The sequence below is a fragment of the Ranitomeya variabilis genome, chromosome 5, assembly GCF_051348905.1.
Source record: "Ranitomeya variabilis isolate aRanVar5 chromosome 5, aRanVar5.hap1, whole genome shotgun sequence".
In the NCBI taxonomy this organism is placed as follows: Eukaryota; Metazoa; Chordata; class Amphibia; order Anura; family Dendrobatidae; genus Ranitomeya; species Ranitomeya variabilis.
Window position 1 is genome coordinate 178,852,330 of NC_135236.1, and position 260,576 is coordinate 179,112,905.

A 260,576-nucleotide genomic window follows, 5' to 3' on the forward strand; every position below is an offset into this window, starting at 1 on the left:
GAGGTCTCAGAGCAAAAAACAGTTTACAGTTGTTTTTAAAACTCAAAAATTTGAACCTGTCCCAAAAAAAACAAATCAGGAGTAGGAATCTTAGGCTCTAAAACTGGAGTCTGAACAATATAATCAGAAATACCCTGTACCCTAGCAGCAAGCTGGTCTACACGAGAAGCTAATCCCTGAACATCCATGCTAGCACAAGACTCCTCAGACAACCAGAGAAAAAGAGGGAAGAAAAGACAAAGCAGGCTACAGAAAAAAAAATGGCTCTTTCTTCCCTTCTTCTGAGATGCATTTAACTCATTGTGGGCCAGTTGTACTGTTATGATCCGGTGACCTTGGAGCCGCATGAGACTTTCTCAGGAGTAGGTGGAACCTGTACTGACCGCAAACCCTAAACTGTCACCGCAACTAGAAGTAGCCGTGGGGTGTACCTAACACATCCTAGACACCTCAACACAGCCGGAGGACTAAATACCCCTATAGATGGAAATGGGAATTCTATCTTGCCTCAGAGCAGAACCCCAAAGGATAGGCAGCCCCCCACAAATATTGACTGTGAGTATTAGAGGAAAGACACACGCAGGCAGAAATCAGGATTTAGCAAAAGAGGCCACACTAGCTAAATAGGAAAGGATAGGACTGAATACTAAGCAGTCAGTATAAAACCCTAAAAATATCCACAGCAGATAATACAAAAATTCCACCATCTAACTAAAGACTGGAATGTATATCTGCATCTCCTGAGAATCCAACTTGACTGAAATATCCAAACACCGTCTAAGCTGGACAAGAAAAAACATTGAATAGTACTGAATTGTAAAGCACACAGCATGTGTGCTGTAGAAACAAAACCAGACATGTCATGATTCCCCAATGGCATGGGAACATCAGAAACACAAAATAACAGACTAGCCCTCGGGTGATGGAAACTCAAGCTGACCGTGACCTAAATCTACCACACAACTAACAGTAGCCAGGAAGCATTCCTACGGCTGCCTAGATGCCATGCGCCAGCCGGAGAACTAACTACGCCTGGAAGAGGAAGGAACAGACCTGGCTTACCTCTAGTGAAATTCCCCAAAGATGATAGTAGCCCCCACATATATTAACAGTGAGTTCAGAGGAAAAGACATACACAGTATGAAGGTAGATTTAGCAAAGCGAGGTCCACTTACTAGATAGAGGAAGGATACAAAAGAGGACTTCACGGTCAGCTGAAAAACCCTTTCAAAAACCCATCCTGAAATTACTTTAAGACTCCTGTGTCAACTCATGACACAGGAGTGGCAATTTCAGTCCACAAGAGCTTCCAGTAACAGGAAATGACAAACTGTAAACTGGACAAAAAATACAAAACAAAAAGGACAAGAGTCCACTTAGCTGATCAGCAGACTGGTAGCAGGAACATGCAACTGAAAGACTCAGGTTACAATGATGACCGGCAAGGAAGTGACTGGAGAGCAAGGCTAAATAGGGAGCTCCCAAAACTGATGGAAGCAGGTGAGCTGAGGCAGAAAAGAACACACAAGTCTCCAGTACCACCAGCCACCACCAGGGGAGCCCAAAAAGCGGATCACAACAGTACCCCCCCTTAAGGAGGGGGCACCGAACCCTCACAAGAACCGCCAGGGCGACCTGGATGAGCCCTATGAAAGGCACGAACCAAATCCGAGGCATGAACATCAGAGGCAGTTACCCAAGAATTATCTTCCTGACCATAGCCCTTCCATTTAACCAGATACTGGAGTCTCCGCCTGGAAATACGGGAGTCCAAGATCTTCTCTATAACGTACTCCAATTCACCCTCAACCAGCACAGGAGCAGGAGGCTCAGCAGAAGGAACCACCGGCACCTCGTATCTCCGCAACAACGACCGATGGAACACATTATGGATAGCGAAAGATGCCGGGAGGTCCAAATGAAAGGAAACAGGGTTAATAATCTCCAAAATCCTATAGGGACCGATGAACCGAGGCTTAAATTTAGGAGAAGAAACCCTCATTGGGACAAAACGGGAAGACAAACACCAAGTCCCCAACACGAAGGCGAGGACCAACCCGACGCTGGTGATTAGCAAACCGCTGAGTCCTCTCCTGGGACAAATTCAAATTGTCCACCACTTGTTCCCAAATCCGATACAACCGATCCACCACAGCATCTACTCCAGGACAATCCGAAGACTCCGCCTGACCAGAAGAAAAACGGGGATGAAACCCCGAATTGCAAAAGAAAGGGGAAACCAAAGTGGCCGAACTAGCCCGATTATTAAGAGCAAACTCCGCCAACGGCAAAAAGGCAACCCAATCATCCTGATCCGCAGACACAAAACACCTCAAATACGTCTCCAAAGTCTGATTAGTTCGCTCCGTCTGGCCATTAGTCTGAGGATGGAAGGCAGACGAAAAAGACAAATCAATGCCCAACCTGGCACAGAATGCCCGCCAAAATCTAGAAACGAACTGGGTACCCCTATCAGAAACGATATTTTCAGGAATACCATGCAAGCGAACCACATTTTGAAAAAACAAAGGAACCAACTCAGACGAGGAAGGCAACTTCGGCAATGGCACCAAATGAACCATCTTAGAAAAACGGTCACACACCACCCAGATAACAGACATCCTCTGAGAGACAGGAAGATCAGAAATAAAGTCCATCGAGATGTGCGTCCAAGGCCTCTTCGGAATAGGCAAGGGCAACAACAACCCGCTAGCCCTAGAACAACAAGGCTTGGCCCGAGCACACACATCACAAGACTGCACAAAAACACGCACATCTCGAGACAGAGATGGCCACCAGAAGGATCTAGCCACCAAATCCCTGGTACCAAAAATTCCAGGATGACCCGCCAGCGTAGAAGAATGAACCTCCGAGATGACTCTACTGGTCCAATCATCAGGAACAAACAGTCTAGCAGGTGGACAGCGATCAGGTCTATCCGCCTGAAACTCTTGCAAAGCACGTCGCAGATCTGGGGAAATAGCGGATAATATCACCCCATCCTTAAGGATACCTGTAGGTTCCGAATCACCAGGGGAATCAGGCTCAAAACTCCTAGAAAGGGCATCTGCCTTCACATTCTTAGAACCTGGTAGATATGAGACCACAAAATTAAACCGAGAGAAAAACAACGACCAGCGCGCCTGTCTAGGATTCAGGCGCCTGGCAGACTCAAGATAAATCAGATTCTTGTGATCAGTCAAAACCACCACCTGATGTCTAGCACCCTCAAGCCAATGACGCCACTCCTCAAATGCCCACTTCATGGCCAAAAGCTCCCGATTACCGACATCATAATTTCTTTCGGCGGCAGAAAATTTTCGAGAAAAGAACGCACAAGGTCTCATCACTGAGCAATCGGAACTTTTCTGCGACAAAACCGACCCCCGCTCCGATCTCGGAAGCATCGACCTCAACCTGAAAGGGGAGAGAGACATCAGGCTGGCGCAACACAGGGGCAGACGAAAAGCGGCGCTTAAGTTCCCGAAAGGCCTCCACAGCGGCAGAGGACCAATTGGCAACATCAGCACCCTTCTTAGTCAAATCCGTAAGAGGCTTAGCAACACCAGAAAAACCAGTTATAAATCGACGATAAAAATTAGCAAAGCCCAAAAACTTCTGAAGACCCTTTAGAGAAGTAGGCTGCGTCCAGTCACAAATAGCCCGAACCTTGACAGGGTCCATCTCAACAGAAGAAGGGGAAAAAATGTACCCCAAAAAGGAAATCTTTTGAACCCCAAAAACACACTTAGAACCCTTTACACACAGAGAATTCTCCCGCAAGACCTGAAAAACCCTCCTGACCTGCTGAACATGAGACTCCCAGTCCTCAGAAAAAATCAAAATATCGTCCAAATACACAATCATAAATTTATCCAGATATTCACGGAAAATATCATGCATAAAGGACTGAAAAACTGAAGGTGCATTAGAAAGGCCGAAAGGCATTACTAAATACTCAAAGTGGCCCTCAGGCGTATTAAATGCGGTTTTCCACTCATCCCCTTGCTTAATTCGCACCAAATTATACGCCCCACGGAGATCAATCTTGGAGAACCACTTAGCCCCCCTTATGCGAGCAAACAAATCAGTAAGCAGCGGCAACGGATACTGATATTTGACAGTAATTTTATTCAGGAGTCGATAATCAATACAAGGCCTCAGCGAGCCATCCTTTTTAGAGACAAAGAAAAACCCAGCTCCTAAAGGTGATGAAGAAGGACGAATATGTCCCTTTTCCAGGGACTCCTTAACATACTCTCGCATGGCAGCATGCTGAGGTACAGATAGGTTAAACAAACGACCCTTTGGAAATTTACTGCCTGGAATCAGATCTATGGCGCAATCACACTCTCTGTGGGGAGGGAGAGAACCAATTTTAGGCTCTTCAAAAATATCCCCAAAATCCGACAAAAATGCCGGAACCTCAGAGGGAATAGATGACGAGATAGAAACCAAAGGTATGTCCCCATGAGCCCCCCGACATCCCCAGCTTAACACAGACATAGTTTTCCAGTCCAGTACTGGGTTATGAGATTGCAACCATGGTAATCCAAGCACTAACACATCATGTAAATTATGCAACACGAGGAAGCGAATCATCTCCTGATGGTCTGGAGTCATACGCATAGTCACTTGCATCCAGAACTGTGGTCTATTACAAGCCAGAGGTGTAGAATCAATACCCTTCAGAGGTATAGGAACTTCCAGAGGCTCCAAATCAAACCCACAGCGCCTGGCGAAGGACCAATCCATGAGACTCAGAGCGGCGCCAGAGTCCACATAGGCATCCACGGTAATAACTGATAATGAACAAATCAGAGTTACAGACAGAAGAAATTTAGACTGTAAAGTGCCAATAGAAACAGACTTGTCAACCTTCCTAGTACGTTTAGAGCATGCTGATATAACATGCGCGGAATCACCACAGTAGAAGCACAAGCCATTTTTGCGCCTATAATTCTGCCGCTCGCTTCTTGACAGAATTCTGTCACATTGCATTTTCTCTGGCGTCCCTTCAGAAGATACCGCCAAATGGTGCACGGGTTTGCGCTCCCGCAAACGCCGATCAATCTGAATCGCCATTGTGATGGACTCATTCAGACCTGTGGGCGTAGGAAACCCCACCATGACATCCTTAACGGCATCAGAAAGGCCTTCTCTGAAAATTGCCGCTAGGGCACACTCATTCCACTGAGTAAGCACAGACCATTTACGAAATTTTTGGCAGTATATCTCAGCTTCATCTTGCCCTTGAGACAGGGCTATTAAAGCTTTTTCAGCTTGAATCTCCAAATTAGGTTCCTCATACAGCAACCCTAAAGCCAGAAAAAACGCATCCACATTGAGCAACGCAGGATCCCCTGGTGTCAATGAAAATGCCCAATTTTGAGGGTCACCTCGCAGCAAAGAAATCACAATCTTAACCTGCTGAACAGGATCTCCAGAGGAGTGAGGTTTGAGAGAAAGGAATAATTTACAATTACATTTGAAATTCAGAAACCGAGATCTATCTCCGGAAAATACCTCTGGTGTAGGAATCTTAGGTTCAAAAATAGGAGTACGTATAACATAATCTTGTAAATTCTGAACCTTCGTAGCAAGATTATTTAAACCTGCAGCCAAACTCTGAGAGTCCATCCTTAAACCGGAGAGATCAGAGCCATTCAAGGATTAGAAGGAGAGAAAGGCAAGGCTGTAAATAGAGCAGAAATACAACTGAGCCAACTAAGTAGCAAACATGTGAGGAAAAAAAAAAAAAAGAAATCTACAGACTTCTTTTACTCTCCTTTCTTCTGCCAATTACTTTAACAGTGGCCGGTCATACTGTCATGATTCCCCAATGGCATGGGAACATCAGAAACACAAAATAACAGACTAGCCCTCGGGTGATGGAAACTCAAGCTGACCGTGACCTAAATCTACCACACAACTAACAGTAGCCAGGAAGCATTCCTACGGCTGCCTAGATGCCATGCGCCAGCCGGAGAACTAACTACGCCTGGAAGAGGAAGGAACAGACCTGGCTTACCTCTAGTGAAATTCCCCAAAGATGATAGTAGCCCCCACATATATTAACGGTGAGTTCAGAGGAAAAGACATACACAGTATGAAGGTAGATTTAGCAAAGCGAGGTCCACTTACTAGATAGAGGAAGGATACAAAAGAGGACTTCACGGTCAGCTGAAAAACCCTTTCAAAAACCCATCCTGAAATTACTTTAAGACTCCTGTGTCAACTCATGACACAGGAGTGGCAATTTCAGTCCACAAGAGCTTCCAGTAACAGGAAATGACAAACTGTAAACTGGACAAAAAATACAAAACAAAAAGGACAAGAGTCCACTTAGCTGATCAGCAGACTGGTAGCAGGAACATGCAACTGAAAGACTCAGGTTACAATGATGACCGGCAAGGAAGTGACTGGAGAGCAAGGCTAAATAGGGAGCTCCCAAAACTGATGGAAGCAGGTGAGCTGAGGCAGAAAAGAACACACAAGTCTCCAGTACCACCAGCCACCACCAGGGGAGCCCAAAAAGCGGATCACAACACAGACACTTATCTTTGCTGAATTGACAGCAGGGCAGGAGGAACCAGACAGAGATGCAAAACCTCCAAGAACAATGGACAACTGGCAAGGGCTAATGAATCCTGCACACCTAAATATCCCAGTCAGAGCTGCAATCAGCAGGGACACCTGCCCAGGATTGCAACCCAGGGACAACTGCATTACTACCAACAACCACCAGAGGGAACCCAAGAGCAGAATTCACAACAGACATGCATGTAGCGACTTTTGTGAGATGAGTTTTGTGTGGCGACATGTGTGTAGCAACTTTTTGTGTGTCGAGTTGCATGTGACAGGTTAGTGTAGCAAGTTGTGTACATTAAGTTTTGCGCATGGCGAGTTTTGTGCGTGGCGAGTTTTATGTGTGGTGCGTTTTGAGTATGTGCAAGTTTTGTGTGAGGCAACTTTTGCATATGTTGCAACTTTTGTGCATGTGGCAATTTTTCCGCTTGTGCAAGTTTTGCGTGTGGCGAGTTTTCCATGAGGTGAGTTTTGCACGTGTGGCGAGTTTTGCGTGAGCCTAGTTTTGCATGTGGCGAGTTTTGCGCGTGGTGAGTTTTCAGCGGCGAGTTTTGTGTTTCGACTTTTATGTGGCGAGGTTGGTGTATGTGTGGTGAAATGTGTGCTGAGGGTGATATATGTGTTCAAGCACGTGGTAGTGTGTGGCGCATTTTGTGTGTGTGTTCATATCCCCGTGTGTGGTGAGTATCCCATGTCGGGGCCCCACCTTAGCAACTGTACGGTATATACTCTTTGGTGCCATCGCTCTCACTCTTTAAGTCCCCCTTGTTCACATCTGGCAGCTGTCAATTTGCCTCCAACACTTTTCCTTTCACTTTTTCCCCATTATGTAGATAGGGGCAAAATAGTTTGGTGAATTGGAACGCGCGGGGTTAAAATTTCGCCTCACAACCTAGCCTATGACGCTCTCAGGGTCCAGACGTGTGACTGTGCAAAATTTTGTGGCTGTAGCTGCGACGGTGCAGATGCCAATCCCGGACATACCCACATACACACATACACACACACATTCAGCTTTATATATTAGATAATGGTTTATCTATTACATTACTTAGTTCTCTTAGTAGTCATGGGTGTATGCCATCCAGACCCAGAGATTTATCTATTTTAATACAGACGTGGACAAAATTGTTGGCACTCTTTTGTCAAATTGAGAAAAACCCACAATGGTCACTGAAATAACTCGAACCTGACAAAAGTAATTGTAAATTCAAATTTACTGAATATCAACTAATGAAAATAGGATAATGCTTTTGAATTGTTGTTCAGCATAAAACTGACAAAATTGATGGTACCCCTAGAAAAGATTTAAAATAATTTTACTATAAGGACATGTTAAACTAAGGTGTGTTCTGTAATTAGCATCACATGTGTCTACAAACTTGTAATCAGTCAGTCTGCAAATTTAAAGGGTGAAAAGTAGTCACAAAAAAGATTAAAGGGAACCTGTCAGCAGGATTGTGCACATTAACCTACAGACACTGTCAGGTCGGTGCCATTAAACTGATTAAAATGATACCTTGTTTGATGAAATCAGTCTTGTGGTTGTTGTTTACAGAGGCGTACCTAGGGCGTGCAGCCGGGGCATGTGTCTGGAGCGCAGCCGGCAGGTGGGCGCAGTCGGGCCACCTAATGTGGCGGTCCGCAGTGTCTCCCCCGGCAGCTGCATTCTGCCACCCCCCCCAGACTGAGAGTCAGCTGTTCTCTGTGCTGACTGTCAAGCTGACAGCTGGCACAGAGAAGCTGCAGTGCGCTGGCTCCCAGGGACATGGGTGGACATTCCGCATGTGCAGCGATCTGTCCTGCTTCCTGCCCACGCTTCGTCTCACGCAGACAGCAGCGCCGCTGGATGACGTCATCATTCAGTGACCGGCTGTGTCAGAGAGAGGAAGCTGCTGGTGGTGATGCTTCAGCTGTGGGAAAGCATGCGGACAGGTGAGAGGTGCTGTGTGTGTCTGTGTGTGTACTCGTGTTGTGTGTGTGCGTGCATGCGTAGCACTGCGGGGGAATGTGCAGAGAGGTAAATGGTGTGTTTGTAGGAGGAGGAGAGGGCATTGATGGGGAGGAGGAAATGATGGAAGTGGTGGAATGGGCAAGGATGGGGATGTGGGGGAGGAGGAAATGGTGGATGTGGTGAAAAAAGCAATGATGGGGTGGTGGAAAGGGCAATGATGTGTTGGTGGGGAAAAAGCAACGATGGAGGTGGTGGAAAGAACAATGATGGTGGTGGGGGAAAGAACAATGATGAGGTGGTGGGGAAAAATGCAATGATGGTGGTGGTGGGAAAGACCGTGATGGTGGTGGTGGAAAGGGCAATAATGGGAGTGGTGGATGAGGAAATGGTGGAGGTGGTGGAATGGGCAATGATGGGAGTGGTGGGGAGAAAGCAATGATAGTGGTGGTGGAGAAGGCAATGATGGAGGTGGTGAAGAGGGCAATGATGGGGCTCAGCCAATCCTTTTGGGCTAGTAGCATTGTCTGATAGTCATCTGAGTAGCCCGCCTGTGAAGCTAGCCACACCGCCTGTGTATCTCAATTTTTACTGCATCTAACCCAGTAAATCGTTTTGGGGTTTTGGGCTTAGTAGCAGTGTCTGCACGTCAGCAAAGTAGCCCGCCTGTGAAGCTAGCTACACCGCCTGTGTATCTCAATTTTTACTGCATCTAACCCAGTAAATCGTTTTGGGGTTTTGGGCTTAGTAGCAGTGTCTGCACGTCAGCAGAGTAGCCCGCCTGTGAAACAAACTATACCGCCTGTGTATCTCTATTTTCACTGCATCTAATCCAGTTGATAGTTTTGGGCCTAGTAGCATTGTCTGCACGTCAGCAGAGTAGCCCACCTGTGAAACAAACTATACCGCCTGTGTATCTCTATTTTCACTGCATCTAATCCAGTTGATAGTTTTGGGCCTAGTAGCATTGTCTGCACGTCAGCAGAGTAGCCCGCCTGTGAAACAAACTATACCGCCTGTGTATCTCTATTTTCACTGCATCTAATCCAGTTGATAGTTTTGGGCCTAGTAGCATTGTCTGCATGTCAGCAGAGTAGCCCGCCTGTGAAACAAACTATACCGCCTGTGTATCTCTATTTTCACTGCATCTAATCCAGTTGATAGTTTTGGACCTAGTAGCATTGTCTGCACGTCAGCAGAGTAGCCTGCCTGTGAAGCTAGCTACACCGCCTGTGTATCTCTATTTTCACTGCATCTAATCCAGTTGATAGTTTTGGGCCTAGTACCACAGTTTGGCCACTCAGTTCTGCTCGGTTTTCATCCATTGGTTGTTGTGCCAACAACTTCAGATACAGAGTTGTCAATTAAGCACTAAAATGAGTGGCAAAAGGCCTGCTGCTGGTGGAAAGGGGAATAGGCGTGTTGGAAAGGGAAAAAAAGGTTGTGTCCATGGGGTAGGTGGTAAAGCAACAGTAATATCTGCAGAAGAAAGACCATCTTCCAGCCAAAGTAAGATGTCTACTTCTTTTCGCGGACAATCTGATATGATCCCTTTCTTACGACCATCGCTACAAGCATCGCCAAAAATACCAGATGAGGCACAAAAACAGCAGGTGCTTGAACGGATATCAAGTGCTCGTTCAAGTGGGCTCTCCTCCATGTCAACTTCAACATCACAACTACTCCAGTCCTCAGAGTTGTCACCCCAATCGCACTTGCTTCCTCACAGCTCCCAAGTCTCCAGCTGCCCGTCTGTTATGATCCTTAGTGGTTGAGGATCACAAATTACTCCAGCTAAGTAACATACATAGGACAAGCTCTAGGGAGGTGGCAAACTGGACTGACCACAAATCTGAACCAATCCAAACACACTAGAAGTAGCCGGTGAACGTGCCTAAAAATCCTAGTCGTCTCGAGCCAGCCTGAGGAACTAACTACCCCTAGAGAGAAAGAAAGACCTCTCTTGCCTCCAGAGAAATAATCCCCAAAGATATAGAAGCCCCCAACATATAATAACGGTGAGGTAAGAGGAAGGCACATACACAGGGGTGAAAACAGATTTAGCAAATGAGGCCCACTAATACTAGATAGCAGAAAATAGTAAAGGGGTCTGTGCGGTCAGTAAAAAACCCTTACAAAATATCCACACTGAGATTTCAAGAACCCCCGCACCAACTAACGGTGTGGGGGGAGAAACTCAGTCCCCTAGAGCAACCAGCAAGCGAGGAAATCACATTTTAGCGAGCTGGACTAAAAACATAATAAATGCTGATAATCAAAAAATGATCAAACAAAAACTTAGCTTGTCTTGGAGAGACTGGGAGCAAGGTAGTCACAAGGAATCTGAAGAGCACTGAATACATTGAGAGCAGGCAAGGAACTGAGTATCCAGGTGAGCTAAATAGGAAACCAACCAAGGATAACGAACCAGCTGATGCTGCCAACCTGCAGAAAGACAACACTACACAGTACCGCTTGTGACCACTAGAGGGAGCCCAAAAACAGAGTTCACAACAGTACCCCCCCTTGAGGAGGGGTCACCGAACCCTCATCAAGACCCCCAGGGTGATCAGGACGAGCTGCGTGGAAGGCACGAACCAAATCGGCCGCATGAACATCAGAGGCGACAACCCAGGAATTATCCTCCTGACCATAGCCCTTCACTTCACCAAATACTGAAGCCTCCGTCTAGAGATACGAGAATCCAAAATCTTCTCCACCACGTACTCCAATTCGCCCTCGACCAGCACCGGAGCAGGAGGCTCAACAGAAGGAACCACAGGTACCACATACCTCCGCAACAAAGACCTATGGAACACATTATGAATGGCAAACGATGCTGGGAGATCCAAACGAAAAGACACCGGGTTAAGGATCTCCAAGATCTTATAAGGACCGATGAAGCGAGGCTTGAATTTAGGAGAGGAGACCTTCATAGGAACATACCGAGAAGACAGCCACACCAAATCCCCAACACGAAGTCGGGGACCCACACCGCGGCGGCGGTTGGCAAAGCGCTGAGCCTTCTCTTGTGACAACCTCAAATTGTCCACCACATGGTTCCAAATCTGCTGCAACCTATCCACCACAGAATCCACCCCAGGACAGTCAGAAGGCTCAACCTGACCCAAGGAAAAACGAGGATGGAAACCAGAATTGCAGAAAAAAGGCGAAACCAAAGTAGCAGAACTAGCCCGATTATTAAGGGCAAACTCGGCCAACGGCAAAAAAGTCACCCAATCATCCTGATCAGCAGAAACAAAACATCTCAAATAAGTTTCCAACGTCTGATTAGTTCGCTCGGTTTGGCCATTAGTCTGAGGATGGAAGGCCGATGAAAAAAGACAAATCAATGCCCATCTTAGCACAAAAAGTCCGCCAAAACCTGGACACAAACTGGGATCCTCTATCAAACACAATATTTTCAGGAATGCCGTGCAAGCGAACCACATTCTGAAAAAATAGAGGAACCAAATCGGAGGAAGAAGGCAACTTAGGCAAGGGCACCAAATGGACCATCTTGGAAAAACAATCACACACCACCCAGATGACAGACATTTTCTGAGATACCGGAAGATCCGAAATAAAATCCATGGAAATGTGCGTCCAAGGCCTTTTCGGAATAGGCAAAGGCAAAAGCAAGCCGCTGGCACGAGAACAGCAAGGCTTAGCCCGAGCACAAATCCCACAAGACTGCACAAAGGAACGCACATCCCGCGACAAGGAAGGCCACCAGAAGGACCTAGCCACCAAATCTCTGGTACCGAAAATCCCAGGATGACCCGCCAACACCGAAGAATGAACCTCGGAAATAACTCTGCTGGTCCATCTATCCGGGACAAACAGTCTCTCTGGTGGACAACGGTCAGGTCTATCCGCCTGAAATTTCTGCAGCACTCGTCGCAAATCTGGGGAAATGGCAGACAAAATCACTCCCTCTCTGAGAATACCAGCCGGCTCAGAAACTCCCGGAGAGTCAGGCACAAAACTCCTAGAAAGTGCATCAGCTTTCACGTTCTTCGAACCAGGCAGATATGAGACCACGAAGTTGAAACGGGAGAAAAACAACGACCAACGAGCCTGTCTAGGATTCAGGCGCTTGGCAGATTCAAGGTAAATCAGATTTTTGTGATCAGTCAAGACCACCACACGATGTTTAGCTCCTTCGAGCCAATGTCGCCACTCCTCAAATGCCCACTTCATAGCCAACAACTCCCGATTACCAACATCATAATTCTGCTCGGCAGGCGAAAACTTTCTTGAAAAGAAAGCACATGGTTTCATCACAGAGCCATCAGAGCTTCTCTGCGACAAAACAGCCCCTGCTCCAATCTCAGAAGCATCAACCTCGACCTGGAAGGGGAGAGAGACATCTGGCTGACATAAGACTGGAGCTGAAGAAAACCGGTGCTTCAGCTCCCGAAAGGCCTCCACGGCCGCAGGAGACCAATTAGTCACATCAGAACCCTTCTTGGTCAAATCCGTCAAAGGTTTAACCACGCTAGAAAAATTAGCGATGAAACGACGGTAAAAATTAGCAAAACCCAAGAACTTCTGAAGACTCTTAACAGACGTGGGCTGAGTCCAGTCATGAATAGCCTGGACCTTGACTGGGTCCATCTCCACAGTAGAAGGAGAAAAAATAAAACCCAAAAAGGAGACCTTCTGTACTCCGAAGAGGCATTTTGAGCACTTCACAAATAAAGCATTAGCACGCAGGACCTGAAACACCATCCTGACCTGCTTCACATGGGACTCCCAATCATCAGAAAAGACCAAAATGTCATCCAGATAAACAATCATAAATTTATCCAGATATTCTCGGAAGATGTCATGCATGAAAGACTGAAACACAGAAGGAGCATTAGAGAGTCCAAAAGGCATCACCAAGTACTCAAAATGGCCTTCAGGCGTATTAAATGCTGTTTTCCATTCATCTCCCTGCTTAATGCGCACAAGGTTATACGCACCACGGAGATCTATCTTGGTGAACCAACTGGCACCCTTAATCCGAGCAAACAAATCAGACAATAGTGGTAAAGGATACTGAAATTTGACTGTGATCTTATTCAGAAGACGATAATCTATACAAGGTCTCAAAGAACCGTCCTTCTTGGCCACAAAAAAAAATCCTGCACCAAGAGGGGAAGAGGATGGGCGAATATGTCCCTTCTCCAAAGACTCCTTTATATAACTCCGCATCGCGGCATGCTCTGGTATAGACAGATTAAAAAGTCGTCCCTTAGGGAATTTACTACCAGGAATTAAATTTATAGCACAGTCACAATCCCTATGAGGGGGCAGGGCACTGGACCTGGGTTCATCAAATACATCCTGGTAGTCAGACAAAAACTCAGGGACCTCAGAAGGAGTGGAAGAAGCAATAGACACCAACGGAGCATCGCCATGAATTCCCTGACAACCCCAACTTGACACAGACATAGCTTTCCAATCTAAAACTGGATTATGAGCCTGCAGCCATGGCAGACCCAAAACGACAACATCATGCAAATTATGCAGAACAAGAAAGCGAATCACCTCCTGATGTACGGGAGTCATGCACATGGTCATTTGCGTCCAATACTGAGGCTTATTCTCAGCCAATGGCGTAGCATCAATTCCCCTCAGAGGAATAGGAAATTCCAAAGGCTCCAGGACAAAACCACAGCGCCTGGCAAACGACAAATCCATCAGATTCAGGGCAGCACCCAGCCATAAAAGCCATAACCGGGTAGGATGACAAAGAAAAAATCAAAGTAACAGACAAAATAAATTTAGGCTGCATAGTACCAATGGTGACAGGTTTAGCAATTTTTTTTAAGCGTTTAGAGCATGCTGAGATAACATTAGTAGAATCACCACAGTAAAAGCACAACCCATTTTGACGTCTATGACTTTGTCGCTCAATTCTGGTCAGAGTTCGGTCACATTGCATAGACTCAGGTCTCTGTTCAGAAAATACCGCCAAAGGATGAGCAGATTTGCGCTCCCGCAAACGCCGATCAACCTGAATGGCTAAAGCCATAGAATCACTCAGACTTGTAGGGGTGGGAAACCCCACCATAACATTCTTAACGGCCTCAGAAAGACCTTCTCTGAAATTTGCAGCCAGGGCACACTCATTCCATTGAGTAAGCACCGACCATTTCCGAAATTTTTGACAATACACCTCTGCTTCATCCTGACCTTGAGAGATAGCCAGCAACGCTTTTTCTGCCTGATTCTCAAGATTAGGCTCTTCATAAAGCAGTCCAAGAGCCAGAAAAAATGCATCTACATTAAGCAATGCAGGATCTCCTGGCGCCAGAGAGAAAGCCCAATCTTGAGGGTCGCCACGCAACAAGGAGATAACAATTTTAACTTGCTGAGCGGAATCACTAGAGGAACGAGGTCTCAGAGATAGAAATAACTTACAATTATTCTTAAAGTTTAGAAACCTAGATCTATCACCAGAAAACAACTCAGGGATGGGTATCTTTGGTTCTGACATAGGGCTATGAATAACAAAATCCTGAATACTTTGCACCCGTGCAGTCAGATGATCCACACTAGAAGTCAGAGTCTGAACATTCATGTCTGCAGCTGAGCTCAAAACCACCCAGAGTTCAAGGGGATGAAAGAAGCTAAACAGACTGCAGCAAAGGAAAAGCGGGAGGAGAAAAAAAAAATGTACTCAGGTCTTCTTTTTATCCCACTTCTGCGAAGCATTAAACACTTTTATGGCCTGCTCTACTGTTATGATCCTTAGTGGTTGAGGATCACAAATTACTCCAGCTAAGTAACATACATAGGACAAGCTCTAGGGAGGTGGCAAACTGGACTGACCGCAAATATGAACCAATCCAAACACACTAGAAGTAGCCGGTGAACGTGCCTAAAAATCCTAGACGTCTCGAGCCAGCCTGAGGAACTAACTACCCCTAGAGAGAAAGAAAGACCTCTCTTGCCTCCAGAGAAATAATCCCCAAAGATATAGAAGCCCCCAACATATAATAACGGTGAGGTAAGAGGAAGGCACATACACAGGGGTGAAAACAGATTTAGCAAATGAGGCCCACTAATACTAGATAGCAGAAAATAGTAAAGGGGTCTGTGCGGTCAGTAAAAAACCCTTACAAAATATCCACACTGAGATTTCAAGAACCCCCGCACCAACTAACGGTGTGGGGGGAGAAACTCAGTCCCCTAGAGCAACCAGCAAGCGAGGAAATCACATTTTAGCGAGCTGGACTAAAAACATAATAAATGCTGATAATCAAAAAATGATCAAACAAAAACTTAGCTTGTCTTGGAGAGACTGGGAGCAAGGTAGTCACAAGGAATCTGAAGAGCACTGAATACATTGAGAGCAGGCAAGGAACTGAGTATCCAGGTGAGCTAAATAGGAAACCAACCAAGGATAACGAACCAGCTGATGCTGCCAACCTGCAGAAAGACAACACTACACAGTACCGCTTGTGACCACTAGAGGGAGCCCAAAAACAGAGTTCACAACACCCGTCTGAGCATGGGGTAGCACACATGGTTGAGTCTGTAGAGCTGTTTACGCATACTATAGCCTAGGAATCAGAGGTCTGCTCCAGAGCTTCTGTGAATCCAGACGAGGAAATGATCTGCACTGATGCCCAGAATCTTTGTGAGTCAGATCCAGGCCCAGATGAAGAAGGTTCTGAGCATAATGTAGACCCTCATTAACGAACTGTAACTCCTGTTGGTGGAGACAATGAGGAAGATGATGATGAGACTGAGATACTTGATTGGAACGAAAACTTGACTTTTCGGTCGGGGCAGGAAGAGGTTGGCTCTGAGGACGACGGGTGTGAGAACACACAGGATGATGATGACGAGGTTGTAGACCCCACTTACTGTCAACCCTTAGTCCGCCAGTCCATGCGGTCAGCAGAGGAGGTGGAGGAGGATGCTAGTGACAAGTCTGACGACGAGGTAACGGTGCGCCTTCCTGGACAGAGACGGAGTACTGGAAGCATGTCAACAACTGCATCCTCAACCCCAATTGTGCCTTAGACCAGAAGTCGTGGTGGCTCTTTAGGTCGCACGGGCTCTAAGCCTTGCATAGCTTGGGCATTTTTTTACATCGCAAAGGATGACCCAACTCATGTTGTCTGTAAGATTTGTCAACAAAATCTCAATAGAGGCCAAAAAATCACTAGCTTGAGTACTTCATGCATGAACCGTCACATGGATATGAGGCATAAGTTGCAGTGGGAAGCTCACTGTGCTACAATGCGGCCTAGTGGGCCTGGTCAACCACCGTCTGCCCCATCAAGTGCATCCGCATCCTCTTCATCCTCTGTGACTGTGGGGACAGCAGTCGCACATGGTTTTGGAAGCAGACCTTCCACCTCTTTACCCGCAACAGCCAGTGTGATTGGCAGGTTGTCAGGACATTTGCAAGTGGAAACACCTGCTGGTGTTGAGTGCTCTCCGACATCGACACCACATATTGATCAAGGCAACATAACATCTCCGCCTGCACCTTCCTCACAGACCAGCAGTTTGCCGGAGACACCCTACTCAACTCCGTCTAAGCACAGCAGCCAGCCCTCAGTCCCTCAGATGTGGACAAGTAAAAGACCATTTCCTCCTAGCCATGACAAAGCTAAGAGGTTGAATTTCTCCATCTGCAAGCTGTTGGCTACAGAAATGCTGCCTTTCCGCCTGGTGGACACAGAGGATTTTCGAGCCCTTATGTCCGTCGCAGTGCTCCAGTACCAGATGCCCAGGCGCCACTACTTCTCAAAGAAAGCTGTGCCTGCGCTACACCAGCATGTCGCACACAACATCACCGCTTCCTTGAGAAACTCTGTGTGTGACAGGGTGCATTTCACCACAGACACTTGGATGAGTAGACATGGACAGGGGCATTACATGTTGGTGACTGGGCACTGGGTAACTACGGCGACATCAGGAGAAGGGGCTGCTTTCCAAGTCTTGCCATCCCCACGAGTTGCTCGTCGATCCTCTGTATCTAGAAGTTCCTTCACTGCTTCTGCCTCCTCAACCTCTCGGTCCTCCACCTGCACCCAAAGCCTGTCTGGTAATGCCACCCGCGTTATAACTGCACAGAAGGAATCCTGCACACCTCCTCACTATGCTGTCACCAGGGCTCAACGGCATCAGGCAGTGTTTACATTGAAATGTCTGGGAAATGTGAGTCACACAGCTGAGGAGTTGTGGTCAGCTCTGGAGACCGAGTTCCATCAATGGTTGTCTCCACTCAACCTGCAGCCGGGGAAGGCCATGTGCGACAATGCTGCAAACCTGGGTGCGGCCCTTCACCGGGGCAATGTCACACACGTGCCTTGTATGGCTCACGTTTTGAACCTGGTGGTCCAGCAATTTTTATCCCACTATCCCGGACTAGATGGGCTTCTGCAGAGGGCACGGTCGCTGTGTGCTCACTTCCGCCATTCGCATCCCGCAGCTCGACGACTTGCATCTCTACAGAAGTTGTTGGGCCTGCCAGTTCACCGGCTGAAATGCGATGTGCCCACATGGTGGAATTCAACTCTGCTCATGTTGCAGCGACTGTGGCAGCACCGACGAGCCCTGGTGCACTACGTTATGACGTATAGCCTGGGCCAACGAGATCAAGAGGTGGGGCAAATCACGCTGCAGGAGTGGTCTCAGATCAGGGACCTATGCACCCTTCTGCACAGTTTTGAAATAGCAACGAAGATGTTTAGTGCTGACGATGCCATTATCAGCATGACCATTCCGGTGATTTACATGCTGGAGCACACCTTACAGAGTGTTCGGAGTCAGGTGGTGGAACAAGAGGAGGAGGAGGAGCAACAGGAGGAGTCGTATGCGGAAGGGATCATATCTCCAAGGTCAAGAAGGTTGGCAGCACCAAGGCAGCTGGCATTGGAAGCTGGGGGAGAGGGATTACCGAGGGTGCATGGTAGCAGCCAAACTGTTGAGGAAGGTGCAGGAGGCGAGGAAGAAGTGGAGTACGAACTGGCGCTGGGCATGGAAGACTCATCAGATGAGGGAGACCTTGATCAAATTTCTGTTGTGCGAGGTTGGGGGGAGAGGGCAGACGATGGAAGCATGATTCTCACCTCGCCACCACCAAGACAACAAGGACTTGGTCCTCCTGGATGCGCAAGACACATGAGTGCCTTCTTGCTGCACTACCTGCAACATGACCCTCGGATTGTCAGAATCCGAAGTAATGCCGACTACTGGGTTGCCACACTCTTAGATCTCCAGTACAAAAGCAAATTTGGCGAAATAATTCCTGCCATAGAAAGGGATTCACGCATGCAGGAGTATCAGCAGAGACTGTTACAGAATCTAACATCTGCTTTTCCACAAAACACCAGTGGTGCACGTAGTGAATCTCTGAGTTCTAACTTGCCAACCATGGGACTATCGAGTCATCACTGAAACCGTAACAGTAACATCGTATCTGGTGGTAACAGCAATTTTTTCCAATCGTTTCAAGATTTTTTTAGACCATCCTTTGCAAGGCCACAGGAGACAAGAAGTCTGACGCACAGACAACGCCTAGAGAGGATGGTACAAGAGTATCTCCAATTTAACATCGATGCCATGACTGTGGAACTGGACCCTTGCTCATTTTGGGCTTCCAATCTTGAAAAATGGCCTAAGCTCGCCACTCACGCCTTGGAGATCTTGTTGTGCCCCGCAGCCAGCTTTCTCTCTGAACCTTTGTTCAGCGCTGCTGGTGGTGTGCTGACAGATAAGCGCACACGGCTCTCCAGTGACAATGTAGACAGACTAACGTTCATCAAGATGAACAAATCCTGGATCCACAAGGACTTTTCTACCCCTGAGTCATCTTGGGGAGACTAAAAGCTTGATGATTTTTGAAAATCACCTCACCAACCGTTTTAAAAAACTCTGGCGAAATTGATGCCACTTAAGTGGTGTCTGTGGCCGAATTTTTGGAAAAAATGGAGACTCTTTGATTTAGTCTCCTTGCTGAGTTTTACATGACGTTGCCATCGTCAATTCCAGGTGGGTGGGGTCATCTGCAGAGTTGTTTACTCATATTATGGCCTGGGATTCAGAGGTCTGCTCCAAAGCTTCAGTGTCTGCTAGTCAGCAGAGTAGCCCAGCCACGCACCGCCTGTTTACCTAAGTACTATTTTTAACAGCATCTGGCCCAGGAAATCCTTTGGGGCCTAGTAGAATTTGGTGCAACTCAGCAGTGTACCCCACCCATGAAGCAAGCTACACCGCCTGTTTACCTAACTACTATTTTGTAACGGCATCTAGCCCAGGTAATCCTTTTGGGCCTAGTAGAATTTAGTGCTACTCAGCAGCGTACCCCACCCATGAAGCAAGCTACACCGCTTGTTTACCTAACTACTATTTTGTAACGGCATCTAGCCCAGGAAATCCTTTTGGGCCTAGTAGAATTTAGTGCTACTCAGCAGCGTACCCCACCAATGAAGCAAGCTACATCGCCTGTTGATCTAATTACTAATTTTTAACTGATCTAGCCCAGGAAATCGTTTTGTACCTAATAGCATTTTGTGCTACTCAGCAGAGTACCCCACCTATGAAGCAAGCTACACCGCCTGTTTACCTAACTACTATTTTTTAATGGCATTTGGCCAAGGAAATCCTTTTGGGCCTAGTAGCAATTTCTGCTACTCAGCAGAGAACCCCACCCATGAAGCAAGCTACACTGCCTGCTTTCTTTCTCAATCTAACCCCTCGGCTCTGGGGTGTCCACTCTCCCTCCAGCTTTCTCCTTCTCACAGGTGGACTACCGTGTGTTTCACACTGTGGCGAATCTTTTGGGCCCAGGTGTGAAGGAAGCCCCTGTTCCTTCCACGTCACCAATCCGTGACGTCACTACACAGGCACAGCTCTCCGGCGCCCCCTTTGTCTCTCAGGTCAGTAAGGGAACTGCACCTAGAGCAAATGGCCGCCGGAATGACTGCCCTGTTACCCACACTGGGTATTCTAAGATTCGCAATCAGAGTAAAAGGATCAGCCCAAAATTAATTTATGATTTAATTGCCTTAAGGGCGCACTAGGTAATTACAAGAAATGTACAATCACAATATATCAAGAGTTACAGTCAGAGTACAATATAACAACAATGATACAAGGCTTAAGGTATAAAGCTGGAGGTCACTTTACCAGGTTAGAGGTCGCTTGTGGAAGCTGGGGGGCGCAGCGTTCCGCAGGTCCAAAACTTTAGTTGCCGGGCAGCCCCCAGAAAGCGTGTGCTTGCCCCCCTCTGGCTGGCATATGCCCTGTTTCTTAGCTGGTCATCTTCTGTGTGTGTCACTCTCCACATGTTCCAGCTCTTAACCCTGCCGTGTCCCTCCCCCTGTAGCTGGGTGGGCTTAGCAATCTCCACCCCTCTGCCTCCCTGCGATATTTGTTCCAATATCTAATAAATGGGATAACTGCTCTCAGGATGATCGGATCAGCACACGGGCAGTACCAGCGCCTGTGGTTTGTTCTGCCGGTCGTACTGGGATCAAACCTGGACCCATTCGGTCCCTGTGGGAGGCTGATCTCTATATCTCGGGTTTCAGACCTCCCACGGATACAGGAGTCGCACCATTAGATGCACCATTTCTTTAGGACGAGGGGAATATTTTTTATGAGCCGCTACCTCAGACGATGCGTCCATAATTCACGATTCCATGTCAGAGACGGTTCGGCTGGACGACCATACTAGATGTGTATCCAGTGGCCCCTTGACATGCGTGCTTTAATTAAGCCCTTGAGCATTTCCAAGCCCCCTGCTGGTGTGGCTTCCTAACTGAGCTTTGAAGTACCTTCTGCAATCTCCTCTGAGCTCAGCCGATTACCATACTAATAGGCACTATGTTCATTAGAAAAGGTGGGGGCCAGGAGCACTCCTCTCTGCAGACCTGTGACCAGGAGGCAAAATGGAGTCACGCCAATCTCTGTTAGTATGCCCGTCCAAGATGGCGGCTGTTCCCTCATCACACCTCCCTGCTTTAGAGGGCGCTAGGGGGTATCACATTCCTGTGTTCCCCCATGCGCCCTTCCGCACCTTCTCCTTGCCGGGACAACCCATCAGCGTTACCATGGTCTCTGCCCCCTCCTCTGCCTCTCCCCGAGGCTGTCTCTGCCTCCTCTGTCTCTCTTTGAGGCTGTCTCTGCCCCTCCTCTCTCTGTCTGAGGCTGTCTCTGCCCCCTCCTCCTCCTTTCTCTGAGGCTGCCTCTGTCTCCTCCTCCCTCTGTCTGAGGCTGTCTCTGCCTCCTCCTCTGTCTCTGAAGCTGTCCCTGCCTCCTCCTCTGTCCCTCTCTGAGGCCGTCTCTGCCTCTCCCTCTCTCTTTCTGAGGCTGTCCCTGCCTCCTCCTCTGTCTCTCTCTGAGGCTGTCTCTGCCTCCTTCTCTCTTTCCCTGAGGCTGTCCCTGCCTCCTCCTCTGTCCCTCTCTGAGGCTGTCTCTGCCTCTCCCTCTCTCTTTCTGAGGCTGTCCCTGCCTCCTCCTCTGTCTCTCTCTGAGGCTGTCTCTGCCTCCTCTCTTTCCCTGAGGCTGTCCCTGCCTCCTCCTCTGTCCCTCTCTGAGGCTGTCTCTGCCTCTCCCTCTCTCTTTCTGAGGCTGTCCCTGCCTCCTCCTCTGTCTCTCTCTGAGGCTGTCTCTGCCTCCTCCTCTCTGTCTCTGAGGCTGTCCCTGCCTCCTCCTCTGTCCCTCTCTGAGGCTGTCTCTGCCTCTCCCTCTCTCTCTGAGGCTGTCTCTGCCTCTCCCTCTCTCTTTCTGAGGCTGTCCCTGCCCCCTCCTCTCTCTCTCTCTGAGGCTGTCTCTGCCTCTCCCTCTCTCTTTCTGAGGCTGTCTCTGCCCCCTCCTCTGCCTCTCCCCGAGGCTGTCTCTGCCTCCTCTGTCTCTCTTTGAGGCTGTCTCTGCCCCTCCTCTCTCTGTCTGAGGCTGTCTCTGCCCCCTCCTCCTCCTTTCTCTGAGGCTGCCTCTGTCTCCTCCTCCCTCTGTCTGAGGCTGTCTCTGCCTCCTCCTCTGTCTCTGAAGCTGTCCCTGCCTCCTCCTCTGTCCCTCTCTGAGGCCGTCTCTGCCTCTCCCTCTCTCTTTCTGAGGCTGTCCCTGCCTCCTCCTCTGTCTCTCTCTGAGGCTGTCTCTGCCTCCTTCTCTCTTTCCCTGAGGCTGTCCCTGCCTCCTCCTCTGTCCCTCTCTGAGGCTGTCTCTGCCTCTCCCTCTCTCTTTCTGAGGCTGTCCCTGCCCCCTCCTCTCTCTCTCTCTGAGGCTGTCTCTGCCTCTCCCTCTCTCTTTCTGAGGCTGTCCCTGCCTCCTCCTCTGTCCCTCTCTGAGGCTGTCTCTGCCTCTCCCTCTCTCTTTCTGAGGCTGTCCCTGCCTCCTCCTCTGTCTCTCTCTGAGGCTGTCTCTGCCTCCTCCTCTCTGTCTCTGAGGCTGTCCCTGCCTCCTCCTCTGTCCCTCTCTGAGGCTGTCTCTGCCTCTCCCTCTCTCTCTGAGGCTGTCTCTGCCTCTCCCTCTCTCTTTCTGAGCGGATAGGGCACCCCTAACTGTCGGTCCCTGGGCCACGCCTCCGGTGAACCCTGCTGGACCGTTACCTGGAACAGCCATCCCTGGTCACAGACCACCCGCTCGCGGTCTGACTCCCCAGGAGGCTGTGCCGCCTGCTCCTTGAGAGCTTTCAGGCTAGCATCAGCTTCCAACGCTGCCTGAAATCCATGACTCGATGTGGCGAGAATGGACGACACTGCCACATCCGCTGTCAGCTCCCCGGGATCTGTCTCCTGGCCGCTGTCTGACTCGGCAGCCACTTGGTCAGAGAGGGGGAAGCCGTCGGACCTCTGCAAGGCTCCTTGGGCTCCGGCGCTCCCACTCCTGGTGACAGCGGCCACGACCGCTGTGCCCATGGGTAGCGCCTGCTTCCCTCCGGCTCCTGACCAAGCCGCCGGGTCAGGCAGACTTCCCTGCCATCCTGACATCCCGGGTGTGGGGAACGCCTGCCCTGGGGTCTTACCTGGTGGCTCCTCTCCCGGGACGCCTCCTCCCCCCATGGCCTGTTCCTCTTCCTGCAGGGGCCCTAGACTCAGCAGGCTGGATTCACTTAGGGGCCCTACACTGCCCATAGCAGCCCCTCCCTCCACCTCTGAGCTCTCCCCTACAGTCTCCTCACCTGTCCTCCCTGTGAGCCCTGTGTGTGTGGTGTCCGTGCATGGATTACCCTCAGGTTTCAATCCCCCCTCCACTGTTGGAGGCACATTCAACACATCAACATCCACAGTAGAGTCATGACATTCTTGGGGAGCCGAACTTGGGGGTTCAGTGGCCACATACCGAGACACTATCCGCCCCAAATCGGTCCCAAGTAATACATTGGCAGGAATATTTGACGTTACTCCCACCTCCCGCACTCCCCTCCCGGCGCCCCAGTCCAAAAACACCTTTGCGACAGGCAGCGCCGGTTCCACGCCTCCAATTCCGGAGACGGAAAGGGTTCTCCCCGGCACCAAGTCTTGAGGGGACACCACCTCAGGACGTACCAGGGTTCGTTCAGCGCCTGTGTCCCGCAGTCCCATGACCGCTGAGCGGCCGATAGTGACGGGTTGGTAATTGTCCAGGGACCTCCCACCACCCCCTCCCACACATAAAACAGTGGACGGTTCCAGGGACAGGGATGGGGCCTTAAGACGCTGGGGACATGCAGACTTGAAGTGTCCCAGCTGGTTGCAGTGATGACAACGTCTGGGTTCTGCGCCTGGCCTGGAGAGGGCAGCAGGGGGGTACACCCCTTGCACGCTGGGGGCTGGGGAAACAGGGGCAGGATTGGGCTTACCCCCTCTCCAGGTGCTGCTGGCAGGCTTCTTCGGCTCAGGCACCCTGTTATTGGCATATTCATCTGCCAGGGCGGCTGTAGCAGACGCCCCCTTTGGTTTCCGGTCACGGAGGAACTGCTGGAGGTCCTCTGGGCAGTTCCACAAGAACTGCTCCGTGACGAACAGTTCCTGGACCTCCTGACGGGTGGTGAGCGCTAGACCCGAGGTCCAGTGCTCTGCAGCTCTCAGCAACGCCCGCATGTGGTCGGTCCAGGTGTCCTTTGGGCCCCGCTGCAGGCTCCGGAACTTCTTGCGGTAGGACTCCGGGGTGAGGTTGTAGTGCTGGATCAGGGCCCGCTTGATGCTGCTGTAGTCCTGCTCCGCCCCGGCAGGTAAGTCCCCCAAAACTTCCAGGGACTTACCCCTCAAACGGGGGGTCAGGTATCTTGCCCACTGATCCGGGGCCAGATGGTGTTGAAGGCAGGTCCTTTCAAAGGCCAGCAAGAAGGAATCCAGGTCTCCATCCTTCTCAAGCAGAGGGAAGTCCTCGGCCCGGACTTTGGAAACCCTGGACTCTGGTGGTGCTGGGGCGTCCAGCGGGAGCCCGTGTTGAGCCATCTCCAGTCGGTGCTGGCGCTCCGCTGCTCTCTCTGCCGCCGCTTGCTCCGCTGCCCGCTCTGCCGCTTTCTCTGCCCGCTCCGCTGCCTGCTCTGCAGCTTTCTCTGCCCGCTCCGCTGCCTCACGGCGTTCTGCACGCTCGGCCTCCGCTGCTTTCTCTGCAGCTGCCATGAGTCTCATATAGGCGTCTTCATTACCCGCCTCGAGACGTGCCACTGCCGCTGCAACAAGGGTCGCTGATGTGGACAGGCTGGGGCGGGTAGGTGGTGGGTAGTCCCTTGCCGGACTAAGCACAGGTGGCTGGCTCCTTGGGGAGTCTGGGCTGAGCTCCCCCTCGCCTTGAACAGTACCATCCACCACCACCTCCTCGACCATAGCACTGGCCTGCGCCCTCACTGCACTCCTGGTGCCCTCTGCCATCTTTGGAACCTCTGGTTACTGACACAGCTGTACCCCTGGCCTTGCACACAACTTATTATATTTACACTCTGACCGTCTAGTGCTGGGCTGACCTTAAGACCCCAGCAGCGAAAGTTACCACTGGTAGTCTTTAGTGTCTGGGAGTAGGGGTCCCACGCACACTATTACTCTGATCCCACGTACGCTGCCACCACTGTGAAGGAAGCCCCTGTTCCTTCCACGTCACCAATCCGTGACGTCACTACACAGGCACAGCTCTCCGGCGCCCCCTTTGTCTCTCAGGTCAGTAAGGGAACTGCACCTAGAGCAAATGGCCGCCGGAATGACTGCCCTGTTACCCACACTGGGTATTCTAAGATTCGCAATCAGAGTAAAAGGATCAGCCCAAAATTAATTTATGATTTAATTGCCTTAAGGGCGCACTAGGTAATTACAAGAAATGTACAATCACAATATATCAAGAGTTACAGTCAGAGTACAATATAACAACAATGATACAAGGCTTAAGGTATAAAGCTGGAGGTCACTTTACCAGGTTAGAGGTCGCTTGTGGAAGCTGGGGGGCGCAGCGTTCCGCAGGTCCAAAACTTTAGTTGCCGGGCAGCCCCCAGAAAGCGTGTGCTTGCCCCCCTCTGGCTGGCATATGCCCTGTTTCTTAGCTGGTCATCTTCTGTGTGTGTCACTCTCCACATGTTCCAGCTCTTAACCCTGCCGTGTCCCTCCCCCTGTAGCTGGGTGGGCTTAGCAATCTCCACCCCTCTGCCTCCCTGCGATATTTGTTCCAATATCTAATAAATGGGATAACTGCTCTCAGGATGATCGGATCAGCACACGGGCAGTACCAGCGCCTGTGGTTTGTTCTGCCGGTCGTACTGGGATCAAACCTGGACCCATTCGGTCCCTGTGGGAGGCTGATCTCTATATCTCGGGTTTCAGACCTCCCACGGATACAGGAGTCGCACCATTAGATGCACCATTTCTTTAGGACGAGGGGAATATTTTTTATGAGCCGCTACCTCAGACGATGCGTCCATAATTCACGATTCCATGTCAGAGACGGTTCGGCTGGACGACCATACTAGATGTGTATCCAGTGGCCCCTTGACATGCATGCTTTAATTAAGCCCTTGAGCATTTCCAAGCCCCCTGCTGGTGTGGCTTCCTAACTGAGCTTTGAAGTACCTTCTGCAATCTCCTCTGAGCTCAGCCGATTACCATACTAATAGGCACTATGTTCATTAGAAAAGGTGGGGGCCAGGAGTACTCCTCTCTGCAGACCTGTGACCAGGAGGCAAAATGGAGTCACGCCAATCTCTGTTAGTATGCCCGTCCAAGATGGCGGCTGTTCCCTCATCACACCAGGCATAAGAAGTCGTCGAGGTAATGGATAATATGTGCCGCCTTACAAACGTCCATGACGACACATTCGAGGAAGCAACTAAACGTCTCAAATAGTGAGCAGGATATGGAGCACCCCATGGGCAATCAGCGATCTATGTAGTATGCTCCTTCTCAGAAGCAGCCCAATGGGAGGACACTATTCGGAGGCACAGGTAGTAATCAGAACGCCCCCTCAATGTCTGTTTTGGCCATTAGGGTGCCCCTTCCCAACTTCTTGACCCACCTGATTGCCTCATCAAAGGAGGTACAGTACATAGTACTGCACTTGGTTCCCGCGTCGATGTTGTCGTTTACTGATTTGCCCCTTGGATATGACAAATGGTGGATTAGTCTGAATGTATTGGGTTCATTTTTTGGCACAACTCCCAACGGGGTACCACTACGTCTTGTAAGGAAAGTGTTCTGAATGGACCCGCCGCCATTCTACCTAAAGATATTTCTTTTTTTTTTTTTTTTGTCAAGACGTCTGGGTATTGGTAGAGTGAGTTTAGATTTTTACTCCGGCCTTTCTTAACTTTAGAAGGGCATGACATGCCTATATCTGTGTCTCCTCCTCCTTTTACTCCTCCACCTCTTTTCTTTTCGCATGACTATGTGTTGTTGTGACTTTTCCATGTGTTTGTTGTGTCTTCTGAGCAGTTTGACAGCTTTTGGACACCTTTTAAGGTGTTTTCTATGTGTTTTCAATGTGTTTGTATGTGTTTGTGTTTGCCTGCCATTGGTTTCAATGGGGTTCGACGGTGTTCGGCGAACATCTCCCTGTTCGACGAACCGAACCGAACCCGAACACTAGGGAGGTGGCTCATCTCTAGTCAGCAGTTCCTGCAAGATGAAGGCATTGAAGCTATGGACTGGCCCGCCCATTCCCCAGACCTGAATCCGATTGAACACATCTGGGACATCATGTCTCACACCATCCACCAACGTCACGTTGCACCACAGACTTCCAGGAGTTGGCGGATGCTTTAGTCCAGGTCTGGGAGGAGATCCCTCAGGAGACCATCCATCGCCTCATCAGGAGCATGCCCAGGCGTTGTAGGTAGATCATACAGGCACGTGGAGGCCACACACACTGCTGAGCATCATTTCCTTGTCTTGAGGCATTTCCACTGAGGCCACATGCATGTGTGTGTGGGGCTATATATATATATATATATATATATATATGTACTGTATATACACATATACACTTATCAAAAAAATAAAGGGAACACTAAAATCCTAGATATCACTGAATGAAATATTCCAGTTGTAAATCTTTATTCATTACATAGTGAAATGTGTTGAGAACAATAAAATATAAAAATGATCAACGTAAATCACAACTAATATCCCATGGAGGTCTGGAGTTGGAATGATGCTCAAAATCAAAGTGGAAAATAAAGATACAGGCTGATCCAACTTCAGTGGAAATGCCTCACCCAAACCGAGATCATGAAAAGTGGAGATACTACTGGCATCGGAAAATGGCACAATTTTTTGTAATCTTTTTTAACAAATTTTGGAATTTTTTTCACCACTTAGAGAAAAAAAGAACCTATATATTTGGTGTCTATGAACTCTTAATTACCTGGAGACTCATAATGGCAGGTCAGTTTTAGCATTTAGTGAACATAGTAAAAAAGCAAAACAAAAAATTGTGGAATTGCACTTTTTTTGCAATTTCGCCGCACTTGGAATTTTTTCCCATTTTTCAGTACAAGATATGTTAAAACCAATAGTGTCGTTAAAACTTACAACTTGTCCCACACAAAAAAAAGCCCTCATGTGGCAAATTTGACCTAAAAATAAAAAAGTTATGGCTTTTGGAAGAAGGGGAGCAAAAAACGAAAACGCAAAAATGAAAATACCTCCGGTCATGAAGGGGTTAATCATGTGATGTCATAGATGTAATGAAAAAGGGAAGAATTGGCTGGGTAGAAAGGCAAAATAATCAATTGAAATTTTAAGTGCTATATAATATGATGACTGCAATATATTGAGAGAGTAAAATTTTTGATGGGAGGAGTGCTTCTGTAAAAGCAATCCTACGTATCCGTATCCCTTTATCTATAATGGGGTCTGTTTAATTACCATTAGGGCATCTGCCAAATGATGGACACTTTAATTGAAACCAAACGGCCCCCATTATAGTTGAGTTATATTAGTTTCTCTGACCATCCTTGGGTCTGACATATAAAATATAGGAAGTCAGAGATGAATATCGCTATTTATCCCTTGTATTGTGTAAATGGTGCATAAACAATGAATTATTCTACATATTACTTTAAAAACAAACGCCCTATTGAGCCTCACCCCTAAAGTACATCACTTTTTTTACTTTTTCTGGTATTTGTTGGTGAAAAAGGGGAATACTTTAGGGGTCCTTTTACCTTAGTCTCTGACCTATTTCTTTACTTGGGTGCAGAGGGGTCTTTGGGGTGTGGGTTGAGGCGCAGTCAGCTTCATCTGCCTAGGGCAGCAAATTACCTTGTCTCGGCCCTGCCTGTAATGATAATGGGATATGTGAAAACTTCTCTTTACAGAACAGAAATGTGTCTACTGCAAGATTTCTGATTTTCTTTTAATATAATGGATCAAAAGTATTGGGGCACACGTCTTAATAATTGAATTTAGGTTTTTCCATCCAGTCTCATTGTCACTGGTGTATAAAATCCATCTCTTAGCCATGCAGTCTACCTTTACAAGCATTTCCAAAGCTTGGAGCATCATGGCAGAGGTTTCTATGGCTCTGCAGCTACATGCATTCCTTTCACCACCAAACACAAATGCCGCATGTCAGATGGAGTGGTGTAAAGCATGCTGAATTTTTACTCTAGAGCAGTGGAAATGTGCGTTGTGAATAGACGAACTGTACTTCCCTATCTGGCAACCGGATGGACAAGTTTGGGTATTGTGAATGCCAGGAGAACATTACCTGCCTGACTGCATTGCGCCAACTGTAAAGTTGAATGGAGGTGGGATAATGATATGGTGTTGGTTTTCAGGAGTTGGCGTAAGAACCTTATTCCAGTAAAGAAAAATTTTAAACGTGTTGTCCCATGAACAAAGTTCCTTTTAATCAATAGATGTTGGAATAATAATTTCCAGAATTGGATGTGTTAAAAAAAATTATCCTGTGTTGAGATAACTTTATAAATATGGCCCTGCTGTGTACTGTGTAATGGCTGCGTCTGACCATGCAGAGCTGCTCCAGTTCATGGTCTGAACATACCTCATCTCCAGGACAGAGGAGAAAGCAAAAGAGTATACAGACATTCCATTATAGGATCACAGCTGATTCTTTCTTACGGGTAAAATTTTTTTAAAACAGACAGTGAAATGTTTTACCTCACAGAGAGCATCAGCTGTGATCCCGTGCTGTAATGTCTGTATAGTCTTTTCCTTCCTCCCCGGGCCATGTTCCAACACAGTAAGGCCTCTTTCACTTTAGCGTCGTGCACTGCACGTCGCTATGCGTCGTTCTGTAGAAAAAATGCATCCTCCAAAAGTGCTTGCAGGATGCGTTTTTTCTCCATAGTAGTGAATTAGCGACGCAGTGCGAAGCATTGCCACACGTCGCAACCGTTGTGCGACGGTTGCGTCGTGTTGCGTCGGACCGTCGGCACAAAAAAACGTTACATGTAACTTTTTTTGTGCGTTGTGTGCAGCAATTCCGACCACGCATGCACGGCCAGAACTCCGCCCCCTCCTCCCCGGAGCTCAGAATGGGGCAGCGGATGCGTGGAAAAACAGCATCCGCTGCCCCCGTTGTGCGGCTCTTCCACACTATGCATCAGTGCGCTGCAACGTCGCATAGCGACGTGCAGTGCACGACGCTAGTGTGAAAGTAGCCTAAGACACAGCCATTACACAGTACACAGCAGGGACACATTTATAAGATTATCTCAGCACAGGAACATTTTTTAACACATCCAATTGTGGAAGTTAATTTTATTCCAAGATCTATTGATTAAAATACACTTTGTGGGGAAAACCATATAAAAAATGCTTCAGCACACCAATACATTTTTGGACTATTGTATGCTTCCAACGTCGTGGGAACAGTTTGGGGAAGACTCTTTTCTGTTCTAGCTTGACTGTGCACCAGTTCACAAAGCAATTTCCATCAAGGCACATTCAATACTATTTACATGTCCCACCATATAGTACTAGGCCCCGAGACTGTGAGCACCGACACCGCTGAAACGTAGCCGGCATGGCAGGTGAGTATAGGCTTTATTAATTTATCGGGCCGAACATTTAGTTTAAGAAGGGGTTGTCCTAGTAGTGGACAAGCAATTTAAAGTGCCTATCACCAGCAGAATTGCTGATCCTAATAGTTTACATGTGGTTATTTTAAGCAGCTGAATTTCCTCTAGGCATTTGGGGTGAACAGTTGTGCTTGGAATGACTTATTCTTGTATAAATAATGCAGTAAAGTCACCGTGAGGGGAAAAAAGAAGATATGTGACTCTCAGGACAGGCAAGTGCATGACTGACAAGGTCTAGAGCCTGCCCCTCCCTGTCCTGACATATTCCTGGACTGCTCCTCTTTCTATAACATGGTCAGTTTTGGCAGGAGCTTATGCCATCAAGTGGTACTGAACATAGGTAACCTGATCAGAAGGAACCAAGTGCGTGATGGAGAGAGAAGTCTGACATTGAGCTTCTACTATAAGAAAATGTTGAGAATTCATTTTTATTACTAGAAATAAGGGCACAGCTGGGTTCATTTATGAACAAGTCTATAGAAGGTGAGTTACTAAAGAAATGACTAGATCATATTTCCATGCAAAATAAAATGTTACTTTCATTAATTTTTTTTTAATTTTTCAAATTTTCAACAAATGATTGTAAATATTTATTGTAAAAATCTGTCTTAAAAAACAGTGTAAAATATTTGAGTTGTTATCCTGTGCAATTGTTGGGCCAGGTACAGTAACTAACCGTAAATTATGATTAGATTATGAAGGATAACAGAATTTATCTGATGTGTTTGTGTACTTGTCTATTCTATATCTTTCCATCTCTCTCATAAATAATATACTTGACGTTTCTGTAGGATTATTATTGAAATGTGAGACTCTAATATGTTCTATTAGATCTTTTGCAACAGGAAAAATAAAGCAATATACAAATAGTTACAAAATGTAATTGTAAAATTGGCAGACCTTGTACTTTGTAGGGAAATTGCCTGCTTTGTGAATACAGTTTTTGATAATTTGAGTAGAATTGTAAATAAGATATTTTTGTTTTTACGTTCACTAATCTTTATCTACAAAGGAGTCCTCTAGAACAACAAAAATGGAGCACATTTTGTAATATACTGTTTGTCACCTGACATTTAAAAAAAAAATGGTTTTTTTTATCCAGAAATAGTGCCACTCTTATCCATTTGCCATATCTGGTATTGCAACTCAAATGGCTGGTAGTATTTTAAAATAATAGAGCACCCCTAGCTTCATGTACCCTGTCTATGAATGATACAAACAGACAACCACAGCTCATAGTATCTGCGCCCTGGGTCCAAGCTCAAACCAATGGTACCGTGGAGGTTAGCGTTCCTCCAATGCTTGGTGAGTTTAGCTTTGTATGGGATCTTTGTGAACTCATTTTGTCACTTGATACTAATGTAAATTTGTAATATGTACAGGTTTTTCTTTACTATATATATTGGGGAAGAGCACACTTTCCATCTTCTGTTTCACATGCCTTGTTAGTGGAAAGTGTAACCGGAGGACTGAGTGTAAATAATGGTTGTAACTCCAGAAACTGCATAGGTTAGGAAAGAGACTTGTCTTTGATGCTCAGGTGACAGATCTTTCATGTCATGTTACAGATCCTATTTCCAAATGTGCATATTACACTGAGGATGTCCCCTGGTTTATTATAAGCGAAAGTTCAGCGATATGAAATTCTACGTTCCATAAGGAAGCCTTTTCTTTCCACCTTTGTTGGATATGGCTAAACAACTACTCTTCCTGTGGATTGTCATAATGATGTTGCCACTTAGAAGTCACGGTAAAAATAAAAATAATTCTCTGACAAACTCTATATATATGTTCTTTTATCTGGTTATTGATTTTATCTTGTGAGATCACAAAATTCCACAATTTAAATATTAAGTTTTATTTTATTTGAATCAATTAAAAAATATAAGCATACATTTGCATCCAAAATCAAAAATGTATTAACTAAAACATCAAAATTAGGAGATATTATACAACTCCATTCACCTGATCTTCAGCTTTCATGGAACTTGAGAACAAAGCAAGATAAAAAAAACACTTAACGATTACCCTTCAATATATCTTTATACATATAGTAGATGGTGGCCCGATTCTAACGCATCGGGTATTCTAGAATATGTATGACAGAACTTGTTCACTAAACGTAAATGTAGCATATAACAGCCCACGTAGCATATATAGCACAGCCCATGTAGCATATAGCACAGCCACGTAGCATATAACACAGCCCACGTAGCATATAGCACAGCCACGTAGCATATAACACAGCCACATAGCATATAGCACAGCCACGTAGCATATGACAGCCCACGTAGTATATAGCACAGCCACGTAGTAAATAACACAGCCACATAGTATATAGCACAGCCACTTAGCATATAACACAGCCCACATAGCATATAGCACAGCCAAGTAGTATATAACACAGCCACGCAGTATATAGCACAGGCACAGCCCACATAGTGTATAGCACAGCCCACGTAGTATATAGCAGCCACGTAGTGTATAGCACAGCTATGTAGTATATAGCACAGGCACAGCCCACGTAGTGAATAGCACAGCCACGTACTATATAGCAGCCACGTAGTATATAACACAGCCCACGTAGTATATAACACAGCCAGTGTATATCACAGCCATGTAGTATATAGCAGCCACGTAGTATATAGCACAGCCACGGAGTATATAACACAGCCCACGTAGTATATAGCACAGCCCACGTAGTATATAGCAGTGTGGGCACCATATCCCTGTTAAAAAAATAATTAAAATAAAAATAGTTATATACTCACCTTCCGGCGGCCCCCAGATCCAGCCCAGGAGTTAGCGATGCTCTCGCCAGGTCCGTTCCCAGTGATGCTTTGCGGCAATAACCCATGATGATGTAGTGGTCTTGCGTGATCCTACGTCATCTGGGGTCATTTCGCAAAGCATTACTGGGAACGGAGCTGCCGAGAGCATCGCGAGGATGGGGAAGGCTTCGGGGGCCGCCAGAAGGTGAAAATAGCACGATTTTTAATTTTTTTAATTGTTTTTAACATTATATCTTTTTACTATTGATGCTGTATAGGCGGGATTTAAACACCGCTTCGCTGATTGGTCGCGCCCGGCAAACAGACGGAAATGGAGCTTGGTAAATTTGAAAAGAGAGGATAAATCCAAATAACGATAACAGGAAGCGCAGAGCTCTTAGATCTTTTAATAATTGGCTCCAGGCCTTTTCCATTTACTCTTATGTTCGCTGTGAAAAGTTACATAACTTATTGTTGGGGTTCGTGGATCACACTAACTATAAATTATGATAAAGAGTGATCACAACCCATGGTCCACCGTGCAGTGATGGAAAACCGCAGCTAGTGAACAATGGCGGAGCGAAGCTGCAAACTAGCACTATAAACACACCAAGTTAAAGGTGTGTTTACAAAGATGTCATTAGCAAAGTTTTGGAAGACGGCAGGAGCATTACAGAGACCGAACGGCATTACCAGATACTCATAATGACCATCCCGGGTGTTAAACGCGGTCTTCCATTCATCCCCTTCTTGAATACGTATTAAGTTGTACGCACCATGTAGCTCTAACTTAGAAAATACCCTAGCACGAGGTAACACGAGGTCCTAAGAGGACCTGTTTCAGAGTGCTCAGAAAGTGAGAGATGCTCTGCACCACATGGTCATTGCCCACAGTCTGTTAATAAAGAGACCATAAACCCCACCTTAGCCCGCTCTGAAGGGAAATGTGATGCCAGTAGCTCCAAATGAATAGCGCACTGGTTTGCGAATCCCCGACAGACTTTGCTGTCCCCCGAGAACTTATCGGGCAAGGGAAGTGCATGAGAGACGAAACAGGTGGCAGTGGAAACAGCTTCACTGCCTGCATGAGCCGCTACTGCGGTAGCATCCACTGCTGTAGTCATGTGCTCTAGAGTGGACAACCTGCCCTCCAGCTGCTGGATGTATCACTGTAAATGCTGATCATCCGCCACTGCTAACCAGACCCTGGTGCTAAGATACAGTTAGGGTTCGCGGATCGCACTAAATATAAATTATGATAAAGTGCGATTGCATCCCAGGGTCCACTGCACAGTGATGGAAAACTGCAGCTAGTGAACAATGGCGGAGTGAAGCTACGAGCTAGCACTATGAACACACCGAGTTAAAGGTCACTCAGTGTGAACAGAGCACTAAGTACCTAGCTCTGTTGCACCACAGAGCGGTACAAAGAAGAAAGCACTCAGAGCTTTACCCTGTTAGACGTCACAGGAGTAAAGCAGTAATGACGCTAGTTGGGGTCCCAATAGCTACATCCCAGGGAAGTCTAAGTTGGTGGTTGTGCTCGCTCAGACACTCGGCTGTGCTAACCGCATACACGACTTGAGCTGCCCGGAGTCAGGTGCTAAGCCAAGCGGGAGTTCCCACCCTACACTGGCTGCCTAGACACACAATCACCATGCTAGAAGTGGCACACGTGCACACACAGAGTGGTAACGTATCCACCAACATACAAGGCATAAATGATCTTAGCGTGCCAACGCGTGCTCCAGGAAACCTTTACACGTTCCTGTTCAAGTCCAGTCAGACACAACCTTGCTCATGGACCAATCTGGAACTGCCACATCACCCGAGCAGCTGACTACCAACCACCAATGAGAGGTCGCCACTTCACGAGCATGCTTAGTAGAGTGATTTCTGGACTTAGACTCTGGAACGCCTGCTCGCCACTGCCTATTGCTAGTTACTATAGCTTTGGCTGGAGAGCCCACAGTAATCAAACGAACTGCATGAGTCTGGGCAAGACGCTGAGACTGATGTCTTTGCTGAGCAGCTCCCACTGCAGCCGAAGCAGAATGAAAGACCACAGAGGCAGATAAGGCTTGGGATCTACCCTATGCAGTGGGAGAATCCCAGCACCTAACATTTATGTAGTGGGCTTTTACAACATGTCGACATAATTTTGGAAGCCTATCGTAACTTTGGAGGCATGTCCTGGCTTAGTTATGACGAGGCTTTCAGACAAAAACTGTCTGTCCATCCAAACATTACCTGGGGTGTAAAAGACATTGGCCCTTTTTTCAATTTAATGCTCCCGCAGTGACACTCTTTGGTAAAGCAACATGCTAACAATTTTAGTAGGAAGGGCGTTTGCGTTGCGTTTAATGAAACGTCTTGCAAATGGCTCAATAATTGCAGGTTTCGCCAAGAATGTTCATTCTGCGGGGGTTTGCACCCCATGGCTAAATGCTTTAGAAAACAGAACACACAACAGTCTTCAATTAGAGAATTTAATTTCAAAAGCTCTGACACCAGTGAAATTGGAAAAAAGTAGCATGACTAGACAGGTATCCAGATCAGGAGAGTAGGGATTTGCTATATTAGGGTTTTTCTCAAGGTTTTTATATCCCCCCTTAGAGGGATGGGTTTCAAATTGGTTAATAATTTACTCTCCCTGTTGAGATACCCTGATATAGCAAGGGAAAAAAATTTACAAAGAGTTGGAACTAGGTCCCTTTCATTCTCCAACCTTTCCGGATTTTTGTATCTCCCCTCTGGGTATTGTCCCTAAAAAGGATCCAGGCTCTTACCGCTTAATGCATCATTTATCTTACACCCATGGTCTTTCTCTAAACGAGGAAGTAGATAAATCTTTGTGTTCAGTTAGCTACTCCTTCTTTTGATTCGGCAGTCGATTTACTTAGACAATTCGGTCAAAATGCATTACTGTCCAAGACGGATATTAAATCTGTATTTAGACTCCTCCCGGTACATCAAGATGGCTTTAATTCCTTAGGGTTCTGTTTTGATAATAGTTTTTTCTTTGATAGATGCATGCCCCCAAGGGTTATTCCCTCTTTTGTTTTTATTTTTAAACTTTTTCTTCCTTTTTGCATTGGGTCATAGAATCGGATTCCCATTATTCAGGCATTCTACATTACCTCGACGATTTTCTTTTTATCGGCCCCCCAGGTCACAGAACTGCATGCACTTATTGAATAAATTCATGTCAATGTGTCAGTATTTTTGGCATTCCAATTGCCCTGGAGAAAATGATTTTACCAACTCATTCTTTAGACTTTCTGGGCATAACCCTAGATTCATCTAAAATGGAATGCAGACTTCCGGAAAAAAAGATTCTTAAATTAAGAAATGCGTTATCGGGATTTTTATTCAAGAAAAAGATTACTCTTAAGGAACTTCAATCGCTACTAGGCTTATTAAATTTTGCTTTACTAATTATTCCTATATGCCGTGCCTTTTGTAGGCGCCTTTATGACGCCACAAAAGGTCTTTCGTCTCCTGGTTCTCATATCAGAGTCTGCTTAGATTTAAAAGAGGATATTAAAATCTGGCTAGATTTCCTTTCCACTTTCAACAGTAGATCTTGCTGGCAGAGCCTATTTATTTTGGCAGACTTTTTACCTTTTATTTTATAGACTCATGCGTCCATAGGTTACGGAATCTTATTCTCCTCCCATTGGTCCATTCATAATTGGCCAGAAAATTGGGTAGCCGATCACGTAACTAAAAATCCCGTCGTACTAGAACTTTTTTCAATTTTTGCAGGCATTCACTTATGGGGCTCTCTTATGCGCGATTCTAGAATCCTAATCTTTTCAGCCTCATTTTTTCTATTAATACCCTCTCCTCAAAACATATGGGCGTCTAGGATTGTCAGACAGCTAGTTTTGTACTGTTTGAAATTTAATATCTGGCTTAAGGCTAGATTGGGCACGAGCAAAAAAATGTTAATTTTCTTTGTCACCGCCAGTGGTTGGTATTTCACCAGCAGGCACCAGACGCTGATGAAGAAGCAACACCCTGCCCCCCGCTTGTTTGGGACATGATTTTGAGTTGATTCCTCATTTCATGTAACATTCTCTAGCCGTTAGATCATGGGCCGATTATTCTGCCGCATGGCAACAGTGGGTTAATTTCTGCCTATTGAACAATTTTAACTGTGCAGTATCTTCTCCTATTTCAGGGCTGAAGTTTGCTGAGTTTTTGATCAATAAAGCTAATCAGTAAACCCCCTCTAACCGGCTTATTCCCAATAAAGCAGTTCTTAAAGGGTTTTAAGAGAGGCAACAACAAGGCGGATGCTAGACGCCCTATATCTTTTGCTTTATTGAAGGATCTCTGTTAATCATTAAATACGGTGTGCAATAATTTAGACAAAATGTGTTTATTTAGTTCAGCTTTTTGCTTAGCTTTTTTGTAGCCCTTATAGTAGGTGAATTAGTTTCAGCAAAAACAATCCGAACCCTCCAGGTTATTGTTTTCGGATGTTTCACTTAAAGATTTTTATTTAACATTATTCATAAGGAAGTCAAAAACTGATCAATTGGGTAGGGGCTCGAGTGTAAGACTCAATTCTATTCCTGACTCAGTAATTTGTCCAGATGCCAATACAAAGAGATGATTGGAGAGGAGGCCTAACGTGATAGGCCTTTTATTTATTTACATGGATATTGAACCGGCTACCATTTACCAATTCAATGCCGTTCTTAAAAAATGTTTATGTATCCTTGGAAAAGAAGGCCTTAAAATTACATCCCATTCTTTTCAAATCGGTGCAGCTACGGAAGCTTCTAGGTTGGGTCTGTGCGATGGCAAAATTATGACGGTAGGCAGATGGGAGTCTCGTAGGTTTATGTTCGTCATGATCTCTATGATTATTAATTTTCACATTCACTTTCAGGTCCCCTGGTAGTTTGGATTGTTGGACATTCTTTTATATTCTTGGCACAGAAGAGAGCTAGCCAGAGGTCCTATACCGAGAACTTGTCCTTTAATTCCTCTTCAGTTCAGATTTTTTGACGCAGTGTAAGGGGAATGAAGTGGATAAATTTAGTCACGGAACTCAAGAATTTAGCTATTTGCTTTCCTTATCCCGATCTTATTATTTTTCACCTGGGTGGGAAGGACCTCGGTAAAATCAAAACTCTTGATTTATTAGCTATAATGAGGAAGGATTTTTCTAGTTTTAAGTTTGAGTTCCCTCATTCTGGTTTTGTTTTTTTCTGAGATCGTTCCTAGATTACTATGGTCTAGGAGTAAATTATCGTTCTTAGAGAAAATTCAGAGAAGGGTTAATAAGGAAATGGAGAGCTTCATGCCTTTGGTTAACGGTTTTTCTTTTAGACACGTGGATCTAGAAGGCTTTATCCTGGGAATTTATAGGTGTGACATGGTTCACCTTTCAGATATTGGATTGGACATCATTTTTTATTTGGATTTCCAATCAATGGTTGAAAACTTGCTGCCGTGTTTTAGGGGGCCATGTCTCTTTCAGTCATGGCATTTTGGAAAATCGCCCAGCTCTCTGGGTGGATTGGTTGATTGGAGGTTTTATTTATGGTTATTCTGTCTATTAATTAATTTATTTATTAGAAAGTTAATTTGGTTACCCTGAATAAACATCAAGGCCATTTTCTTCCATCTATTGTGTTTGTGTTTTTATTGAGTATGTATGGGTTTTGTGCTACCTCCCCTGAAAAAAATTAAAATAATAAAGGGGTGAGATCTCATGGTAACACAGACCCGGAATTAATCAACTTTGTTCATCGTGTCTTTAATAGCTTTTTATTAGTAATGGCTATCATGCCAGGGTGAAAGGTCAACCCAGTAAGCTGAGGAGATCCACTAGCAGGTTGTTTCCAGCTATGACCTCATCTGTTGGTGAATTTTTCCTGTAATCTCATTAGTGGATTTGAAAAAAACGGGAGAATTTGTTCTATATAAGGCCCACTTCTGGGCTATTTCTCTCATTCATCATTTTGAAGAAGAGAAGATCCAACCCTCCCTCCCCCAAGAATATAATTTTATTGTTTTTCCTCGTCGTGATGTTTTATTTGAGGGAAAATTGTACTCAAAAACACAATATATCCAGGAATCAAATTCAAATGTGCGTACATATAATCCCTTAAAACAAAATTTTTATTAGCAATAAATTTAAAACCCTGACCCATAAAAAACTAATTTAGATATAACAGGGATGGACAATAGGTCACAAACATATGTACCTATTCTGGTCCTAGATACACCTACTGCTCACGCCTGCCTTGCTGTGGGGGTTGGCACCCTAAGAATCGATTTTTTGGTGCCCCCACTACACGTCGGCTAGCCCTCTCTCCCCTGTAGTATCCCTCACACTACAGGTGGGAAAACAATATAGTAAAGAGCAGTGGTGAAGAAAACAGTAAATGACCAGATATATAATAAATTGGACCTATATAGGTACCTCTACATAATGTAATAACGTACCCAAACACACCGCACTAGATGCACTATAGTCCCCTATATTAAATCAACACAGTCTGAGATGATGGCCGTAATAGTCCAAAAATCAATTAGCAATATATTGGATAAGTAGCCAGACTGCCAAATACATGTCAGACAAAAATTCTCTGAACAGATAATTAGGGTCACTTAGCGTGTGTCGGTATCTCCCCGACGCGTTTCCCCGTTTTCACGGTTCATCAGGAGGAAAATTATGCCGGATGCTCCATAGATGTAGGGCATTCCATTTGAGGGAAAATTGCCCAGCTCTCTGAATGGATTGGTTGATTGGATGTTTTATTTATGGTTATTCTGTCTATTAATTTATTTATTTGTTAGAAAGCTCACTTGGTTACTCTGAATAAACATTACAGCCATTTTCTTCCATCTATTGTGTTTGTGTTTTATTGAGTATGTATGGGTTTTGTTTTACCATGAATACACAGCATAGCTGGTCAGATATGTCTCAAATATATAGGTATACTATTGCAAGTGGAATGTGTGCACGTATTACTGATATATATTGGTATATGTATACGATGTATATAAAGCAGATAACAGTAAGTATGTTTGTCTTCTTGACTAATACAGAGAGCCAAGTATTAGAACGAAGCAATTTTGAAAAGATCCTTTCTATCTGGAAATTGAAATTGAGGCATCCTCCTTCCATTGTGTCTAATTTGAAGACAAAACTAAATGCTGTGGATATACAAGCTTTACTGGATAAAATGGCTCTTAAGTTTGAATCCTTGTGGACTACACAAGACCAATCTCCATCATTCTTCATTTCTCCAAAACACAAAGCAAAACAAAACCGTCTGTCTGAATTCTTACACAATATTTCAACATATTTGCAAAATCAGGAACCTCATGAGCAAGAGGCTGAAAGATGGGGTAACTTAGTTAATCAGTTTCTCCAGGGTCCAGCAGAGAGGTCTTCAGCGCTGCCACTTATAAAGCTTCAGGATTTTCTTGTTTCTCTGAGAGGAAGTCAAAACTGGAGCGTTCTGCTAAGCTTCATACAGAACATGTTTAGATCGATTAGCAGCAGCCAGAATGCTGTTCAGCTTTTAGGTCAGAATTGGGAAATACTCAGCGGGCTGCTGGACACACTATTTCAAGCTTTCCTAGGAGGTACCCTTAGTCAGACTAGTACAACAATTCAAGGAGTTTTATGTTCCCTTGTGGGTCACCGTAACTGTGGTTTCCTTCCTGATCAGGTTGCAAGGCTCCTGCTTCCATTTGAGGCCAATAACTGGAGACCAGTAGTGAATGTACAGTCTGGGACTTCTGTTGCATCACATGGGAATTTTAGGCCCTTTAGCATGCTTGTCGAATCCTTAAAAGAAAAAAATTCCAACTACAGTATACCGAGTCCTGGGTCAGCGCAAGAGGAAGTACAAAATGTCTTAGAAATATTATATCGTTCCAGGGAAAAGGAAAAAGGAACCAAAGTTTCTGACTCAGATATGGCTCCAGAGGATGTTGTTTGGGAAGTATTAGAAGACCTGCGGTACAGTCTCATGAAAAAAATGGAAAAGTCTGTATATGACAACTTGAATCGGAAAGTTTCCCGCATGGCAGGAACATTAATGCACAGGGTGTCTTCAGTAATTGGAATACCTCACGCTGATCAGAATGGAAGATGCTCAGTAGGTGAGTCATTTATAGAAGAATGTAAATTAGAGCTGAATAATTCCCAGTTCTGCTGTTTGTCAAAATCAGAAGCTTAAAGACAACATTTTCTTAATTTCACAGGTAATCTGCAACAGTTACTATTGTGGTAAGTTGAAAAGAGAACACTTCCGAAATATAAAAGAGATTTTATGCAATGTTCCTCAGGATGTTCTTCAAGGTCTACATGGCTGATTATAAATTTACAATATTTTGTTGCTATTAGCTAACCTCCCTCTCTGGATCTGTTAAGGAACACGGTACTATCGTACCCCCCAATAAAAAGTTTAATTTAGCACAAGTAAATATCCCAAGATTTCACCTAGACACATGTGGCTTTGTTTTTTAAATCTATGGCTTTCTTAACACGAGTATTTTTAGTGCATTTAAAAAACCACAACAAAAACAACTTCCAAAAAACTGCTCATTAAGGGTTTTCCCATCTCTAAGATCCTATCTCAATATGTAGTAGTTGTAATATTAATATTAGCAAATACCTCCAATTAGAAATGTAATATAGTTTTTCTGATTCGTTATGTCTTTCCTCATGTGCAGTCATTGGAGGACCTTGCATATCCATGGTTACGACCACTGATATGGTCACAGTTAGCCAATTGCTAGTGGTCCTAACCATGGATACCTAAGGTCCTGCAATGCCCTGCACATAATGACAGAGACATAAAGAAACTATACTACATTTCTAATTAGTGGTAGTTGCTAATATTATTATTACACCTACTAAATATTTTGATAGGATCTTGGAACTAGGAATACCCCTTTAAATTGTATTACAGGTCATGGAGGCAGTTGTAGTTTTTGGTACAGCTTCTGTAAGAATTATGGTCTAAGGGTTTAAACACTTTTAGCATGATAATCTGATCTCAACAATTTATGAGAAGCAAGCATTGATAGGATTTTCCAGCTCCACTGACGTTGCTGGTGACGTTTCATCAAGATGTGCATGACAGAACTCATGCACAGAAAAATATCAGCAGGTATTGGGCATGCGCCTTAGTGGCCTATTCAAATGAATAGGGTGCCTGTCTAATGAAGGACAAATGTTGCAGAGTAAGAGATGGTGTTTGTTACCCCTCTACATACCATCAAGAACTTAGAATTCCCTAAAGCTATTTGATTATATGGGTTGCCTAAACTGGACAACCTCTTAAGGAACAGATCCATAAAAAATGATCAAAAGATTTGCTGGACCTTGGTCCAGCAGCCATGTCGGTATTAGAGGGCCTCTGAACCAGTGTCTTGAAAACCTCCTCCTACCTGCTGGCATCCTCTGTGCTTTCTTCAATTAGTCGACCAGACTTGACACCATTGATTAGTCACATAGCAGTGATGGCATTGCACCAGACCTACTAATCAGTGGAGACACAGGGAATGCGGGTATGTAGGGGGATGTTCTCAGGGCTCCAATCCTGCATCCACAGACAACCGATGTGGCTAATGGACCCGTGTGCTGAAAATCTTTTCACTCAACTCTACCTATTTTGCCTTTTTTTACACAGGGGCATAAAACACAATATTACTTGGAACACCCAGTCTCTTGGTTTTACATCAACAAGTTTCCCATCAAGTCCTCCAATCCTGACATGCAGTAAGCCTGCCGAAAAAAATCTAGATTCAGCACATAATATTACCAAGAGGTCACAGACTGATTTTTCGGAAGAAACGCCGTCTTATACTGAAGTATTAGAGGCTGTATGCAATGACACAATCCCAGGACTGCCAGGTGTCTCCAACTTCACAGTGTTTCTGTATTGTAATGTGTATAATGCCACAGGATACTCTGTAGACACCTTATATGATCTACAGGTTGCCTGCTCCGATGCAGCTTGGTACCTGACATCTATGGAAGAAGATTCTTTTTGGGTATGGGTGTGCAGGGAATATTTCCCAATTGAATTTAATATCACTGTTTGCAAAAACACCTCTTTTCCAATACACAACCAAGAATCACCACTAATGGTTGACCTATGTACTAATGTGTACAATAGCTCTGAGGTGACGAGGTTAAAGAGGAAAAACATCCGGTGTTCAGATGTGTGGCAGGGAATATCCATGAACCCCAAGTCTTTGAAAACATGTCTATTTGAAAATAAAACAATCATGATGGAGAAACTGTGCAGCAATGACTCACTGTCTGGCATGTCGGAAGACAGTAAAGCATGGGTGTCCGGACTTTGTAACAGACACATGATAAAATCAAATATGATAAATATAACTACTTGCAATTACAAAGCATGGGACAGCAACAATTTCAGCAATGTTACTTTGGTCGAAGAATGTAAAGGGATAAATATCCAAGATTTTATGGATCTTGTGTGCCGAAATGCCACTCTGTATTTTGCCCTTAAACCATTTCATCCCTGGATTGTGGATCAGTGTTGGAAAAACATTTCATTTGATGGCAAATGTTTCCTTCAGAGACTTGCAGATGTTCTCCCAGTGTCCTCAAGCTTTGATTCCTCACAACTGTGCAAAAATCCCATTTCCTACATCTTAGGTCTGGTTTCTCAGCTTTCCCAGTGTGACAGTGAATCCCATGGCTGGGCTTCAAATGTACAGTATCTCCTTAAGATGCTGGATTTTCTCTTCTCTCTCTCAGACTCGGATCAGATAGGTAAGGAAGCGAGGGATAGACTTGGAGAGGCCATTCTCCTCTCTAGCCTGCTGGATAATAGCTCTTTCTGGACTTCTTTCAAGATGAACTCCTCAATGAGCATCCTGCAGACTGTCGAATTGTATCTAGAAAATGAGAACAGTGTATCTGACAAAGAAGATCTCCTGAGCTGCTTTAGCGTAAGTTATCTTTTCAGTTTAATAACTATGTCCAAACATTACTTTTATGAATTACAATGCCTTACTTGTTTTCTCACACAGAGATTAATTACATAATCGCTTATCTATAAAAAATATATATTTTTTTATTATTATCATTATGATAGTTCAAGTTACTTGGAGGAACAGATGTATAAAGGTGGTAAAACATTAGAGATGTTGACTATTAGTTTTTGACTTGCAGAATGTGAATTGTTGGTAACATCTCTATTTCTTGTCCATATGCTTAGTCAAAAATCCCTAGTGTACGTACTTTTTCTGTCTAACAGATTTGTTTTATTAAAAGGACTATTTATAAGAATCATGTCTTTAGACATAAACATTTTTTTAGTTTTTAATTTTATACAATGATTATTAGGTTTTTACTTAAAGAGAACCTGTCGGCAGGATTGAGTCCTATAAACTAATGGCATGGCCATAATAACACTGTGATGCTGATTAATATGATACCTGAAGTGAAGGGATCCGCTCAGTGGTTGTTTAATACTCACCCTATAAAGTTTTCATAAAATGACGTCTTGTGTGCTTCAGAGTAGAGATGGGGGAACCCGAACAGTAAAGTTGAGTGTCCATTCTGAACAACTACTGTTCAGGCACAGACACCGAACACGGACTTGACCAGGAAGTTTGTGTTACTGTTCGAGTTCGGCTGCCCGAACACTGGGTGTTTGTCATCCTGTTATATGCATGACAGCGCGGCAAACACTGCTTCTCATCGATGGTCAAATCATCCCCACCGGTCAGAGAACTGTGGTTCTCACGCTGTCAAAAGACAGCCTGAGAGCTCAGCTGTAATTGGAGGTATAAAGTTCACCTCCGGTCCCTGGTGTCAGCTGATGGGACAATTGCTCCCAACATCCGACACCTGCTGCCACTAATAACGGCGAGAGCAGGAGCAGCTGATGAGAGTATTCATTATCCGGCTCCTGCTCTGTAAATAAATAATTTAAAAAAAAAGGAGTGGGTTCCCCTGTATTTTTGTTAACCAGCCAGGCAAAACTCACAGCTGGGGGTTGCAACCCTCAGCTGTCAGCTTCAGCAAGGCTACTTACCAAGAATAGAGGGGTTGCCACACCATATTTTTTAAGTATTTAAATAAATAATTTTAAAAACTGGCTTGGGGTCCCCCCCATTTTTGACAGCCAGCCTTGCTAAAGCAGACAGCAGGGGGCTCGGTATTCTCATGCTGGTAAGGGGCCATGGATATTGCCCCCCCAGCCTAAAAATAGCAGCCCGCAGCTACCCAGAAAAGGCACATCTATTAGATGCACTAATACTGGTGCTTTACCTGGCTCTTCCCACTTGCCCTGTAGCGGTGGCAAGTGGGGTCAATGTTTGTGGGGTTGATGTCACCTTTGTATTGTCAGGTGACATCAAGCCCATGGCTTAGTAATGGAGAGACATCTAATAGACACCTATGCATTACCAATCCTTTACTTACATGGTAAATAAAGACACAGCCAGAATAAAGTCCTTTATTAGAAATAAAACAAAACACAGTTTTCCTTTTTTATTTAAAAATAACAAACACAGTTATACTCAAATAACACCTATTCCACAGAAGCCCTCATTCTCCTGTAATAAAACTTAAAAAAAAATTAACACTATCCCTCACCTGTCGGTCTTTCTGTTCCACTCCATTATCCATTTCTGGGGGAGAAATAGTTTTCAGCCTGGACGGTTCCAAAATGTGACTGTCCAGACTGAGAACTACTGGTCACTGATCTGCTGCGAGCTCAGCCTCAGTGACGTCATCGAGGTTACCTTCGGTCACTGAGGCTGTGTTCCCAGCCGTGCTGAACTATAGCTAGCAGCACAGTTTTGGTTGAGGGATAGTTTTTGTAAGTGATGGATGTATGGTGACATGCTTAAATGAGGAGGGAAAGATACCGGAAGAAAGGGAGAGGTTGAATACTTTTGTTAGGTGAGTGGTGACAGCTGGGGAAATGGACTGGAGAAGATGTGATGGAATAGGGTCACTGGTGCAAGTAGTAGGGTGAGAAGATGCAAGGAGCCTGATTACGTCTTCTTCTGTGACAAGTTCCAAGTCAGATAGTGAGCTAGATGCAGTGGGGGAGGGAGGGCAGTGCATGGTATGAGGGGATTGGGAGAAAATTTCCTGTCAGATATGGTCCATTTTTTCTTTGAAATAGTTGGCCAGATCATTATCTGTTGTGAATTTGCTTTTTGCTCCCTCTAGTGGTTACTAGTTTTTTGACTCTGGTTTTTCTGTCATTCCTTTTATCCGCACCTGGGTCGTTAGTTAGGGGTGTTGCTATATAAGCTCCCTGGACCTTCAGTTCTATGCCTGGCAACGTAGTTATCAGAGCTAGTCTTCTGTGCTCTTGTCTACTGATCCTGGTTCCAGTTATATCAGCTAAGTCTGCCTTTGGCTTTTTGCTATTTGTTTTGGTTTTGTATTTTTGTCCAGCTTGTTCCAAATCTATATCCTGACCTTTGCTGGAAGCTCTAGGGGGGCTGGTGTTCTCCCCCCGGACCGTTAGACGGTTCGGGGGTTCTTGAATTTCCAGTGTGGATTTTGATAGGGTTTTTGTTGACCATATAAGTTACCTTTCTTTATTCTGCTATCAGTAAGCGGGCCTCTCTGTGCTAAACCTGATTCATTTCTGTGTTTGTCATTTCCTCTTACCTCACCGTCATTATTTGTGGGGGGCTTCTATCCAGCTTTGGGGTCCCCTTCTCTGGAGGCAAGAAAGGTCTTTGTTTTCCTCTACTAGGGGTAGCTAGATTCTCCGGCTGGCGCGTGTCATCTAGAATCAACGTAGGAATGATCCCCGGCTACTTCTAGTGTTGGCGTTAGGAGTAGATATATGGTCAACCCAGTTACCACTGCCCTATGAGCTGGATTTTTGTATTCTGCAGACTTCCACGTTCCTCTGAGACCCTCGCCATTGGGGTCATAACAGTTTGCCAGGCCAGTATTAAATGTTTAATGCATTGCAGAAGAGGGATTATAAGAAAGAAGATTCTGAGTTTTTTTTTTCTCCTTCCCCTTTACCTCAGAGTGGCTATGCTTGCTGCAGACATGAATGTCCAGACCTTGATTACAAGTGTGGACCAGCTGGCTACTCGTGTGCAGGGCATACAAGACTATGTTATCAGAAATCCTAGGTCAGAACCTAAAATACCGATTCCTGAACTGTTTTCCGGAGACAGGTTTAAGTTTAGGAATTTCGTGAATAATTGTAAATTGTTTTTGTCCCTGAGACCCTGTTCATCTGGAGATTCTGCTCAGCAAGTAAAAATTGTTATTTCGTTCTTACGAGGCGACCCTCAGGATTGGGCTTTTTCGCTGGCGCCAGGAGATCCGGCATTGGCTGATCTTGATGCGTTTTTTCTGGCGCTCGGTTTACTTTATGAGGAACCCAATCTTGAGATTCAGGCAGAAAAGGCCTTGCTGGCTATGTCTCAGGGGCAGGACGAGGCTGAAGTGTATTGCCAAAAATTTCGGAAATGGTCCGTGCTGACACATTGGAACGAGTGTGCACTGGCCGCTAATTTTAGAAATGGCCTTTCTGAAGCCATTAAGAATGTTATGGTGGGTTTTCCCATTCCCACAGGTCTGAATGATACTATGGCACTGGCTATTCAAATTGACCGGCGGTTGCGGGAGCGCAAAACCGCAAATTCCCTCATGGTGTTGTCTGAACAGACACCTAATTCGGTGCAATGTGATAGAAAAACCGCAAATTCCCTCATGGTGTTGTCTGAACAGACACCTGATTTAATGCAATGTGATAGAATCCTGACTAGAAATGAGCGGAAAATTCATAGACGCCGGAATGGCTTGTGCTACTACTGTGGTGATTCTACACATGTTATCTCAGCATGCTCTAAACGTATAGCTAAGGTTGTTAGTCCTGTCACCGTTGGTAATTTGCAACCTAAATTTATTCTGTCTGTAACTTTGATTTGCTCACTGTCATCTTATCCTGTCATGGCGTTTGTAGATTCAGGTGCTGCCCTGAGTCTCATGGATCTCTCATTTGCTAAGCGCTGTGGTTTTACTCTTGAACCATTAGAAAATCCTATTCCTCTTAGGGGTATTGATGCTACACCATTGGCAGCAAATAAACCGCAGTATTGGACACAGGTTACCATGTGCATGACTCCTGAACACCGCGAGGTGATACGTTTCCTGGTTTTACATAAAATGCATGATTTGGTTGTTTTAGGGCTGCCATGGTTACAGACCCATAATCCAGTCCTGGACTGGAAGGCTATGTCAGTCTCAAGTTGGGGCTGTCGTGGTATTCATGGGGATTCCCTGCCTGTGTCTATTGCTTCTTCTACGCCTTCGGAAGTTCCGGAGTATTTGTCTGATTATCAGGATGTCTTCAGTGAGTCTGAGTCCAGTGCACTGCCTCCTCATAGGGACTGTGACTGTGCTATAGATTTGATCCCAGGCAGTAAGTTTCCTAAGGGAAGACTGTTTAATCTGTCGGTACCTGAACATACCGCTATGCGTTCATATATCAAGGAGTCTCTGGAGAAAGGACATATTCGTCCGTCTTCTTCCCCTCTTGGTGCGGGATTCTTTTTTGTGGCAAAAAAGGACGGATCTTTGAGACCTTGTATTGATTATCGGCTTTGAAATAAGATCACTGTCAAATTTCAGTATCCTTTACCGCTGTTGTCTGACTTGTTTGCCCGGATTAAGGGTGCCAAGTGGTTCACCAAGATAGACCTTCGTGGTGCGTACAACCTTGTGCGCATTAAGCAAGGTGATGAATGGAAAACCGCATTCAATACGCCCGAAGGTCATTTTGAGTACTTGGTGATGCCTTTTGGGCTCTCCAATGCGCCTTCAGTTTTTCAGTCCTTTATGCATGACATTTTCCGGAAGTATCTGGATAAATTTTTGATTGTTTATCTGGATGATATTTTGGTTTTTTCTGATAATTGGGATTCGCATGTGGAGCAGGTCAGGTTGGTCTTTAAAATTTTGCGTGAAAATTCTTTGTTTGTCAAGGGCTCAAAGTGTCTCTTTGGTGTACAGAAGGTTCCCTTTTTGGGGTTCATTTTTTCCCCTTCTGCTGTGGAGATGGACCCAGTCAAGGTCCGAGCTATTCTTGATTGGACTCAGCCCTCGTCAGTTAAGAGTCTTCAGAAGTTCTTGGGCTTCGCTAACTTCTACCGTCGTTTTATTGCTAATTTTTCTAGCATTGTGAAACCTTTGACGGATATGACCAAGAAGGGCTCCGATGTAGCTAACTGGGCTCCTGCTGCCGTGGAGGCTTTCCAGGAGTTGAAACGCCGGTTTACTTCGGCGCCTGTTTTGTGCCAGCCTGACGTCTCACTTCCCTTTCAGGTTGAGGTGGATGCTTCGGAGATTGGGGCAGGGGCCGTTTTGTCGCAGAGAGGCCCTGGTTGCTCTGTTATGAAACCTTGTGCCTTTTTCTCTAGGAAGTTTTCGCCTGCCGAGCGAAATTATGATGTGGGCAATCGGGAGTTGTTGGCCATGAAATGGGCATTTGAGGAGTGGCGTCATTGGCTCGAGGGTGCTAAGCATCGTGTGGTGGTCTTGACTGATCACAAAAATCTGATGTATCTCGAGTCTGCTAAACGCCTTAATCCGAGACAGGCCCGCTGGTCATTGTTTTTCTCCCGCTTTGATTTTGTTGTCTCGTATTTACCAGGTTCAAAGAATGTGAAGGCCGATGCTCTTTCTAGGAGCTTTGTGCCTGATGCTCCTGGAGTCGCTGATCCTGTTGGTATTCTTAAAGATGGAGTTATCTTGTCAGCTATTTCTCCGGATCTGCGACGTGTGTTGCAGAGATTTCAGGCTGATAGGCCTGAGTCTTGTCCACCTGACAGACTGTTTGTCCCGGATAAGTGGACCAGCAGAGTCATTTCCGAGGTTCATTCCTCGGTGTTGGCAGGTCACCCGGGAATTTTTGGCACCAGAGATCTGGTGGCCAGGTCCTTTTGGTGGCCTTCCTTGTCAAGGGATGTGCGGTCATTTGTGCAGTCCTGTGGGACTTGTGCTCGAGCTAAGCCTTGCTGTTCTCGTGCCAGCGGTTTGCTCTTGCCCTTGCCTGTCCCGAAGAGACCTTGGACACATATCTCCATGGATTTCATTTCTGATCTTCCGCTATCTCAGGGCATGTCCGTTATCTGGGTGATATGTGATCGCTTCTCCAAGATGGTCCATTTGGTTCCTTTGCCTAAGCTGCCTTCCTCTTCCGATCTGGTTCCTGTGTTTTTCCAGAACGTGGTTCGTTTGCACGGCATCCCTGAGAATATTGTGTCAGACAGAGGATCTCAGTTCGTTTCCAGGTTCTGGCGATCCTTTTGTAGTAGGATGGGCATTGATTTGTCGTTTTCGTCTGCTTTCCATCCTCAGACTAATGGACAGACGGAGCGAACCAATCAGACTTTGGAGGCTTATTTGAGGTGTTTTGTCTCTGCTGATCAGGACGATTGGGTGACATTCTTGCCGTTGGCTGAGTTTGCCCTTAATAATCGGGCTAGTTCCGCCACCTTGGTTTCGCCTTTTTTCTGCAACTCTGGTTTCCATCCTCGCTTTTCTTCGGGTCATGTGGAGCCTTCTGACTGTCCTGGGGTGGATTCTGTGGTGGATAGGTTACAGCAGATCTGGAATCATGTGGTGGACAACTTGAAGTTGTCACAGGAGAAGGCTCAGCGCTTTGCCAACCGCCGCCGCGGTGTGGGTCCCCGACTACGCGTTGGGGATTTGGTATGGCTTTCTTCCCGCTTTGTTCCTATGAAGGTCTCCTCTCCCAAATTTAAACCTCGTTTTATTGGGCCTTACAAGATATTGGAAATCCTTAATCCTGTATCTTTTCGTCTGGATCTTCCTGTGTCGTTTGCTATTCACAATGTATTTCATAGGTCCTTGTTGCGGCGGTACATTGTGCCTGTAGTTCCTTCTGCTGAGCCTCCTGCTCCGGTGTTGGTTGAGGGCGAGTTGGAGTACGTGGTGGAGAAGATCTTGGATTCTCGCCTCTCCAGGCGGAGGCTTCAGTACCTGGTCAAGTGGAAGGGCTATGGTCAGGAGGATAATTCCTGGGTGGTCGCCTCTGATGTTCATGCGGCCGATTTAGTCCGTGCCTTTCATGCCGCTCATCCTGATCGCCCTGGTGGTCGTGGTGAGGGTTCGGTGACCCCTCACTAAGGGGGGGGTACTGTTGTGAATTTGCTTTTTGCTCCCTCTAGTGGTTACTATTTTTTTGACTCTGGTTTTTCTGTCATTCCTTTTATCCGCACCTGGGTCGTTAGTTAGGGGTGTTGCTATATAAGCTCCCTGGACCTTCAGTTCTATGCCTGGCAACGTAGTTATCAGAGCTAGTCTTCTGTGCTCTTGTCTACTGATCCTGGTTCCAGTTATATCAGCTAAGTCTGCCTTTGGCTTTTTGCTATTTGTTTTGGTTTTGTATTTTTGTCCAGCTTGTTCCAAATCTATATCCTGACCTTTGCTGGAAGCTCTAGGGGGGCTGGTGTTCTCCCCCCGGACCGTTAGACGGTTCGGGGGTTCTTGAATTTCCAGTGTGGATTTTGATAGGGTTTTTGTTGACCATATAAGTTACCTTTCTTTATTCTGCTATCAGTAAGCGGGCCTCTCTGTGCTAAACCTGATTCATTTCTGTGTTTGTCATTTCCTCTTACCTCACCGTCATTATTTGTGGGGGGCTTCTATCCAGCTTTGGGGTCCCCTTCTCTGGAGGCAAGAAAGGTCTTTGTTTTCCTCTACTAGGGGTAGCTAGATTCTCCGGCTGGCGCGTGTCATCTAGAATCAACGTAGGAATGATCCCCGGCTACTTCTAGTGTTGGCGTTAGGAGTAGATATATGGTCAACCCAGTTACCACTGCCCTATGAGCTGGATTTTTGTATTCTGCAGACTTCCACGTTCCTCTGAGACCCTCGCCATTGGGGTCATAACAATTATCACAGAGAACCGTGGTTGGGGCCTGCACTCTTGGGTTGAGTAGGGAGTGAAAAGTGTCAAAGAGACGTTTAGAGTTATTGGATAGTGAGGATGAGGATGTTGAAATAGGTTTGTTTGGAGAGGTGAAGGGCAGAGTTGTATGTTTTAAGCATAAACTTATAATTAGTGTTGAGCGATACCTTCCGATACTCAAAGGTATCAGTATCGGAGGGTATCGGCCGATATCCGAAAAATATCGGATATCGCTGATACCGATACCCGATACCAATGCAAGTCAATGGGACACAAGTATCGGAAGCTATCCTGGATAGTTCCCAGGGTCTGAAGGAGAGGAAACTCTCCTTCAGGCCCTGGGATCCATATTCATGTAAAAAATAAAGAATTAAAATAAAAAATATGGATATACTCACCCCTCCGGCGGCCCCTGGACCTTACCGAATGTAACCGGCAGCCTCCGTTCCTAAGGGTGAGGAGTTTAGGACCTTCGATGATGTCGCGGCTTGTGATTGGTCACGTGACCACTCATGTGACCGCTCACGCGACCAATCACAAGCCGCGACGTCATCGCAGGTCCTAAACTCCTCATTCTTAGGAACGGAGGCTGCCGGTTACATTCGGTAAGGTCCAGGGGCCGCCGGAGGGGTGAGTATATCCATATTTTTTATTTTAATTCTTTATTTTTTACATGAATATGGATCCCAGGGCCTGAAGGAGAGTCTCCTCTCCTCCAGACCCTGGGAACCATACACTGGGAACTTCCGATTCCGATTTCCGATATCACAAAAATATCGGAACTCGGTATCGGAATTCCGATACCGCAAGTATCGGCCGATACCCGATACTTGCGGTATCGGAATGCTCAACACTACTTATAATGGATGAAATCTTCGGAAAGATTGGATTTTCTACATAGACATTTGGCACACCTGGAGCACCGCTGTAGGAAATGTGTTTGCAGCGTATGCCAGGTTTGTTGCCGTCTGTGCTGAGTTGTTCTATGTATAGGTGTTGCAGTTTCATCCAGGGCATTTTGCAGTGTTTCATAATAATGTTTGAGTGCAGAGTCAGGACATAAGAGGGAGCAGATTGGGGCCAATGATGACTGCAAACTATTCACAAGTTTTTGGGTGTTAATGGCCTGTATATTTCTAAAAGTGTGGAAAGTGGGGGTGACCTGAGCGGGATGGCAGTTCTTGACAGAGAACAAAAGAAGGTTGTGGTCAGAGAGCGGGAAAGGGGAGTTGGTAAAATCATACACTGAGCAAAGCCGGGAGAAGACCAAGTCGAGGAATTTTCCGTATTCATGCATAGGAGAGTTAGTAAGCTGTGAAAGGCCGAAGGAAGAGGTTAGAGATAAAAGGTGAGTAGCAGATGGGGAGAGGGGAAAAGCAGTGATGATAAAGTCTCCCATGAGACTTTAACATCCTCAGACATGAGGGTGGGGATGTCACAGGAGAGAAAATGTGGAAGCCAGGTGGCAAAATAATCCAGGACCTGATGGGAGGGGCTCAGAGGACGATAAACAATTGCCACTCGTATGGATAAAAGGATGTAGAGTCTGACAGCATGGACCTCAAAAGAAGGGAAGATATGTCAGGGTACTTGAGGGATAACCTGAAAGGTACATTTGGGTGATAGGCGCAGACCAACACCTTCACCTGCTCTGTTGTCCGATCTTGGGGTATGAGAAATGTGTAGTCCACCATATGAAAGAGCAGGAGCGATGGTGTCTGACTGCTGGATCCAGGTTTCAGTAAGAGCCAGAAGGTTAAGAGAATCAGAAAGGAAGAAGTCATGGATGAAGGAGAGTTTAATAAACACTGAGCAAGAATTCCAAAGGGCACAATTAAAAGAGACAGAAGGCATGCAGGGCATATTAATGAGATTTGAGAGGTTTCTGAGTGCAGCAGTTGAGGGGTTTGACTTACTATAACATGAGGGGCCAGGGTTGGGAGAGATATCTCCTGCGACTAGGAGAAGGAGGATAGAAAGAGTGAGTAGATGGTTAAGTGATTTGTGAGAGCATCTCTTGTGTTGGATGGTGGGACAGAATGGATCTGTGCAATTTAACAATGTGAAAAGAGAGGGAGTGCTGTACATAGGAGAGGAAAGGACACAGGCTGATAAAGATGGAGTGTAAAGAGTTAGTGCAAAGACGGTTTATATGAGTGAATGCAACAGCCAGGATCTATAATATAACGCTGGGAGCGTCACTCTGTCCGAAGCCTTTATAGACTGCGCAAGCGCAAGCGCCGGCGCAGTCTGGACCCCACAGAGCGACGCTCCCAGGAGATCGCGGTATGCGTAAGCGCTGAACGCACACCGCGATCTCCAACAGAGAAACAGGGACGAGCCAGGAGGCGGAGGGTGAGTATACTTACCTGTCCCGTTCCACCGACGCCATTCCGGGCCATGAATAATATCCCCCTGCTCCCGGAATCGGCGACTGCGCAGTCCACGCTTTCCGGCGCCATTTTCTTGAAGACACATTGCAGTGTGTCTTCAAGAAAATGGCGCCGGAAAGCGCGGACTGCGCAGGCGCCTTTTCCGGCACCAGGAGGACACAGAAAATCTGTCCTCCTGGTGCCGGAAAAGGCGCCTGCACAGTCCGCGCTTTCCGGCGCCATTTTCTTGAAGACACACTGCAATGTGTCTTCAAGAAAATGGCGCCGGAAAGCGCGGACTGCGCAGGCGCCGATTCCGGGAGCAGGGGGATATTCATGGCCCGGAATGGCGTCGGTGGAACGGGACAGGTAAGTATACTCACCCTCCGCAAGTAACAAACTGCTGTGCCATGAGGCTGTGGCACTTCATGCCACAGCTATTTGTTACTTATGCCACTTACGTCCACAGCCACCGCACCCACCACAGCCACGCACAGCCGCCGCACCCAGCACAGCCGCCGCACCCAGCACAGCCACGCTGTCATGTTCCCAATGGCAGGGAATTAAACACATAACACGGGCAAAAACAGGACGAGCTCTAGGGTGATGGAACCTGAGCTGACCGCGATCCTGAACCTCAACACTCAACTAACAGCAGCCGGGGAACGTTCCTGGGGGGACTCTAGACGTCTCGCGCCAGCCGGAGATCCAGCCACCCCTATCAGAAGAATCACAGACCCATCTTGCCTCCAGAGAAATATTCCCACAGAAACAGCAGCCCCCCACATATAATGACGGTGAAATGAGAGGAAGGCACAAACGTAGTTATGAAAACAGATTCAGCAAAATGAGGCCCGCTTAAGCTAGATAGCAGAGGATACAAAAGGTGAACTGCGCGGTCAGCTTAAAACCCTTCAAAATACCATCCTGAAATTACTTGAACTCATGTGCCAACTCATGGTACATGAGTGGTAATTTCAGCCCACTAGAGCAACCAGCAGCAGAGAATTACATATCTGCAAGCTGGACTAAAAACATGAAAGCAAACATGAAACAGGGAAATCCAGACTTAGCTTGTCTTGAAGGCCTAGGAGCAGGTAGCAAAAGTAACAGAGACACACTGATACATTGATAGCCGGCAAGGGAATGACAGGAAAGCCAGGTTAAATAGGAAACACCCAGCCTCTGATGGACAGGTGGAAACCAGAGACAGCAATCCACCAAAGTCACCCAGTACCAGCTGTAACCACCAGAGGGAGCCCAAAAACAGAATCCACAACACCACGCACAGCCGCCCACAGCCACGCACAGCCGCCCACAGCCACACACAGCCGCCGCACCCAGTACAGCCGCCGCACCCAGCACAGCCACGCACAGCCACCCACAGCCGCCGCACCCACCACAGCCACCGCACCCAGCACAGCCACGCACAGCCGCCGCACCCAGCACAGCCGCCTACAGCCACGAACAGCCGCTGCACCCAGCACAGCCACACACAGCCGCCCACAGCCACTCACAGGCGCCTACAGCCACGCACAGCCACCGCACCCAGCACAGCCGCCGCACCCAGCACAGCCACACACAGCCGCCGCACCCAGCACAGCCGCCGCACCCAGCACAGCCGCCCACAGCCACGCACAGCCGCCGCACCCAGCACAGCCGCCGCACCCAGCACAGCCGCCGCACCCAGCACAGCCACGCACAGCCGCCCACAGCCGCCGCACCCAGCACAGCCGCCGCACTCAGCACAGCCATCCACAGCCGCCGCACCCAGCACAGCCACGCACAGCCGCCCACAGCCACGCACAGCCGCCCACAGCCACACACAGCCGCCCACAGCCGCCGCACCCAGTACAGCCGCCGCACCCAGCACAGCCACCCACAGCCGCCGCACCCACCACAGCCACCGCACCCAGCACAGCCACGCACAGCCGCCGCACCCAGCACAGCCGCCGCACCGAGCACAGCCGCCGCACCCAGCACAGCCACGCACAGCCACACACAGCCGCCCACAGCCACACACAGCCGCCGCACCCAGCACAGCCACCGCACCCAGCACAGCCGTCCACAGCCGCCGCACCCAGCACAGCCACGCACAGCCGCCTACAGCCACACACAGCCGCCTACAGCCACGCACAGCCGCCACACCCAGCACAGCCGCCGCACCCAGCACAGCCGTCCACAGCCGCCGCACCCAGCACAGCCACCCACAGCCGCCCGCACCCAGCACAGCCATGCACAGCCGCGCCACATACAGCCGCCCGCACTCAGCACAGCCACCGCACCCAGCACAGCCGCCCACAGCCACACACAGCCGCCTACAGCCACGCACAGCCGCCTACAGCCACGCACAGCCGCAGCACCCAGCACAGCCGCCGCACCCAGCACAGCCGCTGCACCCAGCACAGCCACGCACAGCCGCCGCACCCAGCACAGCCACCGCACCCAGCACAGCCGTCCACAGCCGCCGCACCCAGCACAGCCACGCACAGCCGCCCACAGCCACGCACAGCCGCCTAGAGCCACGCACAGCCGCTGCACCCAGCACAGCCACGCACAGCCACCCACAGCCGCCGCACCCAGCACAGCCGCCGCACCCAGCACAGCCACGCACAGCCGCCACACCCAGCACAGCCGCTGCACCCAGCACAGCCGCCCACAGCCGCCCAGCACAGCCACCGCACCCAGCACAGCCACCCACAGCCGCCCGCACTCAGCACAGCCGCCCGCACTCAGCACAGCCGCCCGCACTCAGCACAGCCGCCCGCACTCAGCACAGCCGCCCGCACTCCGCACAGCCGCCCGCAATGATGGGGGCGCAGGATGGAGCAGCACGTGATAGGATGGGGGCGCAGGATGGGAGCACATGACAGGATGGGGATGCAGGATGGAGCAGCACATGACACGGTGGAGCAGCACATGACAGGATGGGGCGCAGGATGGAGCAGCACATGACACGGTGGAGCAGCACATGACAGGATGGGGATGCAGGATGGAGCAGCACATGACACGGTGGAGCAGCACATGACAGGATGGGGGTGCAGGATGGAGCAGCACATGACAGGATGGGAGAGCAAGATGGGAGCAGCACATACCAGGATGGAGACCATATACCAATATAAATGCTCGCCACCCGGGCGTAAAACGGGTTCAATAGCTAGTATAATATATTATACAAATGCATATGGTGAATATTTGATGCCATCCAAATGTACTGGGAATAGGATTCTATAAATGTCTCACCTGTCTCATGCCCTGTCTAACTGCAATGTTTAACTGCAAGGCACTTTGAAATAATGTACTTAGAATAAAATGTACATAAATGCCCTCCCCCCTACATAATTGCATCCCCAAAGCTATGTCTGAATATCTAGGAGGTTTGCTCTTAAATCTAATTCACATCAAGAAATTATTAATCAAGTGGCATTTTGGAGACATTTTAAAAGAAAATAGGTGAACGTAGAATATGTTAATGTTTTTATTTTGTCTGACAGCCTGTGCTATGGGACCTCATCCAAAAGGAGGAAAATGCTACTGCACTTGAAATACTCCTCCAGGTATTGTACCTAGATACTTCTGCTCATTTAAGGAACCATTGTAGTTAAGGACCTGTCACTTGCTCAAAAAAATTAAGCTCAAGTACAATTGTAGAATTCCTTGATATCACCTGATTTTGCCGCTCTTTACCTTTTTTTTGTTGTGTTGACTGCGTTGTTCCAATGCGTAGGTACTCCCTAATGTAGGGTTTATGGTGACACATTTCGTCCTGTAGAGCCATGCAGTGCTCCAGCACAGAACTGTGCTCCACTCCACTGTGTATTACAGCATCCAGTATATCATGCCATGATTAGATGTACACTTGACTTGGCATACAGAGGTACAAGAAAGGTCTATCAGTGCCCTATTCTTCAGAATGGCTAGATGTTGATAATCTACTAAATACTGAACATTGGTGATGGATTTGCTAGCAAGCCATTGGAGAAGCTCTTTGTAAGTTTCTCTTGCTTGGACCCTTATGCTGTAAATACTATGCAGTTTAGAGAATAGACATGAAGGCATATGGCTAAACGTTCCCAAATATTGGTAAAAAGAAACAATATACTGTTCCAATTGTTTTTCTGGCATATTTCTTTTGATTTTTCCTCTTGGTTATTATTGGCATGGCACATCCTCATGGCAGGAATATCTGCAAATGCCTAGAGGTTTCCAGAATGTCCTGTTATCAGCAGAGAATGATGCAGTAGAACGTTTCATCTCATTGATGCATCGATCTTGGCCAAGAATTCAGGTGAGAACACATCATTAATATATTTTTATAAATCGTTCATTGTAGCTAGAAGGGTAAGGAGTTTTGGAAAGAAATTTTGACAGATATGATAAACTGTGACTTTAATTTTCTCCAACAATTGTGTTAACATTTTAGCAAAGACTCCATCACTTTCTGATTACATTTTCCCCTCTCTCTAGATGACCCGTCCCGATGAAAGGGATTTAGAGACCTTAACTTCAATGGTGATTCAGAAGTTTACATTATTGACACCTCAGATATTTGTGGACCTTTCCCAGTTCATACCTTTCATGTCCATATCTGACATTGTGAACTTCCCAATAACTCTTTTGGTCAACCAGAGTGTGTAAGTAAGATTATTTATTTTGTATTACCATATAGTGTTTTTTGTGTTTATATTTAAATGGTCTTTATAATATTGTTCCATATCGTACTGTGTATTAATAGAGTGATTAACAGAGTTTGCCTACAAGCTTGCTTGAATACACCTTTATATTCTCAGTGAAGAAAGGACAGTAAGCGATGGTCACACATTAGAGATGAGCAGATCAATCCACGTATGATCGAGTTTGAGTCAAATTTTCTGAATTTCGCAGTTTCACATAAATTTTAACACTCTGAAATCCAGTTCACGATTTGCTTATAAAACTTACCTGCGGCCATTTCCCACACTGCTGAAGCATCAAAGAACATCCTAATGTTATTTTGTGCTGCCACGCGGGCCTCCCTATAATGCTCTGCAGCTATGACATCTACAGTTTATCACACCTTGTATGTACAGTGGTGGTCCCTACCTTGGTAATCAAAAATAAAAATCAGCGGTTCCCAGCGGAACACAGATTGTACAAAAGAGTCATTTTCTCCTGATTAAGTCTATTATGTAGAATTCACAGAAGAGGACATCTTGTGGCGTTGGAGCCAGGGCAAGGAGAGTAGAATCGTTAATTTTTCTTATGCATTAAACAATAGTGGAAGAGCAGTTGACATATATAGGATGGGGAACATATAAACCAAAATGGGGGGCATATATACCAGGATGGGGCCAAACTGAGGGACATATATACCAGGATGGGGACATTACTACGTAATGGAGGAAGGGGGAATCATGTATGTCCTTGTAAGATTTAGAACACGACAAGGAGAGACGTCCAAATTCTGCACCTATTGGACTCTAATTACATTGTTGGATCCGTTCAACTCTATTCCAAACTTCTTTTTGCTATAGATTATTTTGAATCTATGTTGAAATCCATCTTTTGGTTCACTACCTAATGAAGCTGGGATATTGACAAATATACAATGTGCATGGGCAAAACAATTGACACAACTCTTTTTGTGAATGGTACATTTTAGTAAAGGACTATTCACACTGGCCAATTGTCATTATGTCTTGCCCATTGATGTTTATCCGTCATGCAATTGATAAATAAAAATTTAGCTCTTTGAAACATTTTTTCATGAAGGCATTGTTCCATTGGACCAAGAGTCTAACAAAGACAAACCACCAGCAACATTATCTCTGGTTTGAAAAGTGTTTCTTGTGTAAAGGGGCCTATATTGAACAGATCTTTCAGTCAGTGTAGTGCAGCTCAACGTTCCTCAGTAAATTATCACCTATGTAGATTTATACTGTATTGAAAAGTGATCATTTTTTCTAGATTAGATGCAATAAAAATCCACAGTCAAGTAATGAAGATCACTCAGAAGCGTGCTTTTGCTAAGCATTTTCTGCAAGCTGACATGTTTGGTGATGTCCCATCATGGCCACCACACTTTCTGAGGTCTATACAACCACTTCTCCCCTACCTGCCCTTTTGCCATTTTGTACAACTCAGCGCTGACCAGGTTTGTACTTCTTTTTCATAATATAGGCATGCAAATGTTACAGGTTTTACCCTATACTATAGGGAATTATAGAATAAGTTCACAAATTATGAGGGGTTGAAAATGATTGAAAAGGATGGGAAGATCACATGCAATTATTTTAGTAATTTACTTATAAGTCAGTGATTTACTGCTTGTTGTAAAAGACTCGGGAGGGATCATTGTATAAACAAACACGTGGCTATACAATAGTTATAGGGATGGGCAACTGTTGTGGATTCTGTTTTTGGGCTCCCTCTGGTGGTTACAGCTGGTACTGGGTGACTTTGGTGGGTTGCGGTCTCTGGTTTCCACCTGTCCATCAGAGGCTGGGTGTTTCCTATTTAACCTGGCTTTCCTGTCATTCCCTTGCCGGCTATCAATGTATCAGTGTGTCTCTGTTACCTTTGCTACCTGCTCCTAGGCCTTCAAGACAAGCTAAGTCTGGATTTCCCTGTTTCATGTTTGCTTTCATGTTTTTAGTCCAGCTTGCAGATATGTAATTCTCTGCTGCTGGTTGCTCTAGTGGGCTGAAATTACCACTCATGTACCATGAGTTGGCACATGAGTTCAAGTAATTTCAGGATGGTATTTTGAAGGGTTTTAAGCTGACCGTGCAGTTCACCTTTTGTATCCTCTGCTATCTAGCTTAAGCGGGCCTCATTTTGCTGAATCTGTTTTCATAACTACGTTTGTGCCTTCCTCTCATTTCACCATCATTATATGTGGGGGGCTGCTATTTCTGTGGGAATATTTCTCTGGAGGCAAGATAGGTCTGTGATTCTTCTGATAGGGGTAGCTAGATCTCCGGCTGGCGCGAGACGTCTAGAGTCCCCCCAGGAACGTTCCCTGGCTGCTGTTAGTTGAGTGTTGAGGTTCAGGATCGCGGTCAGCTCAGGTTCCATCACCCTAGAGCTCGTCCTGTTTTTGCCCGTGTTATGTGTTTAATTCCCTGCCATTGGGAACATGACAGTATAGCCGGCCCACAAAGTGTTAATTGTTTGGGCTGAAGCAGGAGAAAAAGAAGTGTTGAAGGGAAATTTTATTTTTTTTTCCCTCAGAGTTTTGCTGCCTAGCCCTTAATGGCTGTCTAGCTGCTTCTTACCTCCTCTTAACCCTTGAATGGCTCTGACCTTAGCTGTTTAACATGGATGTCCAGAGTTTGGCTTCCAGCCTGAATAATCTTGCTGCAAAAGTTCAAAACATACAGGATTTTGTTGTTCACACTCCTATGTCTGAACCTAGAATTCCTATTCCAGAGTTTTTTTCTGGAGATAGATCTACCTTCCTGAATTTCAGGAACAATTGCAAATTGTTTCTTTCTTTGAAATCTCGCTCCTCTGGAGACCCTGCTCAGCAGGTCAAGATTGTAATATCTTTCCTGCGGGGCGACCCTCAGAATTGGGCATTTGCATTGGCACCAGGGGATCCTGCATTGCTCAGTGTGGATGCGTTTTTTCTGGCACTGGGATTGCTCTATGAGGAACCTAACCTGGAGATTCAGGCTGAAAAGGCTTTATTAGCCCTCTCTCAGGGGCATGATGAAGCGGAAGTATATTGTCAAAAATTTCAGAAATGGTCGGTGCTTACTCAGTGGAATGAGTGCGCCCTGGCTGCAAACTTCAGAGATGGTCTTTCTGAGGCCATTAAGGATATTATGGTGGGGTTCCCTGCGCCTACAGGTCTGAATGAGTCTATGGCTATGGCCATTCAGATTGATCGGCGTTTACGGGAGCGCAAACCTGTGCACCAGTTGGCGTTGTCTTCTGAACAGGCACCTGAGACTATGCAATGTGATAGAATTCAGTCCAGAAGTGAACGGCAAAATTATAGGCGGAAAAATGGATTGTGTTTTTATTGTGGTGATTCAGCTCATGTTATATCAGCATGCTCTAAACGCACAAAAAAGGTTGATAAATCTTTTGCCATTAGTACTCTGCAGTCTAAGTTCATTTTGTCTGTAACTCTGATTTGTTCACTGTCATCCATTTCCGTCGATGCCTATGTGGATTCGGGCGCTGCCCTGAGTCTTATGGATTGGTCATTTGCCAAACGCTGCGGTTTTAGTCTGGAGCCTCTGGAAGTTCCTATTCCTTTGAAGGGAATTGACTCTACACCATTGGCTATGAATAAACCGCAGTACTGGACACAAGTGACCATGCGCATGACTCCCGTTCATCAGGAGGTGATTCGCTTCCTTGTACTGTATAATTTACATGATGTACTAGTGCTTGGTCTGCCATGGTTACAAACTCATAATCCAGTCCTGGATTGGAAAACAATGTCTGTGTTAAGCTGGGGATGTCAGGGGGTTCATGATGATGCACCTCTGATTTCAATCGCTTCATCTACTCCTTCTGAGGTCCCTGCGTTTTTGTCTGACTATCGGGATGTTTTTGAGGAGCCTAAGCTCAATTCGCTCCCTCCTCATAGGGATTGTGACTGTGCTATAGAATTAATTCCTGGCAGTAAGTTCCCTAAGGGTCGTTTATTTAATCTGTCAGTGCCAGAGCATACTGCTATGCGGAATTATATTAAGGAGTCCTTGGAAAAGGGACATATTCGTCCATCTTCGTCCCCTCTGGGAGCAGGTTTTTTTTTCGTGGCAAAAAAAGATGGTTCCCTGAGGCCTTGTATAGATTATCGCCTTCTGAATAAGATTACAGTCAAATATCAGTATCCATTGCCATTATTGACTGATTTGTTTGCTCGCATTAAGGGGGCTAGGTGGTTCACTAAGATAGATCTTCGCGGTGCGTATAATCTTGTGCGGATAAAGCAGGGTGATGAGTGGAAAACCGCATTTAATACGCCTGAGGGCCATTTTGAGTATTTGGTAATGCCTTTTGGACTTTCTAATGCTCCTTCAGTCTTTCAGTCCTTTATGCACAATATTTTCCGTGAATATCTGGATAAGTTTATGATTGTGTATTTGGATGATATTTTGGTGTTTTCTGATGACTGGGAGTCTCATGTTCTACAGGTCAGGAAGGTGTTTCAAGTCCTGCGGGCCAATTCTCTCTTTGTGAAGGGCTCAAAATGTCTCTTCGGAGTCCAGAAGATTTCTTTTTTGGGGTACATTTTTTCTCCTTCTACTATTGAGATGGATCCCGTCAAGGTTCAGGCGATTTGTGACTGGACACAACCTACATCTGTTAAGAGTCTTCAGAAGTTCTTGGGTTTTGCTAATTTTTATCGTCGGTTCATTACTAATTTTTCCAGTGTTGTTAAACCTTTGACTGATTTGACTAAAAAGGGTGCTGATGTTGCTAATTGGTCTCCTACGGCTGTGGAGGCCTTTCAGGAACTTAAGCGCCGGTTTTCTTCTGCTCCTGTGTTATGTCAACCAGATGTTTCACTTCCTTTTCAGGTTGAGGTTGATGCTTCCGAGATTGGAGCGGGGGCGGTTTTGTCACAGAGAAGTTCCGATGGCTCGGTGATGAAGCCATGTGCGTTCTTTTCTAGAAAATTCTCGCCCGCCGAGCGCAATTATGATGTGGGTAATCGGGAGCTTTTGGCCATGAAGTGGGCATTTGAGGAGTGGCGTCATTGGCTTGAGGGTGCTAGACATCGTGTGGTGGTCTTGACTGATCACAAAAATCTGATTTACCTTGAGTCTGCCAGGCGTCTGAATCCTAGACAGGCTCGTTGGTCGTTGTTTTTTTCTCGTTTCAATTTTGTGGTTTCATACCTGCCAGGTTCAAAGAATGTGAAGGCAGATGCTCTTTCCAGGAGTTTTGTGCCTGACTCTCCTGGAGACTCTGGGCCTACTGGTATCCTTAGGGATGGGGTAATATTGTCCGCCGTCTCCCCAGACTTGCGACGTGCATTGCAGGAGTTTCAGGCGGATAAACCTGATCGTTGTCCACCAGAAAGACTGTTTGTTCCGGATGATTGGACCAGTAGAGTCATCTCCGAGGTCCATTCTTCTGTGTTGGCTGGTCATCCTGGAATATTTGGTACTAGAGACTTGGTGGCCAGGTCTTTTTGGTGGCCTTCCTTGTCAAGGGATGTGCGCACCTTTGTGCAGTCTTGTGAAGTGTGTGCTCGGGCTAAGCCTTGCTGTTCTCGGGCCAGTGGGTTGTTGTTATCCTTGCCTATCCCGAAGAGGCCTTGGATGCACATTTCCATGGATTTTATTTCAGATCTCCCTGTCTCACAGAAAATGTCCGTTATCTGGGTTGTGTGTGACCGCTTTTCTAAGATGGTTCATTTGGTACCCTTGCCTAAGTTGCCTTCCTCCTCTGAGTTGGTCCCTTTATTTTTTCAGAACGTGGTTCGTTTGCATGGGATTCCGGAGAATATCGTTTCTGACAGGGGATCCCAGTTTGTGTCTAGATTTTGGCGGACGTTTTGTGCTAAGATGGGCATTGATTTGTCTTTCTCGTCTGCATTCCATCCTCAGACGAATGGCCAGATGGAGCGAACTAATCAGACCTTGGAAACTTATTTAAGGTGTTTTGTTTCTGCTGATCAAGATGACTGGGTTGCCTTTTTGCCACTGGCCGAATTTGCCCTTAATAATCGGGCTAGTTCTGCTACTTTGGTTTCTCCTTTCTTTTGTAATTCGGGGTTTCATCCTCGTTTTTCCTCTGGTCAGGTGGAGCCTTCGGATTGTCCTGGAGTGGACGTGGTGGTGGACAGGCTACATCAGATTTGGAATCAGGTGGTGGACAATTTGAAGTTGTCTCAGGAGAAGACTCAGCAGTTTGCTAATCGCCGTCGCCGCGTGGGTCCCCGACTTCTTGTTGGGGACTTGGTGTGGTTGTCTTCTCGTTTTGTCCCTATGAAGGTCTCTTCTCCTAAGTTCAAGCCTCGGTTCATCGGTCCTTATAAGATCTTGGAGATTCTTAACCCTGTATCTTTTCGTTTGGATCTCCCTGCATCGTTTGCTATTCATAATGTGTTCCATCGGTCGTTATTGCGGAGGTATGAGGTGCCCGTTGTTCCTTCGGTTGAGCCTCCTGCTCCGGTGCTGGTGGAGGGAGAATTGGAGTATGTTGTTGAGAAGATCTTGGATTCTCGTGTTTCCAGACGTAAACTCCAGTATTTGGTTAAGTGGAAGGGTTAGGGTCAGGAGGATAATTCCTGGGTGGTCGCCTCTGATGTTCATGCGACTGATTTGGTCCGCGCCTTCCATAGAGCTCATCCTGATCGCCCTGGGGGTTCTCGTGAGGGTTCGGTGACCCCTCCTCAAGGGGGGGGTACTGTTGTGGATTCTGTTTTTGGGCTCCCTCTGGTGGTTACAGCTGGTACTGGGTGACTTTGGTGGGTTGCGGTCTCTGGTTTCCACCTGTCCATCAGAGGCTGGGTGTTTCCTATTTAGCCTGGCTTTCCTGTCATTCCCTTGCCGGCTATCAATGTATCAGTGTGTCTCTGTTACCTTTGCTACCTGCTCCTAGGCCTTCAAGACAAGCTAAGTCTGGATTTCCCTGTTTCATGTTTGCTTTCATGTTTTTAGTCCAGCTTGCAGATATGTAATTCTCTGCTGCTGGTTGCTCTAGTGGGCTGAAATTACCACTCATGTACCATGAGTTGGCACATGAGTTCAAGTAATTTCAGGATGGTATTTTGAAGGGTTTTAAGCTGACCGCGCAGTTCACCTTTTGTATCCTCTGCTATCTAGCTTAAGCGGGCCTCATTTTGCTGAATCTGTTTTCATAACTACGTTTGTGCCTTCCTCTCATTTCACCGTCATTATATGTGGGGGGCTGCTATTTCTGTGGGAATATTTCTCTGGAGGCAAGATAGGTCTGTGATTCTTCTGATAGGGGTAGCTAGATCTCCGGCTGGCGCGAGACGTCTAGAGTCCCCCCAGGAACATTCCCCGGCTGCTGTTAGTTGAGTGTTGAGGTTCAGGATTGCGGTCAGCTCAGGTTCCATCACCCTAGAGCTCGTCCTGTTTTTGCCCGTGTTATGTGTTTAATTCCCTGCCATTGGGAACATGACAGGCAACGTGCCCTATTAATTGTCATCTGACTGTGATTATAATGTGATAAAAGTCATGATAGCACATCGACTAATGCATTATACATAGGATTATTGTGTTGGGGAAGTGTACAAATGACGACTTAGAGACTCTATCTAGGTACTGACAGTTGTACTAATCATTTCTTTTGTGCACTCAGATTAAATTGCTGGCAGATGGCTGGAAAGATGTGAACCTGGGGATGATACAGGGCCGTTACGTGGCACAAAGCCTCATGAACACAAGCCAAGATGTAGACAAAGTAGAGAGGTATGATGTCAGTATCTATATACTCCATATCTGGGGACATCTTTGTTTTCTCACGTGTTGGAACCACACAAAGTTCCTATATAAAAGATTAATTATTGGCAGGTGTAGGTGGAGTGCCCGCCAGGGCCGTGGGGATACTCGGTATCGGGCCGGTCCTCAAAGGGATATGGACAGAGCAGCAGTGACCCGGTCTGTGGCCCTGGGCGTCCAATAAAAGAGTCAATGAAATAAATGGAGAATAAAGTTTATGGGGAGATTGTTCGTGATGCCACCCGTGGTATTCGGTAATGATGTGGTGGCCGATGCTGCAGTTCAGGTGCTCTGGGGCAGATGGTGATGCAGCAGAGTTGGTACAGCTCTTCATGGGTAGAGCTAGGCCCCAGGGCAGTTATAGGGTAATGTCAATGGTGGATGTTGTAGTGCAGGGCAGGTGACGCAGAAATAATTCAGAGGACACAGCGGGATGCAGTTTTCACAGATTTACTCACAGTTCTTTATGCAGTCCCCAGCCGGGGTGCTGTGTCCTCCGGGTCTGTGATTCAGCCAGCTCCCAGGTAATTTGGGTGCCCTTTTCCAGGACCCCTTTCTTATGTTCCTTTCCTGGCCATCTCGCTGCGCTGGCTCCCACCTCTCCTGCCCTGCACCTTCACACACGGTGTCCCAAGCCAGGAGCCTCGGATCTTGTCGGGCGATGACTTTCTGGTCCCCGTGGTCCTATGTGGCTGCCTTTTCAGTGAATATGTGTGGATGTGGCTGTGGCACATACAGATACCACAGCCTCCGGCTTGCTAGCTGAGCCTTGTAGTTCTCGACTAGTCTTGGGGGGCCGGTTCCCCATTGCGACCTGGTCCCTCCACCTGGCGATGGTCAGCGTGTATACGGGCTACACGGGTTGATTCCTCACGGCCCATGCCCCTAGGACCCCTTCTTTCTCTTCTTTCTGTAGCTTCACCTTTCTCTAGCTCCCTCTCTCTGGGAGCTCCTTTCCTCATGTCTGTTCTGCTCTCCTCCCTCCCACAGACTACAGACTGACTACACACTCCCCTCCAACTGTCACCACCCTTCTTGCCTGAGTGAGATCCCGCCCCTTTTTCTGGGGTCTGCCCAACTTGCCAGGTTGAGGTGATGTGATGTTGGATGCAAGTGTGTGAGCACTGGGTAGTGCCTCCTCCTTACCCGAGAGTGGAGTACCACACCTCTGGATGAGGTGCAGTACCTCTGTGGCGACCGAACCTCAGGAGCGCCACATAGGCTAAACTCAGCAAACAAAATAGGACTTAGTCTACACTTACCAACCCCTGAAGTTAATAGCATAATCATGAGCGGGGTCCATCAGGACTATGAAAGAAGTCTTAAAGTGAACCTGTCACCAGGTTTACCCCATATGAGATACAGCCACCACCTTTCAGTCCTGTATACAGCATACTACTATGCAGTGTATATGCCCCCAAACAGGCCAGCATCAAACTAAAAATACCTTTTATTATACTCACATGGGGCACAGTCGGGTTTGAGGAGTGTCGCTGGTCCTAGTCTGGCGCCTCACTTCTTCTTTCGATGCCGTCCTCCTTCTGTGCTTCATGTCTATGAGGAGTGCTACATCACCCACATAGTGTTCCCCGGCATCACGCTCCTGCACATGCGTACCTCTCTGCCCTCACCAGGGCAGAGTAAAATGGTGCAGAGCGCATGGTAAGGGCAGAAAAGAATGCCTACGCAGGACCACGAAGCTGGGGAACACCATGTTGATGACATAGCACTCGTCATCCACACAATGCACAGAAGGAGGACAGCATCGAAAGAAGAAGGGAGGCACTGGACCAGGACCAGCGACACCCCTCGGAACCGACCATTCCCTAGGTTATTATAATAAAAGGTGGTTTTCCTTTGTTGCAGGCCAGATCGGGGGCATATACAGAGCATATTAGTACGCTGTGCATGAGCACTGAAAGCTGGTGGCCATATCTCATATGGGGTAAACCTGGGGACAGGCTCCCTTTAATAGAAATGGATCCGTATCACTTTTGAAAAAGTGATACTAAAGGGTATGCAATGGAATTCCCCAAATGTCTGATCAAAAATGCAGTATTAATACATGGTTTATAAGGTTTTGCCTCTTTGAGGGGCTTTTGGTACGATTTTTGTTTGGTTTGATTCATAAAGGGAATCTGTCAGCAGGTTTTTGCTAAGTAATCTGGGGGAAGTTTAAGGTAGGCATGATTTAGGGATGTAACACTTATTAGGCTGTGTGCATTTGTTCAATACAATAAATGTTTCATCAGCTGGAGATTATCACTGCTAGACTAGCTCCTATGTGCATCCTGGTCCAACCATGCCACCAGCACTGATTAGAAACTTTCTGTTAATATACAATGTACACCAGTGGTGGACACTGACAGCTTTGGGCCCCTGTGCAAGAAATGTGTCTGGGCCCCCCTTCCTGCCCAGCATCATACCTCCCAACTTTTGAAGATGGGAAAGGGGGAAAAAGTTTGCGTCGCGCAACGCGCGCCGTGGAAAATTTTGGGCCACGCCTCTGGCCACACCCATTTATAACTAGTCACACCCATATCCACGTCCCAACCACACCCATTTAGCACTGCTGATCACACTGTTTCATAAAGAATAATTATAAAAAATATGGCCACACAGTGCTCCATACTGTATAATGGCCGCACATGATGCTCCATACTGTATAATGACCGCACATGATGCTCCATACTGTATAATGGCCGCACATGATGCTCCATACTGTATATTGACCGCACATGATGCTCCATACTGTATAATGACTGCACATGATGCTCCATACTGTATAATGACCGCACATGATGCTCCATACTGTATATTGGCCGCACATGATGCTCCATACTGTATAATGACCGCACATGATGCTCCATACTGTATATTGACTGCACATGATGCGCCATACTGTATAATGGCCGCACATGATGCTCCATACTGTATAATGACCGCACATGATGCTCCATACTGTATAATGGCCGCACATGATGCTCCATACTGTATATTGACCGCACATGATGCTCCATACTGTATAATGACTGCACATGATGCTCCATACTGTATAATGACCGCACATGATGCTCCATACTGTATATTGGCTGCACATGATGCTCCATACTGTATAATGACCGCACATGATGCTCCATAATGTATATTGGCTGCACATGATGCTCCATACTGTATATTGGCTGCACATGATGCTCCATACTGTATAATGACCGCACATGATGCTCCATAATGTATATTGGCTGCACATGATGCTCCATACTGTATAATGACCGCACATCATGCTCCATACTGTATATTGACCGCACATGATGCTCCATACTGTATAATGACTGCACATGATGCTCCATACTGTATAATGACCGCACATGATGCTCCATACTGTATAATGACCGCACATGATGCTCCATACTGTATAATGACTGCACATCATGCTCCATACTGTATAATGACCGCACATGATGCTCCATACTGTATATTGGCTGCACATGATGCTCCATACTGTATAATGACCACACATCATGCTCCATACTGTATAATGACTGCACATCATGCTCCATACTGTATAATGACCGCACATGATGCTCCATACTGTATATTGGCTGCACATGATGCTCCATACTGTATAATGACCGCACATGATGCTCTATACTGTATAATGACCGCACATGATGCTCTATACTGTATAATGACTGCACATGATGCTCTATACTGTATAATGACCGCACATGATGCTCTATACTGTATAATGACTGCACATGATGCTCCATACTGTATAATGGCCGCACATGATGCTCCATACTGTATAATGACCCCACATGATGCTCCATACTGTATATTGACCGCACATGATGCTCTATACTGTATAATGACCGCACATGATGCTCCATACTGTATAATGACCCAACATGATGCTCCATTCTGTATAATGGCCACACATGATGCTCTATACTGTATAATGACCGCACATGATGCTCTATACTGTATAATGACCGCACATGATGCTCCATACTGTATAATAGCCGCACATGATGCTCCATACTGTATAATGACTGCACATGATGCTCCATACTGTATAATGACCGCACATGATGCTCCATACTGTATAATGACTGCACATGATGCTCCATACTGTATATTGGCACCACTGTACTGTACTTTGTGCACATATATAGTGTTACATGCACTGAGCACTGACCAAGCTGCAGGACCTCACATTATAACATATATCTGATATATAATGTGGGATGTCCTGGGTGGCTGGGCTCAGGGTCACACAGTGCAGGGTGAGGATAACTGTGATTTATTGCTGCAGCTTCAGCTTACATGCAGATCGGGTGACGCTGGAGCCGGGACCTTATCTGTCTGTAAGTTTAAGATGGTGCAATAAATCTCACAGTACAGATAGATCTACAGAAAGCAGATAAGAAAGCAGGAATGAGATGAAGCCCGTCACATACCTCCTGCCTGGGACCCCATGGCTTTCTACTAACTTCATCTCTCCTCTCCAGGCCTCCGGCAGAGTGAAACAGGCGCGCAGGTGACGTCAGATCAGCAGACACACAGCCTGCTGTCTGCAATAGGGGGATGCCGGCCGGCACTTGTAAACTGCTAATACAGTGCGGGGCCTGCACCGATCTACAGCAGCAGCAGAAAGCCGGGCCCTGTATGCCCCTGCCTGCAAGGGCCCCCCTCCACCTCCGGGCCCCGGTGCGGCTGCACCGGTTGAACCGGCGGTAGGTCCGCCCCTGATGTACACAGAAAGATGTGGTATGAACAGGTTTAGCTTTCTGAGGTCTGCTACATGTTACACCTAAAAACTCTATTTGTATCACAACTGCTGCACCCAGTAAACTAAGTGACACATCACTGGAATTAGGGTCTCTTTTCCTACATCATGCTGCTGTCAGATGAAGTAGCAAAAACCTAGTGACAGATTCCATGTAAGATAATGCCAAAATGCTTAAAGAGGTTGTCTGGGACTTACAGAGAATGTGTCATCAGAAAATTAACTATCGTTTAAATAAAGTTTTCATAGAATCATAGAATGTTACAGTTGGAAGGGACCTCCAGGGTCTAACTCCCTGCTCAATGCAGGATTCACTAAACCATATCAGACAGATTTCTGTCCAGCCTCTGTTTGAAGACTTACATAATAGGAGAACTCACTACTTCTCGTGGCAGCCTGTTCCACTCATTGATCGCCCTCACTGTCAAAAAGTTTTTTCTAATATCTAATCTGTATCTTCTCCCATTCTGATTAATTCCATTGCTTCTCATGTTTCCATGTGCAAATGGGAATAACGATGATCCCTCTACACTGTGACCTCCCTTCAGATATTTGTAGATAGCTATTAAGTCTCCTCTTAACCTTCTTTTTTGCAAGCTGAACACTCCTAGATTCTTTAACTATTCCTCGTAGGACATACTTTGCTCCAGCTTTTCGATGTCTTCTTTAAAGTGCAGTGCCCGGATCTGGACACAGTTGTGGCACCCCAGGAGTCCGGTTGCCACAATGGCATTGCCTTCCTCCCCTTGGCAGGTAACGCAAACATACAGCACCTTCCTAACTCCAGACAAGAAGGGGGAGCTCTAAACCCGGTTTTCAGGGGAACATCCCTATAAGTTCTGGTCTGGAGGCAGAGTTAGTGGGTTTACTGTGAGACACTGAAGGGAAAGGAAGTGTGTGAGGAGAGAGACTGGGAAAGGAGCTATAACTGAGCTCTTCCCAGGATTAAGCGCACAAGAAACCGGGCACCGGAGTCCGTGGTTGCTCGGGTAATAAAGGCCCAGCAACTAGAACCGGAGGGCAGGAGATTGCAGGTCTCTTGTCCCATCTAACACCTGGAGGCACCACAGCAATCAGGAGTCTGGGGCTGCCAGTGAGAAGACAGTGCCCATGAAAGGCTCATGCTATCAACCATACGGGTTAGGAGAAACAGACACTAAGAGGAACTTGTGTAAAGCTTCAGGCAGCAATGGACAGAGAGCACAGCGCAAAAGGAAGGCTTCCGAACCCATCTGGCTAGGTGGATCCCAAGATACTCCCAGGCGGTGTGGACCCCGTCAACATCTGCAACTTGTGCCCTGGACTGCACCTGCAATTTTACCAGTAAAAGGTAAAGGAAACTGCAATACCTCTGTCCTCCAATTATTTCCTGCACCCTCAGTCCTTCACCTCACCATCTATTATCCCTTACTAACTGCATCGGTAGCCCTGGGAACTAAGCTCTACCTGTGGGGAGCAATACCAACTCTGCTGCAACACCATCAGCCCCAGTGGTCCCCTTTAAGCAGTGTGGGCAATCCCTAGCCGAGTACCACAGGTGGGGTCACGAACATTTCTCCATAGACTTTATTTGCCACTACATTCATCCCCTTTAATTGTACGCCCAGGGCCACGGACCGGGTCACTGTTGCCGTGACCTTCCCCTTTAAGTACCGCCGGACCCGGCCTGAGTACCCCACAATCCTAGCAGGCGTTCCACAGTACCCAAGTCTTTTTCACACGTGTTGTTGCTTAGTTCTATTCCTCCCATTCTATAGATGTAATTTTAGTTTTTCTTGCCCAGATAAATATCATTCTATTAGCTGCTGCCCATTGTTCAAGCTTATCTAGATCCTTCTGAATCCTTTTTCTGTCTTCTCTAGTATTAGCTATCTCTCCTAGCTTTGCATAGTCTGCAAATCTTGCACCAGGGTCAAATCCCATCCTGATTATATACATGTCCTCTATCCTGGTATATATGTCCCTTAACCTGGTATATATATGCCCTCCATCCTGGTATTTATATCCCTCCTCCTGGCCCTATCCTGGCATATATACTCCATCCTGTATATGTTCCTTATTCTGGGCCCCATTCTGATATATATATCCCCCATTCTGGTATATGACCCCCGATCTGCCATTGTTCTTTAATGTATACAAAAAAACCCCATTATACTCACCAGGGATGAACATTGAAGTCATGGGGCTCCATAGCAGAAGTATAAGGCTCTCCCCATAGTTCTCCATATAGTATATTGCACAGCACATAGTCCTCCATATAGTATAATGCGCCCTCCTTAATCTCCATATAGTATAATGCACTCCCCATAGTCATACATGTAGTATACTACACAGCCAATAGTCATCCATGTAGTAGAATCGCCATGGGCACCTTGTATTCACTGATTTAAAAAATCTAAATGATTATACTTACCTTCCCGATGGGTCTGTGTGCTGCAATACACTTTAGCAGAATGTGCGTCCAAGGACACACATCCAGCTGAAGTATTTGCTGGTGAGGTCATTATTTCCCTGGATGTATGCTCATCCAGCCAATGTCTGTTCCTCTGAATTCTCTCATACAAATCTCACATTTGCTTTTTTCACTTGATAAAGACACCAACATGGCATTAAAATGCGTTAAGAATAAAAACCCTTTATGATCATCTTTGTTGACTAATCGATTTACTCCAGCAGCGCAGCCCACCTTATGTTTTTCATCCAACTGAATGCTCATACAAATCCAAGCACGTGTTTTTTTATGGACAGAGAGAAAAAGGCCTATGCCAGACTCCTTTGGCAGCTGCTTATCTTACATTTGAACAAAGGATTGAGCATGTTGGAATCCAATATGCCTCATACTCCTTTCTCTTGACATCTGCAAATGGGATAGGGTGAAATCAATGCCATACGCCTAATGCAAACAGTTACCATACATTCTATATCAGCTGTGGATCCAAAAGAGAGTTAGTGGACGGTGGCAGTGAGTTGTATTTGTATTTTGAATGTTAAACACCTCCTGAGCTTGCATTTGGTTACTGTTGATACAGAATAATAAAAAAATGTATAGAACTACCATTTTAGACATAAGTAACCTAACCTCCCATTTGCCCTGTAATTACTCAAGATCAGAGGTTATAGACGCTCTCATAATTGTTCTGCTTGCATCAATGTGTTAGTAGCAAAGTCTGATCATTTCCATATGCCATGTACATTTATGAGCTGGTTTTAGATAGTTTCAATTAAATGTTTCAGGCTTGGTCATCTCATTTGTTACTTGACATACGAGGACCTGCAAAGGTTTCAGCCCTTTCACTACCCACTAGGAACAGTGGAGAAGAAACTGCTTGAATGTGTTTCACAGAGGACACTATCCCATCGTGGACGAGTAAGTTGTCATTGTATGACAAGAAACCTGAATTGCTGCATTTTAGTCCTATGTACACTAGTTTGCGAAAGTATTCACCCCCTTGGCTTTTTACCTATTTTCTTACATTACAACCTGTGTGTAAAGATTTTTGTAATCCAATTTGTGTGTGATGCATCAGCACTAAAAAGTCTAAGTTGGTGAAGTGAAGTGAGAAAAATATACGCATAAATTAAATTTATGGGATCAAATAACTCTAAATTGGTATGTGCATATGTATTCAACCCTTTTGCGACTAAACCCCTAAAAATTTCTGTTATAACCAATTACCTTCATAAGTCACATGCTTAGTGAAAGGAAGTCCCCCTGTGTGCAATCTAAGTGTCACATGTCAGTGAGTATATACACACATTTTCTGAAAGGCCACAGAGGCTGCTACACCATTAACCTATATACGACCAATGATGGACATAGCACGTCATGAGTGGGTGTCAGTTCCTGTGTCATGACGTACTATGTCCGCTACGGGCTGAAACTGTCACTGGGTGTAAACACTGACAGCTGAGCGACACCCACCAGATCACTGCAGGAGATCGACACTGCTAATGGCCGAGCTCCTGCGGTGACAGCACCATCCCTGGCTGTTTAAAGGTACCTTCACACGAAACGACATCGCTAGCGATCCGTGACGTTGCAGCGTCCTCGCTAGCGATATCGTTTAGTTTGACACGCAGCAGCGATCAGGATCCTGCTGTGATGTCGCTGGTCGCTGAATAAAGTCCAGAACTTTATTTGGTCGTCCGATCGCTGTGTATCGTTGTGTTTGAAAGCAAAAGCAACGATACCAGCGATGTTTTACACTGGTAACCAGGGTAAACATCGGGTTACCAAGCGCAGGGCCGCGTTTAGTAACCCGATGTTTACCCTGGTTACCAGCATAAAAGTAAAAAAAACAAACAGTACATACTCACCTGCGCGTCCCCCAGCGTCTGCTTCCTGACCCTTACTGAGCGCCGGCCCTAAAGTGAAAGTGAAAGCACAGCGGTGACGTCACCGCTGTGCTGTTAGGGCCAGAGCTCAGTCAGTGTCAGGAAGCAGACGCTGGGGGACGCGCAGGTGAGCATGTACTGTTTGTTTTTTTTACTTTTACGCTGGTAACCAGGGTAAACATCGGGTTACTAAGCGCGGCCCTGCGCTTAGCAACCCGATGTTTACCCTGGTTACCCGGGGACCTCGGCATCGTTGGTCGCTGGAGAGCGGTCTGTGTGACAGCTCTCCAGCGATCAAACAGCGACGCTGCAGCGATCGGCATCGTTGTCGCTATCGCTGCAGCGTCGCTTCGTGTGAAGGTACCTTAACTCCCTATATACTGGAATCGATAGCCATCGCAGCATTTAGAAGGCAGGGAGAGGAAGCCCAATCATTGCTATGGTGACCCTACGACCCCCCAGATCAACAAGCTGTGGAAAGCATCTTAGACCATGCTCAGAGCATGGTCTAAGAAGCTTGTGTCAGTGCGGCAATGACAAATATGAAGCATTGCAATACTTTATACCAGCGATCAAAGTGATCAAAGTGAAAAAAGTGCATGTCACATAGAGGGACTAAGTAAAAAAAAATCTACAGACATAAAAAAAAAAATCACAAAATAATAATAATAATAATAATAATAATAATGATAAAAAATACATATAAATAAGTATTTTAAAAATAAACAAAAAAGGACACATAGTTGGTATCGCCACATCCAGAGCGACCCGAAAACTGTAACACTAGTTAACCCTTAGAGGGAATGCCTTAAAAAAAATGTGGCAAAGTATGGTTTTTCATCATACTCCTGGAGAAAAAGTCAAATAAAATGCGATCAAAAAGACAAATGTAAATAAAAATGGTATCTCTGAAAACGTCATCTTGTCCCTCAAAATACAAGCCACTATACAACTTCGTCATTGGAGAAATAAAAAAGTTGCAGCTCTCAAAATAAAGTGATGCATCAACATTTTTTCAATAAAATAGTTTTTATTGTGTAAAAGCAGCAAAACATTAAAAAAAATAAATGTGGTATAACTGTAATCATACTGACCCAAAAAATAAAGTTGTCTTATCACTTTTCCCACATGATGAATGGCATGAAAAAAGTAAACTCTGAGTTGCTGGTTTTTGTTACTTCTGCCTCCCCCAAAAATTCAGAATAGAATACGATCAAAAAATGTTATGTGCCCGAAAATAGTACCAATAAAAATGTCGACTCGTTCCGCAAAAAAAAAAGACCTCAAATGACTCAGAAATTATTAATAGAAATATTGCCTTGCGCTGGCGTGTACTCCGGAGGACAGAGAATGAACTTCAATCCAATATTGCGGCCAGCATGCAGCCAGCGGGTAAGGAAAGGGTGAATCAAACACCCGAAAACCCCGCCCATAGGACCCAAAACTGGTCCCGCCAAATTCAGGTGACAGGTTCCCTTTAATAGCGGCGGGTGAATCGCGATTCCTCCCGTCACTATTGCGGGCACATGTCAGCTGTTCAACACAGCTGACATGTCCCGGCTTTGATGCGAGCTCACGGCCAGACCCCGCATCAAAGCGGGGGTTCTGACCTCGGATGTACTATCCCATCCGAGGTCAGAAAGGGGTTAAATATTGGTGTTTTTTTTATGTGTAAGTAATGCTAATAAAGATTTAACTTTTTTGAGCATGGTAGTATTTCTATTGGCAATATGATTCCTACTAACTTCCATATATTTATAGGACCTTTTTAGACTTTTTGGCCCCAGATAGAATAATGGAACCCTTTGGGTATGCTTAGATCATTTACAATTGGTGGAGAATGCGGACAACGGGCGGACGTTCTGGCACCATATTTAATAGGTGAACCGCAGAAGGCATATTATGGCTTAGTGTTGCAGGACGCAAAAGAGTATGCCAAGTTAAAGGCGGAGATCTTGGCACGCTTAGGAGTGACTCTGACTGTCAGGGCGCAATGGGTGCACCAGTGGGCTTATCGCAGTGACAAACCTCCCCAATCCCAAATGTTTAACCCTAGTGAGGGCCACAATTCCCCACCGACTCATTCCTGAAAAGATGGTGGGTGTCCGCTGTATCCATGTCGACATTAAGGACTACCCTGTGGCCCAAGTGTTCATAATACAAACTGTGGCACCGAGTCCCATGAGGTCAGCATGATCAAGGACCTATTGCACCCTATTATAATAGGGGGGGGGGACTTTGCATTATTTTGGGACTTGTGGGGGAGAGGGGGAACATCTGGTTGTCCGGACAACAGCCAGGTTGCTCCAAAAGAAACCGAGGCGCAGGCTGCAGATGACAGGTTTCCGTTTTGGGTGCTGGTTGGCGATGAGGAAGAGGCAGCATCCACTGAGGCTAACGTCCTTGAGCTGGAGGTGTCCGGGGGAAACTGTGGAATCTCCCAACCCAGGGATTTAACTCATTTTATATTATCACGGTATTTGTTAGTGTTGCTCAAGAGCCGGGGGCTGACACCCGATACTCATATTTTGCCATGAATGGAGAGTTGATATATCGGGTCATCAAGCTGAGAGGGGAGGTAATTGAACAGCTACTGGTGCCTGCGCCATACAGATGCAGAGTGTTAGACATGGCCCATACACATGTGTTGGGTGGTCACCTGGGCATGGAAAAAACCCAGGAAAGGATCCTCCAGAGGTTGTACTGACCCGGTTGTCACTGAGATATTGTGAATTTCTGTAGGTCCTGTCCTACCTTCCAGCTGACCTCCCTAGTGGCCCACTTTCGTAGCCCTTAGTGCCGTTGCCCATCATTGAGGTGCCATTTGATCACAAAGCCATGGATCTAGTGGGACCCCTGGTCAAGTCCACTGGAGGACATCAGTATATATTGGTGGTACTCGACTATGCTACGCGATACCCAGAGGCCATTCCACTATGTAACTCCTCCGCCAAGTGTATCCCCCGAGAGTTGGCCCATGTCTTCTCGAGAATGGGGTTGCCTAAAGAGATACTGATGGAGCAAGGGACCACGTTTATGTCAAAGGTGATGAAAGAGTTGTGCAAAACCCTGTAAATCACACAACTCTGGACCTCTCTGGTGTCACGATACCCGGGTATAAATGCTGCAGGGGAAACTGCACCCAGCAGCAACAGAACTGAACCAGACACCGGGTAACTAACATGAACACCAACGGGACCTTTCACATGAGACAGAGTGAACAGGCAAAGTAGAAGGACCTACGATCATGTGACAGAGTGGGAGGCGGTCAGGGGGCGGAGCCAGACGCCCTGGAAACAGAGAAGGGACAAGCATGAAAGAATAGTGAAACAAGCCGAGATCGTAGCCAGGAGATTACAAGATACCAACAGGGAGAGTCAGAGAATAACAACAACCTATATAGAAAGAAACACCAGAGATAATAATTTTTATAAACTGATGAAAAACACTATAGAAATGAACCCTTAAAAAATTTCCTTCAGACCAGATTATATTAAATAAAATATATTTTTTATTAAAAATAAATTGCAATCACAAAAAACATCACCAAAACGTATGGAAATTTTTATTATTATTAAAATTGTATAATCTACAACAGATATTTATTTATTAAGAATATAAAACATACAACTATAGATAATATGTATCTCCTCCAATCGAGGTTTACTTAGGGATAGATAAAAAATATATATATAAAAATCCCGTATGTGCAAGACAGAGCAAGTCCAAACTGATCAGTATAATAAACATAAAAATATATATAATGCAGCAAATAATAATATAATAATACAATATGTGATAAAAATCAGTCAAATAAATTTGTGAATAATATGTGTGTATATCCATATATACACACACACACCTATTGTGTGCAGCAAAATAAATCAATTCATAATAAAGTGCAATAGTGCAATAAAAAATAAATAAATTGCATACAAAACAACCAGTGTGTCCACAAAAGTTGTGAGCCAAAAACAAAAAACAAATAATTTTATATTACCCAGTAAAAGCGCTGCCAAATGTGCCAAAATATATTATGAATACTGACCAGTTAGGAGTACCACTGCCCTGCACACACCACTCCAACGCCGTTTCGCTCACTGCTTCATCAGAGACTCCCTGATGAAGCAGTGAGCGAAACGGCGTTGGAGTGGTGTGTGCAGGGCAGTGGTACTCCTAACTGGTCAGTATTCATAATATATTTTGGCACATTTGGCAGCGCTTTTACTGGGTAATATATAATTATTTGTTTTTTGTTTTTGGCTCACAACTTTTGTGGACACACTGGTTGTTTTGTATGCAATTTATTTATTTTTTATTGCACTATTGCACTTTATTATGAATTGATTTATTTTGCTGCACACAATAGTGGTGTGTGTGTATATATGGATATACACACATATTATTCACAAATTTATTTGACTGATTTTTATCACATATTATATTATTAAATTATTATTTGCTGCATTATATATATTTTTATGTTTATTATACTGATCAGTTTGGACTTGCCCTGTCTTGCACATACGGGATTTTTATATATATATTTTTTATCTATCCCTAAGTAAACATCGATTGGAGGAGATACATATTATCTATAGTTGTATGTTTTATATTCTTAATAAATAAATATCTGTTGTAGATTATACAATTTTAATAATAATAAAAATTTCCATACGTTTTGGTGATGTTTTTTGTGATTGCAATTTATTTTTAATAAAAAATATATTTTATTTAATATAATCTGGTCTGAAGGAAATTTTTTAAGGGTTTAGAGTCAGAGAATAGTCAGAAGCCAAGCCAGGGGTCAATAATCCAGGAAAGCGAATAAAGCAGGTGAGAGCAAGACACAAAGCAAGCCAGCACACACTACAGAAGTCAAGCATACAGACTGCAGAAAACCTATAGCTGACAAGGATAACAGGTTAGGAGCGAGTATAAATAGCCCTCCCATCATGAAAGAGAGGCTAAGAACATTAACTCCGAGAGTACAAGACATAACCATGTCCTAACCATGACAGTACCCCCCCCTTAACGGGGGGCCACTTGTTGTGAATTCCGTTCTCGGACTCCCTCCTGTGGTCATGAATGGTACTTTGGTTAGTTCTGCTATTGGACTCCCTCTGGTGGCTTCGAGCGGAACTGCTGGTCACTGAGGTTGGCTTTATCAGCTGCTCTCGTTTATTTCTATGCTGGCTTCCTATTTAACTCCACTCAGATCGTTACTTCATGCCAGCTGTCAATGTTCCAGTATTGGTTCAGATCTCTCTTGGACTTCTCTGAGGACCTGTCTACTCCAGCAGAAGCTAAGTCTTTGCTAGTTCATCTGTTGTTACTGCTTCCTGAATATATTTCTTAGTACTGCTATTTCTAGTCCGGCTTGCTATCATGATATTCCTTTGCTAGCTGGAAGCTCTGGGGGTGCAGAGTGGCACCTCCACACCGTGAGTCGGTGTGGGGAGTCTTTTTGCTTACTCTGCGTGGTTTTTTGTAGTCTTTTGTGCTGACCGCATAGTTCCCTTTTCTATCCTCTGACTAGTGAAATCTGGCCTCCTTTGCTAAAACCTGTTTCATTCCTGTGTTTGTGACTTTCCTCTTAACTCACAGTCAATATATGTGGGGGTCTGCCTTTACCTTTGGGGAATTTCTCTGAGGCAAGGTAAGGCTTCTATTTCTATCTTTAGGTATAGTTAGCTCTTAGGCTGTGAAGAGGCGTCTAGGGAGAGTTAGGTACGCTCCACGGCTATTTCTAGTGTGTGTGATAGGAGTAGGGTTTGCGGTCAGCAGAGTTCCCACTTCCCCAGAGCTAGTCCCGATTTTAAGTTTACTCATCAGGTCATTCCGGGTGCTCCTAACCACCAGGTCCATAACAGTGCAGCTGGCCCATAAAGTGTTAATGCATTTCAAAAGAGGGATAAGAGAAGTTCTGAACCCATTTTTTTTTCTTTGCAGTGTGTTTTGTCTCTCTTTTCCCCTTAACCTCTAGGTGGTTCAGGACTCAGGTGTAGATATGGATATTCAAGGTCTGTCCTCTTGTGTGGATCATCTCACTGCAAGGGTACAAAGCATTCAAGATTATGTAGTTCAGAATCCGATGTTAGAGCCTAGAATTCCAATTCCTGATTTGTTTTCTGGGGATAGATCTAAGTTTCTGAATTTTAAAAATAATTGTAAACTGTTTCTTGCTTTGAAACCCCGCTCCTCTGGTGACCCCATTCAGCAAGTAAAAATTATTATTTCTTTGTTGCGTGGCGACCCTCAAGACTGGGCATTCTCCCTTGCGCCAGGAGATCCTGCATTGCTTAATGTAGATGCGTTTTTTCTGGCGCTTGGATTGCTTTATGACGAACCGAATTCAGTGGATCAGGCAGAGAAAATCTTGCTAGCTTTGTGTCAGGGTCAGGATGAAGCGGAGATATATTGTCAGAAGTTTAGAAAATGGTCTGTGCTTACTCAATGGAATGAGTGTGCCCTGGCAGCAATTTTTAGAAAGGGTCTTTCTGAAGCCCTTAAGGATGTTATGGTGGGATTCCCCACGCCTGCTGGTCTGAATGAATCAATGTCCTTGGCCATCCAAATTGATCAGCGTTTGCGCGAGCTCAAAATTGTGCACCATTTGGCAGTGTCCTCTGAGCAGAGGCCTGAGCCTATGCAATGTGATAGAACTTTGACCAGAACTGAACGGCAAGAACACAGACGTGAGAATAGGCTGTGTTTTTACTGTGGTGACCCCACTCATGCTATCTCTGATTGTCCTAAGCGCACTAAGCGGTTCGCTAGGTCTGTCACCATTGGTACTGTACAGCCTAAATTTCTTTTGTCTGTTACTCTGATTTGCTCTTTGTCATCCTACTCGGTTATGGCATTTGTGCATTCAGGCGCTGCCCTGAATTTGATGGACTTGGAGTTTGCCAGGCGTTGTGGTTTTTTCCTGGAGCCTTTGCAGTATCCTATTCCATTAAGGGGAATTGATGCTACGCCTTTGGCCAGGAATAAACCTCAGTACTGGACTCAGTTGACCATGTGCATGGCTCCTGCACATCAGGAAGATATTCGCTTTTTGGTGTTGCATAATTTGCATGATGTGGTCGTCTTGGGTTTGCCATGGCTACAGGTTCATAATCCAGTATTGGATTGGAAATCAATGTCTGTGTCTAGTTGGGGTTGTCAAGGGGTACATGGCGATGTTCCGTTGGTGTCAATTTCTGCTTCCACTCCTTCTGAAGTCCCTGAGTTTCTGTCGGATTACCAGGATGTATTTGATGAGCCCAAATCCAGTGTCCTACCCCCTCATAGGGATTGTGATTGTGCTATAAATTTGATTCCTGGTAGTAAGTTTCCTAAGGGCCGACTTTTTAATTTATCTGTGCCAGAGCACGCCGCTATGCGGAGTTATATAAAGGAGTCCTTGGAGAAAGGGCATATTCGCCCGTCTTCATCACCGTTGGGAGCAGGGTTCTTTTTTGTGGCCAAGAAGGATGGTTCTCTAAGACCCTGTATAGATTACCGCCTTCTCAATAAAATCACGGTCAAATTTCAGTACCCTTTGCCTCTGCTGTCTGATTTGTTTGCTCGGATTAAGGGGGCTAGTTGGTTCACCAAGATAGATCTTCGAGGGGCGTATAACCTTGTGCGTATTAAACAGGGCGATGAATGGAAAACAGCATTTAATATGCCCGAGGGCCATTTTGAGTACCTGGTAATGCCATTCGGGCTTTCAAATGCTCCATCTGTATTTCAGTCCTTTATGCATGACATCTTCCGAAAGTATCTGGATAGATTCATGATTGTATATTTGGATGATATTTTGGTCTTTTCGGATGATTGGGAGTCTCATGTGAAACAGGTCAGAATGGTATTCCAGGTCCTTCGTGCTAATTCCTTGTTTGTGAAGGGGTCTAAATGTCTCTTCGGAGTTCAGAAGGTTTCCTTTTTGGGCTTCATTTTTTCCCCTTCTACTATCGAGATGGATCCTGTTAAAGTTCAGACCATTTATGATTGGACTCAACCTACATCTGTGAAGAGCCTCCAGAAATTCCTGGGCTTTGCTAATTTTTACCGTCGCTTCATCGCTAATTTTTCTAGTGTGGTTAAACCTTTGACTGATTTGACAAAGAAAGGTGCTGATGTGGTGAATTGGTCCTCTGCGGCCGTTGAGGCTTTTCAGGAGCTGAAACGTCATTTTTCTTCGGCCCCTGTGTTGCGTCAGCCAGATGTTTCGCTCCCTTTTCAGGTCGAGGTTGATGCTTCTGAGATTGGAGCAGGGGCTGTTTTGTCTCAAAGAAGTTCTGATGGCTCTGTGATGAAGCCATGTGCCTTCTTTTCTAGAAAGTTTTTGCCTGCTGAGCGTAATTATGATGTTGGCAATCGGGAGCTGCTAGCTATGAAGTGGGCATTCGAGGAGTGGCGACATTGGCTTGAGGGAGCCAAGCACCGCGTGGTGGTCTTGACGGATCACAAAAATCTGACTTATCTCGAGTCTGCCAAGCAGTTGAATCCTAGACAGGCTCGATGGTCGCTGTTTTTCTCCCGTTTCGATTTTGTGGTCTCATGCCTTCCAGGTTCCAAAAATGTGAAGGCGGATGCCCTTTCTAGGAGTTTTGTGCCTGATTCTCCGGGAGTCCCTGAGCCGGCTGGTATTCTCAAAAAGGGGGTAATTCTGTCTGCCATCTCCCCTGATTTGCGGCGGGTGCTGCAGGAGTTTCAGGCTGATAGACCTGACCGTTGTCCAGCGGAGAAACTGTTTGTCCCTGATAGATGGACTAGCAGAGTTATTTATGAGGTTCATTGCTCGGTGTTGGCTGGTCATCCTGGGATTTTTGGTACCAGAGATTTGGTGGCTAGGTCCTTTTGGTGGCCTTCCTAGTCACGGGATGTGCGTTCTTTTGTGCAGTCCTGTGGGACTTGTGCTCGGGCTAAGCCCTGCTGTTCTCGTGCCAGTGGGTTGCTTTTGCCCTTGCCAGTCCCGAAAAGGCCTTGGACGCATGTTTTCATGGATTTTATTTCAGATCTTCCTGTCTCTCAAAGGATGTCTGTCATCTGGGTGGTTTGTGATCGCTTTTCTAAGATGGTCCATTTGGTACCCTTGCCTAAATTACCTTCCTCCTCTGATTTGGTGCCATTATTTTTTCAACATGTGGTTCATTTGCATGGCATTCCGGAGAACATTGTGTCGGACAGAGGTTCCCAGTTTGTCTCTAGGTTTTGGCGGTCCTTTTGTGCTAAGATGGGCATTGATTTGTCTTTTTCTTCGGCTTTCCATCCTCAAACAAATGGCCAAACCGAACGAACCAACCAGACTTTGGAGACCTATCTGAGATGCTTTGTTTCTGCTGATCAGGATGATTGGGTGACCTTCTTGCCATTGGCTGAGTTCGCCCTTAATAATCGGGCTAGTTCGGCTACTTTGGTTTCGCTTTTTTTTGCAATTCTGGTTTTCATCCTCGTTTTTCCTCGGGGCAGGTTGAGCCTTCTGACTGTCCTGGTGTGGATTCTGTGGTGGACAGGTTGCAGCAAATTTGGACTCACGTAGTGGACAATCTGACGTTGTCCCAGGAGAAGGCTCAACGTTTCGCTAACCGCCGTCATTGTGTTGGTCCCCGACTTCGTGTTGGGGATTTGGTTTGGTTGTCTTCTCGTTATGTTCCTATGAAGGTTTCTTCTCCTAAGTTTAAGCCTCGTTTCATTGGTCCTTATAAGATTTCTGAAATTCTCAACCCTGTGTCATTTCGTTTGGTCCTTCCAGCTTCTTTTGCCATCCTTTATGTGTTCCATAGGTCGTTGTTGCGGAGGTACGTGGCGCCTATGGTTCCCTCCGTTGATCCTCCTGCTCCTGTGTTGGTTGAGGGGGAGTTGGAGTATGTGGTGGAAAAAATTTTGGATTCTCGTATTTCGAGACGGAAGCTTCAGTACCTGGTTAAGTGGAAGGGCTATGGTCAGGAGGATAATTCCTGGGTTGTTGCCTCCGATGTCCATGCTGCCGATTTAGTTCGTGCCTTTCATTTGGCTCGTCCTGATCGGCCTGTGGGCCCTGGTGAGGGTTCGGTGACCCCTCCTCAAGGGGGGGTACTGTTGTGAATTCCGTTCTCGGACTCCCTCCTGTGGTCATGAATGGTACTTTGGTTAGTTCTGCTCTTGGACTCCCTCTGGTGGCTTCGAGCGGAACTGCTGGTCACTGAGGTTGGCTTTATCAGCTGCTCTCGTTTATTTCTATGCTGGCTTCCTATTTAACTCCACTCAGATTGTTACTTCATGCCAGCTGTCAATGTTCCAGTATTGGTTCAGATCTCTCTTGGACTTCTCTGAGGACCTGTCTACTCCAGCAGAAGCTAAGTCTTTGCTAGTTCATCTGTTGTTACTGCTTTCTGAATATATTTCTTAGTACTGCTATTTCTAGTCCGGCTTGCTATCATGATATTCCTTTGCTAGCTGGAAGCTCTGGGGGTGCAGAGTGGCACCTCCACACCGTGAGTCGGTGTGGGGAGTCTTTTTGCTTACTCTGCGTGGTTTTTTGTAGTCTTTTGTGCTGACCACATAGTTCCCTTTTCTATCCTCTGACTATTTAGTGAAATCTGGCCTCCTTTGCTAAAACCTGTTTCATTCCTGTGTTTGTGACTTTCCTCTTAACTCACAGTCAATATATGTGGGGGTTTGCCTTTACCTTTGGGGAATTTCTCTGAGGCAAGGTAAGGCTTCTATTTCTATCTTTAGGTGTAGTTAGCTCTTAGGCTGTGAAGAGGCGTCTAGGGAGAGTTAGGTACGCTCCACGGCTATTTCTAGTGTGTGTGATAGGAGTAGGGTTTGCGGTCAGCAGAGTTCCCACTTCCCCAGAGCTAGTCCCGATTTTGAGTTTACTCATCAGGTCATTCCGGGTGCTCCTAACCACCAGGTCCATAACAGCCACTGGACCCCCAGGCTTCTCAGGGTACCTGGCATGAAAAGCCCGCACCAGTTGATCAGCATGCACAGAACTGGCCGGAACCCATGACCGATCCTCAATAGAATAACCCTTCCAATGTATTAAGTACTGAAGCCTTCGACGCATCCACCGTGAATCAATAATGCGCCCTACCTCATACTCCGGCTGACCCTCTACCAATACCGGCGGAACATTGGATGAGGAATCTTCTCTAACCGTCCCCACAGGTTTTAATAGGGACCTGTGGAAGACATTTGATATTTTGAAGGAGGTGGGCAACTGTAATCTGTAGACCACCGGGTTGATCACCTCTAATATCTTGTATGGACCTATAAACCTGGGGCCCAACTTCATAGAGGGTACCTTAAGTTTGATGTTACGGGTAGACAACCACACCTTCTCCCCCACTGTCAGTGTAGGAGCTGACCCCCTCCTCCTGTCTGCAAAATGTTTGTACCTCCTTTGAGCTTTGGAGATATTACCCTGAACATCCCTCTAAAGGGTTCTTAACTGTTGCACCAGACCCTCAGCACCAGGGCAACCAGAATCCATGCGGGAAAATTCTCCAAATTGCGGAACAAATCCATAGTTGACCTGAAAAGGAGATTTGCCAGTAGACTGATTAATACGACAGTTGAATGCAAATTCTGCCATGGGTAATACCTCACACCAGTCCTCCTGTCTGGAAGAGGCAAGGCATCTTAAAATTTGTTCCAATGACTGGTTGGTGCGTTCAGTCTGACCATTAGATTCCGGGTGATAAGCAGAGGAGAAAAACAACGTAACCCCCAACTTCTTACAAAAAGCCCTCCAAAATCTAGCAACAAATTGCACACCCCTGTCAGACACCACATTCACAGGGACCCCATGCAACCGAACTATATGCTGAATGAACAAACGAGCTAAGGTTTCAGCAGAAGGCAATGCAGATAACGGCACAAAGTGGGCTTGTTTAGAAAACCTATCAACCACTACCCAGACTACAGAGTTGCCCTTTGAAGGAGGAAGATTAGTGATAAAATCCATGGACAGGTGTGTCCAAGGTTTATCCGGAATTGGCAAAGGTACCAATTCCCCGGCCGGCCGGACCAGAGAGCTCTTAGAGCGAGCACACACCCCACAAGTATTCACAAATTTTTTAATATCAGTACCCATAGAAGGCCACCAAAACTTCCTAGCTACTGCCCCCCGGGTAGCTGCAATCCCAGGGTGTGCACTCAACACAGAGTCATGAAATTCTTGCAGAAGTGTGAGATGGAAATGATCGGGTACAAACAATTTGCCAGAGGGTTTACTCTTGGGAGCTTGTGACTGTGCTTCCAAAATCTCTCTCTGTAAATCAGATGAGATTTCAGCCACAACCACTCCAGGTTGAAGAATGGAGGAAGGAGGTTCTGGAGGGGACACACAATCAAAGCTTCGGGATAAGGCATCCGCCTTTACATTTTTAGACCCTGGTCGGAACGTAATGGTAAAATGAAACCGAGAAAAAAAAAGTGCCCACCGAGCCTGTCTGGGGGTCAATCTCTTAGCAGACTCAATATAGGCCAAATTTTTATGATCAGTGATGACCGTAACGGGATGAACAGCCCCTTCCAAAAAATGCCTCCATTCTTCGAAGGCCAATTTAATTGCCAACAATTCCCTGTTGCCGACATCATAATTTCTCTCAGCCGAAGAGAATTTTTTAGAGAAAAAGGCACAGGGTTTAAGATTAGTAAGGGTGGACGGGCTCTGAGACAACACTGCCCCCACCCCCACCTCCGATGCGTCAACCTCTACAATAAAAGGTCTTGACGGATCGGGTTGTATCAACACAGGGGCTGAAACAAAACATTTCTTCAGTGTCTGGAAGGAATTTTTTGCGGCCTCTGACCAATTTTTTACCTCTGCCCCTTTTAGTGTGAGGTCCGTTAAGGGTTTCACCACCTGCGAAAACCCTTTAATGAACTTCCTATAATAGTTAGCGAAGCCCAGAAATCGCTGCAACCCCTTCAGGTCATGAGGTTGCACCCAATCAGAAATGGCCTGAACCTTCCCTGGGTCCATGCGGAACCCATCCCCAGATACAATTAATCCCAGAAAAGACAATTCTTGCATAAAGAATGAGCACTTCTCCAGTTTAGCGTGTAAATGGTTCTCCCTGAGTCTCACAAGAACTGTCTGAAGATGGTGTAAGTGAGACTGACTGTCCTCTGAGTATATCAAGATGTCATCCAGGTAAATGACAACAAAGCGCCCAATCAGGTCAGAAAAAACAACATTAATAAAATTCTGGAACACAGCAGGGGCGTTAGTGAGACCGAAGGGCATAACCAAATTTTCAAATAAGCCCTCGGTAGTCAGAAAAGCTGTTTTCCATTCATCTCCCTCTCGAATCCTTATGAGGTTATAAGCCCCTTGTAAGTCAAGCTTAGAAAACCATTTGGCCCCAGTGAGTTGAATACATAAATCAGGAATCAGAGGAAGAGGATACGTGTTTTTCACAGTGATCTTATTCAGTTCCCGAAAGTCGAGGCACGGTCGCAAACCACCATCTTTTTTCTTCACAAAGAAAAACCCCGCTGCGACGGGTGAAACAGAAGGCCAAATATGCCCCTTACGGAGACTCTCAGTAATGTACTCTTTCATGGCTTGGCGCTCGGGCCCAGACAAATTGTATAAACGAGCCTTGGGTAATTTGGCTCCTGGGATTAAATTAATAGCACAATCACCGGGTCGATGTGGTGGAAGTGCCTCGGCCTCACTTTCGGAAAACACGTCTTCGAAGTCTTTCAGGTACTCCGGAATACCCTCCAGACCGACAGACGACACAGATACAGACTTTATCGGGTTAACAAAAGGTCCTAGGTTACAACATGGACCATTACTCTTACATCTCCATTGAGTAATCTCCCCTGCCACCCAATCAATGGCAGGATTGTGGCGTTGCAGCCAGGGCATTCCCAGAACCAGTCCTGCAGGCAGATTATTCAATACAAAACAACTTAATTGCTCCACATGAGTGGAACCCACTTTCAGAGAAAAAACATCAGTTTTGAAACAAATTCCATCCCGGGTAAGAGGGGACGAATCAACAGCCACAATTTTAACAGGGTTTTTCAACCTAACTGTCCCTATCTTATTACGAATCACAACTTGGGCATCAATCAAATTAACTGAAGAACTGCAGTCAACAAAAGCGGTGGTCACCACAGGACCGCCTGCAAGCTCCATTTTCACCTGGAGCACAAGTTTTGTAAGCGAGAAAAAATGTACCTGGGAGTCTGGACAACCTCCTTAATTGTTGCCCAGACTCAGTCGTTTCTCAGATGGTTTCACAGAAGGGCAGGATGGACAGTTCCTTTTCCAATGTCCAGAGGCTCCACAGTAAAAACACAGTTGATTGTCTCTGTGGTGTCTTCTCTCACTTTCAGAGACCGAGACTGACCCAATCTCCATGGGTTCAGATTCAGGTGCAAAGTCACATAACTTAGAGAACAAGGAAGTCTCCTGTTGCATCATTCCTCTAGCACGGAGTCTCTGGTCCATTTGAACTGCCTGTGTCATGGCGTCCTCCAGGGTATCAGGAGGAGGATGAAGTGCTAGAGCGTCTTTCAGAGGGTCGGACAGACCCATGCGGAACAACCCCCTCAGGGCCGCATCGTTCCAAGAAACTTCAGCTGCCCAGCGCCTAAACTCTGAGCAGAACCATTCAGCGGAGTGCTTCCCCTGTGTCACACTCATTACCATATCTTCTGCCAGAAGCACTCCATCTGGCTCATCATAAATGTGCCCCAGAGACTCAAAAAACAGGTTCACAGACATGCGTTCAGGAGCAGAGGAAGAGAGAGAGAAGGCCCATGCCTGCGGGGACCCCCTTAATAAAGACATAACTACCCCCACCCTCTGCCTTTCATTTCCAGAGGCCCGGGGACGTAACTCAAAAACAACTTACATCCCTCCTTAAAGACCCTGAACAATTTTTTATCCCCAGAAAAAGTGTCGGGTAATTTTACCGGTGGTTCGGGGTCCGCTAAGGATACATCAGAGGGACCCCCCTCCAGAGACCAAAATGGAGCAGACACCTGTAAAGCACCTGCCACATCTCTCTGCACCTGTTGTTGGACCAGGGCTTGCTGTTCCACAGACAGCTTCTGAAACAGCTGAGAAAGCTCATTAACCTGTGCTGTGAGAGCCTTTACCGGGTCCATGGCATACAAACACCACCCCCCACAAAACTATCAGGTCAGCTATAATGTTACGATACCCGGGTATAAATGCTGCAGGGGAAACTGCACCCAGCAGCAACAGAACTGAACCAGACACCGGGTAGCTAACATGAACACCAACGGGACCTTTCACATGAGACAGAGTGAACAGGCAAAGTAGAAGGACCAATGATCATGTGACAGAGTGGGAGGCGGTCAGGGGGCGGAGCCAGATGCTGTGGAAACAGAGAAGGGACAAGCATGAAAGAATAGTGAAACAAGCCGAGATCGTAGCCAGGAGATTACAAGATACCAACAGGGAGAGTCAGAGAATAGTCAGAAGCCAAGCCAGGGGTCAGTAATCCAGGAAAGTGAATAAAGCAGGTGACAGCAAGACACAAAGCAAGCCAGCACACACTACAGAAGTCAAGCATACAGACTGCAGAAAACCTATAGCTGACAAGGATACCAGGTTAGGAGCGAGTATAAATAGCCCTCCCATCATGAAAGAGAGGCTAAGAACATTAACTCCGAGAGTACAAGACATAACTATGTCCTGACCATGACATCTGGCTTGGTAGAGAGGTTCAATAAAACCTTGAAGGCCATGTTGAAGAAGGTCATAGAGAAGGACGGCTGGGACTGGGACTATCTACTACGGTACCTTTTTCTCCATCAGAGAAGTCCCACAGGCATCTACTGGGTTCTCCCCTTTTGAACTGTTGTGTGGCTGACACCCCCATGGACTCCTCAAAGAGACGTGGGAGGCAGAGTCTACACTACCTGAATGTGATCGAGCATGTGGACCAGATGCACAAGAGGATTGCCAAGGTGATGCACCTTGTGAGAGAACACCACCTCAAAGCACAAGAATCGCAGTCGAGAGTGTACAATAGGTCAGCGAGGGTGAGACACTTTGACCCTGTGGATCGAGTACTGGTGCTGGTACCTATGGTGGAGAGCAAATTCATGGCCAAGTTGCAGGACCCCTATGAAATAGTTGAAAAGGCTGGAGATGTCAACTATAAAGTCCACCAACTAGAGAGAATGAAGCCATACCAAAAGCATCAGTGTCGGGAGATGCTACAGCGGAACAGGAACCTCTCCTCTGAAATGCCAGGTTGTACGAAGGTCATCGAGCATGAGGTCCTAGCGGAGCCTCATGTCAGGGTCAACTTGAAGCCTTATCGGATTCCTGAAAGCCCGCTGAGAGGTGATCTCAAAAGAGGTGAAGCGGATGTTGAGCCTGGGAGTCATCGAGGAATCCAAGAGTGGCTGGTTCTGTCCAATAGTCTTAGTGTCAAAACCAGATGGAGAATGGTGATTTTGCAATGATCGGAAGCTGAACAAGGTGTCTAAGTTCTATTTTTTAATTTTGAAATAGGAGAACCTGAGTCTTTGTATATTTAAAATACCATTTATTAAATAGACAAACAGAAAATAATGATGTAAAAAACAATCCAATTATTTAAATAAATATTACATTTGTATGGAAAAAAGTGTGATCCTGAATGGTGAAAAAACTGAGTGATCGCTACCCTGGACCTATATGGTGCAGAACTAAAGACAAAGTCCAAGTGGAAATATATGTATAGTCCTATAGTCGTGACATGAAACAAAAGTAAGCCTTTAAGCTGCATGTAGAGGGAGAAAAAGTTTTTTTTGTAAAATAGGGCTGTTCCAGTAAAAAATAAGCGCTGCATATACCCTATGTTAGAACGCTGCACCAAATAGCATGTAAAACGTGAGTTAAATAAAAGGTTGATTACCCATAGTAACTCCAGTCCTGTCCAGGGAACGACCGCTCAGCGGATAGTAACATCATTCTGAGAAGTGAGCCACAGTCTGGAGTCGGTCCAGCATGAAAGAGAGGAAGGTAAAAAGTATATGGGCCTGGGGCAGGAGCCTAAGCGGACAGTTTGGAATTGTCTGTCAGTCGGGTACCTGAACGAAGAAGTAAGAATAAGAGAGATGAACATAAAATGCCCCATGTGGTGAGGCATCATTGAAATGGAAAGCTCTGTAGCAGCCATATTGGCATAGAAAACGACCCCCCGGGGAGAAGAATGCGGAACCGCGGGTGAAAGTATAGGACTTTTGGTTGCTGGACTGTAATGCCATTATTGGGGATGACCTGGGATAGAGCTAAGAAGAAGTGCTAAGTGAAGTGGAAAACGACAGTACTCTAGGAAAAGGAAGAAGTGTGTGATAATGTTCCATGTAATAAGCGAAACGTCCATGAAGATGAATGCCTACTATCTGTTGTACATAGTTTCTACAAAGTTATTGTTCAGAAAAAAATGTTTATTTATGAACTATGACCTCTCTCATTGAACTTTGCAATATCTGGTCCTGTTCAGCGGAAAACAATGGCACCATGCTGTCTGCAAGGGCATATCACCATCACAACTAAAGTCCACACACCCAGCCAGGACCCCCATTTTCATGTAGTGTGGTGGGGCATGAAGTACAAGTACCTCGCCCACGGCTACCGCCCAGCGCCATGGGTTTATGTCACAAAAAGCATCATCACTGGATTGATTGGTTAGTATTGGCTGTGTAAATTCTAAGCTGAGAATCCATCAGTCAGCACCCTATGATGACCCAATGGGGAGTTTGTCTAACCTTACATACAGTGGTATGCAGGGCCGGCATTAGGGGCAGATAGAGTAAGCAGCTGCCTTGGGCCCCCGCACACCCAGGGGCCCTTAGCCAGTGGCATGCGGTACATCACATGGCCACTATGGGTCCTGTGAGTCAGGGGGCCCACCTGGTGCCAGCGCCGCCCCGCCGCATTCAACAGTATCAGCATCATAGATGCCTATAGAGTTGAAAGCAATAATGGAGGACAGTGTCCGTCCAACATCATTCCCCTCTACCCCTGACACAGCGAGTGTGCGATGAAGTGATGTCATCGCGCACCCGCTGTGTGCTGGCAGTGCAGCTACTGAGACGCTCTGCAGAGCCAGGATCGGCAGGGGAATGAGGAGAGGTGTGTATTGTATTTTTTAAATATATATATATCAGTGAGTATGTGTTGGCCATAATACAGGGGGCTACATTATATTCTATGGGGGAGCTGCATTATATTCTATGGAGGGGGCTGCATTGTTTTATGGGGGCAACATTATATTCTATAGGGGTTACATTATATTCTATAGGGGCTACATTATATTCTATGGGGGCTACATTATATTCTATGGGGGCTACATTATATTCTATGGGGGCTACATTTTATTCTATGGGGCCACATTTTGTTCTATGGGGGCTACATTACATTCTATGGGGGCTGCATTATACTCTATGAGGGGTGCTGCATTATAATATATAGGGGGCTGTATTATACTAAAAGAGAGGGGCTGTATACTATATGGGGCTGCATTCTATTCTATGGGGTGACTGCCTTATACTATATGGATGCAGCATTATACTCTATGGGGGCTGCATTATACTCTATGGGGGCTGCATTATACTCCATGGGGGCTGCATTATACTTTATAGGAGGCTGAATTATACACGGTAGAGGGCTGCATTATACTATGAGGTGACTGCATCATACTATGAGGAGGGCTGCTTTATACTCTATGAAAAACTAAGGGGTGCATTATACTATATGGGGGCTGCATTCTACTCTATCCGACTATAGGCAGTGCATTATACTATATGTACTATATGGGACCTGCATTATACTATATCGAGGACTATGAGGTTTGAATTATACTAAGTGAGGAATTATGGGGTGCATTATACTATGGACAGTGCATTGTACTACATGGAGGACTATGGGGGGATGCATTATACTATATGAAGGACTATGGAGTGCATTATACTATATAGAGGACTATTTGGCACATTATTTGGAGCGCCCCCACACCGCCGCAGGGCCGAGGGGTACCCGGAGCCGGGCCTCTAGTTCTCAGTCTCGGGGTTGTCACGGTGGCTAGACCCGGTCCGTGGCCCTGTCCGTCAGTGGGGGACGTCCGGTGCAATAGGTGGTAGTAATGGTAGCGATGTAGCGGTGCAGTTGTGGGGTGTAAGTCGCGGTAAATAACGAGGACACCAGTTTGCAGTCTCTTTACCTCTTTACTGGAGATCTCTGAGTCCTCAGTCCAGAACACGGTTCACCAGGCTGCGCAAGTCCGGCCGGTCCAATGGCACCTCCAGAGTTCTCCTCTCAGGTGGAAATCTGTGCCTTCCTTCTTAGCGCTATGTGTTGTAGTCCTTCCCTGCTGTGCTCTCGGAAAGTGACCCCACAACGGTTGTGTCTGTTTCTTAAGTTCCCTCACAACTCGATTTGATGTTCCTCTGTAATCCACCCCTTCCCTGTATTCAGGTTGGAATGGCACCCGTTTGTCAGGTAGGCCTGGAGTTCTTCCGGGACCCTAGAGACGCCCCTCTCCCGCAATTGCCCCCCAAGACTTCATAGGTGATATGTGGTAGACAGCCCGCCTGAGACCGACTGTCCTGCCGCTGTTTGGAGTATGGCTTGAAGCTGTATTCTAATCCACTCCCTCGGCGTTCCGGCCACCGGTATTGCGCCTCAGCAAGGTGCTGCCTCTTTCAGCACAACCCCTGCTGGTATTCTCCTTCTGCTTGATCTCGTTTCTCACTCAGCACAATCTGTCTCGCTTCTAGTCCTTTCCTGAGTCCCGCCGCTTCCAGGAGCCTGCGCGGACCCGTTACGTTCTTTCAATGCCAAGCCTCTGCCAGGATCCCACCCCTGGCAGAGACCATACAGTCTCTCCCTTCACAACACCCCCTGCCACAGGGTGTTGCTCCGTTCAATCCCGTCAGCGTTCTCTCTAACTTCCTGCCTGACCCCCAGTTTACCCACTATGGTGGGGAGTGGCCTAATGAATAGCACCCTTAGCTCCCCCCGGAGGCCCAGCTGTGAAACATATTGGTGTCTGTGATACCTGATTGGAGGAACTCCTTCGGTGCCATCGAACGTACCATGGCTCCCCTTAGCGGCGAAGCCACAGCACTGCAACGACCAGGACTCTGGGGCGCTGCATATACTATGTGGAGGACTATGGATTGTGCATTATACAATATGGAGGACTGTGGTGCACATTATACTATATGGAGGACTATAAGGTGCATTATACTATGTGGAGGACTATGGGTGTATATAATGCTGAATGGAGAACTATGGGGTGTGCATTATACTATGTGGAGAACTATGGGGTGTATTATTCTGTGTGCAGCACTATGGGATGTGTATTATACTGTATCAAGCAGTATGGGGTGTGTATTATACTGCATGGAGCACTTTTGTGTATGTTATACTGTATGGAGCACTATGGGGCATGTATTATACTGTATGGAGCACTATGGGGTGTATTATACTGTATGGAGCACTATGGAATGTGTATTATACTGTATGGAGCACTATGGGATGTGTACTATACTGTATGGAGTACTATGGGGTGTGTATTATACTGCATGTATGTGTTGATGAACGCTATACCCACCTCATTACATGTTCTTTGAGACCCACATTTTTTGTTATAAATCCCTCTCTGTATAAACTATTGTTGTGATGATACATTTTTGTAAATTTTTGTGCCTTTTTGTGATGTAATAAAGAAAAACGTTTTAGTACATTTTTTCTTTGGACTAATTACTCCAGGTTTTCTGTTTTTCATATGGAGGACTATGGGGTGTGTATTATACTATGTGGAGGGCTATGGGTTGCATTATACTATATGGGGGCTGTGTTATACTCAAAGACCATGGGGAGGGCATTATACTATATGGGGGTTAAATTATACTATATGGGACCTACATTATACTATATCTACTATGGGGAATCATTATACTATATGAAGGACTATGGGGAGTGCATTATACTATGTGGAGGACTATGGGATGCATTATACTGAACAAGCAAAATGCTGCCTATTCATTGAGTGATTGGATTGTTTATGCTGGAACAGAAATCACTGATCTCAGCAGCACAGCGCCCGGTAAAAACTGCAGATATGCTGCTAATAACATGATAATGTATGAGGACAGATTGATCTACTCGTGATCATTCTGTGCCCATCATTGCGCCTCATCCAGTGTAAAGAGGCCGCGAAATAAGCATCGAACGACTTCAAGATTCAACACACGTTTTGCGGCCTGAAATTGGCGCATGTAAATACAACCGAAATGCTTGTGTGATGATGCATTTGGGGCCCCACTTTAAACTTTTGCCCAGGGTCCCATTTTCTCTAAAACCGTCCCTGGTGATATGAGAATCTTCAACACATTGCTCACATACAATTCCCCTTATCCCACACTATACTGGACCTGTGATGTTCACCCTTTATTCCGGTACTCTGCTGGCCCTGTGATTGACCAGATCCAGAGGTGAAACGCGTGGGGTATAAAAGATACTCATTCTTTTACACCCTCATTATAAGGAATTGGTTGTTTACTTTGTGACTATAGTGCCTTTATTCCCTTTGCTCATCTGCTGACAAAGTTTATTTATGAACAATGTTTCTTTGTGTAACTATCTGAGGGATTATTTAGGGGCAATCTAGGGTCAGTGAGCTGGTGCACCATTGTAGTTTGATATTTAGTGTGCCAACCTCCACGGCTAGGTTGTACAAAGTACCAGGTTTATCTATAGGGTATTATTTTTTGTGCTTTTTTTTTTGCTTGGTATCAGATAGGGCTGTATTATCTACTTGCCCGTTATACCCTTTATAAGGTTTTTATTATGTTTGTCTTTTTTTTTAGTTATTGTTGGGTTTCAGGTATTAATGTATATCTAATAGATCTTTTTGTAAGGGAATTTGTATGTGAGCACCGAATGGGGAGTTTTTAATTCTTTTACCTGTCTTTTTCTGAGCACTTCTTAGCTGATTTATGATCACGGACCACATCAAAGTTGAATGTGCAGAGAAAAAAAAGCTTGTAAAAGAAAAAACGGTCTTAAACTTTTACTGAAAACAATTAAAAAAATATATTTTTAGCTAAAAATAAATGCATTTAAGAAAATAAAAACTGCCCACAAAAGTGGACAACCCCTTTAAGTGTTCCCAGTTTTATGATAGTAAAGGGAAATTATAATGTAGGGAATTTTAAGAGCGAATTCTAAGCTATTATATACTATTTTCTCATTGAAAATGTTCTAGCTTTATGTAATGGCCATATTTTTGCTGTGAACACGCAAATAATTCTGCTAGTTTTATAGTTGGGGTGTAAACTTTGCCTTACGACACTACTTGTTTTTATTATGACTTACTTTGCATTTCAGCTGGCTTACTCCCTAGTGAGTCTACTGAAAAGAGCTAATTTACAGCCAGCGGACTTTAAGGAGTTGACCAGATGGAGAAGTTTGCTTCCTGAAATGGGAGTTACATTCTTCCAGTCTCTTCCAAGGAATGATATTACCTCTCTACTTCCTCAGCTACAATCATCCGATCTTTCGACTGCCCAGGTCTGTTATATGCATGTCTCTGGAGGGAGCTGCTGGTTAGTAATCTTGCAGTTAGAAATTATATGCACCATATTAATTTTAAATTATTGATTCTAGTTCAATAAATTCTATTATTTAATGACAATGTCCCCCAAGAAATATTAATTTCAATGTATATTTCTTTATTTGGTAACTATTGGCAAATAAATGTTTGCTATGACAAGTCTTTGCAACATACTTCCTTAACTCCTTAAGTTCAGGGCAATTTTTCATTTTTGCACTTTCATCTTTTATTCCCCTTCTTTGAGGAGTCATAACTTTTTTTATTTTTCCACTCATAAGACTGATTGAGGGTTTTTTCCTGTACTTTTGAATGGCACCATTCATATCGTGTACTCTATGATTAAGGGCTGTAATGCCAGAAAGGCATCAGAGTGAACATATGAACATGTTTTTATCTTTGGTTCTCTTGGATATCCTATTTTATTCAAATACAATAAAATTTTTGATATTTTATTTATGCAGTGCCAAGGCAACCCCCTTTTTTTTTACTTTGACACTCATCTAATGTACTTAAAAATAAGAAAAAAAAATAATCTGTGAAATGGTGAAACAAACACAATTCCTCCTTTTTGTTTTTACGACGTTCATTATGCTGTAAAAATGTTCTGGCATTATGATTTTCCTGGACAATATGATTACACCGATACCAATCTTATTTTTTTTTTTTAATTAGTTAAAAAAATTTAGTCTATGTCACTGTTTCATGAATCCCGTAACTTTTTACTTTTCTATTGTTGGACTTGTGTGAGGGTTTGTTTTCTGCATGTCGAACTGATGTTTTATTTTATACCACAGGATACATGTGACATTTTTATCCATTTCAATTACATTTTTTGGAAGGATCTGCAGTGTCTAAAAAATGTCAATATTGGTATTTTTTTCCATTTCTAACTTCAGTGTATGGGATAAATATGTTTATACTTTTTTTTAATTATATTTTATTAGCAGCTATACATGCGCTAATGTTACTTTCCATTTGAAGAAAAGAAGGGGAAATTTAAATGTTTAGATTTTAAAAAAAAAGTTAATATCTTTATTGTTATTTACATATCTACAGTGCCATGTAAAAGTTTGGTAACCCGTGGTCATAATTACTTTTATTGTGAACAGTTAAGCAAGTTGAATATAAAATGATTTCTCAAAAGCCTAAAGTTAAAGATGACACATTTCCATTGTATTTTAGGCAAAACATATACAGTGGGGGAAACAAGTATTTGATCCCTTGCTGATTTTGTAAGTTTGCCCACTGACAAAGACTTGAACAGTCTATAATTGTAAGGGTAGGTTAATTTTAACATTGAGAGATAGAATACCAAAAATAAAATCCAGAAAATCATATTATATAAATTATATAAATGTATTTGCATTTTGCAGCGAGAAATAAGTATTTGATCCCTCTGGCAATCAAGACTAATACTTGGTATCAAAACCCTGGTTGGCAAGCACAGCAGTCAGATTTTTTTTTTAGTTGGAGATGAGGTTTGCACATATGTCAGGAGGAATTTTGGTCCACTCTTTGCAGATCCTCTCTCAATCATTAAGATTTTGATGCTGTCGCTTGGCAACTCAGAGCTTCAACTCCTTCCATAAGTTTTCTATGGGATTAATGTGCATGGTTACCACTTGATCTCTCCAGGAATACCTGTTTGATTTTGAGGATGTGTTCTCTGAACAAAGGTGTCAAGACGTTCCACCTCATCGACCATATGATTGCTCCATTAATTTAATTTCAGGCCAAAATTTTATTTAATTTAGGCCAAGTTGCCTAAGAGTAGGTTATATAACATTTCAGGTCTGGAGAAGAAGGTCATGAAGGATTATATTACTGAAAGTCTGGCTAAGGATCATATCAGACCCTCCTCATCTCCCATTGCAGCAGGGTTTTAATTTGTTAAGAAAAATGATGGGGGGGTTACATCCCTGCTTAGATTTCCAAGAACTAAATTGGCTCACGTTTTGGTATCCATACCCTCTCCCTCTCATTCCAGATTTCTTTAATCAAATCATCGAGGCTAAGTGGTTTTCCAAACTGGACCTCAGGGGGGCATATGTTCAGATAAAGAAAGGGAATGAGTGGCAGACTGCTTTTAATACAACAGAGGGACACTGCGAAAACTTTGTTATGCCATTTGGGTTGACTAATGCTACCTCTGTTTTTCAGCACTTTGTAAACAACATTTTCCTTCATCTGGCAAGTAGATTTGTGGTAGTCTATCTGGATGACAAATGAAGATGGATCGCCCCCACGTAAGGGCTCGGTTCGGGGATGTCACGGTGGCTGACCCGATCCATGGCTCTCAGGGGGTGTCCAGTAAAAGAGTTTATATATATATGGTTTTGGGAAAGGTCTTTAAAGGGGAAGTTCGTGACGCCACCTGTGGTATTTGGTCAGGGTGATCGACGCTGCTGTGAGGGGTCCGCTGGGGTGATGTTATGGCAGCTAGTTGGTTATACCTTCCCACAGGTGAAGTGTATCCCCAGGGCTTCCCAGAGGTGTAAACGGTGATGGTGGGTGATGTAAGGCGCAGTGAATAACGAGGACACAAGGTTGCAGTCTCTTTACCTTTACTGAAGACTTCAGCATCCACAGTCCAGGGTACAAACCACAGGGTAGGCAGAGTCCAGCCGGTCTGAAGGCAAATCCAGAGTCCCCTTATCCAGGTGGAAATCAGTAGCCTTCCTCTAGCGCCTGTGTGTTGTAGTACCTCCCTGCCAAGCTTCTCGGTAAGGTCCTCACAACTGTTGTAGATGTTCTAGATGTTATTTCTTCCTCTCTGTCCCCCAGATGGTATGGATAGAACAAACCCATATGACTGATGGCCTGAGGCTTGTTTATAAGGACCCTAGAGACGCCCCTACCTTCACAAGTTGCCACCGTGTCTTCTTAGGTATTAAGGTCGGGCAGCCAACTTGGAATTGACTGTCCTGCCGGTCTCTGAAGCAAGGCTTGGAGACGGTTGCTCCCTCGGTGTTCCAGCCACCGGCTACGCGCCTCAGAAGGAGGCAGCCTATTACAGGGCAGAACTCCTTCTGCTGTTATCTCCTTATGCTATGACTTCGTTTCTCACCCTCTACAACACAATTCTCTTCGTGTCCTTTCTTAGGATGCTGCCACACGTGGGGCAGGTGCAGCTCCGTGTCTTTCTGTCTTGCTAGGCCTCTGACAGGATCCCACCCCTGTCAGGGACCCTCTGTCTGCAGCTCCGATGTTCCTCCTTTCCTGCCTGTCTGCCTGACAGGTGTTGCCTGGGCAAACCCAGTCAGCTTCTCCCTAACTTTCTATCCAGCCCACCAGTTTTACCCTTCTGAGATGAGTGCCCTAGTAGATAGGAGCAAGGCTCCCCCTGGTGGTTTGGAGTGTGAAGTGTGGTGTATGGTTTGTGATACCTGGTAGGAAGATCTCCTTTATTGCCATCAGATGTAATATCACTCCCCCTGGTGGAAGAATGACATTACTGCAACGACCAGGACTCTGGGGCGCTGCATATTTATTCGCTGGACCTCAAGTCACATCAGGTACATGTCAGGCAGGTCTCACATGTACTCAGGGAAAATATATTGTATGTAAAAACAGAGAAATGTAGGTTTTTGGTTCAGGAGATCAGTTTTCTGGTGTATTTATTATCGTCCACTGTCCAGCAAAGGCCCAGGCGGGACTGGATTGGGATCATCCTGAAAACTTAAAAGCTTTACAAAGTTTTTGGGTTTTGCTAATTATTACTGTAAATTCATCAAGAATTTTTTGGTAGTGGCCAAACCACTTACAGTATGGCCAGGAAAGGGGCAGACTTTTCTAAATGGATCAGTCCGACCTTTGAGGCATTTGCTACTTTGGAGACATGTTTTAATTCTGCGCCGATTCTTGTAGAGATTGACACAACAGATTTGGGGGTTGAGACTGTACTGTCGCAGAGTTCATCTCCATGTTAATGGTGTCCATGTGCATACTTCTCCAAGAAAATTTTGTCCGGCAAGAGGAACTATGACATTGGTAATAGGGAACTCTTGACAATAAAGATAGCCTTTGAGGAAAGGTGTCATTTTTTGGAGGGGGTAGTTCATCCGGTTATGGTAATCGCCAATCATAAAAATCTAATGTATCTGTAATGTGTTAATTGGCTGGTACCTAGACAGGAAAGATGGTCATTGTTTTTTTTACCAGATTCAATTTTTTTGTGACCGGGTGATAAGAACATTACGGCCCATGATTTGTCTCGTTTTCCGGGGGAAGTAATTGCAAGCCGATTCCTATATTACAGAAAGGAGTAGTTATTGCTACAATATGATCTAGTCTGGAGAAGAGTGTCATAGAGGCTCAGGGGGGATGCCCCTACAGCCCTTCCTTCAGGTAAACTGTTTGTCCCTGAGTGAACATCACGATTTGGTCCTGGTTGGACATCCTAGTAGTAAAGCCACCAAAGATCTTCTTACTATAGTTTTTGGTGGTCTGGTGTGCATCAAGCTGTTAGTAATTATGTAGTTGCCTGCAGTGGTTGTGCACGTTTTAAGACCCCACATACTCGTCTGTCCAGGGCTCTTCAATCTTTGGCAATTCCCTGTAGACCTTGGACTCATTTGTCTGTAGATTTCATTACTGACCTACCAGTGTCAGCAGGTAACACAACAATATTTGTAGTGGTGGTTAGATTCAGCAAGTTGGCTCATTTAATTGCGCTACCTGTTTTACTGAATGACTTTTGTACAAATTTTTATTAAAGAAATTGTGAAATTATATGGGATGCCATCTGATATTGTTTCCGACCGGTGGGGTTCAATTTATTTCTAAATTCTGGAAAGCATTTTGTGCTTGCTCAGGCATTCATCTTTCATTTTCTTCCACCTTTCATCCACAGCCTAGAGGGCAAACTGAGCGAGTGAACCAGACTCTTGAGACATATCTTAGGTGCTCTGTATCCTAAAATCAGGAGGGTTGGGTTTCTTTTATTTACCTTTAGCTGAGTTCACATTGAAAAAACGTCATAAATCTACTGGCAAGTCACCGTTTTTTGGTGGATATGATTTGCGTCCTCAACTCTGCACCTTCAATCATCTTTCAGGAATACATGAGGAAGTTCAGTTTTCTTTGTTTATTACATCAGTGTGGCAAGGTGTTCTTAATAATTTAAGGAGGATTGTGTCTAAATATAAGAGAATGGCTGATCAGAAATGCTTGGTGGGTCTGGACCTGTGTGTTGGTGATTCTGTGTGGTTGTCCTTGAAGAAAATTAAGTTGAAAGTTGAAGGTTCCGCCTTGGAAACTGGGACCCAGGTTCTTGGCCTCTACAAGATAATAGTAATCATCAATCTAGTAGCATTTCGCCTTGCTTTGCTACCCACTTTCAAAATCCATAATGTGTTTCACTGATCTCAAAAAATATATTGCTTCCTCTGAACCATCTCCACCATCACCTTCCCCAGTCATTGTTAAAGGGAATCTGGAATTCCAGATAGCTAAAATTATCGATTCTTGCTTGGTACGCCACTCTCTTCAATATTTGGTGCATTGGAAAGGTTGCGGTCATGAGGAGATAATGTGGGTACCAGCATCTGATGTTCATACTATCAAGTTGGTCCTGTCTTTTCAAGCGTCACATCCAGATAAACCTGTTTCTGAGGGTCCGGAGACCCCTCTTAGGAGAGGGGGTACTGTCACGGGGATACCGTGACAGAGAGGGGCCAGTAGACTGCGACTTCTGGTTACACAAACCCATGCACATAGTAGATCTGCTTCACCATCCTGTTAGTAGTGCAAGTTTTCCTTGCTCTGTTATTGCAAAGGTTAATCAGTTCTGTCTATCTCCTGGAGCTCTTCTCCTGAATTGTATCAGCTGTTCTGTGTTGGCCTCTCCTATCAGGTATGCATACCTCTTACACTAGGGATTTGCTGGTGATCAGGGCCGGACTGGCCATCGGGCACTTCTGGCAAATGCCAAAAGGGCCGGTGCCAGTCGTGGGCCGCTCGATCCGCCTCCCCCGCCGCCGCCGACTCACCCCCCTGCCGCCGCATTCAACTATACCGGCGTCTATGACGTCGGTACAGTTGAATGCAATGCAATGATGGAGGAGAGAGCGTCTACTGACGCTCCCTCTCCCATCATTCCCCGCTCTGCCTTGCTCTGACACTGCGGGTGTGCGATGACATCATATCATCGCGCACCTGCTGTGTCCCGGGCAGACTGCAGCCGCCGAGACAGGAGCAGGAAGCAACGCTGGCAAGAGGAAAGGTGAGGAGAGTGTTTTTTTTTTACTGGATTGTGGGGACATTCTTGGGGGGGGGAGAGATGTGGGCTGTGCTGGATATACCACTGTGCGGGCTGTGCTGGATATACCACTGTGCGGGCTGTGCTGGATATACCCCTGTGTGGGCTGTGCTGTATATACCACTGTGTGGGCTTTGCTGTATATACCCCTGTGTGGGCTGTGCTGTATATACCACTGTGGGCTGTGCTGTATATACCACTGCAGGCTGTGCTGTATATACCACTGTGCGGGCTGTGCTGTATATATACCACTGTGCGGGCTGTGCTGTATATACCATTGTGCGGGCTGTGCTGAATATACCACTGCGGGCTGTGCTGTATATACCACTGTGCGGGCTGTGCTGGATATACCACTGTGCGGGCTGTGCTGGATATACCACTGTGCGGGCTGTGCTGGATATACCACTGTGCGGGCTGTGCTGGATATACCACTGTGCTGGATATACCACTATGCGGGCTGTGCTGGATATACCACTGTGCGGGCTGTGCTGTATATACCACTGTGCGGGCTGTGCTGGATATACCACTGTGCGGGCTGTGCTGGATATACCACTGTGCGGGCTGTGCTGTATATACCACTGTGCTGGATACACCACTATGCGGGCTGTGCTGGATATACCACTGTGCGGGCTGTGCTGTATATACCACTGTGCTGGATATACCACTGTGCGGGCTGTGCTGGATATACTACTGTGCGGGCTGTTCTGTATATGCCACTGTGCAGGCTGTGCTGTATATACCACTGTGCGGGCTGTGCTGTATATACTAGTGTGTGGGCTGTGCTGTATATACTACTGTGTGGGCTGTGCTGTATATACTACTGTGTGGGCTGTGCTGTATATACTACTGTGTGGGCTGTGCTGTATACTGCTGTGTGGGCTGTGTTATCTACTATGCAGGCTGTGCTATATACTATGCGGGCTTTGCTATATACTATGGGGAGTATATTATCTTCTATGGGGAGGCCATGTTATGTACTATGTGGCTGTGGTATATACTATTGTGGGGGTATATTATATTCTATGGGGGAGGTTGGGTTATATACTATGGGGGAGGTTGTGTTATATACTATGGGGGCTGCATTATATTCTATGGGGGGGCTACATTATATATTATGGGGAGGTGGGCTGTATTATATTCTATGGGGTTACATTATACTCTGTGGGGTGGCTGCATTATACACTGTGGGGTGGCTGCATTATACTCTGTGGTTGCCGCTTTATATTCTGTAGGGTGGTGGCTACATTGTACTATATGTGGGCTGCATTATACTGTATCGAGGACTATGGGGAATACGTTATACTATATGAAGAACTATGGGGTGCATTATACTATGGGAAGTGAATTGTACTGCATGGATGACTATGGCGGTGCATTTTACTATATGGAGCACTATGAGGAGTGTATTATGCTATATGGAGGACTATGAGGAGTGTATTATACTATGTGGAGGACTGAGCAGTGTATTTTAATATATGGAGGACTATAGGGAGTGTATTATACTATATGGAGGACTGTGGAGCACATTATAATATATGGAGGACTATGGGGTGTATTTTATTAAACAAGTAAAATGCTGCATATTCAGATTGTTTTTACCGGAACAAAAATCATTGTTCTCAGCAGCACACCGCCGCTGTAAACTGTAGATGTGCTGCTGATAACATGATACTGTATGGGGATCGGTTAGTGATCTGTTAGTGATCGTTCTGTCCCATCATTCTTTCTCAGATGGTGGAAAGAGGCCGGGAAACAAGTGTTGAACAACTTCAGTATTGTCGATCAAACTCATTTAGCGGCCTGAACTCAGCGCTTGTAAATACAACCGAAATGCTTTTGTGTGATGTGCAATATGTTAGCATTTGGGGCCCCATTTTAAACTTTGCCTAGGCGTAGGGCCCCACTTTGCCTAAAACCGGCCCTGCCTACAAGTGTACAAACATATTATAAAGTCACCATGTGACAAGTGGGCCTGTGTAACTTCAAATGCCAGGGCTGAATTTTAGTCCCAGTCCGGCCTTGCTGGTGATGGTTACAACTTCCTGGTTTGATGGTAAATGAGAGTTCTGAATTAGTAGCAGTCAGTTAGTGTAGTTTACAGGAGATATATGTGTGGATTTAATACTGTATGTTTATCTTAATCCTCTCTCATTTGGTTTATCCCTCCTGCTCTTCCTTTGATTTCCACTCAGTTGTTTGGTACATGTATTTGTATGATTGTAGTTTTCTTTTATCCCTGTCTGTTCCCCTGTCTGTCAGGTTAGTGTTATCCTAAACACTTGCATGCTTCCCTGTGTGAGGAAGGCAACAGATCAGTGTGCAGATAGGAGCATAGCAAGTACAAAACCCCAGCATCTCCACCTTCAGGGGTAATCTTGGGTACAGGGATAGCCTGGGGTCCGCCTAACTTGAGGGACAAGGAAGGAGCCCATTGCCCTGGAAAATCCTGCTACAGTATTGTTACACTAAGGCCGGCGTCACACTAGCGAGTTTTACGGACGTATGAGAGGTGCAGAAAATACGGATTGCATACGGTACAATGATTCTCTATGGCCCAGCTCCTATCTGCCGTATTTTACTGATCCGTATTATACGGTCTTGTACGGCCATAGAAAATCGCAGCATGCTGTGTTTGTCACCATATTGCGCAAAAAAATCGCCAATGAAAGTCTATGGGGGTGAGAAAAATACGGATTACACACGGACCATGCGTGGGAATTTTTCCCACGCTCGAGTTCATATGAGTTCATCCAGCAGAGGGCGCATCACCGCGACTCAAGGTAACTACAGGACATTCCCCTGCTTTCCATTCATTCCCCGGGGTTTAACAGCCACGAGCACTGCATTAGCAGAGCTCCTGGGTGTAAAATGATTTAACCCCTTCAGATGGATTTACATCGTGGGACATGACCTGAACAACGGAAGGTATGGGATATTGTTGTTTTTTTATTTTTCCTTTTTTACAGAACGAGGGTCTTCAGGTGGATTAAGAGTCTAATAAAATATTAAAACACCCTGTGTCTTTATTTCATTAAAGTACTTTGTAATAATGTGTGTGTGTTTTATTAACCATTTCGTACTATTGGATTAATAATGGATAGGTGTCATAATTGACGCCTCTCCATTATTATTCTGGCTTAATGTCACCTTACAATAGCAAGGTGATATTAACCCTTCATTACCCCATATCCCACCTCTACACGGGAGTGGGAAGAGAGTGGCCAAGTGCCAGAATAAGCACACCTTCCAGATGTGCCTTTTCTAGGGTGGCTGGGGGCAGATGTTTTTAGCCAGGTGGGGCCAATAACCATGGACCCTCTCTAGGCTATTAATATCTGCCCTCAGTCACCGGCTTTACCACTCTGGAGGAGAAAATTGCACGGGAGCCCACGCCAATTTTTTCCATGATTTAACCCTTTACTTTAATAGCTAGAGGGCCCAAATTTTGCACATACGCACTACTAACATTAGTAGTGTGGAATATGCAAAAAAAAAGGGATATGAGATGGTTTACTGTATGTAAACCATGTCTCATATCACGACGGGTTTGGGAAGGAGATAGCAAAAGCCGGCAATTGAATTACCGGCTTTTATGCTGTCTAGCTCTGAATTAAATATAAATATATATATATTTAAATAAATATATATATATATATATATATGTGTCTCAATGACATGTGTGTATATATATATATATATATATATATATATATATACTGTATATATGTTTTAACGAACATTTGAGCACATAAATCCATTAGATGTCGGTTTTGCAAGCCTGCGAGAAAATATCGCAGTACGGATGCCATACGGATTACATACGGAGGATGACATGCACAAAATACGCTGCCACACCCTGCCTACGGATGACATGCGGATCACTATTTTGGGAACATTTCTGCGTATTACGGCCGTAAAAAACGGACCGTAATTTCATACGCTGAGTCTGACGCCGGCCTTAGATTGTTGGTCAGTCCTACTGAAATTGGTAGGTTAAGCCAACTTTGCTCTTGTTCTTATATGTGCACTTGTACTTGGTTTCATTTACATCACTCTTCATAATTTCCTACACCTTAGTTTGGGGTTACATACAGTGGGGGAAATAAGTATTTGATCCCTTGCTGATATTGTAAGTTTGCCCACTGACAAAGACATGAACAGTCTATAATTTTAAGCGTAGGTTAATTTTAACATTGAGAGATAGAATATCAAAAATAATATCCAGAAAATCACATTGTATAAAGCATATAAATGTATTTGCATTTTGCGGTGAGAAATAAGCATTTGATCCCTCTGGCAAACAAGACTCAATACTTGCACACATTTCAGAAGGAATTTTGGTCTACTCCTCTTTGCAGATCATATCTAAATCATTACGCTCTTGAGGCTGTCACTTGGCAACTCGGACCTTCAACTCCCTCCATAAGTTTTCTATGGGATTAAGGTCTGGAGACTGGCTAGGCCACTCCATGACCTTAATGTGCTTCTTTTTGTGCCACTCCTTTGTTGCTTTGGCTGTATTTTTTGGGTCATTGTCTTGCTGGAAGACCCAGCCATGACCCATTTTTAATGTCCTGGAGGAGGGAAGGAGGTTGTCACTCAGGATTTTACAGTACATGGCTCAATCCATTCTCCCATTGATGCGATGAAGTAGTCATGTGCCCTTAGTAGGGAAACATCCCCAAAACATAATGTTTACACCTCCATGCTTGACAGTGGGGATGGTGTTCTTTGGGTCATAGGCATCATTTCTCTTCCTCCAAACACGGCGAGTTGAGTTAATGCCAAAGACCTCAATTTTTGTCTCATCTGACCACAGCACCTTCTCCCAATCACTGACAAAATCATCCAAGTGTTCTTTGGCAAATTTGAAACAGGCCTGCACATGTGCCTTCTTGAGCAGGGGGACCTTTCGGGCACTGCAGGATTTTAAACCTTTACGGTGTAATGTGTTAACAATGGTTTTCTTAGTGACTGTGGTCCCAGCTGCCTTGAGATCATTAACAAGTTCCCCATGTAGTTTTAGGCTGATCTCTCACCTTCCTCATGATCAAGGATACCCCACAAGGTGAGATTTTGCATGGTGCCTCAGATCGATGTCGATTGACAGTCATTTTGGATTTCTTCTATTTTTTTATTATTGCACCAACAATTGTCTCCTTCTCACCGAGCGTCTTACTTATGGTTTTGTAGCCCATTCCAGCTTTGTGCAGGTCTATGATCTTGTTCCTGACATCCTTATAAAGCTCTTTGGTCTAGCCCATGTTGTAGAGGTTAGAGTCTGACTGATTAATTTAGTATCTGGATAGGAGTCTTTTATAAAGGTGACTATGTAAGATAGATGTCTTTAATGCAGGTAACGAGTTGATTAGGAGCGTCTAACTGGTCTGTTGGAGCCAGAACTCTTAATGGTTAGTAGGGGATCAAATACTTATTTCTCTCTGCAAAAAGCAAATACATTTATATAATTTACAGTATACAATGTGATTTTTTTCTGGATTTTATTTTTGATATTCTATCTCTCAATGTTGAAATTAACCCACCCTTAAAATGATAGACTGTTCATGTTTTTGTCAGTGGGCAAACCTACAAAATCAACAAGGGATCAAATACTTATTTCCCCCACTGTAAATCATGCGGCAGCAATTCTCACACAAGTCGTACAACAAAAGCATCTGCGACTTGCTGTCCTGCAACTCTGTTAGAGCTGCGATTTTGCTTTTAAAAAATAACCAAATCACAGATAAATTGCACGCAAATCGCAGTCATCCGTGAATTAATTTAAGTCTATGGCAAAAGTCATAGTCATGTGCCACTAGCAACAGAAAATCCAACACATTTGGAAACATTTGCAACTCTTTGTTGCAAGAGATTGCAGGTCGCAATGGAACACCGTAGGAAATCATTAGATGCGATGTCTCAAAGCAATTTCAGTTTCACATGACATGTCACTGTGCAGCCTTAAAGGGAAATGATGTGTCACAATTTTTACTTTTTTAATTATAATTGTTAATATATTTCCCTTTATATTTTAAAGAAATAAGATCTACTGTGTTAACATCTTTTCTATTATTATTTTTTCCTGCAGCCACTGAGGTTGCCATTTTTAACCCCTTAACCCCCGGAGGTATTTTTGTTTTTGCATTTTCATTTTTTGCTACACTTATTCCCAGAGCCCTAACTTTTTTATTTTTCCATCAATATGGCCATGTGAGGGCTTTTTTTTTGCGGGATGAGATGTAGGTTTGAACGAAGCCATTGGTTTTACCATGTCATGTACTAGAAAATGGGAAAAAAAATTCCAAGAGCTGTGAAATTGCAAAAAAAGTGCAATCCCACACTTGTTTTTTGTTTGGCTTTTTACTAGGTTCACTAAATGCTAATATTGACCTACCATTATGATTCTCCAGGTCATTACAAGTTCATAGACACCAAACATGTCTAAGTTCTTTTTTATCTAAGTGGTGAAAAAAAATTCCAAACTTTGTTAAAAAAAAAAAAAGCACCATTTTCGGATACACGTAGCGTCTCCATTTTTCAAGATTTTGGGTTGGGTGAGGGCTTATTTTTTGCGTGCCAAGCTGATGTTTTTAATGATACCACATTTGTGCAGATACGTTCTTTTGATCGCCCGTTATTGCATTTTAATGCAATGTTGCGGCTACCAAAAAAAGTAATTCTGGCGTTTTGACTTTTTTTTTTTTTGCTACACCGTTTAGCCATCAGATTGATCCTTTTTTTATTGATAGATCGGGCGATTCTGAAAGCAGCAATACCAATTATGTGTATGTTTGATTTTTTTTATTGTTTTATTTTGAATGGGGCAAAAGGGGCTGATTCGAACTTTTATATTTCTTTTATATTTTTAAAAACATTTTTTTACCTTTGGCATGCTTCAATAGTCTCCATGGGAGACTAGAAGCTGCCACAACCCGATTGGCACTGCTACATAAAGGCGATGATCAGATCGCCTCAATGTAGTAGAATTACTCACTTGCTATGAGCACCGACCACTGGGTGGCGCTCACAGTAATCTGGCAGTGACAACCATACAGGTCTCCAGGAGACCTCTGTTTGTCATGCCAATGAACCGGTGATCCACGATCACGAGACGGGGGTCATCGGCGGGCAGGTTTCTGGCCCGATGGCCGGAAGCGCGAATTAAATGCCGATGTCAGCGTTTGACAGCAGCATTTAATGAGATATGGTAATAGCCGCAGGTGGATCACGATTAAACCAGCTGACATGTACCGGGAAAGATGTGGGCTCACCGCCGGAGCCAACATCAAAGGGAGGGACTCCAACATCGGCGTACTTTTACGCTCGATGTCGGAAAGGGGTTAATTGCTGGTGTGGAGCATGACACTTTGGCCATGTGCATACGTTGAGTATTTGTTGATTTTTTTACCTCAGTATTTGTAAGCCAAAACCAGGAGTGGGTGATAAATACAGAAGTGGTGCATATGTTTCTATTTTACTTTTCCTCTGATTGTTCCACTCCTGGTTTTGGCTTACAAATACTGAGGTAAAATACTGACCAAATACTGAACATGTGCAGCTGGCCTTACACAGCCCAGATACAGCAGCTCCTACATTACGGCTGCCTCAACTATGAACTCTGCACAACCCCTGGGTTGTCAATTTCACATCTGTCGGGGAGCCAGGCGCTATTTTATTGTAGCCCAGTGTTATGTGCTGAGGTACAATTTGCCATTGCCATTGATCATGCAGCGTTCAGTGGTGAGCAGTGGCAGTAGGTCCATGCAGTGGTGGTCCAAGGAAGCAGCAGTGTGCATTCATAGGGCAGTCTGACATTTTTCCTACACAGACATCTGAATGAGGCTTTACACTGATTCTGATTGACTGAGCCAAACAAGGTCCCTAGACTAAAAAATAAAGTGAAAAATAAAATCATAAATAAGCACTCCTATTAATATTTGTATTCCCTAAACTATCTAAAATTGTATGTGGTATGGTTTAAGTGTATTTATATATTCATTATTTGCTGTCTTCACCTGGTTCCCAGCAATGTTTTACGCCACCTCTCAGTCATGTGACTTGGAAGGCTCACATTGATATTGACTTACGGCTCACAGATAGAACATAGTGTGATCTTGCTGGTTGGAGTCGCCATCACGTGACTGAGAAGAGGACCGGAGAGGTGCTTGGAACCAGATGAAGACGGCAATCGGTGGGTATGTCAATGCACCTACACTACATACATGTAACTTTACACAGGTTTAAGGAATAAAAAAAATAATGGGAACGATTCTTTAAAAATATATGAAGAGAGGATAAGTCGGCACTACTAATGTTAGCAATTAAGTTAATAGAGTAACATATGGAGATAAATTTCATTGATAAGTCAGGCCTAGATGAAGCCCTTGGCAGCGTGAAATGGCAGGCGCTCTTTTTACTGTCTGGCTGTATCCTCCACCCAGTATGTAATAAAGAAATAGTTTTTAGTCACAGGGTGTGAGTGCCACAGTTTTTTCTATGTTCCATTTCTTTAAAATTAAATTTAAAAAATGAAAATAGTTTGTATCGCCACATCTGTAAAAGTCCGGGCTATCAATTGAAAATTAATTAACCGTTACGGTAAATGCCATAAAAAGAATAATCAAAATACCTGAATTGTGGATTTGTTGTTCACCCACCTCACAAAATATGCAATAAAAAGCTGAAAATATCAACACTTTTGAAAAAAAATTTCTTCCCATTAAAAATTATTTTATTTAATTAAAATATAAATACTTTACATTTTTTCAGTTTTTATTTTTTATGACATATTCCCTTTAAAGGGAACTGTTGTGAATTCCGTCTGGGCTCCCTCTGGTGGCCTTTAGCGATACTGCGGGTCTGGAGCTGGGCTCAGCTGCCTCATTTCCTGCTATGCTGGTTCCTATTTAACTCCACCTGGACCTTTATTTGTTGCCTGCTGTCATTGTATTCAGTACTGGTTCTGACCTCTCCTGCATCTCCCTGGTGACCTGTCTCTTTCTGAGAAGCTAAGTCTTGCTAGTTCTTTTTGCTCATTGTTTCCTTGAATATGTTTCTCAGTATATGATGTGTTCAGTCCAGGTTGCTTATATGTGTTTTTTCGCTTGCTGGTAGCTCTGGGGTGCAGAGTGCGCCCCTCACATCGTGAGTCCGTGTGGGGGTTCTTGTACTTTCTGCGTGGATAGTTTTTGATAGTTTTTGTACCGACCGCACAGATCCCTTGCTTTCTTCTGACTATTTAGTGTTAGCGGGCCTCATTTGCTTAAACCTGTTTTTCATTCCTACGTTTGTATTTTCCCCTTAACTCACCGTTATTATTTGTGGGGGGCTGTCTAAACTTTGGGGTTATTTCTCTGAGGCAAGTGAGGCTTTGCTTTCTCTCTAGGGGTAGCCAGTTTCTTAGGCTGTGAAGAGGCGTCTAGGTTTTTAGGTAACGCTCCACGGCTGCCTTTAGTGTGTGTGGATAGGATCAGGATTGCGGTCGGTATAGTTCCCACATTCCCGGAGCTTGTCTTACAATTCAGGTTTACCTATCAGGTCAGTTTTGTGATCCTACCACCGGATCATAACAGTACAGCAGGCCTATAAAGAGTTAATGCATCACAAAAGAGGGATAAGAGAAATCTTGAGTTCATTTTTTTTCCCTCTGCAGTTTGTCTAGCCTCTCTCCTCCCCTTAATCTCTGGGTGGTTCAGAATTCAGCTGCAGCTATGGACCTTCATAGTCTGTCTTCTAGTGTGGATCATCTCACTGCTAGGGTACAAGGCATTCAGGATTATGTAGTTCACAGTCCTATGTCAGAGCCTAAGATACCTATTCCTGAGCTGTTCTCCAGAGACAGATCTAGGTTTTTGAACTTTAAAAATAATTGCAAATTGTTCCTTTCTCTGAGACCTCGTTCCTCTGGTGATCCGGTTCAGCAAGTTAAAATTATTATTTCTTTGTTGCGTGGTGACCCTCAAGATTGGGCATTCTCTCTGGCGCCAGGAGATCCTGCATTGCAAAATGTGGATGCGTTTTTTCTGGCGCTTGGAGTGCTTTATGAGGAACCTAATCTGGTAGACCAAGCAGAAAAGGTTTTGCTGGCTCTCTCCCAGGGTCTGGATGAAGCAGAGGTTTACTGTCAGAAGTTTAGGAAATGGTCTGTGCTCACTCAATGGAATGAGTGTGCCCTGGCAGCAATTTTCAGAAAGGGTCTTTCTGAAGCCTTTAAGGATGTTATGGTGGGGTTTCCCATGCCTGCGGGTCTGAATGAGTCAATGTCTTTGGCCATTCAGATTGATCGGCGTTTGCGGGAGCGCAAACCAGTGCACCATCTGGCGGTATTTTCTGAGCAGAAGCCTGAGTCTATGCAATGTGACAGGATTCTGACCAGAATTGAACGGCAAAATCACAGACGTCAGAATGGGTTGTGCTTTTACTGTGGTGATTCTGCTCATGTTATCTCAGATTGTTCTAAGCGCACAAAAAACTTCGCTAAATCTGTCACCATTGGTACTGTACAGCCTAAATTCATTTTGTCTGTTACTTTGATTTGCTCTCTGTCATCCTACTCAGTTATGGCTTTTGTGGATTCAGGTGCTGCCCTGAATTTGATGGATTTGTCTTTTGCCAGGCACTGTGGTTTTATCTTGGAGCCTTTGCAATTCCCTATTCCACTAAAGGGAATTGATGCCACGCCATTGGCCAAGAATAAACCTCAGTACTGGGCTCAAGTGACCATGTGCATGACTCCTGCACATCAGGAGGTGATTCGCTTTCTTGTGTTACATAATTCGCATGATGTTGTCGTGTTAGGTCTGCCATGGCTGCAGGCTCATAATCCAGTCCTGGATTGGAAAGCAATGTCTGTGTCAAGTTGGGGTTGCCAGGGAATTCATGGCGATGCTCCTTTGGTGTCAATTGCTTCTTCTACTCCTTCTGAAGTCCCTGAATTTTTGTCGGACTACCAGGATGTATTTGATGAGCCCAAGTCCAGTGCCCTACCCCCTCATAGGGATTGTGATTGCGCCATAAATTTGATTCCTGGTAGTAAGTTCCCTAAGGGACGACTTTTTAATTTGTCTGTACCGGAACATGCCGCTTTGCGGAGTTATATCAAGGAGTCTTTGGAGAAGGGGCATATTCGCCCGTCCTCATCCCCTTTGGGTGCGGGGTTCTTTTTTGTGGCCAAGAAGGATGGTTCTCTGAGACTCTGTATAGATTATCGCCTTCTAAATAACATCACGGTCAAATTTCAGTATCCTTTGCCACTGTTGTCCGATCTGTTTGCTCGGATTAGGGGGGCCAGTTGGTTCACCAAGATAGATCTTCGTGGAGCGTATAATCTTGTGCGTATAAAGCAGGGCGATGAATGGAAAACAGCATTTAATACGCCCAAAGGCCATTTTGAGTACTTGGTGATGCCTTTTGGGCTTTCTAATGCCCCTTCTGTGTTCCAGTCCTTCATGCACTACATCTTCCGAGAGTATCTGGATAGGTTTATGATTGTGTACCTGGATGATATTTTGGTCTTTTCTGATGATTGGGAATCTCATTTGAAGCAGGTCAGGATGGTATTTCAGGTCCTGCGAGCCAATGCCTTGTTTGTGAAGGGCTCTAAATGTCTCTTCGGAGTCCAGAAGGTTTCCTTTTTGGGCTTTTTTTTCTCCTTCTACCATTGAGATGGATCCAGTCAAGGTCCAGGCTATTTATGACTGGACTCAACCTACATCGGTAAAGAGTCTTCAGAAGTTCTTGGGTTTTGCTAATTTTTACCGTCGCTTCATCACTAATTTTTCGAGTGTGGTTAAGCCTTTGACGGATTTGACCAAGAAGGGTTCTGATATGACGAATTGGTCTCCTGCGGCCGTGGAGGCCTTTCAGGAGCTCAAACGTCGGTTCTCTTCGGCTCCTGTCTTGCGTCAGCTGGATGTCTCTCTGCCCTTCCAGGTCGAGGTTGATGCTTCTGAGATTGGAGCAGGGGCTGTCTTGTCACAGAGAAGCTCTGATGGCTCTGTGATGAGGCCATGTGCTTTCTTTTCAAGAAAGTTTTCGCCTGCCGAGCGGAATTATGATGTTGGTAATCGGGAGTTATTGGCAATGAAGTGGGCATTTGAGGAGTGGCGACATTGGCTTGAGGGAGCCAAACATCGTGTGGTGGTCTTGACGGATCACAAGAATTTGACTTATCTCGAGTCTGCTAAGCGGCTAAATCCTAGACAGGCTCGATGGTCGCTGTTTTTCTCCCGTTTCGATTTCGTGGTTTCATACCTTCCGGGTTCGAAGAACGTGAAGGCTGATGCTCTTTCTAGGAGCTTTGTGCCTGACTCTCTGAGAGTTACTGAACCGGCTGGTGTCCTCAAAGAAGGGGTGATTTTATCTGCCATCTCCCCTGATTTACGACGGGTACTGCAGGAATTTCAGGCCAATAGACCTGATCGTTGTCCACCGGAGAGACTGTTTGTCCCGGATAGATGGACCAGTAGAGTCATTTCAGAGGTTCATTCTTCGGTGTTGGCGGGTCACCCTGGGATTTTTGGTACCAGGGATTTGGTGGCTAGGTCCTTTTGGTGGCCTTCCTTGTCGCGGGATGTGTGTTCCTTTGTGCATTCCTGTGGGATTTGTGCTCGGTCCAAGCCTTGCTGTTCTCGTGCCAGTGGATTGCTTTTGCCTTTGCCTGTCCCGAAGAGGCCCTGGACGCATATTTCCATGGATTTTATTTCGGATCTTCCAGTCTCTCATCAGAAGATGTCTGTTATCTGGGTGGTTTGTGACCGTTTTTCTAAAATGGTCCATTTGGTGCCCTTGCCTAAGCTGCCTTCCTCCTCCGATTTGGTTCCACTGTTTTTTCAGAATGTGGTTCGTTTGCATGGTATTCCTGAGAATATTGTGTCTGACAGAGGATCCCAGTTTGTGTCCAGATTTTGGCGGTCCTTTTGTGCTAAGATGGGCATTGAATTATCTTTTTCATCGGCCTTCCATCCTCAGACGAATGGCCAAACCGAACGAACTAATCAGACCTTGGAGATTTATCTGAGATGTTTTGTTTCTGCTGATCAGGATGATTGGGTGACTTTTTTGCCATTGGCTGAGTTCGCCCTCAATAATCGGGCTAGTTCTGCTACTTTGGTTTCGCCTTTTTTTTTGCAATTCTGGTTTTCATCCTCGTTTTTCCTCAGGTCAGGTTGAGCCTTCTGACTGTCCTGGGGTGGATTCTGTGGTGGATAGGTTGCAGCAGATTTGGAACCACGTGGTGGACAATTTGACGTTGTCACAAGAGAAGGCTCAGCGCTTTGCTAACCGCCGGCGCTGTGTGGGTCCCCGACTTCGTGTGGGGGATTTGGTATGGTTTTCTTCTCGTTATGTTCCGATGAAGGTTTCCTCTCCTAAGTTCAAGCCTCGTTTCATCGGTCCTTATGAGATTTTGGAAATCCTCAACCCTGTGTCATTTTGTTTGGACCTCCCGGCATCATTTGCCATTCACAACGTGTTCCTTAGGTCATTGTTGCGGAGATATGTGGTGCCTGTGGTTCCTTCTGTTGATCCTCCTGCTCCGGTCTTGGTCAAGGGAGAATTGGAGTATGTGGTGGAGAAGATCTTGGATTCTCGTGTTTCGAGACGAAAACTTCAGTACTTGGTTAAGTGGAAGGGCTATGGTCAGGAGGATAATTCCTGGGTTGTCGCCTCTGATGTCCATGCGGCCGATTTGGTTCGTGCCTTTCATTCTGCTCGTCCTGATCGGCCTGGGGGCTCTGGTGAGGGTTCGGTGACCCCTCCTCAAGGGGGGGGTACTGTTGTGAATTCCGTCTGGGCTCCCTCTGGTGGCCTTTAGCGATACTGCGGGTCTGGAGCTGGGCTCAGCTGCCTCATTTCCTGCTATGCTGGTTCCTATTTAACTCCACCTGGACCTTTATTTGTTGCCTGCTGTCGTTGTATTCAGTACTGGTTCTGACCTCTCCTGGATCTCCCTGGTGACCTGTCTCTTTCTGAGAAGCTAAGTCTTGCTAGTTCTTTTTGCTCATTGTTTCCTTGAATATGTTTCTCAGTATATGATGTGTTCAGTCCAGCTTGCTTATATGTGTTTTTTCGCTTGCTGGTAGCTCTGGGGTGCAGAGTGCGCCCCTCACATCGTGAGTCGGTGTGGGGGTTCTTGTACTTTCTGCGTGGATAGTTTTTCATAGTTTTTGTACCGACCACACAGATCCCTTGCTTTCTTCTGACTATTTAGTGTTAGCGGGCCTCATTTGCTTAAACCTGTTTTTCATTCCTACGTTTGTATTTTCCCCTTAACTCACCGTTATTATTTGTGGGGGGCTGTCTAAACTTTGGGGTTATTTCTCTGAGGCAAGTGAGGCTTTGCTTTCTCTCTAGGGGTAGCCAGTTTCTTAGGCTGTGAAGAGGCATCTAGGTTTTTAGGTAACGCTCCACGGCTGCCTTTAGTGTGTGTGGATAGGATCAGGATTGCGGTCGGTATAGTTCCCACATTCCCGGAGCTTGTCTTACAATTCAGGTTTACCTATCAGGTCAGTTTTGTGATCCTACCACCGGATCATAACAGGGAACCTGTCACCCTCCTCGGGCGTTTGTAACTAAAAGAGCCATCTTGTGCAGCACTAATGCTGCATTCTGACAAGGTGGCTTTCTAGTTACAAACGCCTGCACACGCTGAAATAAACACTTATAAAATGTGCCCCCACATACCCTGAAATTGTCCCGGGGCGGCACTTTCCTTCCTAATTAGACTCAGCACAGCCGTCACTCCGGGCCTGTGCGCGTCGGGCACCGCCTCCTCTTGCTGTATTACCATCCTCGGCGACTGCGCTATAAGTTTTTTTCCGGGCTTGCGCAGTTGCGCTGCCCTTCGTACTTACAGCGCAGGTGCCGGGATGATAATGCAGCAAGAGGAGGCGGCACCCGGCGCGCAAGGCTCCGGAGTGACGGCTGTGCTGTGTCTAATTAGGAAGGAAAGTCCCGCCCTCGGGACAATTTTAGGGTATGTGGGGGTACATTTTATAAGTGTTTATTTCAGTGTGTGCTGGCGTTAGTAACTAAAAAGACACCTTGTCAGAATGCAGCATTAGTGCTGCACAAGGTGACTCTTTTAGTTACAAACATCTGAGGGGGGTGACAGGTTCCCTTTAAAGAAACAAAAATGTATGGAGTTTGATAAAGTTACTGTACAGGTAGTGAAAAATTTATCCTGCAGCTATGACCTTAAAATATCTAAACATGTTTTGCCATGAAGTTTGGTTTAGATATTGTTACAGTAGGATTGCTACCTTCCAATAGGTGGCACTAGAGTTCTAGCTCTCTTCCTCTCTGAAGAGACAATTTGCATAATTAGCATATTACCCAATGGAGCATTGCGGCTTTAAGTCTCCTCATATCGGCATGCTTAGCATGTTGGTCTCCACAAGGAGAAATGATACGTTTTGGATAACAGTCTGACGCCTCTCACACAGCCAAACCAGATCTCCGCTTTGCACTGATGAGGGGCAGTACCCCGAAACACTGTGTCTGCAAATTGAGATTCTTTTTTATCCTAAGTCATGTGACAAAGCTCATTAAAGGGTCAACATTGACTTGTAGGATTGCTACCTTCCAATAGGTGGCACTAGAGTTCTGGGTCTCTTCCTCTCTGAAGAGACAATTTGCATAATTAGCATATTACCCAGAGGAGCATTGCGGCTTTAAGTCTCCTCATCTCGGCATGCTTAGCATTTCGATCTCCGCAAGGAGAAACAATAATTTTTGGATAACCCTACTCTCTTGCAAAGACCCACAAAATTCAAAAAGACCTTCACGACAGATAATACGTGTTGTGGACTGGGAAAAATCAGGTATTGTCAGTGATGTATGATGAATTTTACAAGACACAATTCACTTACTTTGTTCTTCATATATGTAAATGCAGCATAACTTTCCCACATACGGTAGTTGGGATAACGCTTGTCTTTCTCATTCTTTCCAGGCACTTTCAATACTTAATAACGTTACTTCAAAATCGAATGTAAGTATTTAATGCAGGCAAATGATAATTTTCTACATAAATGTATTTCCAGTGCTAAACATTTCTATTTCCTCCTTTATTTATATCTTCCCCCATCTGCAGGCTCCTTTGACCCTCATACATGTGCACATGTGGACCACCAACTAATCTTAGGAATCGTGTAATTCTTGTAGATTTAAAGGGAAACTACAATTATAAGACATTTCCACTGTAATTTTATTCTGGAAATCCAGACTGCCTGACAAAATTTTAGTTTTTTTATGTTAGAGAATGCCCAGTAAATGTGAGCTTTATCTTTCTGAACTAAAGTCAACAGGCTCTCTTTGCTGCTGTCACTCATCCAGGGTTAGACTGGCCCACCAGAGAACCGGAGAATTTACCATCCGTGAGAAATGGATTGTTTTTTTTTCTCAGGTGTCATTCTACATAGTTACATATATCGTTACACAGTTACAATTGTGTAAAAAAGTGTAAATATTAGACAAAGATAACACAAGTAAACACAAAATGCAGTTTTTAAATGAAAGTCTTTATTAATAAGGAAAAAGGAAATCCAAACCTACAGGGACCTGTGTGAAAAAGTGATTGCACCCTAAACCTAATAATAACTGATTGGGTCACCCTTAGCAGCAACAACTGCAATCAAGCGTTTGCAATAACTGGCAATGAGTCTTTTACAACTCTCTGGAGGAATTTTGGCCCATTCATTTTTGCCGAATTGTAGTAATTCAGCCACATTGGAGGGTTTTTCGATCATGAACCGCCTTTTTAAGGTCATGCCGCAGCTTCTCAATCGGATTAAGGTCAGGATTTTGACTAGGACACTCCGATGTGAATACTTTTCTGCCCAATGATGACAGAAGTATTCTAGGAGTGATACCTTTATTGGCTAACCAGAAAATAATATGTTTGCAAGCTTTCAGAGAACAGAGGCTCCTTCTTCAGGCAAGATTAGAAATAGATTAATAAGAAAAAAGCACAACATTTAAAGAATATTACAGGAGGACATTTGTTAGGAGGTGGGAAGTGTGATGAGTCCATAGATAACCCATGGTAATCCAATTAGGCATTTTCTTAAGGTACCTTCACACTACACGACTTTGCAACGATAACGATAGCGATCCGTGACGTTGCAGCGTCCTGGATAGCGATATCGTTGTGTTTGACAGGCAGCAGCGATCTGGATCCTGCTGTGATATCGCTGGTCGGAGCTAGAAGTCCAGAACTTTATTTGGTCGTCAGATCGGCGTGTATCGTCGTGTTTCACACCAAAAGCAACGATGCCAGCAATGTTTTACAATGGTAACCAGGGTAAATATCGGGTTACTAAGCGCAGGGCCGCGCTTAGTAACCCGATATTTACCCTGGTTACCATTGTAAAAGTAAAAAAAACAAACAGTACATACTCACCTTCTGCTGTCTGACACACGTCCCCCGCCTCCCCATTTACCAGTGTAAATGTAAAAAAAACCAAATACTACATACTTACATTCCGGTGTCCGTAACGTCCCCCGGCGTCTGCTTCCTGCACTGACTGTGAGTGCCGGCCGTAAAGTAAAAGCAGAGCACAGCGGTGACGTCACCGCTGTGCCGTGCCTTACGGCCGGCAATCACAGTCAGTGCAGGAAGCAGACGCCGGGGGACGTTACGGACACCGGAATGTAAGTATGTAGTATTTGGTTTTTTTTACATTTACACTGGTAACCAGGGTAAACATCGGGTTACTAAGCGCGGCCCTGCGCTTAGTAACCCGATGTTTACCCTGGTTACCCGGGGACTTCGGCATCGTTGGTCGCTGGAGAGCTGTCTGTGTGACAGCTCCCCAGCGACCACACAGCGACGCTGCAGCGATCGGCATCGTTTTCGATATCATAGCAGCGTCGCTTAGTGTGAAGGTACCCTTACAAATGGAGAGGCAGTGGGAAAAATGTTCTTAGTTATCTGGAGTCCTTCTGGTGGAGGTGTGAATTGTATCCATGTAGTGACTCATAAATCCAGGTGTTAAATTGAGTCCTAGTGTCAACGAATTAAACATATTCATTAGTTTGTATTCCCAAATTTTTCTTTCCCTGTGGTCCTTAAAATTACCTTTTAGTATTAAGACTTTTAAGTCTGTCGTACTGTGTCCAGGTCCAGAGAAATGTTTTCCCACAGGTGTGTCCATTTCATTCCTGATTGTGTGTCTGTGTAGATTCATCCTAGTTTGTAGTCTTTGCATAGTTTCCCCAACATAGATACTTCCAGGGCACCTCGTACATTGTATCATGTACACCACGTTGGAGGATGTACTAGAAAAGGAACCCATGACCTTATAGTCCTGATTTGTGCTTGGTACATGGACTATATCTATTGGTAATATGTGGGTACACTTTTTGCATTTTTTATTGTTACAAGGGAATGTGCCAGTCACTGATGGTGATGAGAGGACACTTCTGACAAGCAGATTCCTTAAGTTAGGGGGCTGTTTATAGGAGAGAAGTGGTAGTTCTGGGAATATGTCTTTCATTTTGTGATCTCTATGGAATATGGGTTGGAGATCAGCACCAATTTCCCTTAGGATGCTCATGTGGGGGTTGTATGTGACCACAAGAGGTACCCTGTTGTTATCTTCTATCAGTTTGTAATCCAAAATTTCAAAATGACAAAAATTCTTCCTCTAGTTTCGCCATAAATAGGTTAGCATATTGTGGGGACATTTTGCTTCCCATGGCGCTGCCCATACACTGTTGGTATAAATTGTTCCCAAAAGAAAAATAATTGTGATGGAGCACATACCTGATAAATTGCAGCGTTGGTTCTGTGGCTAGATTGTTCTTTTGAAGGAAATATTTACATGCTGCAATTCCATCCTCATGAGGAATGTTGGAATAGAGAGACTCTACATCCATGTTGGCTAGTAGCGTGTTCTCTGGAACTGGGCCCAGCGCTGACAATTTGCAAAGAATATCCGTGGTGTCCTGGATACAGCTGGGTGTGCGCCTCACCAAGGGTTTCAGAATGTTCTCCACCCAACCTGAGATATTCTCAGTTAAAGTCCCGATACCAGAGATGATAGGCCTCCCAGGATTACCTTCTTTATGTATTTTAGGCAACATGTAGAAGGTACCTGTTTGGGGATTGTCTGGTATTAGTTCCAGCAGTGAGGATGGAGTGGAATCAAATCCATTGATGATATGTGATGTGTTAGTTCCTCTGTGCATTTTTTGGTCGGATCTCCCTGAAGTGGAGTGTAGTATTTTATATCCAAGAGTTGTCTGTTTGCTTCCTGGATGTAATCTGTCGTGTTCATGATGGCTACAGCTCCTCCTTTGTCAGCTGGTTTGATGATGATATTGTTATTGTCTCTTAAGGATTGTATGGCTTTTCTTTCCTCCATAGTGATATTTTGTGGCACTTTATGGTGTCTGTCCAAAATGTCAGATTTAACTTAACATTCTGTCCTACAAAACAGCTTGATAGGGCTCAGTTTTGTAGTGATATCGAGGAATTCTTCCGCAGATTGCGACTCAAAGAATTCTTTCATAACCATGCAGATATCACATCACAAGACAATGTGACCGACACAGCAAAAAAGAAAAAGAGGACAAACTGGACCCCCCAACCTGGGCACAACCAAACGCTGGATCACTACATTGGCTGTTTCCGTAAAAAAGTTAAATCTGACATTTTGGACAGACACCATAAAGTGCCACAAAATATCACTATGGAGGAAAGAAAAGCCATACAATCCTTAAGAGACAATAACAATATCAAACTCAAACCAGCTGACAAAGGAGGAGCTGTAGCCATCATGAACATGACAGATTACATCCAGGAAGCAAACAGACAACTCTTGGATATAAAATACTACACTCCACTTCAGGGAGATCCGACCAAAAAATACACAGAGGAACTAACACATATCATCAATGGATTTGATTCCACTTCATCCTCCCTGCTGGAACTAATACCAGACAATCCCCAAACAGGTACCTTCTACATGTTGCCTAAAATACATAAAGAAGGTAATCCTGGGAGGCCTATCATCTCTGGTATTGGGACTTTAACTGAGAATATCTCAGGTTGGGTGGAGAACATTCTGAAACCCTTGGTGAGGCGCACACCCAGCTATATCCAGGACACCACGGATATTCTTTGCAAATTGTCAGCGCTGGGCCCACTTCTAGAGAACACGCTACTAGCCACCATGGATGTAGAGTCTCTCTATTCCAACATTCCTCATGAGGATGGAATTGCAGCATGTAAATATTTCCTTCAAAAGAACAATCTAGCCACAGAACCAACACTGCAATTTATCAGGTTTGTGCTCCATCACAATTATTTTTCTTTTGGGAACAATTTATACCAACAGTGTATGGGCAGCACCATGGGAAGCAAAATGTCCCCACAATATGCTAACCTATTTATGGCGAAACTAGAGGAAGAATTTTTGTCATCTTGTTCTGTTAAACCTTTTGCATACTTCCGCTACATTGATGATCTGCTAATAATATGGACAGGCTCAAAAGATGATCTACTCACCTTCCACAATAACTTCAACAAGTTCCACCCAACCATCAAGCTCACTCTCAACGTTTCAAAGACCCAAATACATTTTCTGGACATGACCATACACATCAAGGACAATGCCATACAGACATCCATTTACCACAAGCCCACCAGACGTCCGCCTTATCTTAGATGGAACAGCTTTCATACAAGACACACAAAAAAATCCATCATCTACAGTCAAGCTCTGAGGTATATTCGGATCTGTTCAGACAGCAAAGACAGGGAACTACAGCTGCGATCACTGAGGAATACATTCCTACAGCAAGGATTCCATCCACTGGTAATAGATGAGCAGATCCACAGGGCTACAAGGATCCCATGAAACAGCCTCCTGGATTACAAACTGAGAGAGGATAACAACAGGGTACCTCTTGTGGTCACATACAACCCCCACATGAGCATCCTAAGGAAAATTGGTGCTGATCTCCAACCCATATTCCATAGAGATCACAAAATGAAAGACATATTCCCAGAACTACCACTTCTCTCCTATAAACAGCCCCCTAACTTAAGGAATCTGCTTGTCAGAAGTGTCCTCTCATCACCATCAGTGACTGGCACATTCCCTTGTAACAATAAAAAATGCAAAAAGTGTACCCACATATTACCAATAGATATAGTCCATGTACCAAGCACAAATCAGGACTATAAGTGTTATGAACTATACTTTTGGGCGCCATCTTGTGGTCACTCGCGGTATGGCTCTTGGATTCTCTTTCCTCAGTTTGGTGGTCACCTGTTCGTTAAGGTTCTGGGTGTTTCTATTTAAACTTCCTGGAATCTTAGTTCAGTGCCTGGCATCCATGTAATCAGTCCTAGTCTGTTGGCTCTTGTCTGCTGGTCCTGATTTTTGCAACATAAGCGAAGTCCTGCTTTCTTGTTTTTTGTTTGTTTATATTATACTGTTTTTTGTCCAGCTTGTTCATAATGTGATTCCTGATTTTGCTGGAAGCTCTTGGGGTGCTGGTGTTCTCCCCCCGTACCATTAGTCGGTACGGGGGTTCTTGGATATTCAGCGTGGACATTTTTGCAGGGTTTTTCGCTGACCACATAAGTCTGCTTTCTATATTTCTGCTATTATTTAGTGGGCCTCTCTTTGCTGAATCTAGTTCATACTTACGTTTGTCCCTTCCTCTTACCTCACCGTTATTATTTGTTGGGGGCTTGTATCTACTTTGGGGTATTTCTCTGGAGGCAAGCGAGGTCTGTATTTTCTCTGAAAGGGTTAGTTAGATCTCCGGCTGGCGCGAGACGTCTAGAACCAACGTAGGCACGTTCCCCGGCTGCTATTATTTGTGGGCTAGGATCAGGTATGTGGTCGGCTCAGTTACCACCTCCCTAAGAGCTAGTTTTTTATGTTTGCAGATTTAGCTTAAGACCCTGAGATCCTTTTGCCATTAGGATCACAACAGTATGCCAGGCCACTGAATAGTTAATGCATTGCAGAAGTGGGATTAAAAGAAAAGAAAGAAGTTCTGAGTTTTTTTTTTTTTCTTCTTCCCCTTTACCTCTGAATGGCTTGAAACTCTGCTGCAGACATGAATGTGCAAACCTTGATTACTAGTGTGGATCAGCTTGCTGCTCGTGTGCAGGGCATTCAGGATTTTGTAATTGGCAGTCCTATGTCAGAACCTAAGATTCCTATTCCTGAGCTGTTCTCTGGAGATCGATTTAAATTTAGGAATTTTAGGAATAATTGTAAATTGTTTCTATCTTTGAGACCTCGTTCGTCTGGAGATTCAGCTCAGCAGGTTAAAATTGTTATTTCCTTCTTGCGGGGCGACCCTCAGGATTGGGCTTTCTCATTGGCGCCAGGAGATCCGGCATTGGCGAATATTGATGCGTTTTTTCTGGCGCTCGGATTGCTTTATGAGGAGCCCAATCTTGAAATTCAGGCTGAGAAGGCTTTGCTGGCTATTTCTCAGGGCCAGGATGAAGCCGAAGTGTATTGCCAAAAATTTCGTAAATGGTCCGTACTTACTCAGTGGAATGAGTGTGCTCTGGCTGCAAATTTCAGAAATGGCCTTTCTGAGACCATTAAGAATGTGATGGTGGGCTTTCCCATTCCTACAAGTCTAAATGATTCTATGACGCTGGCCATTCAGATTGATCGGCGGTTGCGGGAGCGCAAATCCGCTCAACCTTTGGCGGTGTTGTCTGAACAGACACCTGATTTAATGCAATGTGATAGAATTCAGACTAGAACTGAACGGCAAAATCATAGACGTCAGAATGGGTTGTGTTTTTACTGTGGTGATTCTACACATGTTATATCAGCATGCTCTAAACGCCTAACAAAGTTTGTTAGTCCTGTCGCCGTTGATAACTTGCAGCCTAAATTTATTTTGTCTGTGACTTTAATTTGCTCATTGTCTTCTTACCCTGTTATGGCGTTTGTGGATTCTGGTGCTGCTCTGAGTCTTATGGACTTGTCGTTTGCCAGGCGCTGTGGTCTTGTCCTGGAGCCTTTAGAAAATCCTATTCCTCTTAGAGGAATTGATGCTACGCCATTGGCAGAGAATAAGCCGCAGTATTGGACACAAGTGACCATGTGCATGACTCCTGAACATCGGGAGGTGATTCGTTTCCTTGTTCTGCATAAAATGCATGATTTGGTCGTTTTGGGTCTGCCATGGTTACAGGCTCATAATCCTGTTCTGGATTGGAGGGCTATGTCTGTGTCAAGTTGGGGTTGTCAGGGAATTCATTGCGATTCCCCGCTGGTGTCTATTGCTTCCTCCACTCCTTCAGAAGTTCCTGAGTTTTTGCTTGACTATCAGGATGTGTTCAGTGAGTCCAAGGCCAGTACTCTTCCTCCTCATAGGGACTGTGACTGCGCTATAGATTTGATTCCTGGTAGCAAGTTTCCTAAGGGACGATTATTTAATCTGTCGGTACCTGAGCATGCTGCGATGCGGTCTTATATAAAGGAGTCTTTGGAGAAAGGACATATTCGTCCATCCTCTTCCCCTCTTGGTGCGGGATTCTTTTTTGTGGCCAAGAAAGACGGATCTTTGAGACCTTGTATAGACTATCGGCTTCTGAATAAAATCACTGTTAAATTTCAGTACCCTCTGCCACTATTGTCGGACTTGTTTGCTCGGATTAAGGGTGCCTGTTCGTTCACCAAGATAGATCTTCGTGGTGCGTACAACCTTGTGCGCATTAGGCAGGGAGATGAATGGAAAACTGCATTTAATACGCCTGAAGGTCATTTTGAGTACTTGGTGATGCCTTTTGGGCTCTCTAATGCCCCTTCAGTGTTTCAATCCTTTATGCATGACATCTTCCGGAAGTATCTAGATAAATTTGTGATTGTTTATCTGGATGACATTTTAGTTTTTTCTGATGATTGGGATTCTCATGTGTTGTGAATCCGCTTTTGGGCTCCCCTGGTGGTTGCTGGTGGTACTGGTGACTTGTGTGTCTTTGCTGTCTCAGTTCACCTGCTCCCATCAGTGTTTGGGAGTTTCCTATTTAGCCTTGCTCTCCAGTCATTTCCTTGCCGGTCATCATTGTAACCAGAGCCTTCGGTTGCATGTTCCTGCTACTAGTCTGCTGATCAGCTAAGTGGACTTTGTCCTTTTGTTTTGTATCTTTTGTCCAGTTTGCAGTTTTGTTATTCTCTGTAGCTGGAAGCTCTTGTGGGCTGAAATTGCCACTCCTGTGTCATGAGTTGACACAGGAGTCTAAAAGTAATTTCAGGATGGTTTTTTGATAGGGTTTTCAGTTGACCGTGAAGTCCTCTTTTGTATCCTTCTGCTATCTAGTAAGTGGACCTCTCTTTGCTAAATCTACCTTCATACTGTGTATGTCTTTTCCTCTAAACTCACCGTCATTACATGTGGGGGGCTGCTATCATCTTTTGGGGTATTTCCCTAGAGGTAAGCCAGGTCTGTTCCTTCCTCTACCAGGGGTAGTTAGTCCTCCGGCTGGCGCGTGGCATCTAGGGTTAATCAGGTATGCTCCCTGGCTACTATTAGTTGTGTGGTAGATTTAGCTCACGGTCAGCTCGAGATTCCATCACCCAGAGCTCGTCCGTTATCTTTGTGTTTTGATGTTTCCCTGCCATTGGGAATCATGACAGTATGACCGGCCCGTGTTAAAGTTACTGGCAGAAGAAAGGAGAGAAAAAGAAGTCTGTAGAGTTTTTTTTTTTTCCTATGTTTGCTCCATAGTTGGATCAGTTGTATTTCAGCTCTAATTACAGCCTTTGCCTTTCTCTCCTTCTAATCCTTGAATGGCTCTGATCTCACCTGTTTAAAGATGGATCCTCAGAGCTTGGCTGCAGGTTTAAATAATCTTGCTACTAAGGTTCAAAATTTACAAGAATTTGTTATACATACTCCGATGTCTGAACCTAAGATTCCTACACCAGAGGTGTTTTCTGGAGATAGATCTCGGTTTCTGAATTTCAAATATAATTGTAAATTATTCCTTTCTCTCAGACCTCACTCCTCTGGAGATCCTGTCCAGCAGGTTAAGATTGTGATTTCTTTGCTGCGAGGTGACCCTCAAAACTGGGCATTTTCATTGACACCAGGGGATCCTGCGTTGCTCAATGTGGATGCCTTTTTTCTGGCTTTAGGCTTGCTTTATGAGGAACCTAATTTGGAGATTCAAGCTGAAAAAGCTTTGATAGCCCTATCTCAAGGGCAAGATGAAGCTGAGATATACTGCCAAAAATTTCGTAAATGGTCTGTGCTTACTCAGTGGAATGAGTGCGCCTTAGCGGCAAATTTCAGAGAGGGCCTCTCTGATGCCGTTAAGGATGTTATGGTCGGGTTCCCTGCGCCTACAGGTCTGAATGAGTCCATGACAATGGCTATTCAGATTGATCGGCGTTTGCGGGAGCGCAAGCCTGTGCACCATTTGGCGGTATCTTCTGAAAAGTCGCCAGAGAATATGCAATGTGACAGAACTCTGTCCAGAAGCGAGCAACAGAATTACAGGCGTAAAAATGGGTTATGTTTCTATTGTGGTGATTCTGCTCATGTTATATCAGCATGCTCTAAACGCACAAAGAAGGCTGACAAGTCTATTTGCACTTTACAGTCTAAATTTATTCTGTCTGCAACCTTGATTTGTTCATTATCAGTTATTACTGTGGATGCCTATGTGGACTCTGGCGCCGCCCTGAGTCTTATGGATTGGTCCTTTGCCAGGCGCTGTGGGTTTGATTTAGAGCCACTGGAAGTCCCTATACCTCTGAAGGGTATTGATTCTACCCCTTTGGCTAGTAATAAACCACAATTCTGGACGCAAGTGACTATGCGTATGACTCCAGACCATCAGGAGGTGATTCGCTTCCTTGTGTTGTACAATTTACATGATGTTTTAGTGCTTGGATTACCATGGTTACAATCTCATAACCCAGTCCTTGACTGGAAAACAATGTCTGTGATAAGCTGGGGATGTCGGGGGGCTCATGGGGATGTACCTTTGGTTTCCATTTCGTCATCTACTCCCTCTGAGATTCCAGCATTTTTGTCTGATTATCGTGATGTTTTTGAAGAGCCTAAGATTGGTTCTCTCCCTCCCCACAGAGATTGTGATTGCGCCATAGATCTGATTCCTGGCAGTAAATTTCCAAAGGGTCGTTTGTTTAATTTATCTGTGCCTGAACATGCTGCTATGCGAGAGTATATTAAGGAGTCCCTGGAAAAGGGACATATTCGTCCTTCTTCATCTCCTTTAGGAGCCGGTTTTTTCTTTGTGTCTAAGAAGGATGGCTCTCTGAGGCCTTGTATTGATTATCGACTCCTGAATAAAATTACAGTCAAATATCAGTATCCGTTGCCTTTGTTGACTGATTTGTTTGCTCGCATAAGAGGGGCTAAGTGGTTCTCTAAGATTGATCTTCGTGGGGCGTATAATTTGGTGCGAATTAAGCAGGGGGATGAGTGGAAAACCGCATTTAATACGCCTGAGGGCCATTTTGAGTATTTAGTAATGCCTTTCGGCCTTTCAAATGCACCTTCGGTCTTTCAGTCCTTTATGCATGATATTTTCCGTGAATATTTGGATAAATTTATGATTGTGTATTTGGACGATATTTTGATTTTTTCTGATGACTGGGAGTCTCATGTTCAACAGGTCAGGAGGGTTTTTCAGGTTTTGCGGACTAGTTCTTTGTGTGTAAAGGGTTTTTTCCCCTTCTTCTGTTGAGATGGACCCTGTTAAGGTTCGGGCTATTTGTGACTGGACGCAGCCTACTTCTCTTAAGAGTCTTCAGAAATTCTTGGGCTTTGCTAATTTCTATCGTCGATTTATAACTGGGTTTTCTGGCGTTGCTAAACCTTTGACTGATTTGACTAGAAAGGGTGCTGATGTTGCCGATTGGTCCCCTGCTGCTGTGGAGGCCTTTCGGGAGCTTAAGCGCCACTTTTCGTCTGCTCCTGTGTTGCGCCAGCCTGATGTTTCTCTTCCCTTTCAGGTTGAGGTCGATGCTTCCGAGATCGGAGCAGGGGCGGTTTTGTCGCAGAAAAGTTCCGATTGCTCAGTGATGAGACCTTGTGCGTTCTTTTCTCGTAAATTTTCGGCCGCCGAGCGAAACTATGATGTTGGTAATCGGGAGCTTTTGGCCATGAAGTGGGCATTTGAGGAGTGGCGTCATTGGCTTGAGGGTGCCAGACATCAGGTGGTGGTTTTGACTGATCACAAGAATCTGATTTATCTGGAGTCTGCCAGGCGCCTGAATCCTAGACAGGCACGCTGGTCGTTGTTTTCTTCTCGGTTTAATTTTGTGGTCTCATACTTACCGGGTTCTAAAAATGTGAAGGCAGATGCTCTTTCTAGGAGTTTTGAGCCTGACTCTCCTGGGGATTCTGAACCTGCTGGTATCCTTAAGGATGGGGTGGTTTTGTCTGCTGTCTCCCCAGACTTGCGACGTGCTTTGCAAGAATTTCAGGCAGATAGACCTGATCGTTGTCCACCTGGTAGACTGTTTGTTCCTGATGATTGGACCAGTAGAGTCATCTCGGAAGTTCATTCTTCTACTCTGGCAGGTCATCCTGGAATTTTTGGTACTAGAGATTTGGTGGCTAGGTCCTTCTGGTGGCCTTCCCTGTCTCGAGATGTGCGTGTTTTTGTGCAGTCTTGTGATGTTTGTGCTCGGGCCAAGCCTTGTTGTTCTAGGGCTAGTGGGTTATTGTTGCCCTTGCCTATTCCGAAGAGGCCTTGGACGCACATCTCTATGGACTTTATTTCTGATCTCCCTGTTTCTCAGAAGATGTCTGTCATCTGGGTGGTGTGTGACCGTTTTTCTAAAATGGTCCATTTGGTGCCATTGCCTAAGTTGCCTTCCTCATCTGAATTGGTCCCTCTGTTTTTTCAAAATGTGGTTCGCCTGCATGGGATTCCGGAAAACATCGTTTCTGACAGGGGAACCCAGTTCGTGTCTAGATTTTGGCGGACATTCTGTTCCAGGTTGGGAATTGATTTGTCTTTTTCGTCTGCATTCCATCCTCAGACTAATGGCCAGACGGAGCGAGCTAATCAAACTTTGGAGACTTATTTGAGGTGTTTTGTGTCTGCGGATCAGGATGACTGGGTTGCCTTTTTGCCGTTGGCAGAGTTTGCTCTTAATAATCGGGCTAGTTCTGCCACTTTGGTTTCCCCTTTCTTTTGCAATTCAGGGTTTCACCCTCGTTTTTCATCTGGTCAGGTGGAATCTTCGGATTGTCCGGGAGTTGATGCTGTGGTGGATCGGTTGCATCGGATTTGGGGACAAGTGGTGGACAATTTGAAGTTGTCCCAGGAGAGGACTCAGCAGTTTGCTAACTGCCGGCGTCGTGTTGGTCCTCGCCTTCGTGTTGGGGACTTGGTGTGGTTGTCTTCCCGTTTTGTCCCTATGAGGGTTTCTTCTCCTAAGTTTAAGCCCCGGTTCATCGGTCCTTATAGGATTTTGGAGATTCTTAACCCTGTGTCCTTTCGTTTGGACCTCCCGGCATCTTTCGCTATCCATAATGTATTCCATCGGTCGTTGTTGCGGAGGTATGAGGTACCGGTGGTTCCTTCTACTGAACCTCCTGCTCCTGTGCTGGTAGGGGGTGAATTGGAGTACGTTGTGGAGAAGATCCTGGACTCCCGTATTTCCAGACGGAGACTTCAGTATCTGGTTAAATGGAAGGGCTATGGTCAAGAAGATAATTCTTGGGTAACTGCCTCTGATGTTCATGCCTCGGATTTGGTTCGTGCCTTTCATAGGGCTCATCCAGATCGTCCTGGTGGTTCTCGTGAGGGTTCGGTGCCCCCTCCTTAAGGGGGGGGTACTGTTGTGAATCCGCTTTTGGGCTCCCCTGGTGGTTGCTGGTGGTACTGGTGACTTGTGTGTCTTTGCTGTCTCAGTTCACCTGCTCCCATCAGTGTTTGGGAGTTTCCTATTTAGCCTTGCTCTCCAGTCATTTCCTTGCCGGTCATCATTGTAACCAGAGCCTTCGGTTGCATGTTCCTGCTACTAGTCTGCTGATCAGCTAAGTGGACTTTGTCCTTTTGTTTTGTATCTTTTGTCCAGTTTGCAGTTTTGTTATTCTCTGTAGCTGGAAGCTCTTGTGGGCTGAAATTGCCACTCCTGTGTCATGAGTTGACACAGGAGTCTTAAAGTAATTTCAGGATGGTTTTTTGATAGGGTTTTCAGTTGACCGTGAAGTCCTCTTTTGTATCCTTCTGCTATCTAGTAAGTGGACCTCTCTTTGCTAAATCTACCTTCATACTGTGTATGTCTTTTCCTCTAAACTCACCGTCATTACATGTGGGGGGCTGCTATCATCTTTTGGGGTATTTCCCTAGAGGTAAGCCAGGTCTGTTCCTTCCTCTACCAGGGGTAGTTAGTCCTCCGGCTGGCGCGTGGCATCTAGGGTTAATCAGGTATGCTCCCTGGCTACTATTAGTTGTGTGGTAGATTTAGCTCACGGTCAGCTCGAGATTCCATCACCCAGAGCTCGTCCGTTATCTTTGTGTTTTGATGTTTCCCTGCCATTGGGAATCATGACACTCATGTAAAGCAGGTCAGGATGGTGTTTCAGGTTTTGCGTGATAATGCTTTGTTTGTGCAGGGCTCAAAGTGTCTCTTCGGAGTGCAGAAAGTTTCCTTTTTGGGTTTTATCTTTTCCCTTTCTGCTGTGGAGATGGACCCAGTCAAGGTCCGGGCTATTCATGATTGGACTCAACCCACGTCTGTTAAGAGTCTTCAGAAGTTCTTGGGTTTTGCTAACTTCTACCGTCGTTTTATCGCTAACTTCTCTAGCGTTGTTAAACCTTTGACGGATATGACCAAGAAAGGTTCTGATGTTGCTAATTGGGCTCCTGCAGCCGTGGAGGCCTTCCAGGAGCTGAAGCACCGGTTTACTTCGGCGCCTGTTTTGTGCCAGCCTGATGTCTCACTTCCCTTTCAGGTGGAAGTGGATGCTTCTGAGATTGGTGCAGGAGCTGTTTTGTCACAGAGAGGCTCTGGTTGCTCTATGATGAAACCATGTGCTTTCTTTTCCAGGAAGTTTTCGCCGGCTGAGCGGAATTATGATGTTGGTAATCGGGAGTTGTTGGCCATGAAGTGGGCATTTGAGGAGTGGCGTCATTGGCTCGAGGGAGCTAGGCATCGTGTTGTGGTCTTGACTGATCACAAAAACCTGATGTATCTCGAGTCTGCTAAACGCCTGAATCCTAGACAGGCTCGTTGGTCATTGTTTTTCTCCCGTTTTGACTTTGTGGTCTCATACCTGCCTGGTTCAAAAAATGTGAAGGCTGATGCTCTCTCTAGGAGCTTTGTGCCTGATTCTCCTGGAGTCTCAGAGCCGGCTGGTATTCTTAAAGAGGGAGTGATTTTGTTGGCCATATCTCCTGATTTGCGACGTGTGTTGCAGAGATTTCAGGCTGGTAGACCTGACTCTTGTCCACCTGAGACTGTTTGTTCCTGATAAATGGACCAGCAGAGTTATTTCCGAGGTTCATTCCTCGGTGTTGGTGGGGCATCCTGGGATTTTTGGTACCAGAGATTTGGTGGCTAGGTCCTTTTGGTGGCCTTCCTTGTCACGGGATGTGCGTGCTTTTGTGCAGTCCTGTGGGACTTGTGCTCGGGCTAAGCCTTGCTGTTCTCGTGCCAGCGGGTTGCTTTTGCCCTTGCCCGTCCCGAAGAGGCCTTGGACGCACATTTCCATGGATTTAATTTCAAATCTTCCGGTGTCTCAGGGAATGTCTGTTATCTGGGTGGTGTGTGATCGTTTTTCCAAGATGGTCCATTTGGTGCCCTTGCCTAAGTTGCCTTCCTCTTCCGATCTGGTTCCTTTGTTTTTTCAGAATGTGGTTCGTTTGCACGGCATTCCTGAGAATATCGTGTCTGACAGAGGATCCCAGTTTGTGTCCAGATTCTGGCGATCTTTTTGTACTAAGATGGGCATTGAATTATCTTTTTCATCGGCCTTTCATCCTCAGACTAATGGCCAAACGGAGCGAACTAATCAGACGCTGGAGGCTTATTTAAGATGTTTTGTTTCTGCGGATCAGGATGATTGGGTGACCTTCTTGCCATTGGCTGAGTTTGCCCTCAATAATCGGGCTAGTTCCGCCACCTTGGTTTCGCCATTTTTCTGCAACTCTGGCTTTCATCCTCGTTTCTCCTCGGGTCATGTTGAGCCTTCTGACTGTCCTGGGGTGGATTCTGTGGTTAATAGGTTGCAGCGGACTTGGAATCATGTGGTGGACAACTTGAAGTTGTCACAGGAGAAGGCCCAGCGTTTTGCCAACCGCCGCCGCGGTGTGGGTCCCCGACTTCGTGTTGGGGATTTGGTTTGGTTGTCTTCTCGGTTTGTCCCTCTGAAGGTTTCCTCTCCTAAGTTTAAGCCTCGCTTTATTGGTCCTTATAGAATTTTGGAGGTCCTTAATCCGGTGTCTTTTCGCTTGGATCTTCCTGCGTCGTTTGCCATTCACAATGTGTTCCATAGGTCTTTGTTGCGGCGATACATTGTGCCTGTGGTCCCTGCTGTTGACCCTCCTGCTCCGGTCTTGGTTGAGGGCGAGTTGGAGTATGTGGTGGAGAAGATCTTAGATTCTCGTCTCTCTAGACGGAGGCTTCAGTATCTGGTCAAATGGAAGGGCTATGGTCAGGAGGATAATTCCTGGGTGGTCGCCTCTGATGTTCATGCGGCCGATTTGGTTCGTGCTTTTCACGCTGCCCATCCTGACCGCCCTGGTGGTCGTGTTGAGGGTTCGGTGACCCCTCTTTAAAGGGGGGGTACTGTTATGAACTATACTTTTGGGCGCCATCTTGTGGTCACTCGCGGTATGGCTCTTGGATTCTCATTCCTCAGTTTGGTGGTCACCTGTTCGTTAAGGTTCTGGGTGTTTCTATTTAAACTTCCTGGAATCTTAGTTCAGTGCCTGGCATCCATGTAATTAGTCCTAGTCTGTTGGCTCTTGTCTGCTGGTCCTGATTTTTGCAACATAAGCGAAGTCCTGCTTTCTTGTTTTTTGTTTGTTTATATTATACTGTTTTTTGTCCAGCTTGTTCATAATGTGATTCCTGATTTTGCTGGAAGCTCTTGGGGTGCTGGTGTTCTCCCCCCGTACCGTTAGTCGGTACGGGGGTTCTTGGATATTCAGCGTGGACATTTTTGCAGGGTTTTTCGCTGACCACATAAGTCTGCTTTCTATATTTCTGCTATTATTTAGTGGGCCTCTCTTTGCTGAATCTAGTTCATACTTACGTTTGTCCCTTCCTCTTACCTCACCGTTATTATTTGTTGGGGGCTTGTATCTACTTTGGGGTATTTCTCTGGAGGCAAGCGAGGTCTGTATTTTCTCTGAAAGGGTTAGTTAGATCTCCGGCTGGCGCGAGACGTCTAGAACCAACGTAGGCACGTTCCCCGGCTGCTATTATTTGTGGGCTAGGATCAGGTATGTGGTCGGCTCAGTTACCACCTCCCTAAGAGCTAGTTTTTTATGTTTGCAGATTTAGCTTAAGACCCTGAGATCCTTTTGCCATTAGGATCACAACATATAAGGTCATGGGTTCCTTTTCTTGTACATCCTCCAACGTGGTGTACATGATACAATGTACGAGGTGCCCTGGGAGTATCTATGTTGGGGAAACTATGCAAAGACTATAAACTAGGATGAATCTACACAGACACACAATCAGGAATGAAATGGACACACCTGTGGGAAAACATTTCTGTGAATCTGGACACAGTATGACAGACTTAAAAGTCTTAATACTAAAAGGTAATTTTAAGGACCACAGGGAAAGAAAAATGTTGGAATACAAACTAATGAATATGTTTAATTCGTTGACACTAGGACTCAATTTAACACCTGGATTTATGAGTCACTACATGGATACAATTCACACCTCCACCAGAAGGACTCCAGATAACTAAGGGTACCGTCTCACAGTGATACTTTGGTCGCTACGACGGTACGATCCGTGACGTTCCAGCGATATCCATACGATATCGCTGTGTCTGACACGCAGCAGCGATCAGGCACCCTGCTGAGAATCGTACGTCGTAGCAGATCGTTTGGAACTTTATTTTATCGCTGGATCTCCCGCTGTCATCGCTGGATCGGTGTGTGTGACACCGATCCAGCGATGCGTTCGCTTGTAACCAGGGTAAACATCGGGTTACTAAGCGCAGGGCCGCGCTTAGTAACCCGATGTTTACCCTGGTTACCATCGTAAATGTAAAAAAAAAAAAAAACGTACATACTCACATTCCGGTGTCCGTCAGGTCCCTAGCCGTCTGCTTCCCGCTCTGACTGACTGCCGGACGGAAAGTAAAAGCACAGCACAGCGGCCCTGCGCTTAGTAACCCGATGTTTACCCTGGTTACCCGGGGACTTCGGCATCGTTGGTCGCTGGAGAGCTGTCTGTGTGACAGCTCCCCAGCGACCACACAACGACTTACCAACGATCACGGCCAGGTCGTATCGCTGGTCGTGATCGTTGGTAAATCGTTTTGTGTAACGGTACCCTAAGAACATTTTTCCCCCTCCTCTCCATTTGTAAGAAAATGCCTAATTGGATTACCATGGCTTATCTATGGACTCATCACACTTCCCACCCCCTAACAAATGTCCTCCTGTAATATTCTTTAAATGTTGTGCTTTTTTCTTATTAATCTATTTCTAATCTTGCCTGAAGAAGGAGCCTCTGTGCTCTGAAAGCTTGCAAACATATTATTTTCTGGTTAGCCAATAAAGGTATCACTCCTAGAATACTTCTGTCATCATTGGGCAGAAAAGTATTCACATCGATTTTTCTGGCTAACACGGTACCACAACACAATTTGTTATTGTACATCATGACTAGGACACTCCAAAATTTTAATTTTGTTTTTCTTAAGCAATTCAGAGGTGGACTTGCTGGTATGTTTTGGATCAGTGTCATCCTACATAATCCAAGTGCGCCTCTACTTGAAATCACGACAGATGGCCAGACATTTTCTTGAGGATTTTTTGGTAGACAGCAGAATTCATGGTTCCATTTATCACAGCAATCTTCCAGATCCTGAAGCAGCAAGACAGCCCTAGACCATCACACTACCACCACTTTATTTTACAGTTGGTATGATGTTTCTTTTCTGAAATGCTGTGCTACTTCTACACCATATTTAATGGGACATACACCTTCCAAAAAGTTCAACTTTTATCTCATCAGTACACAGAGTATTCTTAAAAAATGTCTTGGGGATCATCAAGATGTTTTCTGGCAAAACTGAGACGAGCCTTTATGTTCTTATTGCTCAGCAGTGTTTTTTGTCTTTGAACTCTGCCATGCAAGCCATTTTTGCCCAGTCCCTGACCTTAACTGAGGCAAGTGAAGCCTGCAGTTCTTCGGATGTTGTTGTGGAGCCTTATGTGGCCTTTAGGATGATTTGTTGCTGTCCTCTTGGGATAATTTTGATCAGCCGGCCACTTCTGGGAATGTTCACTACTGTTCCATGTTTTTGCTATTTGTGGATAATGGCTCTCACTGTGGTTCGCTGGAGTCCCAAAGCTTGAGAAATGGCATTATAACCTTTTCCAGACTGATAGATCTCAATTACTTTGTTTCTCATTTGTTCCAGAATTTCTTTGGATTGCGGCATGATGTCTAACTTTTGAGGACTTTTGGTCTACCTCACTTTGTCACGCAGGTCCTATTAAATTGATTTCTTGATTGAGAACAGGTGTGGCAATAATCCGGCCTGCGTGTGGCTAGGGAATTTGAACTTAGATCCCCAAAGATGTGATAAATCACAGTTAATTTATGTTTTAAGGAAAGATGGTGTAATCATTTTTTTTACAGAGCGTCCTGTAGGTTTGGATTTAGTTTTCCTTTATAATAAAGACATTCATTTAAAAACTGCATTTTGTGTTTACTTGTGTTATCTTTGTCTAATATTTAAGTTTGTTCAGTGATCTGAAACTTTTTGTCCTAAGTCATGTGGCAATGCTTGTTAAAAGATTGATATTAACTTTTAGGTTTGCTGCCTCCAATAATTGGCACTAGAGTTCAAGTTATCTTCTTCACTGAAGGGGCTATTTGCATATTTAATTTTCCAGAGGAGCCCTGTATGATCTCCTTACACCAGCTTGACACTCCGCAAAGGGAGACGCGTTCCTCCTTGGACCTCCAGTCAGAGGACTCTCACTTAGCCATATCACATCTCCTGCTTTGCACTGATGGGTGGCAAACACCCCAAAACAGGTGTCTGCAAATGGAGTGTCTGGTTTGGACTTTATTTTAAGTCATCTGACAAGGTCAATATTGCCATTTAGGATTCCTAACCCCAAAAGGTGACACAAGAATTCTAGTCCTCCTCCTCTCTAAAGAGGATATTTACATATTTAGTTTTCCAGAGGAGCACTGCATGACCTATGTGTCTACTTATGCTGACTTGGCACTCTCCCCAAGGAAAAACGTTCCAGCTTAGATTTACATTAAAATTAATAAGAAGCTTATTCAAACAATTTGAAGCGTTTACTTCAGGTGAAATTTGAAGCAGAGGTTTCTGCAAAATCCACTTAAAAAAACTCTGTGAATTTATCTTTTCAAGCTACAAATACAAGAAAGGGGAAAGTCAGAGAATATTTTAGCATATACAGTAGCCTCCTTGAATCCCCACAGAGGGACAATTGGATGAGGGTGATCTAAGGTATTTGGATCAAACTTGTGTGGTAAATGTTCATTCTATACTTGCCTGGCGAACGAACAAGAAATACATTATCAATCCAGGTAACAGCAGGAAATATGGAATGAGATTGCAAATTCCAGCAGTTCCAGGGTAATTTATGCAGATTATTTGGATTAGTATTGATCACAGTGATTGAATCCCCAGTGATCATACACGTATCTCATCTTCTGTGCATCGGTGATAAATGTACTTTATGCACAGTACAGCTGTTATGGAAATATTAGGGTTGGATAAATATATCCCTGTGTGTGCTGCGGCCGCTCCCAATTAGACTGAGTATTTTGAGCGCTCATCAAGAATGGACTGTACACAACTGTGACAGAACAACATTCCATCAATACTGAAACTTTATTGTACATACATAGTTTTATATTTTCACATAGAAAGGAGTGGTTAGGGGTTGTCAGGGGTGGTTAGTTAATTACCATATTGTCTAGCTCCTCTGCCATTGGTTATCTAAACATATATGGAATATTGTGATTAATGCTCATATGACTGCTGATTAAGCAACTAAACTTGAGTTCTGTGTCTAGGACAAAGTGGAGACACCTGATCAGCAGTCACCAAACATCTGACTCTGTTCTGCTTTTAGGGGTGGAAAACCCCATATGATCTGTCTGGGTTATATTAGTTCGTGTCAACCATTTTAAACCATTTATTATAATGTATATATTAGCTGTGAGCATATAAGTATATATTTGATTATAGAGGAGTATACATGCAAGTGAGATCTACATGATATATATATTTCTATCACAAGCCCCCCTTAGATATCACTTGCCCTAATCCTAGCCTCCTGTCCCAAAGCGCTGCAACTCTTTTGTGCTGTTGGCGAACTAACACAAGCCTAACGCCTGTGCCCCACTCCATACAGACTTTTCGCAAATGGGCGGTCAGGAGATCTGTCCCTAACGGGGGTTCGTTGCAATCAGTCTCTTAGTCAATAGCAGGTGTAGTGAGCGATGTGCAGTCTTTATCAGGTAGGTCATCTGTTCGGTCAGGCAGGGCATCCACGACATCATTCTAGCTTGGGTGTCATCTTCTGGTAGGGGAGCTTTCTTGCCATGCGATGAGTGGATCCAAGCGAGTCTTCCCTCCAGTTTCACAGAGTTTGGTGTCATCAGCAGCACTTGAGCAGGACCATCAAATCTGGGATCGAGTGGTGTTCTCCTTACAAACTTTTTTCCACCAACTCCCAGTCTCCTGGCTTCTAGGAGTGCATACCGGACACTGAATCTGGATCTGGCAATGAAGAAAAAAACTCGAGAATGGATGTTAGCAAGTTTCTTGGTGAGTTCAATTACATAAGCAGACAAAGTATCATATTACATAATCAGCTGCTAAGGGAAAGGATACCCCTAACCTGGGACTAGACACAAACAAAATTTCATATGGTAACAGCTTTCCTGGGCCTCTGGGAGTGTGCTTAACACTGAGTAGTGTGATTGGGAGTGTGTAGGCCTAAGTCTGACCCTACTGCTGACTAGATCTCTCATGTGAGGTTTGCTGTGAATGCGGGTCCCTGGTCACTCTCTATCACTTCTGGGACCCCATAGCTGCATATCTCGTCTCTGAGAGTAGCTTCTTTGCAGTAGTCTCTGCTGACTGGTTCCTCACTCACTGGAAAGCTTCTGGCCATCCTGAGAACATGTCCACGACCACAAGGGCATATTCGAATTCTCCACTTGGCGGCATCTGGATGTGGTCTATCTGGATCCTCTGGAAGGGGGTACAGTGGTCTGGCAAGTTGATGTGTGGGAACTTTCTTCATTCTTCCAGGGTTGCATTTGCCACAGGTCAGACAGCTGTTTATGAACTTGGCTGTTAGGGTGGAGATTTCTGGAGCGAACCAGTAAGCACCAATCGGATCATTCATCTGTGTCTTTAATCTGTGTGTGAGCCCATGTGCCCACTGGACCACCATAGGGTACATGCTTCGGGGTAAACAGGGTTTGTAGTCCATTTAGTATACCCTTCCTTCTTCATGTGTTGCTCACTTCTGCATCCAGCATTCCTTCTTGTCCTTTGGGGCTTGCTCTTGCAACTTTTTTGAGCAGATCCCAGGATGTCATCTTGTCAGGTTTCCTGTCTTCAGCCGTCCTGTAGTAGCCGTCCGGCTCTACGACCTCTTCCACTTGTCCATATTGTCTTCCCTTGACTGTTTCTTTGGATGCCATATCCGCCATGTTGTTGCCTCGTGCCCCTACTGTGTTCAGTTTTCCATGCGCTTTGACTTTTAGCATTGTCACCACTTTTGGAAGTTGAAGTGTGTTCAGCAGGTCCTTAATGGCTCCATTGATGCTTCACGGTTGTTCCGCTTGCTGTGATGAAGTCCCTTGCAGCCCAGATGGGTCCGAAGTCGTGTGCTATGCCATGCAAGTACCTTGAATCGGTATACATTTTCTCAGTCTTGTCTTCTGCCATCTGGTAGGCTTTCATCAGCGCTATCAGTTCTGCTTCCTGGGCTGACAGACTGGGCGGCAGACTTCTGGACCACAGGATCTCTTGATTGCTGGTCGCTGCACCTCCCGTGTGGAATCTTCCTTCATCATCTGCAAATCTGGAGCCATCCACATAGAGGATCAACTCTGGGTTGGTCAGTGCCTCTTCTGCCACCTTGGGTAGTCCTGCTGTTTCCTGTTGCATGATGCTGAAGCAATCATGGTCATTCGTCCGGAGCAAATTCAGATCCCTGCAGAAGGTATCATGCAGATTTTGATCAGACTTTTTTTCTGAGGATCCGTATCTGTATCCCCCCTTGGGAGTGGGAGTAGAGTGGGCGGATTGAGGACTGTGCATCTGGAGATGGTGACATTGTTGGGCAGGAGTAGAGAGCACTGGAGGCGAAGATGCCTGGCGGTGGAGAGATGTTTTAGCTGGGTTTGGTTGAGGATTGCTGAGATGTCATGCACAGCCAGGATTTCCAATGGTTTTTCCACTGATGTCAGTAGTCCTGTCCAGGAGGGCGTGTGCTGCAACTGCTGCTCTCATGCGGGAGGAAGAGGCTCCCCTTGCAACTGGATCCAGGCAAGCTGAAAAGTAGTCCGAAAGTCTCTGCTTTCCCCCCTGAAGCTGTGTCAGGACTCCAGTAGCAAGGCCTTCTCTTCTCATCAAGTAGAGATGGACTGGCTTCTTGTAGTCAGATAGGCTTAGTGCTGGCAGAGACTACAGAGCCTTTTAACTTCTTGAACGAACTGAAGGCCACATCTCTCTGGAGGAACGGGGTCACGCTGACGTATTCACACAGAGGCTGCATTAGGACGAAAGCATCAGGGATCCAGGCTCTGCAATTACGAAACTAGACCAAGGAAGGCCTGTAGATCCATCTTCTCCACTGTGGTCTTCTGGTCATCTGTCAGGTGTTTCGCCTGGTGAGCAATACAGTGTCTCTGGAACGTAACTTGCTTCAGACACCACTGGACTTTGTTCTTTGAGATCTTGCAGTGCTGCTCCGCCAGGTAGAGTAGGAGATACAAGGAAAGGGCTTTACACGTGTCAAGGTCAACTGCACAAAGGAGTAGATTGTCCATGTATTGTAGCAGGGTTACTTCTGCTTGTTCTGTGACTCAGTTGGTGAGATCTGTGGACATTGCTTTGGTGAACTGTGAAGGGCTGTTCTGGGCCCACTGTGGCATCACTGTCCATGTGTGGTGTCCCCCCTGGTGCATTAAGGCAAACAGGAACTGGTCATCCGGGTGAAGGGGAACACTGGAGAAAACATTAGCCAGGTCGGTCACTGTGAACACTTTTGCTGTGGCAGGCACATTTGAGAGCAGAGTGTGCGGATTCGGCATAATTGCAGTTTCAAACACCGTGGCGTCATTCACAGCTCTCAGGTCATATACCATTCCGAACTTGGCTGGCTCTCCTTTTACAGTCTTTTTCTTGACGGGGAAAAGCGGGGTATTGCAAGGCGATGTGCGAGGAACAATGATTCCTATTTCCAGGTAGACCTTCAGTTGGTCAGAGGCAGCTTGACTCTAGGCCTGGCCTGGGCCTTATGAGGGTACGGGGTACATGGCTTGAGTGACACCCGGACTGGGGCAACTTGAGGTTTTCTCACGTGCTGGGGTCCCTTAGACCATAGACTTTCTGGTACTACATCCAGTACCTCCTTGAGTAGGCCTCATTGGTTGCTTAATGTTCTTGTAGGGCCGCCAGCATGACCCATCTTCGTGGAACACTGTGGTTGCCTTCAGCTTCTGCAGTAGGTTCGCTCCCAGCAGGTTGAGTGGCAGGTCCTTTACACCACAAACTGGGACAGGATAGAGTGTCCTGGCTGAGTGAACACGCTCAGTGGCTTTGTAAGCTGAGAATGTCTGACTTGACCATCAATGCCCATGCGAGACACAGAGAATTCTGATAGGCAGGTGGGATCAGCGAGTTCCACAGGTGTAATCACACTTCTGGCTGCACCACTTTGGATCTGACAACGCCATCCACTTTAAGGGTAATTTGAGGTATTGGTCTTGCAGATGAAGTTTTACATGTCAGGAGCATAGTGTCTTGCGGGCCTGGCTTGCTTGCCTCTGTCCTATGGACGGGGTACTTCACTGCTTTCTGCACTTCTTCCTTGACCTGTTTCTCTGGACCAACTCTTGGGTTGCATGGGTCCAGTTTTTTCGGGGGCGTGGGTGCTTTTGCACTGGTTCTGGTAATGGCCAAACTTGCCACAGATGTAACCCTTGACACTTCTTCTGTCTTTGTAGGGTGGTTGCGCTTCCAGGTCAGTAGTCACCATGAGAGGGGCTGTCTTCTGCACCCCTGGTTGAGACTCAATCCTTTTGGCTACTGTGGACAACGGCATGATGGGTACTGTAGCGGCAGCGGGGTCCGGTCTGCTGATTGAAGCTGCGGTGGTAAGACGGGGCCTGCAGGTGCGTCAGTGACGAGGCCCGGGGGTGCCATGAGACCGGCGCCTGCATCCAACCCAAGGTCTTGGGGCATTACAGGGGCTGCGGCTGCATCTGCCATCACTTCTTCCCCCTGCTCCGACATAGCTTCTCCCCTTTGCTAACCTTATTGAGGTCGGTGTCTCCTCTCTGGAGTCTGCAGCGGTTCTTCTGGTGTGTTGGTCGGCACTTTGCAGCGTCTTCACCTCTGGCTCCCCTTCCAGCGTTCTCAGCAGCACGGCACCCGTTTCCTTCTTCGCGCTCTTTGTGGTGCTATAATGGCGGCAGTTTTGGTGACAATCGGCAGTAAACAGTCTCCTAGGCGCACATAAAACATTTTTTCTGGGTCAGTCCACTGCTATTGACCTGTTCCTAGGCCTAGCCACTATCAGTGGTTTCCTGATTGGCTGTCTCAGTCCATGCCCAAAGGCCTGTGTATCTGGTCATGAATGGTGAAGCCCAAGTCTTGGAATACTTGCATTACTCTGCAATGAAACTTCTTTACAGACTCTGTCTTATCTTGGCTCATGTCATGGCTTGTCCTGCCAATCTGCCTTTGGCCCACTCTCTGAGCTGTTCAATTAGCTGTGTCCCTGACTCCCAAGCGTGTACGTCTGATTCTGCTGGAAGTTTGAATTGTTCCTTCATGATTGGCCAGAGTGCATCACCTGCTTCTATTTTCATTCATGGCCCAGAGATCATTCCAGGTGGCTGCATATGTTTGCTGCTTCCGCTACATTCTTCGGTAAAATGGCATGGGATGCATCCCTGGGTCTGGACTATTGTCACCTGACTTGAAGTGCAGTGCACATAGTGTAATGGTGGTGCCTCTATCTGCCCCTGCATTCTTGGTGCCTGTGGGTTTCTTTTCTAGTACTAGACAGCATGTATGATGTTCCCTTTTCATCTTCATCAGAGGAATAGTTGTGATAGCTTGTACTGGGGTCGTACACTGACTGATTTTGAACTTAGAAGTTGCTTTTTTATGTGAGGATGTCTCCCCCCTTGCTGAAGCTATGATGGATTAGGCTTATAGTTTCATGTTGGTGTGAATGTAGTCAGCTCTGACCGGTGCAGAAGCTGTACATTATCAATACATGGTGATATCAAAGTTCATGTAAAATCTTAAGGGTTACAATATTGTTGACTGTGAAATGAGGTAACGGAGGATCTGTCAGTGAGCTCGTTCTGATATCATTCCTCCCCCCTCTGCACCCAGGGCTGAGCTGTCTGCTACCTGATGTGTCTAGGGCTGCCCACTGTAGGGGGGGCTTTCACCTTCTTTCCCCGATATCACAAATGGCAATGGCTGGACTGTGCCAGGGCCATAGAGGGAAACCTTGTGCTGTAAGCACCATATTGTTTGAATTTGGGCGTTGGCCCAGCCGGCAATGAAGAGGAAAAAAGAGGAAGAAGAAGAAGGGGTTGATGAGTGAGACAAAGGAATAGTAGGAGGGGAGAGAGAGAATGTGGAGAGAGAGGGAGGAGAAGAGAGGAGAGAGAAGGAGGGGAGAAAGAGGGTGAGGAGAAGAGGGAGGAGAGATGGGTGTGGAGAAGGAAAAGAAGGAGGGAGGAGAAGATGGAGGGTATGGAGGAGAGAGAGGGAGGAGAAGAGAGGAGTGGAGAAGGAGGAGAGAGAAGGAGGGGAGAGGGAGGGTGAGGAGAGAGATAGAGAAGGGAAGAGAGAGAAGAGAAAAAAATGTGGAGGAAGAGGAGAGGAAAGGAGAGAGAGAATGCGGAGAGAAAAGACTGACAGAGAAAAAAAGAGGATAGATGAGAACAACAAGAATAATAGAGAGGAGCAATCATGCCTTCTCCCTGTAGGGAGAGACGGGGCGCACCACATACTGTGCAAAAATAACTACCTATACCATGGATTCTGCTAAAAGCAGACTGCGCAGATTCTCCCGTCTCATACCCACAAAAATCACTTCCTGGTTTGCTCACATAACTTTCTGTACCACCTAAACGATGTAAGCGCTGCTGCCACTTCATACCATGTATTAGTATTCAGCAATCTAACATCAGCTAACTTCCTTTATTTTCCTTTCTACGTCATGCCACTCCGCAGCTTGAAGTCTGCCATTCTAATGAATTTCACGTACTTTGTACCTTCCAAAATCTTCACATACTTAATACCTTCGTGTCCTGCCACTATCTAGGGGCTGTTTTCTCATCAGGAAGTAAAAAGACTTTCCTGTTGCTCGGCCACTCTATTCCCCATGGCAAAAGCAAAAAATGAAAATGAAAAACACACAAAAATGAAAAAAAAAATGAAAAAAAAAAAAAACAGTACTAAAAAAAACTTCTAAAAATGAGTATATAAAACTCTAAGAAAAACCCAAAACGATAAGAAAAACCGTCAAAAACTTAGTTCACAACCAAAAACTCAAAATTTTGACACAAAAGGGAAGGAAAAAACTTTTTTCCAAAAAAAGTAAAAAGGGTAAAGAGATTGAAGACTGAGGAAAACTTAATTAAAAATTTTAAAATGCCGCAAAAAGAAAAAGACCCTTTAAGAGAGTAAAAAAATTAAAAATTAAAACGGCTTTTCTCTTTTTTTTTTCTTTAGAATCTCTGCGCTCAAATGCAGTCAGAGACACACTTCCTCTTTTTAATCCGTATGCCATTGCAATAATATCAAATGTCACTAAAATCACGTTTCTGAAAACACTTATGTCACATCAAAAATGATAGATACAATTTAAATTTCACTTCTTCACAAAAAAAAACAAACTACACATAGCCAGCATTGCAGCTGAAAACAGTCAGAAAAAACCAGATGTGACAGTTTGATTTACAATGCATATCTCCGCTTCAGCTGAAAAAAGAGGAAGTTTAAGAGAACTATTTCTGCTTCTTAAAGCGGCAATAGTACATGACACAAACAGAAACAGATAGACAATCCGAGAGATGCCCTTTTTAATTCTGTGACACATGCAGGTTGCGCTGGGAACAGACTACTGCCAATCGCACTGGACGCACCTGCGCCCGGGCTGCCTGAGTGAGAAGCACAACAAGCGGGAAATCTACCACCCCGGTCCGGACGTCCTGACTGGATCGCCGGCACTACGGGAATCTGCAGTAGCCCTCTTAAGTTATCACTACCCGTGCCTGGAACATGGGACTACCTGCCCCGGAACTCTGCGTGTTCCTCCTATGCACGGGAATCCTGCAATAACTTATCGAGCGATTTGACCTCCTGCGGTCTGTTTCCCAGCAACCACAAACAAAAGTCACTTTTTCCTTCTTCTCTCGGATTTTACACAAACACATACACGGTCCACAGCAGACACCTCCCAGGGTGGATTCGTGGCTACGGATTTTTTACACTACCTGGGAATTTGTGACCAGACCACACCTGACCGGCAAGAGGTATAGACAAGGACTGGGCACAGGGGACTTTCAGGTAAGATGATAACATTTTCTTACCTTACTTATGGAGCTGCGCAGTCTCCTGCCCCTGTGCCAAAGCCACGGCTACAACTTCCGTATCTCCGGTTAGTAGTGGGTCCCCGCGTGCGTTTCATCCGTGCCTCGCTGTTGGGGGCCATTTGTTATGGAAATATTAGGGTTGGATAAATATATCCCTGTGTGTGCTGCGGCCGCTCCCAATTAGACTGAGTATTTTGAGCGCTCATCAAGAATGGACTGTACACAACTGTGACAGAACAACATTCCATCAATACTGAAACTTTATTGTACATACATAGTTTTATATTTTCACATAGAAAGGAGTGGTTAGGGGTTGTCAGGGGTGGTTAGTTAATTACCATATTGTCTATCTCCTCTGCCATTGGTTATCTAAACATATATGGAATATTGTGATTAATGCTCATATGACTGCTGATTAAGCAACTAAACTTGAGTTCTGTGTCTAGGACAAAGTGGAGACACCTGATCAGCAGTCACCAAACATCTGACTCTGTTCTGCTTTTAGGGGTGGAAAACCCCATATGATCTGTCTGGGTTATATTAGTTCGTGTCAACCATTCACATGATATATATATTTCTATCACACAGCTGGATGGTAACAAACTTCTGCGGACACAAGAGGTCACTAGCGGCACACTATTCAACTATGAAATGACAGTAATATACTGTTGTTGCCAGTGTGCACACATAGTGCACTTATTACTCCTGCCAGAGTATTCATAATGTTAAGCTGGGGGTTGTTTTTTTGCCCTTTTTTTTAATAAAATATAATGAGAGATATTTTGCAAGCTATGATACTAGTATTTGCTGCTTTCTGTACAAATTGTGCACCCACATCTGTCCTTGGGGCCATTTTTAATCATTTTGATCACATTATCAAGCTATACTCCCCAGAGAAGTAAAGGAATCCAACATAAAAAACAACGCATGCTTCTCCATGAAATTGGAGGCTTACAGAAGTGCATATGGAGGATCTCATGCAAGCCATTGAGTAATCTCTTTACATCTTAGAGGTTAACAGAGTTTTAAAACGGTATTCAAAGTTTAGAAAATTGGTATAATTAGTCAGGCTGTCTGAAAATAAGTTGTATTGTCTTGCTGAGTCAGCTTTTATCTTACATAGAGTACAGCTTGTTGCCAAGAAGACCGACAACCAGAGCCTAGCCAACTGTGTGTAGTAATTAAATTAGGCCTCTTTCACACTTCTGTCTTTTCAGACCCGTTGCAATGTGTCGTTTTGGGAAAAAAACAGATCCTGCAAATGTGCCCACAGGATCCGTTTTTTTCCCATAGACTTGTATTAGCAACGGATCGCGACGGATGGCCACACGTCGCATCCGTCGTGCGACGGATCTGTCATGTTTTGGCAGACCGTCATCTGGAAAAAACATTCAATGTAACGTTTTTTGTCTGCGTCGGGAAAACGTGTCGCGGCAGATCCTGCGGCATACGTCGGTGACTAGAATGGAAGCCTATGGATGCAGGATCCGTCGTGACACGTCGTATGATGGAATCCAGCGCTGGAATCTGTTTTTTTACACTGAGCATGCTCAGAATCAGGAATTTATAGCCAATTGGCCAGACAGGCCCCAAATCTATATAAACCTGGCCTAGGGCGTCACCCCCAAATGTGCCAGCAAGACTCCTGCCAGCCTGAAGACAGCCAGCCAGTCAATATATTGGTTTCCCTATTTTCCAGTAGCCAATCACATTTGGGAGACTCCCATTTTTAGGCATGGAAAATGGATCCGTCAAAAAAACCGGATGAAACGGATGGTAAAAATGGACAAAACGGATGCAATGGATCCAGTTTTTCGACGGAACCGTCTAGCAGATCCATCGAAATACTTGATGCGTTGCATCGGTTTTTCACTTTTTTTGACGCATCCGTCGATACGTCGCGCCGACGCATTGTGACGGATTCAAAAAAACAGGAGTGTGAAAGTAGCCTTACACACTGAGCTTACTCCTGAAATTCCAGCCACTTCTCTCCAGAACATTGATTTCTGTACATCAGTTAGCTGCTCTCCTTCCTCTCCGCTCCTGACCTGTAATCAGTCATACAAAATCACCTGCACCCAGCAATTTCCATAGCAGTTCGCTTGATCATTGCTCACTTGAGCCCTGTGCTTGTTCAAATAACCTGCTATCTCTTTATGCAATATCGTGATACTAGTGTAGACTTCAGAACAATCACTGACAGACTGGTAATATTTCAAAGTAGCATAAGCTCAGCAGTAGAACAAAGCTACCTAACCAAAACTGTCACTCAAAGAGGATTACCCACCCCCAGCAACAAGGCACTGAAGAGAATGGAGATCTGTGTGATGTTTAATATACAAGTTGAGGATAACCCTTTAATACAATCATGTTTATGAGGCCTTAAAATGTATTCTTCACATATCTATAAAATAATATTTGTACCTCTGACGTATATCCTTTATAATATATTAGCAATATCAAAACACCTACTTCTTACCTATCTACCTGGATTTTCATTTTCTAAATGCTTTTTTATGCAATGTTGGCACCTTACTATAAAGGAGAAATATAATATCATAAATCGATTGTGCACTCTGCTATTCAAGAAATAATTCTATTCTATTATTTTGTAGGTTGCAGAGAAGGTGATTTGTGAGCTGCACTCCCTGCTTCCCGTACTCAGCCCTGAGCACTTGCGCTCTCTCTCCACCTCTTTAATGGCCAAAACTTGTCAGTGTCTACGTCCTTCTTTGCCTCTACTGACTGCTGCTCAGAAAGCAGCTTTAATGCAGTCATTAAGGGTATGATGCTCATTATATATCATAAATTCTTATAGATAACATACATACACATTTTTACATACAGTCATGGCTGAAAGTGTTGGCATCCTTTAAATTGTTCCAGAGAATGAAGTATCTTTCCCAGAAAATTATTGAAATTACTTGTTTTGTTATAGAAGTATCGTTTCTCCTTGCGGAGAGTGACATGATAAGCATGTCGAGGTGAGGAGACTTAAAGCCGCAATGATCCTCTGGGAAATATGCAAATTGTCTCTTATGAGAGGAAGAGGACTAGAACTCTAGTGCCACCTATTGGAAGTAGCAATCCTAACAGTCAATGTCGACCTTTTAACGAGCCTTGTCACATGACTTAGGATAATAGCCAAACCAGAATCTCAATTTGCAGACACTGTGTTTCGGGGTACTGCCCGTCGTCAGTGCAAAGTGGAGATCTGGTTTGGCTGATTGAGAGGCGTCTGACCGGGATCCAAGAAGTATCGTTTCTCCTTGCGGAGAGTGACATGATAAGCATGCCGAGGTGATCTCCACCAGATCTCCACTTTGCACTGACGAGGGGCAGTACCCCGAAACACAGTGTCTGCAAATTGAGATTCTGGTTTGGCTATTATCCAAAGTCATGTGACAAGGCTCGTTAAAAGGTCGACATTGACTGTTAGGATTGCTACTTCCAATAGGTGGCACTAGAGTTCTAGTCCTCTTCCTCTCAGAAGAGGCAATTTGCATGTTTTGTTATACACATGTTTATTTCCTTTGTGTGTATTGGAGCCGCAGACAACAACAGAAAAAAAGGCAGACTGGACACCATTTCCCACAAAGCCACAAAAATGGGCCAAACAAAATTGTTGGCATCTTTCCAAAATTGCGGGCAAACAACTTTGTTTCAGGCATCTGATGCTCATCCAAACTCACATGTGGCATGTAACAGATGTGGACAATGTGAAAACCACACCTGAAACTGGATAAAAAGGGGAGAAGATGACTCAGTCTTTACATTGTGTGTCTGTGTGTGCCAAATAAAGCATGGAGAACAGAAACAGGAGAAGAAAACTGTCTGGGAACTTAAGAACTAAAATTGTTAAAAAAAATATCACCAATCTCAAGTCTATCGCCAGAGATCTTGATATTCCTTTATCTATGATACGCAACATAATCAAAAGGTTTACAACCCATGGCACGGTCATGCTGGTGGATAATGGACCCACTGGCACTACGGGCAGGGCTTACCCTGTATGGGCGTGTGTAAGCTGTTACATGGTTTTAACTAGAGCCCCTGATGGTGGAGTTAGGCTTGAGCTGCAGGTAGCCACCAGGTACCACCCCAGGGTAGTCCTCGATACTGCAGCAGCTGACCCCAAGAGTCAGGAATGCAGACACAAACTCGGAGTCACTGTCAGTACAGGATTCAGAATCACTGGTAGAATCGATATTAGAGCCGGTTCAGACAGAACGAGATTAGGTTTGGGCAGAACAGGATATTCAGATGGGAAGGACTCAGGATTTGGGCAAGACAGGTTCTGAAATGCTGGCAAAGGATACAGGTACAGGTTCAGACTGGACAGGTTCAGGACTCAGGTTTAGACAGGATAGGCTTGGGAACAGGTTCAGACAAAACGGGTTCAGGAACAGGGACCTGACAACAGACTAGTGGGTACAAACACTAACTAGAAACTAAAGATGGCTCAAGCACCTCCCTACAGCGAAGGGTACCTGATGCCTCCCAGCTATAGGCTGGGGACATTTCCGGAGTGCAGCACTGCTCCTTCAAAAAGGGGGGAGCATGTGCGCCCTAAGTGTGTTGCCAGGAGACCAGCACAAGTGTGCAGTCCCTGGGAACCAGAATCTGCAGCAGGGATTGGAGAAAAAGGAACAACTGAGTGGCCATGGAGTTGAGCATGTTGGCTTCCCTGCCAGGAGGAGGGGGAGGGATCATGCAGGGAAATCGGCTTTACAGCACTATATCTAATCTCCCTGGACGTGGACCGCAGAGAAAAACTGATGAAAAGTTGCAAAGCAGGATAGTATAGATGGTATAGATGGGGGAATAAGCAGCCTTAATCAAGTTCCAAAGAAATTCAAGCTGTCCTGCAGGTTCAGTGTGCATCACTGTCAGTACTAACTATCCGTCGACATTTGAATGAAATGAAACTCAATGGTAGGAGACCCAGGAGGACTCAACTGCTGACACAGAGACATAAAAAAGCTAGACAGAGAAAATGAGTAAGCCAAAAATTCTTCTGGCAAAGCATCTTGTGGACAGATGAGACCAAGATTGAGCTTTTGGTAAAGCACATCATTCTACTGTTTGCTGAAAATGGAATAAGGCCTACAAAGAAAATAACACAGTATCTACAGTCAAATATGGTGACGGTTCAAATATGTTTTAGGGTTGTTTTCTGCCTTTTTCACTGAGTTCATTGACTGTGTGCAAGGCACCATGAAATCTGAATATTACCACCAACTGTTTTGGTCACAGTGTAGTGCCCAGCATCAGAAAGCTGGGTTTTCATCCTAGGTTATGAGTCTTTCAGAAGGGCAATGACCCCAAACATACTTCAAGAAGCACCCAGAAATGGATGTGTCCGGATCTAAATCTCATTGAACACCTGTGGAGAGAGCATAAAATTGCTATTGAGAGAAGGTACACTTCTAATTTGAGAGACCTAGATCAGTTTGCAGAAAAAGAGTGGTTCAAAATTCCAGCTGAGAGGTGTAAGAAGCTTGTTGATGGTTATTGGAAGTTAATGATTGCAGTTATTTATTCCAAAGGGTGTACAACCGAATATTAAGTTGAGGGTGTTAACAATTTTATCCTGCCTGTTTTGGGGGTTTTGTGTGAAATGATGTCAAATTTGCCTTTTTTTCTGTTTTTTTGTGATGTTCCAATACAAACAAAGGAAACATTTTTAAAAAGTAACAAGTCATAAATGTGGCTAAATTAGAGAAAATGCTGGGGTGCTGCCACTTTTGATTACCTCAAAATAAAAACTATGGCAGATAACTTTTATAAATGCATCCAAAAAAATAAAAATTACAAAAAAAGTGCCAGTAACAGGTGCAAAACAAATGATAATTTTTCCCTATTTGTACAGTTGGCATCATTGTTGCTCAAGCCTTATATAGATTGTCTCAAGTTTTTGAAGTTATCCTTTATCCATAGGAAAGTAAAGAACTTCATGATTGCAAGGGGTCCTACTTCTGGGACCCGACAGATCTCAAGTATCGGGGGTTTGAAGAGCCCCGTGTGAATGAAGCAGTTTGTCAATCAAATGAACATGCACTCCATTCATTCTTAATGGCCAAAGACCAGCGGAATGCTGCGCTCTGGATTTTAAACGGTGCCATTAAAAATGAATGGAGCGGAGGTGTGCATGATCGATGAGACTCTTCAGAGCTCCGGTTCTGATCTATAGGTGTCACAGTGGTCAGTTCCATAATGATGAAAAGGTTATCCTCTATACATGTGAATGAGACCTTATAGTGCTAGATAGCAGCAATGCATTTTATTGTTTTGCTGTCCTCCACAACATGTACCTGTGATAAATATGTGTCCAACACTCTTATTATTGTTATTTTCCATTAGGTTTAGTTACAAAATAACACAAATGACTATAACAAAATGTTCTGTTGATTGTGGGATATGGCTAGGATGTCACAAATGGTTGTTTCCAATATACTATATAAAATAGCAGTTTTATTTTTACTTATATAGGCGCATATCCAAGATGTTGAGCTGTGGCCTGAGCAATTTTCCTGTCTTCTTCCCTTTGCACCACTGAAACTGTTACATTTGGACACACAAATATTACTGCGGAACATGAGCCTGTATGGAGAAGTTGCCTGGATGCCACAGCAGGTATCTACTGACTAAAGTGTTGTTTTTCACTGTATATCTTGAAAATGGTGATGAGATGCAACATACAAATTAGAGAAAAATGTAGAACTTTTAAAGTTGTTTCAATTTCACGCGGTGCTTGTTTCGAAAAATAATGTACTGGATTTTTTTCTCAAATTCAAGTGCATTCAAATGGAATGGGAAATATGAAGGACTTAGGGTATGTTCACACTGGGCGATTTTTTTTTTTGCTGCATTCTTTTATGCTAATTTTCAGCTGCTTTTTACAGTACCAGCAAAGCCTATGAGATTTCAGAAATCTCATACACACACATTTTTTTTTTTTGTCATCAGGATTTTGTGCTTTGCAGCATTTTTTTGACAGAGAGCATGTCACTTCTTTCAGCATATTTGCAGCGTTTTTCACCCATTGACTTGAATGGATGGTGAAAAAACACTGCAAATATGCAGGCTGACTTTTTTGCAGCGTATTTGCTGCAGAAAAGTCAAGGAGAACCGGATGTGACCTCACACTCGGCTCTGCTACCTCTAGATGGCAGCTGCATGATGCATCCATACAACCTATCGTCCAGTAGAGCGGACCTGAACCCCATTCACTTGAATGGGGGGCCCGACATTACAGTGTTTGACACGCTGACATATGCATGACAGCGCAGCAAACATCGCTTCTGGTCGGTCAGAGAGCTGTGGTTCCCACGCTGTAAGAAGACAGCGGGATCGCTCAGCTGTGATCGGAGGTATAAACTTTACCTCCGGTCACTGGTGCCAGCTGATAGGACTACTGCTCCCATCATCCGACACCTGCTACCGCTAATACCAGCAAGAGCAGGTGTGGCGGATGGGGGTATTCATCTGCCACTCCTGCGCTATAAATAAATAATTAAATTTAAAAAATCAACATGGATTTCCCCCTATTTTTGATAACAAGCCAGACAAAGCTCACAGCTGGGGGCTGCAACCCTCAGCTGTCAACTTCAGCAAGGCTGGTTATCAAGAATCCATATCTGGGGGATATTCAGTTTTCAACCTGGACGGTGCTAAGATGCGACCGTCCCTGCTGAGAACCACTGGTGAATGAGATGCTGCGAGCGCAGCTTCAGTGACTAGCGGTGACTTCACTGATCCTGCGCTCTCACAGCCTGAACTGTGGTGAACTCTGGACTGTGGGAAAATGCACTGTCATGTTCTCATGGTCCAGAGGTTACCGCAGTTCTGGCTGTGAGGGAGCGCAGGATCAGTGAAGTCACCGCTAGTCACTGAAGCTGCGCTCGCAGCATCTCATTCACCAGTGGTTCTCAGCAGGGACGGTCGCATCTTAGCACCGTCCAGGTTGAAAACTGTATATCCCCCAGACATGGATTTAACAGAGTTAACAGACACAGGACAAGTCAGGGTTCACAGCAGGGCAAATCAAGAGCTACCAGCAGGGTCAGGTTCACACGCCGAAGGCAAAACTATAGCTGACACTGCCAGCAAGATTCATGGGAGCTATATAGCAAACCTGAACCCAGAATGAGGCAGAGCAAAGTTAACCCTTGACATGATACGTCCTAAAAAAGGGCAGACACTAATAAACCCTGGAACGGATCATGACAACGACTTCTTCTTTCACACAGGGGACTTTGGAGCCACTGTTCTCGGTATCAGTGGGCCTCTCAGCAGTGAGACCCCAGCAATCTCCTATTTTGTGGATAGGTGATAAATGTATTTAGTGGTAAAACCTCTTTAAAGTGACTATGTGTAATGAATCCGTGCACTGTTATTTTTTGGAGCAGACTCAATTCCTTTGGAGGAAGATTCAGGCTGGTGCAAACCTGACCAAGAATACAATCCTGTAAGTCTGTGTGTAATGAGATAAGATAACCTCCAGGAGGAGCACTAAATATTGCAATGAGAATAAGCACTACACTGCTCCTGTTTGTGTTCTGTAGCTTATCTGCAGGCTAGGGTTGCAATCAAAAATGTAATATCTATTCCATGTTAACAGAAGCCTAGGAACCCTGGCTAATGGGATTGAATGTGACAATCTACAGCAACTAAACACCCTATCGGAAATCAGAGATGTGGTTAAGTATCTCCAAGGGATCCCTAGTGGTCTGCGAAAAAGTCTTGTAAGAAATGAAGTTTGATTAAAAATACACCTACATTTTCAGATTTCTTTCATTAAGATTTCCCTATTTGTCTTTCATAGAGGAAGTGCATCTTGGAAGAAATTCAAAAGCGACCAGAACTTTCCTGGGAAGACACTGGCTGGATGGGGCCTGAGTTCATCACTGATCTCCCGTAAGTGCAAAAACACCAATATAATGGCAACATTTACAAGATCAAGACTATTGAATAATTGCTGATCGGCAGTTGGTTAATGACCGCTTTAGACAGGCCTCTTTAGACAGGCCTCTTTAGACAGGCCTCTTTAGACAGGCCGATTGCACATCTGTGCACACAGAAGCATCATTAACACTATCGCTCTGTGCAGATGGAACATAATGTTCTCGGCAGCACATGTCCTGTTTACACATGGTGATGTCCTATGAAGAACCATGACTTTTAGGCAAGCTGAAAAATCATTTCACCTACTAAAAAATAATTTTGTGTATTCATTGGGTCATTGCTGGCCTGTTTGGACACACCAATAATTGGGAAATAAGAGCTCTTAGGAATACTTGTTCCAGATTATCAGCCAGTATAAATGGGCCGTTAGGTGCTTAGATATCTGAAGCAGATGCTTTGTCAATGTAAATCAAGTACAGCTTTTATAAATTATGGTCACTTGTCTCAGCACTACTTTTTGTCAAACATTTGGTCTCAGGCAATATGACTACATATTGCTGCATCTAAATAAACACCACTCCCATACATCCATAGTTCTGAGAGCTCAGGTTTAGTTGTACATATGGCCATGCACATTAAATACCCGTCATTCACACAACAACTATATCTTTCCTTTCCCTAATCTTTTATCTCCCTTCCATAAATAATCTCTGGAGACAGATTCTTATGCAGATCAGTGTCTGGCCCTTAGATCTTAACAGCTTATTTACATATTAAGAAAAAGTGGTTTTCTCGGTTATGAGACCTCAAATCGCACATACTAAGGTATCTTTTTTTTTCAACTTTCTGTGAGCTACAGATGGCTCAGGAGATTGGATCTTACTGACAGATTCCCTTTAATACAAGAGGGTTGAGAAACTTTAATTCAATACTTAGCAGAACTATTTATTATCCAGTAAATACGATTGAATGAGTTTAGGGTACGGAGAAACTTAAACGTGTCATAATTCTCTTACTTTTCCAGAATTAAACTTATTGACAGGCTTTCTAATGAATCGGTAAAGCAATTCCTGGAACATGCTCATAAGTATCCAAAGAGTTTCATGGAACTTCCCCTTCATAAAAAGTCCATACTGGCACAGAGAGCTCTTCATATCCTGGTAAGGGGGCATTGTTTGTCTTTGAGGTGTATATTTGTGTGCAAAAGTGGGTATACTTCATTGTTTTATTATTGTATTTATGACCTGAAAATTAGCAACAAAAGGACATAAAATGTATCAGAGACAGTTTTATATTTAAAGGATAGAAATAGAGATAAGGTTAAAGACTAGAGGTAGCCATACACATTAGACTAAAAGTCCCTACACACATTAACGATGCGTTGGACAATCGTTCAGCTGACAGCCATATCGTCCCTCTCTCCCGTACACAGGATCATTCGTTCCGCTGAGCACTTCTGTGCCGTTTATGAGAAAAATGCCAACAGACATCTCCGCTGGTGGCTTATCTCTGGGAGAATTTTCCAATGTTAAGATACAAAAAAACGCTGTGAATTTTTACTGTCTAAATATATACTGCATATGTTAATGTTTATTAGGAACTTTTAATGTAGTGTATTTTACTAATATTTATAATATATAGAATAGAGATCTCAAAATGTTTGCTAATATTATAAAGTAGATGAATGATTAAATACCTTTGTTGTAGCATATCCCAATGTCTGGAGAGATAACTGCACAAGACCTGGATCTCTTGGGACCGTTAGTTGGGTTTATTGGAGAAGAAGACATTTCCCGCATTAATAGGAAACATTTGCTATTCCACCTGGAAGAGCTGAAGTCATACTGCCTGTCTGAGGAATTCAGTGGAAAGCTTGGACGGATTTTAACAGAAGATGATGTGTTGGGGTATTTACAATTTACCTCTGTTACTACGTCTTTGGTTGCAATTAAACAAAAATTGTCTTATGTAAATGCAGCCTTAATTTTCCCATTGGTGTATATCTATACTTACGCTAACATCACAGTTTGAAAGAGATTTTCCGATTTCCTTGGCTGCAGTTTGTTTAAAAAAAAAACAAAAACCAACCTGTGCTTTAATGATACTCCCTATGTCCAGTGCTGAGTGTCCACCATTACTACCAGTGATTTACTTGTATGTTGTTTGCAACGTTGATGTCATGACAGCGCTACAGTCAATAATTGGGCTTTGCCATCAGCACTGTAGATAGTAACAATTAATAGGAGCCATGGCGGAGACGCAGTGCTGGACGTGAGAAGGGTGAGTAAAGGACTATTTTATATTTGAATGTTTTTAAACAAACTGCAGCCAAGTGACAGGTGTTTTCCAGAAAACCTTTTTCAGGTAATTAGCTCATCTTTCAATATTAAGTTATATTATGATATTGCTCAGTACTGTGTAATTATATAATAATTTGTGATTTGATATATACATGTACCATTTTAATACTATGCCTATTACTATCCTCAGGAATCCGACTCATTGGTCACATACACATATACAACTTCTGGGAAGACTGATCTTCTATTTACCACCAGAAAACATTCATTTTTTGCGCAAGGTAATATTCTGCAGTTGTCACATTTGTGTGACTTTATTACTATTTGTAATACATATGTATTTAAAAATGTTCACTTTTTTCTGTCGTCTGTTACCTATTGTTTTTTTTCACCTTAGAGCAGATTTCTAAGTTTTCTTGAACCTAAAATTGCTTCTTGATTCTGTGTGATGATGTCCCAGATTCTTGCTAAAAAAATAGTAGCATTTAGCATGACACCAGGATAGGACTACACAAGTGTAGTCTGTTTCCATGGAGATGTATAGGTCTACATAGGAGCTGTAGGTAAAATAGTAGAAAATCCCAAAAATCTAATTTTCACATTATAAGTATAAAATGTTACCATATAATAAACAATTTCAGAAAACTTGTGACTACATCCATAGGTACAAAGAATGACCCAGGATCACAGACCGAGACGGTAAAAAAGTAACAAATGCTAGCAAGTGTTGCCAAGTGGACAGCAGGCATGCTGCCAATACATCAATATAAGTATCGTAGGCATATGGTGATTCAATTCAAAATTATAAGCTTATTAGTAATGCTAGTGAAATCGCCACATGCCTATATACAGAAAAGTGTACCTAGTGAGGTTAAATGAGGGGATTAATTACCCATGTATGCGAGAGGTCCCGTCCGGATCCTAGTCAGCTACCCCAACGCGCGTTTCGCGTCCAATTATAACCGCTTCCTCAGGGGGCGTGGCTTAATCAAGATCTCAGTCCGGTTTAAATAGTGATCGCTTCCGATCATGTGATAACACTAAGAATTGCAAGTGCGCATGCGTGAACCGCAAGCGAGCTTCATCCCTGCGTCTCAGCCCTCCACACCGAACAGCAGGTCCCAGTCACGTGAGTGGGTCGGCGCCACGCCCACACCACGCAACACGGACCACCATCGGGTAAGGAGCCAAGAACGCAGGAAGTTCTGCACACCAGCATAATAACACCATATATATAGTCATAAAATGACAAAGTGCCTAAAGTGACAGTGCCTATGAAAAGTGCTTAGATCGTGCATAAATCATCCTTATATTAAAGATCGTGTCCGATCATGAATAATCGGACACGATCTTTAATATAAGGTTGATTTATGCACGATCTAAGCACTTTTCATAGGCCCATGACCACTATTCCCATTTAAACTTTCAGCTACAGTTTGGGTGTTTCAGGTTCTGGTTTGAAAGCATCAGAGCCGGAGCTCTGTGCAGGACAGGTCTGTGTGAGATGAACACAGCCAGAGCCAGACAAAGCAAAGCCACTGATGCACCAACGTGTGCAACGGTGGTGCAGTCGCCCACGGTAAAAGACTGACATGGACAATAAAACTGGAGGATAAAAGTTCTGCATTTATTTTGTGAGTTTGAAAATGAAGTAATTTATGTTGAACTTTCTTGGGTCACTGCCTAATTACCGCACGGATGAGAAAGCCACTGCCTTAAAACAGGTGCTAGCTAATAGAACCACTCTATATAACTGATAAATTTTAGCTGCACTCTGAAACAATATAATATGTAAACATTTAATATCTGAAATTGTAACTGCATTACTGCTGTAGAAAACATGTTAAAAAATTAAGGTACTTAGCACACAAATTCGCCAATTCATGTTAGCCCAATAAGCTGGTCACAAGGCGTACCCCTTTGTTGGGACCCTAAATCTAACATGATGCCTTTGGCTGATGGGAGGAGTGCTCAGTCAGAAGGCGTATACTGCAAATATCCGAGTGATTTTTTTTAATATTTGTAATACACAGCTTCTGATTGAGCACTCCTCTCATCAGCCTAAGGTATTTTTAAATGGATCTTGATCCTACCTACCCATAGAATTGTAGGCTTTTAGCCAGAGAGAGGTATCATGTTAGGTTTATGGTCCCAACAAAGGGGTACGCCTTGTTGTTAGCTGTTGTACTCACACAAATTGGCCAATTTGTATGCTAAGTACCTCCATTTTTTTATCATATTTTCTATTGAATCATATGATGGCTATTCTGACTTGCCTGTCTACAATGAAGTTTATGTCTGGAGTCAGAAGCTGCTTTTACGACTTGCGCTTTAAAGTCTATAGAGAGTCAGAAAAGGACTCCATAGGCTAAAATCAGGAAAATGTAAAATCTGTTTCCAGCTCACACATAGACTTCAGTGTGAGTCGGCAACTTGGAATAGCCATCATATGAATAAGAAGAGGGCTGGCACAGTGCTGGAAATTGAGGAAGATGGCGGTCGGTGAGTATATTACAGCACTTACACTAAACTGCATATATATTTTAACAGGACTAAGCACTTCAGACTTTGGTGGGACGCTTTTCTAAATGAATGTGCACGGATGTTTGTGTCTTTTTGTAAAAATATCTGTTGATGTTTTGTAGGATGTGTTGGGACGAGATATTTTGGAATGGCTACTAGAGAGTCAAAGAGAATGGGAAGACAGTGACATTGGAAAGATTTGTACCACTCAAAATTCTGTTGCTCAGGAGCAGACAAGGAGGAACAAGATGTTCTTGGCCTCTTTTCTAACTAAAAGTGGTTTTAGAGGCATTCGAGGTGAGACACTTTTGGATAGTTGTCTTATTCAAAAACTGCTAGAAGAACCTCCATCACTAATTGGAAATATAAAATAGAATATAGGTACCAGTCTCAAGAATTTAGGTAATGATAATGAATGATGTTTTCTCCTAGTGTAGACTAGAATTTGCAACTGGTATCTAAATTATTGTTATGTAGCAAAAATAATATTCTTATTGCCTTATTAAAAAAATAACTAGACTTTCCAGCTGACAATTGTTTTATCAATGATAAATATTATATGATGTTATATTGACACTGCAGTGTATGACTCATGAAATGAGGAATAAAATGTATTTTACGTATTATGGTTTCTAATTCTTATACAGTGGCTTGAAAATGTATTCATACCCTGTGAACTCTTCCACATATTTTCACTTTACATCTACAAACTTAAAATAAATGTTTTATTAGTATTTTATGTGATATATCAACACAAAGTAGCAAGTATCTGTGAAAAGAAATGATACATGATGGTGTTCTAGTTATTTTAAAACTATAATTCTGAAAATTGTGACATGCATTTGTATTCAGTCCCCTTCAGTCAATACTTTGTAAGACCTCCTTCCACTGCAATTACTGTCATATATCAAAGACAACGACAAAGTCTTTTGTCATATATCTACCAGCTTTGCCCATCTAGAGGCTTAAATTTTTGCCCATTCATCTATGTGTGGTGCCCCTGAGGTCCGGTCGCCACAGAGGTACTGTACCTCATCTAGAGGTGTGGGACTCCGCTCTCGGGTAAGGAGGGGGCACTACCCAGGACCCACACACTTGCATTCAACATCACATCACTTTAGCCGCCTGGCAAGATGGGCAGACCCTAGAAAAAGGGGCGGGATCTCATTCAGGCAAGAAGGGTGGTGACAGTTGGAAGAGAGTGTGTAGTCAGTCTGTGGGGAGGAGGAGAGCAGAACAGACATGGGAGATTGTGAGAGGAAGTAGAAGGAGAGAGATGTGAAGAAAGGAGCTCAGAGAGAGAGGGAGCTAGAGAAAGGTGAAGCTACAGAAGGAAGAGAAAGAAGGGGTCCTAGGGGTATGGTTAGTGAGGAATCCACCCGTGGGGTCTGCATCCACGCTGACCATTGCCAGGTGGAGGGACCAGGTCACAGTGGGGGAACCAGCCCCAAGACTAGTGGAGAACTACAAGGCTCAGCTGGCAAGCCGGAGGCTGTGGTATCTGTATGTGCCACAGCCACACCCACAGACATTTGCTGAAGAGGCAGCCACGTAGGATCCAAGGCTGCTGGCTTGGGACACTGTGTGTGAAGGAGGGCAGGAGAGGTGGGAGCCAGCATAGCGAGACAGCCAGGAAAGGAACATAAGAAGGGGGTTCTGGCAAAGTGTACCCCGAATTACTTGAGAGCTGGCTGGACCACAGACTTGGAGGACACAGCACCCCGGCTGGGGACTGCATTTAAGAACTGTGCGTAAAGGTGTGGAAACTGCACCCTGCTGTGTCCTCTGAATTATTACTGCATCACCCGCCCTTCACCACAATAACCACCATCACATTCAACACCATAACTGCACTGGGACTAAGCACTACCTGTGTAGAGCTGTAACAACTCTGCTGCATCACCATCAGCCCCAGCAGTCCCAGTTAAGCAGCGTCAGCCATTCGTAGCCGAGTACCACAGGTGGCGTCATGAACAATTCCCCTATAAACTTTATTTTCCCCTTTTATTTCATTGACTCTTTTATTGGATGCCCAGGGCCACGGACCGGGTCACTGCTGCTGTGACACATCCCCCTTAAGAACTGTCTGACCCGGCCCGAGTACCCCACAGCCCTGGCGCTCGCTCCATATGCAAACTAGCTCTAGCTCCGTGAGTCTTTCCAGAGATTCTCAATGAGATTTAGGTTTGAACTTTGACAGCCATTCAGACACATAATTATGCTTTGATCTAAACCATTCCATTGTAGCTCTGGAAATATGTTTAGGGTCATTGTCCTGCTGGAAAGTGAACCTATAACCCAGTCTTAAGTTGTTAACAGGTTTCCCTCCAGGATTTCCCTGTGTTTAGCTCCATCCATCTTTCCATCAACTCTGACCAGCTTCCCTTTCCCTGCTGAAGAAAAGCATACATGCAGCATGATGCTGCCGCCACCATGTTTGACTGAGGGGTTGGTGTTTTCAAGGCGATGTGCAGTGTTAATTTTCTGCTACACATAGCATTTTGCATTTAGCCCCAAAAAGTTCCACTTTGGCCTCATCTGACTAGACCACCTTCTTCCACATGCAAGCTGTGCCTCCTACATGTCTTTTTGCAAACTGCAAATGGGACTTTTTATGGCTTGCTTTCAAAACTGTCTTTCTTCTTGCCATTCTTCCATAAAGATCAGATATGTGGAGTATGCAAATTATAGTTGTCCTGTGGACAGATTCTCCCACCATAGCTGTGGATCTCTGCAGCTCCTCCAGTGACCAAGGGCCTCTTGGCTGCTTCTCTAATTAATTAGCTCCTTGGGATGTTAGTTTCGATGGACGGCCATATCTTGGTAGGTGTGCAGTTGTGCCATACCCCTTCTATTTTTGGATGATGTATTGAACAGTGGTCCGTGAGATGTTCAGAGCTTGAGCTACTTTTTTTATAACCTAATCCTGCTTTACTCTTCTCTACAGCTTTATCTCTGACCTGTTTCTTGTGTTCCTTAGTTTTCATGATGCTGTCTGATCCCTAATGTTCTCGCACAAACCTCTGAGGCCTTCACCGAACAGCTGTAGTTATACTGAGAATAAATTACACACTGGTGAACTAAATTTGCTAATCATGTAACTTCTAGAGGCAATTGGTTACTCAGGATTTTATTTAGGGGTATCAGACTATTAGGTATCAGAGGGCTGAATAAAAATGCACGTCATAATTTTCAGATTTATATTTTTAAAGTAATTTATGTATAATTTCCTTAACACTTCAAAATACTTGCTATTTTGTGTGGATATATCACATAAAATTCCAATAAAATACATTTAAGTTTGTGGGTGTGGCATGAAAAAATGTGGAAAAGTTTGCATGATTTTTTACATGAAAATATTAATTTAATGTTAATGAGCAGTAGCTGGATAACTGTCTTTTTATGCTCGTATCTGTCGTCATAGACCCTATTCCCAAATGTGTGGACATGAGAGTGACATTCCCATCAGCCTGGAGCCCCTCTCAGATTAGTGGCATGCTTTTGTCAGAATTTGAAGGCTGCTTGGCAATTATCACTCAAGATTTGAGTTTTTCAGTGGATCAAGCAAAAGCTGCCATAGGAAAAGCAAAGCAGGTAAATGTCCTGAGTTATAATAAAGGGTGTTTATTTTTTGCGTTAAAGGGTTATTCTCATCTTCATAAATGGGATTTGTCAGATAGTGCTCGTAGATACAAATAATTTTTTAATTTATTGTTCATTAAAATTTTCAGCTGATCTTGAGGTATTAATACTTTTCTTTTGTGTACAACTCTTTGCCCTGGAGACCGACCACTGCTGCAAAATAGCAAACCCTGCTCAGAGGTTATAATCACTTTTCTATTTAGCTCGTAAGCATTGAATGCTTGCCAGGATCTCTGAAGTGAACTTTTACCTTCTGATCCCAGCCAGTTTCAGCACAGTGCTTACAAGGTAGACCGCAGTGATGGTTGGTCGCCACTTTTTAACGGCGCTGAGAAATAAGGGTATACCGCCCCCCTGCATCAATAAATCTACGGGGTCTCGGCTACTGGCTGAGACCCCGGAGAACATGATTTGGGTCGGTTTTTACCATCCCCAATGTTGCGATTGCTGTTATTCACCGAATAAAAAAAAGTCAGATTTTTCATTTATTTCTCTCTCTCCTCTGATGTGATCTAGCATACCAGAGGAGGGAGAAATGGGGTCCCTTGAGCCCCCCAGTACCTCCGGTATCCCTGGATCCTCCGGCTCTGTCCCCCAGCCCTCGGCATCTTCTTCCTTGAAGAAAATGGTGGGCACTGGAGTAATGTGCCAGCCGCTATCTGCCGGCCGGCACCCAGCAACAATAGGAGATTTTTTCCTATTGGTTCATTTTGATCACTGTGATAGACCCTATCACAGTGATTAAAATAAAATAAATAGTAAAAAAAAAAAACGTTATCACCTCCTTAGTTAGGTAAAAATAATAAAATAAAAAATAATGTATTTTTTTCAATTTTTCCATTAGGGTTAGGGTTGGGCTAGGGTTAGAGTTGAGGCTAGGGTTAGAGCTAGGGTTAGGTTTGGACTAAGGTTACTGTTGGGGCTAGGGTTAAGGTTGGGCTAGGGTTGAGGATAGGGTTGGGGCTATGGTTGGGGTTACAGTTGTGGTGTTGGGCTTACGGTTGTGGTGTTAGGGTTACAGTTGTGGTGTTGGGGTTAGGGTTGGAGTTAGGGTTGTATTGGGGTTAGGGTTGTGTTGGGGATACGGTTGTGTTGGGGTTACGGTTTTGTTGGGGGTACAGTTGGGGTGTTGGGGCTAGGGTGGTGTTGGGGTTGGGGTTAGAGTTGTGGTTTGGGTTGGGATTAGGGTTGGGATTAGGGTCAGCGGTAGGGCTGCATTAGAGTTGGAGTTAGAATCGGGGGGTTTCCATTGTTTAGGTACATCAGGGGTCTCCAAACGCAACATGGCGCCAGCCTTTGATTCCAGCCAATTTTGCATGAAAAAAGTCAAATGGTGCTCCCTCCCTTCTGAGCCCTGCCATGTGCCCAAACAGTGGCTTTCCCCCACATATATGGTATTGGCATACTCAGGAGACATTGCACAACAATTTTTGTGGTCCATTTTCTCCTGATACCCTGTGTAAATAAAAAAGTTTGGTTCCAAAGTAAATTTTTTGTTCCTTCCACATTGCTTTACTTCTCGTGAAGCACACGAAGGGTTAATAAACTTCTTGAATGTGATTTTGAGCAACTTGAGGGGTGCAGTTTTTAGAATGGTGTCACTTTGGGGTATTTTCTGTCATATTGACCCCATAAACTCACTTCAAATGTGAGGTGGTCCCTAAAAAAATGGTTTTGTAAATTTTGTTGGAAAAATGGGAAATTATGTTTCCAAAATTGTGCTGATGTAAAGTAGACTTGTGAGATATGTCATTTATTATATGACTGATTTAAGGGCGCAGAAATTAAAAGTTTGAAAAATGCTAAATTTTCTAAATTTTTTTCAAATTTCCATTTTTTTCATAAATAAATGCAAGTCATATTGAATAATTTTTACCACTAACATGAAGTACAATTTGTCATGAAAAAACAGTCAATATACAAATACACCAAAAGAGAATATATGAGATGCATCCACTCAAGATATAATACCTATAGATATGATGCACGGTTACAACATATGTATTAGAACAAATAATTTTATTTTATCATAAAAACATAACAAGATACATAATATAGGGGAGAGAACAAGACAGATGAAAATAAAATACGGGGTGTCACGGGGTTATAGAGATGCCTTATTATACATAGTGTCACATAACTACAGTAATTCCAATAAATTAAACTATACAGATATTAAACATGCAAATATAATAGATAATAATAGTTATGTGGACAATAAAATGTATATAGTATAGCTCATATATGGTACCTATATAGTATGATCTCCTGACCCTAAATACAGGATATAATGTATAAAGTGATAATTATTGACTATAAAATCCACATACTATACAAAAGGGTTAAAATATTACAATAAGGTGCCAAGTAAATATAGTATAGAATGGATATTATAGGTCAATAATATCTAATGAATGCACGTGTATTCAACATAGTACGACATAATCATATAGAAATAAAGTGTCATAGTGCAAAAAAGTGCAGATAAAAATTGCCCTGTAGTGCTTGTGGAGTCATTACAATATGTGCATATATTACCAGTATAAGTGCCTGGTCTTATAGAAACAAAGTATCATAGTGTCATAAGGAAAGGAGATCCAATGTAATACTGACCAGTACCAGAGCCCCGTGGCAGCCCGCACCTGCCCGATGCGCGTTTCGCCTGAGCTTTGACAAGGGAATGTTTTTATGATATAATAAAATTATTTGTTCTAATACATATGTTGTAGCCGTACATCATATCTATAGGTATTATATGAAAAAACAGTCTCAGAATCAGTGGGATCCGTTGAAGCATTCCAGAGCTATAACTTCATAAAGTGACAGTGGTCATAATTGTAAAAATTGGCTCAGTCATTAAGTACAAAATTGGCTTTATCAGTAAGGGGTTAATAAGCAGTAAATTGCAAAAGTGCTTGTTTTTACAAACGCTATCATAAAATATCCATTTATAAAGATAGGAATATCCCTTTAAAGGAAATGTGTAATCAGAAAATTATCAATTCTTAATTTATATTTTTGTGTTACATGTTTTTGGTTTTTCTTGCCAATGTTGTTTTTTTTATCATGATATGAAAAAACAAAATGAGAAATCTTGCAATTTTCACACTGAACTGAATTAGCTTCCTTATCATTAAGATTGGGTTGCATTGATTGATAACACCTATATACATACATGATCCACCGATCACAGTAGGTAATGTCACAGCTGACTCTGCTCAATGCCATCAGAGTCTCAAACAACTGGAAGTTAGAGTCTGGAGAAAGCCTTCTTGAGAATTATGACAATTGCAAGATGTCTAATTTTTATTTTTAATAAAGATCATGGTATGGAAAAAAAAACAATGCCAAAATAAAAACATATATACATAAAACCCTGGTTAAAAGACATTAACATAATTTTCTGACAACACTTTCCCTTTAAATTTCCATGTTATGCATTTATAGTGTATCCACAGGGGTACAGCACTGTTAGTGGAGAGGTGATTGAAATTTCCATGAGAATGAGCAAGTGAATGAGAATCCAGACCAACTCTCCACTAATGGTGGCATGCCAGGCTCCTGTTCTGATATACATGCAGGTTCCGTTGGTGGATTGGATCAGAACGCCTCTTTAGGTGGCAGTCACTGTCACCAGGGTCATACTGGCCCACCGGAGAACTGGAGTATTCTCCAGTGGGCCCAGGCACTGACACCTGCTGGCATACTGGCCAGCAGCTGCCTAAGGCCCTCACTGCACTAGGGGCCCCTAGCCAGTGGCTATGGGGCCCCTGAGTCAAGGGGGGCCACCCTGTGCCAGTGGAGCAGCAGTGGGTGACAGGAAGCCAGTCCCCGCTGCTGAAGGGAAATGAATATTCACGCTTCTCCACGCCCCCATGGGCATGGAGAGGAGTGAATACCATTTCACATTAATAGTGGGCAGCATTAGCCGCAGGCTGCAGCTAACACTGCCCGCATGTAAAGCCCCCACACCACTGCACCACTCTCTCACACTCACACACAAAGCACCACACTACATACACACATGCACGTCTTGCAGCACACCCCAGCATCCTGCTTCCTGCCTGGTGCTTCCTGCGTGAGACAGCGCAGCTGGATGACGTCATCATTCAGCGTGCGGCTGTTTCAGACAGAAAGCTGCCAGTGAGGAAGAGGCTGCTGGGATGTGCTGCGAGAGGTGAGTGGTGCTGTGTGTTTGTCTGCGTGCATGTGCGTGCTTGTGTGTGTGCTTGTGTGTTGTGAATTCCGCTCTTGGGCTCCCTCCAGTGGTTGTAAGTAGCACTTTTGTGAATTCTGCTCTTGGGCTCCCTCCTGTGGTTTTGAGTGGTATAGCTGCTTCTTGGATTTAGCATCAGCAGCTGCTTCCACTGATCGTCTTTCTGGCTCGGCTATTTTAGTCTGGCCTTATCCCTCAATCAATGCCAGTTGTCAATTGTTCCTGCTTGGAGCCACTGCTCTTTTGGATTTCCCTGACACTCTGTCCAGTTCAGCAAAGATAAGTCCTTGCTTGTCCTTTTGCAGTCCACTTGTTGTGGACTTTATTGTTCAGCACATTCTATGTTTTGCTCATTTGTCCAGCTTATCAGTATGGATCTATTTATCTAAGCTGGAAGCTCTGTGCTGCAGATTTTGCCCTCCACACCTTTAGTCAGGTGTGGAGATTTTTGCATATCTCTGCCGTGGACTTTTTATAGTTTTTATTACTGACCGCACAGTGTTCTTTCCTGTACTATCTATCTAGCTAGAAGTGGCCTCCTTTGCTAAATCTTGTTTCATACTACGTATGTCATTTCCTTCTCCACTCACAGTCATTATTTGTGGGGGGCTGTCCTATCCTTTGGGGATTCTCTCTGAGGCAAGATAGCTTTCCTGTTTCTACCTTTAGGGGTAGCTAGTTCTCCGGCTGTGACGAGGTGTCCAGGGAGTGACAGGAACATCCCACGGCTACTGCTAGTGTTGTGTTAAGATCAGGAACTGCGGTCTGTATAGTTACCACCTGCTCAGAGCTAGTCACATGTCGCTCCTAAATTACCAGTCCATAACACTTGTGTTTATGTGGTGCGATGCGGTGCTTTGTGTGTGAGTGTGAGTGATTGGTGCGGTGGTGTGTGTATGTGGTATGGTGCTTTGTGTGTGTGTATGAGTGAGAGACAGTGGTGCGGTGCTGTGTGTGTGTATTGGAGATTGGCAATGATGGGGTAGTGGGGAAGGAGGCAATGATGGAGGTGGTGAAATGAGCAATGATGGGGTGGTGAGGAAGAAAGCAATGATGGTTGTGGTGGAAAGGACAATGATACTGGTGGGGGGAGGCAATGATGGAGGTGTTGAAATGGGCAATGATGGGGTGTTGAAATGGGCAATGATGGGGTGGTGGCGGAGAAAGCAATGATGGTTGTGGTGTAAAGGACAATGATGGTAGTGGTGAAAAAGACAATGGTGGTGGTGGAATGGGCAATGATGGGGTTGTGGGGGAGAAGGCAATGATGGGGTTGTGGGGGAGAAGGCAATGATGGTTGTGGTGTAAAGGAATATGATAGTAGTGGTGGAAAAGACAATGTGGTGGTGGAATGGGCAATGATGGGGGTTGTGGGGGAGAAGGCAATGATGGAGGTGGTGGAAAGGGTAATGATGGTAGTGGTGGAAAACAAAATGGTGGTGGGGGAGAAGGCAATGATGGGGATGGAGGGGGAGAACAATGATGGAGGAGGACAGGGGCTGCATTATACCCTATGAGGGGGGCTGCATTATACTTCATGAGGGGTCTACATTATATTCTGTTGTGGAGACTTCATTATTCTCTCAGGGGACTACATTATATTCTGGGAGGCTACATCATACTATATGAGGGGGGCAGCATTATGCCCTATGAGGGGGCTACAGTATACTCTATGGGGGCTGCATTATACTATATAAGGGGGGCTCCATTATACCCTATGAGGGTGCTACATTATATTCTATGGGGGGACTGCATTATACCTTATGAGGGGGTTGCATTATATTTTGTGGGGTGCTGCATTATATTCTATGAGGTGGGCTGCATTATATTCTATGAGAGGGGGCTGCATTATATTTTATGAGAGGGGGCTGCATTATATTCTTTGAGGGGGGCTACATTATTTTATGAGGGGGGCTGCATTATATTCTATGAGGAAGGCTACATTATATTCTATGAGGGTTCTACATTATATTCTATGAGGGGGCTACATTATATTCTATGAGAGGGCTACATTATATTCTATGAGGGAGGCTACCCCAACCCCTGCTACATAATTAAGACGTGTACTACCTTATATTATACCCTGATATTAGCGTGTTTTACCACACAATTGGTGGTCTTGTATTTATTTCAATGTAACTACATAGTGGGCTCCAAGAATGATTTTCTCTGGTGGGCCCAAGGTGCTCCAGTCCGACGCTGACTGTCACTGATTATGACGTGCAGTATTTTATCATTGTATTGGGAAACTAACAACCATATTCCCCTAATTCCATCATAAACATCTTTGTTACCACATATGCTGGCATTAGCAGCAAAAAAGCTACATACAATCAAACTAGCCTGAGTCATTTTTCCCTCATAGTGGATCACTACAGAAGTGAAATTGTTGGTGGATAGTTTATACCTGATGTCATTAGACTTCTCCTTTCCTATGACAAGAAAGACTTCTGTTAACACTATAGGAAAAATTTAGGGGCGGACATATCATAGGTGCAACCTGTGCACCCGCACAAGGGCCCAAGGGGTAATGGAGCCCATTTTCATCTCCAGAGCAGGTGGAATTGAGCATTATGATGAACTATTGGACTGGAAAGGGCCCAATTACTGTTCTTTCACAGGGACCCTTTTCTGTCTGTGTCCACCAGTGGAAAAATGTATTTTGAAAATAATTGTAAAAGTATATGCAAACATAAATATGCATACAATATATTTAAGGAGTTGTCTGGTTTAAGAAGAAAGTTCTGTGGTCTTCTTAATAGAAGAACATTGAGAGGAGCTGGGTGAGACTAGTTGGCACATGACCACAAATAAGTATATAAATCACATCCATGTGGTCACGTCACTGCCCAGATGCCTAGGGCACACAGGGTAATCGTGAAAACCTACGCATCATACACTGTCATGATTTGGCTGTCTGCAGTCACATAGATCGACTGCAGACTTTTCTACTCAGATCAGACAAACCTTTATGTAAAAATCCTTCATGTACAAAAATTTGTGATTTTGCTGATTTAGAGGTCTCTTAGGGTACGGACTAACAGTAATGTCAAATTTCTTGGTCATCTGAATACTTCTGTTTTCAGTTTTCATGCCACTCATCACTATTTGTGTTACAGGTGTTTGGACCAGTTAAATCTATGAGTTCGGCACAATTTCTTCAGCTCGGTCACCTTGTTACTTTCATGACTGAGAAAGACCTCAATGAGATCAATATTTCAGACTGGGGCGTTGTTTCTTTATTGGGAAAAATGGAAAACTGGACTTGGAAACAGGTCTGATAATCTTGAATATGGGATCCAATTTTGGGCTTCACATTGTAAAAAGGATATTGGAAAGTTAGAATCAGTATACAGGTGGGCAACTAGACTATTACAAGGGATGGAAGACCTCTCCTGTAATGAGAGGTTAGAAAAGTTGGGCTTGTTTAGCTTAAGGTACCTTCACACGAAACGACATTATAACGATATCGCTAGCAATCCGTGACGTTGCAGCGTCCTCGCTAAGCGATATCGTTTCGTTTGACACGCAGCAGCGATCAGGATCCTGCTGTGATGTCGCTGGTCGCTGAATAAAGTCCAGAACTTTATTTGGTCGTCCGATCGCTGTGTATCGTTGTGTTTGAAAGCAAAAGCAACGATACCAGCGATATTTTACACTGGTAACCAGGGTAAACATCGGGTTACTAAGCGCAGGGCCGCGCTTAGTTACCCGATGTTTACCCTGGTTACTAGCGTAAAATGTAAAAAAAACAAACAGCACATACTCACATTGCGTCCCCTGCAGTCTGCTTCCTCCTCTGACTCAGCGCCGCAAAGTGAAAGTGAAAGCAGCACAGCGGTGACGTCACCGCTCTGCTCTCACTGTACGGCGCTCAGTCAGTCAGGAAGTGGACGCAGGGGGACGTGAATGTAAGTATGTGCTGTTTGTTTTTTTTAGATTTTACGCTGGTAACCAGGGTAAACATCGGGTTACTAAGCGCGGCCCTGCGCTTAGTTACCCGATGTTTACCCTGGTTACCAGGGGACCTCGGCATAGTTGATCGCTGGAGAGCGGTCTGTGTGACAGCTCTCCAGCGACCAAACAGCGACGCTGCAGCGATCGACATCGTTGTCGCTATCGCTGCAGCGTCGCTTCGTGTGAAGGTACCTTTAGAAAAAAGACACCTCAGAAGAGATCTCATTTACATGTATAAATACATGTGAGGTCCATGCAAAGAACTGGCACATGACTTATTCCTTCCAAAGACCTTACAAAGGACTAGGACTAGATAATATTTGATGGAATTATGTCTTTTTCAAACTACGGTATGTTACTATATGATAATTGTAGCTGATGCTCATTGGATTGAGAATTATAGTTTTAGTCTTTCTTTTTGTCTTTTTACAGTAAACTTGTCTGTATACTTCCCGAATCATGGTGACAATCTCTGTACAGCATTACACCATATGTTCATGCTATATAAGTAGCAGGAAATAAATACATTTCATATTCTTGATTGTTTTCTGATTTTTTTTCTGCAGATGAAAACATTGACATTCAGTGTCCTTCGTCAGAACAAGAAAAGCTCATCGGACCTGGATCTTATGGAGCTGACTGCTCTTGGACATCTACTCTGTGGTCTTGGAGTGGAGGAGTTAAAGAAAATAAATCCCCAAGAGTTCAGGTTGCTTACTAGCATTTCTTTACAATGCTTGAGTATACAATGACAATGCTTTTGCAGTGAGACTGGAAGTTTATTGAGACATAGAAACAAGAGACTGCAAAACTCTTTAGGCTATGTGCCCACATTTCGGAAATGTCTGCAACATTTCCGCAAATCCCTGCCGCTGGTAAAACGCATGCGGAATTCGCATGTGTTTTCCCGCAAAGCACAAGCATTTTGCAAACGTTTTTAGCTTGCAGAATGCTTGCGTTTTCCAAGCGATTTGAAGCATCACTTGGAAAAGTTGGTCACACTTGTCAAGCATAGTGCTTGACAAGTGTGATCAACTTTTTACTATTGATGCTGCCTATGCAGCATCAATAGTAAAAGATAGAATGTTAAAAATAATTAAAAAAAATTAAATGGTTATTCTCACCTTCCGATGGCCACCGATCTCCTCAGCAGCGCTCCCGGTATGTTCCGTTCCCAGGGATGCTTTGCGCAAAGGACCTTTGAGAAGGACCAGGTGATTCGCGCAATGCGTCCCTGCCAGGGCCGGACTGGGACTAAAATTCAGCCCTGGCATTTGAAGTTACACAGGCCCACTTGTCGCATGCTGACTGTATAATATCTTTGTACACTTGTAGGTTACAAGAAGTGAGGGGAGTGTAACACGACTATATAACATATAATCACAGCTGTATTCAGCATTACAGCTCAGTCCCCATAGAATGCAATGCAGCACAGCCCCCATAGAATGTAATGCAGCCAGGCATCTATGACGCCGGTATACTTGAATGCAGGGCGGGGAGTGTGCCGACAGCGGGGGGAATGTGCCGACAGCGGCACACTTGAACGGCCCACTACTGCCACCGGCCCTTCTGGCATTTGCCAGAACTGCCCTATGGCCAGTCCGGCCCTGGTCCCTGGGAACGGAAGCCGCCGCATACACCGCTGAGAGGCGGGATGACTCCGGGGGCCATCAGAAGGTAAGTATATCTATATTTTTATTTTAATTCTTTTTTTTTTTTTTACAGAAATATGGTTCCCAAGGGCCTGGGGGAGAGTCTCCTCTCCTCCAGACCCGGGTATCATCCGCACATGCAGCACTCACTTTAAGCATGGTGGGCATAGCCACATGCGTAAAATGAGCGTTTCAATGCAATCCTATGACTGCAGAATCGCCGCGATTCCACAGAAATAATGAACCACTATGCGATTCCGCAGCGGGAAAATCCACAGCATGGGCACAGCAACTGCGGAATCCCCACAGGTGTTTGCATGGGAATGCGGTTTTTAAGCGTTTTTATGTGTTTCCGCTGTGGCAAAAAACACAGCAGAAATGCATAAAAAACGCAACGTGGCCACACAGCCTTAAACATATTAATGACTTTTTTTTAAAAGGAGATGTCCTTCCCGTGATGAGTTATAGAATAAAAATGCTCTATGTTTGAATAAAAGTAAATGTTCCGGCCGTAGCATAATAAAAGCATACTATTCTCGCAACATTTACTAAGGTGGCCACACATGAGATTGTAGTTGGCATAGTAAATTGACAGTTGTCTATCCTAACATCTTCATAAATACTCAGATCTCAAGGCACGGTACACATATGAAAATCATATAGGAGGGGGTACTATCACCACCAATGTGCACCAATGGAATTTGACACTGACAAATCGGAAATTAAAGTGAAAACCGAAGAAAAAACCTGAAACAATGTCCAATGATGAAATATACTGTATAACAATATTTATTAAAAGATATATAACAACGTGAGGTAGAGTGGGGAACAAAATACCAAATGAGGGCACTACACCAGGGACATACAAAATTGTAAAGGAGTGGCAACAATATGACACATAAAAGCAATTAATATAAACACAATGGTATAAAATATATATATATATATGTGTGCCATAGGTGAAAAACCATAATCAACCAAATAAACAATATTCCAGGTAAAATACCAAGATGAAAAAGATAATAAAGTGCAAGTGCATAATAGATGGGGTGGCTAAAAGGGTGATGAGAGGGTTTAATGCATAGTAATAAGATGTATGTAATGCAAGTATTAACAGTATATGTGCCAAGGAAAAAAGTCTCCCGGCAGTATAGGAGAAGTCCCCAGGATGTGCCCTGCCCCGACGCGCATTTCGACGTCTGCCTTCATCAGGGGGTCCTCTATTATGCACTTTATTATCTTTTTCATCTTGGTATTTTACCTGGAATATTGTTTATTTTGTTGATTACGGTTTTTCACCTATGGCACACATATATACATCATTTTTATACCATTGTGTTTATATTATTTGCTGATATGTGTCTTATTGGTGCCACTCCTTTACAATTTTGTATGTCCCTGGTGTAGTGCCCTCATTTGGTATTTTGTTCCTCACTCTACCTCACGTTGTTATATATCTTTTAATAAATATTGTTATATATTTCATCATGGGACATTGTTTCGGGTTTTTTCTTCGGTTTTAACATCTTCATAAGCATACTTGGATCAGAACACTTCCTGGCAGAGCAGTCATGACAATTATGGGCCAATTTATTAAGATAGGCATTGTGCAAGTCATCCTTAGTGAACAGGCTTACTGTAGTATGATGCACCTAATTCATTAAGAGGCGCTTGCCTCTTAATGAATTAGTATTAGCAGCATCTCTTAACTGGCATGTGCCTTCAGAGATGTACTTGAGTCATGGATTGGAGAACACTTCTGGAATTATCTTTTTATGAATTAGATGAGCAGGCATTGTCACACCTCATTCACACTTGTAGCATCCCAGTCCTGTGATTCTGGGAGTATGGACAGGTTAATTGAAGAATTTTACTATTTTTTATTTTTGCAGCCAGGCAGCTGTGTTTGTGGGCACCTTAAAATTGAAGTGCACTGAGGCTCAGATGGAGACTTTGGCAGAACTCTTAACATATAATTCAGCATTTGGCTTAGTTAGCAGATGGGGTCCTGAGATCTTCACTGAGATTGGAACTCTTGCGGGTGAGTAATAGTAGGGTCCTTGTATTTGGTAGCTAACTTATATGAATGTCCTTGCTAAAATAGTAAAAACAGCAGAAATGTATATATTTCTAATAACTTTATATTGGTATAGACGTTTATTAGTTTTGAAAATGAAGATAATTGGTTATGCATGATATGTATGCATGCAGCCGGCTGATAGAGCTGTTGGTGCACTCACAGTAGGACCAGGCTGAGTGGTTCCAGGAGATCGAGGACTTACAGTAAATGGCTTGTCTTTCCATTACATGTTAATTTAATCAGAATATACAGTATGCTAAAGCAATGTTTCTTTTTGCAAGATACTCATATACCTTACTAATTATGACGCCCTTTGCTAATCTTCACTTTCTTTTCTCAGTTCATCCTATTATTCTTAACTAGATAGACACTAATGCATAATCTGCTGGCTAGCTGAATTCTCTACTTGGTAGAAATGGAGTCAAGATGTGTACAGGATGTGTAAAAAATGAGCTTATAAAGAAAAGATTCTTGCACTTACCATGCTGTTATTGAAAAATGTTAATGGGGTTTTCCGGGAGTAATTTATTTTTTACTATGGGCTTAAGAACTAACAGGCAACTACCTTCATGTTCTGTCCACCACCAATCTCTGCCCAGTCACACAACGCTCCCGCTGGCGGTTCTGCTTATGCCATGTATCCCCTCAATTCTTCTCATTCTCTGTATGTCTGCTATCTTAAGAACCTCATGTCTTGCACCTCTGGTTCAGAATGGTCGTTTTACCTACTGTAATTGTGCATGACTACAAGAACTCACCTTGAAAATACACCTTCTTCTAGAATCTTCATATGTGCCTCTATAGTTGAGTTCAAGCTATCTGATGATATCTCTTTGAGTGAGTACTGCTATAGTCCCAGACTACACTCAAGGTGAGGTGGTGCTCACGTCCAGAGATGGCGTCTCCTACTTCAAATTAGCACAAAAAAATGGCACTCACCTGTATTCGTGACATATAGGATTTATTTTATATTCTTCTTAGTCATCAAAATTGAGGTGTGTCAGCTTAACAGAAGCCTTTTTCAAACATAATATGTATGCTGTTTGAAAAAGGCTTCTGTTATGCTATGACACGGCACATTTGGTGTTTTTGAAGAATATGGAATAAATCCTATATATTACGAATACAAGTAAGTGTTGGTCCTTCCTGTGAGTACTGGTACATAGAGACAGCCATAGAAACAAAGTCTCAATCATCTATACTAGAAGCCTAGTTATGGAGTCAGAATAGGTTGTGAATACCAATGTCATGCTGATTGAAAGCCTGTCCTCATTGCCTAACTGTGAGAAGCCATCGGTCAATTAGCATGTCACTAGCAGTCACGCCTGATCGACAGAGCAGCCTGGAAAGAAGAGCTGCTCTGTTGAAGTGAGTAGCAGAATCGCTGGCAAGAGTGATCCGTAACCGCTCTGAGGGGTGGAAAAACCAGCCATCATAATAGGGTGTGGAGAGTCATTTCAATATTTGCTAAATATATATGCTACTGACTTCGATCTTTTATTTTTCTCACATGAACACTTTTTAGCTGGCCTCCCAGACATCGTTCTGTCATCTTTGATAAGAGATCAGATTCAAGGATTAACCCCTGATGCAATATCTCTTATTTCAGCACCAAAGTTTGCTGTAAGTATGTGTATAAAGCAGACCTGTTATCATTATATTAGGTGTACCCATGAATAATGTGTAAAAGGAACACTTTATACAAAGCAGTAAACTTGTTAATAATTATTTTTTTTAACCAAAAATATTTTTGCTTTGATGAAAACTTCCTGCACAAGACACATTAGTGCACACTGAGGATCCTTTCCACACAGACACCAGAGCAGGCTAGTGTACGTCTGTATAAGCAGTGGCAGTACATTTGCAATGAATGGATATTATTGATGGCAGGTTGTGTTCAGCCCGGCTCAGCTCTCCTGCTTCACCAGTGACCAGGCCATAGCAGTCACTCCTGACCAGTATGATCATCTCAGCTATCAACAAAAACAAGTCATCTCCAGTGCTCAGTATGATGGGGACATACCGCAGGATCTGCAAGGTACCGTCCTTCTTAATAGATATTGTACATTGCAATTTTACATCAAACTGGTAAAAAGATATAAGAGAATATTCATCTCAGAGTCATTCCTTGTCAGGATTGATGTGGCAATCTGTCAATGTCAAGAAAGAGAAGCAAGCTTATTCCAAGATAGAACAAAATTATCGGGCATGTTGGAATCCAACATACGTTAACTGAATCTCCTGTACATCTGCTGTCAGGGGTTAGGCTGGTTTCACATTTGCGTCTTTGTGAGCAGAGTTTGATCCACATAGATCCGCATGCGTCATGCGTACATATATTTAACATGGTGTACGCATGGACATGCGTTTGCATGCTTTTGCGCACTCATGTGTCGTTTCGTGGTGTGCGGCGGGGCACGGCGAACTCAACATGTTGCATTTTTGGAGGCATCAAAAATCCGTCAAATATGTGCAGGCATGCGGATGAGTGCGCTAAAAAAACACATTACTGTCTATGGGAACGCATGCGTACGCATGTGTTCGATGCGCTTGTGTACTTCTGACTGCGCATGTACAGGAACTGTTTTCAGACACACCCATTGAGACACGCCCTCCTGGAAATATCAAACGCATGCGCATAAACAACGCAATCGTAGGCAAAAAACGCATGCATATGTAGCTTTTTTTTTGCTGTCATGTGTAAGCTGATGCGGATAAAAAACGAAGTGTAAAATGCTTTTGTATGCTTCTCGGCATGCATTTGCGCATGCAGATGATACGCTGCGCACATATACGCAAATGTGAATGTCGCCTTAGTGGTCTATGTGATCCTTTGTGTACTCCCTCTCTTAGTGCACCTGGTGCTACTGTGCCTGCTGCCTTCTGCAATCTGTGCTGCTGAGTGATCATAATCTATTTTGATGTGATCAACTCCTGCTCAAGTCCATGATCTCACCTTATAGAGGTCCTATCATCAGGTCAAAATTGGCCAGTTTTTATTTTTATGTTATTCTCATAATGTATAGTATCACAATTTTTATTTATTTTTTAAATCAGTCATATGTTTCTAAAATTTGGGCCTTTGTATTCGTCGCTGATTTTTATGATCTTTATTAAGGGTGCATTGATCATGAGATTCTCTGCGGGAATGTATTTAGTCTGCTTTGCGGTGAGCAACACCTCATTGGTAAGACCATAAAAGTATCCCTAACTAAAAAGAAGTATATCTTTGAAACCATATGACAGATTTAAAAAAAAAAAAAATCAATGGAATACTCAAGGGAGAGGAGGGAATAAAATCAGAGCAAAAACTGGACTCTTTTGACCTGGTGACAGGTCATCTTTAAGGCCGGTGTGACACTAGCGTATAATACGGATGACTGCTGTGCGAGAAAACATCGTATAGCACTCGGACCAATATTAATCTATGGCGAAGCTCACATCATCGTTTTTTTCTCTAGCGTATTCTACGTGCGAGTAAAATCGCAGCATGCTGTGATTTTACGTGTTTATCGGCCGAGTCTCGCCAAATGCAAGTCTATGCGTGACAGGAAAAAAATGCACAGCACTCGCAGCATGTGAGTGCTGTCCGTTTTTTACGCACTGGTGTCCTTTGAAAAGTTGGTAATTCATGTGCGGTGTACAGTAAAATCACACTGACAGGTTAGAATAGAATAGATATGTAAGGGGTGGCAGAAACTAGTGTATGCCCCCACCTCTTTAAATATGTCCTGGGTAATTGTTTGTACAATGTTATGCCATTGCAAGTGCTGCTGTGTATACATATGACCTTCATGTATGTGTTGTTATAGGGAAAGCGCAGTGCTTGATTTAGCCACTAGATGGGGGCACAGAGAAACTTGTGAATAGTTAAAGGAAAGGTGCCGCATTTTATTTTTTGTATTAAAAATAATTGTTTATATAAACAATTATTTTTCATACAAACTTCCTTTTTTTAACTTTAACATTTTTTTTATTATTAATTTTTTTTTAAGCCACTGGGCGCCGCCATTTTGCTTTGCAGGAGTGTAAGTGAAGCTGCACGTCACTTACACTCTGCATTTACGGCAGCCCAGGGCATAGAGATCTGCGGTCGGGAGGCGACTCTATACCTACCATTATAATCTGCTCCCTGCTCTGGTCTGGCCACGCCCCCTGAGCCGTCCACAGCACGGCAGAGGCAGGAGACCAGCGCCATCTTCCTGGAGCTCACACTGCAGCTGTGAGCTCTAGGCCAGCTTCCCAGGATGGTCGCAGGAGCCCTGCAGTCATAGGAGGAGGAGGAGACCATGGATGGGAGGGAGAAGCACTCAGCAGGCAGCCGTGAGTATCAGTGGGGAAGGGGAGAGGGAATCTAATCCTCTCCTTTGTGGTGCTGACTCTGAGCAATTATCTCCTCCCATGTATGTTACTGAGCTGTGTATCTACTCCTCTCCTGTGTGATACTGTCTGCTTAGCCATGCATCTAATCATCTCCTGTGTGATACTAACTGAGCTGTGTACCTAATCCTCTACTGTGTGCTGAGCCATGCATCTAATCCTATACTGTGTGATACTATGCTGAGCCATGCATCTAATCCTATACTGTGTGATACTATGCTGAGCCATGCATCTAATCCTATACTGTGTGATACTTTGCTGAGCTGTGTACCTAATCCTATCCTGTGTGATACTGTGTGCTGAGCCATGCATCTAATCCTATACTTTGTGATACTATGCTGAGCCATGCATCTAATCCTATACTGTGTGATACTTTGCTGAGCTGTGTACCTAATCCTATCCTGTGTGATACTGTGTGCTGAGCCATGCATCTAATCCTATACTGTGTGATACTATGCTAAGCCATGCATCTAATCCTCTCCTGTGTGATACTAACTGAGCCGTGTATCTAATCCTATCCTGTATGATACTGTCTGCTGCGCCGTGTATCTAATCCTCTCCTGTGTGATACTATGTTGAGCCGTGCATCTAATCCTATACTGTGTGATACTGTGTGCTGAGCCATGCATCTAATCCTATCCTGTGTGATACTATGCTGAGCCGTGTATCTAATCCTATCCTGTATGATACTGTTTGCTGAGCCGTGTATCTAATCCTGTCCTGTGTGATACTGACTGCTGAGCTGTGTATCTAATCCTCTCCTGTGTGATACTGTGCTGAGCCGTGTATCTAATCCTATACTGTGTGATACTGTATGCTGACCTGTGTATCTAATCCTCCTGTGGAATACTGACTGCTGAGCCGTGTATCTAATCTGCTCCTGTGTGATACTCTCTGCTGAGCCGTGTATCTTATCCTATCCTGTGTGATACTATGCTGAGCCGTGCATCTAATCCTCTCCTGTGTGATACTAACTGAGCCGTGTATCTAATCCTATCCTGTATGATACTGTCTGCTGCACCGTGTATCTAATCCTCTCCTGTGTGATACTATGTTGAGCCGTGCATCTAATCCTATACTGTGTGATACTGTGTGCTGAGCCATGCATCTAATCCTATCCTGTGTGATACTATGCTGAGCCGTGTATCTAATCCTATCCTGTGTGATACTGTCTGCTGCGCCGTGTATCTAATCCTCTCCTGTGTGATACTATGTTGAGCCGTGCATCTAATCCTATACTGTGTGATACTGTGTGCTGAGCCATGCATCTAATCCTATCCTGTGTGATACTATGCTGAGCCGTGTATCTAATCCTATCCTGTGTGATACTGTCTGGTGAACAGTGTATCTAATCCTCTCCTATGCATTCCTTTCCCCCCTGCATGTCTTTCCCCATTGCACACACAACTCTATGCGTGCGATAACAGGAGCTGCAGGGGTCATGCTGTATTATGGCATTATGTGAGATCTATATGACGGTATTATGTGATCTGTATGGTGGTATTATGCTTGATCAGAATTGTGAGAATTATATGGTGGTATTGTGTGTGATCTATATGGCGGTATTATGTGAGATCTATATGGCGGCATTGTGAGAAGTATGTGGCGGTATTGTGTGATCTATATGGCGGTATGTGTGATCTATATGGTGGTATTATGTGAACTGTATGACAGTATTGTGTGATCTATTTGATAGTATTGTGTGTGATCTATATGGCGGTATTATGTGTGATCTATATGGCGGTATTATGTGAGAACACTATGGCAGTATTATCTTCAGAAAGCGGACCCATTCTATGGTGGTTCTGGCTGAGCACCTGCACGCAGGTCTGGGGTAATAGAGGGGGCAGCATGACCTCCAGTTAGGTGCAGTCAGGGCTGGTGAGGCAGCTTTAGAGATGGGTCTCATTTTTATCGTTACTATATGGCTACATTTCCCCCCAGCGTCACCCCAGACTGCGCCTGTCGTCTCACTTTCACACATCGCCAAGACAGGATCTGAGGAGCCCGACGTACCGACGCATGCTGTGAAAGAAATGCCCGACGTGGGCAGCGGAAGCAGTCTTACAACGCTTCCGCTGCCCCATTGCAAGGTCTGGGCAGGAGGGGGCGGAGTTTCGTCCGTGCATGCGCGGTCGAAAATGGTGGGACTCGACAAACAAAAAAAGTTACATGTAACGTTTTTTTGTGGCGGCGGTCGCACGACGGTTGCGACGTGTGGCAATACATCGCAATGCGTCGGTAATGTTAGTCTATGGGGAAAAAACGCATCCTGCAGACAACTTTGCAGGATGCGTTTTTTCTCCTAAACGACGCATTGCGACGTATTGCAAACAACGCTAGTGTGAAAGTAGCCTAAGGCTGCCGTCACACTATCAGTACTTGGTCAGTATTTTACCTCAGTATTTGTAAGCCAAAACCAGGAGTGGGTGATAAATGTAGAAGTGGTGCATATGTTTCTATTATACTTCTCTAAGTGTTCCACTCCTGGTTTTGGCTTACAAATACTGAGGTAAAATAGTGACCAAATACTGCTAGTGTGACGGCAGCCTTACTCTGCAGTCACCAACAAAATGGCTGCTCACTGGGTTCCTGAATATCATCCTCTCATCCCTTAGCAGACACCCAGAAGTGAAGGAGAGGAGACATCACACAGGTCAGCAGACTCCGCCCATAATTACTGCAGTGCTGTAATGTGAGCTAGTTGTACACTAGGTTTTTCTGAAATTTCAGCAGCTGCTCCCCCTAGTGTTTAAAAGTGGAAATTCCAAAACTTTTCAAATTATTTTTCATATTTTACTAAATTATAAACAAATGATAATATTTTTTAAGAAAATGTAAACATTAATTCTTTACATTTTTACAATTGCTGTAAAAAAAAATTTTTTGTTGGCACCTTCCCTTTAATGCAGGAGGAGAAATTCGCCATTTTCCGATATTCGTAGCGTCTCCATTTTTCATGATCTGGGGTCGGTTGAGGGCTTATTTTTTGCGTGCTGAGCTGGCGTTTTTAATGACTCCAATTCGGTGCAGATACGTTCTTTTGATCGCCCGTTATTGCATTTTAATGCAATGTCGCGGCGACCAAAAAACGTAATTCTGGTGTTTCGATTTTTTTTCTCGTTACGCCGTTTAGCGATCAGGTTAATGCTTTTTTTTTATTGAGAGATCGGGCGATTCTGAACGTGGCGATACCAAATATGTGTAGGTTTGATTTTTTTTTTTATTGATTTATTTTGATTGGGGCGAAAGGGGGGTGATTTAAACTTCTATATTTTTTTTCTTTTTTTTAACTTTTTTTTTTTACTTTTTTTTTAAACTTTTGCCATGCTTCAATAGCCTCCATAGGAGGCTAGAAGCAGGCACAACGCGATCGCCTCTGCTACATAGCAGCGATCTGCTGCTACTATCCCGTCCGAGGTCAGTAAGGGGTTAATGCTGTGAAATGCTTGGATGTGCTGAGAAATGCAAACAGTAAAGATGTTCAGTTTCAAGTTCAAATGGACTGTGTCTCAATTTTTGCGAAATCGTCTGCAGACAGCCTCAAGTGGCGCAGAAGAGAACCTGACGATGCTGGACCTGAAGACACAGGTATGCTGACCTAGGAGCACCATGTTTATGTGAGGGGAGGCCAGGGTGCAAGGGAGCGGGAGTCCTTGGCCATGACTACTGCCCTGGCCCACCCTCACAGATAGAATACAAATATATACATATACAGTACAGACTAAAAGTTTGGACACACCTTCTCATTTAAAGATTCTTCTGTATTTTCATGACTATGAAAATTGTAGATCCACACTGAAGGCATCAAAACTATGAATTAACACATGTGGAATTATATACTTAACAAAAAAGTGTGAACTACTGAAAATATGTCTTATATTCTAGGTTCTTCAAAGTAGCCACCTTTAGCTTTGATTACTGCTTTGCACACTCTTGGCATTCTCTTGATGAGCTTCAAGAGGTAGTCACTGGGAATGGTCTTCCAACAATCTTGAAGGAGTTCCCAGAGATGCTTAGCACTTGTTGGCCCTTTTGCCTTCACTCTGCGGTCCAGCTCACCCCAAACCATCTCGATTGGGTTCAGGTCTAGTGACTGCGGAGGCCAGGTCATCTGGCGTAGCATCCCATCACTCTCCTTCTTGGTCAAATAGCCCTTACACAGCCTGGAGGTGTGTTTGGGGTCATTGTCCTGTTGAAAAGTAAATGATGGTCCAACTAAATGCAAACCGGATGGAATAGCATGCCGCTGCAAGATGCTGTGGTAGCCATGCTGGTTCAGTATGCCTTCAATTTTGAATAAATCCCCAACAGTGTCACCAGCAAAGCACCCCCACACCATCACACCTCCTCCTCCATGCTTCACGGTGGGAACCAGGCATGTAGAGTCCACCCGTTTACCTTTTCTGCATCGCACAAAGACACATTGTTTGGAACCAAAGATCTCAAATTTTGACTCATCAGACCAAAGCACAGATTTCCACTTGTCTAATGTCCATTCCTTGTGTTCTTTAGCCCAAACAAGTCTCTTCTGCTTGTTGCCTGTCATTAGCAGTGGTTTCCTAGCAGCTATTTTACCATGAAGGCCTGCTGGAACAGTTGTTGTAGAGATGTGTCTGCTGCTAGAACTCTGTGTGGCATTGACCTGGTCTCTAATCTGAGCTGCTGTTAACCTGCGATTTCTGAGGCTGGTGACTCAGATAAACTTATCCTCAGAAGCAGAGGTGACTCTTGGTCTTCCTTTCCTGGGGCAGTCCTCATGTGAGCCAGTTTCTTTGTAGCGCTTGATGGTTTTTGCTACTGCACTTGGGGACACATTCAAAGTTTTCCCAATTTTTCAGACTGACTGACCTTCATTTCTTAAAGTAATGATGGCCACTCATTTTTCTTTACTTAGCTGCTTTTTTCTTGCCATAATTCAAATTCTAACAATCTATTTAGTAGGACTATCAGCTTTGTATCCACCAGACTTCTGCACAACACAACTGATGGTCCCAATCCCATTTACAAGGCAAGAAATCCCACTTATTAAACCTGACAGGGCACATCTGTGAAGTGAAAACTAGGGTTGAGCGAAACGGATCGGACAAATTCAAAAATCGCTGACTTTCGTCAAAGTCATGAAAACCCGACCCGATCCTAGTGTGGGATCGGCCATGAGGTCGCCGATCTGCGCGCAAAAGTCGCGTTTCGTATGACGCTTTCAGCACCATTTTTCAGCCAATGAAGGAGGACGCAGAGTGTGGGCAGCGTGATGACATAGGTCTCGGTCCCCACCATCTTAGAGAAGGGCATGACAGTGATTGGCTTGCTTTCTGCGGCGTCACAGTGGCTATAAAGGAGCGTGCACGCCGACCGCCATCTTACTTCTGCCGATCTTCGCATAGGGAGAGTTTGCTGCAGCTTCATCAGAAGAAGGGATATAGTTAGGGAGGGAAGATTAACCCCCAAACTGTTTGTGCTGTAGCGATTTCCACTGTCCAACACCACCTTTTTTTTGCAGGGACAGTGGAGGCTATATTTTTATGCATCAGCTCTGTAGCTTATTAGGCTGCCTTATAAGGCTCCCTGATAGCTGCATTGCTGTTTGTATGCCGCTGTGCTAACCAACTGCTTTTTTAAAAGCAAAAATCCTGTTGCTCCTTTCTGCACAGTTATCTTGTGTATTTGTCCACACTTTTGTGTGCAGCAGTCCTTTTTATTGCTGCCATACTTGTCCTGAGATCATTGTAGAAATTGTACTACAGTCCTTGTATTTTTTCATATATCTTCCAGCCACTTTCTGCCACTTACATTGTGTTGCTTTATACACTGGGCCTGAGTTTTGGTTCAGTCTCCAAAAAAAAAAGTGAGATTCAAATTCTCACAAAGTGGATATACTTCAGTCCTGTTAGTTTGTCGTATGTCAGCCAGCCACTTTCTGCCGCTTACATTGTGTTGTTTTATGCACAGGGCCTGAGTTTTGGTTCAGTCTCCCCAAAAAAAGGGAGATTTAAATTCTCAACAAGTTTATATACACCTTCTACCTTTTTTACTGACTTCTCCAATTCCTCCATTTGCAACTGCTGAATGTCCACCATAGGCCATTTTTATACCTCCCTAAATGGGGTGACTCCCCCCACAGGGCCGTCGTCACCACCTGGTGCAAGCACCCGTGCGAGTGCCGTTGGCCTGGACAGGTGGGTAGGCCCACTCTTGGGCGACGGCACTGGCACAGGGTCCCTCATAGTACAACGAAGTGTCTCTGAAGGTGGTGGTGCACAACCAACGTCAGACACACCGTCTTAATATGAGGGGCCCTGTGCCAGTACCGCCGCCCACGAGAGAGTGTTCCCCCCCAGCTCGAACAGTGCTCTACCACTTGCAATACTTACCTCTCCCTGCTCCACCACTGTGTAGTCTGTGCTGTTAAATCCTTCAGTGGCACTGCCAATACAAATTTGTTGAAATGATAGATGATAGTTAAAATATACAGGGGCCCTGGCCTCCATTTAGACCAGTTAATACTTTGCGCCTACTACCACTGTCTGCTACTCAGCAGAGGAGCCCACCCCTGTACCTAGCTATGCCACCTGTTTATTTATGAACAATTTTTTGGCAGACATTTAGCCCACTTTATTATTTGGGCCTACTAACTTAGTCTGCTACTCATTACAATTTTCGGACACTGAGCAAAGCAATGTCGCCTGTTTATTTATGAACAATTTTTTGACAGACATTTAGCCCACTTTATTATTTGGGCCTACTAACTTAGTCTGCCAATCATTACAGTTTTCCTCCACTGAACAAAGCAATGCCGCCTGTTTAGTCCTGTTACCAATTTTGAACTGCATTCAGCCTACTTTATTATTTGGGTCTACTGTTGTGAATTCCATTCTCGGGCTCCCTCCTGTGGTCGTGAATGGTACTTTGGTGAGTTCTGTCCTTGGGCACCCTCTGGTGGCTTTGAGTGCAACTGCTGATCTTTGAGGTTGGCTTTCTCAGCTGCCCTTGTTTATTGCTGCTGCTGGCTTCCCTATTTAACTCTGCCCAGGTCGTTAGTTCATGCTAGCTGTCATTGTCTCAGTACTGGTTCAGATCTCTCTTGGATTTCTCCGATGACCTGTCTACTCCAGCAGAAGCTAAGTCCTTGCTAGTCATTTGCTGTTCATCGGTTTTTGAATATATTTTTCAGTACATGCTATGTTTCAGTCCAGCCTGCTATTATGATAGTTCCTTGCTAGCTGGAAGCTCTGGGGGTGCAGACCGCATAGTTCCCTTTCCTATACTCTGTCTATCTAGTGAAGATTCGGCCTCCTTTGCTAATATCTGTTTCATTCCTGTGTTTGTCACTTCCCTCTTAACTCACAGTTAATATTTGTGGGGGGCTACCTTTACTTTGGGGAATTTCTCTGAGGCAAGGTAGGCTGCTATTTCTATCTTTAGGGGTAGTTAGCTCTTAGGCTGTGAAGAGGCGTCTAGGGAGAGTTAGGTACGCTCCACGGCTATTTCTAGTGTGTGTGATAGGATTAGGGATTGCGGTCAGTAGAGTTACCACCTCCTCAGAGCTTGTCCCAGGTTTTCTGTTCTAACCATCAGGTCACTTCGGGTGCTCCTAACCACCAGGTCCATAACAGTACAGCTGGCCAGCAAAGTGTTAATGCATCTCAAAAGAGGGATAAAAGAAGTTCTGAGTCAATGTTTTTTTCTTTGCAGCTTGTTTTGTCTTTCTTTTCCCCTTAACCTCTGGGTGGTTCAGGACTCAGGTGTAGATATGGATATTCAAGGTTTGTCCTCTTGTGTGGATCAACTCACTGCTAGGGTACAGAGTATTCAAGATTATGTAGTTCAGAATCCGATGTTAGAGCCTAGAATTCCAATTCCTGATTTGTTTTCTGGGGATAGGTCTAAATTTTTGAATTTCAAAAATAATTGCAGACTGTTTCTTGCTCTGAAACCCCGCTCCTCTGGTGATCCCATTCAGCAGGTAAAGATTATTATTTCTTTGTTGCGTGGTGACCCGCAAGACTGGGCATTCTCCCTTGAGCCAGGAAATCCTGCATTGCTTAATGTGGATGCATTTTTTCTAGCGCTTGGATTGCTTTATGACGAGCCTAATTCTGTGGATCAGGCAGAAAAGATCTTGCTGACTCTACAGGTCCTTCTCAAAAAATTAGCATATAGTGTTAAATTTCATTATTTACCATAATGTAATGATTACAATTAAACTTTCATATATTATAGATTCATTATCCACCAACTGAAATTTGTCAGGTCTTTTATTGTTTTAATACTGATGATTTTGGCCTACAACTCCTGATAACCCAAAAAACCTGTCTCAATAAATTAGCATATCAATGAAAAGGTTCTCTAAACGACCTATTACCCTAATCTTCTGAATCAACTAATTAACTCTAAACACATGCAAAAGATACCTGAGGCTTTTAAAAACTCCCTGCCTGGTTCATTACTCAAAACCCCCATCATGGGTAAGACTAGCGACCTGACAGATGTCAAGAAGGCCATCATTGACACCCTCAAGCAAGAGGGTAAGACCCAGAAAGAAATTTCTCAACAAATAGGCTGTTCCCAGAGTGCTGTATCAAGGCACCTCAATGGTAAGTCTGTTGGAAGGAAACAATGTGGCAGAAAACGCTGTACAACGAGAAGAGGTGACCGGACCCTGAGGAAGATTGTGGAGAAGGACCGATTCCAGACCTTGGGGAACCTGAGGAAGCAGTGGACTGAGTCTGGTGTGGAAACATCCAGAGCCACCGTGCACAGGCGTGTGCAGGAAATGGGCTACAGGTGCCGCATTCCCCAGGTAAAGCCACTTTTGAACCATAAACAGCGGCAGAAGCTGTTGATAAGTGGTCCCAAGTACTTTTTTCTGATGAAAGCAAATTTTGCATGTCATTCGGAAATCAAGGTGCCAGAGTCTGGAGGAAGACTGGGGAGAAGGAAATGCCAAAATGCCTGAAGTCCAGTGTCAAGTACCCACAGTCAGTGATGGTGTGGGGTGCCATGTCAGCTGCTGGTGTTGGTCCACTGTGTTTCATCAAGGGCAGGGTCAATGCAGCTAGCTATCAGGAGATTTTGGAGCACTTCATGCTTCCATCGGCTGAAATGCTTTATGGAGATGAAGATTTCATTTTTCAGCACGACCTGGCACCTGCTCACAGTGCCAAAACCACTGGTAAATGGTTTACTGACCATGGTATTACTGTGCTCAATTGGCCTGCCAACTCTCCTGACCTGAACCCCATAGAGAATCTGTGGGATATTGTGAAGAGAAAGTTGAGAGACGCAAGACCCAACACTCTGGATGAGCTTAAGGCCGCTATTGAAGCATCCTGGGCCTCCATAACATCTCAGCAGTGTCATAGGCTGATTGCCTCCATGCCACGCCGCATTGAAGCAGTCATTTCTGCCAAAGGATTCCCGACCAAGTATTGAGTGCATAACTGAACATTATTATTTGATGGGTTTTTTGTTTGTTATTAAAAAACACTTTTATTTGATTGGACGGGTGAAATATGCTAATTTATTGAGACAGGTTTTTTGGGTTATCAGGAGTTGTAGGCCAAAATCATCAGTATTAAAACAATAAAAGACCTGACAAATTTCAGTTGGTGGATAATGAATCTATAATATATGAAAGTTTAATTGTAATCATTACATTATGGTAAATAATGAAATTTAACACTATATGCTAATTTTTTGAGAAGGACCTGTATGTCAGGGTCAGGATGAGGCAGAAGTATATTGCCAGAAGTTTAGAAAGTGGTCTGTGCTTACTCAATGGAATGAGTGTGCCCTGGCAGCAATTTTCAGAAACGGTCTTTCTGAAGCCCTTAAGGATGTTATGGTGGGGTTCCCCACGCCTGCTGGTCTGAATTAGTCAATGTCTTTGGCCATTCAGATTGATCGGCGTTTGCGCGAGCGCAAAGTTGTGCACCATTTGGCGGTGTCCTCTGAGCGGAGGCCGGAGCCTATGCAATGTGATAGGACTTTGACCAGAGCTGAACGGCAAGAACAAAGACGTCAGAATGGGCTGTGTTTTTACTGTGGTGACTACTCTCATGCTATCTCTGATTGTCCTAAGCGCACTAAGAGGATCGCTAGGTCTGTCACCATTAGTACTTTGCAGCCTAAATTTCTCTTATCTGTTACTCTGATTTGCTTACTATCGTCCTACTCTGTTATGGCATTTGTGGATTCGGGCGCTGCCCTGAACTTGATGGACTTGGAGTTTGCCAGGCGCTGTGGTTTTTCCTTGGAGCCTTTGCAGAGTCCTATTCCCTTAAGGGGAATTGATGCTACGCCATTGGCCAAGAATAAACCTCAGTACTGGACCCAGCTGACCATGTACATGGCTCCCGCACATCAGGAAAATATTCGCTTTTTGGTGTTGCATAATTTGCATGATGTTGTCGTGTTGGGTTTGCCATGGTTACAGGTTCATAATCCAGTACTGGATTGGAAATCAATGTCAGTGTCTAGTTGGGGTTGTCAAGGGATACATGGTGATGTTCCTTTGATGTCAATTTCTTCTTCCACTCCTTCTGAAGTCCCTGAGTTTTTGTCGGATTACCAGGATGTATTTGATGAGCCCAAGTCCAGTGCCCTACCTCCTCATAGGGACTGTGATTGCGCTATTAATTTGATTCCTGGTAGTAAGTTCCCTAAGGGCCGACTGTTCAATTTATCTGTTCCAGAACATGCCGCTATGCGGAGTTATGTAAAGGAGTCCTTGGAGAAAGGGCATATTCACCTGTCTTCGTCGCCGTTGGGAGCAGGGTTCTTTTTTGTGGCCAAGAAGGATGGCTCTCTTAGACCCTGTATAGATTATCGCCTTCTCAATAAAATCACGGTCAAATTTCAGTACCCTTTGCCTCTGTTGTCTGATTTGTTTGCTCGGATTAAGGGGGCTAGTTGGTTTACCAAGATTGACCTTCGAGGGGCGTATAATCTTGTGCGTATTAAACAGGGCGATGAATGGAAAACAGCATTTAATACGCCCGAGGGCCATTTTGAGTACCTGGTGATGCCATTCGGGCTTTCTAATGCTCCATCTGTGTTTCAGTCCTTTATGCACGACATCTTCCGGAAGTATCTGGATAGGTTCATGATCGTATATTTGGATGATATTTTGGTCTTTTCGGATGATTGGGAGTCTCATGTAAGGCAGGTCAGGATGGTGTTCCAGGTCCTTCATGCTAATGCATTGTTTGTGAAGGGCTCTAAATGCCTCTTTGGAGTTCAGAAGGTTTCCTTTTTGGGCTTCATTTTCTCCCCTTCTACTATCGAGATGGATCCTGTTAAAGTTCAGGCCATTATGATTGGACTCAACCTACATCTGTGAAGAGTCTTCAGAAGTTCCTGGGCTTTGCTAATTTTTACCGTCGCTTCATCGCTATTTTTTCTAGTGTGGTTAAGCCTTTGACTGATTTGACGAAGAAAGGCGCTGATGTGGTGAATTGGTCCCCTGCGGCCGTTGAGGCCTTTCAGGAGCTTAAACGTCGTTTTACTTCGGCCCCTGTGTTGCGTCAGCCAGATGTTTTGCTCCCTTTTCAGGTCGAGGTTGATGCTTCTGAGATTGGGGCAGGGGCTGTTTTGTCTCAGAGAAGTTCTGATGGCTCCTTGATGAAGCCGTGTGCTTTCTTTTCTAGAAAGTTTTCGCCTGCCGAGCGTAATTATGATGTTGGCAATCGGGAGTTGTTGGCTATGAAGTGGGCATTTGAGGAGTGGTGACATTGGCTTGAGGGAGCCAAACATTGCGTGGTGGTCCTGACTGATCATAAGAATCTGACTTACCTCGAGTCCGCCAAGCGGTTGAACCCTAGACAGGCTCGATGGTCACTGTTTTTCTCCCGTGTGGTCTCATACCTTCCGGGATCTAAGAATGTGAAGGCTGATGCCCTTTCTAGGAGTTTTTTGCCTGATTCTCCGGGAGTTCCTGAGCCGGCTGGTATTCTTAAAGAGGGGGTGATTCTGTCTGCCATCTCCCCTGATTTGCGGCGGGTGCTGCAGGAGTTTCAGGCTGATAGACCTGACCACTGCCCAGTGGAGAAACTGTTTGTCCCTGATAGATGGACTAGTAGGGTTATTTCTGAGGTTCATTGTTCGGTGTTGGCTGGTCATCCTGGGATTTTTGGTACCAGAGATTTGGTTGCCAGGTCCTTTTGGTGGCCTTCCTTGTCACGGGATGTGCGTTCTTTTGTGCAGTCCTGTGGGACTTGTGCCCGGGCCAAACCTTGCTGTTCTCGTGCCAGTGGGTTGCTTTTGCCTTTGCCTGTCCCGAAGAGGCCCTGGACACATATTTCCATGGATTTTATTTCTGATCTTCCTGTCTCTCAAAGGATGTCTGTCATCTGGGTGGTTTGTGATCGGTTTTCTAAGATGGTCCATTTGGTACCCTTGCCTAAATTGCCTTCCTCCTCTGATTTGGTTCTATTATTTTTTCAGCATGTGATTCGTTTGCATGGCATTCCGGAGAACATTGTGTTGGACAGAGGTTCCCAGTTTGTTTCTAGGTTTTGGCGGTCCTTTTGTGCTAAGATGGGCATTGATTTGTCTTTTTCTTCAGCGTTCCATCCTCAGACAACTGGCCAAACCGAACGAACCAATCAGAACTTGGAAACCTATCTGAGATGCTTTGTTTCTGCTGATCAGGATGATTGGGTGACCTTCTTGCCATTGGCCGAGTTCGCCCTTAATAATCGGGCTAGTTCTGCTACTTTGGTTTCGCCTTTTTTTTGTAATTCTGGTTTTCATCCTCGTTTTTCTTCAGGGCAGGTTGAGCCTTCTGACTGTCCTGGTGTGGATTCTGTGGTGGACAGGTTGCAACAAATTTGGACTCACGTGGTGGACAATTTGACGTTGTCTCAGGAGAAGGCGCAACGTTTTGCTAACCGCCGTCGCTGTGTTGGTCCCCGACTTCGTGTTGGGGATTTGGTTTGGTTGTCCTCTCGTTATGTTCCTATGAAGGTTTCTTCTCCTAAGTTCAAGCCTCGTTTCATTGGTCCTTATAAGATTTCTGAAATTATCAATCCTGTGTCGTTTCGTTTGGCCCTTCCAGCTTCTTTTGCCATCCATAATGTGTTCCATAGGTCGTTGTTGCGGAGATATGTGGCGCCTATGGTTCCTTCCGTTGATCCTCCTGCTCCGGTGTTGGTTGAGGGGGAGTTGGAGTATTTGGTGGAGAAGATTTTAGATTCTTGTATTTCGAGACGGAAGCTTCAGTACCTGGTTAAGTGGAAGGGCTATGGTCAGGAGGATAATTCCTGGGTTGTTGCCTCCGATGTCCATGCTGCCGATTTGGTTCGTGCCTTTCATTTGGCTCGTCCTGATCGGCCTGGGGGCTCTGGTGAGGGTTCGGTGACCCCTCCTCAAGGGGGGGTACTGTTGTGAATTCCGTTCTCGGGCTCCCTCCTGTGGTCATGAATGGTACTTTGGTGAGTTCTGTCCTTGGGCACCCTCTGGTGGCTTTGAGTGGAACTGCTGATCTTTGAGGTTGGCTTTCTCAGCTGCCCTCGTTTATTGCTGCTGGCTTCCCTATTTAACTCTGCCCAGGTCGTTAGTTCATGCCAGCTGTCAATGTCTCAGTACTGGTTCAGATCTCTCTTGGATTTCTCCGATGACCTGTCTACTCCAGCAGAAGCTAAGTCCTTGCTTGTCATTTGCTGTTCATCGGTTTTTGAATATATTTTTCAGTACATGCTATGTTTCAGTCCAGCCTGCTATTATGATATTTCCTTGCTAGCTGGAAGCTCTGGGGGTGCAGAGCTGCACCTCCACACCGTGAGTCGGTTGGAGGTCTTTTTGCACACTCTGCGTGGTTTTTGTAGTTTTTATATACTGACCGCATAGTTCCTTTTCCTATCCTCTGTCTATCTAGTGAAGATTCGGCCTCCTTTGCTAACATCTGTTTCATTCCTGTGTTTGTCACTTCCCTCTTAACTCGCAGTTAATATTTGTGGGGGGCTACCTTTACTTTGGGGAATTTCTCTGAGGCAAGGTAGGCTGCTATTTCTATCTTTAGGGGTAGTTAGCTCTTAGGCTGTGAAGAGGCGTCTAGGGAGAGTTAGGTACGCTCCACGGCTATTTCTAGTGTGTGTGATAGGATTAGGGATTGCGGTCAGTAGAGTTACCACCTCCTCAGAGCTTGTCCCAGGTTTTCTGTTCTAACCATCAGGTCACTTCGGGTGCTCCTAACCACCAGGTCCATAACAGTCTACTAACTGTGTCTGCCACTCATTACAGTTTTGCTCCACTGAACAAAGCAATGCCACCTGTTTAGTCCTGTTACCACATTTGAACTGCATTTAGCCCACTTTATTATTTGGGCCTACTAACTGTGTCTGCCACTCATTACAGTTTTCCTCCACTGAACAAAGCAATGCCACCTGTTTAGTCCTGTTGCCACATTTGAACTGCATTTAGCCTACTTTATTATGTGGGCCTACTAATTGTGTCTGCCACTCATTACAGTTTTCCTCCACTGAACAAAGCAATACCGCCTGTTTAGTCCTGTTACCAATTTTGAACTGCATTTAGCCTACTTTATTATTTGGGCCTATATCTGTGTTTCCTCCTCATCCTGCCCATTGCCCAGCCACTGCTAGATGAGTCTGCTGGTACATTGACCCAGACCACTACATTCCCCTTGCACTGTACACAGCCAGAATCTGACCCTGCTGAAAGTCAGGTTCCCCTTCCCGCATACTATACCACCTTACACGGGGACAAAGAGAAAGGTGCAGATGAAAGTGCAGGTTCCTTCATCAGGTGGGGGGGCATACTCATTGGCGACGTCACTGGCACAGGGCCCCTCATAGTACGCAAAAGTGTCTCTGCCAGTGGGAGGCGCCACCCGCCGTCAAACACCGGTGTACTATGAGGGGCCCTGTGCCAGTGCCAACGAGTGGGGCCCCCCCTGCTTGCTCAGGATTAAAGCACTTGCAAAGTTGAAATACTTACCTCTCACTGCTCCACCACCGCGACGTATTCCGCGTTTCCTGGGCCCAGGAAAATCTTGAGCCAGCCCTACCCCCCCCCCCACAACTTTAGCCAAAAGACCCCCAGTTTTCAATGCCTAACTATTATTATAAAGTAAATTTAGATTGACAAGCTTAAGTAATAAGAATTGATGTTTTTGGCATTAAAATGGGCACTGTCAGTGTTTTCCTGTCCTCCACTCACTGCCGACTTTGATTCCCCATTGACTTGCATTGGGTTTCGTGTTTCAGTCGGCCCCTGACTTTTCGCAATAATCGCCGATTTCACCTGACCCGACTTTTGACCAAGTTGGGTTTCGCGAAACCCGACTCGATCCGAAAAAAGTAAAAGTTGCTCAACTCTAGTGAAAACCATTCCTGGTGACTAGCTCTTGAAGCTCATCAAGAGAATGCCAAGAGTGTGCAAAGCAGTCATCAAAGCAAAAGGTGGCTACTCTGAAGAACCTAGAATATAAGACATATTCTCAGTTGTTTCACACTTTTTAAGTATATAATTCCACATGTGTTAATTCATAGTTTTGATGCCTTCAGTGTGAATGTACAATTTTCATAGTCATGAAAATACTGAAAAATCTTTAAATGAGAAGGTGTGTCAAACTTTTAGTCTGTACTGTATATGTATATATATAATGAAATTTAACACTATATGCTAATTTTTTGAGAAGGACCTGTATATATATTTATATATATATATATATATATATATATATATATATATATATATATATATATATATATACAGGTCCTTCTCAAAAAATTAGCATATAGTGTTAAATTTCATTATTTACCATAATGTAATGATTACAATTAAACTTTCATATACTATAGATTCATTATACACCAACTGAAATTTGTCAGGTCTTTTATTGTTTTAATACTGATGATTTTGGCATACAACTCCTGATAACCCAAAAAACCTGTCTCAATAAATTAGCATATCAAGAAAAGGTTCTCTAAATGACCTATTACCCTAATCTTCTGAATCAACTAATTAACTCTAAACACATGCAAAAGATACCTGAGGCTTTTAAAAACTCCCTGCCTGGTTCATTACTCAAAACCCCCATCATGGGTAAGACTAGCGACCTGACAGATGTCAAGAAGGCCATCATTGACACCCTCAAGCAAGAGGGTAAGACCCAGAAAGAAATTTCTCAACAAATAGGCTGTTCCCAGAGTGCTGTATCAAGGCACCTCAATGGTAAGTCTGTTGGAAGGAAACAATGTGGCAGAAAACGCTGTACAACGAGAAGAGGTGACCGGACCCTGAGGAAGATTGTGGAGAAGGACCGATTCCAGACCTTGGGGAACCTGAGGAAGCAGTGGACTGAGTCTGGTGTGGAAACATCCAGAGCCACCGTGCACAGGCGTGTGCAGGAAATGGGCTACAGGTGCCGCATTCCCCAGGTAAAGCCACTTTTGAACCATAAACAGCGGCAGAAGCGCCTGACCTGGGCTACAGAGAAGCAGCACTGGACTGTTGCTAAGTGGTCCCAAGTACTTTTTTCTGATGAAAGCAAATTTTGCATGTCATTCGGAAATCAAGGTGCCAGAGTCTGGAGGAAGACTGGGGAGAAGGAAATGCCAAAATGCCTGAAGTCCAGTGTCAAGTACCCACAGTCAGTGATGGTGTGGGGTGCCATGTCAGCTGCTGGTGTTGGTCCACTGTGTTTCATCAAGGGCAGGGTCAATGCAGCTAGCTATCAGGAGATTTTGGAGCACTTCATGCTTCCATCGGCTGAAATGCTTTATGGAGATGAAGATTTCATTTTTCAGCACGACCTGGCACCTGCTCACAGTGCCAAAACCACTGGTAAATGGTTTACTGACCATGGTATTACTGTGCTCAATTGGCCTGCCAACTCTCCTGACCTGAACCCCATAGAGAATCTGTGGGATATTGTGAAGAGAAAGTTGAGAGACGCAAGACCCAACACTCTGGATGAGCTTAAGGCCGCTATTGAAGCATCCTGGGCCTCCATAACATCTCAGCAGTGTCACAGGCTGATTGCCTCCATGCCACGCCGCATTGAAGCCGTCATTTCTGCCAAAGGATTCCCGACCAAGTATTGAGTGCATAACTGAACATTATTATTTGATGGTTTTTTGGTTTGGTATTAAAAAACGCTTTTATTTGATTGGTCGGGTGAAATATGCTAATTTATTGAGACAGGTTTTTTGGGTTATCAGGAGTTGTATGCCAAAATCATCAGTATTAAAACAATAAAAGACCTGACAAATTTCAGTTGGTGGATAATGAATCTATAGTATATGAAAGTTTAATTGTAATCATTACATTATGGTAAATAATGAAATTTAACACTATATGCTAATTTTTTGAGAAGGACCTGTATATATATATACATACATACATGTCAGTAACACACACATATATGTATTTATATTGCGTAGAAAGATAGATAGAAGAAAAGCCGGTAATTCATTTGCCGGCTTCTGTAAAATCACTGCAGGAACCGACAGGATAGAAGAGATGGATTACATACAGTAAATACCATATATATACTCGAGCATAAGCCGACCCGAGTATAAGCCGACCCCCCTAATTTTGCCACAAAAAACTTAATGACTCAATTATAAGCCTAGGGTGGGAAATGCAGCAGCTACCGGTAAATGTCAAAAGTAAAAATAGATACTAATAAAAGTAAAATTAGTTGAGACATCAGTAGGTTAAGTGTTTTTAAATATCGATATTGAATCAGGAGCCCGATATAATGCTCCATAAAGTTTGATGGCCCCATACAATGCTCCATATTAAAACATGCCCCATATGATCCTGCATAAAGGTTAATAATGGCCCCATAAGATGCTCCATAGACACATTTGCCCAATATAATTCTGCACAAATGTTGATTATGGCCCCATAAGATGCTCCATAAAGATATTTGCCCCATATAGTGCTGCACAAATCTTGATTATGGCCCCATAAGATGCTCCATACAGACACTTGCCCCATATACCGTAATGCTTCACAAACGTTAATTATGGCCCCATAAGATGCTCCATAAGGATATTTGCCCCATATAGTGCTGCACAAACGTTGATTATGGCCCCATAAGATGCTCCATACAGACACTTGCCCCATATAGTACTGCACAAACGTTGATTATGGCCCCATAAGATGCTCCATACAGACACTTGCTCCATATATTGCTGCAAACGTTGATTTTGACCCCATAAGACACTCCATACAGACACTTGCCCCATATAGTGCTGCACAAACGTTATGGCCCCATAAGATGCTCCATACAGACACTTGCCCCATATAGAGCTGCGCAAACGTTGATTATGGCCCCATACAGACACTTGCCCCATATAGTGCTGCACAAACGTTATGGCCCCATAGATGCTCCATACAGACACTTGCCCCATTTGCTGTTGCTGCGATAAAAAAAAATTAAAAATCATATACTCACCTTTCCGTCGCTCAGGCCCCCGGCACTTTCAATATTCACCTGCTCCTCGTTCCAGCGCCGCTCCATCTTCAGCATCTTCTGCACTGACGTTCAGGCAGAGGGCGCGCACTAACCACGTCATCGCGCCCTCTGACCTGAGCGTCACTGCAGAAGACGCTGAAGACGGAGCTGCGCCGGAACGAGGAGCAAGTGAATATCGCACAGCGCTGCTCCTGGTGCGGTGCAGTCCCTGCTTCCCCGGCGCTGCAGCTTCTTCCTGTACTGAGCAGTCACCGTTACCGCTCATTACAGTAATGAATATGCGGTTCCACCTCTATGGGAGGTGGAGCAGCATATTCATTACTGTAATGAGCGGTACCATGTGACCGCTCAGTACAGGAAGAAGCTGGGGCGCCAGGGAGCCAAGGACCTGCAGGGACCATGCCAGGAGCAGGTGAGTATAATTAGACAGCCCCCGCTCCCTCTCCCCTGCCGACCCCTGGCTATGACTCTAGTATAAGCCAAGAGGGGGACTTTCAGCCCAAAAAATGGGCTGAAAATCTCGGCTTATACTCGATTATATATACGGTACATATAGAATAGGTAGATATATAGATGTCAGTGACAAATACAATGAGTACAGTGTGTATGCAAATTACTGGACATGTATTTAATTAATAAAAGATTATTTTACGAAAAAAAAGGGCATGGGCTACCACTCAATTTTAGCAACCAGCAGAAGGAAAGCCAGTGACTGGGGGCAGAAGTTTATAGCCTGGGAAGCGGGTAATACTCATTAATATCAGCTCACAACTATATACTTAGCCTTTACTGGCTTTTAAAATAGGGGAGTCCCCCCGAAAAAATGACGTGGGATCCCCCTAGAATTAATAACCTGCAAAGGCTATGCGGACAGCTGTGGGCTGATATTAATAGCCTAGGAAGGGGCCATGGATCTTGTCCCCCCAGCTAAAAACATCAGCACTCAGCTGCCCCAGAAAAGGCGCATCTCTGAGATGTGCCAATTGTGGCACTTAGCCTTGTTCTTCCGACTTGCCCTGTAGCAGTTGTAAGTGGGGTAATAGTTGAAATGGTTAGAAATAGAGAGGCATCAATAAGACGCCCCATTACTAACCCTATAGTCAAATTGTTAAGAAAACACAGACACTCAGTAAAAAAATCCTTTAATTGAAATGCACAGACTCCTTTAATGTTCTAAATTAAACCATACTTACTGCCACACCTAATTCCCCGACACCCTCGATCTCCTGTAATAAAAGTAAAATAATAAACCAACAATATACCTATACCTGTCCATTGTTGTGTCGCACGCAGTAGTCCATATCTGGAGGATATACAGTTTTCCACCAGGACGATGCCAAGATGCGACCATCCCAGCTGAAAACCACTTGTGAATGAGCTGCTGAGAGCGGAGCTTCAGTGACTAGCGGTGGTGTCACTGAAGCTGTGCTCCCTCACAGCCTGAACTGCACTGAGCTCTGGAGCATGGGAAAATGAACTGGCATCTCCTCATTCACCAGTGGTTTTCAGCTGGGGCGGTCGCATCTTGGCACCATCCTGGTTGAAAACTGTATATTCCCCAGATATGGATTACTGCGTGGGACACAATGACAGACAGGGATGGATATATTGTTGATTTTTTATTTTTATTACAGGAGATCAAGGGCGTCGCATGGATTAGGAATAAAAATAAAATGGGAAAATAGTGTTGTGTTTTAATTCATTAAAATACTTTATTCTGGCTGTGTCTTTATTTATCATGTAACAACTATAGGATTAGTAATGGATAGGTGTCTTATTGACACCTTTCAATTACTAAGCCATGAGCTTGATGTCACCTTACAATACAAAGGTGACATCAACCCCACAACTATTACCCCACTTGCCACCGCTACAGGGCAAGTGGGATGAGCAAGGCTAAGTGCCAGAATTGGCGCATCTTAGAGATGCGCCTTTTTTGGGGCGGCTAAGAGCTGATGCTTTTAGCTGGGGGGGCCCAATAACCATGGTCCCTTCCTAAGCTATTAATTTCAGCCCCCAGGCGCTGGCTTTCCCTCTGCTGGTTCCGAAAATTGCACGGTAACCCATGCCATTATTTTCCACCAAAAGAATCTTTTATTAATTATACACATGTCCCATAATTTGCAGACACACACTGCTAATTGGATTGGTCACTGACAACTATATATCTACCTATTCTGCATCTATTTACTGTATGTAAACCATGTCTTCTATCCTGTCGACTCCTGCAGTGATTTTACAGAAGCCGGCAGATGAATTACCAGCTCTTCTTCTATATACCTTTCTGTGCAATATAAATAAATATATACAGTATATGTGTGTATTACTGACGTGTGTGTATATATATATATATATATATATATATATATATGTATATATATGTGTGTGTGTTCTATGTGTATATTTCTATCCCATCTATTCTATTCTAATCCGTCACTCTGTGATTATACTGTACGCGGCGGATCATTTGCCGGCTTTTAATCTATCTAATATATATATATACTAGCTGTACTACCCGGCATCGCCCGGGTTAATGACTGCTGTTAGCAAAATAGAATGTGTTAACAAAAATGTATTCTGCACACAAAAACCACAAAACAAATAGATAGAAATGTAATTATTAAAAGGCAAAAACTAAGCTAATAGAAGAATTTCACAACATATATTAGCTTTGTTATACTGAGAATGTCTTTGTTGCCTATATTAACCAATCAGAGCTCAGGTTAATTAACTGTAGCAAAATAGAAGCTGAGCTGTGATTGGTTGCTATTGGCAGCCTGATAAATCCCCAGCCAACAGGAAGCCCTCCCCCCTGGCAGTATATATTAGCTCACACATACACATAATAGACAGGTCATGTGACTGACAGCTGCCGTATTTCCTATATGGTACATTTGTTGCTCTTGTAGTTTGTCTGCTTATTAATCAGATTTTTATTTTTGAAGGACAATACCAGACTTGTGTGTGTTTTAGGGCGAGTTTCATGTGTCAAGTTGTGTGTGTTGAGTTGCGTATGGCGACATGCATGTAGCGACTTTTGTGAGATGAGTTTTGTGTGGCGACATGCGTGTAGCAACATTTTGTGTGTCGAGTTGCATGTGACAGGTTAGTGTAGCAAGTTGTGTGCAGCAAGATTTGTGCATGGCGAGTTTTGCGCGTGGCGAGTTTTATGTGTGGTGCGTTTTGAGTATGTGCAAGTTTTGTGTGAGGCAACTTTTGCATGTGGTGCAACTTTTGTACATGTGGCAATTTTTCTGTGTGTGCAAGTTTTGCATGAGGTGAGTTTTCCATGAGGTGAGTTTTGCACGTGTGGCGAGTTTTGCGTGAGCCTAGTTTTGCATATGGCGAGTTTTGCATGCAGCGAGTTTTGCGCGTTGCGAGTTTTGAGTGGTGACTTTTGTGTTTCGACTTTTATGTGGCGAGGTTGGTGTGTGTGGTGAAATGTGTGCTGAGGGTCGTATATGTGTTCAAGCACGTGGTTGTGTGTGGCGCATTTTGTGTTTGTGTTCATATCCCCGTGTGTGGTGAGTATCCCATGTCGGGGCCCCACCTTAGCAACTGTATGGTATATACTCTTTGGCGCCATCGCTCTCATTCTTTAAGTCCTCATTGTTCACATCTGGCAGCTGTCAATTTTCCTCCAACACTTTTCCCTTCACTTTTTCCCCATTATGTAGATAGGGGCAAAATTGTTTGGTGAATTGGAACGCGCGGGGTTAAAATTTCACCTCACAACATAGCCTATGACGCTCTCGGGGTCCAGACGTGTGACTGTGCAAAATTTTGTGGCTGTAGCTGCGACGGTGCAGATGCCAATCCCGGACATACACACATACATACATACACACATTCAGCTTTATATATTAGATATACCTGTATGTAATCTCCTGTATATAGTATATACCTGTGTGTCATCTCACCTATATATAGTATATATCTGTGTGTCATCTCCTCCTGTATATAGTATATACCTGTATGTCATCTCCTCCTATACATAGCATATACCTGTATGTCATCTCCTCCTGTATATACTATATACCTGTAGGTAATCTGCTCCTGTATATAGTATATACCTGTGTGTCATCTCCTCCTGTATATAGTATATACCTGTATGTCATCTCCTCCTGTATGTAGTATGTACATGTCATCTCCTCCTCTATATAGTATATACCTGTGTGTCATCTCTCCTGTATATAGTATATATCTGTGTGTCATCTCCTACTGTATATAGTATATACGTGTGTCATCTCCCCTGTAAATAGTATATACCTGTGTGTCATCTCCTCCTGTATATAGTATATATCTGTATGTCATCTCCTCCTGTATTAGCCCTCGTTCACACGTTATTTGGTCAGTATTTTTACCTCAGTATTTGTAAGCTAAAATGGCAGCCTGATAAATCCCCAGCCAACAGTAAGCCCACCCCCTGGCAGTATATATTAGCTCACACATACACATAATAGACTGGTCATGTGACTGACAGCTGCCGGATTCCTATATGGTACATTTGTTGCTCTTGTAGTTTGTCTGCTTATTAATCAGATTTTTATTTTTGAAGGATAATACCAGACTTGTGTGTGTTTTAGGGCGAGTTTCGTGTGTCAAGTTGTGTGTGTTGAGTTGCGTGTGGCGACATGCATGTAAAGACTTTTGTGAGATGAGTTTTGTGTGGCGACATGCGTGTAGCAACTTTTTGTGTGTCGAGTTGCATGTGACAGGTTAGTGTAGCAAGTTGTGTGCAGCAAGTTTTGCGCATGGCGAGTTTTGCGTGTGGCGAGTTTTATGTGTGGTGCCTTTTGAGTATGTGCAAGTTTTGTGTGAGGCAACTTTTGCATGTGTTGCAACTTTTGTGCATGTGGCAATTTTTCTGCGTGTGGCAATTTTTCTGCGTGTGCAAGTTTTGCGTGTGGCGAGTTTTCCATGAGGTGAGTTTTGCACGTGTGGCGACTTTTGCATGTGGAGAGTTTTGCGCGTGGCGAGTTTTGAGCGGCGACTTTTGTGTTTCTACTTTTATGTGGCGAGGTTGGTGTATGTGTGGTGAAATGTGCGCTGAGGGTGGTATATGTGTTTGAGCACGTGGTAGTGTGTGGCGCATTTTGTGTGTGTGTTCATATCCCCGTGGTGGTGTGGTGATTATCCCATGTTGGGGCCCCACCTTAGCAACTGTACAGTATATACTCTTTGGCGCCATCGCTGTCATTCTTTAAGTCCCCCTTGTTCACATCTGGCAGCTGTTAATTTGCCTCCAACACTTTTCCTTTCATTTTTTCCCCATTATGTAGATAGGGGCAAAATTGTTTGGTGAATTGGAAAGCGCGGGGTTAAAATTTCACCTCACAACATAGCTTTGACGCTCTCAGGGTCCAGACGTGTGACTGTGCAAAATTTTGTGCCTGTAGCTGCGACGCCTCCAACACTTTTCCTTTCACTTTTTCCCCATTATGTAGATAGGGGCAAAATTGTTTGGTGAATTGGAAAGCGCGGGGTTAAAATTTCACCTCAAAACATAGCCTATGACGCTCTCGGGGTCCAGACGTGTGACTGTGCAAAATTTTGTGGCTGTAGCTGCGACGGTTCAGATGCCAATCCCGGACATACATACATACATACATACATACACACACACATACACACATTCAGCTTTATATATTAGACTAGCTGTACTACCCGGCTTCGCCCGGGGTAATAACTGCTGTTAGCAAAATAGAATGTGTTAACAAAAATTTATTCTGCACAAAAAAACACAAAACAAATAGATAGAAATGTAATTATTAAAAGGCAAAAACTAAGCTAATAGAAGCATTTTACAACATATATTTCAACACCAGAGATATTCCACACAGATTTAACTAAATTGGCCAAGTAATGTGAAGTAATCTTCTACTACTTAATCGAGAGCCTTTTTATAAACGACATTCTAAGGGTACTGTCACACTAAACGATTTACCAACGATCACGACCAGCGATACGACTTGGCCATGATCGTTGGTAAGTGGTTGTGTGGTCGCAGGGGAGCTGTCACACAGTCAGCTCTCCAGCGACCAACGATGCCGAAGGCCCCGGGTAACCAGGGTAAACATCGGGTTACTAAGCGCAGGGCCGCGCTTAGTAACCCGATGTTTACCGTGGTTACCAGCGTAAAAGTAAAAAAAAACAAACAGTACATACTCACATTCCGGTGTCTGTCCCCCGGCGTTCTGCTTCTCTCCACTGTGTCTGCGCCAGCCGGAAAGTACAGCGGTGACGTCACCGCTGTGCTCGCTTTCCGGCTGGCTGGCGCTCACAGTGCAGAGAAGCAGAACGCCGGGGGACAGACACCGGAATGTAAGTATGTAGTGTTTGTTTTTTTTAACTTTTACGCTGGTAACCACGGTAAACATCGGGTTACTAAGCGCGGCCCTGCGCTTAGTAACCCGATGTTTACCCTGGTTACAAGCGAACGCATCGCTGGATCGCTGTCACACACAACGATCCAGCGATGACAGCGGGAGATCCAGCGACGAAAGAAAGTTCCAAACGATCTGCTACGACGTACGATTCTCAGCAGGGTCCCTGATCGCTGCTGCATGTCAGACACAGCGATATCGTATGAATATCGCTGGAACGTCACGGATCGTACCGTCGTAGCGACAAAAGTGCCACTGTGTGACAGTACCCTTAGTTTTTCCTTCAGGTGCAAAGACAAACAGATTTTTGGCTGTTCCAACTCTTGAACAGGCCACATAAAGTTGACCATGAGAAAAGCATGGAGATTGTAAATCTAAGCTAGCTGAAGAGCCCGGCGTTGCCTGGGCATAGTAAATATCTGTGGTTAGTTATAGCACCTCACTTCTCTTATTTTCCCATCACGCCTCTCATTTTCCCCATCACATCTTTCATTTTCCCCCTCACATCTCTCATTTTCTCCCTCACACCTCTCATTTTCCCCCTCACTCCTCTTATTTTCCCCCTCACTCCTCTCATTCCCCCCTAACACTTGTCATTTCGACCTCACATCTGTCATTTTCCGATCACTTAACTATTTTCCCTCACTCCTCTCATTTTGCACTCACACCTTTTCATTTTCACCTCACACCTCTCATTTTCACCTCAGTATATACATGTTTGTCATCTCCCTTATATATAGTATACACCTGTATGTCATCTCCTGTATATAGTATATACCTGTATGTCATCTCCCCTGTATATAGTTTATACCTGCTGTGTGTCATCTCCCCTGTATATAGTATATACCTGTATGTCATCTCCTCCTATACATAGCATATACCTGTATGTCATCTCCTCCTGTATATACTATATACCTGTAGGTAATCTGCTCCTGTATATAGTATATATCTGTGTGTCATCTCCTTCTGTATATAGTATATACCTGTATGTCATCTCCTGCTGTATGTAGTATGTACCTGTATGTCATCTCCTCCTCTATATAGTATATACCTGTGTGTCATCTCTCCTGTATATAGTATATATCTGTGTGTCATCTCCTCCTGCATATAGTATATACCTGTGTCATCTCCCCTGTAAATAGTATATACCTGTGTGTCATCTCCTCCTGTATATAGTATATATCTGTATGTCATCTCCTCCTGTATTAGACCTCGTTCACACGTTATTTGGTCAGTATTTTTACCTCAGTATTTGTAAGCTAAATTGGCAGCCTGATAAATCCCCAGCCAACAGTAAGCCCACCCCCTGGCAGTATATATTAGCTCACACATACACATAATAGACTGGTCATGTGACTGACAGCTGCCGGATTCCTATATGGTACATTTGTTGCTCTTGTAGTTTGTCAGCTTATTAATCAGATTTTTATTTTTGAAGGATAATACCAGACTTGTGTGTGTTTTAGGGCGAGTTTCGTGTGTCAAGTTGTGTGTGTTGAGTTGCGTGTGGCGACATGCATGTAGCGACTTTTGTGAGATGAGTTTTGTGTGGCGACATGCGTGTAGCAACTTTTTGTGTGTCGAGTTGCATGTGACAGGTTAGTGTAGCAAGTTGTGTGCAGCAAGTTTTGCGCATGGCGAGTTTTGCGCATGGAGAGTTTTATGTGTGGTGCCTTTTGAGTATGTGCAAGTTTTGTGTGAGGCAACTTTTGCATGTGTTGCAACTTTTGTGCATGTGGCAATTTTTCCGCGTGTGCAAGTTTTGCGTGTGGCGAGTTTTCCATGAGGTGAGTTTTGCACGTGTGGCGAGTTTTGCATGTCGAGAGTTTTGCGCGTGGCGCGTTTTGAGCGGCGACTTTTGTGTTTCAACTTTTATGTGGTGAGGTTGGTGTATGTGTGGTGAAATGTGCGCTGAGGGTGGTATATGTGTTCGAGCACGTGGTAGTGTGTGGCACATTTTGTGTGTGTGTTCATATCCCCGTGGTGGTGTGGTGATTATCCCATGTCGGGGCCCCACCTTAGCAACTGTACAGTATATACTCTTTGGCGCCATCGCTCTCATTCTTTAAGTCCCCCTTGTTCACATCTGGCAGCTGTTAATTTGCCTCCAACACTTTTCCTTTCATTTTTTCCCCATTATGTAGATAGGGGCAAAATTGTTTGGTGAATTGGAAAGCGCGGGGTTAAAATTTCACCTCACAACATAGCTTTGACGCTCTCGGGGTCCAGACGTGTGACTGCAAAATTTTGTGCCTGTAGCTGCCACGCCTCCAACACTTTTCCTTTCACTTTTTCCCCATTATGTAGATAGGGGCAAAATTGTTTGGTGAATTGGAAAGCGCGGGGTTAAAATTTCACCTCACAATATAGCCTATGACGCTCTCGGGGTCCAGACGTGTGACTGTGCAAAATTTTGTGGCTGTAGCTGCGACGGTTCAGATGCCAATCCCGGACATACATACACACATACACACATACACACATTCAGCTTTATATATTAGATATATATACTGTAAATATAAACACTGCTCAAAAAAATAAGGGGAACACTTAACCCCTTCCCGACATGCGCCGTACTAGTACTGCGCTGCCGGCACTGCATTACTGACAGCCGCAGTACTAGTACGGCGCCCTGATCACCGCGGTCTCGCGCTGAGCGCCGCGGTGATCGGGTGCGGGTGTCAGCTGTATATGACAGCTGACACCCCGCAGCAATGCCCACGATCGGCGCTGTCGCCGATCGCGGGCATTTAACCCCTCTGATGCCGCTGTCAATAGTGACAGCGGCATAGAGGGGGATCGCGCAGGGACGGGGGCTCCCTGCGCTCTCCCACCGGAGCAGCGCGATGAGATCGCGCTGCTCCGGTGACCTGGAAGGAGTCCCCGGATCCAAGATGGCCGCGGGACTCCTTCCGGGTCATAAGATGACCCTGCTTGCCGGCGTCTGCTGAGAATCCTCATAGCAGGCGCCGGCAAGCCTGTGGAACGTGCCTGTCACATCGGTGATCAGACAGAGTGCTGTGCACACTGTCTGATCAACGATCTGTGATGTCCCCCCCTGGGACAAAGTAAAAAAGTTAAAATAAAAATTTTTCCACATGTGTAAAAAAAAAAAAAAAAAAATCCTAAATAAAGAAAAAATATATATATATATTCCCATAAATACATTTCTTTATCTAAATAAAAAAAACACCACACAATAAAAGTACACATATTTAGTATCGCCGCGTCCGTAACGACCCCACCTATAAAACTATATCACTAGTTAACCCCTTCAGTGAACACCGTAAAAAAAAAAAAAAAAAAACGAGGCAAAAAACAACGCTTTATTCTCATACCGCCAAACAAAAAGTGGAATAACACGCGATCAAAAAGACGGATATAAATAACCATGGTACCGCTGAAAACGTCATCTTGTCCCGCAAAAAAAAAGCCGCCATACAGCATGATCAGCAGAAAAATAAAAAAGTTATAGCTCTCAGAATAAAGCGATGCAAAAACAATTATTTTTTTATATAAAATAGTTTTTATTGTGTAAAAGCGCCAAAACATAAAAAAATTACATAAATGAGGTATCGCTGTAATCGTACTGACCCGAAGAATAAAACTGCTTTATCCTTTTTACCAAACGCGGAACGGTATAAACGCACCCCCTAAAAGAATTTCAGGAATTGCTGGTTTTTGTTCATTCCGCCTCCCAAAAATCAGAATAAAAAGCGATCAAAAAATGTCATGTACCCGAAAATGGTACCAATAAAAACGTCAACTCGTCCCGCAAAAAACAAGACCTCACATGACTCTGTGGACCAAAATATGGAAAAATTATAGCTCTCAAAATGTGGTAACGCAAAAACTATTTTTTGCAATAAAAAGCGTCTTTTAGTGTGTGACGGCTGCCAATCATAAAAATCCGCCCAAAAAACGCTATAAAAGTAAATCAAATCCCCCTTCATCACCCCCTTAGTTAGGGAAAAATAATAAAATTTAAAAAAATATATTTATTTCCATTTTCCCGTTAGGCTACTTTCACACTAGCATCGGTACGGGGCCGTCGCGCTGCGTCGGCCCGACATACCGACGCATACTGTGCAAGCGCCGCACAACGGGGGCAGCGGATGCTGTTTTTCCACGCATCCGCTGCCCCATTGGGAGGTGGGGGCGGAGTTCCAGCCACGCATGCGCGGTCGGAAATGGTGGACCGTCAGCACAAAAAAAGTTACATGTAACGTTTTTTGCTGCCGGCGGTCCGCCACAACACGACGCAACCGTCGCACGACGCTTGCGACGTGTGTCAATACGTCGCTAATGTTAGTCTATGGGGAAAAAATGCATCCTGCAGATGACTTTGCAGGATGCGTTTTTTCGCCAAAACGACGCATTGAGACGTATGCAAAAAAACGCTAGTGTGAAAGTAGCGCTAGGGTTAGGACTAGGGTTAGGGTTGGGGTTAGGGTTTCAGTTAGAATTGGGGAGTTTTCACTGTTTAGGCACATCAGGGGCTCTCCAAACGCAACATGGCGTCCGATCTCAACGCGTTTGTTTGCGTTAAAAACGCATGCGTTTTTATAGAAAAAAACCAGAACACACACTGAAAAGTCACCCACCACCATCAAGGTGATAAAGGGATCCAAACCCTAACCCTAAACTCATCCCTAACTGTTTAATGAACATTTTCTGACAGTCATAGTGCCACGTATTTCAGTGCCACGTATTTCAGTGCCACGTATTTCAGTGCCACGTATTTCAGTGCCACGTATTTCAGTGCCACGTATTTCAGTGCCACGATATTTCAGTGCCACGTATATAAGTGCCACGATATTTCAGTGAAATACGTGGCACTGAAATATTGTGGCATTTACGTGAAATACGTGGCACTTAAATATGTGGCACTTAAATACGTGGCACTTAAATATCTTGGCATGTACATGAAATACGTGGCACTTATATACGTGGCACTTATATACGTGGCACTTATATACGTGGCCACTGAAATATCGTGGCACTTATATACGTATATACGTATATAAACGTATTTCAGTGCCACGTATTTCAGGTTAGGGGTAGGGGTAGGGTTAGGGGTAGGGTTAGGGTTTTTTCTTGTTTTCTTGTGTTTTTCTATAAAAACGCATGCGTCTAAAAAAACGCATGCGTTTTACCGCGATTACATGCGTTTTTTCACACATGCGTTTTTTTTTAAAACGCATGCAGATAAAAACGCAAGTGTGAAACCAGCCTTACCCTTGGGAAAATAAAAACATGGGGGCTAAAATATAATTTTCGTGGAAAAAAATATATTTTTTATTTTCGCGGCTCTGCTGTCATGGTTCTCAATGGCAAGAGAACATAGTAAAGCATACAAAAAGGACTAGCTCTTGGAAGATGGGAACTCGAGCTGACTGTGAGCTAAACCTACCGCACAACTAACAGTGGCCGGGTAGCGTGCCTACGTTTTATCCCTAGACGCCCAGCGCCAGCCGGAGAACTGACTGACCCTAGCAGAGGAAAATACAGACCTGGCTTACCTCTAGAGAAATTTTCCCCAAAAGGCAGACAGTAGCCCCCACATATATTGTCGGTGATTTCAGAGGAAATTGACATACGAAGTATGAAGATAGGTTTAGCAAATTGAGGTCCGCTTACTAGATAGTAGGAAGACAGAAAAGGGAACTTCACAGTCAGCTGAACACCCTTTCAAAACACCATCCTGAAATTACTTTAAGACTCTAATATCAACTCATGACACCAGAGTGGCAATTTCAGCTCACAAGAGCTTCCAGCCTCAGAAATAATCAATCACAGAGAACTGGAACAAAAATGCAAAACAAACTTAGGACTACAAGTCCAACTTAGCTGATAGTAGTCTAGGAGCAGGAACATGCAACAGAAAGGCTTCTGGTAACATTGTTGGCCGGCATAGAAATGACTGAGGAGCCAGGTTAAATAGAAAACTCCCACATCCTGATGGAAACAGGTGAACAGAGGAGATGAAGCACACAAGTGCAGTACCACCAGAAACCACCGGGGGAGCCCAGAAACCAAATTCACAACAGTACCCCCCCCTCAAGGAGGGGGCACCGAACCCTCACCAGAACCACCAGGGCGATCAGGATGAGCCCTATGAAAGGCACGGACCAAATCGGAGGCATGAACATCAGAGGCTGTCACCCAAGAGTTATCCTCCTGACCGTAGCCCTTCCACTTGACCAGATACTGAAGTCTCCGTCTGGAAACACGGGAGTCCAAGATCTTCTCGACAACGTACTGCAACTCACCCTCAACCAACACCGGAGCAGGAGGCTCAACGGAAGGCACAACCGGTACCTCATACCTGCGCAACAATGACCGATGGAAGACATTATGAATAGAAAAAGATGCAGGGAGGTCCAAACGAAAGGACACAGGGTTAAGAATCTCCAATATCTTGTACGGGCCGATGAACCGAGGCTTAAACTTAGGAGAAGAAACCTTCATAGGGACAAAACGAGAAGATAACCACACCAAGTCCCCAACACAAAGACGAGGACCAATACGACGACGGCGGTTGGCAAAATGCTGAGTCTTCTCCTGGGACAACTTCAAATTGTCCACCACATGCCCCCAAATCTGATGCAACCTCTCCACCACAGCATCCACTCCAGGACAATCCGAAAACTCCACCTGACCGGAAGAGAAACGAGGATGAAACCCCGAATTACAGAAGAAAGGATAAACCAAGGTGGCAGAACTAGCCCGATTATTGAGGGCAAACTCCGCCAAGGGCAAAAAGGCAACCCAATCATCCTGATCCGCAGACACAAAACACCTCAAATAAGTCTCCAAGGTCTGATTAGTTCGCTCGGTCTGGCCATTAGTCTGAGGGTGGAAAGCAGACGAAAAAGACAAATCAATGCCCATCCTAGCACAGAACGCTCGCCAAAATCTAGACACGAATTGGGTTCCCCTGTCAGAAATGATATTCTCCAGAATACCATGCAAGCGCACCACATTTTGAAAAAACAGAGGAGCCAGCTCGGTTGAAGAAGGCAATTTAGGCAAGGGAACCAAATGGACCATCTTAGAGAAACGGTCACACACCACCCAGATGACAGACATCTTCTGAGAAACAGGGAGATCAGAAATAAAATCCATGGAGATGTGAGTCCAAGGCCTCTTCGGAATAGGCAAGGATAACAACAATCCACTAGCCCGAGAACAACAAGGCTTGGCCCGAGCACAAACATCACAAGACTGCACAAAACCTCGCACATCTCGCGACAGGGAAGGCCACCAGAAGGACCTAGCCACCAAATCCCTGGTACCAAAGATTCCAGGATGACCTGCTAACGCAGAAGAATGGACCTCCGAGATGACTCTACTGGTCCAATCATCAGGAACAAACAATCTACCAGGCGGGCAACGATCAGGTCTATCCGCCTGAAACTCCTGCAAGACCCGTCGCAAATCTGGGGAAACAGCAGATAATATCACTCCATCCTTAAGGATACCTGTAGGTTCAGAATTACCAGGGGAATCAGGCTCAAAACTCCTAGAAAGGGCATCCACCTTCACATTTTTAGAACCCGGTAGGTAAGAAACCACAAAATTAAACCGAGAGAAAAATAACGACCAGCGCGCCTGTCTAGGATTCAGGCGCCTGGCGGACTCAAGATAAATCAAATTCTTGTGGTCGGTCAATACCACCACCTGATGTCTAGCCCCCTCAAGCCAATGACGCCACTCCTCAAAAGCCCACTTCATAGCCAAGAGCTCCCGATTACCAATATCATAATTTCGCTCAGCGGGCGAAAACTTACGAGAAAAGAACGCACAAGGTCTCATCACGGAGCAGTCGGAACTTTTCTGCGACAAAACCGCCCCAGCTCCGATTTCTGAAGCGTCGACCTCAACCTGAAAAGGAAGAGTAACATCAGGCTGACGCAATACAGGGGCGGAAGAAAAGCGGCGCTTAAGCTCCCGAAAGGCCTCCACAGCAGCAGGGGACCACTCAGCAACATCAGCACCCTTCTTAGTCAAATCAGTCAACGGTTTAGCGACATCAGAAAAACCAGTTATAAATCGACGATAAAAATTAGCAAAGCCCAAAAACTTCTGAAGGCTCTTAAGAGAAGAGGGTTGCGTCCAATCACAAATAGCCTGAACCTTGACAGGGTCCATCTCAATGGAAGAGGGGGAAAAAATGTACCCCAAAAACGAAATCTTTTGAACCCCAAAAACGCACTTAGAACCCTTTACACACAAGGAATTAGAGCGCAAAACCTGAAAAACCCTCCTGACCTGTTGGACATGAGAGTCCCAGTCATCTGAAAAAATCAAAATATCATCCAGATACACAATCAAAAATTTATCCAAATATTCACGGAAAATGTCATGCATAAAGGACTGAAAGACTGAAGGGGCATTTGAAAGACCAAAAGGCATTACTAAATACTCAAAATGGCCCTCAGGCGTATTAAATGCGGTTTTCCACTCATCCCCCTGCTTAATTCGCACTAAATTATACGCCCCACGAAGATCAATCTTAGAGAACCACTTGGCCCCCTTTATTCGAGCAAACAAATCAGTAAGCAGTGGCAAAGGATACTGATATTTAACCGTGATTTTATTCAAAAGCCGATAATCAATACACGGCCTCAAAGAGCCATCTTTTTTAGATACAAAGAAAAAACCGGCTCCTAAGGGAGATGACGAAGGACGAATATGTCCCTTTTCCAAGGACTCCTTAATATATTCCCGCATAGCAGCATGTTCAGGCACAGATAGATTAAATAAACGACCCTTTGGAAACTTACTGCCCGGAATCAGATCTATAGTACAATCGCACTCTCTGTGCGGAGGTAGTGAACCAATTTTAGGCTCCTCAAAAACGTCACGATAATCAGATAAAAATTCCGGAATCTCAGAGGGAATAGATGACGAAATGGAAACCAAAGGTACGCCCCCATGAGTCCCCTGACATCCCCAGCTTAACACAGACATTGCTTTCCAGTCGAGGACTGGGTTATGAGATTGCAGCCATGGCAATCCAAGCACCAACACATCATGTAGATTATACAACACAAGGAAGCGAATAATCTCCTGGTGATCCGGATTAATACGCATATTTACTTGTGTCCAGTATTGTGGTTTATTACTAGCCAATGGCGTGGAGTCAATACCCTTCAGAGGTATAGGAACTTCCAGAGGCTCTAAATCAAACCCACAGCATTTGGCAAAGGACCAATCCATAAGACTCAAAGCGGCGCCAGAGTCGACATAGGCGTCCGCGGTAATAGACGATAAAGAGCAAATCAGGGTCACAGATAGAATAAACTTAGACTGTAAAGTGCCAATTGAAACAGACTTATCAACCTTCTTAGTACGTTTAGAGCATGCTGATATAACATGAGTTGAATCACCACAATAGAAGCATAACCCATTTTTTCGCCTAAAATTCTGTCGTTCGCTTCTGGACAGAATTCTATCACATTGCATAATCTCTGGCGCCTTCTCAGTAGACACTGCCAAATGGTGCACAGGTTTGCGCTCCCGCAAACGCCGATCAATCTGAATAGCCATTGTCATGGACTCATTCAGACCTGTAGGCACAGGGAACCCCACCATAACATCCTTAATGGCATCAGAGAGACCCTCTCTGAAATTCGCCGCCAGGGCGCACTCATTCCACTGAGTAAGCACAGACCACTTACGAAATTTTTGGCAGTATATTTCAGCCTCATCCTGCCCTTGAGACAGGGCCATTAAGGCTTTTTCAGCCTGAATCTCCAAATGAGGTTCCTCATAAAGCAACCCCAAAGCCAGGAAAAACGCATCCACACTGAGCAACGCAGGATCCCCTGGTGCCAAAGCAAATGCCCAGTCCTGAGGGTCGCCCCGGAGCAAGGAAATTACAATCCTGACCTGCTGTGCAGGATCTCCAGCGGAGCGAGATCTCAGAGACAAAAATAATTTACAATTATGTTTGAAATTCTGGAAGCGAGATCTATCCCCGGAGAAAAATTCAGGTAAAGGAATTCTAGGTTCAGATATAGGAGCATGAATAACAAAATCCTGTAAACTTTGAACCTTCACAGCGAGATTATCCAAACCTGTAGCTAAACTCTGAGGATCCATATTAATCAGGTGAAATCAGAACCATTCAAGGATTAGAAGGAGAGAGAGACGAAGGCTGCAGTAAGCAGAGATGCAAGTGAATCAACTAATGAGCAAACTCAGGAAAAAAAAAAAAATTCTCTGCAGGGTTCTTTTCTCTCCTTTCTTCTGCCAATTATTTTAACCCTTGGCCGGCCAAACTGTCATGGTTCTCAATGGCAAGAGAACATAGTAAAGCATACAAAAAGGACTAGCTCTTGGAAGATGGGAACTCGAGCTGTTATGGTTCTCAATGGCAAGAGAACATAGCCCAGCAAACATAAGTACTAGCTCTTGGAAGGATGGAAACTAAACTGACCATGAACTAAACCTGCCGCACAACTAACAGTAGCCGGGTAGCGTTGCCTACGTTTTTTATCCCTAGACGCCCAGCGCCGGCCGGAGGACTAACTAATCCTGGCAGAGGAAAATATAGTCTTGGCTCACCTCTAGAGAAATTTCCCCGATAGGCAGACAGAGGCCCCCACATATATTGGCGGTGATTTTAGATGAAATGACAAACGTAGTATGAAAATAGGTTTAGCAAAATTGAGGTCCGCTTACTAGATAGCAGGAAGACAGAAAGGGCACTTTCATGGTCAGCTGAAAACCCTATTAAAACGCCATCCTGAAATTACTTTAAGACTCTAGTATTAACTCATAACATCAGAGTGGCAATTTCAGATCACAAGAGCTTTCCAGACACAGAAACGAAACTACAGCTGTGAACTGGAACAAAATGCAAAAACAAACGAGGACTAAAGTCCAACTTAGCTGGGAGTTGTCTAGCAGCAGGAACATGCACAGAAAGGCTTCTGATTACAATGTTGACCGGCATGGAAGTGACAGAGGAGCAAGGTTAAATAGCGACTCCCACATCCTGATGGAAACAGGTGAACAGAGGGGATGATGCACACCAGTTCAATTCCACCAGTGGCCACCGGGGGAGCCCAAAATCCAATTTCACAACAGTACCCCCCCCTCAAGGAGGGGGCACCGAACCCTCACCAGAACCACCAGGGCGATCAGGATGAGCCCTATGAAAGGCACGGACCAGATCGGAGGCATGAACATCAGAGGCAGTCACCCAAGAATTATCCTCCTGACCGTATCCCTTCCATTTGACCAGATACTGGAGTTTCCGTCTGGAAACCCGGGAGTCCAAGATTTTTTCCACAACGTACTCCAACTCGCCCTCAACCAACACCGGAGCAGGAGGCTCAACGGAAGGCACAACCGGTACCTCATACCTGCGCAACAATGACCGATGAAAAACATTATGAATAGAAAAAGATGCAGGGAGGTCCAAACGGAAGGACACAGGGTTAAGAATCTCCAATATCTTGTACGGGCCGATGAACCGAGGCTTAAACTTAGGAGAAGAAACCCTCATAGGGACAAAACGAGAAGACAACCACACCAAGTCCCCAACACAAAGCCGAGGACCAACCCGACGCCGGCGGTTGGCAAAAAGCTGAGTCTTCTCCTGGGACAACTTCAAATTGTCCACTACCTGCCCCCAAATCTGATGCAACCTCTCCACCACAGCATCCACTCCAGGACAATCCGAAGATTCCACCTGACCAGAAGAAAATCGAGGATGAAACCCCGAATTACAGAAAAAAGGAGACACCAAGGTGGCAGAGCTGGCCCGATTATTGAGGGCAAACTCCGCTAAAGGCAAAAAAGCAACCCAATCATCCTGATCTGCAGACACAAAACACCTCAAATATGTCTCCAAGGTCTGATTCGTCCGCTCGGTCTGGCCATTAGTCTGAGGATGGAAAGCAGACGAGAAAGATAAATCTATGCCCATCCTAGCACAGAATGCTCGCCAAAATCTAGACACGAATTGGGTTCCTCTGTCAGAAACGATATTCTCCGGAATACCATGCAAACGGACCACATTTTGAAAAAACAGAGGAACCAACTCGGAAGAAGAAGGCAACTTAGGCAGGGGAACCAAATGGACCATCTTAGAGAAACGGTCACACACCACCCAGATGACAGACATCTTCTGAGAAACAGGAAGATCCGAAATAAAATCCATCGAGATGTGCGTCCAGGGCCTCTTCGGGATAGGCAAGGGCAACAACAATCCACTAGCCCGAGAACAACAAGGCTTGGCCCGAGCACAAACGTCACAAGACTGTACAAAGCCTCGCACATCTCGAGACAGGGAAGGCCACCAGAAGGACCTTGCCACCAAATCCCTGGTACCAAAGATTCCAGGATGACCTGTCAACGCAGAAGAATGAACCTCAGAAATGACTTTACTGGTCCAATCATCAGGAACAAACAGTCTACCAGGTGGGCAACGATCAGGTCTATCCGCCTGAAACTCCTGCAAGGCCCGCCGCAGGTCTGGAGAAACGGCAGACAATATCACTCCATCCTTAAGGATACCTGTAGGTTCAGAGTTACCAGGGGAGTCAGGCTCAAAACTCCTAGAAAGGGCATCCGCCTTAACATTCTTAGAACCCGGCAGGTAGGACACCACAAAATTAAACCGAGAGAAAAACAACGACCAGCGCGCCTGTCTAGGATTCAGGCGTCTGGCGGACTCAAGATAAATTAGATTTTTGTGGTCAGTCAATACCACCACCTGATGTCTAGCCCCCTCAAGCCAATGACGCCACTCCTCAAAAGCCCACTTCATGGCCAAAAGCTCCCGATTCCCAACATCATAATTCCGCTCGGCGGGCGAAAATTTACGCGAGAAAAAGGCACAAGGTCTCATCACGGAACAATCGGAACTTCTCTGCGACAAAACCGCCCCAGCTCCGATTTCAGAAGCGTCGACCTCAACCTGAAAAGGAAGAGCAACATCAGGCTGACGCAACACAGGGGCGGAAGAAAAGCGGCGCTTAAGCTCCCGAAAGGCCTCCACAGCAGCAGGGGACCAATCAGCAACATCAGCACCCTTCTTAGTCAAATCAGTCAATGGTTTAACAACATCAGAAAAACCAGCAATAAATCGACGATAAAAGTTAGCAAAGCCCAAAAATTTCTGAAGACTCTTAAGAGAAGAAGGTTGCGTCCAATCACAAATAGCCTGAACCTTGACAGGATCCATCTCGATGGAAGAGGGGGAAAAAATATATCCCAAAAAGGAAATCTTTTGAACCCCAAAAACGCACTTAGAACCCTTCACACACAAGGAATTAGACTGCAAAACCTGAAAAACCCTCCTGACCTGCTGGACATGAGAGTCCCAGTCATCCGAAAAAATCAAAATATCATCCAGATACACAATCATAAATTTATCCAAATAATCACGGAAAATGTCATGCATAAAGGACTGAAAGACTGAAGGGGCATTTGAAAGACCAAAAGGCATCACCAAATACTCAAAGTGGCCCTCGGGCGTATTAAATGCGGTCTTCCACTCCCCACGGAGATCTATCTTAGAGAACCACTTGGCCCCCTTTATGCGAGCAAACAAATCAGTCAGCAGTGGCAACGGATATTGATATTTAACCGTGATTTTATTCAAAAGCCGATAATCAATACACGGCCTCAAAGAGCCATCTTTCTTAGCCACAAAGAAAAAACCGGCTCCTAAGGGAGATGACGAAGGACGAATATGTCCCTTTTCCAAGGACTCCTTTATATATTCTCGCATAGCAGCATGTTCAGGCACAGACAGATTAAATAAACGACCCTTAGGGTATTTACTACCCGGAATCAAATCTATGGCACAATCGCACTCCCGGTGCGGAGGTAATGAACCAAGCTTAGGTTCTTCAAAAACGTCACGATATTCAGTCAAGAATTCAGGAATCTCAGAGGGAATAGATGATGAAATGGAAACCACAGGTACGTCCCCATGCGTCCCCTTACATCCCCAGCTTAACACAGACATAGCTTTCCAGTCAAGGACTGGGTTATGAGATTGCAGCCATGGCAATCCAAGCACCAACACATCATGTAGGTTATACAGCACAAGAAAGCTCCTGATGATCCGGATTAATCCGCATAGTTACTTGTGTCCAGTATTGTGGTTTATTACTAGCCAATGGGGTGGAGTCAATCCCCTTCAGGGGTATAGGAGTTTCAAGAGGCTCCAAATCATACCCACAGCGTTTGGCAAAGGACCAATCCATAAGACTCAAAGCGGCGCCAGAGTCGACATAGGCATCCGCGGTAATACATGATAAAGAACAAATCAGGGTCACAGATAGAATAAACTTAGACTGTAAAGTGCCAATTGAAACAGACTTATCAAGCTTCTTAGTACGCTTAGAGCATGCTGATATAACATGAGTTGAATCACCGCAATAGAAGCACAACCCATTTTTTCGTCTTAAATTCTGCCGTTCACTTCTGGACAGAATTCTATCACATTGCATATTCTCTGGCGTCTTCTCAGTAGACACCGCCAAATGGTGCACAGGTTTGCGCTCCCGCAGACGCCTATCGATCTGGATAGCCATTGTCATGGACTCATTCAGACCCGCAGGCACAGGGAACCCCACCATAACATCCTTAATGGCATCAGAGAGACCCTCTCTGAAATTCGCTGCCAGGGCGCACTCATTCCACTGAGTAAGCACAGCCCATTTACGGAATTTCTGGCAGTATATTTCAGCTTCGTCTTGCCCCTGAGATAGGGACATCAAGGCCTTTTCCGCCTGAAGCTCTAACTGAGGTTCCTCATAAAGCAACCCCAAGGCCAGAAAAAACGCATCCACATTGAGCAACGCAGGATCCCCTGGAGCCAATGCAAAAGCCCAATCCTGAGGGTCGCCCCGGAGCAAGGAAATCATAATCCTGACCTGCTGAGCAGGATCTCCAGCAGAGCGAGATTTCAGGGACAAAAACAACTTGCAATTATTTTTGAAATTTTGAAAGCAAGATCTATTCCCCGAGAAAAATTCAGGCAAAGGAATTCTAGGTTCAGATATAGGAACATGAACAACAAAATCTTGTAAATTTTGAACTTTCGTGGTGAGATTATTCAAACCTGCAGCTAAACTCTGAATATCCATTTTAAACAGGTGAACACAGAGCCATTCCAGGATTAGAAGGAGAGAGAGAGAGAGAAAGGCTGCAATATAGGCAGACTTGCAAGAGATTCAATTACAAGCACACTCAGAACTGAAGGGAAGGGAAAAAAAAAAAAAAAAAAATCTTCAGCAGACTTCTCTTTTCTCTCCTTTCTCTGTCAATTAATTTAACCCTTTTTTGGCCGGTCAAACTGTTATGGTTCTCAATGGCAAGAGAACATAGCCCAGCAAACATAAGTACTAGCTCTTGGAAGGATGGAAACTAAACTGACCATGAACTAAACCTGCCGCACAACTAACAGTAGCCGGGTAGCATTGCCTACGTTTTTTATCCCTAGACGCCCAGCGCCGGCCGGAGGACTAACTAATCCTGGCAGAGGAAAATATAGTCCTGGCTCACCTCTAGAGAAATTTCCCCGATAGGCAGACAGAGGCCCCCACATATATTGGCGGTGATTTTAGATGAAATGACAAACGTAGTATGAAAATAGGTTTAGCAAAATTGAGGTCCGCTTACTAGATAGCAGGAAGACAGAAAGGGCACTTTCATGGTCAGCTGAAAACCCTATTAAAACGCCATCCTGAAATTACTTTAAGACTCTAGTATTAACTCATAACATCAGAGTGGCAATTTCAGATCACAAGAGCTTTCCAGACACAGAAACGAAACTACAGCTGTGAACTGGAACAAAATGCAAAAACAAACGAGGACTAAAGTCCAACTTAGCTGGGAGTTGTCTAGCAGCAGGAACATGCACAGAAAGGCTTCTGATTACAATGTTGACCGGCATGGAAGTGACAGAGGAGCAAGGTTAAATAGCGACTCCCACATCCTGATGGAAACAGGTGAACAGAGGGGATGATGCACACCAGTTCAATTCCACCAGTGGCCACCGGGGGAGCCCAAAATCCAATTTCACAACATCGAGCTGACTGTGAGCTAAACCTACCGCACAACTAACAGTGGCCGGGTAGCGTGCCTACGTTTTATCCCTAGACGCCCAGCGCCAGCCGGAGAACTGACTGACCCTAGCAGAGGAAAATACAGACCTGGCTTACCTCTAGAGAAATTTTCCCCAAAAGGCAGACAGTAGCCCCCACATATATTGTCGGTGATTTCAGAGGAAATTGACATACGAAGTATGAAGATAGGTTTAGCAAATTGAGGTCCGCTTACTAGATAGTAGGAAGACAGAAAAGGGAACTTCACAGTCAGCTGAACACCCTTTCAAAACACCATCCTGAAATTACTTTAAGACTCTAATATCAACTCATGACACCAGAGTGGCAATTTCAGCTCACAAGAGCTTCCAGCCTCAGAAATAATCAATCACAGAGAACTGGAACAAAAATGCAAAACAAACTTAGGACTACAAGTCCAACTTAGCTGATAGTAGTCTAGGAGCAGGAACATGCAACAGAAAGGCTTCTGGTAACATTGTTGGCCGGCATAGAAATGACTGAGGAGCCAGGTTAAATAGAAAACTCCCACATCCTGATGGAAACAGGTGAACAGAGGAGATGAAGCACACAAGTGCAGTACCACCAGAAACCACCGGGGGAGCCCAGAAACCAAATTCACAACACTCTGCGTTATAAACTGTAGTGAAGCACTTGGGGGTTCAAAGTTCTCACAACACATCTAGATAAGTTCCGTGGGGGGTCTAGTTTCCAATATGGGGTCACTTGTGGGGGGTTTCTACTGTTTAGGTACATCAGGGGCTCTGCAAATGCAACATGACACCTGCAGACCAATCCATCTAAGTCTGCATTTCAAACGGCGCTCCTTCCCTTCCGAGCTCTGCCGTGCGCCCAAACAGTGGTCTATCCCCATATATGAAGTATCAGCGTACTCAGAACAAATTGGACAACAACTTTTGTTGTCCAATTTCTCCTGTTACCCTTGGGAAAATAAAAATGTGGGGGCTAAAATATAATTTTCGTGGAAAAAAAAATATTTTTTATTTTCATGGCTCTGCGTGATAAACTGTAGTGAAACACTTGTTGGTTCAAAGTTCTCACAACACATCTAGATAAGTTCCGTGGGGGGTCTAGTTTCCAATATGGGGTCACTTGTGGGGGGTTTCTACTGTTTAGGTACATCAGGGGCTCTGCAAATGCAACATGACACCTGCAGACCAATCCATCTAAGTCTGCATTTCAAACGGCGCTCCTTCCCTTCCGAGCTCTGCCGTGCGCCCAAACAGTGGTTCCCCCCCATATATGGGGTATCAGCGTACTCAGGACAAATTGGACAACAACTTTTGTTGTCCAATTTCTCCTGTTACCCTTGGGAAAATAAAAATGTGGGGGCTAAAATATAATTTTCGTGGAAAAAAAAATATTTTTTATTTTCACGGCTCTGCGTGATAAACTGTAGTGAAACACTTGTTGGTTCAAAGTTCTCACAACACATCTAGATAAGTTCCGTGGGGGGTCTAGTTTCCAATATGGGGTCACTTGTGGGGGGGTTTCTACTGTTTAGGTACATCAGGGGCTCTGCAAATGCAACATGACACCTGCAGACCAATCCATCTAAGTCTGCATTTCAAACGGTGCTCCTTCCCTTCCGAGCTCTGCCGTGCGCCCAAACAGTGGTTCCCCCCAATGTATTGGGTATCAGCGTACTCAGGACAAATTGGACAATAACTTTTGTGGTCCAATTTCTCCTGTTACCCTTGGGGGAAAAAAAATTGCGGGCTAAAACATCATTTTGTGGAAAGAAAAAATGATTTTTTGATTTTCACAGCGCTACATTCTAAACTTTAGTGAAACAACTGGGGGTTAAAAGTGCTCACCACACATCTAAATAAGTTCCTTAGGGGGTCTTCTTTCCAAAATGGTGTCACTTGTGGGGGTTTCCACTGTTTAGGCACGTCAGGGGCTCTCCAAACACGACATGGGTTCCGATCTCAATTCCAGCCAATTTTGCATTGAAAAGTCAAATGGCGCTCCTTCCCTTCCGAGCTCTGCCATGCGCCCAAACAGTGGTTTATCCCCATATATGAAGTATCAGCGTACTCAGGACAAATTGCACAACAACTTTTGGGGTCCAATTTATCCTGCTACCCTTGGGAAAATAAAAAATTTGGGGCAAAAATATCATTTTTTGTGAAAATTAATATGAATTTTTTTTTACGGCTCCACATTATAAACTTCTGAGAAGCACTTGGAGGTTCAAAGTGCTCACCACACATCTAGATTAGTTCCTTAGAGGGTCTACTTTCCAAAATGGTGTCACTTGTGGGGGTTTCCACTGTTTAGGCACGTCAGGGGCTCTCCAAACACGACATGGGTTCCGATCTCAATTCCAGCCAATTTTGCATTGAAAAGTCAAATGGCGCTCCTTCCCTTCCGAGCTCTGCCATGCGCCCAAACAGTGGTTTATCCCCATATATGAAGTATCAGCGTACTCAGGACAAATTGCACAACAACTTTTGGGGTCCAATTTATCCTGCTACCCTTGGGAAAATAAAAAATTTGGGGCAATATTAATTTTTTTTTACGGCTCCACATTATAAACTTCTGTGAAGCACTTGGAGGTTCAAAGTGCTCACCACACATCTAGATTAGTTCCTTAGAGGGTCTACTTTCCAAAATGGTGTCACTTGTGGGGGTTTCCACTGTTTAGGCACGTCAGGGGCTCTCCAAACACAACATGGGTTCCGATCTCAATTCCAGCCAATTTTGCATTGAAAAGTCAAATGGCGCTCCTTCCCTTCCGAGCTCTGCCATGTGCCCAATCAATGGTTTACCCTAACATGTGGGGTATCGGCGTACTCAGGACAAATTGTACAACAACTTTTTTGGTCCAATTTCTCCTGTTACCCTTGGTAAAATAAAACAAATTGGATCTGAAGTAAAAATTTTGTGAAAAAAAAGTTAAATGTTCAATTTTTTTTAAACATTCCAAAAATTCCTGTGAAGCACCTGAAGGGTTAATAAACTTTTTGAATGTGGTTTAGAGTACCTTGAGGGGTGCAGTTTTTAGAATGGTGTCACTTTTGGACATTTTCTGTCATGTAGACCCCTCAAAGTCACTTCAAGTGTGAGGTGGTCCGTAAAAAAAATGGTTTTGCAAATTTTGTTGCAAAAATGAGAAATCGCTGGTCAACTTTTAACCCTTATAACTCCCTAACAAAAAAAAATTATGTTTCCAAAATTGTGCTGATGTAAAGCAGACATGTGGGAAATGTTGTTTATTAACTATATTATGTGATATAACTCTCTAATTTAAGGGCATAAAAACGAAAAATTTGAAAATTGCTAAATTTTCATAATTTTCGACAAATTTCTGTTTTTTTCACAAATAAATGCAAGTCATATCGAAGAAGTTTTACCACTATCATAAAGTACAATATGTCACGAGAAAACAATCTCAGAATCACCAGGATCCGTTGAAGCGTTTCAGAGTTATGACCTCATAAAGTGACAGTGGTCAGAATTGTAAAAATTGGCCGTGTCACTTAGGTGAAAACAGGCTTTGGGGTGAAGGGGTTAAACAACAGAATATAACTCCAAGTAAAACAAACTTCTGTGAAATCAAACTGTCCACCCACTTAGGAAGCAACACTGTTTGACAATCAATTTCACATGCTGGTGTGCAAATGGAATAGAAAACAGATGGAAATTATTGGCAATTATCAAGACACACTCAATAAAGGAGTGGTTCTGCAGGTGGGAACCACAGACCACATCTCAGTACCAATGCTTTCTGGATGATGTTTTGGTCACTTTTGAATGTTGGTTGTGCTTTCACACTCGTGGTAGAACGAGACGGACTCAGGTAGTGCAGCTCATCCAGGATGGCACATCAATGCGAGCTGTGGCAAGCAGGTTTGCTGTGTCTGTCAGTGTAGTGTCCAGAGGCTGGAGGTGCTACCAGGAGACATGCCAGTACACCAGGAGACGTGGAGGGGGCCGTAGGAGGGCAACAACCCAGCAGCAGGACCGCTGCCTCAGCCTTTGTGCAAGGAGAAACAGGAGGAGCACTGCCAGAGCCCTGCAAAATGACCTCAAGCAGGCCACAAATGTGCATGTGTCTGCACAAACGGTTAGAAACCGACTCCATGAGGATGGTCTGAGTGACTGACGTCCACAGATGGGGGTTGTGGTCACAGCCCAATAGTGTGCAGGATGCTTGGCATTTGCCACAGAACACCGGGATTGGCAAATTCGCCACTGGCACCCTGTGCTCTTCACAGATGAAAGCAGGTTCACACTGAGCACATGTGACAGACATGACAGAGTCTGGAGATGCTGTGGAGAGCGATTTGCTGCCTGCAACATCCTTCAGCATGACCATTTTGGCAGTGGGTCAGTAATGGTGTGGGGTGGCATTTCTTTGGAGAGCCGCACAGCCCTCCATGTGCTCGCCAGAGCCAACCTGGCTGCCATTAGGTACCAAGATGAGATCCTCAGACCCCTTGTGAGACCATATGCTGGTGCGGTTGGCCCTGGGTTCCTCCTAATATAGGACAATGCCAGACCTCGTGTGGCTGGAATGTGTCAGCAGTTCCTGCAAGATGAAGGCATTGAAGCTATGGACTGGCCCGCCCATTCCCCAGACCTGAATCCGATTGAACACATCGGGGACATCATGTCTCGCACCATCCACCAACGTTACGTTGCACCACAGACTGTCCAGGAGTTGGTGTTTGCTTTAGTCCAGGTCTGGGAGGAGATCCCTCAGGAGACCATCCGCCTCATCAGGAGCATGCCCAGGCATTGTAGGGAGATCGTACAGGCACGTGGAGGCCACACACACTACTGAGCATCATTTCCTTGTCTTGAGACATTTCCACTGAAGTTGGATCAGCCTGTAACTTCATTGTCCACTTTGATTTTGAGCATCATTCCAACTCCAGACCTCCGTGGGATATTAGTTGTGATTTACTTTGATAATTTTTAGGTTTTATTGTTCTCAGCACATTCCACTATGTAATGAATAAAAATTTACAACTGGAATATTTCATTCAGTGATATCTAGGATGTGGGATTTTAGTGTTCCCTTTATTTTTTTGATAAGTGTATATATGTATATATATATGTGTGTGTGTGTTTTGAAGAATATTTCGTTTTAAAATGATGTGTAAATGACAGAGAACTGTTGTATGCAGAGGCGTAGCTAGGGGTTTTCGTTCAGGGGGGCGAAGCTTCTGAATGGGCCCCTAACCAGGTAACCTTGATTACAACTGGGTGACGCACCCTAATAGTGGAGGAAAACCACAGCAGATGACTGCTCTTTTGCTGAAAATAATCTCTATATAAAGACCAACATGGATATTACCGCCATATGGTCAGTGGTAGATACCAGTCCTACGGAACATATAAGCGATCACAGCACAGTTATAGATGGTGACTTACCGCTGACGTTCTTTCTGATGGAATCATTCATTTTTCCCATCTTTTCCATCTGGCCCAGACCGACATGACAACTTCTTCCAGCCACAACTCGGCTGCAGAGAATGCAACAAAGACATATTTCACTTCTCATATTCCAGCCCCATCACCATCTATTCCCAACCTGCACAAACTCCTCATCCTGCTGATATCCCTATACTGAGCCTCTGCTGCCGTATGTGTCGCTATTACTGCACCTGCTTCTAAATTCTAAAGCCGGGTGCAAGTGCCCTAGAAAACAGTGCCCATATTTTGCCCCATAGAAAGTATTAATGCCCTCTTTGTGCCCCTTTGACAGTCACAGTAACCTGAGTTCCCCTATAACAGTAAGTTCCCACTTTACATTTAATAATGTCCCGAGTGTCCTCCTGTACAGCTCCCCTATACACAGTATGATGCTCTTTTATACACAGTATACTGCCCCCTCACTGTATAGTACCACCCACACAGTATTCTGACCCCTTTGTAGCCCCCAAACTGTTTGATGGATCCAGCACTGTATGATGACCCCCTAACTGTAATCTCCACACTGTATGATGGCCCCCTAGATAGCCTCCATATAGTATAATGCACCAGATAGACTTCAATATAGTATAATGCACTCCCCATAGTCCTCCATATAGTATAATACACTCCCCATATTCCTCCATATAGTATAGTGCACCCCCATAGGCCTCTATAATATAATGCATTCCTCATAGGCATACTGTATATAGTATAATACGCTTCCCATAGGCCTCCATATAGTATAATGCACCAGATAGTCCTCAGTATCGCATAATGCACTCCCCATAGGCCTCCACATAGTATAATGCACTCCCCATAGGCCTTCACATAGTATAATGCACTCCCCATAGGCCTACTCTATATTGTATAATGCACCCCCATAGGCAGACTCTATAACATAAGGCAACTCCCATAGGCAGACTCTATAGCATAAGGTAGCCCCCATAGTCAGACTCTATAGCATAAGGCAGCCCTTATAGGCAGACTCTATAGCACAAGGCAGCACCCATAGGCAGACTCTGTAGTATAAGGAAGCCCCCATGGGCAGACTCTGTAGTATAAGGTAGCTCTCCATAGGCAGACTCTGTAATATAAGAAAGCCCCCATAGGCAGACTCTGTAGTATAAGGCAGCCCTCATAGGCAGACTCTGTAGTATAAGGCAGCCCCCATAGGCAGACTCTGTAATAAGGCAGCCCCCATAAGCAGACTCTAGCATAAGGCAGCCCCCATAGGCAGACTCTCTAATAAGGCAGCCCCCATAGGCAGACTCTCTAATAAGGCAGCCCCCATAGGCAGACTCTGTAGTATAAGGCAGCCCCCATAGGCAGACTCTGTAATAAGGCAGCCCCCCATAGGCCGACTCTGCAATAAGGCAGCCCCCATAGGCAGACTCTGTAGCATAAGGCAGCCCCCCATAGGCAGACTCTGTAATAAGGCAGCCCCCATAGGCAGACTCTGTAATAAGGTAGCCCCCATAGGCAAACTCTGTAGTATAAGGCAGCCCCCATAGGCAGACTTTGTAGTATAAGGCAGCACCCCCATAGGCAGACTCTGTAGTATAATGCAGCCCCCCATAGGCAGACTCTGTTGCATAAGGCAGCCTCCCATAGACAGACTCTGTAATAAGGCAGCCCCCTTAGGCAGACTCTGTAGTATAAGGCAGTATCCCCCTCCATAGGCAGACTCTGTAGTATAAGGCAGCCCTCCATAGGCAGACTCTGTAGAATAAGGCAGCCCCCCATAGGCAGACTCTGTAGTATAAGGCAGCCCCCGCAAAGGCAGACTCTGTAGTATTAGGCAGCCCCCTTAGGCAGACTCTGTAATAAAGCAAACCCCCCGTAGGCAGACTGCAGTATAAGGCAGACCCCCCATAGGCAGACTGCAGTATAAGGCAGACCCCCCATAGGCAGACTCTGTAGTATAAGGCAGCCTCCCATAGGCAGACTCTGTAGTATAAGGCAGCCCCCATAAAATTAAATAAATACTCACCTCTCTTCTTCCTGGCTCCTCCGCTGCTCTGAGCGCCCGCTGTCAGTGTCGGCGTCAGTGACATCAGACGCTGACAGGGGGATGATTAAAGAGAGAGTGTAACGCTCCTTTTCCTTGCGGTCAGCTGTATCAGCAGGCAGCTGATACAGCTGAACCTGTGATGATAGGCGGGGGCTCACTGCTGGCACTGGGCCCCCTGCCTGCTCAGGGGCCCCATTGTGGCCAGGTGGCAGAGCAGGGAGATAGAGTCTCCCTGCTCTGCCGCAGAATGTAACTGTATCGGCATGCTGTGCACATGCTGATACAGTTACCGTAGCGTAGATCCGGGTGGTGCCCGGGGCCACTGCCCCCTCGGTACTTACGCTACTGGCTGTATGTAAAAGCTCATGTTAAAATCACATGTCATACGGATACATAGATGCGAGGAAATTGCATCATCGTATTGCAAACGGATTACACACGGATCACCATATGGAGAACACTCGTGCGACTCTCGGCCGAGAGAATCGGACCGATTTTTAATACATTAAGTGTGACTCTATAGCACAAGGTGGCCCCCATAGGCAGACTATAGCACAAGGCAGCACCCATAGGCAGACTAGGTAGTATAAGGCAGCCCCCATAAGCAGACTCTGTAGAATAAGGAAGCCCCCATAGGCAGACTCTGTAGTATAAGGCAGCCCCCATAGGCAGACTCTGTAGTATGAGGCAGCCCCAATAGGCAGACTCTGTAGTGTAAGACAGCCCCCTCATAGGCAGATTCTGTAGTATAAGGCAGCGCCTTCCCTATAGGCAGACTCTGTAATAAGGCAGCCCACCCCATAGGCAGACTCTGTAGTATAAGGCAGCCCCATAAAAATAAATACGGTAAATAAATACTCACCTCTCTTCTTCCTGGCTCCTCCGCTGCTCCAAGCGCCTGCTGTCAGTGTCAGCGTCGGTGACATCAGATGCTGACAGGGGGATGATGGTAGAGGGAGCGTAAGGCTCCTTCTCTCATCAATTCGGTCAGCTGTATCGGCATGCAGTCGATACAGCTGAACCTGCTCAGGGGCCCCATAGAGGCCGCATGGCAGAGCAGGGAGATCGGTTCTCCCTGCTCTGCCGCAGAATGTAACTGTATCGGCGAGCTGTGCACACGCTGATAAAGTTACAGTAGCGCAGCTCCTGGTGACTACGCTACTGGCTGTATGTAAAAGCTCATGTTAAAATCGCATGCCATATGGATGTCATACGGATACACAGATGCGAGGAAATCGCATCATCATATTGCAAACAGAATACACACGGGTGACCATATGGAGAACACTTGTGCGACTCTCGGACGAGAGAATAAGACAAATTTTTAATACATTAAGTGTGACGCGGGCCTAAAGCAGGGTCACTTGTGGGGAGTTTCTTCTGTTCTGGCACCGCATGGTTATCTTCTGAGCTCTGCATAGAATCGCACAAATGTTCCCCATATGGTCATCCGTGTGTAATGCGTTTGCAATGCGATTATGAGATTGCTTCGTATCTATGTATCCGTATGACATCCGTTTGACATGCGTATGTCTTTACATTTCTTACTGCTCTTCCCCAATTAATTTAATGATTCACTGGGCTGAAATGAGGAAAATGTGCGCGTATTTCTTGTAAGTCACACTGATGGTCTGTGTGGTGTCTAATTTTTTATCGCACCCATAGACTTGCATTGGCGAGACTCGGCCTATGTACACGTAAAATCGCAGCATGCTGCGATTTCTCTCGCACGTAGAATACGCCCGAGAAAAAAAACGGTGATGTGAGCTTCCCCATAGATTAACATTGGTGCGAGTGTTATGCGATGTTTTCTCGCATAGCACTCGTCCGTATTGTACGCTAGTATGATTCCGGCCTTACAGTATTATTCCACCATAAATGGGAGAATCTTGTGAGTAAATACGCAATAATTATTTGTTATTTTTGTGAAAATGAAAAATTTGGGTCTGAAACAACTTTTAGTGGAGAAAATTGTAATTTTTGATTTTCATTACCATTATTTTTAATGGTCACTACACCTCTAGAAGAATTCTTTATGGGGTGTAATTTTCAAAATGGGTTTACCTTTTGGGGGGCATGTGTTGCTTTGGCAGAATTTGGGGGGCATGTGCTGCTTTGGCAGAAGTCCCCTAATCTATTTCAAATGTGCGCTCCAAAAGTCAAAATGGACTCCTTCCCTTGCTAGCCCTGTCACATGCCCAAACAGTAGTTTCCAACCACAATATGGGGTATTGCTGCTTTTGGTCAAAATTTTGTAGCACATTTTGAGGGCCATTACTTCTTATTACCCTTATGAAAATGAAAAATTGAGCCTAAAGCAACATTTTTGTTGAAAAAATGTACGGTAATTCTACTTTGCATTAATTTCTGTGAAGCACCTAAAAGGTTAACAAACTTGTGGGTTGAGGAACTTTCAGAGTGGGGTTTTCAATACTATGAGTGGTGAGGATTATAAAATAGTGTCTGGTTTGGATTTTTGACACACAGGCACATCAAAGGTACCTCAAAAGTGAATGAATCCCTAAAAAATATACATTTTGTCTGAAAAAAAAAGAAAAATTGCTGATAAATTTGTAAGCCTTTTAGTATCATATTACAATAAAAGTTTTTTTTCAAAATAATGTTGATGTAAAGTAGACATATGATATACAGTATGTTATTTATTAACTAGTTTGTGTAGTGTGCCTATGTAAACATTTTAATATTAAAAATATAATAATTTTCACAATATTTGGCAATTTTCAGATATTTTCATAAAAAGACAGAAAACATATAGACTTAAATTTACCACTAACATAAAGTACAATGCATTATAAACAAGCAAACAATTTCAGAATCACTGGCATATGTAAAAGCATTCCAAAGTTGTTAACACGTACAGTCATGGCCAAAAGTGTTGGCACCCTTGAAATTGTTCCCCAAAATTGAGTATTTCTCACAGAAAATTATTGCAATTACACTTGTTTTGCTATACACGTGTTTATTTCCTTTATGTGTATGGGAACAACACACAAAAAAACAGAGAATTAAAAGTAAATTAGACATCATTTCACAGAAAACCACAAAAACTGGCCGGACAAAATTGTTGGCACCCTCAACTTAATATTTGGTTGCATTCCCTTTGGAATAAATAACTGCAATCAATTCCTATAACAATCAACAAGCTTCTTACATCTCTCAACTGGAATTTTGGACCACTCTTATTTTGAAATCTGTTACAGGTCTCTGATATTTGAATGGTGCCTTTTCCCAACAGCAATTTTAAGTTCTCTCCACAGGGGTTCAATGGGATTTAGAGCCGGACTCATTGCTGACCACTTCAGAACTCTCCAGTGCTTTGTTTCCATCCATTTCTGGGTTCTTCTTGAAGTATGTTGTGGGTAATTTTCATGCTGAAAAACCCATGACCTCGAACGCAAACCCAGCTTTCTGACACTTGACATTACATTGCAACCAAAAATTATTTGGTAATCTTCAGATTTCATGATGCCTTGCACACAGTCAAGGCACTGCTGAGGCAGCATAACAACCCCAAAACATCTTTGAACCTCCGTCATATTTGATTGTAGGTATGGTGTTCTTTTCTTTTTAGGCCTCATGCTTTGGCAAACAGTAGAATGATGTGCTTTACCAAAAAGCTCTATCTTGGTCTCATCTGTCTACGAGGTACTTTCCCCGAAGGATTTTGGCTTACTCAAGTATATTTTGACAAACTCCAATCTAGCTATTTTATGTCTCTGTGTTAGCAGTGGGGTCCTCCTGGGTCTCCTGAGATAGCATTCATTTCATTTAAATATCAACTGATAGTTCACGCTAACAATGATGCACCCTGAGCCTGCAGGACAGCTTGAATTTCTTTGGAACGTCATTGGGGCTGCTTATCTACCATCCAGACTACCATCAATATTTCTCCGCCATCCACATCCAGGGAGATTTGCTACAGTGCCATGGGTTGTAAACTTCTTGATTATGTTGTGCACCGTGGACAAAGGAACATCAAGATCTCTGGAGATGAACTTGTAGCCTTGAGGTTGTTGATAATTTTCAACAATTTTGGTTCTCAAGTTCTCAGATAGTTATCTTTTCTTCTTTCTGTTCTCCATGCTTGGTGTGGCACACACATACACACAATGCAAAGATTGAGTCAATGTCTCCTTTTTTTATCTGGCTTTAGGTGTGATTTTCACGTTGCCCACACCTGTTACTTGCTACAGGTGAGTTTCAAGGTGTATCACATGTTTGAAACAAAGTTATTTACCCACTATTTTGGAAAGGTGCAAACAATTTGGGGGGTTTGCGTGAAATTATGTCCAATTTGCCTTTTATGCTGTGTTTTTTTTTGTGTTGTCACAATACACACAATGGAATTAAACGTGTATAACAAAACATGAGTAATTACATTACATTTCTGGGAGAATTACTTCATTTTCTGAAACAGGAAAGATATATATCTTGGAACCGTGTTAGCCAGTAGATAGAAACATATTTAGAATTGAGAGTCCTCAGTGGTTGATACCTTTTAATGGCTAACTGAAAAGATGGTAACAAATTGCAAGCTTTCAAGACTACTCAGGTCTCTTCATCAGGCATAGACTAAAAGAAATTCTGGAGAATCACATATTTATGCACAACATATAACAGAAAAAAAAACATGGATAAGACAGGTGACATGAAGCTGAATTACCATGAGTGATAAACAGTTATGTCCATAAATATTGGACAAGTGCTTAGATAAGGAATGTTTTATTGTCCTCTGATTGGGGTCTGGTTCTGTTGGGGTCTGGTTCTCAAAGAGACAGAAGAATATGGGAATATAAACTGATGATGACCTTTGATAGTCTTAGTGCAGGAATGAATGTGTCGCATGGATTTATATCTCTTTACATCAACTAAGGAATTTGCCCCTCAGACCATATGAGGTCATCACAACAGAACCAGACCCCAATCAGAGCACAATAAAACATTCCTTATCTAAGCACTGGTCCAATATTTATGGGTATAACTGTTTATCACTCATGGTCTCTTCATCAGGCATAGACTAATACAAATTCTGAAGAATAAGAATAAACATAAATAAGGGCGCTGCACTATATACACTCAGCCTGCTGCAGCAAATATTAAGAACTAACTACCAAATAGTTCAAAAAATAAAGGCAAAGACAAGCCAAACATAAAAAACCGTGTGGGAAAATATCTGCGCTGCAGGTGTGTTAAATAAGAATCGCACAGTTTTAAAGAATAATACCACTATTAGTACAAAGGAGAGCTTGATAATATATCCTACACTTACTTTTCACTTACTTAGGTGCAGTGTATATGGTTATCATGAAGCATCTCCAAGAGGTCCTTTTGGCTTACAGGCAACTTTATCCAGATGTCCACGTCTGGCTTCAATAAATCCGTGTACTTTCCAAAATATGAAATACAAAGGTGTAAACCTGTCCCGGCCGGTGACAGGCACCCGTATTGTATTATGAATAATAGTCAACTCACAGGACGGTAGTGCACGCTTCCAGTAGCAATTTGCCGACGAGGTGCAGCAGAGCTGCAGGACCTCGCGTGACGTCACAAGCACGTGGGGTATCACGTGACCGGCTAAAAGATGAGTATGGATCGCACCATAGACCAAAAAGCTAATCCTAGCTTTTTGGTCTATGGTGCGATCCATACTCATCTTTTAGCCGGTCACGTGATACCCCACGTGCTTGTGACGTCACGCGAGGTCCTGCAGCTCTGCTGCACCTCGTTGGCAAATTGCTACTGGAAGCGCGCACTACCGTCCTGTGAGTTGACTATTATTCATAATACAATACGGGTGCCTGTCACCGGCCGGGACAGGTTTACACCTTTGTATTTCATATTTTGGAAAGTACACGGATTTATTGAAGCCAGACGTGGACATCTGGATAAAGTTGCCTGTAAGCCAAAAGGACCTCTTGGAGATGCTTCATGATAACCATACACACTGCACCTAAGTAAGTGAAAAGTAAGTGTAGGATATATTATCAAGCTCTCCTTTGTACTAATAGTGGTATTATTCTTTAAAACTGTGCGATTCTTATTTAACACACCTGCAGCGCAGATATTTTCCCACACGGTTTTTTAAATTCTGAAGAATCACATATTTATGCACAACATAGCACAGATCAAAAAAAAAAAAAAAAAAAAACATGGCTAAGACAGGTGGCATGAAGCAGAATTACCATGAGTGATAAACTTCATGCCACCTGTCTTATCCATGTTTTTTTTTTTTTTTTTTTTTGATCTGTGCTATGTTGTGCATAAATATGTGATTCTTCAGAATTTGTATTAGTCTATGCCTGATGAACAGACCTGAGTAGTCTCGAAAGCTTGCAATTTGTTACCATCTTTTCAGTTAGCCATTAAAAGGTATCAACCACTGAGGACTCTCAATTCTAAACATTTTTCTATCTACTGGCTAACACGGTACCAAGATATATATCTTTCCTGTATCACTCATGGTAATTTTGCTTCATGTAACCTGTCTTATCCATGTTTTGTTTTTTTCTGTAATATGTTGTGCATAAATATGTGATTCTCCAGAATTTCTTTTAGTCTATTCCTCATTTAGAGACCTGAGTAGTCTCGAAAGCTTGCAATTTGTTACCATCTTTTCAGTTAGCCATTAAAAGGTATACTATCAACCACTGATGACTCTCAATTCTAAATATTTTTGATTTTCTGAAAGAATTTCAAGTGTGCAAGCACTTTCAGCCAAGACTGTAAGGTAACACGTGTGAAATTTGAAAAATAGGGATCTGATTACATTGTGATTATACTTTGTATCTACAATACATCAGTAAAAACTGTATTACATGTTATTTTAGTGTAACTGTGCTGTGCATTCCTATAGATAACATCTGTTTTCTGATGTTTATTTACAGGCGAGAACAATGTGAGATCACTTGATTCTTGGCATCCTGCTTTTTACATTATGGTGCTGCTTGTATTGCTCCTCTGAACTCTAATGTTCCAACCTAATTGGTTGGCGCCTTTAGGAAATGTTTTTGTAAAACGTTACTTATACGTCCCATGTGGATTTGTAATAAAATTCTACTGGTGATGCAGTTATAAAGTTGTAAGTGAGTGGTTCTTAATGTATTTTGAAAGAAATTAGTTTAATAAAAACAGTCACATGAGATTCAGGAGACAAATAATACAAGATGGAGATGTGAATTTGGGAAAACAATGTGTGGCAGAGGTCAACACTTGTGTAATCACTAGCATGGACCAAAGGCCATGGCATAGCAGGCAGGGATTGTTGGATTGCACATGGAATAGTGAGGACCAGGACCATGGGATAAGCTGTAGCAGAGATGATTGTTTATTGAGAAGATATACACTGATGCAGCACCATTGAAGTATGAACAAATCTGAAAAGTTTGCTATGCTTAAAGCAAGTGAACGGTTAATCAGTAGGTCTGAAAAAAGCAGTAAATACAAGTAGCAGAAATCACAGAAGTTTACAGAGGTGATTGCAGCTGAAAGAAAAAGATGATGGCAAACTCCAAAGCTCACAGCAACTGAGCACATTGGTTGCTCAATACGCAGAGACACATGTGAGTCTAAGCATTAAAAGGCTTTGGTTGATGATATCTCTAAGGAACGCCATACAACTTGTGAAACCCGTCACGGAGCACAGCTAAGGGCAGCAACCATAGAGGAAGGTAGCAGATTCTGGCACTGGAGTTGAGACAGATGCATCACAACTAGCACCTCTACAAATACGTTCCCAAGTAACTACTACAGACACTATAATTAAGAACCACTAGGTGTTTAATAATGTTCTAACTATTTGTAACGCAGAAGATATAGTATTACAGGATAGGATTGGTGATATATTTTGCTATGTGAGCAATAACTACTGTGGTTCTTTAAAGTGGATGTTTTGGAAAAATAATACTGGTTATAACATTCTAAACCTCAAAAATTGAGAGCTATGTATACATAATTAAAAAAAATGTTGTTATTCCTCAAATATAGAAAAACACAAAAAAACTGTATAATCTGTTAACGGTATAATCATACTGACCAATAGAATAAAACTGTCTTTCCAGTGAATATCAAACAAAAAATTAATTCTTCCCTCAAAAAATCAGTATAAGGTCATGTGGTTCTCATTCATCCTGTGCTCTTAAGCTGAGCACTTAGGCCAGAGTTTCCGTCTAAATAAAAAATGTGATTCAGACGAAATGGCATGGAAAAAAATCATCATCATGAGGCAGATGGTGTCACTTTGGACTTCTTAAGGCACAGAAGTCTGGCCAACATCAGTTTTGCACATGCTTAAAAAGACGGGACACCATTGAAACAGAGTCCACATAAAGTCCAAAATGTCTCATTCTGTCTCAGTATAGTAAATCGTGAAAGGGAGTTGCATCTCAATCTTGTTTTTGGGGGGATTTCGATGGAAACCCCGATGTAAGTATTAAGTTTGGAGCACAGAATAAATGTTAACCTAGCCTTAAAAGTGATAAAAAATGTTATATACCTCAAAATCCTACCAATAAGAACTATAACTTGTCCTGCATGAAACAAGTCCCTTCTCAGGTCCATTATCTGTAAATCGAAATATAGGTGAGTTCCACATCACAGGAAGCAAAAGGTTTTAGAAAAGCGATATGTTCTCTCCCCCCAAAAAAAATCCAAATGGCCCCTTTCCATTCTGAGCCTTGTAGTGTGCCCAAGCCACAGTTAGCGGTCACATCTATGGCAAAATGTATTGACCACTAAACTGATATATTTTAACTTTTCACTCTGTAAAATTACTTTTTTTACATGCTTTTTTTCTGGAAAACATCTGTGGATCACTGCACCTGTAGTTGAATTTGCAGAGGGTTGTATTTTCCAAAATAGGCTCAATTAGGGCACCTGCGGGGCTCTGAAATTTGTGTCCACAAACTATTCCAGCAAAATCTGCTGTCCAATAGTCAAATGGCACCGCTTTTTTCTGAGCCCTGCTGTGTGGCCAAACAGTAGTTTCTGATGACATATCGGATATTGTTGTTTTCAGGAGAAATTGCATAACAAATTGTGGTGTCTAGTTTCTCCAACAACTTCTTAAGAAAATGAAAAAAATTCAGCTAATATAATATGTAATGTAACAAAAAATATAATTTGTATGCCCACTGTTATAAAATTCTGTGATGCACTTGTGTTGTCAAAATGCTCACTGCACTTGAGTGTCGAAATATAAATTCCTTGATGGCTGTAGTTTCCAAGAGAAGGTCACTTTATATAGAGGTTTGTTGTCCTGGCACCCAAATGGCTTCGCACACGGCACCCACAATCTATTTCAACAAAATCTACATTTCTAAAGCAAAATGACACTTCTTTTCCAAGCTTTGCTATATGCTTAAAAACAGTATTGTTGCATTCGGAAGAAGTTAGATGACAAATCGCTGGGTCCATTTTTCCTATTTCTGTGGAAGGAACATATTTTTTAACTTGTTTTTCTGCTGTTTTGGCCCTTCAAGAGAGTTGCAAATGCAACATGGCATCCATGATCTATTCCAGCCAAAATTGCACTACAAAAGTCAAACAGCACTCCTTCTCTTCCAAGCTCTGCTGTATGACCAAACAGTAGTTTCAAACCTCATATGGGGCTTGACTGTGTAGCATATTGTGGGGTCCATTTTCTCCTACTAAACATTGTGAAAATGGAAATGGAGGACCTCTGAAACTTAACAGCAGTAAGTAAACATCACCATGTTTCTGTTATTGATTGTAAGAACAGGAACAAAAAGATAGCAAACAGGAACTATAATGCGAATCGTGAGTTTCCTAGAGGGAAGAGATTAGAAGGGACACCAGGTCATGTGAAAGCTGAGTCGCAATTAAGAATTATAAAACAGCCCAGGAAGACAGAGAGGGGGAGGAGTTGACAACTGAATCTGTACCAAGACAGACATATGAAGAATTTGAGCTGGCGTATAGCCACAAGCATCAGAGTCAAAGAACAAATGAAATGATGCCTCAGTCTGAAGTGAGGAAGAGTGACAGAGCAGAAACAGATCCGAGTGCACTAAACCAGATCCGAGTGAACTGAGCCAGAAACAAGTGAACCGAGCTAGATCCGAGTGAAACAAGCCAGATCCAAGTGAACTGAGCCAGATTCAAGTGGAACGAATCAGATCAGAGTGAACCAAGCCGGAGCCATGTGAACGGAGCCAGAGCCTTGTGAGCGGACAGACAGGACCCAGACGATCGTGAGACCAGATAGAGGAATTAGGATAATTGAGTGAGTTGTGACCTGAGGTGTACAATACAATACAGAGGGGGCCAAGGCCGTGCGTAACACATTGTTGAAGTGACTGAAAAGCAAGAGACTTGCAGCCTACCGGAGTTGCATCATTGTCTTCCGATAGGGCCTGTACATTACATATTATTATAGACATAGTGACTAAGTGACAACAGTATTGACCGCTGGGCAGTCTCTGACTTGTCATAGACCGGGGTGTTAGATTGAGACATTAATAATTATAGTAATTGAATATTGTGCATAGCAGAGCTAAGTTATTAGAATTGTTAGAAGCATCTCTTTATTCAGAATCAGTGGCGTAGGAAGGGGGGGAGGGGGGGGCGGTCCGCCCCGGGCGGCACAATGCCGGGGGCGGCACAATGCCGGGGACGGGTCCGACCCAGAGAGGAGGAGGAGGCATAAAAAAAAAGAAAGAAAAAGAGACGCGGGCCCTTTAAATCTTCGGGCGGCGCCGACCGCCGCCACGACCAGGGCCCCCCCTCAATGCCAGCGCTGTCATTGGGCCCCCCTTCTAATACTCACCTCTCTGGGTTCCTGCGGCAGCTGCAGCGTCTTCGGCGCCCTCTGACTCTGCGACGTCTCAGGGCAGAGGGTGCGATGACGTCATCACTGCGCGCTCAGCCTCTCTGTCCTGAGCGTTGCAGAGCCGGAGAGACGCTGAGTGCACCGGACCTGCGCTGGGAACGGGAGAGGTGAGGATTTTACTTTTTTTTTTTTTTTCTTTGTCTGACTCAGACACACTCGGGGTAATATGCTGGACACACTGGGGCAGATTGCTGGACACTGGGGCAGATTGCTGGACACACTGGGGGCAATATGCTGGACACACTGGGGGCAATATGCTGGACACACTTGGGGCAATATGCTGGACACACTGGGGGCAATATGCTGGACACACTGGGGGCAATATGCTGGACACACTGGGGGCAATATGCTGGACACACTGGGGGCAATATGCTGGACACACTGGGGCAGATTGCTGGACACACTGGGGCAATGCTGGAGACCCTGGGGCAGATTGCTGGACACTGGGGCAGATTGCTGGACACACTGGGGCAATGCTGGAGACACTGGGGCAGATTGCTGGACACTGGGGCAATGCTGGAGACCCTGGGGCAGATTGCTGGACACACTGGGGCAATGCTGGACACTGGGGCAGATTGCTGGACACTGGGGCAGATTGCTGGACACACTGGGGCAATGCTGGAGACCCTGGGGCAGATTGCTGGACACTGGGGAAGATTGCTGGACACACTGGGGCAGATTGCTGGACACACTGGGGCAATGCTGGAGACCCTGGGGCAGATTGCTGGACACACTGGGGCAATGCTGGACACTGGGGCAGATTGCTGGACACTGGGGCAGATTGCTGGACACACTGGGGCAATGCTGGACACTGGGGCAGATTGCTGGACACACTGGGGGCAATGCTGGACACTGGGGCAGATTGCTGGACACACTGGGGGCAATGCTGGACACATTGGGGGCAATGCTGGACACTGGGGCAGATTGCTGGACACACTGGGGGCAATGCTGGACACTAGGGCAGATTGCTGGACACACTGGGGGCAATGCTGGACATTGGGGCAGATTGCTGGACACACTGGGGGCAATGCTGGACACTGGGGCAGATTGCTGGACACACTGGGGGCAATGCTGGACACTGGGGCAGATTGCTGGACACACTGGGGCAATGCTGGATTCTGGGTCAGATTGCTGGACACACTGGGGCAATGCTGGACACACTGGGGCAATGCTGGACACTGCGCCTGTGCGGCCGCCCTGCTTGTGAATCCCAGCCCCGCACTCTGCATAATGCATAACACACTGCGGGGCTGGGATTACCAAGGTGGGTGGCCGCACTTGCCGCACAGGCGCAGTCTGCAAGCCTGGCTGTGACGTCAGACGGCCAGAGCTCTCTGCGCCTGCACCAAACAGCGATACACAGCGCAGGCGCCAGATTTCATGGGTAAACAGCGCTGAGGGGGCGGTGCCCGGCGTTGAGTGACGGCATGGGGGGGGCGCCAAACTCGGGAACAGCCCCGGGCGGCAAAGGCTCTAGCTACGCCAGTGTTCAGAATTGATCTATTCATATTGTAAATGCTTTACTGTATTCCAATCTTTTGCTGATGCTTTAATATTGCACCTTAGTTACTCAACCTTTTCAGTGTTAAGTAAATAAATAATCTTGGTTCAAGCTACTACTGCATAGTTGCATCCACGCACCTGACCTAAAGTAGACATATGTTAAATGAAATTTATTGATTATTTTTGCATGATGGGATTATCTGGTTTTAGGTTATAAAATGTAAGAACTTGAAAATTGCAAATTTTTCCAAATTTTCATAAAATTTCATATCCTCTCATAAATAAACACAAAACATATCGACCTGGTAAATAAAAAGCAGTCTAAAGTTATTAGCACATAAAGTTACCTGTCACAATTAATAAATGAATCTTGGCTACAAAGGCTAAAATTAGGTCCATCACTAAGTGGTTAAAGCAATTAATGGTGTTTTCTTTCTATTGATCCCTGTTGGGTTTTTTCCCTGTTAAAAATTATTTTAGTTTAGATTAGCTTTTGACATTACAACTTGTTATTCTTAGAAGAGTCATGGAAACACATGATGTAGGAATCACATGGCTTTTCAAAAATGTAACCAAAATATGAAGCTATTTAACCCCTTAGTGACCAAGCCAATTTTGACCTTAATGATCAAGCCAAATTTTTTAACTCTAATCACAGTCACTTTATGAGGACGCTTCAACGGATCCCACTGATTCTGAGATTGTTGTTTCATGACTTATTTGTTAAAATATCGGAAACGTGGGAACCCACTATAGTTCCAGTGACAGATGATGGACCTGAGTGTGGGATGGTTTTGTGCGGGATAAATTTGTGTTTTTATTAGTAACATTTTTGTGGTACATAATATTATTCGATCACTTCCAGAATAAGGCTGGGATCACATTGTTGTGTTCTTCGCTGAGCACTTATGTCGGGGTTTCCGTGTAAATTCCACAAAAATGTGATTCAGATGAAACCCGAGAGGGAACCACCCACCATGAGGCAGATGGAGACACTTCGTACTTCATTTGGCTTCTGTTATTATCAAAGAAGAAAAAATGCAGCACTCACTATGCTGAAGCTGAATGTTCCTTCATTTTACCATTTTTTGGTTTGGACATGAAAAATGGACGTGCAGGTCAAAAAGGCATGCGGGGAGAGAAGAGATGGACTACAGACGTTTCGAGTGTGATCATTTCAACGGGTCCAGGTGAGTAATTACGTGAGGTCATTTCCTTTTTAAGGAGTGGACGATTAACAATAATATCTAAATAAACGTTAATACATTTAAACCGCGAATATTAGTGAATAATAACATGTAGTAATTACATTCTTTTCACAGACTTCGTAAAATTATACATTTTTTAGAGGAAAACTGACAGATCTGTTCTATCATTTAAGCCTAGCGGACCCCGTGCATTTGTTTTTAGGATCCACTCTGCTTCCCGTTTGAATAAATTTTTATTATGATTACCACCTTGTGGTGGATATTGCACTACTTCCAAACCCGCGAATCTCAACGTCTCAGGATTAGAATTGTGCTTATCTTGTATGTGTTGTATAAGCTTTAAAGAACCCTTTCCTAAGATTATGGATCGGTAGTGTTCATGGAACCTAGTTGATAGAGGTCTTATTGTTTATCCTATGTAATAAAATAAGCAAGGACAGAATGTTATAAACCTCAAAATTTGTTTTACAAGATATGAAGTCTGAGACTCTGTGTAATTGGGCCAATATGGGGGGGTTGGACATATTGTGCAGATGAAAATTTGCACAATTTCCACATTTAAAGTTTCCCTTTAGATTACACTGGTCAACAGCATTTTTGGTGCCAAAGATATTTCATCGAATTTAGGGTATTTTTGGGGTGCTGATTCTGAATATGTCATCAGTTTTGCCAGATTGGCTCAAGTTTTTTAGATTTTTGGTATCTTATTTATAGCACTTGTTGGTAAATGCGACGCATCATCTCATTAATTTCTTTGGATTAGTACTTGAACTGAGCAGTTCTCAATATAGTTTTGTGTTAATTAGTGTTCTAAAAGTTTGTTCATAGCTTGATTTTTGCACTAACTTTATGTTGTTGTCTGTTTTCCAGTGAAAAGCATGAACTCATCAAGAAGAAGTTGTCTTAACGATCCAGACTCATTCTGTTACATTTGTGGTGAATACACACTGCCAAAACATAGAAGAAACATAACAGACTTCGTAAAAAAAAAGTGTATTTTGCCTATTTTGGGGTTATGCTTGGGGACCAAGACAAGTTTTGGGTACCACACATAGTGTGCAAAGCATGTATCGAATTATTACGAAAATGGAGCAAAGGACAAAGAAAAAGCTTCAAATTTGGTGTTCCAATGGTGTGGAGAGAGCCAAAAAATCATCATGATGACTGTTATTTATGGTAAACACAGGTACAGGCACATCTTCACAATGAGGGACAGGCCTTCTTGCAGATTCCATGTTACTCCCATTTTCGTTTCTTATGCTTATTGAATCCTTGCACTTGCACTGCACAGAAATAACAGTCATCATGATGATTTTTTGGCTCTCTCCACACCATTGGAACACCAAATTTGAAGCTTTTTCTTTGTCCTTTGCTCCATTTTCGTAATAATTCGATACATGCTTTGCACACTATGTGTGGTGCCCAAAACTTGTCTTGGTCCCCAAGCATAACCCCAAAATAGGCAAAATACACTTTTTTTACGAAGTCTGTTATGTAGAGGAACCCGCAGCGTGTGAACGTGGCCTTAGGGAGTTTATTCCCGATATGATCAGTCGGTGAGGTGGTTTTTGTCTTGATTTGTGAATTTTCGGTATACTGTACCAATGTGGGTTTTCCGGGTACTCTGGTATTAATTAATTTCTCTGCCCTTTTGTTGGTGAGGGACCCTTTTTCATTTGGCTTCTGCTCCTGTGGTCTCCATCTTTTTAGGCATGCACAGATCTGTGGTCACCCACACTTGTGTGCTAAAAAGATGCCTAAAATGATGGGACACGACTGGAACACAGACTAGTCCAAAGTGACTCCATCTGCCTCATAACTGAGTGGTTCCATTAGGATTTTGCCTCAATTGCCGTTTTGGGGAATTTACACGGAAACCCAGACGTAAACGATCAGTGGAGAGGGCAGGATAAATATGAGCCAAGCCTTATTCCAATTTTTGGGAGGTAGAATAAGCAAATAGACAGCAGTACAAGAATATTTTTTTTATTTTTGCGCTGTTCACGTGCGTATAAGTGATGAGGCGGATTTATTCTTCAAGTCGGTGTGATTACAGTGATACCAGATTTATCTAGTTTGGGTTTTTTAGGTTTTACTGCTATCACACAATAAAAATGCTTTTTTATAAAGTGGGTTTTTTGTAGCCATATTCTCAGAGCTGTAACTTTTATACTTTTTGGCGAACACTGAACAGTGCTGTACGAGGGACTATTTTTTGCAGGGCGAGTTGCAGATTTTTTGGCACCAGTTTTGGGTACATAATTTTTTTTAATGCTTTTCATTCAAATTTTTCAGACACAGACACAGCCAGCAATTCAGTTATTGTTCATATTTTATTTTTTTTGCGCTGCTCACCGTGCGGTAACAGTGATAAGACTGATTTGTTCGTTGGGTTGGTACGATTACAGCAATACCAGATTTATATAGTTTTTTTATGATTTGCTATTTTTACACACTAAAAACAATATTTTAGCAAAATGAATTTGTTTTTGCATCATCCTATTCTGAGAGCTCTAACTTTTTTATTTTTGCTGAATGAGCCATATAAGTGCTTGTTTGTTGCGGGACGTTTTGACGCTCTCATTTATTTCATATTATTTTTGCATATGATTTTTTTATCGCTTTTTATTCACTTTTTTTGTGAGTCACTATGATGAAAAAGTGAAATTTTGGGGCTTTTTTTAATTATTTTTTTACAGCGTTCCCCAAATGGAATAAATAACATGCCAGTGTTATAGAGCAGGTAGTTATGGATGCGGTGATACCAATTATGTGTACTTTTTTTGTTTTATCAGAAACGCTGCGTTTTGAGTGGCGAAACAGATTTTAGTGTGTGCATTTTTATATGTTTTTTAACTCGTTTACAGATTTTATTTGTTTTTCAATTTTTCACTGTGGGACATGTATAATTTTTACTTTGATCACTGGTCTCATACACTGCTGTACTCATGCTTATTGCTGGATCTCACAGGCCACCATACCCTGGGGTCATGATATGACCTCAGAGTACCATGGTAACCATTGGTACCTGCGATTCTCATTGTGGGGGTCTGATGGTTACTAAGTCTTGTGACCCCCTTGTAACAACTTAAATACCATGATTGACAGCGGTATTTAAGGGATTAATCGGCCCCGATCGGTCACAAAACTGGTCGAGTCCAATACTGCAGGGTGTTAGCTGTCATGTACAGCTAACAAGGACAGGAATCGGCGCCGCTCCGCGGCACTTTTCTCTTATTCCTCAACGCCGTTTAAAAGCGGCACTGAGGAATAACTACCCTTAATGACTGCCGTTAAAAGGTGTATCAGCGGTCGTTAAGAGGTTAAATACACTTGGGTACATTTATTAAACGTAATCTGTAAGCAGTTTTGTTTTTGCTATTTCATCTAAGAGCAGTATAATGCAGGGGCAAAGAGCATGATTCCAGTCATGTGTCACTTATTAGGCTTTGTGTTGCAATTTCAATAGAATCAGAGTTTTATCAGCGAGAGATTATCACTACATGACTAGGTGTCCTGTGCAATCCAGTCCAGCTAATCTGTGTAACCAAGACCCTATCACTGTTTGGCTGCCAATCACTGTATTGATGGGGTTATACACAGCTCAGCATTCTGACAATTGCTACATCTACAGCAGAGAAATCAGGGATGCACCAAGTGGTCGAGTAAGTGGTACATAGTTGGAATCAGGCTCTCTTCTCCTACATCATGCAGCTCTCACATTCCATAGCAGTAACCTGCTGACAGATTCCCTTTAAACCATTGTACTTTATGCTGACCTTAATAAAAAGCTTGCTGGCATAAAATGTGCCAGATTTATTAAGAGGAATAAGACTTAAAAATCTAGCACATCCCTTAGACCACTTTCTAGAATAAAATAGAGTAACTGTGTCTGGCTTCCGCATAGCCCTTGCGCACTTTTTGGAAAACTAATGTGCACAGGGGGGATTTTTTTTTTTTATCAAGAAACGTTTATATAAACTATTCATCAAGGTGAACAGCATGCTTTAAAAAAACAATATCAAAGAACATCACATACAGATGCTTCACAAACAAATCTTTGCATTTTGCCATAAAGAAGAGATTTTTAAACTAAGAACTCCCCCCCCCCCCCCCACACCATCCTGAGATTCTTTAAGAAGAAGATCGATAACATCAGACAAAGCTTTGGCCCGCAGCCCCCAATGCCCCTCCTCTTGACTTCTCAGCCCTGTTCCAATCCAAAGCCAGCTTCTCCACCATGACAGACGATCAGCTCTCCATCCTTCTGTCAAGATCACATCTCACCACTTGCCCGCTTGACCGGCTCCCGTCCCACCTCATCCTTAACCTCGCAAAAGTCTTCATCCCAGCCCTAACACACCTCTTCAACCTCTCACTTACAAATGGTGTCTTCCCCTCATCCTTCAAACATGCATCAATCACACCTATCCTCAAAAAACCCTCCCTCGACCCATCCTCTGTGACCAGCTATCGCCCGATATCGCTTCTCCCTTATGCCTCAAAACTACTGGAACAGCATGCCCATCTTGAACTGTCCTCCCACCTCTTCTCCTGCTCCCTCTTTGACCGGTTACAATCTGGCTTCCGACCACATAACTCAACTGAAACTGCCCTGACTAAAGTGACCAATGACCTGCTAACCGCCAAGAGCAAGCAACACTACTCTTTCCTCCTCCTCCTGGATCTGTCTTCTGCCTTCGACACTGTGGACCACTCCCTCCTGTTAAAGATTCTCTCGTCTCTTGGCATCACAGACTTGGCCCTATCCTGGATCTCATCATATCTAACAGACCGGACATTCAGTGTCTCCCTCTCCCACACCACCTCCTCATATCGCCCCCTGTCTGTCGGTGTTCCCCAAGGCTCATATCTAGGACCCCTACTCTTCTCCATCTACACCTTCAGTCTGGGACAGCTCATAGAATCCCACAGTTTACAATATCATCTCTACGCTGATGACACGCAGATCTACCTATCTGGACCCAACCTCACTTCCTTACTGGCCAAAATCCCACAATGTCTGTCTGCTATTTCATCCTTCTTTTCTGCTCGTTCTAAAACTGAACATGGACAAAACAGAATTCATCATCTTTCCCCCACCTCACTCTACCCCTCCACCCGACCTATCCATCAATGTCAATGGCTGCTCACTTTCCCCGATCCCGCACGCTCGGTGCCTCTGGGTGATCCTTGACTCTACCCTCTCTTTCAAGCCACATATCCAAGCCCTTGCCTCCTCTTGCCGATTCCAACTCAAAAACATTTCCCGGATCTGTGCATTCCTTGACCATGAAACTACAAAAACACTAGTACATGCCCTTATCTCCCGCCTCGGCTACTGCAACCTCCTACTCTCTGGCCTCCCCTTTAGCACTCTGGCACCACTCCAATCCATCCTACACTCTGCTGCCCGACTAATCCACCTGTCTCCCCGTTACTCCCCAGACTCTCCTCTCTGCCAGGCCCTTCACTGGCTTCCTATTGCCCAGAGGCTACAGTTGAAAACACTAACAATGACATACAAAGCCATTCACACCCTGACTCCTCCATACATCTGTGATATGGTCTCCCGTTACCTACCTACACGCAACCTTCGATCATCTCATGATCTCCTGCTCTACTCCTCTCTCATCTCTTCCTCCCACAACCGCATCCAAGACTTCTCCCGTGCTTCCCCTATACTCTGGAACTCTCTACCCCAACACATCAGACTCTCGCCTACCACGGAAACCTTCAAAAGGAACCTGAAGACCCACCTCTTCCAACAAGCTACAACCTGCAGTCATCCCCAATCTACTGAACCACCGCATGACCAGCTCTACCCTCTCCTAGTGTATCCTCACCCATCCCTTGTAGACTGTGAGCGCTCGTGGGCAGGGTCCTCTCTCTTCCTGTACTTGTGTGTGCCTTGTTTATTGTACTTGTCTATATTTGCCCCGTTCACATGTAAAGCGCCATGGAATAAATGGCGCTATAAAAATGTATAATAATAATAATTCAACAATTCCCCCCTCCCCTTCTGGCGTGCAATCCAAAAAAATTAAATTTTTTATTAAAGTAAAACAACATACTCCTCAGAAATCACCCTATGCCATCTAATCCAGTTACCCCATTGTTTACCAAATGTAACCATTGCTCAAATTTTAAGATATACCTTCTTTTCCATCAGTATTGTAATTATTCAGATGATATTATTTTGTCTATCATGGGAGGATCATTTGCTAAACCGTGTTTGGCTATGGATTTCTTGGGATGGTAAAATATTTTGGCTATGTGTGATGACGCTGAACTGCACCCGAACAATAATGATATGCATTAATTCTCCCTTCAAAAGTAAACATGGGGGCTGAAATTATATGTATGACCTGGAACATACGAGGTATTAAAACCCCTCGAAAGAAAATTAAGGTATTTTCGCAGATAAAAAGATATCACCCTCATGTTGTAGCACTAATAGAGACACATTTAACAAGGGACACGGCTCGATGTATACAAAAACCGTGGGTACAATGGTCCCTACATGCCTTCCACACTAGCTATTCAAGAGGGGTCTCTCTGCTGATACACAAGGAGGTCAGATGGGAGGCCAAGGAGGCGAGACGTGATCCAGAGGGTCGTTTCGTCTTTGTGCATGCATTCATTAACTCACGAGAGTATGTGTTGCTGTGTATCTATAACCCCCTCCTGCTAACATGTCAATCCTCCGTATGGCTCTGGGCTTCTCCTTAACATATCCGGAAGCCAATGTTATTTGTATGGGAGACTTTAATTTAGTTATGAATCAATCCATGGATAGATTGAGATTAGACGACACAGCATCAGGGGAAGCTTTACCTCAACCCCCCTCTCAATTGGCATTGTTTATGGATGGTAGCGGGTGGCTAGATTTATGGAGAATAAATCATCCAGAAGTTAAGGGGTACACCTGCCACTCGTCTACTAGGCAGTCTCTATCTCGAATAGACTATATATTTGGGTCACGTGGTTTGGCATTACGGGTGGATAGCATTGAACATGGTAATCGGGGGATCTCAGACCATAGCCCAATTATTCTTAAACTTAAATATGGGCAATCCGATAACAATAATAGGTCCTGGAAATTGAATCCCTTTTGGTTAAAATTAATAGACTAGTGATAGGACGGTCGATCAGTTGAATGGTTTTATTCTAACACATTCGGAACTCCAAAACCTTGATTTATTTTGGGATACCCTGAAGGCGTACTTGAGAGGATGCTTGTCTTCTACCATTTCCTATATCAAGAGGGTGACGGCGAGAGAGGACGAGGAGATAGAGCAAAGATTAAAAGACTCGGAGGCCACTTATATAGCTAATCAGTCCAGCAGTAATAGAATTGAGTGGCTTACTTCCCAGAGACTATATACCCAACATGCAGACGCTAAGTCAAAACGCTAATTATTTTTAACTCGTCAGTCCTATTTTGAGCTGGGGAATCAGGCCAGCACACTCCTGGCCTTCTTGGTGCCCCAGCACGGCGCCTCCAACACAATATTGCAGATCCGGGTGCCCGATGGCTCATTGGTGTCCTCTACTGATGGAATACTTCAGGGCTTTTATGATTATTATACTTCGCTGTACAAGTCTAGTAGTGGTTTTGATGTTGATGAATGCTTGGATTATTTATCGGATATAACATTCCCCTCACTAAGCCCATCCCAACGAGCCCTTATGGAGGCTGAATTTACCCTGGAAGAGGTGGAGCATGCTATAGCAGATATGGCCACTGGGAAGGCCCCGGGACCTGATGGGTTTCCCATTGAATTTTATAGGAAATATCGTGATAAATTTGCACCTATATTACTGAAGGTACTCAAGGGAATATGGGAGGGAGAATCTGTACCCGAAACGTTTTATGATGCTAATATTATCGTGCTCAGGAAGGAAGGGAAGGATCCTTTAGATTGTGGATCATATAGACCGATTTCTTTGGTGAATGTGGACTATAAAATTTTTACAAAAATTCTAGCTACTAGATTGAATATGATCATATTAGATCTCATACACCCGGATCAAACCGGTTTTATGCCTGGGAAAAATACTTCTATTAATATCAGACGGGTGCAATCGGTCATTCAATATAGTTCACTAGAACCGGATAACAAGTGGGCATTGGCTTCGCTGGACGCAGCCAAGGCTTTTGACTCCCTTGAGTGGTACTTTTTAATTGCATGTCTGCGGAAATATGGGTTTGGGAATAAATTCCTGAGAGGGATAGGTACATTATATGCGAAGCCGGGGGCACGTATGGTGGTGAACGGCACTATGTCTGCACCATTTTCTTTGCATAGGGGAACTCGCCAGGGATGCCCTCTCTCCCCAGCTTTATTTGCCTTGGCAATAGAAGCCTTGGCAATATGGATGAGGTCCTCTGTAGACATTAAAGGGATACATATTGCTGATCGAGTGGACATTATTGGTCTTTATGCTGATATGGTGGTGTTTATGGACCAAACGGAAGATACATTACCAAAAGTAATAACGATGATTGATAAATGTAGTAAATTTTCTGGTCTCTATATAAATTGGGATAAGTCTGCTCTGATGCCTCTCTCCCATACCCCAATGTCATGCCTTGAAACCCTCTCGCTGCTGCCCATTGTCTCCAATTTTAAATATCTGGGAATACATATGTCCCAGCGCAGTCACCTAGATTTACATCTCAATATATATCCACTACTAGACGTGGTTAAATCTAAATTTGCTACCTGGGACAAGCTCCCGCTATCTGTGGCTGGTCGTATCAACCTGATCAAAATGATATTGCTCCCAAAATTGAGTTACTGTTTTCAGCACAGTGCCGTTTTAATACCTAAATCTTTCTTTGCAACCCTAAACTCCCTTACTACATCTTTCATATGGGGGAAGGCTAGGCCTAAACTTAAATTATCCACCCTGCAGAGACCCAAACAGGGGGGTGGGGCGGCCTTGCCAGACTTCTATTTATACTACCTTGCTGGGCAGGCTAAAATGATAAATAAGTGGATGCCCGGGAAATCTCTTCCTAACTCTGAAAGCCATACACTGCATTCAGCTAAAATTGATTGCCCGCTGGGTTTTTTGGAGATGGAGAAAATTGCTGTTCCTCGTTTGCTTCCTTTGCTCCGATTGGCACGATCAATATGGAGACAAATTAAAAAAGTAACAAAATTTGTTGATATAGCAGCCGAAATGCCGCTGTGGAATAATGGTTATTTTCCGGGATTATTAGGCCATCCGTCCACTGAATTTTGGATATCGTATGGTGTCCTCACAGTGAGTAATATACATAACCAGGGGATTTTTGTTTCCTTTGAACACTTACAAAATACTCATAACATACCGAAGTCTCAATTTTTCCGCTACTTACAATTAAGATCAGCTTTCCAATCACATGTACGGAATATGGGTACAGGTCGAGCTATTTCCACTCTACCGTTAATAGGAATTCTTAATTCGCAGGGTCCTCAAGGACTCATTTCCTCTTTATATACCTATCTGTTATCCATAGGCGAAGGATCTACCATAGATTCAATTAAGGGAAAATGGGGGAAGCTTCTTCCAGATACACTGGGAGAAGAATGGGATGAAATCTTGGAATCTCCAACTAAGGTCTCCCCATCAATCAATAATAGGATGACCCAACTGTATATCATATATCAATCCTATTTGACCCCGACTCGACTTTTTAAAATGGGCCGTCTTCATTCATCAGACTGCTTGAGGTGTCACTCCAGTGATGCAGATTTTATCCATATGATATGGAAATGTCCTGTTGTTTTTCAATATTGGAGAGAGGTGACGATACTGTTGACATCCTTGGTGTCGATCCCTGTCCCACTTGAGCCACTGGTATGTTTGTTTGGAGTATGGGAGGCGGAGGCCTGGGATCACCACACGGGAATTTTTCTGAGGGAGTCGCTGTTTATGGCGCGAAAGGTGTTGGCACTACGATGGATGGGAGGTTCTTGTCCATCTCTTAGAGCATGGGTTGACTTAGTAAACTCAATTATTCCATACGAGCGAACGTTGTATCAAAATAGAGGTTGTCCAGCCAAATTTGAGAAGATATGGGGAAAATGGAACTCATCCTGTCATACCATTTAGGTCAAAATAACTCACTATATGCATAAGAAAAGGGTGTATGGTTATGCGGACACTATTTACTCACAGGGCGGAATCTATTTAGAATTCTCCTGCAGGTGGCACTATGTTAGTTTTAGAGGTTTTATTAGAAGTTAATGTAGTTAAGGTTCAAAATAAGACATTAATGATAAACATGCACAGTTTATTATCTTTATAATATTTTAGACATGGCTACGTATGGTAATTTTTTGTAATTAATGGATAATGATGAATACAAGCAAATGTGTGTATGATTTATCCTGCAATCAATAAACGAATTTAAAAAAAAAAAAATATTTTGGCTATGACCAGCTGGATTACACACGGACCTACCTGATGCAAAGCTCAATAACATACAATATTTAGAATTAAGTGAAATTTGGAGGCCATAGACTTTCTGACTAATTGTCCACCATTTTCCCACAAGCAAAACATATGCATTAAGTCCACTCCTTCCTTCCTGCATCTCCGACAGACATTATCTCCTGCAAGGCCCATCTTACATAATGCTTTGGGGGTCCTGTAAACTCTGTGCACCAGAAATAATTGAGACTATATCTGGGCCATGTTAATTGAGATTTTCCCTATCAAATCGAGAACATCTTCCTACTCCTCCATACAGATGTTTCCCACGTCGCTCTCCCATCTATCTTTAACTAAGGCCATGGGGTCTCCAAAGGCTTTCATCATATACCACAAAATCGATTATCCTAGTGGATGGGAAGGAGAGATTCAAGATATTTTCCTGAGTTCTAAAAGTGTTAGTTGTAAATACTTAAAAAAATTCAGAATTATTGAGACTGAACTTTTAGTTCAAATACTCAAATGAACAGAAATACTATCTTGCATATAATTAGTAGACATATTTCATACCCTGTTATTTCCAGTTCCCAAACCCCTCCAAATGTAGACATTCCCTCCAACAAGGGTTATGCCAAACAGGGGTATACAGTATTTAGAGAAGGTCTTAATTTCCAGCAAACTCTTGTAAGTCCACCCAAATGTACAGTTAAGTCCATATATATTTGGACAGAGACATTTTTCTAATTTTGGTTATAGACATTACCACAATGAATTTTAAACAAAACAATTCAGATGCAGTTGAAGTTCAGACTTTCAGCTTTCATTTGAGGGCATCCACATTAAATTTGGATGAAGGGTTTAGGAGTTTCAGCTCCTTAACATGTGCCACCCTGTTTTTAAAGGGACCAAAAGTAATTGGACAGATTAAATAATTTTAAATAAAATGTTCATTTCTAGTACTTGGTTGAAAACCCTTTGTTGGCAATGACTGCCTGAAGTCTTGAACTCATGGACATCACCAGATGCTGTTTCCTCCTTTTTGATGCTCTGCCAGGCCTTCAGTGCGGTGTTTTTCAGTTGCTGTTTGTTTGTGGGCCTTTCTGTCTGAAGTTTAGTCAACAAGTGAAATGCATGCTCAATTGGGTTGAGATCAGGTGACTGACTTGGCCATTCAAGAATAATCCACTTCTTTGCTTTAATAAACTCCTGGGTTGCTTTGGCTTTATGTTTTGGGTCATTGTCCATCTGTAGTATGAAACGATGACCAATCAGTTTGGCTGCATTTGGCTAGATCTGAGCACACAGTATGTCTCTGAATACCTCAGAATTCATTCGGCTGCTTCTGTCCTGTGTCACATCATCAATAAACACTAGTGACTCAGTGCCACTGGCAGCCATGCATGCTCAAGCCATCACACTGCCTCCGCCGTGGTTTACAGATGATGTGGTATGCTTTGGATCATGAGCTGTACCATGCCGTCGCCATACTTTTCTCTTTTCATCATTCTGGTAGAGGTTGTTCTTGGTTTCATCTGTCCAAAGAATGTTCTTCCAGAACTGTGCTTGCTTTTTTTTAGATGTTTTTAGCAAAGTCCAGTCTAGCTTTTTTATTCTTGATGCTTATGAGTGGCTTGCACCGTGCAGTGAACCCTCTGTATTTACTTTCATACAGTCTTCTCTTTATGGTAGATTTGGATATTGATACGCCGACCTCCTGGAGAGTGTTGTTCACTTGGTTGGCTGTTGTGAAGGGGATTTCTCTTCACCATGGAGATTGGTCTGCGATCATCCACCACTGTTGTCTTCCGTGGGCGCCCAGGTCTTTTTGCATTGATGAGTTCACCAGTGCTTTCTTTCTTTCTCAGGATGTACCAAACTGTAGATTTTGCCACTCCTAATGTTGTAGCAATTTCTCGGATGGGTTTTTTCTGTTTTCACAGCTTAAGGATGGCTTGTTTCACCTGCATGGAGAGCTCCTTTGACCACGTTTACTTCACAGGAAAACCTTCCAAATGCAAGCACCACACTTCAAATCAACTCCAGGCCTTTTATCTGCTTGAGAATGACATAATGAAGGGATTGCCCACACCTGTCCATGAAATAGCCTTGGAGTCAATTGTCCAATTACTTTTGGTCCCTTTAAAAACAGGGTGGCACATGTTAAGGAGCTAAAACTCCTAAACCTTTCATCCAATTTTAATGTGGATACCCTCAAATGAAAGCTGAAAGTCTGAACTTCAACTGCATATGAATTGTTTTGTTTAAAATTCATTGTGGTAATGTCTATAACCAAAATTAGAAAAATGTTGTCTCTGTCCAAATATATATGGACTTAACTGTATGTAAAAGGAATTGCAAAAGCTCCAACAAGTTTTCCTTTCACCCCAAGTATGCAGGGATGACATACATATGGCTTGTGCCATAATTTGCTCTATTTTTACATCAGAAAGTGCAATCATCATTTTATTAAATTTATCGAAAAAAATTCTAAGAAAGCAAAACACGTTTGAAGCTAGCATGATGCAGCCTACATTCCTATTTCTGTAACTGTCACTTTTCCCAGCACAAAGAGGACACACACAACATATAGATGTCCTCTGCTAAATCCTTGAGAAACAGACCCTTATTAAAAATCCTGCTCTGGCACAGATGGCTTGTCCCTTCCAGGTCAGAGGGGTCATTAATCCACAATAACACATTTACCAAGTACCATAGATGATGTCCTGTCTCAAGAAATTAGTGCAGTAGTGAGCTAAAATTTGTGTGACTGAAATGCATATACACATTTGTTGTATCAACGGGAACAACAGCCTTTGGAAACAATTCTTTTTGTATGGGCTCCTGGTGGAGGATCTAGTGCCAAGGTTCTCAGGGAAAGACGGACAATGAAGGAATGCCACTCATACAACAAATGGAAAGAAACAGAAAGGAGGTTTTGAGCAGAAACGCTTCACAATCAGTGAATTGCTTATATTAGGGTTGAACAATTAATATAAATGTTCAATTCTCTAGTTGCCTACTCCTGGCCTAATGGATATTGATCATGTGCACTAAAGAAATACACCAGACACAGTCAGCTGTAACTCTCCTTGATCAATGTGTGGCTCAGCTCCAAGAAGGGATTTTATTAGTGAAAACACAATGTTATATATCTCCTGTAAGGGGGCTCGGTTAGCTCTAAAATGGGAGTGATCGGATGTATTCCATTGGTTAGTGGGTTGGGCATGAGCAAGTCCATGGGCGGATCCATGAGGTCATCAGAGTGGGTTGGTCCGTGAGGTCATCAGAGTGGGCGTCGCTGTGGGTGGATCCATGAGGTCATCAGTGTGGGCGTCGTCTTGGATACCAGACCGCATGGTCTGATAAAACAGGAAATGGCAGCCATCTTCAGTGTCTTCATTGTTCGTCTTGGATACCAGACCGCATGGCTCTGGTATAGGAGATGGCAGCCATCTTAAGTGTCTTACTTTGTCTGAGGAAAACTTATGTAAGGTTAAACAATACATGTTATGGGTTATTTCTCTCAATTACCTTAGGTGTTGAGGTTAATTAAGTATTTGATCTTATGGCTCTCCTCAACACTTATGTTATTAGTGCAGCATTTATCGTGTCACGGGAATTGCACACAGGTTTAGTAAAATATGAAAAAGCTAAAAACTCGCATACAGAATATAATAAAATAGCAACACCCCAAATTGTGCACAAATTAAAATATGGTAGCTTCCAAGGACAATTTGCAAGATGCTTGCCTTACTCTTTTATAGATAATATTTTGGAATATCAGACAGCGATTTCATAGTATATTTAGGTCATACAAGGATGGAATGTGCAGAATGTGCTGTTGCATCCGTCTAAAAAGATGGTGACTCCCAGAAAGGAAATCAGTGTCCAAAGTTTCACATTTTGCACTCCATTGCCTCTTTGGAGTCAATGGCTCTTCCAGGCGTACATATGAATGCTTTTTTTTCGGATATTCAGACACAGGCTGCCAACGGAAAACTGATCAGAGACCACCATGAGGTATGAATCCATCCTTTCTAGTGATGCGCGAGTGTACTCGTTGTTCGGGTTTCCCCAAGAATGCTCGGGTGGTCTCCGAGTATTTGTGACTGCGATTTGTGAGATTTAGTGTTTGTCGACGCAGCTGCATGATTTATGGCTTCTAGCCAGCCTGAGTACATGTGGAGGTTGCCTGGTTGCTAGGGAATCCCCACATGTATTCAGACTGGCTAGCAAAAACTAAATCTCCAAGCACTGACAAATACTCGGAGACCACCCCCGCAAGCTCTGGAAAACCCGAGCAACGAGTATACTTGCTTATCACTAATCCTTACTTCTTCCTTATATTATACATGTTAGCTGCTGCAGGACTTGTTTTTACAGAATAAAGATATGACATGGAGTTTTTGATAGTGCTTATGTAGCTTTTTGGGGGGGGCATTTTTTAATGTGTTTAAAAAGCCACAAATTCTTTTCATGCCCAGTTTTTATCACAGTTTTTTATGCTATTTTTGCCAAAAATCGAACCGTGTTGGTACACTCAATGTTATAATTAAAAATGCATCAAAACCTGCACTGAAAAAGCAAATAAAAAAAACACACGAAAACAGCACCAAAAACCACATACTCTTACAAAATCACACCTAAATCCATGTATCTTTTAGAAGCGGTTTTTAGATGTGAATTGTTCAGTTAGTAAAATCCATGTAAAAAAACTCTGTGTGATCATACCCTAAGAAGAGATTTCTATCCAACATTGAATGATTAAATTGTAACGTTATAATTAAACCTTTTCCAAGAAGATCTGCATTATCTAAGGTTTTTAAAATTTCAATTTTGTTGCTATCTGACCTACATTTTGGGCATTTTGAAATTAATGAATTGATTCCAGTCTATTCTGTCAGCACATGGAAATATGTATCTGAGGTTGGGTTAGGTTTCTTACATTTGCATCTATGACATGTGAGCATAAATAATAACATTTCAC

The 260,576-nt window shown here is 44.3% G+C and overlaps 1 protein-coding gene across 1 annotated transcript; it reads left to right on the plus strand.

Annotated features, from left to right (window-relative positions):
* Window positions 1-61,055: 61,055 nt before the first annotated feature.
* STRC (stereocilin) lies at window positions 61,056-238,745 on the plus strand. Its single transcript, XM_077263580.1, has 21 exons — window positions 61,056-61,236; window positions 67,383-67,492; window positions 75,546-75,678; window positions 99,007-99,189; window positions 121,444-121,482; window positions 152,146-152,313; window positions 156,023-156,166; window positions 157,942-158,000; window positions 158,154-158,277; window positions 158,358-158,449; window positions 159,462-159,597; window positions 160,145-160,344; window positions 160,928-161,018; window positions 163,383-163,557; window positions 166,685-166,854; window positions 174,238-174,393; window positions 175,642-175,784; window positions 178,620-178,768; window positions 180,333-180,430; window positions 180,698-180,845; window positions 238,489-238,745. The coding sequence occupies exons 1-21, from the start codon at window positions 61,081-61,083 to the stop codon at window positions 238,563-238,565; spliced, it is 2,751 nt and encodes a 916-aa protein (XP_077119695.1). The 5' UTR covers window positions 61,056-61,080; the 3' UTR covers window positions 238,566-238,745.
* Window positions 238,746-260,576: the final 21,831 nt, after the last annotated feature.

Coding starts and splice junctions, on each gene's coding strand:
- STRC (XM_077263580.1), top strand. CDS start 61,081: ATGAAGATCACTCAGAAGCGTGCTTTTGCTAAGCATTTTCTGCAAGCT. Junction 158,450..159,461: donor GAGTTCATCACTGATCTCCC/GTAAGTGCAAAA, acceptor TTACTTTTCCAG/AATTAAACTTATTGACAGGC. Junction 159,598..160,144: donor AGAGAGCTCTTCATATCCTG/GTAAGGGGGCAT, acceptor CCTTTGTTGTAG/CATATCCCAATGTCTGGAGA.